The following is a 244039-nucleotide window of genomic DNA, read 5'->3' as shown; positions in this document are numbered from 1 at the left end:
TGTGTACATATGAATTATACTGGGATCCGGCCTTGATGTGGTTACACCAGGATGGGAGGCCTTGTCCGACATTAAAAATACAAATGTCAATCCCGCGCAGAGAGGGTTTGGGTTTGGAGGCGAACCCGAGACCTTTAGTTTTCCATCTATTTTAGGCTATTTTCTTTTTTAGCACAAAACTCAATTAAATGGCGGTCTGGAAGCGGTTAGTGCGCGGGACTTCAAGGAAGTGGCCCATTTAATGTGGTATCTTTCATAAATTCTGGAGACGTTTTCCTTTTTAATAAGTAAAAGGGTTTGTTCTCCTGCTGGGACCCCCAGTGATCGCTTGTGATCTGCGGAGGATCTTGGCCGCAATTGTTTCATTTCCCTGCAGCGCCGCCACAGGGGAACTAAAGCATTACACATGGATTGTATTGTATTGTATTGTCCATGTATTGTAACCAGGTGCTAAACAGATTCTGGCTCTTTTTCAGCTGATTTTCACTCTGTTATCTCTGCTGAATCTGTTTCATTGGAGCAAAACGGACTGGTATCAAATTCTATAGAAGTCTGCTGGAGCTAACAGTAAGTTTTCTATCTCAACTCCGGTGATTTCTTCATATCAGTACAGGTAAGTACTTCTCTATATGATCAGGCTGAAGGTCCAGAGTGATAGAGTTTTGGAGCGGATTCTCCTTTTCTTTCTGTGTGCAGTGTATGAATCTAGGCTACACCTAGAAGCTCAGGGAGAACTGAGAAAGGTGGCAAAGCTCTGCTATATAGGTATGTCACCTTGCCAATCCTAGCAAATGGCATAGCTTTCACAAAAAACATGAGCGCAGGGCAGTAGCGTAACTAGGAATGGCAGGGCCCCGTGGCGAACTTTTGACATGCTGCCCCCCACCCCCGCGCCCCCAGACCGACACTGAAGATCCTGACTGACCCCCCCCCCCCCCCGCATTCCTGCTCTATTATACCCCATAGTAGCCCCTGCACACACTATTACACCCCATAGTGGCCCCTGCACATACTGTTACACCCCATAGTGGCCCCTACACACATTATTATGCCCCATAGTGGCCCCTGCACATACTGTTATACCCCATAGTGGCCCCTGCACTTAATATTATGCCCCATAGTGGCCCCTATACACAGTATTTTGCTCCATTGTGAACAGCCATGAACAATTATTATACTCGGGGGTCTTTTCAGACCCCCGAGTATAATAATCGGAGACCGGAGGGGACCAACATAAAAAACACTGTCACTTACCTATCTCCAGCTCTGCTGCAGTCCTCGGTGATGTCGGCCATCTTCAATGACATCCGGGACGTCACATGACCTGGGACGCAGGTCTTGGTCATGTGACGTCATGGACGTCACACAACTAGGCCCGAAGCCTGCCCGGAGAGGTAAGTAACACTATTTTTTATGTTTCCTTACCTCTCCCGGGCCTCTGATCATTATACTTGGGGGTCTGAAAAGGCCCCCCGAGTATAATAATAGTGTTTGTGGGGCCCGCGGCGTCACTTACCGATTCCGGCCCCTGCTGGATCGGTCAGTAAATACGGCCTGTTACCGGCTGCAGTAACTCCAGCCGGTAATGGCCTATTAAGAAAAATAAGAAACGCACCAGTAGCGGCTGTCGGTGGGCCCCTAATGTCCCGGGCCCTGTGGCAGCCGCTACCCTGGTAGTTATGCCCCTGGCGCAGGGTTCCCACAATAGTACCTATGGCTGAGCCTTGACGTCAGACCACTGCTAATTTACTGGAGGCATCGCGCCATACTTTAATATGGGGCTGAACTGTAACACTGCACATGACCACATGACCTAACGTAAGCCATGTATTCCCAATTCCGGACAACCCCTTTAACTATCAGTCACGGAACGTTTTACAAGAATTTTCCGACTTTGCCTTCCCATAAACGCTTCTAGTCTTGGCATAGAAAGGGTTAGACAGATGCGTCACATGACTCTCGCAGCTTGGGAATTCTGGAGCATAGAGGACGCCCCTGGAACGGCATCATAGGTTTTCAGATTTTTTTCCAAAACAACAATCATGTGTTTCTCATCTGCGCTGTAATGTAGCATGAAGAAGTGGCTTCACATTTTCACTTCCAGATGAGAATGGAGGAGGAAGGAAGAGATTTTCACATTCCCAATCTCCATATTGGCCATAGGCCTAAATCGCTGGGAATCTGAGGCCTCCTGGTGACATCATCAGCGTTCACAGCAATTCAGAGGCCATTACGGCTGAAATTGCTCTCATTTTATCTCCGTCTTTTACAAAAGTTTAGTATTTTTATTGAAAAACGAGCTCGGAAAATGATTTAAACACATCGAACTTGTATGATGACGGCACCTCACCATTTACCGTGACCTATGTGACCGCCACATTAACATGCTTAGAGAACACGTCATCTCTCCTGACATGTCTGTATAGCAAATACTTCTAGTCTTGGTGAAATTCTGCAGCATCTATTTTTTAGAGCCCTGCATTGTGCAATCCCTCTGTTATTCCTCCTGGAAATTTAGGACTCATTTGACGGCTGGGTGTTATCAGTCGGGGTGTGTTCCTACGTACTCTCACACTGTCCAATCAGGGCAGCCAGTGTCAGATTATGTAACACCCAGTTATAAATGTATAAATTTCCAGGAGGAATAACAGAGGAACGGGACAGTCCAGAGTCATAAGATGCTCCAGAATTGTTACTTGATGTAGATTACAACTGACTGACTGGTCCTTCTTTAGGACTGAAGAGGCAAGACCACAGCACGAAGGAACGGGGTAAAGTTATGGGATTAAAGGGACTGGCCAGAAATTTTTGTTTTATGGCTTGATCTTAGGATAGGTCGTAAACATCTGATAGGTTGGGGGGCCCTGCATGGATCAACTATTTGGGGGTACACCTTGACTTCCTACTATACAGTGCACAGAACTGGAAGCAGTTGACTCTGTGTACTGGCCAGGTGCGGGTACTGCAGTGCCCATTGACTTCAAGCTGCAGTACCGGCGTTTGGCCACTTTACAGGTCATGGCGTCAACTGCTGTATAATACATAGACTGGACACACCTCTGAATAGCCGATCCATGCAGGGATTGGCTGTCGGCTACCTCCTTCCTGGACAACTCCTTTAAGACATGCAAGATTAATTGGGAACATCCCACCAATTTTACAGAAAACGGAGTGACTTCCAAGGGCAACGGAGTTTCCGAAGAATTACATAGTCCGGGCCCCCCTGGCCCCCAGCGTGTGGGGCACTTGGCCTACCAGGACTAGGGTTGAGCCGATCTTGAGATTTCAGGATCGATTTTAAAATCTGATTTCTAATCATTTTCCAGCCGATCCCGATCGTGAAATTTGCTCGATGGCCGATCGGGATCCGATCTTTTCCAATCCTGATCGCTCAACCCTAGTCAATGCTTCTCTATGGGAAAAGTCACTTTTAGGGTTGAGCTGATCTTGAGATTTCAAAATCCGATTACCGATCATATTCCAGCCGATCCCGATCGTGAAATTTGCTCGATCGCCGATTGGGATCCGATCTTTTCCAATCCCGATCGCTCATCCCTAACCAGGACCTCTTTTTTGCTTCCACCGCTCTTTATGTAACGATTCCACCTTGGTGCTCGTGCAAAATTTGCACGATTACTCCATTCTATCACTATTGGCCTATGGCAGAGGGGCTTTTGGGTCTCTTTGGGTATTAGGGCCTGGCTGGGTATACAACTTGTGTCTCACCATTTATAGGGTGACCTTAAGTGAACCTAAATATTCAGGTGGACCCTCATAGTGGTGGATATTTTGGCACTTCACCCATTTTTGTTCACTTTTTTCCTTTTTCTTATGATTTTTCTCCTTCTTCTCCCAGGTGACAATCTTCCCGAGTCCGCGTCTGTTACATAAGCATCTGAAAGTCATCACTGATACTCGTATTCATGCAACATGGGGGGAACAAAAGTGCTCGAGGATCAAAAACGAGATTAGTCCACATCTGTTTGGGCTTAGAGGACATTGTCCACATAGTTCAAAGTTGTTTCCCATTTGTTAAAAAAAAAAAAAAATCCAGCTGTTTTTTATCTGAGATTTTCCACCGCCGATGCCGTGTTGTTATTGGCCGGCCGGCATTGTTCTTGCGGAGTGACCTCACTGTAGATAGGGGACCTGTACAAATATTGGCCCTGGGAATGTATTTTATTTGTTAGTTTTTGGAGATAGTGAGCGGGGCAGTCAGGGACCCGGGCGCTGTTCCCTCGAAGACGGACAATACCGACCCAAATCTAATGAATATTAGCGTGATCGTTAACCGTTCAGCTCCTGGATATACAAGGCCACGTCACATCCACGGATATCGTGTTAAACAACATTCAGGGTATGGAAGGTTATTGTCTACATCCCTGGTGGTCTAGGGCAGGGAAGTGTTCATGTCTTATGCCTCAAATTTATAGGCCGTACCCCCTATTTATCAGTACCCCATTTGTAGATCCCAAAAATCTCCCTTTATTGGCCCCTTTTTCCCCCTCTACTGGCTTCCATGCAATATATTATCCCTTTTTGGCCCCTACACAGTATATTATCCAGTTTTATAACACCCCACACCGCAAACAGTGACACAGTACAATGCTACAGGTAGAGGTCATGCTTCTGCCAGGGCTCTCACTGCTTCGGCCTTCAGGGGGTTCTGCATAATATGGTGCAACACTGAAGAATATCAAGATATCATGTCCTGATGTTCTTGAGCCTGCAGATGTTTTTGAAAGGGTTAATGCTCAATACCTGTTCTGTTCCTCACCGTTCCAGACTCAAGCATTGTCCTGATGGTAACAGGAGGCTGAGCAATGATAGCTTAGCTTGTTTCTTTTTCGATGCATTGATCATAGACATAAGTGCAGGACGGTGATAAAGAGAACTATGCAGCTGCAGAGTTCTCTCTATGATTGGACAAAGCGATCCCAATCATTAAAGCGGTTCTCCAGGTTTATTAATCAATGACCAATCATCCATACGGATTGAAGATCAGCAGGGGGCCTGGGTGAAGCGATCACAGTGTTCGGGTCGCTTAACAGAGAATCAAGAACAGCGCTGTGCAGTGTATAGTGGCTGCGCTAGGTATTGCAGCTCAGCCCATTCACTTGAATAGGACTGAGCTGGTCACAGGCCATGTGACCAATGAATTTGACATCATATGGCCTGCGGGGTAAACAAACAAACAATGACATACCTACACAATAAGAGAAGTTATAATAGGTAACCTATGATCTAAGTCTCGTCCTGGGTGATACAACATACACATCCAATATAACAGGCGTCCTCTAAGTCCAGGCCGATGGATTAGAAAGGAAATGGAAATTGTATGAAAAGACAGTAAATCCGCTCAAAATAAAGCGCCGTCAAAGCGGGATGTTAATGCCCTCCATATTGTACCCAATAATGGCCCTTGTAATGGAAACAAGATTAGCGATAATCTGCGGGCGATCAGGACGCACTTACACTCTCCCCGCACTGCGGATATTTCTACGATGCTATCAAAGCCCAGGCTAATATTCCTTTGATGTGATCTTACCGTTGCCGAATGTTTTATGAACTCGCATGAAAGGACTGTTTGGTGGGGACGGCCATGTCAGATACCGTGCCAGGCCGTTCCATGCGCTGATTTACCCATATGGATGAATTTTAGGACTTCAGCCCTGATTTGCATATAATTTGCGATTATAAAGTCAACTATTATGATACCAGATGGTAAGACAATGTGTGCTCCGAGGCCCGGGCCCTCATCTAACCTGTCATGGCTTGCCAAGCTGCATATGGTTATAATCACCAAACATAAAAATGAGTCGGCAATCAAAGTTTATGCTCCGCGCTGCTCATGTCGGCTGTCAGCGCCGCCCGTCACTACTAATGAATGATGGGCAGCGCTTATTAAAGGCACTTATATATAAGGAAAGTATAAGATGGAGAAAATCAAATTCTTAAAGGGCAAGTCCGGACACATACAAAAATAGTCCAGATTGTTTACATAGCAGTATTATAGTAGTTATATACTGTAGACAGGCAGTATTATAGTAGTTATATTCTTGTACATAGGAGTAGTATTATAGTAGTTATATTCTTGTACATAGGAGTAGTATTATAGTAGTTATATTCTTGTACATAGGAGTAGTATTATAGTAGTTATATTCTTGTACATAGGAGTAGTATTATAGTAGTTATATTCTTGTACATAGGAGCAGTATTATAGTAGTTCTATTCTTGTACATAGGAGCAGTATTATAGTAGTTATATTCTTGTACATAGGAGTAGTATTATAGTAGTTATATTCTTGTACATAGGAGTAGTATTATAGTAGTTATATTCTTGTACATAGGAGGTAGTATTATAGTAGTTATATTCTTGTACATAGGAGTAGTATTATAGTAGTTATATTCTTGTACATAGGAGCAGTATTATAGTAGTTATATTCTTGTACATAGGAGCAGTATTATAGTAGTTATATTCTTGTACGTAGGAGTAGTATTATAGTAGTTATATTCTTGTACATAGGAGTAGTATTATAGTAGTTATATTCTTGTACATAGGAGCAGTATTATAGTAGTTATATTCTTGTACATAGGAGCAGTATTATAGTAGTTCTATTCTTGTACATAGGTGCAGTATTATAGTAGTTCTATTCTTGTACATAGGTGCAGTATTATAGTAGTTATATTCTTGTACATAGGAGCAGTATTATAGTAGTTCTATTCTTGTACATAGGAGCAGTATTATAGTAGTTATATTCTTGTACATAGGAGTAGTATTATAGTAGTTCTATTCTTGTACATAGGTGCAGTATTATAGTAGTTCTATTCTTGTACATAGGTGCAGTATTATAGTAGTTATATTCTTGTACATAGGAGCAGTATTATAGTAGTTATATTCTTGTACATAGGAGCAGTATTATAGTAGTTCTATTCTTGTACATAGGTGCAGTATTAAAGTAGTTCTATTCTTGTACATAGGTGCAGTATTATAGTAGTTATATTCTTGTACATAGGAGCAGTATTATAGTAGTTATATTCTTGTACATAGGAGCAGTATTATAGTAGTTATATTCTTGTACATAGGAGGCAGTATTATAGTAGTTATATTCTTGTACATAGGAGTAGTATTATAGTAGTTATATTCTTGTACATAGGAGTAGTATTATAGTAGTTCTATTCTTGTACATAGGAGCAGTATTATAGTAGTTATATTCTTGTACATAGGAGGTAGTATTATAGTAGTTATATTCTTGTACATAGGAGCAGTATTATAGTAGTTATATTCTTGTATATAGGAGCAGTATTATAGTAGTTATATTCTTGTACATAGGAGTAGTATTATAGTAGTTCTATTCTTGTACATAGGAGCAGTATTATAGTAGTTATATTCTTGTACATAGGAGTAGTATTATAGTAGTTCTATTCTTGTACATAGGAGCAGTATTATAGTAGTTATATTCTTGTACATAGGAGTAGTATTATAGTAGTTCTATTCTTGTACATAGGAGCAGTATTATAGTAGTTATATTCTTGTACATAGGGGGTAGTATTATAGTAGTTATATTCTTGTACATAGGAGTAGTATTATAGTAGTTATATTCTTGTACATAGGCGCAGTATTATAGTAGTTATATTCTTGTATATAGGAGCAGTATTATAGTAGTTATATTCTTGTACATAGGAGCAGTATTATAGTAGTTATATTCTTGTACATAGGAGTAGTATTATAGTAGTTATATTCTTGTACATAGAGGGCTGTATTATAGTAGTTATATTCTTGTACATAGGGGGCAGTATTATAGTAGTTATATTCTTGTACATAGAGGGCAGTATTATAGTAGTTATATTCTTGTACATAGGGGGCAGTATTATAGTAGTTATATTCCTGTACATAGGAGTAGTATTATAGTAGTTATATTCTTGTACATAGGGGGCAGTATTATAGTAGCTATATTCTTGTACATAGAAGGCAGTATTATAGTAGTTCTATTCTTGTACATAGGGGGCAGTATTATAGTAGTTATATTCTTGTACATAGGAGTAGTATTATAGTAGTTATATTCTTGTACATAGGGGGCAGTATTATAGTAGCTATATTCTTGTACATAGGAGTAGTATTATAGTAGTTATATTCTTGTACATAGGAGTAGTATTATAGTAGTTATATTCTTGTACATAGGAGGTAGTATTATAGTAGTTATATTCTTGTACATAGGAGTAGTATTATAGTAGTTATATTCTTGTACATAGGAGTAGTATTATAGTAGTTATATTCTTGTACATAGGAGCAGTATTATAGTAGTTATATTCTTGTACATAGGAGCAGTATTATAGTAGCTATATTCTTGTACATAGGGGGCAGTATTATAGTAGTTATATTCTTGTACATAGGAGCAGTATTATAGTAGTTCTATTCTTGTACATAGGAGGTAGTATTATAGTAGTTATATTCTTGTACATAGGGGGTAGTATTATAGTAGTTATATTCTTGTACATAGGAGTAGTATTATAGTAGTTATATTCTTGTACATAGGAGCAGTATTATAGTAGTTATATTCCTGTACATAGGAGGTAGTATTATAGTAGTTATATTCTTGTACATAGGAGCAATATTATAGTAGTTACATGCTTGAATATTGGGGAGTATTCTAGTAATTATACAGATAAGGGACGTGTAATCTCTAGAAAACTGTCTAGCTTTCCTGTAACATGTTATTCGCTACTTGGCCTTGTTCCTTAATCACCTTGAGCAGTAATAATTCATGGGGCAGTTGCCCTGTAATAGAGCTATATCTCAGTGGTTAGAGATCCCTGTAGCGCAGGGTCTGGCCAGGATATCTGCTGCACATATGAAGTTATATTTCTCTTTCATAATGTCCACCCCATGTAACCTCTGTGGTGCTACAGAGAATCTCATTACTCATTAGAAAAAATACGACTAGTTCAGCTAAACAGAACCGCATCGTATAACCCCCCGGCGCACGCGGTCACCTCCTAAACACAGGTTGCAGGAGATGATTTTGGCAGCGATTAAAAGGGGAGGTGGAATCTGTCGTCCAGAGAAGAACAAGGCTGAATTTTGACTCATGTTTTCCATCCAGCTATGAAAACCCATGGTTCTTCTCAAAATGTCCTGGCTCAGAGTGCCCCCTCTCCTGCCCATATTTCACAGCCTGTCTTATACCAGCAAGAACAGTGCAGAGGGAAGAGAGAGAAAAAATCTACACAGACTTAAAGGGGTTTATACAGTGTATAGAGTGAAGTCAATAGTGAGCGCAGCTCTGGAGTATAATACAGGATAAGTAGTGTAATGTATGTACAGAGTGACTGTACCAGCAGAATAGTGAGTGCAGCTCTGGAGTATAATACAGGATAAGCAATGTAATGTATGTACACAGTGACTGCACCAGCAGAATAGTGAGCGCAGCTCTGGAGTATAATACAGGATAAGTAGTGTAATGTATGTACAGAGTGACTGTACCAGCAGAATAGTGAGCGCAGCTCTGGAGTATAATACAGGATAAGTAATGTAATGTATGTACACAGTGACTGTACCAGCAGAATAGTGAGCGCAGCTCTGGAGTATAATACAGGATAAGTAGTGTAATGTATGTACAGAGTGACTGTACCAGCAGAATAGTGAGCGCAGCTCTGGAGTATAATACAGGATAAGCAATGTAATGTATGTACACAGTGACTGCACCAGCAGAATAGTGAGCGCAGCTCTGGAGTATAATACAGGATAAGTAATGTAATGTATGTACACAGTGACTGTACCAGCAGAATAGTGAGCGCAGCTCTGGAGTATAATACAGGATAAGTAGTGTAATGTATGTACAGAGTGACTGTACCAGCAGAATAGTGAGCGCAGCTCTGGAGTATAATACAGGATAAGTAATGTAATGTATGTACACAGTGACTGTACCAGCAGAATAGTGAGCGCAGCTCTGGAGTATAATACAGGATAAGTAATGTAATGTATGTACACAGTGACTGTACAAGCAGAATAGTGAGCGCAGCTCTGGAGTATAATACAGGATAAGTAATGTAATGTATGTACACAGCGACTGTACCAGCAGAATAGTGAGCGCAGCTCTGGAGTATAATACAGGATAAGTAATGTAATGTATGTACACAGTGACTGCACCAGCAGAATAGTGAGCGCAGCTCTGGAGTATAATACAGGATAAGTAATGTAATGTATGTACACAGTGACTGTACAAGCAGAATAGTGAGCGCAGCTCTGGAGTATAATACAGGATAAGTAATGTAATGTATGTACACAGTGACTGCACCAGCAGAATAGTGAGCGCAGCTCTGGAGTATAATACAGGATAAGTAATGTAATGTATGTACACAGTGACTGCACCAGCAGAATAGTGAGCGCAGCTCTGGAGTATAATACAGGATAAGTAATGTAATGTATGTACACAGTGACTGTACAAGCAGAATAGTGAGCGCAGCTCTGGAGTATAATACAGGATAAGTAATGTAATGTATGTACACAGTGACTATACCAGCAGAATAGTGAGCGCAGCTCTGGAGTATAATACAGGATAAGCAATGTAATGTATGTACACGGTGACTGTACCAGCAGAATAGTGAGCGCAGCTCTGGAGTATAATACAGGATAAGTAATGTAATGTATGTACACAGTGACTATACCAGCAGAATAGTGAGCGCAGCTCTGGAGTATAATACAGGATAAGTAATGTAATGTATGTACACAGTGACTGCACCAGCAGAATAGTGAGCGCAGCTCTGGAGTATAATACAGGATAAGCAATGTAATGTATGTACACGGTGACTGTACCAGCAGAATAGTGAGCGCAGCTCTGGAGTATAATACAGGATAAGTAATGTAATGTATGTACACAGTGACTATACCAGCAGAATAGTGAGCGCAGCTCTGGAGTATAATACAGGATAAGTAATGTAATGTATGTACACAGTGACTGCACCAGCAGAATAGTGAGCGCAGCTCTGGAGTATAATACAGGATAAGAAATGTAATGTATGTACACAGTGACTGTACCAGCAGAATAGTGAGCGCAGCTCTGGAGTATAATACAGGATAAGTAATGTAATGTATGTACACAGTGACTATACCAGCAGAATAGTGAGCGCAGCTCTGGAGTATAATACAGGATAAGTAATGTAATGTATGTACACAGTGACTGCACCAGCAGAATAGTGAGTGCAGCTCTGGAGTATAATACAGGATAAGTAATGTAATGTATGTACACAGTGACTGCACCAGCAGAATAGTGAGCGCAGCTCTGGAGTATAATACAGGATGTAAATTGGACTTATTACAAGATTTAATGTACTTACAGCATTCAGAGTATATATTCTTCATACTATAATGTATACTAGCATTGTATATTAGAAATCCCTATAGTATTATAGTACATATATTATTCTAGAATTACATATGGAAAACTCTTCCTAGCAGTTTCCCCATCTTACAAGATCTGGTATTATTTTCCATGTCTTGAGGTGATGTTACATGAGCCTTAAGGTCCCGGTAATGAAGTTGTTAGGCCCTCACTGGCCGTGGTGATTTTCTATGATCCTGAAAACCCTTTTCAATACTGATTATGTAGACTTGTAGTGTGAAGGAAGTAATTTGTCTGGGGTTGTGTCGCCGTGTCATTGCCCCGGCCCCCTGGGATTGGACGGTCCGTCTGACTAATGTTTTGTAACTAGATATTTGGCGCGGCTCAATGTAAAACATGGTGTTTCCTGAAGTAGCAGAATTCACATGAGGTCTCTATGGAGAGGCCCCGGTCAGTGTTCAGGATGCAAGGCATGAATAATATCTTCTGTGTGTATTCTGGACAAATGACATAATATGGGGCTTAGTGTCATGGCGTATCAGAGGCGACATTAGCCGGGGTTGCCTTATACTCTGAACCCTTCATAAGAAGCCATCAAGTTCAAGGGGTTGGCGCACAAAATAATTTTATACTAAAGAACCTCATTCTGATACTGCTGATCACTGCTCCTGGTCATTCCTACTCCTGTGTTTGCCAAGTCTGTCTCTGCTCCTCCTTTGTTTGCATAATCTGTCTCTGCTACTCCTGTGCTTGCAAAGTCTGTCTCTGCTACTCCTGTGCTTGCAAAGTCTGTCTCTGCTACTCCTGTGCTTGCAAAGTCTGTCTCTGCTACTCCTGTGCTTGCAAAGTCTGTCTCTGCTCCTCCTGTGTTTGCCAAGTCTGTCTCTGCTACTCCTGTGCTTGCAAAGTCTGTCTCTTCTCCTCCTGTGTTTGCCAAGTCTGTCTCTGCTACTCCTGTGTTTGCCAAGTCTGTCTCTGCTCCTCCTGTGTTTGCCAAGTCTGTCTCTGCTACTCCTGTGCTTGCAAAGTCTGTCTCTGCTCCTCCTGTGTTTGCCAAGTCTGTCTCTGCTACTCCTATGTTTGCCGTTTCCAGCTGTGCTCAACTCCATGGCCGGCTCTTGCTTCAGTTGCTGACTGAACTCCACTGCTCCAGAGCTATGAACTCAGCTCTGCTTCACCACTTGACAAATATGAACTTAGTTCTGCTGAACCTTCCATTTTTATTTCTGGACTGGCCGGCTACCTTACTGACTGTTTCTATCTACCACGTCCCTGTTTGCTATCACTGCTGTGTATATCTGGGCCAAGTATACAAGTCGGAGCCTTGTATGTTTGCACTGATGAGCAAAAGGGTAACAATGTTCTGATCCTGTGACTTTCAGGTTCCATATCTCACCTTCCGCTACATCATCTTGGCTATCTCATGCATAATTGTTACTTGTGACTATTTAGCATATAAATTCTGCGGATTCTTGCAATGTAACTGCATTGTTACTGTTTTGCTCCTAAAAATTGAAATTTTAATTATTATTTTATAAATCCACCTTTGGCTTTCACTGCCTGGATCCTTCTGGTCATGTTCTCCATCAGATTTAAGCATGTCTCGACTGAATTGCAATACCAGGTCTCTTCTATATGTCTCAATGTTGGTGCGTACTGGGCGACTCACTTGGGTATGGAAACATATTTTTCTTCACTCTACCCACAAGTGTTGGATTGGGTTGAGGTCTGGGGACTGTGGGTGCCAATCCAGCACCTCTACTTCATTGCCAGTGAACCATTTCTTTGCTAATCTCAACATTTACGCCCGGTCGTTGTCCTGCTGGAGCATTATGTCATCCTTCTCATACCCGTAGTGTATAAAGTAACTTGTCTTGTAGGATACTCACATATACTGTAGCTAAGCAGTGAGACCACTGTCAATCCTCATCAAGTATCCAATGTCTTTGGCTGTGAAACAACCCCATATCATCAGGCTTCCTCCACCAAACGTGACAATCCTACAATTTCTGGATCTGTTAGCCCACTTTTCCCTTCTTTCTTGCAGACCCATTTGCACCCATCACAGCGCAGTCTATTGTCTCATCGCTCCAAATCTTCTATTGTCCACTTTTCGTACTTTTTTACATTCTCGAGCCGACACTTCCTTGTCCTTCTTTGGACGACTTTTTGGATACCAGGAAGACCGGATAAGACCTATCACTTTAGACATGCCCCGTCCCAGACATCTAGCCATCAAATTTTGGACCTTGTCAAAGTCGCTCAGATCCTTGTATTTGCCCATATTTCCTGGTTCCGAGTCCTAGAACTGATTTCTCACTTGCTGCTTAGTATATTCCACCCCTGAGAGGCGCCATTGTCACCAGATAATGGGATTCACTTCATCCGTCAGTGGTTTTAATGTTATGGATGTAGCAGAGTTAACGCCACTTTCTGCAGCAAGATTAATGGCTAGAGCAAGATATTTTATTGCAATGAAAAGTCATTTAGAAAGCATTTTCTGTCTTCAATCCTTCTGTCTCTCTCCACAATCTCACCAGTAGCTTTGTATGTTCATTTGGCGAATGAAACGCTCATCTACTTGCACCCTAACACATTCAGCTCTGCTACATCCAGAACAGAATTCATTACTCGAGATGTTTGCAGGTTCCTCTAGCATCCCGGCCTCGCTGCGTCCTGCATTACAAGCTGTGCCCCATCTAATATATGTGGGGTGGTGCTAGTAGCAATGTTATAATGTACACCAGTATGTGCAGGATCTGCTGGGCATGAGCACTGTTATGTGGGCACTGGCACTGGATAGATCCGACCATAGCTTGTGAGAGTCACAGTCACAATCTGAACTTCTGCAATTGGTTAGACTGCTGCGGCGTAATATCTTATCACAGAAGATAACAGAATCCAATAACATTGGTATCATCAGATGAATATGAGATGGATAAACAAATAGATGGATATTATGTCAATATGTGTTATGTTCTCCATAAATGTAGTAGTTACAGTCATGTACCAGTAGGTGGCAGTCTTACACTCACCTTGATAGTTGCAGCATACTTCTTATGAATGGCATCAAGTTTCCTGTGACCCATAGATGAGAATCAGAGAAGTCCAGAACAAGGACAAGAGCATTGAGCAGTGATACACATCATCCTCCATAGTGATACATATAATAGTGATACACATCATCCTCCATAGTGATACATATCATCGTCATACACATCATCCTCCATAGTGATACATATAATAGTGATACACATCATCCTCCATAGTGATACATATAATAGTGATACACATCATCCTCCATAGTGATACATATAATCGTCATACACATCATCCTCCATAGTGATACATATAATCCTGATACACATCATCCTCCATAGTGATACATATCATCGTCATACACATCATCCTCCATAGTGATACATATAATCGTCATACACATCATCCTCCATAGTGATACATATAATCCTGATACACATCATCCTCCATAGTGATACATATCATCGTCATACACATCATCCTCCATAGTGATACATATAATAGTGATACACATCATCCTCCATAGTGATACATATAATAGTGATACACATCATCCTCCATAGTGATACATATCATCGTCATACACATCATCCTCCATAGTGATACATGTAATAGTGATACACATCATCCTCCATAGTGATACATATCATCGTCATACACATCATCCTCCATAGTGATACATATAATCGTCATACACATCATCCTCCATAGTGATACATATAATAGTGATACACATCATCCTCCATAGTGATACATATCATCGTCATACACATCATCCTCCATAGTGATACATATAATAGTGATACACATCATCCTCCATAGTGATACATATAATAGTGATACACATCATCCTCCATAGTGATACATATCATCGTCATACACATCATCCTCCATAGTGATACATGTAATAGTGATACACATCATCCTCCATAGTGATACATATCATCGTCATACACATCATCCTCCATAGTGATACATATAATAGTGATACACATCATCCTCCATAGTGATACATATAATAGTGATACACATCATCCTCCATAGTGATACATATAATAGTGATACACATCATCCTCCATAGTGATACATGTAATAGTGATACACATCATCCTCCATAGTGATACATGTAATAGTGATACACATCATCCTCCATAGTGATACATATAATAGTGATACACATCATCCTCCATAGTGATACATATCATCGTCATACACATCATCCTCCATAGTGATACATGTAATAGTGATACACATCATCCTCCATAGTGATACATATAATAGTGATACACATCATCCTCCATAGTGATACATATAATCGTGATACACATCATCCTCCATAGTGATACATATAATAGTGATACACATCATCCTCCATAGTGATACATATAATAGTGATACACATCATCCTCCATAGTGATACATATAATAGTGATACACATCATCCTCCATAGTGATACATATAATAGTGATACACATCATCCTCCATAGTGATACATATCATCGTCATACACATCATCCTCCATAGTGATACATGTAATAGTGATACACATCATCCTCCATAGTGATACATATAATAGTGATACACATCATCCTCCATAGTGATACATATAATCCTGATACACATCATCCTCCATAGTGATACATATAATAGTGATACACATCATCCTCCATAGTGATACATATCATCGTCATACACATCATCCTCCATAGTGATACATGTAATAGTGATACACATCATCCTCCATAGTGATACATATAATAGTGATACACATCATCCTCCATAGTGATACATATAATCCTGATACACATCATCCTCCATAGTGATACATATAATAGTGATACACATCATCCTCCATAGTGATACATATCATCGTCATACACATCATCCTCCATAGTGATACATGTAATAGTGATACACATCATCCTCCATAGTGATACATATAATAGTGATACACATCATCCTCCATAGTGATACATATAATCCTGATACACATCATCCTCCATAGTGATACATATAATAGTGATACACATCATCCTCCATAGTGATACATATCATCGTCATACACATCATCCTCCATAGTGATACATGTAATAGTGATACACATCATCCTCCATAGTGATACATATAATAGTGATACACATCATCCTCCATAGTGATACATATAATCCTGATACACATCATCCTCCATAGTGATACATATAATAGTGATACACATCATCCTCCATAGTGATACATATAATAGTGATACACATCATCCTCCATAGTGATACATATAATAGTGATACACATCATCCTCCATAGTGATACATATAATAGTGATACACATCATCCTCCATAGTGATACATATAATAGTGATACACATCATCCTCCATAGTGATACATATAATCGTCATACACATCATCCTCCATAGTGATACATATAATCCTGATACACATCATCCTCCATAGTGATACATATCATCGTCATACACATCATTCTCCATAGTGATACATATAATAGTGATACCCATCATCCTCCATAGTGATACATATAATAGTGATACACATCATCCTCCATAGTGATACATATAATCGTGATACACATCATCCTCCATAGTGATACATATAATAGTGATACCCATCATCCTCCATAGTGATACATATAATCCTGATACACATCATCCTCCATAGTGATACATATAATAGTGATACACATCATCCTCCATAGTGATACATATAATAGTGATACACATCATCCTCCATAGTGATACATGTAATTGTGATACACATCATCCTCCATAGTGATACATATATTTGTATTACACATCATCCTCCATAGTGATACATATAATCCTGATACACATCATCCTCCATAGTGATACACACCATTTTCTATAGGGATGAGAATAATCTTCAGACATGATGCCATAACTTGTGGCTGAGGATGCATGTACACAGAAGACATGACTGTACATCTGACTAGTAGCATTAGTATGAGCCTGTGTCCGTTGTCGGCGGTATTAATCACCCTTCTGGGGTCATGGGTTTCATCTGCTATAATCTATACATTCTCAATAGCTTCATGAGAATTGTAAGAGATCATGAGAAATCATGCCCCATATCAAATATAGATGAGACAGATGTCGTTGTACCTTCCCTTTAAGGGCACTATTTGGCATTACTGAGGATTTCCTATTTTTCGGTCAATCTACATTGATAAATGGCTTTGCCCGCATGTGACACGGACAGAGAACATTCCATGTTGGGACATTCCTGAAATCTCGCTGCCCTGTTGCTGAGGACTCCTGTAATTCCTTGGCAGGGTACAGCTGAGGTCATCGCTGCCTATCATATGGCACTCGCTCCGTGAGATATGCCTGTTGTATTTGTAATCTTATCTGAACAGTCAGAGCTCCTCCAATGCCCTGGGAATATGGGAAATAAAGGAGACTTTTTGGTCGGTCACCTTCCCTGTCCTGGAGCAAACACGTAAAATTTGTCTGGAGCCGTATGATGGAGACTGTGACAATTTCTGGTTGTCACTGTGAAAGACGCAGTCACAAGGCAGGGCAGGCTATGGAGGAGCATGTGTCAGGTGGGGGCACCATAAGCCCCTCTGTCTTGGCCAGAGTATTAAGATACAGGGCAGTGAATGGGATCTGTGCACAGGGCTACGGGATGGCTACAAACCTACGGAGTACTGAAAGTGTCAGCACTCCCTCCAGCCCTACATAGATTACATGGGCTGTATAGGAAGGGGTTGGCGCAACATCAAAACTTATCACCTTTCCACTGTGTCTGATTGCTTTGGGTACTACCATTGGGCCCCCCATTGATATTCAGTATGGAGGACAAGTGTCAAATGTTTGAATGGAGAGGCGGTCACCCAGGTAAACAACAACCAATAATCCAACACCGCTCTGATTCTGAGTCTAAAGTCACCCCGAGGAGTTCACCAGCCCCCGCCACAAAGGAGGAAGGACAGATCGAAACCCCAGAACAAAGTGCCAGAAAATAGGTGCAATCGCAGGCTTAGGAGAGAAACAGGACCCTATTGTGGGCAGAGTGGGGATCAAAACCAGGAGAGTACGGGAATTACCATTCATGGTTGAGTCCAGGAGGTCACACATAAGGCCAAATCTGCAAAACAGGGAATAACCAGGAGAGCAGGGAATCAGCAGAAAACAGGGAAAGAGAACACAGAGCCTGGAGACTAAAGTAATCACAGGCAACTGAGCAAGGAAAGTGTCCTGCTAAAATACCCCGCCTCAGCCCTGGGTTGGGTGCTGCACTACAGCTCCATTGGTTCTGCACATCAACCCACTAACTTGGTGAACAGACCCAGCCAAAGTTTGACTGGTAGACATATCAACCTTAAAGCAACAGTCCTGTAGCAAATGTGGATACAGAATCTCTCTCAACAGCCGTGCACAGAAGAGAACGACGACAGCTGACGTCGAGGCACAGATATTTAGATTCCTGAAAAATAGGTTGACATAATAGAATTCTCTCTGCTTGCCATCACCACTAGGGGAAGCTAAAGAGTCATATGGCTCCCATAGATAAATCCGTGTGTGATGAGGTCCCCTTTGTAGTGGCAGGAAGTATCTAGAGGGGGTTCTACAAGTCTTCAAGTACCCCCCTGGGGTACCAAAGGTGACGGCCCCTAATGGCAGCCATTACAGTGCCCATAGCAGTTTTTCTTTTGTTCTTTTATTCATTTTTCTTCTGGAATGTTCATCCAGTTCTATGGTCCTTTATAGACGCCGCCACCTGCAGCCCCCAGCCTCGGAGTCTTAAATCCGGCAGCAGAATGTCAGATGCGGGGACTATACATATAAATGCATATGCTGGGACATTCCTGGCATATAATGTGTTGGGCTTTAATTAAGCATTTATTAAAGCGAGCTGGTAAGAATGGCGACCCTTCACGAGCAGACAATGGCCCTCTGTGTGCAGCCTCCTGGGCAGGTAAAGGGACAGAATTGCGCTCTGCAATATACTTTACAAATCAATGCAGCATCAAAGAGCGAGCGTCAACCTGATCTCCCCCAACCCCTTCATTATGAGGGGGCGGGGGGCTCATATTTACACAACCATCGTAGTTTGGCAGCTTTGCTTTGCTTAATAGGGCCCTTCTAAATATATGGGATCTAAAGATCAGATTGCCCATAGGGGCTCACGTATATTCTAGGTGCCCAACAAATGTATATATTGGGCTATGAGATGGAGGAGGATGTGCAAAGGGCCCGCATATTCCAAACGATAGCTTCTGGGCCCTAATGTAAAATTTAAAATAGCGCCCTAATGTGTTCTTATATGGCACAGGGTCCCAAGAAATGGGAACCCTGCTACCTTTCAACCCTCTATAGTTATGCCCCTAGTTCTATTGTCTTTGTAAGGGGCTTTGGCCCCCTCAGTCACCAGGGCCCACATGCAAATGCAACCTATATACAGTCCTATGAAAAAGTTTGGGCACCCCTATTAATCTTAATCATTTTTAGTTCTAAATATTTTGGTATTTGCAACAGCCATTTCAGTTTGATATATCTAATAACTGATGGACACAGTAATATTTCAGGATTGAAATGAGGTTTATTGTACTAACAGAAAATGTGCAATATGCATTAAGCCAAAATTTGACCGGTGCAAAAGTATGGGCACCTCAACAGAAAAGTGACATTAATATTTAGTAGATCCTCCTTTTGCAAAGATAACAGCCTCTAGTCGCTTCCTGTAGCTTTTAATCAGTTCCTGGATCCTGGATAAAGGTATTTTGGACAAACAATTCAAGTTCAGTTAAGTTTGATGGTTGCCGAGCATGGACAGCCCGCTTCAAATCATCCCACAGATGTTCAATGATATTCAGGTCTGGGGACTGGGATGGCCATTCCAGAACATTGTAATTGTTCCTCTGCATGAATGCCTGAGGATTTGGAGCGGTGTTTTGGATCATTGTCTTGCTGAAATATCCATCCCCGGCGTAACTTCAACTTCGTCACTGATTCTTGAACATTATTCTCAAGAATCAGCTGATACTGAGTGGAATCCATGCGACCCTCAACTTTAACAAGATTCCCGATGCCGGCATTGGCCACACAGCCCCAAAGCATGATGGAACCTCCACCAAATTTTACAGTGGGTAGCATGTGTTTTTCTTGGAATGCTGTTTCTTTTTGGACGCCATGCATAACGCCTTTTTTTTATAACCAAACAACTCAATCTTTGTTTCCAAAATGAAGTTGGCTTCTCCAAATGTGCTTTTTCATACCTCAGGCAACTCTATTTGTGGCGTACGTGCAGAAACGGCTTCTTTCTCATCACTCTCCCATACAGCTTCTCCTTGTGCAAAGTGCGCTGTATAGTTGACCGATGCACAGTGACACCATCTGCAGCAAGATGATGCTGCAGCTCTTTGGAGGTGGTCTGTGGATTGTCCTTGACTCTTCTCACCATTCTTCTTCTCTGCCTTTCTGATATTTTTCTTGGCCTGCCACTTCTGGGCTTAACAAGAACTGTCCCTGTGGTCTTCCATTTCCTTACTATGTTCCTCACAGTGGAAACTGACAGGTTAAATCTCTGAGACAACGTTTTGTATCCTTCCCCTGAACAACTATGTTGAACAATCTTTGTTTTCAGATCATTTGAGAGCGGGCTGTCCATGTTCGGCGACCATCAAACTTAACTGAACTTGAATTGTTTTGTAGAAAGAAATGGTCCAAAATCCCTTCATCCAGGATCCAGGAACTGATTAAAAGCTACAGGAAGCGACTAGAGGCTGTTATTTTTGCAAAAGGAGGATCTACTAAATATTAATGTCACTTTTCTGTTGAGGTGCCCATATTTTTGCACCGGTCAAATTTTGGTTTAATGCATATTGCACATTTTCTGTTAGTACAATAAACCTCATTTCAATCCTGAAATATTACTGTGTCCATCAGTTATTAGATATATCAAACTGAAATGGCTGCTGCAAACACCAAAATATTTAGAACTAAAAATGATTAAGATTAATAGGGGTGCCCAAACTTTTTCATAGGACTGTACACACTAGACAATTCTTCTTGAAAAAATATACTTGCCAATTTTCTGAGGCTGCGTGTGCACAAACTTCTATCATGACAATGCTCCTTTTTTAAAGTCAAGCTCCTTTTAGGCGTGTGACATGCCCCCTTCTGTGACATAGGCATATAAAGTGTTCATGTCACTGCTATCTATCTGCAGGACTGGGGTGATATGCTGGGTCTGGTGACACTAACCTATCTATCTGCAGGGCTGGGGTGATATGCTGGGTCTGGTGACAGTAACCTATCTATCTGCAGGACTGGGGTGATATGCTGGGTCTGGTGACAGTAACCTATCTATCTGCAGGGCTGGGGGTGATATGCTGGTTCTGGTGACAGTAACCTATCTATCTGCAGGGCTGGGGGTGATATGCTGGTTCTGGTAACAGTAACCTATCTATCTGCAGGGCTGGGGTGATATACTGGTTCTGGTGACAGTAACCTATCTATCTGCAGGACTGGGGTGATATGCTGGGTCTGGTGACAGTAACCTATCTATCTGCAGGACTGGGGTGATATACTGGTTCTGGTGACAGTAACCTATCTATCTGCAGGGCTGGGGTGATATGCCTGGCCTGGTGACAGTAACCTATCTATCTGCAGGGCTGGGGGTGATATGCTGGTTCTGGTGACAGTAACCTATCTATCTGCAGGACTGCGGTGATATGCTGGTTCTGGTGACAGTAACCTATCTATCTGCAGGGCTGGGGGTGATATGCTGGTTCTGGTGACAGTAACCTATCTATCTGCAGGGCTGGGGTGATATGCTGGGTCTGGTGACAGTAACCTATCTATCTGCAGGGCTGGGGTGATATGCTGGTTCTGGTGACAGTAACCTATCTATCTGCAGGGCTGGGGGTGATATGCTGGTTCTGGTGACAGTAACCTATCTATCTGCAGGACTGGGGTGATATGCTGGTTCTGGTGACACTAACCTATCTATCTGCAGGGCTGGGGTGATATGCTGGATCTGGTGACACTAACCTATCTATCTGCAGGGCTGGGGTGATATGCTGGTTCTGGTGACACTAACCTATCTATCTGCAGGACTGGGGTGATACGCTGGTTCTGGTGACAGTAACCTATCTATCTGCAGGACTGGGGTGATATGCTGGGGTCTGATGACAGTAACCTATCTATCTGCAGGGCTGGAGTGATATGCTGGGTCTGGTGACACTAACCTATCTGTCTGCAGGGCTGGGGTGATATGCTGGTTCTGGTGACAGTAACCTATCTATCTGCAGGGCTGGGGTGATATGCTGGTTCTGGTGACAGTAACCTATCTATCTGCAGGGCTGGGGTGACCTGCTGGTTCTGGTGACAGTAACCTATCTATCTGCAGGACTGGGGTGATACGCTGGTTCTGGTGACAGTAACCTATCTATCTGCAGGGCTGGGGTGATATGCTGGGGTCTGATGACAGTAACCTATCTATCTGCAGGGCTGGGGTGATATGCTGGGGTCTGGTGACACTAACCTATCTATCTGCGGGGCTGGGGTGATATGCTGGGTCTGATGACAGTAACCTATCTATCTGCAGGACTGGGGTGATATGCTGAGTGGTGACACTAACCTATCTATCTGCAGGGCTGGGGTGATATGCTGGGTCTGGTGACAGTAACCTATCTATCTGCAGGGCTGGGGTGATATGCTGAGTGGTGACACTAACCTATCTATCTGCAGGGCTGGGGTGATATGCTGGGTCTGGTGACAGTAACCTATCTATCTGCAGGGCTGGGGTGATATGCTGAGTGGTGACACTAACCTATCTATCTGCAGGGCTGGGGTGATATGCTGGGTCTGGTGACAGTAACCTATCTATCTGCAGGGCTGGGGTGATATGCTGAGTGGTGACACTAACCTATCTATCTGCAGGGCTGGGGTGATATGCTGGGTCTGGTGACAGTAACCTATCTATCTGCAGGACTGGGGTGATATTCTGTTTCAGTATTGACACACCAAGTCTATTAGGAAGCAGCAGAACTTCTCCTACAGTCCATTATGATATCACAGGCAAGGCCGCAGTAATATGAGATTGTTCCAGTTTTTGCAGATCCCATGTCTGGCAGGCAGCGCTCCTCTTGGCAGCTCTCAGTGGCTGCTGGATGCACAGAACCCGCCCATACTCCTCTCTGAACGAGAGGCAACAAAACTGAGACAATCCGCTTCTCCCGGGTATTAGAATATTGTTTTAACACATCTGTACAGAGGGCAGGAAGCCTCCGCACATCTCCCGGGGTCTCCTGGATCGGGGGCAAAATATTCTATTTCCAAGGAAATAATCCCCAAACACATAAAATATGAACTTCAGGAATTTCGCTGCAGAGTAAAAGAAAACCAGTGATATAATCTCACAATACGGAGTATTCCAGGGGAGGTGAGTAATGGCCCACGGGTGGAAATGGACACCTAGTATGGTCAGGGAGTGTGGAGACCCCATCCAAAATGTATTGCAATACTGTGCCCAAATATTGCCACAATTTGGTGACCAACCACAAGGCCTAAATAACTGTAGAGTGCCCAAATAGATGTGCTCTATACTACGACTAATACTGCCCATGGCCAAACTACAGTGACATGAAGTGCCCAAATAATACCACTATACAGTGCCCAAATAATGCCACTAATGGGTGCCAACCACCGTAGGTAAGTGTAGGTAAGTGCATAGCACTTCGGGGGTCCCCAGACATAAGTTTACTTGGAGGCCCTGAAATGCCAAGTCCGTCTCTGGTCCACGCTACATAATTTTGGAGCAAGCAGGTGATCGCACCAATCGGACATTGTATAGGTAGGCGATAGATTTTTGTGCTGGAATACCCCTTTAAGAAATATGATGCAGCAGTTTTGGATGGCACATGGCATCCTGCGTATACTATTGTCACCCAGTCGCCGCCATGCCTGGGCGTTCTCCTCACGTTTGTCATATTTCATTTCATTCTCTGCCGGGCTCTAATTTTGCAGTAAATAAAGAGGGTGACCAGCTTGTGGCACGCGACACACCGCTTATTATGACAGAGGGGCGCTGCGTTCCCTATAATTTAATGTCAGCGCTTATTGTTCCCCTTGCCAGCCCTGTATAATTACTCTATAATTTAGGGTCAGCCACCATGTCACCAGCCTCCAGCACAATACAACAGCCCAGATTTCCCCTGTGGTTTCTCTAAACCACATTCTAGTATTGACATGGCGGATATAACGCCGGCCATAGCCAGAGAGGTTTTCATAGATTTCAACCGGATAACTGGAGATAAGCAGTGCCGTGGTTTCCAGCAGCCGCTTATCTAACCACAGTATGGCGGAGGTTAGGATCGTGCACATTACATTTTCTTGGCCCCTTAAAATTGCAAGATCATCACCCAGATTTCCAAGAAAATTTTTCAAAATATACAGTGACATAAACTAAGGCACAAACTTCCATGATAGGTTAATCTAGGTATCTCATACTCCTGAATGTTAAAGGGGTTTTACGGCCCCAGATCTGGCCCCCGCACAGATCAGCTGCTGCACCAGCCTCTGGGGGTCAAAAGCTGCTAGAGGTCGGGCGAAACGTGTGACACCCGTGCTCCTATATAAGTAATAGTGGCAGCAGTGAACTGGAACCGCCGCTATACAGTGGACAGGGCTGCAACGCTCCTATTATTATCGTGCCGCCCATCTACTAGCAGATTCCGACACCCAAAGACTGCTAGAACAGGGAATCTGTGCGGGATCCAGGTGTCAGACCTTCACAGGTCACCTACTGATGAGTTATTTGCAGGATAGGTCATCAGTATGAAAACTCAATTTGAGTGCAGAAACCCCTTAAGGCCAGGGGCCCCATGTGGCGTAAACGAAAAAACGAAACGCGGCGTTTTACAGTCACTGTGTATTGGATGGGATTCTAGTGAGAATACGCGCTGCAGACATGATGCGATTTCTGCGGGTGGTCCACATACCTCCCAACTTTTGAAGAACCGAAAGAGGGACAAAATGTGCGGCAAATTTAGCCCCACCCACTTTTGTGTTGACTCCGCCCACTCGTTAATTTTTCATGTGCCCGCACACAGTATAATCCTCCTACAGTCACCCGTAAATTATATGTCCCCCCTCTATCTCTCCCCCAGTTTCATATACACCCTTCCTCTGCCCCCAGATTCATGTCCTCTCCATCTCTGCCCCCAGATTCATGTCCTCTCCATCTCTGCCCCCAGATTCATGTCCTCTCCATCTCTCCCCCCAGATTCATGTCCCCTCCATCTCTGCCCCCAGATTCATGTCCCCTCCATCTCTGCCCCCAGATTCATGTCCCCTCCATCTCTGCCCCCAGATTCATGTCCCCTCCATCTCTGCCCCCAGATTCATGTCCTCTCCATCTCTGCCCCCAGATTCATGTACCCCCATCTATGCCCTCAGATTCATGTCCCCCCATCTCTGCCCCCAGATTCATGTCCCACATCTCTGCCCCCAGATTCCTGTCCCTCCATCTCTGCCCCCAGATTCATGTCCCCCATCTCTGCCCCCAGATTCATGTCCCTCCATCTCTGCCCCCAGATTCATGTCCCCACATCTCTGCCCCCAGATTCATGTCCCACATCTCTGCCCCCAGATTCCTGTCCCTCCATCTCTGCCCCCAGATTCATGTCCCCACATCTCTGCCCCCAGATTCATGTCCCACATCTCTGCCCCCAGATTCCTGTCCCTCCATCTCTGCCCCCAGATTCATGTCCCCACATCTCTGCCCCCAGATTCATGTCCCACATCTCTGCCCCCAGATTCCTGTCCCTCCATCTCTGCCCCCAGATTCATGTCCCCCATCTCTGCCCCCAGATTCATGTCCCTCCATCTCTGCCCCCAGATTCATGTCCCCACATCTCTGCCCCCAGATTCATGTCCCACATCTCTGCCCCCAGATTCCTGTCCCTCCATCTCTGCCCCCAGATTCATGTCCCCACATCTCTGCCCCCAGATTCATGTCCCACATCTCTGCCCCCAGATTCCTGTCCCTCCATCTCTGCCCCCAGATTCATGTCCCCCATCTCTGCCCCCAGATTCATGTCCCTCCATCTCTGCCCCCAAATTCATGTCCTCTCCATCTCTGCCCCCAGATTCATGTCCCCCATCTCTGCCCCCAGATTCATGTCCCCCATCTCTGCCCTCAGATTCACGTCCTCTCCATCTCTGCCCCCAGATTCATGTCCCCCATCTCTGCCCCCAGATTCATGTCCCCCATCTCTGCCCCAATGTCATGCCGTCCTCTCCTTCATCTGCCCCAAGATTCACGTTCCACCTCCACATTAAACTTACCTTCTCCTCCGCTCCCTCGCCGCTCTCTGCCCGCCTCTCTCGCTGACACATGCGGCTGAAGGAAGGAGCTGACACAGGTCAGCTCCTCGCTTCACCGCTGCCCGCCTCTCTCCCTGACACACGCGGCTGAAGCTGCTCGCGTGCTCGCTTCGCCGCTGCGTCTCTCTCTCTCGCTGACACATGCGGCTGAAGCGAGGAGCTGACCTGTGTCAGCTCCTCGCTTCGCTGCTGCCGCCGGCTCCTGGCTTGTACATCGCGTCTACAAGCCAGGAGCCGGCGGCAGCAGCGAAGCGAGGAGCTGACACAGGTCAGCTCCTCGCTTCAGCCGCATGTGTCAGCGAGAGAGAGACGCAGCGGCGAAGCGAGCACGCGAGCAGCTTCAGCCGCGTGTGTCAGGGAGAGAGGCGGGCAGCGGTGAAGCGAGGAGCTGACCTGTGTCAGCTCCTTCCTTCAGCCGCATGTGTGTTCAACTCAGATCTGCGTCCTCTGGACGCAGATCTGAGTTGAAATCGGGACATACCTCCCTCCAACCGGGACCGCGGGACATGTCACCCAAATCGGGACTGTCCCGCGGAAATCGGGACGGTTGGGAGGTATGGGTCCAGCTCGGTTTAGGGGTAGAGGCCGGGGCAGGCCGGGAGTGTTGCTGGAGTGGGCCTTAATATTCATATGCTTGTGTGAGATCTATAATGGCGGCCATCTTGTCAGCTTTCACAGGTATAAATATATGTAAGGCGATATTACGGGACCTGCAAGACAGATTCGCTACCAAATGCAGAGCGATGGCCAATGACGGGCCGCATAGGCCTAAATTATGCCCCGCATGGTTCCACTGAGGTCTTCTTTGCTTCATGGCTATTTTTCCTGTCAGAAATGGAGACTCCAACATCGATGTGATCCGGGCCTAAAAAATATTTAACAGGAACCCCACTGCAATGGAGAAACGTTCTCAGTGAGCAGACTAGTCACCTTGGCACGTATTGTCACGGCGACGCTGACTGCATTGGCAGAGATGAGGACGGCGGCCATTTTAATATTCAGTAATTGAGAACACATGAATGAGGGGGAACAATATGAAATAGCAGAGCGAGATGTTTTGGAAAATAATACGGAGCCAGAAATGTGATTCTGGCAAATATCGCAGTAAACAGCTTACTTCTCCGGGAAGATGAAATGAACCTTACAATAACATTTCTCCTTTTGTTCCTTGTGAAAACATCTTGTAGCTTTCTAAGACGTCTTATCTCGTGAGCTGTCACCATGCCAGTCTCTCTTCTCGCCTGGCACCTTGATTTGATTGACGTGGCAAAAAGACAACAGATGGCGAAATTGTCTCCATACGCCATGAGAGAGATCATCTAGTATATAAACAAGCAAACAATGGCGCAAGGCTTTCGTCTTCTCGCTACTTTGTCTTTATTAGCAAATCTTTCAGAGGTCCAGATCTAAAGAGGTGTCTGCTGGCGTCCAATTCCCTTTAAAGGCTATAGCTACATTCGTTTTATGTATACAGCTCCTATACTTAGAGCACCGGTCACATAACTACAATGGGGCCTCATTCACACTGAGGCTTTAGGGGGATCGCCGGTCCCCGATCTCTTGATCATCGGGGGATCTAGCAGACAAAACATGTTGGTTATTCCATAAGCACAAGAATGATGGAGGTACAAACAGGGGCAAACCTTAAGGGGCTACAGTCATATCCAGGCCAAGGAATCTTAGGGGGCCTATAAGATGTTTCTCCTCAATATGAGGACACCAGTACTATAGGCAGCGCCACACCTCCCATGTGGCGACCTGAAGCGACCGCTTAAGGCGGTGCTATGCCAGGGCCCTGGGGAGGGCGGCATTTTTGCTGACCTAAGCCAGTCCAGGACAAGCTGTCCTGGACTGGCTTAGCGTCACCGTCACTGAGCGGTGGATTGGGGCAGCCCTGTGGATGCAGCGCTGCTCCAGCGGCCGCCCCTCACACTTAGCAGAGAGCAGGTCCTCTCCCTACCTGCTCTCTGCCTGCTAACGCCGCTCGCTCCGCCCCGCCCCCTCCACTCGCCCCCGCCCCCTCCGCTCCGCCCCCTCCTTGGGGGGCTGGGGACGCTTTCTGGACGTCCGCCTCAGGCGGCAGAAACCCTAGGTTCACCCCTGACTATAGGCAATACATTCTAGTTGAGGGATTGGTGGGGGTCCCAGTGATCAGACAGCCCCCAATTACACAGATATCTCCATCCTATGGATAGGGGATAACTTGAAATGACTGCAATACTCTGGAGTCTGGTCTGGGGTCTGATTTATTTTATGGGTCTGGGGTCTGAATCGTTTCAGGGAGTTGGTCTGGGGTCGGAATTAATTTTAGCAAACTGGTCTGGGGTCTGGTTACTTTATGGGCTGCTCTGGGTCTCCTCTAATTTTAGGGGTTTGAATCAGTTTAGGGCTTCGATGTAGGGTCTGAATTTGTTAATCTTGGTCTGGACCCCTTCCCCATATCATATCAAGCCCAAGTCACAATTGCCTACGAAAATACCACCATACGGTGCTCAAATAATACCGCCATATTATGTAACAAGTAACAGCATGCAAAATCTAATAACACTGTTATACAAAGTCTAAATCACATGATCCGGGGTGGTCACAAGCCTCCGGTGCCAGGCCATCTGTGGCGCCCCCTGCAGTTGAGACTGTATACTCTCCATTACGACCAGTGCTGGTAACATGCCCTATGACCATATTGGTTATCACCCAGCAGGGGGGTTGATTCTGCATATTACCGCCAGTTGCACATGCTACTGGGAATGTGTATGAACTGGTTTCTTCATGCTCCCCCCCCCCCCCCCCCAGTGTCTGTGCTGGAATTTGCCATGTAACACAATATTAGGGCACAGTATAACCTCTCCCCACTCGGGGCATGTGACATTTTTTCTTTCCCAATGGCATAATGAAATAGCAGAAATGTCAGGGAATAATTCGATGTCAGGGCGATATTTATCTGATGGATTCAGGACTGTATTTCTTTCTTTCGCATACATGATGGTATGTAAGGTTCAAAGGGACCGGGCCGCCCCAGACCACGACTTTTGTCTTGAGAATGAGGAGTTATGAAATTTGATAGGCGGCCTTTGTCTGCCCGAACAATAAGGCTTTCTTTTTACGGTATTAGTGATTTTGCTGAGTGTGCGCTTTTTACGTTTCGAGAAAAGAAAGTTTTCAACGTTAACTTATAGAAAGATGTAAAAGGGGCAAATACAAAGAAACGAGAAATGGGGGAAGATTGGGAAAAGATTCTTGGTGTAAAAATCCAAATCTTCAATGTCATGGAGTACATGACATTGAGTGCACGTATATTGTGTATATGGAGGGAAGGTATATATTAATATCTAGTATGGTAGTGCATGTATGGAGTGCAGATATAATGTTCTAGTATATTGTCTTATAGATCATGGAATGTATTATGAATGCATGGTGTATATAGTGTATGCGTGGTGTATATAGTGTATGCATGGTGTATATAGTGTATGCGTGGTGTATATAGTGTATGCATGGTGTATATAGTGTATGCATGGTGTATATAGTGTATGCATGGTGTATATAGTGTATGCATGGTGTATGATCGTGTTCTAGTCCTTCGCTGAGTATTTGGAGCGGATGTTTGAGACTTTAGAGCTGAAAGTTTTCTCATTTCCAGCAACGACTGAAGACATAAAACATGGAATTTTGCTTTGCAGTAAAGCAGGTTTATGACACAAGAAGCTGTATACCGTACATATATTTCTTTATAGACATTACATCCCTACATCCAGATCAGATTCCGTATTTTAACAGCATAGCGTCAGGAGATAGATTCCTGCCAGAAGCAGACGGCCTTTTAGGGAAAAACTCGATTTTCGCCATGGAATAATTTTTATATTTATGTGTCCACTGGCCAAAAAGAGCGATTGACTGCTGCCAAAAACATGATCGCTCGGTGTAACCCTCCAGGTGCTGGACAGAAGTGACTGCAATAAGTGGCGTAGCGCTGAAGGCTGAATGAATTTATGGATTAAGGGTTAATTTGGAGGAAACAGGATTGGGGCTCTGGTTTGAGCTCATACAAGCTGGATTCATGCTCAGCTTCATGTCCTAAACTTGTTCTAGTTGTCAGAAATCCTGTTAAGCTTCTTCCTATTTGTATTCATCTTTGCAACTAATATGACTGCCATTACAGCCCCCACAAGGATCGCTACTCAGCTGTCCCAGAATCCTGAATAGCAAATCCTAGTTTTGTCAAGTTATGCATGAGTACGCCTCATAGTCCTATATTACAAGTTCTGTATATTAGTCCTAGATCTGTAATGTCCCAGGGCTATTGAACAATGAGGCAGATGAAGATTGAATGGGGGATGAATTTCTCAATTTTTTGCAGGTTGAATTACGAGGGGGGGGGGTGTACAGTTTTAAGACCCTGTTCTATGTACTACTATGTAGGAAGGACTGTGGGTCGGTGATTTGTGAGTCCCCACAGGTCGCTTCCTCCACTTCATCTACTGTCTCCATGGTAGTTTGTGAAGTATTTGCTCCATTTTTTCAATCTCAATGTATTTTCCATGGACAAATTCCAGCTCTGAACATGTGAAGATAAGATCAGACAGTAGCGGAGACAAAACTAAATCACATTTACAATGATGTCTCTCCTAGATTTGAGGACTCACCTCCTACCTACAGGGACACAGCCCATCTCTCTGCCTTATGTCAGTGTTGCCCATATTCAGTTGACATATTTCATTAGTCTACATAACCTTGAATCATAGGTAAGTGCATTAGACCCGTAACGTATGATATGGCAGATGTCAGCACCCCAACACCTAAACCTTTGCCGACTCCAGACTTCAGAACCCCAAACTCTTTGAACTTCAGGGCTCATGACCCATCAGATCCCAAACCAGCATCTAAGACTCCAATAGAAGTTTCATCAGACCCCTACACCCAAGACTGAGCAGATCCCAGGACTCATCAGACCTCAGACACATCAGTCTCCAGATCTCAGAACATAAGACTTATCAGATCTCAACCTTGACATTCAAGGTTCAGACCCAAAAATCAAGACCCAAGACTACAAGAAACTGCAGAACCCATCAGCCATTGGATCTCAGACTCCAGCACAAAGGACTCCTTATACCAGGACTCAAGATTCTGCAGACTGTAGACCAGCACTCAGCACTCATCAGACCTACGACACATCAGTCTCCAGATGTGAGAACATAAGACTCATCAGATCCTGACCTTGACATCTAAAGTATAGAATTAACCCACAACTATTCAGACTGTAGACTTCAAGACCCAAAAATCAAGACCCAAGACTTCAAGAAACTTCAGAACCCATGAACCATCAGATCCCAGACCTCAGCATGGAAGACTCCTCATGCCCCATCACTCAAGATTCTGTAGACCAACACTCATCACTCAACAGACCTATGACACATCAGGAGGAAGCATGGTGGCTCAGTGGATAGCACTGCTGCCTTGCAGCGCTGGAGTCCTAGGTTCAAATCCTGCCAAGGGCAACATCTGCAAGGAGTTTGTATGTTCTCCCCGTGTCTCCGGGTACTCCGGTTTCCTCCCACACGCCAAAGACATACTGATAGGGAATGTAGTAGAGAAGGAAGTAAAGGAAACCAGCTGCATCCAGGAGGACGGTCAAGTAAACTCTACGGTAATTCAAATTTAACTTTTATTTTCCATACATGAATAAAAAAGTTACATAGTAACTATTGCGGTTAGTCAGTCAAGAAAAGCAATGCGTTTCGGGAACACATGGTCCCTTCCTCTCTCTACAGACTGTAGACCAGCACTCATCAGACCTACCACACATCAGTCTCTAGATCTGAGAACATAAGACTCTTCAGATCCTGACCATGACATCTGAAGTACAGAATTAAGACAAGCACCCCAAGATTTATCAGGGAACTTAAACATTTGCAGTCAGGTTCTACCACAGATCATAAGTGATTGCCGGGGGTCCATAAAGTGGCAACAAATATATAACATACTGCAATAACTATACACGTCCTCCATCACAGCTTCTTGTCATCTTATAAACTTCTTTATATCAATGATCAACTAAAAACATCCCCTGAATTCTGTCCCTATTACATCCGTTGTAGGAGACTGTTTATATGCAGTGCTGGTGTCTGCTGGGCCCAGTATATTTTCATAGGGAGGACATAGCTCCAGGAGCAGTGAGTGGCGGCACAGTATGGAAAATCCTCTATTTATTTGTGTAAATCTATTGCTTACAGGAAAGCAGAAGGAACTGATACATCAATGTAACCGGAGGCCGATTTATATAGAATCATAGAGTTACTCTGTGTATTCCTTCTAATTGTGATAGATAGATAGATAGATAGATAGATAGATAGATAGGAGATAGATAGATAGATAGATAGATAGATAGATAGATAGGAGATAGATAGATAGATAGATAGATAGATAGGAGATAGATAGATAGATAGATAGATAGATAGATAGAGATAAATAGATAGATAGATAGATAACATCAGCTTCCCAATCTGTCGGAGCCCAGAAGTCGGACCACCTCTGATCATACCCTGACGGTTACCGCGTATATTACCCCAGTTGTGTTAGCGGCACAGCGCCCGGCAGACTCTTCGCACATTTTAATGATAACTTTTATGTGAACAGATAACTTGCTGACACCGCCAAGCTCAGGATTTCGGAGTTTTATGATACAAACCACTTAACAAAAATCTGTTTCTCATTCCTCCCCCCTCCCATCATTTCCTCTGACATAATGTATAGGGGGGCAGTAGATGATCGCCTTGTTGTTTATACTGTATAGATTGCATTATAACATGCCAGGGGGTATCCAAATATAACAGCCCCGCTTGTAAAATAGACAGGCGCTGCGTGACGTTAAACTTTCCTTGATGAATGTCCGCCGCCTGTTTTCCATTAAACTCCTTCCCTTCCCAAGCCAAGTAGTTCAGGCTCCGTGTGTCACTGACAGAAGGATCGATTTAGGATTTGACAGTTGCGGCGGTATAATAAGGCGGCCACGGACGGCGTTCTGTCATCCTAAAAAATTCCGATTGTGAGGCAAATGAGTTTAATGTGTGACCCTCACTCGGAAACAGTCAAGGTGAGAACACGGATCGGTAGCAAAGTTTTCGCAAGTCACGTCAAGTTCAGAGAGTCATGTAGGGGAGAGAACAAATATTGGTGACGGAGGAAATGCGAAACATACCGGGCCTAAAGTTATTAAAGGGACCCGAGACCTAGAAGGGAATGAGAAAAACATGGCCGTCTGCAGTGCTAAGATGCTGGGGGCTTAGCTAAAGGTTTAAGGCGAATGCGTCTACACAGGGCCGGCTCCAGGTTTTTATGGGCCCTTGGGCGACAGAGCCTCAGTGGGCCCCCTTGTAAAGGAGGTGGGGGAGTCGAGACACTGCGCGTCGCAGATGAAGCGAGTGATGTCATGCAGGAGTGTGGCGTCACCAACGCCATACCTCCCAATCTTTTAAAGAGTAGAAAGAGGGGCAAAATGTGCAGCGCGCTCTGCCGCTCTGTTGATTCCACCCATTCTCATTCATTATGTGCTCCCACACAGTATGATCCTCCTACAGTCACCTGTAAATTATATGTCCCCCCCTCCATCTCTCCTCCAGTTTCATATACACCCTTCCTCTGCCCCCAGTTTCGTGTCCCCCCTCCATCTCTGTCCCCAGTTTCATCACGTTCTCCCCCTTCATCTGCCCACAGTTTCATGTCCCCCGTCTCTGCCCCAGTGTCATGCCGTTCCCCCCCTCCCCTTCATTTGCCCCTTCAGTTTCATTGGGCCCCCTCCATCTCTGTCCCCAGTTCCATGCCGTTCTCTCCCCACCCCCTCCATCTGCCCCAGTGTCATGCTGTTCTCCCCCCCTCCATCTGCCCCAGTGTCATGCTGTTCCCCCCTCACCTTCATTTGCCCCCCAGTTTCTTTGGGCCCCCTCCATCTCTGTCCCCAGTTTCATGCCGTTCTCTCCCCAACCCCTTCATCTTCTCCAGTGTCATGCCGTTCCCCCCCTCCCCTTCATTTGCCCCCCAGTTTCATGGGCCCCCTTCATTATGTTTCACCTTAATATGTAATACAAAACAAACACTTACACTCACCTTCTATCACTCACCTTCCCTCGTTCCCCCGACGCTCCTCTCTCTCTCCCTCCAATCACATACGCGATGCAGGAGCTGTGAGATCAGCTCCTGCTTAGCTCCAGCCCGGCTTGCGTGTGTAGGCATGACGCAATGACGTCATCGCGCCTACACACGCAAGCCGGGCCGGAGCTTTAAAGCAGGAGCTGATCTCGCAGCTCCTGCATCGCGTATGTATTCCAGCTCATCGGCGGACGGACGCCGATGAGCTGAAATTGTGACAGGCAAGTGCCGGGGGGCCCCCAGAGGCTCTGTGGGCCCCGGCACTTGCCCGACTATGCCGTGCGCTGACACCGGCCCTGCGTCTACAGAAACTTTTTGAAGTTTTTCAAAACATATATTCTGCAATTTTCACCCTTCCACTAAGCCTAATAATAGACTGATACTTACCAATTCTGTTCAGGTTTTCTGTGCAGCAGTCACCTCATTTACATCACAGACATTATTACAATGGAATATAACACCTGTATAGATAACACCACTGAGCCATCTTTACATCGCTACTGACAATAGCTCCCTTGTCCATGTGACTGGGGGGCAAGAACTTATGTAGAACAATGGGATGGAGAATTGACCCAACAATCACTAAAATAACATATAATGACACAACACGAATATCAATCCCCACCATAGAGCCATGTCACTTCTATGTACACCCCTAGCTGTATCCTGCACCTAATGGCTAGCAACGCGAGGAAAGACGTTCAGCCTGTCTGATGCATCCGACCAGATGTGGGAGAAATGCCATTTTGAACTTTTACTGTGAATTTCATCAGTTTTATCATGAGCTGGATAAATATTGAATCCAGATCTAAACTCAGCAAGTGTGAACAAGCCGCAGGAAAGAAACATATTGTAAAATGTAAATATAATCTCATATATAGTGTAAGTATAGCTGGAAGCATCGTCCAATCCTGGAGAGAACCCTGCTCTATAATATAACAGAACATCAACACTTCATTACTATCTGCTGCATCTACAGGAAACACAAAGGATATTACCATATAGAAAGTGCTAGTTGTAATGGGGAACAAAATTATTCATAGTGTGTAGATATGAAGACTAGTTATCTATAATACTTCCCCTATATACAAGAATATAACTGCTATAATACTGCCCCTATATACAAGAATATAACTACTATAATACTACTCCTATGTACAAGAATATAACTACTATAATACTGCTCCTATGTACAAGAATATAACTACTATAATACTGCTCCTATGTACAAGAATATAACTACTATAATACTACTCCTATGTACAAGAATATAACTACTATAATACTACCTCCTATGTACAAGAATATAACTACTATAATACTACTCCTATGTACAAGAATATAGCTACTATAATACTACTCCTATGTACAAGAATATAGCTACTATAATACTACTCCTATATACAAGAATATAACTACTATAATACTACTCCTATGTACAAGAATATAACTACTATAATACTGCTCCTATGTACAAGAATATAACTACTATAATTATACTGCCCCCTATGTACAAGAATATAACTACTATAATACTGCTCCTATGTACAAGAATATAACTGCTATAATACTACTCATATGTACAAGAATATAACTACTATAATACTACCCCTATGTACAAGAATATAACTGCTATAATACTACTCATATGTACAAGAATATAACTACTATAATACTGCTCCTATGTACAAGAATATAACTACTATAATACTACTCCTATGTACAAGAATATAACTACTATAATACTGCTCCTATGTACAAGAATATAACTACTATAATACTACCCCTATGTACAAGAATATAACTGCTATAATACCACTCCTATGTACAAGAATATAACTACTATAATACTACTCCTATGTACAAGAATATAACTACTATAATACAGCTCCTATGTACAAGAATATAACTACTATAATACTACTCCTATGTACAAGAATATAACTACTATAATACTACTCCTATGTACAAGAATATAACTACTATAATACTACCTCCTATGTACAAGAATATAACTACTATAATACTACTCCTATGTACAAGAATATAACTACTATAATACTACCTCCTATGTACAAGAATATAACTACTATAATACTAATCCTATGTACAAGAATATACCTACTATAATACTACTCATATGTACAAGAATATAACTACTATAATACTGCCCTCTATGTACAAGAATATAACTACTATAATACTACTCATATGTACAAGAATATAACTGCTATAATGACATAGTTGTGAGACATGTTGTGCAATCAGATAGTAATAATCCGCACTGACATGCTCACTATGTATTAGATCACTCTGCTGCATTCTCTGAGAATTGTTCCCGTATTCGCAGGTGATAGTGTGTGAGCGCCCCTCTGCCAGTGCTGGTGACATGGCGGTCATATTGTCTCTGTGGACGGGTTTCTTTTGTACGTCTGTGTCACAGCTAATTGAGGATGTTCGGAGCGCTGAATTCATCTATCACTTCAAACAGATTGGGGGGGGGGGGGGGGTTGGCGGATTAGAGTCACATTACCTCTGATCTGTTAATAATTGGTCGTATGATTAACAATTTTCAGTAGCGCAGTCAGTCATTTGCGAGCTCCATAGACTCCTATAGAGATAAAAGTCTCCTAATGAATGAGGCCGATTAACCTTCAAGTTGCTGGAGGGGAAAAAAACATTTAATCTGCCCAATGTTGTAGGGAAGCCCCTCGGGCCGGGACACGATGAGCCTTTCATTCAGCCATAATTTACAACATTTTACGGACAATACAAGTCAGAGAGGAAAATTCTTTATGTGTTGTAATAGAATCCACAGCAAGGAACTCACAGGATGTGTAATTACATAGGGGACGCTGTGTAATCTGACTGGGAAGGCTGCAATACTCCTCATACTGAGCAAACTGGTTTATGAATAGAATGCTAGAGCCGCAGTGAGAACTGACACATGAGAAAAGCAGAAGGAATTAAAGGATAAGTGTCCCTTTAAGTGCCAGTTGGGGATATATGTTATAGTCACTATGCCTGCCAATAGCACAATAGCTGAGGTCTGGGAAGTTGTTTAAAATCATATCAGTCATTTCTTATCTATCTATCTATCTATCTATCTATCTATCTATCTATCTCCTATCTATCTATCTTTCATCTATCTATCTATCTATCTATCTATCTATCTCCTATCTATCTATCTATCTATCTATCTATCTATCTATCTATCTATCTATCTCTCATCTATCTATCTATCTATCTATCTATCTCCTATTTATCTATCTATCTATCTATCTATCTATCTCTTTATCTATCTCTCTATCTATCTCCTATCTATCTATCTATCTATCTCTTATCTATCTATCTATCTATCTATCTATCTATCTCTTTATCTATCTCTCTATCTATCTCCTATCTATCTATCTAGCTTCTATCTATCTATCTATCTATCTATCTCTCATCTATCTATCTATCTATCTATCTATCTATCTATCTATCTCCTATTTATCTATCTATCTATCTATCTATCTATCTCTTTATCTATCTCTCTATCTATCTCCTATCTATCTATCTATCTATCTATCTATCTATCTATCTCTTATCTATCTATCTATCTATCTCTTTATCTATCTCTCTATCTATCTCCTATCTATCTATCTATCTATCTATCTATCTCTCATCTATCTATCTATCTATCTATCTATCTCCTATCTCTCTCTCTCTCTCTCCATCCATCTATTATATAGAAGAAGAACAGAACTTTCTCTAGCTCTCAGCACACTGCCATATAATCTTTCCTTCTGAGAACTTTCCGCAGCCTCGTTCAGCTGCAGACTCCTCTTTCCTACTGCGAGAAATTCAGAAATTCTTGATGAATCAGCTCTCTGGAGTAACAAAGAAAGTGGAAGGATTTGTGCAACAAGCAGGAGGGGGGTAGGAGCTGAGGGGAGGGGGTACATGCAACCCTTGTAAGATTCCTAAAACTTCTAGTATTTGTTATATTAATCTCTCCTAGTACGCGCAATCCCCATAAAACAACATCTCCAGGTCTCTCCCATTCTGCTTTGTGCTGTCCCTCCTTTACTCCTCCTGGCATTTCATGAATATACTGATCCCTCCCCTCCCTGTACCCTGTGACGCTCCCCCATCAGTGCAGACAGAGACCCCTATAATTCTAGTATTGGCCTTGGATTATTATATCACAGTATCGGCCACTCTATTCACAGATTTTCTTACTTTATGGGCTGAGATTCCGCACGGTTGTCAGTCAGCGCGGAGCCGACATTTCCTGCCCAACCCCCGATTCATTAAAAACCTGGGATTAAGTAAGATTACAGTAATGGGTTTTCATTTCCCAAAAAATCAGTGTTCTTGTGCCTGAATAGAAGGAGAGTCCCGGCACACAGAGTAACACACATTGTCACAAGGGGGGCAAAAATAACACAAAATGGAATAGTCTTTATTTAACCTCTGCAGTGCCGAATGTACAAGCGACGAACATTACGCCCATCGGGGTGTCATGAATGTCTCCGAACCCCAAGGGATACAGAAGACATCACAGGGATTACAGAAGTCGGACATGTTGAATTTCCCAGAATTTGACAACGTTCTTTGGACCCCGCACGTCCCCTCATTCCCTCACCAGGGTGTTCTTCAGATACGTCTCAGGCCCGTAGACTTTTTGGCGCAATGTGTCGATGATTTAAAACCTGATATCTCACATTTCCAAGCTTCAAAGATACGAGGACAGGATACGATAATGACTTCCCAGCATGCCCTGCTCCAGGACTGTAAACTGCACCGCGGATTTCCAGGGAACACTGTAGGCATGTAGACCTGTGGGAGGGGGACGGATATGATTAGACATCTTCTAGTCATTACATGAGGCAGATGAAGGGGCCGCGCTCGTCCGCTTCTGTTTTCCAGATCAGACCACAATTTTACGTAAAGCAGGATAAAAGAATGGCGCCGATACTCCGTATATCATGTATATCCCTATGTATGGAGCATTCACATAACTCATATATATGGGACTCATCTGCATAGCTCAGGCACAACAATACTCCCTGTCCATATGGCCTATTAGATCATATAGACGTGATGCCATTAAGGGGGTTTGTCCCTCCTCGGCAGACCTGACCTGTTAATGCGTTACAAGGTGAGGGGTCATTGAATCAAATTTGCATATAATCTTGTTTAAAAATCACCTATCGTTTTGTGTATACATCTCCTATGCAGAGTAATGTGTCTCCACAATGACAGACTACAAGCCAACCCTATAGTCATACGTGCTCCCATGTTTGTCCTACTCACCTAAGAATATTTATGTAGATGGGAGTGTGACTGCAGGATCTGATGGATCTGATTGGTGCAAAAGAAAACATGTGACATATCTTTGTTGTAAGAGCCATATTTATAAACATCTACTCCAAAAAACTGGACAGTAAAGTGCAAGAGTTTTAATCTAAACATTTAGCAACCTTTCTTTTTATTTTCGGAGCCCTGCAGCAGATCAGCTGACACTTCTGATATGTTCGTAACAATGTATCAGTGTATTGAATCTTTCGACAACAATTTCTGCTCCCCGCAGTCATGACCACTGGTCACTCCTATTCTCTGTGATGGTCCCCTGCTTGACCGCTGCTCTGTTCATATGGGGGACAAGAGACCACCCGTCCTTGTGATCGGTTGAGACTTTTGGGTCCCATCAGGCTCTAGGACCTCCACATTGCAGCAACCTCTGCAAAAACTCCCCATCGTTCCGCCTCTGACTGTATCACAAAGCAAGCACAGATGTACATGGTGTAAAGTTAAAGCTTGTCGTGCCTCCTTCATCCTATACTCAGCCCAGAACAATTGCACAATTGCCCCTCTCCATCTACATTGACCCCCGAGTGATAATGAGATACTTTCACTTCTTTAAGAATAGTCAGAACTGGGCTGCGACTCTGCGAGCGCTCGACCTCGGCTCCGACTGTGAGTGCAGGACGAGGAATCTGCGCCAGTTCAGCTCTGCTCTGCCAAGAAATTAATGAAGACAAGATGGTCTCCAGAGATTTCCAGGATGGAAAGAGCTGGATGGATTTCTGTCCTTCCCTCCCTTTCTTTGACAGCGTGGCTGGCGGTGGAGGAAATATTTACTTGGAAAGTGTCTGACAACAATACGCTTACATGAAGCGGTGACACAATCCGGGATCCAGTGTCACGTCTGCTAATGGACAACCTGGGGATTTGTCAGCCGAGGTTTCGAGTTTGGACACAGGATGGTCATGTGATGTCATAGACCCGATGCAAAATCTACAACAGGGCCCCACCTACTATGGGCCATTTATATACTGGTGGCTTATTATGTGACCCCTCAGACACCAGGTGCCGAAATACCCAAATGATTTACAGGCTAGTTCTTTCCAATTCCATCACTAGGGCGTAATGGATCATGGCAGGGTCAGGACACCAAGGGGGCACTAATGTTCATTTATGACGCTTGTCTCCAAACTCAAGGTAAATTTTGAGCAATTTCGACATTCTGGGACAACATTAAGGGATTTCCTATAGCCAGTTCTAGCCATGTTATGTACACATCCATATTCCAGTCCTATTGGTCAGGCGGAGTAACCCTAATATGGCCGGGAGCTATTACAGGATAATTTACGACATGTATTTGTTAGTGTGAATGGGGCCCATTGAAAGTGTTTGAGGCTGCCGTATTTCAGGCGGTGGCACTCAGCTAGTTTCACAAATCTCAGCAGGGCGCCCCTGTAGGCCCATATATCTGCCCAGCACACATGCACATAAACAGCTCTGCGCTAACTAACACTGGTTTAACCTCTGCAGCCCCCAGCAGACCCCCCTCCGGACCCTCTCACCACACCATGTGGCCTGAGATTACAATACAATGTAACCAGCTCTGGTGACCATTTGTTAAGCCCCTCCGCTATCTGGACTTATCTTCTCCCCCTGTTGCTGACATGTCACAGTCCTAAATAGCTAAACTATGACAAATTAGCAGCAATTACAAGTCCCAGGACAAGACCTCAGAGCCCTGATGACTTCCACACTTGGGACATGGCGACCTCTGGGCCGCTACCTAAGAAAACAAATATTCCTGGAATGAGCCAAACCCTTAACCCAGATAAGGGGTTAAGTGAACTTGGGCCAACTAATGCTGACCCAACTACCCAGTGTCCACAGTGACCATAGCCCCTCTGTAATACAAAAGCAGCCATTGTCATCCTTGTATTGGGTCATATCATCCTCCGACTCCTGCTGACAAGTCTTTAAAGGAGTCTATCATGCTTTTTAACTAATGGCACGTCGGAGTCACCTTTAACAAGTCTATTCTACTCGGACCTTCCATTCTTTTCTTCTCGCCTCCATTTCTGATAAAATCCATTTATTCTGTTATGCTAATTATGTTCACGGAGAATCAGGAACGTTCCCCTTGTGCTCCGAGCACCCCCACGTCATAACTTTCTACTCTCCCTTAGCTCATTGTGTTCACTCCTCTCTTCTTCTTCTCCGTATCGTCTGTCTTTCAGGAATTGGATGCAGACACCGGAAGATGGCGGACTGGGTATGCGTAGTCAGCTCTGCCATAACATCACTTGCAGTGTACTGCCTAAAACTTTTAGGTCCTGCACAAAATGCAAGTAATATGTTCGTCTTAAAATGTGTTATATTAACCCATGTTGCAAAGAGTTATAAAAACATGATTGCTGTCTTCCAAAAACAGTGCCACTCCGGTCTACAGGTTGTGTTTGGTATTGCACTTCAATGCAGCTGCAATATATAGACACAACTAATCCACTGGAAGAAACCCTCCATATGTCTAATCCTATAAACACCTTTAAGTGTATCATGGTTGTAGTGATGGGTCAGTGGCCCATGACCTTTAAGACTCGGGATCCCAGGTTTTTCTTACTCCGCTCCTTGATTTATTCCTAGGTCTGCTTAGGCCATTGCAATGTAATGTAAGTGGAGCAATTCCTAACAAATTCGGGAATTATTATTCCATCTACTACCCAATATATCCTACAATGCAGGTCCGTGATGAATTTACATCTTTAAGATTTCCAAAGCTCCTGGAACTCGCTGCATAACTCCCCGATAAGGAAGGAATTCACGGCTTCCCAGACACAACCCGCGTCTTGCACAAATGGAAACCAAAATGATGAAAGCAGCTGTCGATGAGCAGGAATTCTGAAATGCATCTCTGCCATATTACAAGGACTGTGACCAGCGCGGCCGGCGAGCTTACAGGCGTCTTAAAGGGAATGAATCACCCATTTATTTGCTAAGTATAACAGATACTGATACATATTCCATTCGCATGGGGACAGAAATGGGTCGTGATGGCATGCCCCTTTAAATAAATAGATATGAACTCTATTCTTAATGGTATAGTAAATGACTGGAATACCCCTTTAAATGATGCCATCATTTAACATGGCTGCCAATGAGGCAGAGTATTCTAGTCTTTACTATGGTTCATTTAGGCCATAGGAATGGGCTCGGAGTGGGACTTACATACTCGCCAACTCTCCCAGAATGTTAGGGAGGCTCCTGTAAGAACAGGGGACCTCCCAGCATCCCTGAAGAGTGGCACATCTTCTATGTCAACTTTGAGACAGGCCCGTAGATGGTGGTAGAAGGTCGGAGTAGGCCTTGAAGACAGACTGGTTGCTCTGAACAACTTTGAGTCAGGCCTATAGGAGGTGGTAGAAGGTAGGAGTAGGCCTTGAAGACAGACTGGCTACTATGGACACTCTGCCTAACAACCACAGACTTTACTATGATGTCATCAGGAACCAGTCTGTCTCAGATTACTCAGGCCTAACTAGGTACTAAATTTAGGGCAGAGAAGGGGTACGGAAGCCCTCAGTACTCAATTCATGTTGCTTTCTTTATCTTACATCTATATTACATTTTTAGTATAAAAATAATTTTTCATGGAGATTCCCTTTAAGAAGAAAATGATCCTTATTTGTCTATAATTCATTACTCTAAGGACTTTGTAGATCAGGGATGTGTCAGGGAAGGTTTGGCCTTATAGCCTATGGCAAAGTTGCATTTCCGAATTTTCGTGCGACTACGCCTCGAACTGGACCTTTAAGGAGGCCGAGTATATGCTAATTTGATTAGAATATTTAGAATTTCTGAGTATTGTGGAACAGAATATAGGCAGTGGCATAGAAGTGGTGATGAGTAGGCCGCAGCGAGCAGTCACAGCCCAGCTTTTTTCCATCCCTGCATGGGCTACAAGGCCTCTTTTTAGCTCTGGGCAGATGCGACGAGGACGTGCAGGCCTTCTTGTGAATACCTCTTTACACAGTCATTACACTGAAACCCAAATCCAGCAGATCGCTGCACGCAGACCAAACACAACACGCAGACACTTCCTGTGGGTCAGGCCGCTCCAAAAATGCAATTTTTCAGGAGTATCGGAGACAAAGCCTCCATTACTGCGAGGTTAATCTCTGCTCTGCATCTCTGATTCATCTGGCGTGCTGGAGAACTCCGCGGCTCGCCGTCCTCCGGCCATACTCACTTATGTCTCACTCACTTCTATGGTTTAGAGCCTAATAAAGTATTTCTTAAGATTATATAAACTATAGATAAGTGAGGCAGTTAACCTTTTATCCCACTGCAGTCATGAGCCAGGGAGCTGAGATACGGGGTGTTGTTTGATAGATGCAACTTTGGAACGGATGGTCATATTAGTTAATATATTTACTCTCCTTAATGTAATTGATATTTGGTCACGGCCTGGTAATAAAGACATCGCAATGGGTCACAGAGTCGGATTTTCCATGGTATGAGATATTCTCATGATCGTCCTGATGGAAACTGACTGCTGCTCCTCGGGGGCGGGGCTAGTTAATATAATGTAATTTGGGACAGTCGTGCCCATTCGGTTCTATAAAATGTGCAATATTTATGGTAAGTTCCTCTTGCCTCAAACTTGGAGACGGGTTCCCTTCTTTCTATAGGTATGCAGTGGATTTGGAAAAAGAGATGTAACCTTAAGCTTTTGGGTTGCTCTTGAGTCTCCTTCATCTATCAGGTACCATTTAGTTAACTGGTACTGGTATTTTCTTACAGTATGTGGCCCAGGGGTCCTTGGGCCCCATCAGTCACTGGGACGCTATCTCTGCACCCATTATAGCCAAGTTTCTGGCTACCTGGTTCCCAAATGTCACACAGTAGAGGCCACAAATAATGATACAATATTCCCACGGTGACCTCACCCATTGGATCCCTGTGTGAACAGTAACCAGGGATCATCCAGGGATGATAATGTTACAAACGTCATCGATCACCAATGCGGAGGTCATAGCAAATTGATCCTTTAATCCTTCCTAGATTACTCACATGACAGGCGATTTTGGCGTGAACCTTGGTGACACCAGGGGATATAGTATGGCCCCTAGGGGATATATTTCCTTTCTAAATCCACTCACTTCCCAAAGCGAGCACCTGTTCTTGCTGAACATCTCCCAGCGCTGACCTCTGACCCCAATAATGTATGCAATACTTTGAAGAATGGGAGAATTGCATTTGCAGTAAACATTATGCACGGCCTGATCTCCCGGCCCCTGTGATGATGGAGGGGAACAGTACAAAACATAAAACAGACAGTTGGCACCCAGCATACCCTGCACGGCGAGGAGGCATAGACTGCCTTATAAGGAGAGCAGCGCGGGCCTCTAATACTGTTGTATATGAGCTGGTAAACTACCGGCAGGCCTGCTCCATTCTGTACAGGATCCCAAGATACCATATACACACAGCACAATGTCATTGTACAGTCACAGCCTGGTCTCAAATATCAGCAGGCAGTTATAGGGTTAATAAGACTCCTTACAAATTCCTCCGCTAATCCCGGTTGCTCCTGGAGGGTTAGAACTTGGACCAATAGTCATGGATGCAAAAATATTCCCACCATTAGGCCTATAGTCATAGATTTTTATTGCTACAAGTAACGTACATCCTTAAAGGGGCTATCTGACCATTACAAAGAGTGTCTCACTCCTTGGAGGACTCACCATGTCCCTGCATTATATATCAGCTACTTAATATCTGATCTCTGCCTTACTACCATTGTGTCCAAACCCTGCCTTGACCTCTTCTCCGTCCATGAATTCTGCGTGCTACTTGGGTGCTGCACCCTGGAATTACCTGCTCAGCTCTATACGATATCTGGTTCCCAGCAGCGAAGTCCATATATTGCTATAGGGTAAATACAAGGGAATCCCTTAGACAATGATCCTGGGTTTAGCCCTAAACCAAATCTGTAGCAACTCAGTGGATCCCCATCACCCCCAAAAAAGGTGCAGACTCACCTTGGAAGCCGCTGATCCTCTGCGATCCTGATCATGGTGATCCTTTTCAGTATTCAGATTCTTGCAATAAGTCACCCTAGTAAGTACATGTTCTGATATGTGGCAGCCATATTGTCTTAAAGGAATTTTCCCATGAACAGAACCGTATTTACCATTGTAGACAATTTTGCAAATATAAAAATGTAAAATTTTGCACCATTTTAAAGATTTTCTCCGACCACCTTAATGGTGACATCTATAGTCCTGATCAGTTGCCTATGGCTATGACCATGAATGCCGGAATTTTCTACAGTCATATCCGTTGATGACTAATCAAGACAAAAGACGGAGAGATGGTGGGAGAAAATCTTTAAAACGCTGCAAAATTTTCAATTATTTATATTTGCAAAATGTTTCACTTTTAATCATCTACAAAGTTCTCTATATAGTTCAGTTCGTGAGAAAATCCCTTTAAATGACCAAGTCCTTGTATAAGTGACCTTCAAATGGGGTAACACCTTGCTCCTTTAAATTATTGCGAGTTTTCTTAAGTAACTTATTGCTTTATTTGTGATGTTGTGATTCTAAACAGCGACTCTAAGATCAGTTATTAACCGGCTGCGGTCGCTGACAACGGCCGGCTCGGGTTAATGGTTACAGGATAGTGCTAGATGGTATAAGACACGGCATGGAGGCGCATAATCCGGCATCGATACAATGGGACGCGGCTCTGGGAGCAAAATCGTATCATATAAATATATGAGAATATTATGGGACTGCCGGCTAGGTGCATTTCACACACTACATCTCCATGCACTGAGACTGACCATGTATTGTAGCATCAGCACAGAGTATTTAAGCTAAAGCTAATGATCCCCTTTCTCAGTTCCTATCCTCTCAGTCACTCCTACTGGTTAATATTAAAGGCAAAAAGGTCACAACAAATGTCCATCTAATTTGTAACTTACTGGTTGAGATCTCCATTCTTTCTAAGCTTAGGAGTCCAGTGGGCGGTCTCACTTATTAGGACCGCCTACTGGACTCCTAAACATAGAAAGATATATGTTATAGAGCAGGAGGAGCTGGGCAGATGGATATATAGTTTTATTAGAAAAGATTCAGGATAACTTGCAACGTACTGGTTGAAATCTCCGTTCTTTCAATATTTAAGAGTCCAGTGGGCGGTCCTAATCATTAAGTGATTGGGCTAATCTGAAGTCTAGGAAAGCTGGGTGAGTATCCTTTCATAGACATACATACTTCAAGAGACATAATACCGTATAGAGAGAGAATGATTCTCTAAGGCTTCAGCCGGTGTCTGTGTATATAGTATACGGGTAATAGAGATATTGGGCACCGGTGTCCTATTCATCAGCAGCGTCCAAGAAAATCTTCACACAGCCGACACTATAATAGCCGGAGTACGAGACTGACATCAAAGACAAGAGATACTATTTATGCCTTATAAAGTGTAAATGAAGCTGGCAGACGTACTGAGATCACTAATGAAAAGGAATGAATGATCCGCCAGCCAATACACCGCCCTCCAGTGTCCGCCAACAATAGAGAACTGGCAAGCCGCCTGCCCCAAACAAATAGGAACTTAAGGGCAATCTGTCATGAAAGCATCCTGAACAAGGGACACAAACCTCCGAGAAGTATCAGGTTCAAGAGCAAACCAGAGAGAAAAACCTGCTGTATAGAGGCAGTATTATAGTAGTTATATTCTTGTACATAGGAGTAGTATTATAGTAGTTATATTCTTGTACATAGGAGGTAGTATTATAGTAGTTATATTCTTGTACATAGGAGCAGTATTATAGTAGTTATATTCTTGTACATAGGAGCAGTATTATAGTAGTTATATTCTTGTACATAGGAGTAGTATTATAGTAGTTATATTCTTGTACATAGGAGGTAGTATTATAGTAGTTATATTCTTGTACATAGGTGTAGTATTATAGTAGTTATATTCTTGTACATAGGAGGTAGTATTATAGTAGTTATATTCTTGTACATAGGAGTAGTATTATAGTAGTTATATTCTTGTACATAGGAGCAGTATTATAGTAGTTATATTCTTGTACATAGGAGGTAGTATTATAGTAGTTATATTCTTGTACATAGGAGCAGTATTATAGTAGTTATATTCTTGTACATAGGAGTAGTATTATAGTAGTTATATTCTTGTACATAGGAGTAGTATTATAGTAGTTATATTCTTGTACATAGGAGCAGTATTATAGTAGTTATATTCTTGTACATAGGAGCAGTATTATAGTAGTTATATTCTTGTACATAGGAGGTAGTATTATAGTAGTTATATTCTTGTACATAGGAGTAGTATTATAGTAGTTATATTCTTGTACATAGGAGCAGTATTATAGTAGTTATATTCTTGTACATAGGAGGTAGTATTATAGTAGTTATATTCTTGTACATAGGAGTAGTATTATAGTAGTTATATTCTTGTACATAGGAGCAGTATTATAGTAGTTATATTCTTGTACATAGGAGGTAGTATTATAGTAGTTATAGTCTTGTACATAGGAGCAGTATTATAGTAGTTATATTCTTGTACATAGGGGTAGTATTATAGTAGTTATATTCTTGTACATAGGAGTAGTATTATAGTAGTTATATTCTTGTACATAGGAGGCAGTATTATAGTAGTTATATTCTTGTACATAGGAGTAGTATTATAGTAGTTATATTCTTAGATAAGAAAAATAAGCATATAGCTCACCACCTCCAGTTAGCTTGATAAGTCCTTATAATTCCTGGGTGCACGATCCTGGCCTCTGACTAAGGCACTTTGTAGTTGAAGCATATAGAAAAGGATAGTAGGATCCGCTCGACCAGGTAAGTTAAAAAATAACTTTTAATCCGACATGGTTAAAAAACACACAAAAGAAAATAGATGTGAAATGACAAAAAAGAAGAAAAATGGTGATTAAAACCACATTCTGATAGCTCTAGCTGACGCGTTTCAAGACACAAGGTCTCTTACTCATAGCTTTGCTTCTAGATACTGAGGTTGACACTTCCGTTTAAATGCTGAATAACTGGTATACCACACCTATTAACCACATGTTCTTAATTATATCTGTCAACAAAGGGAAAAACAGCACATTTCTATAATATGTAACAATTCACACTCCTATGATTACATTACAATGACGATAACAATCACAAACCCATTAGACTTAGGATACAAAAAGCTATCTTGCTTATAATCAAAAAACAACAAATAGTTGTGACTTTGCATCCCCACAACTGGTCAGTATGGTGTTTATTTAGTCGGCTGAACCAGCCTAATTGCGTCTGTGGGTATTAGCATAACAGTGTATGTCTCAAGGGTTAATGTATTTATGTGTCCTGTAAAGCTATTCATACATACGATCTAGTCTGCAAATACATGATAAAGGGAATTGTATTCACTCCTTTAGAACACACTCGATTTGCCTGCTATTAACCCTAGGTGTCACTTTATGCAAGATAAAACAAAGCACCGCAAACAACCCTCAGGCTCAATTCACAAGGTGGGTGTAACTGAGAACCGGATTAAAAATACCATCTTAATCTTAGGATACTGATGTTGGTTGGTTTGACCTACATAGTATGCAGTTTAATTGTTAAATGTAGGTATGGTCAAATCGCTAATCTGTGTACAAAAAGACATTGTATGTATAGGTTTTACAAATAATAATAATTTTTTTTTTTTTTTTTTTTTTTTTTTTTTTCTCCTATAACTACAAGTTGTCAATAGAAGTTAAATTATGAAAGTTAATGTCAATTCATACAATGTCTATGTAGTATATATAATAGACTTTTTTAATATTGACCATATTAATAAATTAGTGCTAGATCCGACTTTGAGTTGTTTTTTGATTATAAGCAAGATAGCTTTTTGTATCCTAAGTCTAATGGGTTTGTGATTGTTATCGTCATTGTAATGTAATCATAGGAGTGTGAATTGTTACATATTATAGAAATGTGCTGTTTTTCCCTTTGTTGACAGATATAATTAAGAACATGTGGTTAATAGGTGTGGTATACCAGTTATTCAGCATTTAAACGGAAGTGTCAACCTCAGTATCTAGAAGCAAAGCTATGAGTAAGAGACCTTGTGTCTTGAAACGCGTCAGCTAGAGCTATCAGAATGTGGTTTTAATCACCATTTTTCTTCTTTTTTGTCATTTCACATCTATTTTCTTTTGTGTGTTTTTTAACCATGTCGGATTAAAAGTTATTTTTTAACTTACCTGGTCGAGCGGATCCTACTATCCTTTTCTATATAGTTATATTCTTGTACATAGGAGGTAGTATTATAGTAGTTATATTCTTGTACATAGGAGTAGTATTATAGTAGTTATATTCTTGTACATAGGAGGTAGTATTATAGTAGTTATATTCTTGTACATAGGAGCAGTATTATAGTAGTTATATTCTTGTACATAGGAGTAGTATTATAGTAGTTATATTCTTGTACATAGGAGTAGTATTATAGTAGTTATATTCTTGTACATAGGAGCAGTATTATAGTAGTTATATTCTTGTACATAGGAGGTAGTATTATAGTAGTTATATTCTTGTACATAGGAGGTAGTATTATAGTAGTTATATTCTTGTACATAGGAGTAGTATTATAGTAGTTATATTCTTGTACATAGGAGTAGTATTATAGTAGTTATATTCTTGTACATAGGAGTAGTATTATAGTAGTTATATTCTTGTACATAGGAGGTAGTATTATAGTAGTTATATTCTTGTACATAGGAGCAGTATTATAGTAGTTATATTCTTGTACATAGGAGGTAGTATTATAGTAGTTATATTCTTGTACATAGGAGTAGTATTATAGTAGTTATATTCTTGTACATAGGAGGCAGTATTATAGTAGTTATATTCTTGTACATAGGAGTAGTATTATAGCAGTTATATTCTTGTACATAGGAGTAGTATTATAGCAGTTATATTCTTGTACATAGGAGTAGTATTATAGTAGTTATATTCTTGTACATAGGAGGTAGTATTATAGCAGTTATATTCTTGTACATAGGAGTAGTATTATAGTAGTTATATTCTTGTACATAGGAGCAGTATTATAGCAGTTATATTCTTGTACATAGGAGTAGTATTATAGTAGTTATATTCTTGTACATAGGGGTAGTATTATAGTAGTTATATTCTTGTACATAGGAGGCAGTATTATAGTAGTTATATTCTTGTACATAGGAGTAGTATTATAGTAGTTATATTCTTGTACATAGGAGTAGTATTATAGTAGTTATATTCTTGTACATAGGAGTAGTATTATAGTAGTTATATTCTTGTACATAGGAGTAGTATTATAGTAGTTATATTCTTGTACATAGGAGTAGTATTATAGTAGTTATATTCTTGTACATAGGAGCAGTATTATAGCAGTTATATTCTTGTACATAGGAGGCAGTATTATAGTAGTTATATTCTTGTACATAGGAGTAGTATTATAGTAGTTATATTCTTGTACATAGGGGCAGTATTATAGTAGTTATATTCTTGTACATAGGAGCAGTATTATAGTAGTTATATTCTTGTACATAGGGGCAGTATTATAGTAGTTATATTCTTGTACATAGGAGCAGTATTATAGTAGTTATATTCTTGTACATAGGAGCAGTATTATAGTAGTTATATTCTTGTATATAGACAAAGTACGTGTGGTTGTTTGGGTCTTGTTACACATTATGCATGGACTTCCAGGATCTTCTGACTATTCCTTTTACCTAGGCTACCACCACATTATCCTAAAAGACATGGATATGATGGGATACCAAAAAGTGTCAGATCAACTTGATCTTAGATTGAAGGAATGGGCCTGAGCTGCAATACCTCACACAACCTGAAGGGAGAGTGGCGCTGTTCTTGGATAAAAGCAGCCATGTTTTTCTAATCATGTACAGCCCCTTTAAGTAAATTGGTTTCTTAGTATCGGTAATAGTTGCGCAGTAATTATACAGAAGTCTGAGCAAGCGCTGGTGACCTCTGTCAGCAGAGAACAAATTATGCAAACGCGTGGGAACAATTAAGGTCATCACTTTTACTAATTCTTTCCAAAGGCAAATAAAAAACACCCTCCGATGAGGCAGACATATGGGCCGCAGCTTAAGAACCCGGCTTTGTGGTAAAGCCTTCATCCTGTCACGCCCCGACAGTCACTACGCCAAACATGCCATTTACTCGGAAAAGTGCCATTTTATCAAAAATTCTAGGTTATCCTAAAAACCGCTCTCTTGATGATTTTTATTTGATCTTCTGGCAGTAGAACATGGAAGTGACTGTAGTGGTTAGTCGGCGACTATCAGTAATATACCTGAAATACAAGATGACCAATGGTCGCCACATCCGTCCAATATGTTATCTGCCATCTTTAGAGACAATTTATGTCCTATATGGAAAGGATCCTAATATCAGCCACTTGACCCGACAATAGGATAACACTTCCTGTCAATTTCCAGCTTGCGCTGTGAATTATGGTGGATGCAGTCATCTTAATATTATCAGAGGGATGATTTATAATGAAAGGGACTATAAGATCTACTTGGAAGTGGACAGCACAGAAAGACACTACTGATATAATAAGATGTGGGCAGCTCCTTCTCCCTCCTCCCCCTCTCTCTGCAGTGACATTGAGCATGCCCACGACACTTGTATAAGACAATGACCAGGACAGGGTATAATTGTTCGATCGATGGGGGTCCGATCGCCAGGTCCCCCAGTGATCAGGAGGATGGGGATCAAAAGACTCCGTGTGAATGGAGTGCCAGTGTGCTTCGTGACCGGAGCTCCATTCACTTCTATGGCACTCCCTGCACTATAATCTCTAGCAGCGACCACAGCCCTATAGAAGTGAATGGAGCGCTGTCATGAAGCACAATGGTGTCCATAATGGGACAAACCCTTTAAAGGGAATGTATCAGTAGGAGATGATTTATATAATACAATGCTATATCCTGCAATTTGTACTCTGCCCACTAAGCCTAATAATAAATTGACGCTTGCCAATTCTACAGCAGTTTGCTTTGCAGCAGACACCTCATTTACATTACAAACATATTACAGTAGAAGATAACACTTCTATAGATAACACCACTGACCCGTAATTACATCACTACTGAGAATAGAGGATATCAAAGCAATTGTAACAGTAGTTGTGAATTTCAGGACAGGGTAAGGCTCGGTTCACATCTACATTTGTGTTTCTTTTCGGGGGTCCGCTTGTGAACCTCCCGATTGGTAACCTAATCTGTTTAATAAAAAGGTTACCTGCAGAAACCCTCAGACTCCATAATGGGGTCTGTGTAGTTCGAAAAGGGCGAAAAATGTGGAGTGGGGAACAGAATTCCCGAACCTAATAGAAGAACTGGTGTGAACCCAACGTAAGATATTTGGGCTACTGCTGTGTTTAGTTTGGGATCTGTTGACATGGATCTGATCTGTGGTGAAATTTGAGTCACATCTGATGACAGTCTTCACCCCACGCTGTCCACAGTCCTGGACGTCCCTCTCCATGGACCTTATTGCCATCGCAGGACCTGCCCCGGTGTTCAATAAAACATTGGTCCATGCCTGGACCTAAAAGTGACCAAAACAGAACCAGCGTGTCCTAAAAATGGAGGAATTATTAGACTTTGGTTGCATGGGAAGAATATGCAAATCTGTCTTCCATGATGTAATTAGGAAGTCAGGTGCCTCAATGTTGCAAACCAATTGGTTTGCAACATTGAGACACCTGACTTCCTAATTACATCATGGAAGACAGATTTGCATATTCTTCCCATAGTCCCTTGCAAAGTGGAGTGCTAAAGGCTTAATAAGTCTCCACACACCGATATGGTGGTCTCTCCCCAAGGAGTAACAATACCCCCCTTACTTTGGTTGCAATAAGACAGTCTTCCGCGTCCGTCACATGTGACAACTGCCAGGCCATCTCTGATCTCACCATTAATGGCGTTCTATAAGATCTTCGTTTTGTCCTCGGCAGGAGACAACCCCAGAGCTTACCCCTTAGATGAATGAGCAGAGGGGGGCGTCTTCGGCCTCCCTACTGGGCTGCCCAACAATCTGGGAAAAAAGCAAGGTCCAAGTCTGATTGAAAACGCAGATAAGAAGTACAAGCCGTTCTGCTGTAGGCACCAATAGAAGAAACCCTTTATTACCTGACCCGCCATTGTTATCTTCAAGCCAAGCAGATGATAGGCGAGGGATGAAAAGCAAGTGCGGACTAAAGACGGGGCTCATTATATCAGTGCCAAGGGTTCCTTCAGCTGCGGTCACGGCAGGAGGTGAACATTGTACGAATGAGATGATATAACTATATACTAAGAAGATACAACTCACGTATACACCATATATAAGCTAGCAAGCTTAGTGGGACCTCCAGAGATCAACACCAACCTGTGGGCGGATCCTGCAGTAAGTGCCCAGTTTCCCTGCAGCACCTCTGCTGGTGGATGGGAGCATTACACAGTTATAGCAAAAATCACAATATGTACAGCATGTATTGGGTCCTCCAGTAAGACAGACACTCTTGCTAACAAAAATTTTCAGGTTCAGCCAAACCTGAAATTTTGGGGTTCATCAACTAGACATCAATATTATACTCTAGAGTGTCTTCAGACCCCTGAGTAAAATAAGTGGAGGTGCAGACACGTAAGAAACTCTTAAACTCACCTACAAATTGGAATATTCGTACCAAATTTGGTTTGTTATGAACCAGTTCAGTTTCCTCCTGCGGTTCGCCCCTCTCGCCCTTACTTGCTACAGTCCACACTTCCTATGTTATTGGTTTCCTAAACCAGACAACCCCATTGACTTACATATGAAGGTTATCATTTCACTGGGCCCCGGGCAGAATGAACTACTTGGTCAATTGAACAGCTGAGTGTCAAAAATCAGTCAATGGAGTGGAAAGATATTTACCTAAGATAAGTCCATGGAAGGGTCATGGACATGTCCTTGAACTAACAGACCCCATCTCGGATAGAGCTGCAGTTATCCATCTAATAGCCAGAGCTCTGATCTTGACTCACCACTCAGTTAAAGGGCACCTATCATTTTTACAAGCCTTTGACATGTCTTGTCAGATGTCTTGACCAGGACCTGCACCCCTACCACTCACTACAATGAAGGGACAGAAGTTGAAGGCTGCTGTGCGTTGTAACCTCTGCTTATTTAGGTTGGGTGGTCGAGGGGATGGTTATATTAGATGGTCAATTGTTCGGGGTATTTAGGCTGGTAGGTTCTGTACATGTCTGGGTTATTTTGATTGGGTGGTTGGGTTACATACATTGAGTGGTTGGGGGCATGATTGGGGTATTTAGGTTGGGTGGTTGAGTGAATGGTTGGGGTATAAATGTTGGGTGGTTGAGGGAATGGTTGGGTGTTTAAGGTTGGTGGTTGAGGGAATGGTTGGGTTATTATGGTTGGGTGGTTGGCATGATTGGTTTATTGAGGTTGGGTGGTTGAGGGAATGGTTGGGTTATTATGGTTGGGTGGTAAAGGGAATGGTTGGGGTATTAAGGTTGGGTGGTTGGCATAATTGGGTTATTAAAGTTGACTGGTTGAGGGAGTGGTTAGATTATTAAAGTTGGGGGGTTGAGGGAGTAGTTGGGTTTTTAAGGTTAGGTGGTTGGGGGATATGGTTGGGTTATTAAGGTTGGGTGGTTGTCATAATTGAGTTATTTAAGTTGGGGGGTTGAGGGAGTGGTTGGGTTATTAAGGTTGGGTGGTTGGGAGAATGGTTGGGTTATTAAAGTCAGGTGGTTGAGGGAGTTGTTTAGTTATTAAGGTTGGGTGGTTGAGGGAGTAGTTGGGTTTTTAAGGCTGGGTATTTGGGGGAATGGTTGGGTTATTAAGGTTGGGTGGTTTGGGGAATGGTTGGGTTATTAAGGTTGGGTGGTTGGGGGAATGGTTGGGTTATTAAAGTTGGGTGGTTGGGGGAATGGTTGGGTTTTTAAGGTTGGGTGGTTGGGGGAGTGGTTGGGTTTTTAAGGTTGGGTGCTTGGGAGAATGGTTGGGTTGTTAAAGTCAGGTGGTTGAGGGAGTTGTTTAGTTATTAAGGTTGGGTGGTTGAGGGAGTAGTTGGGTTTTTAAGGTTGGGTATTTGGGGGAATGGTTGGGTTATTAAGGTTGGGTGTTTGGGTTACTTAGGTTGAGCTGTTGGATGTTATGTTTGACTAATTTATATTGAATGGTTATGGAGATCAGAATAAGGATAGTCAGGTTATATAGTCAGAGAAGGTTGTGGTTATGGAGAGCTTTGTTGTTTGTTGTCTTGGGAGATAAACTGCCATCTCCATTGACTTTATCAAGTGTACATGTGTTTGGGGGAAATCTTGAGGGGTGTCTAAGCTATTGACCAAACAAGAATTCATCTTGCTATTGAAGGTGTGGGCCCCATAAGACTATATGGCTGGGTAGGAACAGCGAAGCTACGCTAGTTGTACATTGTATACAACATTAGGAACATGCGCCGGGCGTTACCGTACATAGTGATAAAGCGCAGTACAGATAGTGAGAATAACAGGAAATGTCTTTGCTATTAGGTACTTATGGGGTTAATGCTCTCTCTTCCGCGTCTTTCTAATTACTCTAATTAAAGAGGAAAGGAAAAAAAATCAAAGACTATAATGGAAAATTCAGGGCAGACAAAACCGTATTAATGAAATCCGAAGAAACCGCACGCTATTGTCTCCCCAATTGTAATGTCTAATTATTTTTTATGGGTAAAAAATTTATAAGAGGGAAAGTATTTCTAATAAATGGCCATAAATTCTGCAGTTATTACCGGGGTATTTCCACGTCTAGGAAGAAGAAAGGTTGTATTTAGTGCGTCTGTGTCCTTGCGCCTTGTCATTTGTACGGTTAACCCTTTAGTGTTGCGGAGGATCCTCCCTGTCGTGGTTGACTTCCACTTATCCTAAGATTGTTTGGGCCGTTTTGCAAAAACAGCGACCACCATGCAAAATTCGGGTTTAGACTCAATCCTATAGTTGGGTGCGATGCCGGGTCAATATCATGTACAAGCCCAGATTTCGAAGCTGCAATGTTTTGCCTTGAAGCTGCACTCCTTCAGCCATATTGGATGTGACTCCAGGGTTTGTGTTAGTCACTTTGATTTTTAGCTATTACGGATAAGCCACCTGATTTTTCATGTTAAGTCAAACAGAACTGACATTTTATGCCGCGACGACTTTGCGTTTTAAGCCGCCAAGTGTGTAATTATAAGGTTAACCTTTCGTTGACGGCGGGCTGAGCCAGACAAAGACACCTTCATGGCTGCTAGAATAACCGCGGGACACAACCGGGGCCAGGATTTTACTTTTTTAGTGAAAAAACACAATCGAATATTCCGATCAAAATGTCCATAGAGCAATGGTTCCATAGGGAAGTCAAACAAGTCTGTGCAGCATGGAGAGGCAGTATACAGTATAGCAGATAGGGCATTGTGTGACTGCTGCACTACATGTACCAGGATATACATGTCAGGGATCTGTCTGGTGCCATAGACTCTGCCTACCAAGGAGTAATGCTTTAGACTCCCTATAAGCATTAAAGGGGTTTCCTGGCAAAATAATTGATGACCTATCCTATCAATTAATGATCGGCATGGCTCCGACACCTGTGCCCCATCACCACTCAGTGGATTGAAGAGGTTGCAGCATTCAGGTGATCACTGCAACCCCTTCACTTACCAAGCACAGCGCTGTACATTGTATAGTGGCTGTGCTCGGTATAACAGCTCAGTCCCTTCACTTGCATGGGACTGAGCTGCGATCAGGTCATATGATGGATGAGCGTGACATCACATGGCCTACTTCAAAATGCTGATCTGTGAGGGTCGCGGGTGTCATCAATGAAAAAGTCCTGGATAATCCCTTTAAATAATTATTTAAAGGGATTGTCCTACCATTATGTGTCATGTCCTATTCATTGTAGATCATAGAAAGTTAACAATTTATACCACTTATATAAGTCACAGTATGGCGCCATCTGGTGTTCAAAGTAAGTAGCGGTGTATGTCCACCTAATGTGTAGGTCGCACATGCTCAGTCGCTCTCCCCACAGCCAGATCTCGGGATAGTTACCCCCTCCTCACTGCAGGACAGCCAATAGAAATAGCTTGTCAGTAAAGGAGCAAAGACTATAACTAAGAAGACTCCTTCAGCAGGAGAGTAAGTAAAGACTAAATTGTCAGCTGCCAGAGGGGGAAGGAGACTGATTCAGCCCAGAACCCATCCCAGCAGCAGCCATGGGGGCCTACAGAAACAAAAAAAGGTAACTTTTATGATATAAAGACTCTTTAAAGAAGTTAACTGCTATACAAATGATTCATGGTATCACCCCTTTAATACAGAGGGGATTCTGATCTATTAACCAGAGGGCAGAGCAGCTATAAAGAAATCCCCTCATTCTTGAGGGTTACAGATTTTAGTAGGAGCAATGCAATGCTTCATTTCTCCTGCGGGGGTGCTGTAGGCAACATGAACGTTCTGCCAGGCTCTTTGCAGCAGGACACCCTGTGATCACCTTATGCTTGGGAGACACAGTAGTGGAGCGAGTTGTCAGGTGATTATTTTACTAGGTAGTCAGCGGGGCGGACATTGGTCTGATCGTGGCCCATGTCACCTGTAATAATTCACTGGCCTCTAAGTTTCTACATACCGGACGGTTACGGCTCTGAGGCACTCAAGCACAATAATAAACACTGGCGTCGTCCTAAGTGCACTTTGCGCTTCCTTCGAGCGCCGCTCTTCTCCCACCGTGCAGGTTACACTGTTTGCCTCTTGGTTTAATAATAAACTCCTAGGTGCGGGGTGATGGGTTTTCCCTAAGTGTCCTGGGTAAGTGTCTGAGACCTCAGTGAATGCTAGAAGTGAAGACCCAGGACCTCCACTAAAGGCTGCAGCATTCGGGTGAGCACTGTGGCCTCTTCGCTGAAAACAAGGCACAGCGCCGCACATTGTATAGTGGCTGTGCTTGGTATTGCACCCAGACCCATTTATTTGAATGAGACTGAGCTGCTGCTGTACCATGTGATCAATGAACGCGACGTCAGCTTAGTACCAAAGCAGACAATTAACACAAAGGTAATGTCCAATGTAGACATCCCCTTTAAGTCTGTCACCCACCAGTACCCAGGCAGATAGGTTAGGCTCACCAGAATCAGTGTTTTCCTCGGTTTGGCGAAATATTGCATTTTTTTGTCAATATGCAAATGAGCATTTTGGAGCAATAAGGGAGTTGCCGCTTACCTATTTGGAGCAATGGCAGTGTTCTTGGCTCTCCAAGGGGTTCCAGTGACGCTGCCTTTATGGAAATCTGTGACATGTCTCTATAACATAAGAAGATCATATAAGACGGACATGTTACCATCATGGCGTGTTTATGGCAGGCCCAGAATCTCACACCTTCCTGTCCTGATGAAGCAGAACTTTTGCAGATGACGCAGGGATCGCCTAGATACAGTGACCCCTAGAGGCAGAACCTTGCAGTACCGCTAGACCAGGCCATGTCCAGACATTCCTCTTCTATTGTTTACAAGGTATACGCTCATTTATATACTTTGTATTGTTATGGTATGGTATGGCATGATCCTGGGAATGACTGTCTGGCAGCAAAAGGGTTAAGAACTCCACAGCACCCCCTAAGGGCAATGAATCTACTCAGCACCAACTTATCATCATGCATAAATATTTCTACAACTAGGATCAGATACATATAAATCCTCCGATGAAGTCACCCAGTAAGAACAGACTTGTCCTCTGTGGTGGAAGGAGGATACAGAAATGAACAAGATCGCTCAAGAGGTGCTGCAGCAACCAAGCTGAAGTTTGCTGCAGCATGTTGCAGTTTTGTCCCAAGGCTGCAGAACTTTCCTTGACACATGTGCCTCTCTGGTCTCTCCAGCTCCTCCTTCACTTGGAAAATAAATCCCAGCCTCCAGTACATATGGTGGAGGCCCCCGCCCCCCACAGGCTGTGCTGTGAGTTGAGTCAGTACACAGCCTGCAGCCAGCCAGTCTGGGATCTCCCAATGCCCAGCAAGGAGCACCGACTAGGGGCAGCACTATGGGCTTTGAATTAGATCGCTTTATTGGGGAAGTGGACCCAGATTTTAAGTGCAACTTATGCAACCGAGTGCTGGAGGACCCCCTGACCACCCCCTGTGGACATGTGTTCTGCGCAGGCTGCGTCCTGCCATGGGTGGTACAGCAAGGCAGCTGCCCGGTGAAATGCCAACGAATCTCTGCCAAGGAGCTCAACCACGTGCTTCCCCTGAAGAGTCTGATCCTCAAGCTGGATATCAAATGTGACAACCACTCCAGGGGTTGCGACAAGGTGGTCAAGCTCCAAAACCTGGGGGAACACGCAGAGATGTGCGACTATTCGCCAGCCAAGTGCCGGAATAAGGGGTGCAATGAGGTGCTGAACTTAAAGGACATGGATGCCCATATGAGGGAGTGCTGCGAGCACAGGGCGGTGGGCATCTGCCAGAAGGGATGTGGGCTTATGCTGACGTATAGGGAGCAGAAGTCTGGGGATCACTGCTGTCTGAAGGCGGTGAAGGGGCAGAATGGGCTTCTCCAGACTAAGATCGCCGGGCTGGAAACGGAGCTCAAGAAGAGGGCGCTGAGATCCGGCAAGAGGGAAAAGTCTCTGCTGTCCCAGCTGTCTGCCGTGCAAAATGAGCTGCAGATGACAGCGCTTAGGTACCAGAAGAAGTTCACCGAGTACAGTGCCAGGCTGGACTCCCTCACCAAGGCAGTGGCATCTCCTTGCAAGGTAAGACATTGGCTATTCCGCATGCTAGTGGTCTTACCTATGTCCTAAAAACACAACGACAAAAATGAACCAAATAGCACGTATCCCTTTAAGAAGGAGCACCGATCCCTATTATCTATGTAAACATGTCAGACACAGTTGCTACGTGAACATCTCCCATAACAACCATTCCATCCGATAAACTTAAAACTCCAGGATCCCAATGCAAAATCTGTATCTTATGGGGCAGAGAGCCCAGGGGCCACTGCAATGTTTGCACCCCTACGTTCCGTCATGATGATTTTTCTACAAAAACTCTGGCTAAAAAAGTTTCTAATGTAGCAATAAAAATAGGTTTGGAATTTTTTTTTTTTAAATGTTGCAAAGTTTGCAAAAAATGTTTTGGAATTTTTTTTGCAGATGTCATGTTATGGGGGTTGTTTTGCATCTAGGGCCACATCATGATGATAAGTTTGCCTGAACTTGCCCGGTGACCCATTTTGGTGCAGCCTGGGGGTTGAGTGGTTTTGTAATGGGCACTCGGGTCACCCTCTGCCCCCAATTTTCTTGCTGCAAGATACGGGGAAGATACAGTTCACTGGTGGTATATAAATGCAACGTGTGACACTACAAGTCCCAGACGACCCTGATGGCCACGGCTGCAGACCATTGGTATAGATAGGAATCCTGATCTGGCTGATAACAGATACAATAGCTCCAGGTTACATATGGGGCAGGGACTGTTGCAAGTTCAAGGCTCAAGCATGCGCGGCCACCTGACATAGCATGTTGAGGCTTGTAGTCCCTGGTGGAGATCATCATGTTGACTCTGTGATCGAAACCTAAAGGGGGCACATACTTTATTAGAGGATTCCGTTCTCTTTCCTCAAGTCATTAATACTTTAATTTAGCCATTTCTTAGTTAGATTTGTTTCTGGGAAAGTTGGGTTATTGTTTATATGCTTGTTCCTGGGATTGCCACACAGCTTTTCCAGGTTCCTGAATGGCAGGCTCTGACTTGTTACGTAACGTTGCATTCAATTTTTATTCGGAAATGAAATGGTTAAGTCCATAAGAGAAGAGCCGTGGGGCAGATGGGAAGACGAATCATTCACCAAAATTATGGGTTGCACAAAAAAAATCAAATAGTTTCCTAATATCAGGCTCCCGCAGACTATAAAAAGCAATGACTCTACTTTCTCAAGTGTCAGAAGGAAACAGTCAGCAATAACCAATCGCAGGGGTTGTCCAGGGGCAGACTCGGGTGGCATGGTGCTAGGATATGTCACCAGTGTCCGATCAGCAGGGGTCTGACCTCTGTGACCTCCAAAAGGCACAAGCACAAGTGACAGCAATGTGAGGCATGTACTTAGCTGACTTGCCATTCAGGACTCTTGGAAAGCTGGATTACATTGATTATCACTCGCCTTTACCCTGACTTCTCAAATAAATGTACCTGAATACTGAATGTCTTCAGTATATGTGATGGGGAGGTCTAGGCAGGTTTGCCATTCAGGAATCTAGAAAAGCTGTGTGACAACCCTTGTTGGAGTCCTACTAATTGTCTCCCAGCTTTCTCCTGAACTCTGAACAGTTATGCAACTTTTGTAAAGGATATGTATCACTGAATAAATAAATTTGCCATTCAGGAATCAAGGAAAGCTGGGTGACAATTCAAATGGCTTCCATTATATCTCTGTTAAGTGTTGCCACTCAGCTTTTCCAGACACCTGAATAGTAAATCTGACGTGACTAGTATATCTGAGTGAGATAATGCACTCAGATTTGCTTCTCAGGAGCCAGGGAAAGCTGGGTGATAATCAATACAGTTGCCATTATAGCTCTGTCAAGAGTTGTCACCCAGCTTTTCCCGATTTTTGGATATCCAATCTGTCTTGTAAATGAATCAATGATTGACTCTTTCTACCAGGCTGTCACCCAGCTTTCTCAAGCACCGGAACAGTGAATGTCTCCAGTATATGTGAGAGCATGAATAGCAATATCAAAGATTCACCTAGCTTTTCCAAACTCCTGAATGGTAGTTTTGCCTGGTACATGTGAGAGCATAAATTAGTGAATATCTTGGCAGAGTTGCCTTTCAGGAATAAAAGAAAGCTGGGTGACAATCAATATGGCTGCTGCTAGAGCTCTCTAAAGAATTGTCACCCAGCTTTCCTAGGCTCTTGAATGGTAAATCTCTCGAGTATATAAGAGATTAATAATATACTGTCAAATAGCTATCTGAAGGATTTTGATCCAGCTTTCCAAGGCTCCTGAATCTGTCAGGTGTATGTGAGGAGGCTGTACCCAAAAATCTACCTAATACATGTGATGGTGATATATTACTGAACAGCTTTTTAGAATCCATGGAAAGCTGGGTGACAATTGGTATGCTGTCCAGTAGGATTGTCACCCAGCTTTTCCAATCTCCTGAATAGTAAATCTGCTTTAATAGGTGAGATGGCTGTATTATTGGATAGCTATTTTATGACCGTTAACTCTGTAACCCAGCTTTCCCACACTCCTGAATAAGAAATCTACTTATATACCTGTAACAATATTAGACAATATTAGGACTTGTTGTCCAATGAAGTTGACAATGTCAAGTCTGTCTCCCAGCTTTCCCAGGCCACTGAATAGTACACTTGCCTAGTATAGCAGCCCTATCTAGACTAAGGAAAGTTGGGTGCCAACCGTTGGCTCCTGTGACCGCTATATTGATGTTCACTCAGCTTTCCTAGGATCAGAAAGTCCACGTCTGCATTTCTAGCAGTCACGTTAGGCAGACTTGCCCTTAAAGGTTATGTACGCCGGTGTGATCCCGGCTTCTTGTCTGGCCCCATAAATGGGTATTATACAGTATAATGCCTCTTTTTCTTCCTGCCCATAAATTTAGTGAAGGGCTTGGAATTATTTTCCCCCCCATTTTCCCAGTTGCCCTCAGACGTGTCTGTCAGCTGCGGGCTCAGCCCAGCCGTGGGGTCTTGTGTTAGGGACAAATATTTACAACCAGTCCCTTTAGCTGCTGGGTGGAAACAATGTCTGCTTTATAAGTCGTGTCAAAGGGCATCCTTATAATAACAACGCAAAATACGGCAAATATTAACGCCTCTGCTGCCGGAGGACAATGGAAGACATTGCTGAGGAGTGGGTCGCCGCCTCCACGGATATCTGCGTCTTATGGAGAGGTGTAACGTGAAGCTCCTGGGCTACAATGCAAAATCTGTAACAGCGCCCCCAACTATGACTGGACTACTCATGTGGGGCGGGGGAACCTTTAGTCCTTCTTGAGACTAGGGATGACGCTGAATACCGAAGATCTCTGGGGTTCCTTACCCTTATTATCTTTAGTCTCAGCACCAGGAACTGATCAGACAGGCCCACCAGGAGATCCTCCGGGCGGGGGGCCCAGGCTCTACAGTAATGGTCCAAGAGAAGACTCTCAAACTTGAAGGGTACTATTATCTAGGGCAGGGGTCGCTCAGCTGCTGTGAAACTACAACTCCCAACATGCTTCACTCACTTCCATGGGAGTCCCAAGACCAGCAGAACAAGTATGCATGCTGGGAGTTGTAGTTTTACAACACCTGGAGTGCTGAAGGTTGCCTACCCTGGTCTAGGGGTTGTTGGAGCGTGGGCCCCCAGAATCACTGTCAAAAGGGTTTTATCCAAACTCTCTTAAAGGGGTTGTCCCACAGTCTCCATCCTATAGGTGATGTGTCTGGTTCCTGGGGGTCCCACATTTAGGACCCTGATCATCATGAGAATAGGGGTCCCGTGTTCCTTGTTTGAACAGACGCTGCCATTCTATTCAGTGTGTGACTGGTGAAGATGGCAGAAGGCTTCTCCATAGCGATTGACTGGAGTGTAGGGCACTTGTGTCACCCTTGTGCCATTCAAACGGGGCACCCAGGACCACCATTCCCTATTTTAGACCCTTGGGGATCCTTGTGATGAGAACACATCCAGACCTTTATTCCAGGTTACAGTCATTGGCTGGGCTTTGGACATGTCAGGGATGCAGAGCTGACCGTATCGTAACTGCCGACCTTAATCTATCATTACATGTCAGCCATAGACCAAAGTTCAGGTCTACATGATCTTTCCTTCTCCTTGCAGTTCCTAAAGTGGTTGTCATCCAGCTTTCCCAAGCTCCTGAACATCAAAACATACTAATGATATGCCACATGATCACATATACCTCAATAACTAGATGTAGTTACCCTTCAGGGGTCTAGGAAAGCTGAGTGATAACCCCTGTATGAGCCATGATGGCGACTAAAGACCACTCAAGGACATGCTATGAGGCCGACATTCTGCTGCAGTATTTTTTGTTCTCATAACAATTCCCAAATTTTTACTTCTTCTGATTTTTATAGTCTTCACGCTTATGTTTGTAGACTTCCTAATAAGGACGATGCGAAGACGTGCGGTTTCCTTGTGGGATAGGACGTGCCTGGCATGATGTACCAGAATAATGGAGTAATATGAAAGGGAAAGCTGAGTTTTTGTTTTTTTTTGTGGGTTTTATTGCCTGTCAGGCAGAGATTGCTGACGCCTGTAGTGACGCTTTTTGCAGGGGTAAGGAAAACCTCTTTCCAGGCCCTGCTGGTTTTCCTTGTCTTCAGGGGAGGAAAGTGTTAAGCTCCGGGATTCCATTGGTGATACATTGTATAGACCTGAGGCTTGTGATTGTTTATGTAGCGGAATGAAACATTGTATCAGTGATTGTTACATTAATACTACTAATAAATAAACACCTTACACCTCATTGTGCTCTCGCCTTGCCTTGGCACCATGCAAAAAGGACCTGGAACTTCCTAATCTGTTCTATAGATGGGTCCCTACAACATTTTGTATATAATGAGACCAAACATGTCCCTTTTAACCACTGCAGTAGATCATCCATCAAGGACCCTTAGTGTCATAGTATGTCACCCCAAGGGTCAGCATGTCCTTGTTGTAGGATCCCAGCTCAATGCATTGTCATTGTTCTTGATCCCCTAATTGTCAGCCTGCAATTATTGTAAGACCCTCAAAGGATCAACATATGAGGAGTTCAAGGGTCAGGATGGGGTCCTTGTTGTATCAGCATGTTGTTGTCCTTTGATCAGTAGTACTGGTATGCCACTGTTCTAGTCATTGTACTAGTGGCCCGACTATTTGTAGGTCTTTGTTGTACGTCCCCTAAATGTCAGTCTGTAGTTAGGGTCTGCATAAACTGCAATACTCAAGGCTGGGATGGACTCGGAGAACTGAGGGCCCCTATGCAAGAATAGTTTTTATGGCCCCTATCCACTTAAAGAAGCCATTCACATAACAAAAAGTTCAACTATGAGCTCCTTACCTAGGACGGTACAGTGTAATCCTGGTGGTCTAGAGCAGTTATAAGGCACATTAGTTTCTTTAATAAAAATCACTTGTAGGTTCATATTAGTGTGGGACTGAGGTTCGTTGGGACAACCAGCTAAAATGATTCTGGTAACCCGCCCTCCAACAACCCCTTCTTCTGTACCATTACTTTGTCTGGAACCACCAGAGGATCTTCGAGTACTTTGCTGGACCGGTCTGACATTGGTTCATACCATAAGATATCCCCGCTGATCTAGGGTAGAGAAGGGTGAAATGGCAACTGTATCTGTAGTCTGTGGTTTAGGTTAATGTTTACATGGTGCGCGGTGGTAACATCCCTGGTGGTCTAGACAATGTCATGGGTGATAATGGTGCTCCTATAGAATACAGGAATGAACATGGAGGGAAGGAAGGCAAGGGAAATAATGGCATTTGTTGTAAATGTCCTTTGTGCAGAGAGGACCCCTTTACCCTCTGGTCCTCTGTGCAGATGGGCAATATGTCTGCCCCTAGTTCAAGAGTTCTAGATCTTGTTCCAGGATCTCCTGTATCAGTATGTTATTGTTCCTGAGAGACAAGTATTTAATCCTTTAGGATCTAGTATTTATATGGCATTTTTTTTTAGGTCCTACCACTTTCAGTATGACGTTAGACCTCCAATGTAATGTGTGTACAAGACATCATTATTCTAGTATGCTTGGTTCATTGTTCTAGGTTTCCCAATATCCCTCGATTGTTCTAGGATCCTCAATATCACATGTCCTTGTTCTCTGAGTCCTAATGTTAGTTTATCACTGCTCGGGGGTCCCTTCTCTCAATTTAATATTGATCTTGGAACCCTAAGAGTTGACCTACAAAAGATATTCAAGCGTCTGCCTGTCCTTGTTCTAAGATCCCAAATATCAGCTTGTCACTGTTCTAGGTATCCAAGTAAGTTGCTGTTCTAGGACCTAACTGAACCTAAAAGTGAACCTGTGAACGTTTGAAAGCTCCAAGGGTCATCAAATCCATGTTCCTGAAGCCGAAGGGGAAATTTGTGAATGTTCTTTTAGCTCAAAATTTTGTTCATGGTGCCCAGTTGTCAGTTTATCATTGTTCTAGACTTCTAGGGTCAGTCTGTCATTGCTAAGACGACCACGGGGTAGGTGTGCCATTGTTTGGGGTTGGGAGGTTATTGTTCTAGTGCCCCATGCATTGCTGTGTAGTTGCTGTAGACATCCTATGTGTCATCTTGTCAGTGTCCTGGGACCTTATGTATCACTTGGGCGCTTGCTGGACTGAGGTTCTTTGGGTCTATCAAACTAAATGATTCCTGAGACCCCCCCTCTCTCCTAGACAATAGACCAGAGCACCCTACCAATGTGGATGTCTTCTGCTGGACCATTATTTTGTTAGAGCCTTTACCTGCCTGAGGTTCCTCTGCTACTGTTTCTAAGTGTATGTCTACCATCACCTGGGCACTGAAACTTCAATATGCCACAACTCATGCACCCAATGAGATCTATTCTGTCTCCTTGTTGTCACATTGATGAGACCTCAGATACCAGGTCTGCCACCTTTCTAGAAGTAATAGTTCAAAGACTACAAGTATCTTTAGCCATTGTCCCTAAACCCCTAATCCCAATGTTACACTGTTCCTAGTGGAAACCCATCCGTGCCATCGCCATAAAGGTCAGGATTTCATTATTTGGGGCAGACAGTTGTCTACAATGTAATTGTTTATTGACCCCATGTCAATGTGATATCCTTGCCATGCCCCACATGTCCGCGTATCATTGATTTTTGACTTCTTAATAAAAGCAAGCAATTGGAGAGTGTCACTAATGACAATGGATCTAAACGTAGAGATATCAATAGCATGGATTACATTTTTATTAAATGGATAGTTGCATTTCTCATGAGGATATCAATAAATTACTGTGATATTAATAGAAGTTAACCCCGGTGGAGACCTGAGAGCTTGCTCTGATATTGTACTATCCTATAGGGGAGGGAAAGACAGACGGATGGATAGATAGATAGATATAAATTGTACAGCGCTGCGGAATATGTTGGCGCTATATAAATAAAATGTATTTATTATTATTATTATTATTATTATTATTATTATTATTATTATTATTATTATTATTAATAGATAAATAAACAGGAGGTGACTAGGTAGCTAGTGGAAGGACAGATACATGGATAGATAGATAGATAGATAGATAGATAGATAGATAGATAGATAGATAGATAGACGAGAAATTGCTAGACAGATGGTTAATGGATAGATAAATAAACAGGAGGTGAATAGGTAGATGATGGATGGATAGATAGATAGATAGATAGATAGATAGATAGATAGATAGATAGATGGACAGATTGATAGGTAAGAGGACTTAGATAGATATGAGATTTTTATTATTGGGGTTTTCTTGCTCCTGTAGGTCTTTGGATGGTATATTTAGGTGAAAGCCAAATAAAAGTTTAGAACTATTTCCCTATGGAAATAATTTATCAAAGCTTCAGGTAGCAGCCGTGACTTCTGTGGCCGTTTCTATGACTTTCATGTATGTGCTTTTCCTATAAGGGGCGCAGTATATTTTATGTGCACAGGATCATTATTCACTATATACACTGCAGCATTGTTCATTTCATAAGGAAAGGACCGCGATTTCTCAGGGACATGAAATTCATCTTTATTCTCACTGTGTGAGGTTTCTGTGCCAAACCCAACACGTCTTATTTTAGCAGTTATTCTAAGGTGGGCAGCAGCCAGCCATTTCCATCTGACATTGCTTCCAACTGGGACCAGAGGCGTGAAACCCTAACCGTGCCCCTCTCATGTATGCTGTGTATTCAGAGAAAGTGCCCAAAGGTCCGTTGGTATCAGTGGCACAATCGATGTAGTCTACTGTACCTGAACAAGGAGTGAAGCGGGCGCTGGTTCGGAGGGGATATTGTTAAGGAGATGCATTATCAGCGATTTCCTGACCTTATCAGTGTTGAGCGTCTCAGCTGCTTCCTTCCCTGCACCGTGTTGGACTGGCCAACCAGAACACCAGAGGATTCATCGGTGACCCTATAGTCTAACACAATGGCGGTCCAGCAGAAGACACTCCATTTTGATGGTTACTATGGTCTATTTTATAGCGGTTGTTGGACGGCGGGCACCAGAACCATTTTCTCATGCATGCTCTGCCAAACCAACTGTGCTTTGCATGGGGGAGTCGAGAAGAACAGCTGTCACTCTTGACAGAGTGTGGGCACCTTAAGAAGCTGACCTTGCACTTGGACAACCTATTACCAGATCGATTGTTTGACACAGTTGAAGTCTCTAGACACACTGCCCCAGCACCCTGTCTCTGAACATCTAATCACTAGGGGGTCCTGCTGCTGGGACCCCCAATCAATTCCAAGACTACGAGAGTAGGGGTCCAGTGTCCATCCCTAAATGAAATCTATGGCGCATTGGCTTTTCTTTCTCCAAGGATGCACCACATTGCTCAACCTTTTATGCACAAGTGGATGGGAATTCCGCGGCCCAACAAACTGCTGTGCACCTGATTTATTAAGAGGCCGAATCCTTTTAATAATTCATGCACAAAGTTCCAGGTCCATTCGATATAGCACGTGGATGATTGGTGAAGATCCTGAATGCAGATCCCCGATCCCTATCCCGTTTAGGGTATTAGTAGAGGGGTTTTTATAAACCAGACAGTCCCTTTTAATGCCGCTTTCAGCTTGTGAAATTCTAGGCTGAAAATCCAGGCGACCTGCAGCCTGTAATTATATAGAACATTTCTATTTATAAGGCGCAGCCACAGAAGTTGTTTGCGGGATGGACATGCTTCCTCCATGAAATCGACTCCTGCGCTGTGTTTTTCCAGGTACTCGGGCCCACGTACATTAGAATTCCCCCTCTCAGATCTTTTGCTCCAGCAAATCCCCAGCTGTCAGTGAATACCTAATTTGTCACTGTGATTGTTTCTGCAGAATGAAATCGTGCAGGTTCTGCTCACAATCCGAAAAAAGCAGAGAAATAAAAAGCCTCTTTCCATGGGCCGCCGCCATCATACCTCCAGCTTGTACTTCTGGGTTATAAATCTCCTACAGACAGGGGTTGAAAGGCTTGTAGCACCAGGGGTTACCAAAGAAATATAACTTTTCATAGTGTGATACATAGCTGCAAAGAAACCATTCTATACCTGTGCACTTAAATGATTTGATTATCTAAATGAGCAGAGCTGCAGTGTAAAGCAAGGGGGAAAGGAAACTGCAATAGGCGGCTAAACTGGAGCCGCTGATCACAGTTGGTTGAAAGTAATATATTTATTAAAACTTATCTAATCTGTTTTTATTTTCTGATTGCAGATTTTACATTCTATTTTCTGTCCATGATTATAGGGGCGGCCATCTTGTCTGAGCTTCTCTTCTGCTCTTTTAATGGCATTTAGTGATCTGCTTTACAGCACAGTCATGGCCACTGGCAGCAATAGACTGGAGCCGACTCATTGAGGTCTATGGGAGAGTTTTCTAGACATGCTCAGTGCAGGGAGGGGAGGAGATAAGCTGTGACATAATCTATTGTCAGTAGTGGATGCAATTCTGTCAGTGGTGTTAGCTATAGAGGTGTTATCTTCTATTGTGAGCCAGTCTGTGATGTAAATAAGGTGACTGTTGCAAACACTACCTGTACAAAATCGGCAAGTATATGTCTATTCTTAGGCTTAGTGGCTGGATTGGAAATTCCAGAATATAGCACTTTTTCAAAAATGGGGGAAAAAATCCTTAAATACCGGTCTATTTAACATGAAAAACTGGTTTAATTTTTTTTTTTTGTTGTTGACTCAGTACCTTTTATGTAGCTGACCCTGTACACATTGGGGAGAATTAATTAAGTGACTTCAGCCCCTTAATAATTCAGATGCCCCTTCGTGGTCCAGGATTGAAATCTTTGCTAGTCAGAAATTGGCGTGCATTTCTGGTATAAAACTCCATCTATATGAGTTATATTAGATTTGTCGGGCTGAGGAGTCCCTGCCCTGCGCCATTAACTTGCATAAAAAGTGGCGAACAAGGTGCAGAAAGAACAGCATGGGCCAATGCGACACATCTACGCCTTCTAACATGCCCAGGAATGCCCACAAACTTCCTAGAAATGCCCACTCTTGGGTATTTATATAACCTCCATCCTATATGGTGACAGATAAGTCCCATGACAAACGGGTCACTAGGATGGTTTTATGATACCATAAGGCCTATTGCAGCACTTTGTGCAAGGCTTTTACATATATCATAGCATTAGCTTCTTTGCCTTTGTCCCTAAGACAACTCTTCCTGTCCCTATACTCTGTTATCAAAAAAGCCATACTAGGCCTCAAAACAAAAAAGTGAAATCTCCTCTTTTATTGCACAAGGACATGTAAACTGGATTCCCATAGTGGCTAGGAAGACCAAATCCCCCTATAACCATGAACTGCCAATCTATAAGAATAGGTTCCCGCCACATTTTGGGTGGAATAGCGCCGCTCGCTCCATTTCTACAGCCACATCTGTGTGTGCACTGACTATACATGTTGGACGATATCCATGACTGGCATGGACACTGTGCCAACGCCAGCCACATGGATAATTTCTGTGAATCGCATCCACTAAAGGAGATAATTTACTAGAGAGTGTCGTTGATCAGGCGATTACCGCAAAGATACGTGCCAAGTCCTTGTATTATCTGGGCTAAGCGCGGATGCCTCAAAACAGCTGCGAGGTTTCCATAACAAAAAAAAAAAGCGTTGGCTCAGAAAGTGCACAGTCAACAGGCGTCCGGCTCATGTGGGCGGCCATGTTTTTTTTCGTGCCTTAAGTCACGCCATGTTTTATGACAGCTGTATCCTGCGGCTGAAAACTTACAATGATAATATTAGCATACCCTCATATTTTAATTTTTTGCATTCCCATCGAGTGTTGTTCCAAGTGACAAACGTCAAGCTGCTAGTGCGGGACTGTTTGCGAAGACGCCGTATTTAGTCTTGTCTGACTGATAGGTTTTTGGCTGACAGCTGTGAGCGTAGCACATTAGCCTGCTGTGGACACAGACTATGTTTACCCATTCCTTGCTTTTATAGCACATGAGGCGATGGATATTTTTGTACTTAACCCTTGCAACACTTCCAGGGTTTCAAAGAAGATCTGACAGGCGGCAGATGTCATATAGAACCATAAGTGTATTGGATTTTAGTTATTTGGACAAAAAAAAAAAAAGTGTGCACTATATATAATACATATAGGGTCTCTTCTGAATGAGGTCGCCTTGTCTTGGCAGGTACAGGGCTTCTTATTGTTTGATCAAATGTGTACAACAAAGAACCTCTGTGTTATATTAGATGTTTTTAACCATGTTAGTAGCGCCTTTTGGATTTCCATCCGCCCCGATGCTGTGTGCGGAGTGCGGCTGCAGTTTTTTGGAAAACTTTTTGTGAAAAACGCTGCGTTGTAGGGCTGTGGCTCACTACATGGGGCCTTAGCCTAGAGCAGTGATGGACAACCTTTTAGAGGCCGAGTGCCCAAACTGCAACCCAAAACCCACTAATTTATCACAAAGTGCCAATACTGCAATTTAACCTTAATACTGTGTGGATCCACAATTGCACACACTTACAGACATGCAAAATATGGTCATACCAATGGGGCTTTATAGAGCTTTCTGCTTCAATGTGACCCCCACACAGTACAATCTGCTTCGCAGTGACTCCCACACTTTACAATCTGCTCCACAGTGGTCCCCACACAGTATAATCTGCTGCACAGTGACCCCCACACAGTGCAATCTGCTCCACAGTGGGCCCCCAGACACTATATACTGCTCTATAGTCGCCCCCACACAGTATAATCTGTTCCATGGATGGGTCCCCAAAGAGAGGGCTCTGAGTGCCACCTCTGGCACCCATGCCACAGGTTCACCATCACGGGCCTAGAGTATTAAACTGCAGCAAAAATATTCCTGAAACCAATCCGGGAAGGCTGGCGAGCAAAAAGTTTGGGGGCAACCGCACCCCCCCCCCCCATCACCCCTTATTCAGACACTGAGAAATTTTCTATCACATATCTGAAAGCCGTGTTTTAGGAATAGGATAAGTGACCTGTTACTTATGGACATGGATTCCGTGTGGACAAAAAATCCACATTGAATTTTCATTGAATCTCATGTCAGAAATCTCTAGATAAATGATTTATTTTTATTATATTTTTTTAATGCAGATTTTCCCTGAAATTGTTGGATTGTTCAGCCCCAAATGACATAATTTGGACATGGCCCTGGGGTGTCGTCGCACCTTGTGGTTGCCCCAGGGACTACTTGCGGGGGTTTATACTTGTGCACTACATAATCCTTCCTTATTGCACTCAGCAGCCAATCAGATCTCAGCTTTCATTTATTACTTGGCTATGTCAGAATGAAAGCTGCGCTGTGATTGGTTGCAATGGGCAACATGCCCAGGCTTTGCTTGTTTTGAGGCCTATGCTGTTTGAGGCTCAATTTACCCTGGCCTTAGTGTATAAGTATAGCTGTATACATGACATAGGCTTACAGCATATAGCTCTAGGACAGATATTGGGGTCACATCTAAGCCCTGAAACCTGGGAGTCCAAAATGTCATTTTTTTCCCATTCCCCCTTGTTAGTTTGTGATCCTGAATAAAAATTTTGCATTGGTTCCCTGGAGCTTCACGTTAGGCCTCTGTGGACAGAATTTTGACAGGACCATTTAGCCTTTAGCCTGATGTTGTTAAGAAAAATGTCACATACATATCTATATAAATAATATAAATAAAATGTATTATTATAGCGCCAACATATTCCGCAGCACTATACAATTTATAGGGTTCAGATACAGACATACATAACAAAGAATGTCATTTCACACAATGGGGCTGAGGGCCCTGCTCAAAAGAGCTTGCAATCTATGAGGTAGAGGGGGTGACACAAGAGGTAGCAGGGGCGGCATTGCTTATACAGTGTCAGAAATGAAAGAAATGCTACAGGATGGTGGACATGTTCATTGCGCTCTTGCTTGGCCTCTCAGACTCTTTGGATCTTGGTTACTATACACAAGGAACCTTGGCACCATCTGTAGCTATCCTTTAAGGACTGTGTTAGACTCACTAACGGATAATGGATCCGTGCCAAAAACCTTGGGTTTATTGGAAAAGGACGTGGGCGTTTATAGAGGTGTCAAAATTTGCACTGCGTGACTTAGAGAGTCTTTAGGTTGATGGGAAAATTTGCGTAGTATGAACTGGGCAGCGGATCCCATTGGTGGACACCGACTGCTCCATTTTTTTAAAATAATTCTGAAGATATTCCAAGTCGTAAAGATTGCGCCAATCCAAATTCCTTTAGCATTGCCGAATCTAGAGAAAGAGGCTTGTGCTCTGTACGAAAACTCAGTTCGAGTCCTGTACTCTGTATACCATATAATAGTGTCATGTCTCCTGTCCTGTTTAGGGCCCATTCACACGGGCACAGAGGGGGCGGATTATGGCGCATAATCCACGTCATAATCTGCCCTCACAATGGTGGTCTATGGAGACCACCAGGCTACTTTTTTCCGTGAGCGACATGTTGCCGCTCACGGAAAAAAGAAGCGGGCTGCCCTTTCTTCAGGTGGATTCTGCGGCTTGTTGAGCCGTGGCGTCCGCCTGGCAGCAGCAACCTCGAGTCAGCCCATTCATTTGAGCCAACTCCGGAGGGGGAACCACGACCGCGACAGTCGTGTCAGGCGGGTTTTGACTCGAGAGTGACATGGTTCCCTACGTCACTCTCGGTGCCAAAATCTGCCCCCCTTGTGAACTTATTTCCTTCAGCCTAAATTTCCTTCAGTCATATTGTGTTGATGGTCACCCCTATTCTCGCCCAGGTGGGGTTCTTGAGGTCTGTATATAAAATGGCTAGGCTAAATGTTCTCTACCTTTCCTATATACTGGTTGCTTTAATTTTTTTTGTAATATTTTCAAGATCTGTGTTTGCTTCTAGTGAATAGCAAAAAGCCATTTAGGACTTGTGTTTCTCCGACAGTTCTTTGTGAAGGTGTTTTCAAGGCGGTATTCCAAGTTGCCCCCTATTCACAGGATGGGGGTAAGAACAGGAGTTCCTTGTACCCCAAATCAATGTAGCGGCCTCCATTCACTTCTTTGGGACTGCCCAATGTAGTCACATATAGTACTCAGATATCCCTATGCCTGAAGAAGAGGCCTAAGCAGCCTTGGAAGCTTGCAATCTGTCATCATTTTATTAGCCATTAAAAAAAGGTATCAACTAGTGAAGATGCTCAATTTTTTTATTTTTTTTTTATATTTCAGACATCCCTGCCAGTCCCAGAGAAAATAAATGGAGTGGCCATTGGGATGGCATTGCTCAAACTTAACGTGCCGCTCCACTGAGACAGAGGAAATTGGTTGATAGGTGGGGGTCCCAGTGACCGAACAACCCCAATCCGCGTGTTACCCTAATAGTTTCCAAGTCCTTGATATTTCCACGATACAAATGACCGCCTTCTCTGTGAACAGGCCATTGGTTGGTCCAGGATTAGGAATTTAGCTGTGGCCAATAAACTGCACAAGATTCCTTCCCCACGACAAGATTTCAATTCTGCCTTTCAGGAAAATGTCTTGGTTTTATTATTTGCTTTTGGTAAAATTGTATTTACTCAGCGCTTAGCGGGGCCTGAGGGCACACACACTGGCGCTCTGTACCACATGTAGTCACCATGAATTTTCTTACCTGTGCATTGTAGGGAGAAGAGACGACTGCGCTCACTCTCGTTCTCCACCGTGAATCTGGATCCCTGGGATTTAATATTATTGGTGGCCGGTCGTGTGTGGTATGTTAATTGTTAAAATGTGTTTTCCTTTTCCTGTTGAGCATGGGGGTGAATGTCTGAAGCTAAAGGAACACAGGGCACATTGGTCTCTGTGGGAGACTGTCTACTATTCATGCCTCCGGAGGGGACCCGCTGAATACTGGAGGATTTCTATCTCAAAATGTTCAACAGTAAAAGCTTTATTTACCCGGTCACACTCACTAAGGAGTCATTGTCCGCTTACGTAGCGTGACCGTAAAAGACTACTCTATAAACTATCTATCTATCTATCTATCTAGAATCATTCTACCCACATACTGTAAATGTATCAATCTTGTATCAATTTATCACATATCTAGTTTTGTATCTATCTATCTATCTATCTATCTATCTATCTATCTCTGTCCATCTATATGTCCCTTGATCTTAATGCCTATTTACTTCCTGTCCCAATTCAAAACAGACTCAACAATGTAGATTTCAGTTGGGGTCTGATGTTTGGCACCCCTTCAATGAGCATGAGGCCTGAGCAGTGGCGTAACTAGGAATGGCGGGGCCCCGTGGCGAACTTTTGACATGGGGGCCCCCCCCCCCCCAACCGACGCCGAAGACCTCGACCGACCCCCCCCCCCCCCACACTCTATTATGTCGCTTAGTAAGCCCTGCACACACTATTATGTCCATTAGTGGCCCCTGCATACAGTATTATATCCCTTAGTGGCCCTGCACACAGTATTATGTCCAGGATCGGCAAGTAAATAGGGCCCGTAACGGCCATTTTAAAAAAAAAAAAAAAAACGCAGCGTAGCGGCTGTCACCGGGCCCCCTAATGGCCCGGGCCCTGTGGCAGCCGCCTCCGCTGCCTCTATGGTAGTTACGCCCCTGGGCCTGAGTATTATCTGGGTCTGGTATTACATCTCAGTCCTCTTCACTACAATGGGACAAGACTGTAGAGAACTGTAATACCAGGCTTAGTCACCGCTACAAGTATGGCGCTGTGCTACAATAAAATTGGGCACTTTTTAACGTATGCACCCCCTAGCATCAACATTTACCCTGCTCATGTATCTCATGTACTGGAATCTGTGTTGGCACCGCATGGAGAGTATATATAAAGAGTATTTATTTCCTGATGGAGTGGTACTTACTATATGGCAGTATTTAGCATGTCAGGCAGAGAAGTGGCCTATAAAAAGCAGCTCTCATTTGGATAGTGACTGATCACAATCTGTCAATCACATATACAACCTAATGCAGACAGATAAAGGTGTTGTCCATAGCAACCCCGGCCAACACTCTTGTTCCTGTTGCACCACTTTCGCTATGTGCCCCCCTCATGTTGGATGCAGGGCAGGGCCGTGCAGGGCCGAGGGCTCTCACACAGGACTTCTGTTGAGCCGTCTGAATAAAGGTGCTGCTGTGTGGGAGCTTTTTATATTTTGTGTGCCAAAAAATTTCTGTATGAATTTGCTGTTCATAAAACTCCCTCACGGCTGCCAGGTTCTTAGTGGGCACTAGACATAAAAAAAAAAAAGGAAAAACAGGCAAATATTAATCTACAGCCTTTTATAAGGGACGCTCTGATGCCTGCGCTTCTAATCGCTTGTCCTACTGCCAGGTCATTCTGTCTTAAAGAACCCCTACACCCAGCAAAATAAATGCTACTACACCATCTGAGCCGCCCCAAGGAGGAAGAAGGAGTCATAGCTGGCAAAAGCTCCCCATTTCCATCAGGGCGTGACAATTTGCTTGGTTTATGACCCAGGTCCTGCTGTTCTGTGGTTTGGTATCTCAGGCTCTGGTGGGTTTGTATCCAAGTCCCTGGTTGATGTCTCTCTTTGGTGCAGGTCTCAGTATCTAGAATTTAGTTCCCAATCCCTGGTGTCCATTGACTTACTCTATCCTGTATGTTTGGTATTTGGTGCCCTCATGTTCAATGTCTTGTTATCCACTGTCCTGCTGTGTAGTGTTTGGTGACCATTCCTCATATTTAGAGATGTCTGCCTACTGTCCAGAAGTTTCTTGCTCCCTATCCCTGGTGTCCAGGCGGTGCCTAGTTCCTAGTCTCTATCCCCAGTGTTTCAGCATGGGGTGACCAAGTTCTTGGTTACTCAGTACTGTTGGTTTTTTTTTTTTGCTTTAGTTTTTCATATCGATTGGTTTGTTTGCCTGTGTCCCTGGTGTCCAAGTGGTGTCTAGTTCCTAAAATCTGTGCCTGGTGTTTAGCATGTGGTGTCCATTGGTGGGTTTCTATGCTTTAGTCTTTGATATCCATTGGCTTGTTTAGCTCGGTGCTTGGTGTTTTGGTGTGGTGTGTTTCTTGGTACGTGGTGACCTACTTCTTGCTTACTTCTGTGGGTTTGTCTGTCATTGGTGACCATTGGTTTGTTCAACTAAGTCTCTGGTGTCCATTGGATGGTATAGCTATGTCTTTGGTATCCATTGGTTGGTTCAGCTAGGCCTCTGGTGTCCATTGGTTGGTTCTGCTAGGCCTCTGGTGTCCATTGGTTGGTTCAGCTAGGCCTCTGGTGTCCATTGGTTGGTTCTGCTAGGCCTCTGGTATCCTTTGGTTGGTTCATCTAGGCCTCTGGTTTACATTGGTTGGTTTAGCTAGGCCTATGGTGTCCATTGGATGGTTCGGCAGGTCAATGGTTTCCATTGGTTTGTTGTGTTACTCTTTGGTATCTGGCAGCTTGCAACCTGTCCAGTAATTTGTTTGTTCTCCCTGTTCCTGTACCCAGCTCTTCCTACCCTACTTTCAGATGTCTAATGTCTTGCTTCTGGTTTGTGTTGTCCATTCAGTGCTGCAGATGGTCGCCCCCACTCCTACTGACCAGCTCTTTACCATTTCCCTCATAGTAATGTTTAACACTGGAAAGCAGCAGATAGTCACATGTTGTTTGACAGCTTTCATGATGCACATGGCAGGAGGTCAGTGGTCCTCACGAGGTCTCTTGTTCATACAAGGTCCATCATTCATAGATCTTTTGCCGAATAGAAGTTTGCAAGACGAGGTCTCTTAGGAGCCCTTGAGGTTTGGATGCTGTTTGGTATAAGACGTGTCCTCCCAGTTTTCCCCTTTATAATTTTGGTTGACAAGCCAGTTATTGGGTGGTAGATTACTAATAATTGGGATGCGGCGGTGTCAGGGCGGGCGATGCTACAGGACAGTCCTTTCATCTTAAGGAAAACACCCAATCTTGGAAGGCTTCATTATGCCCAGTAAAGCTACGCCTAGCCTTTCTTCTTCCATTGCTCTTCTAAAACACAAAGTCAAGCTATTAAATTTAGTTTGCAAAGAATTTTATAGGAATTTAAAAAAATAAAATAATTCCTACATGAACAAACCAACAGAGTCATAGACATAGAGGGGGCAGAGATAGCAGTTGTACCCAGGCTCTGATGTCTGCAGGGGTGCATAGACCCCTCTGCAACATAAGAGGACTCCTGTCGGGGACCAGAGTCACTTCTACTACATAGGAAGACAACCGTATCATAAATGGCACCTGGGACTGTAGGGGAGGGTCCTTTTACAGGTTACACTGAGGCCCAGGAGCTTCAAATATGCCTCTGACCAGACTGGTATACACTGTAGCAACGACTGCTTCAAGAGTATACTGTTCGTGCAGTAACCCACCATTTGCACTGGGGGCAGGATAGAGCACAGAGGTGATGGGAGCAAGGAAGACATGGCTGATAATAGGGAAGATGGCAAAGATGAAGCCTGCAAGCGGCCAAAGGCTTGGTGGATCTGGGCCACTTATATGACTTCAATTGGTATTTATAGCACTCCTATGATAACATGGTATACACCCTCCCTATATATACATAGTGCTGTCTGAGGTCATCTATTACATCACTGACACACTGACGCTTGGTGATGTCATTATTTGTATTGAGGTTTATGACTCTACCATTAGCTCATTGGTTCTTCTATAAATGTGCACATTCTATGTATAAGATGACGGTGAGACGCGGCATCGATGCGCCAAGTCCTCTGATATCATCTACATCATTCGTCATGTGAATAAATAATTTCACCAGGCCTCGAGCACTGTATTATACAATTGTTCCAATGATACGCACCTTCCATGGAAATATTAGACAACACGCTTATTATCTAATACTGAATGATTTTAGAAGCCCCTACCTGTGCCAGGCAATGGTCACAATGTGACTGGTGACCAAGCCAGAGGCAGAACACGAAGCTCCTGGGCCTCACTGCAAAATCTCTCAAATTATGGATATTATTCATAGCAAGAGTCCTAAAAGAAAATCCTGACACCGAACGTTAGGCCTCATACCCTTGTTTTGTTCTTGCAGGATAACCAAGATGGACCCTCCAGCGAAGGGATTTTTGTTTCCAAAATAGTTGACAGTGGCCCGGCTGCCAAAGAAGGCGGACTACAGATTCATGACAGGATTATCGAGGTATGTCGGAGCTGTCTGGCTATGCTTCTTGTCAAAGCTGATGAGAGGTCTCTGACCTTTTTGCTTAAAGGGAAGTATATCAGAATTTTTTCGTATAGATGTCCTGGAAGTGAAGTCTATCACATGCCCGTGGAATTGGATAACATTTGACCTTCATGTCCTGAAACTTGTCTTCTATCTTTGAGCCCAGGGCGGCTCGCTTGGATTACTATTCTTTTTACTTTTTTGTGTTTTTGTGGCTGCTTGCCTCCTAAGGTGATGTGCGAGAACTAGGAGTAGGTATCATGTATACAAATTGTCCACCTATGACCATCCATGAGATGAGCTGAGGAAGGTCTCCGCACACTATTGGTCTGTAAATTTCGGAGTTGTAGAATATTGGCCCATTGAAGTGGCGTCCTTCTATGTGAATCTGTGACAAACTGTATTATAGTTCTGAGCTATATTCACAATTATTTAAAACAATTATTTAAAGGGAACCTATCATTAAAACTCTTTTTTTTTTCTGCCTGCCACGTCAGAATAGCCTTAAGAAAGGCTATTCTTCTCCTACCTTTAGATGTCTTCTCTGCACCGCTGTTCGGTATATATCCCAGTTTTTATCGGTATGCAAATGAATTCTCTCGCAGCACTGGGGGCGGACCCCAGTGCTCAAACAGCACTGGGGGCGTCCCCAATACTGTGAGAGAACTCTACAGCGCCACCTCCATCATCTTCAGGAACGAACTCTTCACGCTTCTTCTTCCGGCGCTGGCTTCAAACGTCTAGGCCTAGGGCAAAGCTGACTGCGCATGCCCACAGGCCACAAGAAAATGACTGCTTACACAGTATTGCCCGACAATCCCTAGGAAATATTCATTGTGCTAGAACCTGGAGCCACTGGAAGATCCTCCGGTACTCTGGTGGGCCCAGTGGCGTAACAAGTGTCTTGTGGGCCTGGGTGCAAACTTTTAACCAGGCGACATGCCAGGGCCCCTTTTCATTTCCAATATGTATAGTGGTTGGGTAACCAGGCCTTCCCCAAATGATACTGGCACTGGGCCCCGGCCATCTCCGGCTGGCCCTGGGCCCTGTACCTTGTTGCACTCCCTGCGATCACTATTGTTATGGCCCTAGGTGGGTCAGTCTAACTCTGCTCTCGGGATCCTCTGATCTGTGGCTGCACAAATATACCAGTTGCGGTAATTTATGCTGTAACTTGCAGCAAGTTTTTTGGAGGAGAAAGCGATACAAACCTCAACCTTCCCCTACTATTTTAGTTTCGGTACTTACTGGGTCCCAACTGGTCCCATGTCAACACGCAGGGGAATAGGTTGGGTCACCAGAGCAGATTGTCATTGACTGTTTGTCGAGAGGAACCAGAAAGATGAAACCGGCAGAGGACCTTAGTAACCTCACAAGAGCTAATCCTCCGACCTCCTGGAAAACCGCTTTAGGCTAAGGCCCCACATTGTGGAAACTGAGCTTTTTTTTTTGTGGTTTTTTTGAGCCAAAGCCAAGAATGACTACAAAAGGAACAGGAAACCTATAAGAAGCTCTTCTACTTCTCCCTTCTGCTCAATCCACTCCTGGCTTTGGCTCAATACACTGCAACATAAAAAGCTGTGTTTCTGCAATGTGGGGCCTTCGCCTTAAGCCAGGGCCCCACGTTGCGAAAAGTGGATGGGATTCTGGCTAATCCCACACACATTACGGAAAAAAATCTGCAGCGGAAAAGCTGCATTTTAGAGATGAGCGAGTACTATTCGAAACGGCCGTTTCGAATAGCATGCACCCATAGGAATGAATGGAAGTGACCGGCACGCAGACTGTGCCGGCGACTGGCTGCTTAACCCCCTGCGTCCATTCATTCCTATGGGTGCGTGCTATTCGAAAAGGGAGTTTCGAATTGTACTCGCTCATCTCTACTGCAAAAATAGGATAGGGGTAGAAAATCTACAGAGGAAAACTCTGCAGACTTTATGTGAAAAAACGCTGTGTAAAAAAAATAAAAAATAACAACTCCATACGTTTCCTCATTGTTTTTTGGCTGCGGCTCGCTACGTTGGGCCTTAGCCTCAATGCCTATTGTTTGCATAGTGTAATCCACATACCAGGTGCAAGGAGTATATCTGTTGCCAACCTGTTGACGGTTTCCAATATCAACCTGCAGAATTGTGACTGCAGCTCTGGAGCATAGTGCAAGCTGTAGCAGTAATGCAATATTTCTATATATTTAAGCTGTGAATAGCAGTTCAGAGATGATCCTCCCCCTGTAAGCTGGGCCACTACACTTGTGAATGGGACGACTCCGTTTCTTTTGTGTATACCTCTTCAAGGGCTCGTCTGTAACCGCTCTCGAGAAGCCGCTACAGAACAGAAGAATGGACGACTCTAATTATGGCGCTGTTTAAAGTGAAACGGGATTAGAGTGTTTGTTAATGATAGATTCCCTTTAAGCTGTCTAATCTCTCCTAGAGAAGGAGTGCGTTTTTTTTTTTTTTTTTTTTGTTTTTTTGTTTTTTTTTCTGTGAAACCGGCGACAAGCTTTCATAAGACCTGGTGATAGATTGCAATAATTGCCGGAGCGCTTCCTTTCAATGCATCTTAAAATAATGAATGAAATCTGAGATTTAATAAGATCTAATATGCAGTTTTAGAAACGTTCAGCGCCGAGGCTTCCCTGTGATCTTCAAACTGCTCCAGGTATATCAATTTGTTACAGTGCACGTCCCTAATCTTCGCTTGGCTCGCAGCCTCCCTCCAGGCCGGCCTGTGACAGTTTTTAGGTTTGATGAGCCAATTTTCCAAAGATTTTTTTTTTTTTTCCCCCTTAAGATGTTGCATTGAAGGAGCGATGTGCCTGGAGTATTCGAGAATTTTTTTTCTTTTTTTTTTTTTTTTCTTTTTGCCTTAAGCTACGGAGGGGAGGAAAGGGGTGAAGCAAGGATAAAAATATCCTGTTTCGTTAAAGTAGGACATTTCATGAATAATTCTCTGGGTTTTTTTTAGAGTGACTTAAAGGGGTTCTCCTGGATCGTAACATTAATGGGCTCTTCTTAGGGTAACGCGGCGTTGATTCTGACACGTAAACTCTTGTCAGAATCAAGCGCTGCAAAACAGAACCCATTGAGTTCAATGGCTTCCGCCTTGCACACGCTACACATTGAAATCGACGGGAGGCTTTTTAACCCATTGATTTCCATGTGTTACGCGCGTTAAATGCAACCCATTGAAGTAAATGGGATTCTGTTTTGAAGCACTGATTCTGACACGAGTTTACGTGTCAGAATCGACGTCATGTGCACGGGCCCTTAAGGTTGGCAAACAATATTTTATCGGTGGGTGGTCTGACCTCTGGGACCCTTGCCGATCATGCAGTGCAGCACAATAAACACCGTGGAGTAGATTTATTAAAATAGTCTTGACCATGCAGCTATGCCTGGTACACTTGAATGGGACGAGTCTCCTTAAAGGGGAGGTCTACTCGTCAGAAAAAAATTTGTAGGACTACGGCAGCCCACGTCTGAGTCGGTTCTAAATTTTGTGAACGGGACATCGCTGGTCATCTGATGGGTATGATCTGGTGTCGCTGCAACGGAATGACGTTCCATCTGCCTATCACCTCTTGGACCCATGCGGGTACAGGCCTGTGCACCAAAATTTTGAATCCTTTTATTTTGGTAAACAAGCAACTCCTTTAAGCTATGCCTGTGCAAATAATGAAAGGGGTGCAGTGCTTGTATAATAATCACAGACTCTTCACTGTGTTGGTCGGAGTGGACCCCAGAGGTTAATAAGAGGCCCCTGTCAATGAAACCAACCAAGTGTGCAGGCCAAGGCTCTCTTGATTGGGGCATCCAATGCTCTGCTCCGTGTTTTTGGAAAACAGAACAGAACCTCCTATTGAAGTCAATGGAGGATAGAAGGGACTTGGACCCAGGTGCTTGTATGAGACCCATGCCGCCACTTGCTTTTTGGGAGGAGGGAGTTTTTAGAATTGGATCTGCATTGCCGCTCACCTCCATAACTGGTGGGCCAGTCTTGCCAAAATTCGCTGGCTTTGGCCAAACGTCCTCTAATATCTATGGCCAGCCTTGCAGATCTGAGCAGTTTAGGATGCGTAGAGAACAGCCATGCTTCTGTGCTTTGTCCTGCCTTAGGTGAAAACTAAAACTGCTGTAATATTATATTTTCTATTAGTTTAGCCATGCAAGCAATTACTACCAGTAATATTATTCCAGTAAATGTACATTTGTGGCGGTAATAAGATCTCTGCACAGACGCACCATTTTCCATACGGGTTCCTGAACATAAATCCAATAATAAAATGGAAATCTATCCTGGCCTTAAGGTATAGACCTATCCCTTTAAAACCCTACGTTGCCGAGGCATTGTTGGAAATTTGCTGCATTGACCTCGCTCAGTCCTGACCCCTTTGTATGTGATTTCAAGAAATTATGGAACAGCTGTTGAAGATTTCTCTTGCTGGCAGGAGAACAATATGTATCTGCTCATATTATGTTGATAAAATGGCGCTCGGGATTTGGGGAGGTAGGAGTTTCAAGTCCTAGCCGAGGTCCAGCATTTAAGCGAAGCCAAGACTTCATAGTTTTTTCATGATTGCATTGCAATGTAATATTAATATAACACAGATCACTGGGCAAGCCAGACAAGAGCTGGATGAAAATGGATCTGCTGGGGATTAAACCGCCCCATGAATATACAAGTGCCTGTGAGTACGAAGATAATCCAGATTAGCCAAATTTAAAGGGTCACTGTGTTAGGCTGAGGACAAACAGGTTGCTTTTATGGTTTACATCGAGGGATGTCTTGTAAGTCGGCCTTAGGCTGAGGCCCCACGTTGCGGAAAAGCTGCTTTTTTTTTTTTTTGGTGCAGATTTTGGTGTGTTTTTTTTTTTTTTTTCTTTTTTTAGGAATGGTTTGGTTCTATATAAATGAAGTTCTTATATTTCTACCTTCTGTTCGATCCACTCTTGGCTTTGGCTCAAGAAACCGTAGCAAAATCTGCACCAAAAAAAGGAGCTTTTCCACAACGTGGTAGTTTAAAGGGAGTCTCATTGGATAACCTTTTTTCCTGACTAACATGTAGGAATAGCCTTAAGAAAGACTATTCTTCTCCTACCTTTAGATGTCTTCTCCGCGCTGCCGTTCAGTAGAGATCCGGGTTTTCGTCGGTATGCAAATGAGTTTTCTCGCAGCACTGGGGGCGGTGTCCAGCACTCAAACAGCACTGGGGGCGTCCCCAATGCTGTGAGAGAAATCTCCAGCGCCGCCTCCATCTTCTTCTGGAACACCGTCTCCTTGTGTCTTCTTCCATCCTGGGTTTCAATCTACTAGGCCTTGGGCAGAGCCGACTGTGCATGCCTGAGCCACAAGAAAATAGCCGCTTACATCAGCTTACTGTGTAAGCGGCCATGCGCAGTTGGCTCTGCCCGAGGCCTGATGGCAGAGCCGACTGCGCATGCCTAGAAGATAGAAACCCAGGACGGAAGAAGACACAGGGAGAGGGCGTTCCAGAAGAAGATGGAGGCGTCGCTGGAGATTTGGGGACACCCCCAGTGCTACGAGAGAGCTCATTTGCATACAGAAGAAAACCCGGGTTTCTACTGAACGGCAGCGCGGAGAAGACCTCTAAAGGTAGGAGAAGAATAGCCTTTCTTAAGGCTATTCCTACGTTAGTCAGAAAAAAAAGGACTATCCATTGATATGATCCCTTTAAGGCTAAGGCCCCACGTAGAGAACTGGAGGCAAAAAGCACTGCGGGAAAATCTGTGCCGGAAACACATCGCGGTGTTTCCTGCAGCACCTGAAGCAGAAAGTCTGTAGGGGTTTCCTCTGCAAGAAGACCTGTCAGCGCTTCTGTTATGTATTAGTAGATACCAAAATAATGAATGAAATAATAATTCTGGAGCATTTCATAAAATTCAGCATTGTGCCCGGGACTCTGTTATTGCTCCGGGAACTCTATGAAATCGTAGAGAACTGGGAGTTACCAATGGGCTCAACATCATCCATCAGTACTGACTGTATCAGTCTATGCAAGGACACACCCTATTGCCTGGGGTATTGGTTATACCCATTTGACAATTTATTCAGCTCCACTAGGGGGAGCTCAGGAGCTTACTTACTCTCTATACATTGTATTCTATAAGGTCCTAAGATGACATTGGAGGGGACGTTGCGCTGATGATGGGTATCCTGATTCTTGAGTACCAGTTTTTTTGGGATAACAGACTCCCTTCAAGACAAGTAACAATTTGCAGTCTTTCATTAGCTACTGTGGAAACTTGGAATGGCACAATGACAATCATTGCAGTTCCTGAAGACAATTGTTACAAGACGACTTGACTTTGTTGTGGTGAAATTCACATTTTTGCAATCTGGGTTTGATGAGCGGCTCCATGTTTCGCATTGAGGGACCTCTGCTTGTGATTTCAGGCCGGCTGCACAGCGTCACCACTTACCACGTATTTAGCTGTAAATCCGCCATCCTGTCCCATTGTTTGTGTTCTGTTTTGTCTTCTCCATGGAGATCTTCAGTTGACCTAATAGATGGGTCTGTAGTTAATGTACAGTAAGTAGGACGGCGGCAGGACTTCTGTGGTCAGACAACTATACGTCACAATTGTCGTCCTGTCCTTTCCCCTATACATCTGTCTCTTCCTGTATATGGGTTTATGGCCATGTGGTTTGTATGTATGTAATTAATGTGTTTCCTTTTCACTACTTTACCATTGTTGCCATAGGTTTGCATTGTCACAGAGTTGCTTTATCAGGTTGTGTCGCTGCTATGGGATCCATGTTATCATGGCCTGACCCACCAGAGCACCCAAAAATCCTCCAGTGGGCCCCGGCTCTAACACAATAAAAGTCTAGCAGAGGATAGCCAAATTTGAAGGGTCCTATGGTCTATTTTCTATGGGAACTTGGAGGGTGGACCCAAGGTGTCCAACACTACTCCTAACCAACCCTCCTCCGAGCAGACTTTCCTTGATGTCTAATGGTTTCTTTCATTTCTGGGACTCCTTTGGATGGGGAACAATAGGAAGAATCAAAAGTTGGGGTTCCCTTAGAAAGTACACATGCAGATTAGCCCTCTTCCAGAAAAAGAAAGCTGTTTTTCTTCCTCCTTGAAGAAGCCTGATCTGCATATCTTTTCTTCTCAGGAAGCCTGGCCTATAAGACTTGTGTCAGAGGTGGTCAACGGAAAACTGACCCCTTGAGACCAACACCAAGAGTGTATGTACCTGGAGAGATAATAAGAACCTGCATGGATAGATGGTCCCCAAGGACAAAGCAAATCTAATAAAGTCCTAACATACGGAATGAAGGCGTAGAGATCTCCAATCGTGCATAACTAAGGCTGCCGAAAATCAGTTTATATAAATGGCAGAAACCCGGTGGACCCCACTAAAGGGTCCACCGGTAACCGCTGTTTTAGCAGATGGGCCCTCCTTTGTTCAAGATTCGCTGGAGGAGAGCCTGGCGCGAATGTGGACCTAGCCGAAGACTATAATATTGTCAAGCAGCTCCTGAGAGGGTCCATATTTTTATCATTGTTATGAGATCACCCATTCTCTAGGTAGACCACCGCTTCTTTAGTTGTCTCCTTAGAGAAGAAATCATGTTACCCCTTACTTGAACTTCTAATATGGTGCCTGTCACCAATCAAAACTCAGGGACCATCCAATGGTTATTGTTTGTATAGGCAGAAACCACTAGGGGTGCGGATTCAATACTTGGAAGTTTTTAGGGCAAACCAATGTTGGGCCCACCCGATAAAATGATTTTGGGTAACCACCCTCCAACAACCCCTAGGAGATAGACCATAGTACTCTTAAATTTGGGTGTCTTGTACTGGATCATTGTTGTGTTAGAGCCTGGGCCTACTGGAGGATCTTCTGGTACAGTGGTGGGCCAGTCCAACATTGGTGGGAAACCATGGGGTGCACCTATGATTCATGTTTGCTGGATGTTGACTCTGTCATCTTGAATAGAGCTTTGCGGTATAGTCATTTCTCAAGACTGCCATGATCCAAGATAAACCAAAAATTAAAAAAATTCTGTAGAATTAAAGCTACTCTGAATCCAAAATCTGACGTCAGAGCCGGCATATACAGTATACTCCTCCATTCTGCTTCTCTCGTCTATGTATCCACAGATCTTTCTGGTTATATTATACGTTGCGTATCGCAGGGCCCCTTCCTGTGCTTTACGTTCCCTTTTGAAGAGTATTACTGTTTGATTTAACATGGAGCTGTAATAATTGTTTTCATGTCGTTCGCGAACGGTCAGATCTGGGGCTGGATGATTTAGCTCTGTAAGTCTCAAGACAAACATGTGGTATTTGTATGTTCACAGCTTCACAGTAAATGAATTATACTGATGTTTACTTGCAGATGTTCTGGTTATGAACGTTTCGTTCCAGGAGGCACCTTCTCAATGCTGCCTTGTTTCAGGGTCTATGACGGAGTTGGATGTGAATGGTGCTAAGCTTCCTGGGGGATCGTGAAGATAGTTTCATTGAGCTGACTTAATGAAAATCCAAAAATAGGCAAAAACTTCATAACTTGACGCCTATGTGGGAGGTGTTATAAAAGGAACCATATATACTATAGTAGCAGATACTCCACTTTTTACTGGAGCCCTTTTTTGCATCCAAGTGGGCAAAAAGTTAAGTCTGTTTTGACCCAGTCTGACCCTTTTTCAGTAGGCTCCTGAAAAGATGAGGGCTAGAGATGGGTGAACCTTGTTAGATATGTTTTGAGAAAATATACATGAGGTTCAGCCGTAAATTTTGGACCTAATATGTGCTATGACATTGATTTGTGCACCCCAGCTATCATTGGGCCTCAAGAGTTCCCTGGGGCCTATGATGTCCTTCAAGAGGTCCACAGTGGACCTAAGATAGGTGAAGAAAGGGGAGTATCAGTATTTATGTTTCTGGATCTCCCCCGGGTCACTAAAGAGATATGAGGGTGATGAGCCCCCAAAATTTTGGATATGGCCAAAACCCAAATTTTCAAAATCATTCGTAACAAACCTGGACGTTTATGAACCAATTCTGTGATCGCTACTGAAGACCTCTTACTCAAGGGCCCCTCTTAGGGGTTTTTTGGTCTGGATTTGGAGGCCGTATCCACCTCAAAATCCTGACCAAAAAGATGGCTCCCATTAAAATCAATGGCCGGTCAGTTCTGTTTTCCGGGAACAGTTTGTTCCGGCTCCCGGAAAAAAAGAAGCAACATGCTCATTCTTTCAGGCGGATGTCGCGAGGAGCTCCCTCCCGACTAGGCCCATTCATTTGTTCCTAATCCGGAGCAGAGTACGCAACTTGATGCTGGAGCACTGCACTGGCACCCGTATTGTGGCAGCTTCCACCTCAGGTCCAGGACCAAAAACCCCGTGTAAACTTACCCTTAGGATCTAGTGGTAGACCAGTCAAACCTTCACTCCATTATGTGTGTTTGGGTGGAGTACACCAAGCAGCGGGTGTTACTGTATATTGGAGTCCCGATTCCAGATGTCCCTGTTATGATTTCGCCATGGAGTCCAGACATTTGGTGATATACTCTTTTATACTTTTTTTGCACTTTTAAGAAAGCAATTTCTCTTCTCAGACAATGCCTATGTGAGAGTAAAATCTATATAGGAATCGGACAGCTGTTGTAAACATTTCAATCCTACGGAAAGAGTGCAATGCCAAATCGGCCCAGTTGAAAACACATGAGGAATCCGCAGATGTCTCATTTCTTAGGCAGACTGTGCAGTGGAGCGCATCGAGCAGCATACTTGTCAGGCTGGAATACCTATCAGCAATCCCACCGAGGAAGACTTGTTCCAACCTTATGACAACATGCTACTGACCAAGATGTCACCATGTGATTAGCACAAGTTTCTTTACTTAAGGCTTGTAGAGTTTCCACCTCCATAGATGTTTCTGGATGATCAAGGACTTGTCAAAGTTGAGTTGTAGTCATGATTAGTAATGCCCTAAGCAGCTCAGATCCGTCAGGGCGATAACATTGCTTTTTTTTTTTTCCTTAAAAATGTTCCTTGCCCCCATTCTTTTCCGTCAGTCACTTTCAGTTCTGGTAAATACAAAGCAAGATACTTCAAAGTTTGGTAAATTCATTAGCAAGTGACCTTTACTCCAGCGGCCGCAGTTTACAGGAGCATGACAGCAATCACAACTCAAAACTACTGTTTTGTGGACAGTCGTGTGTGATGTTTTTGGAATTGCAAAATTTCCACGATGATGTAGTTGTGATAGAAGTCGTAAGGTGATGTCCAGGCAGGACGTCGTGTCCTCAAGTGTCTCATCTGCACAAAAGTTCAACACAAAAACTTAACTATAAGAAAACTTCCACCATAGGTCACCTCTTTCAGAAGACCATCACCTAGAGCGTAAGGTTTTCTGTTTCATCTTACGTTATATCTACTGGTTAGTGGTTACCTTCTTCAAGAAGACTATTCTTCTAAAAGATCGTGTTTTCAATTCCATTTTGAGTGGTTGTCTCAAAGAGGTTTCACAGGATGGCTCCTGGATCTTGGGTTGCAAATGACGGTCTACGTTGAGTGATACTAAATTGGTTTCCAGTCTGTGAAGAATGTTTTTCCTTGTTTTTGGTCTTCCTCTTTTCTCCAACTCTTTGGGGTTTCTTCTCTGGTGGGTCTTCCCATAAGATGTCCAAAGAAAGATGAAGCCAAGAGGGTTGTATCCTGAAAGGACCTCTCTCCAAGATGTAGAACAGAGACCTATTCAGTAAGGGCTATCATGTAATACTATGTTTACCCAGCGTGGGAAATGTGCAGCCAAACAGAACTTCTGCCAGCAAAATTAGATTTTGCCAGGTTTGCTGGGAGCCTGTTCCATGCGACTGATGGCATTCTGGAAGAACTTGTCTCGGAAAGTGGAAGATCAGGCTCCATGTTTTTAAAGATAAACTTTTTTCCTTTTGCGGTCAATATGGCTTCATGAGACCGATAAGATTACCAGTCATCATCAACTTTATGCTCTGTGGACATCTGCACCAAGGGTTCAACGATGAAACCATGGCACAACGCCATTCCAACCATGACACACCACCATTCCCTTCACACGTTGGACACCGATCGCTTATAATCTGATTCCATCATGGTGTATGTTATTTGGCCAGAAAATTTTTGCTGCCTCCAACACAGACGTGAACACCTCCTTTGGCCAATTTGAGTGGTTCTGTGGTTCGAGACAGGTGGTCAGGTGACCTAAATGGAGTTTGATGTGTATAGATAACAATGACCATCTGTAGGTCTGGAATTTTGGAAGTCCATTGATGTTCTATCCATCGAAAGGGAAAGTCACTGATGCTCAGAATCCAGAAGAGTGGATATTATTGACGAAGAGTCTATGTGGTACCAAGGAATTCTGTTCATAATCTTACACTTTATGGACCTGTAATGGTGATCCAATTGGACATTATTGAACTTTTTATAGGACAATGGTGAAAGGATGGATGAACATTTGATTTTTTTCTTTGGGGGGGAGGAATGTTCTTAAATGTCTTGCTGTTTTTGTATCTATGGCTGATGCCGTAGGTTTCTTCACTCGGCAAGCTCCCATTCTCTATAATGATGTGGTTGACAATGATGTAGACAGAATGGTGTGACAGTGGTGGGTGTGAATGCGGCTCGGTCTGAGGTCCTGCACACACCAGCGGTCTCTTTAAAGCCACTCGCTGAAATGCAATTCATAAACTGTAATCATATTTCATGCCGCATCATTTGGAGATTTCGGCTGCTGGATGTTTGCTCTGTGCCGGCCAGCTGGGGCCTTTGCTTTTTTATATTTTAATAAAACCGCACAGCATGTTGACAGTGTCCGGATGGTGGGAGTCTTGATGAAAGTAAAAACTCAGAGACGACTCTCCCAAACGTCTCGGTAATTGTCTCGATTTTTTTTTCGTTTTTCTGTTATACAAAGTCAGAGATCAATTTGTGATCCGGGACTATATAAGAGACATGTTTTGGCCTTGGGAAAAAAAAAAGAACAAAAAAATGACACATCCGGGCAAAATGACAAGGGTGGAAGTAGCAGGAGGACTGATAGGAGACCGACATGATGAAAAGGCATTTAATCATCTGTGACAACCATTTATTGTAATTATCATAGCGAGGCCATCTCCTTTCACTTTTCTTTCTTATTCAGCGACTCATGAGTAGCTCAGGCTGGGGTCACATCTGCGTCTCAGTCTGGTTGGAGACTCCGCCACAGTGACTGACAAAAATCGACGGATGCAAAAAATGCTGTCATCCCGACTTTTTCGTATGGCAGTTTCAAGACCCAATGGACCCTTTTATAGTGAATGGGGTCCGTTGTTAACTGTCGGTGTCTGCTATTTTAGCAGTCCGTGTGTCAGTTCTGGTCATCCAACGGACCAGAACAACGGACAGATGCAGGTGTGAACATAGTCTTAGATTGTTTCTGCAAGTTATTCTGCATATTATATTACCGTGAGTCTCTTACAGTGATCAAAAGATACATCCTATATTATACTCCAGAGCTGTGCTCACTATTCTGCTGGTACAGTTACTGTGTACACACATTCAGGGCCGGCGTCAGCACACGGCATAGTCGGGCAAGTGCCGGGGCCCACAGAGCCTCTGGGGGCCCCCCGGCACTTGCCCGCCTCAGCACTTGCCTGTCCCGATATCAGCTCATCGGCGTCCGACGGACGCCGATGAGCTGAATTAAATGCATAGGTGATTAAAGCAGGAACTGTGATCTCAGCTCCTGCTTTAAAGCTGCGGCCCGGCTTGCGTGTGTAGGCGCGATGACGTCATCACATCGCGCTTACACACACACGCCGGGCCACACAGCTCCTGCTTTAATCGTGTATGTGAATGGAGTGAGAGAGAGGAGCGTCGGGGGAACGATGGGAGGTGAGTGTAAGTGTTTGTCTTTGTGAAGGGGAGGGGGGGGGGGACGGCATGACACTGGGGAAGATGGGGGGGGGGGGTGGAACAGCATGACTCTGGGGCAGAGACGGGGGACATGAAACTGTGGGCAGAGACGGGGGACATGAAACTGGGCAGATGAAGGGGGAGAACGTGATGAAACTGGGGACAGAGATGGAGAGGGGGACATGAAACTGGGGGCAGAGGAAGGATGTGTATGAAACGGGGGAGAGATGGAGGGGGGCATATAATTTACGGGTGACTGTAGGAGGATCATACTGTGTGGGAGCACACGATAGATTAATGAGAATGGGCGGAGTCAACATAAGTGGGTGGAGCCAAATTTGCCATTTTGCCCCTCTTTCTACTCTTTGAAAATTGGGAGGTATGGCGTTGGTGACGCCACACTCCTGCGTGACGTCACTCGCTTCATCTGCGACACACAGTGTCTCGACTCCCCCGCCTCCTTTACAAGGGGGCCCACTGAGGCTCTGTCGCCCAAGGGCCCATAAAAACCTGGAGCCGGCCCTGCATACATTACCTTACTTATCCTGTATTATACTCCAGAGCTGCGCTCACTATTCTGCTGGTGTAGTCACTGTGTACATACATTACATTACATGACTTATCCTGTATTATACTCCAGAGCTGCGCTCACTATTCTGCTGGTGCAGTCACTGTGTACATACATTACATTACTTATCCTGTATTATACTCCAGAGCTGCACTCACTATTCTGCTGGTGCAGTCACTGTGTACATACATTACATTACTTATCCTGTATTATACTCCAGAGCTGCGCTCACTATTCTGCTGGTACAGTCACTGTGTACATACATTACATTACTTATCCTGTATTATACTCCAGAGCTGCGCTCACTATTCTGCTGGTGCAGTCACTGTGTACATACATTACATTACTTATCCTGTATTATACTCCAGAGCTGCGCTCACTATTCTGCTGGTACAGTAACTGTGTACATACATTACATTACTTATCCTGTATTATACTCCAGAGCTGCGCTCACTATTCTGCTGGTACAGTAACTGTGTACATACATTACATTACTTATCCTGTATTATACTCAAGAGCCACATTCTTAATTCTATAAGCTTCAGAACAGAAATCTTCATGAATTCTAAAATCATCTGAATCAGATGTAGTAAAAATCTACCTGCACTGCACATTCAAGAAGCTCCCCTAAGCTCTTGCAGATGTGCTTGTCAACCTGCTGATCAACTGTTTCCAAGAGCAGAATTGTGATTGCAGCTCTGGATTAGAATACAGGCTGATAAGTATTGCTTTAATTATATTGAGGTTCTTAGTCTTTCATTGGTTTGGGACAACCAAAATATTTTTCTGTAATTGCTAATATTGTTACAGAGAGGCAATTTTTGGCAAGGGAGTTGATTGAGACATGGTGGGAGAGGGCACAAAAGTCACAAGACCTAGAGCGCCCCCTTCATAGATCCACTTTCAGCGATGCACATCAAGCCTAAAAATCCTCTGGTGTATAGAATGCACTTTGTTCTATCAATGGGCCAAATTTTTGTTGTAGATGTAGCAGAAGCGCGCCCCTGCCGGCCCAGGCCCCATCCCTCTTCTGAGTGTTTATCCCATCTACAGAAAATGCTGGATAATTACCAAGCAAATCCAATGTAATCAGTCCTGTGCGGCTGCACGCTCCGCCGGCACATGAATGTTCTGAGCCCGTCCTGCCAGCAGACAAGGCCGAGAAACCACCGTAATGACAATTTCCTCCAAGCCCGCAAAGTTCTGCTTTTCTGTTTTCACAAAATAGTCAGCTTACAGTTTAATATCCGCAGGGCAGGGGCCGATCACTTAATGGACGTTACACTGCACTACTTTCTGGAGAACGCTAATGGAAAAGTTGTCTTAGTTTCATAAAAACAAGAACTTTTTCGTTTTGCCGTCATGGGGCCATTAAACTTGGAGAAACTCGTGAAGCGAGCCAGACTTCTAGTGACCGCAAATACATCTGTAAAAGTTTCCGTAGACTCGAGGAGGCTTCAGAAATTACAAGATGTTTGGGAGATAAGTGTAAGTTTTTGGATTACAAAGAGAACGAGGGCCAAGAGTCTTAGCTAGAGGCGAATGTCTATTCTAGCCAATACCCCGTTTGAGTTATAGGGGTGTCTTATTGCCCCATCCTTACAACTGGACAACTTTTTGCAAAATTTTGTAAATGTGACAACCAGACGTGCTTGCGTATCCGTCGTCGCATTTGGATTAGCATCTTAGCAGTTACTTTGCTATTGATAGATTCTGATTTTGTCAGCAGGTTCTGTTTTTGGGAAACTAATCTAGAGGTGGGAATCGGTTTCTTGTCCTGTAGTCACTCTCAAAAATTTCTTTAAAGGGATTCTACCATTAAAACATTTTTTTTTTTTTTGTGGATAAGATGTCGGAATAGCCTTTAGAAAGGCTATTCGTCTCTTACCTGTAGACGTGGTCTGTGCCACGCCATTCCTTAGAAATACCAGTTTTTACCAGGATGCAAATGAGTTCTCCCGCAGCAATGGGGGCGGGCCCCAGAGCTCAAACAGCGATGAGGGCGTCCCCACCGCTGCCAGAGAAGTGTCTCCATGCACCGCCTCCTTCTTCGTCCGCCGAGTCATCTTCAATGTCTTCCGGCGCAGGCTCGTAACTTCTAGCAGAGTGGACTGCGCAGGCGCACAGGTCATGGGAAAATGGCCACTTGCACAGTATTGTTAGCAGCCATTTTCCCGTGGCCTGTGCGCCTGCGCAGTCTGCTCTGCTCTGCTAGGTTACGAGCCTGCAGCGGAAGAAGCCATTGAACATGACGCGGCAGACGAAGGAGGCGGCACTTGGAGACACTTCTCTGGCAGCGGTGGGGACGCCCTCATCGCTGTTTGAGCGCTGGGGCCCACCCCCATCGCTGCGAGAGAACTCCTTTGCATACCGGTAAAAACCAGTATTTCTGAGAACGGCGCAGCGGAGACCACTTAGTCACTAATACATAGTGACTAAGCCTGATGAATTCATAATTCTGTGGGAGGATCGATGGTTAATATCAGGGCCTGGTTTTAACCTTGACTCACGGGCCCACAATCCCATATTAGACCCTATTGAACGACCTGAACTCATTTAGTGACAAATTTTGCATACTGGAACATTGACAACTGTCATTGAATCCCACTCCGCCTACTTCTATTATCCTATAGATCATTCCAAAAACAAAATCGAAATGTTTTTTTCTTTTTCTTTTTGAATCTTCACCCACAAAAGGGTTAAGCACTAAGCCCACTCTCTCCAGGGCTAAATTGTACCTTGGGACACATAAGAGCACTTTCTGCCCCATTAAATAAGGAAGAGGTAAAATTTCTGGTCATGCCTTAAAGAGTTTTCAGATCACTTTCCGTTTCATTACACCCATGTAATTAATCACGTCGAGCAGATCTGTCTTATTATTAAGACGCATTTCTCTGATGCTTCAGATAATCTGCACTTTAAGACACACAGAACATTAAGAACGCCAAAACCGTTTAGCGAAGATCGACACTCCGTAGGATGATTTTTGCTTTGTTATTGCACATAAAGTTGACACGTGAACTTTTGAAGCTTTTTTTTTTTTTTATTATAACTTTTTTTTAGTCTTCTGTCATCTATTAGAAGGAAGAGTCCTAGTAACTCTAAATGTCCCCACCACCAGTTGGTCATTTTTGATGACCAGTCGGCTATAGAGTCACCATCTCCAGAAGTATATCACGCCGCAACTTGACGTTCATGACTTCACTTACATGAATATCAGTCTCCAAAATATTAAACTGTCAAAAACTTTGGTTTGTTGTCTGTGGCCCTGTGATGTCACAGTACAGGGATAATACACACAGTGATGTCACAGTACAGGGATAATACGCACAGTGATGTCACAGTACAGGATAATACACACAGTGATGTCACAGTACAGGGATAATACACACAGTGATGTCACAGTACAGGGATAATACGCACAGTGATGTCACAGTACAGAGATAATACACACAGTGATGTCACAGTACAGAGATAATACACACAGTGATGTCACAGTACAGGGATAATACACACAGTGATGTCACAGTACAGGGATAATACACACAGTGATGTCACAGTACAGGGATAATACACACAGTGATGTCACAGTACAGAGATAATACACACAGTGATGTCACAGTACAGAGATAATACACACAGTGATGTCACAGTACAGGGATAATACACACAGTGATGTCACAGTACAGGGATAATACACACAGTGATGTCACAGTACAGGGATAATACACACAGTGATGTCACAGTACAGGATAATACACACAGTGATGTCACAGTACAGGATAATACACACAGTGATGTCACAGTACAGAGATAATACACACAGTGATGTCACAGTACAGAGATAATACACACAGTGATGTCACAGTACAGGGATAATACACACAGTGATGTCACAGTACAGAGATAATACACACAGTGATGTCACAGTACAGAGATAATACACACAGTGATGTCACAGTACAGAGATAATACACACAGTGATGTCACAGTACAGAGATAATACACACAGTGATGTCACAGTACAGGATAATACACACAGTGATGTCACAGTACAGGATAATACACACAGTGATGTCACAGTACAGAGATAATACACACAGTGATGTCACAGTACAGGGATAATACACACAGTGATGTCACAGTACAGGATAATACACACAGTGATGTCACAGTACAGGGATAATACACTCAGTGATGTCACAGTACAGAGATAATACACACAGTGATGTCACAGTACAGGATAATACACACAGTGATGTCACAGTACAGGGATAATACACTCAGTGATGTCACAGTACAGAGATAATACACACAGTGATGTCACAGTACAGAGATAATACACACAGTGATGTCACAGTACAGAGATAATACACACAGTGATGTCACAGTACAGGGATAATACACACAGTGATGTCACAGTACAGGGATAATACACACAGTGATGTCACAGTACAGAGATAATACACACAGTGATGTCACAGTACAGGATAATACACACAGTGATGTCACAGTACAGAGATAATACACACAGTGATGTCACAGTACAGGATAATACACACAGTGATGTCACAGTACAGATCTTTTAGGTTTTTTGTCTTTATCCGAGAAGGGTTTCCATATGGCGGCACAGACGGCCTACTGGTCCATAATACAGACATCTAGGGCCTGTGTATACGGTGTGCAGGCCCGCAGGCGCTCTATAACTTATTGCTTCTTGTATTGTGAGTTGTAGATGTCGTTCTTCGCTCTCTAAGCTGCGGCTAATTCTCGTGTCTTGTACATACTAATCTTGAAAGGAACAACAGTCTTTTTTTCTTTTTCTTTTTTACTTTTTAAATAAATATTTTTTCCCATAAGCGGCTGACTGAATGCACTAATCTGAAGCAGATGTCAGATGTATCACACCATAAATCTTTAAGAAGAGATTACGGCAGGCAGTCACATACATATACCCACACACACACACTTTTTCAATAACATTCAGATCTCTCGGTCATGACTTTGGTATGTTTTTGTGTATGAGGCGGTGGGTTAACCCCTTATAGTGCACGTCCCCTGGCTCCTATTAAATACTATGACCGCAGCTGGGGATTCAGGTAAATGTCGAACAACCAACAACATTGTTCATTCCTGAGCAATGCCCAAGATGGCCACATCTATCAGAATCAGGGAGCCGCGTCCGGCCTTGACCATCACTTTTTTTTTATTTTTTTTTATTTATCTCTGGGCGATTAATTTCCTAATCTATCCTTATAGCTGTCAAGGTTTAGACTTTCCAATACAGAGCTTCATATTCTCTGTACAGTGGTAAATGAAAAAAATCTCACTACCAGCAGCCACCACTAGAGGGAGCTGAGGAGCTTACTGCGTACTGTCTGTACACTGCACTCACCAAAATGACAGTATACAGTAAGCTCTTCAGCTCCCCCTAGTGGTGCCTGCTGGCAGACAGAATTTTATCATTTTCTTCTACAGCTGTGCAGGAATTATAGAACTCTGTATTAGTACTCTAGCCACAATGAAGAGATATTAAAGGGATTCTACCATTAAAATCAAATTTTTTTTGTCGATAACACGTAGGAATAGCCTTAAGAAAGGCTATTTATTCTCCTACCTTTAGATGTATTCTCCGGGCCGCCATTCGCTAGAAATCCAGGTTTTCATCGATATGCAAATTAATTCTTTCGCAGCACTGGGGGCGGGCACCTGTGCTCAAACAGCATTGGGAGTGTCCCCAATGCTGTGAGAGAAATCTCCACCTCCATCTTCTTCAGGAACGGCCTCTCCACGCGTCTTCTTCCGACGCTGGGTTTAAACTTCTAGGCCTCGGGCAGAGCCGACTGCGCATGCCCACCGGCCACAAGAAAAATGGCCGCTTACACAGTAAGTAAGTGGCCATTTTCTTGTGGCCTGCGGGCATGCGCAGTCGTCTCTGCCCAAGGCCCGAGGCCTAGAAGTTTGAACCCAGCTCCGGAAGAAGACGCGTGAAGAGACCGTTCCTGAAGAAGATGGAGGCAGTGCTGGAGATTTCCCTTGCAGCATTGGAGACGCCCCCAGTGCTGTTTGAGTGCTGAGGACCGCCCCCAGTGCTGTTTGAGTGCTGAGGACGGCCCCCAGTGCTGCAAAAGAACTCATTTGAATACAGACAAAAAACGAGATTTCTACCAAACGGCGGCGGGGAGAAGACATCTAAAGGTAGGAGAAGAATAGCCTTTCTTAAGACTATTCCTACATATGATCGACAAAAAAATTTTTAATGGTAGAATCCCTTCAAACAAATTAAAGGTCTATTTCCATTGCGTTTCTCCTGCAGGTTTAACATGTACGCTACGCACACCTACAGAAGGAAATATGCAGGGTAAACACAATGTGAATTAAGCCTAAAAAAGTGCCGAAGGTTGGACTTCATGTCAAAAGTTGGACACCCAACAAGAAGTCCTTGGTAATATCTATTCTTGTAAATCTAGGTGACCATTCGGATGTACACCACTTCAGTGGCCACATTGGTTGTCACTCACGATTCTTTGTCACCATGGCAGGTTGAAGTTTCATGAATTTAAAAGATCTTGGTGGGAGCTGTAATGGTGGCCAAATTAGTTGTCACCCAAATTTCTTCCAGTATGGTTGTCTCACCGTATATATCGGGGCAAAAGGAAATTTCATGAGCCTAGAAGAGCTAAGTGACAACCTTGTTGGACTATAATGGTGACCATAGTGGTTGTCAGTAAGTGACGTATAAGCTAGGAAATGACTATAAAACAGAACGACTCGAAAATTTAGGGAAAAAAATAACTTTAATGTAGCATGTAACTGTACGCACCATGTGCAATTCCTTTAAGGCTTATGGACTATTCCTCGAAGTGCTGTTACACGTAAACTAAAAATAGTTTCCCAAAAACAATGCAAAAACACAACCAGATGACTACGAAACAAATACAGAGATGGAGTCCAGGTTCAGAGGGTCTGCGAGCCAATTTACTCAGTACTGAGTGGATGACAATTACCGCTTAACAAGGCACAGATGCCCTCATTAAACTTTTGGAATTGGATGACATCATCAAAAGGGCAACCAATCAGAAAGGATAGACTCTCTAGATTCTCAAAATGCCTTGACGTGACCCAGAGGTTAAACTATTCCTTACGTCTGTCTTGGCGTTTTTTTGACATTTGGATGTATAGATCCATTTGAACTACAAAAGCCAAGCTAAGTGGGTGAGATTTCAGGAAGCGAAACGCGCTAGGGCTTCATTGTAGGAAGTTCTGAGATGTAGAGATGTAGGCCATGTAGGGGGCATAGAGGGACAGAGGGGGGGGGGCATAGCAGAGAAGATAATGAAGCCCCCTAAAATAGGAGGACTTGATGCTTCTTTGGCCCTCATCCAAGACCCTCAGGTCCAGTTCCCACATCTTTTTTTTGTAACCTGGTAGGACATGTTCTCACGACCCATTAATGTAAGGAATGAGGCCTACTTGGGTATGGCCATTGCTCTCTAGGAGCCCCCTAAACCCCGCCCCTCCAAAAAACCCCCCAAAAAAACCACATGGTCTGCCATTATGGTACTCATGCCTCTGCCTAAAAACTAGGTGAGCTATATAGACCTATTGTGGATTCAACTCAATATTCACCTAGTAAGTAACAGGCTGCGGGCCCTGAGAAATCAACTGTTGACTGAGGGTCAAGGTCAGATTCCAAAATTAGGTTTGGCGTTGACCTCCGTTCTTTCTTTCATGCCATATATGGGGCTTGTGGGGTGGGTTACTGAACCAACCCACTCACTTTAAAGGGTGCTTGTCCCCTGGTCTGACATTCCTAATCTAATCAGCGCTGTCACCCTGAGCACTTTGGTGTTTTGCTTATCTGTATCTGTTCAGCTATTCAAAAGATATAAGCCCTGTTAATGTTAAGGCAATTACTGGTATACTAACCAAGTGGGTGGTAACGCTGCATGAAATGCAACATAAAGACCCCGCCCCTAGAGAAACCAGAGTCCTCACCCATGTGGTTAGTAGACCCTTACCTGTATCAACACGAAAAAGACTAATATCTTTGGAATAGCTGAACATATTTGGGTAAGCAAAGCACATAAATGCTCAGTGACACCGCCGATTAGATGAGTGAAGTCATTGTGCTTTTCGAACAGGTGACAGCTCTTCTATAAAGGAGTTGAACAGGAATGAATGAAATTTTCACAAACAGTGCCACAACTGTCCACAGGTTGTGTGTGGTATTGCACCTCGACTCCACTAAAGTAATTGGGACTGAGCGGCAATATTACACATAACCTGCCATGTTTTCTAATATTAGAGAGTCCCTTTAAGGACTACTAAGAAAGTAATGGTGTGAATAGATAGAACTAACGCCTACCTGATGGTGCGAGGCCTAGAACACCTCACCGATAAGACCGGCTCCAAAAGCTTTTCACTCACACAGGTCATAATAGAATTGAAAGGAATTAGACGTCTTGGGAAATTACATTTTTTAACAAAGAAAATTTTGGAGATTGAGACGGCACATAAGAGAGGGGGGGAGAAGATGGAAGTGCAGGGCCGAGATTATGCAAGATTTGCTATTTCATTGAGTCCAGATGTGATCCTCTGGCTGTTTTAGCAGCTTAATTTTGGACTATGCTGCAGATTTATAAAAGCAGAAGACCCCGGGGAACAGTAGAATGTAAAAATGTCTAAAACTAGGTACAGTCCTGAAAATACAGGGGGCTTCATGGGTCAGTAAGAGGAGCTTGGCTTGGCATAGACACTCGGAGGAGGGACTTCAGAGAAAAAGTGTAAAAAAAAAATCAATGAAACAAAAAAGTCATTTTAATATATTACATTTAATGGGAGTTTGTCACCAGACCCTGCAGCTAGATAGGTTACTGTCACCAGAACCAGCATATCACCCCAGTCCTGCAGATAGATAGGTTACTGTCACCAGACCCAGCATATCACCCCAGCCCTGCAGATAGATAGGTTACTGTCACCAGACCCAGCATATCACCCCAGCCCTGCAGATAGATAGGTTAGTGTCACCAGAACCAGCATATCACCCCAGCCCTGCAGATAGATAGGTTACAGTCACCAGAACCAGCATATCACCCCAGCCCTGCAGATAGATAGGTTACTGTCACCAGAACCAGCATATCACCCCAGCCCTGCAGATAGATAGGTTACTGTCACCAGAACCAGCATATCACCCCAGCCCTGCAGATAGATAGGTTACTGTCACCAGGACCAGCATATCACCCCAGCCCTGCATATAGATAGGTTACTGTCACCAGAACCAGCATATCACCCCAGTCCTGCAGATAGATAGGTTACTGTCACCAGAACCAGCATATCACCCCAGTCCTGCAGATAGATAGGTTACTGTCACCAGAACCAGCATATCACCCCAGCCCTGCAGATAGATAGGTTACTGTCACCAGAACCAGCATATCACCCCAGTCCTGCAGATAGATAGGTTACTGTCACCAGAACCAGCATATCACCCCAGTCCTGCAGATAGATAGGTTACTGTCACCAGAACCAGCATATCACTCCAGCCCTGCAGATAGATAGGTTACTGTCACCAGAACCAGCATATCACCCCAGTCCTGCAGATAGATAGGTTACTGTCACCAGAACCAGCATATCACCCCAGCCCTGCAGATAGATAGGTTACTGTCACCAGAACCAGCATATCACCCCAGCCCTGCAGATAGATAGGTTACTGTCACCAGAACCAGCATATCACTCCAGCCCTGCAGATAGATAGGTTACAGTCACCAGAACCAGCATATCACCCCAGTGTTTTCCCTTTGTGAATCATGCTTCTGTTAACAAGATAGCGCTGTTTTTGTTAATATGCAAATGAGCTCTTTGGCGCAATGGCCGCATACTGCCTCTACACAGTGGACGGTCCTTTTGTTTCCAGCTCTGTGCACTGTATTTTCTCAGCTCTTTGATAGGGCTCTGCCCATTTAGGCCCTGCACTCAGCATAACCCAATATATCCCCTTATAAGAACTATAAACTTTATTTGACATCTCATAAAGCGCTGCTGAGGCCTCCGAGCGCTGCGTGTATTGTGTCTGTCCCTCCCATGTGATGTCGGTCTTGTCACCAGTCCAAACTGTTTCTATGATCCTTACAAACAGATGGACGGTCCTGTCATATATTAGGAAATTGAGATCTCTGCTGTATCCGCAGCACTGAGGGCTTTGTCTTCCTCTGTGCAAGCCCTGCCAAATTCCTGATACAATGCTGTGTCATAATAGAACATTGCATTGTTCTTCCCAAATGTGACACAGAGGCGGAATAGTAACCGGGTCATCCACTTTATGGCAATACAAATTAATATATAGTGAAAACTTCTAGTATCTTCTAAGACTTCCTTTCATACTAGTGTTTGCTTCACATCACATAAGTGAAGAATCTTTAAGTTATTGGATGCCCACAGAACCCAAAAGATCACGTCGTCTAAAATGGGGTCCATTGGGTAGCCCTTCTGGCCACCATTATTTTGTTGGACGAAAAAGTGCTGAAGGCAGAACTTTTTCGTCTTCAATTTTTAATGGATGCTGCTATGGATGTTTCTAATAGTTTAGGGTTAGGAATTAGGATAGTGTTTAGGGTTAGGGTAAGGTTTAGATTTAGTATTAGGTTTCAGAGTAGAGTTATACTTAGGAGTACTGTAGAGCTTTAGGATTTGGGTTAGGGTAAGGTTTAGGATTAGTATTAATTTTAGATTTAGTATCAGTTTCAGAATTAGGGTTATATTTAGGTTTAAAATTAGGGTAGGGTTTAGGATCAAGGTTAGGGTAGGGTTTAGGATTAGTATTCGGTTTAGAACTAGGGTTATATTTAGGTTTATGATTAAGGGTAGGGTTTAGGATTAAGGTAAATGCAGATTTTAGGATTAAAGTTAGGGTAGGGTTTAGGATTAAGGTAAATGCAGATTTTAGGATTAAGGTTAGGGTAGGGTTTAGGATTAAGGTAGATGCAGATTTTAGGATTAAGGTTAGGGTTTAGGATTACAATTCAGTTTAGAGCTAGGGTTATATTTAGGTTTATGATTAAGGATAGGGTTTAGGATTAGGTTTATATTCAGTTTAGGATTAGAGTATGGTTTGGGATTCGGGTTGTGAATTCGGGTTCACTTGATATTATTATTATTATTGAAAACAAAACAATCCATGCCATTTTATTTTTGCGTTTCTATAATGTAGCTGACATCCTGTTTGCAGAAGTCATGTCATATTAGGATGAAGCCTTGAACGAGATACAATCTAGAGATTCTCAAGGTTGGCAGGGTATTTATTTTGGCTGACATTTCCAAGCACAGACAAAGTATCTTGTGTTTGCACTAATCGGGAACGGAGCAGCGTTGAAGTGAAAGACCCTGTACTATAGCTGCAGGCTTGGGGGGGGGGGTACATAACTGGTCACTACTGAAGGTGGCGCCACTAGTCCTGTTTGCTTGGCCAACCAGAGCTTGCACCCTGAACCTAAGGAAATGTAGCTGAAGAGGATGTTACTGACGACAATACTTGCATAGTCGATTCCGTTCCCTTCCACTTCACCCCTCTACTACAGATATGGGTGAAAATAACACTTGACGGCAGGATCAGACTACACATGGTGATGGTTTGTAGTCTGTTGCAATGGAGACACATAGGTTCTCAATTCCTAGGAGCTGGAGGATATTACTTAGAACGATGATTCACTTTCTAGATTTTAGATGCCTCTGTTGGGGCACCGACTGACCCATTGACAGACTATCCGACAGCCCCGCAGTGACGTTCCGTTTCCGCTCTTACATCCGCCGCCGTCCTTCACTCCCCGGACTGTCTGGTTCATTAGACTTTGGTACATGTAATTGCCTTGAGCTTGTGCCTGTTATTTCTGGCGTATGAAGGATACAGTATCTGTGTTTGTGTAGAAAGTCAAATCTCAAAGAATGAATCTGAATTTACCATAGTTGGAATCTGGCAGCGTCGGGTTTTTTTTTTTTTTTTTCTGCGTGTTCTGCCAAATTTTTTTTTCTTTGCAAAAGGTAACCAAAGCAAGACCTCATCTCTAACATCTGTGCCGAGTGTCGGATATCTGACGGCCGACGCGAAAAATGACAACTGTTCTGTGTCCGCGGATCTCTCTATCATTTTTATGTCTGTCCCTCAGGAATCCGCCAAGAAAATATATTAACAAATGCAAAACGAAAGAATCTTCTCGCAGATGAATTGTCAGATGTCGCCTCGACTCCAGAAATTGCAATATAACAAAAGAGTCCCCGAGGGTAACACGGAAAAGGGACACTTTAATGTAATATCGAGAAGGGACGAAGATAATATGCCACAGTATTGAGTGACTACAAAGAGCTTCTCAGTCCCTGGAGGACCCAGCATGTCTATGTATTACACAATGACCCCATGTAATACCTTCTTCTGCCTGTGGGGACACTGCAGGGATATTAAACACATACGGTACCACTCTAGATACAAACTGTATATTAAGATGCCTAATATAACAGCGTAAAACCATGGAATTGGCTTAACAAAGAGCGATTTACCAAAATGGGCCACCCTATACCACCCAACGTCCTAGCTATCCTATTCTAAACACATATCTGTTTGGTTCAGCCAAGCATGCATGTGTTCCCAATATGAAGACTGGTATAAGTGACTTGATCCTTCTCTCCCCGATATCTGCTGTCCGGAAAGAGTTGGGCGGTATCATAGCTGGCCAGCCAGTCCTGCTAAAATTGGCAAGGTTGGGCAATATTAATCTAACGTGTATGGCCAATTTTAGTCTGATGCATGAGGTTCCTTCCCCTTATAGTAATATTAACTCTGCCATGACTGACCCTTATTTAAAGGGGTTTCCCAGTCAAACTTGAACACCAAGAGAGGGCTTGGGAACCATAAAATTGGACACTCCCCTACCCCCTGTCCCCTGTTGCAGCGTTGGGCCACATGTTTCATTGCATGCCTGCCCTGGTCAGGCCAGAAGTGAAGGGTCACTCAGGTGCGGTGACGTTACTGAGGCCAGTGATTGGACTCAGCGGTCACCTGATCCTCTTCACTTTTGACCTAACCTGTGCAGGCACTAGGACCAGGGGTAGATGACTCTCCATTTTGTTTTTTTTATTTTACCCCACCCTTGACTGGAAACCCCCCTTTAACTTTACATTTGCAGTAATAAAATCTGTCTGTCACAGGCATTCCTTACCAGCATTCTCGAGACATTAGGAGTGGCTTATCCCATACTTTGCTTAGGGAGTGACGGAAACTCCCCCCAACCCCGTTCCTTCTAGAACAAGGCCATTGGTAACCTTATACCTCGTCTCTTCCAGTACAAGAAAGCCCTGACAGCATAATCCCAGGTTATAATGTGATGATCACAAGGACACCTATGAGATAAAGCGCTGTATACCACCAGCTAATGCTCTACAAGCAGTAAAAGCCTCCATCACCTACGGCAAGGTTTTCCCACCGATAGATCTCGAGGGATGTTTGACGACTGATGGCTTTTTCTCACTGTACTATTAGGATATTTAGTGGGATTGGATTTCTTAAAATGCCTCCTCCGGGCCATTGTGGTAAATCAGTCCTTTGTAGTAATATACAGTATTTCGTCTCCATCACCACCGTGAAGAGATCTGCAGAGACATGACATTGACCATCGAAGATTGAGTTCTTTGTCTTTGTGAAGATGTCAAGTTTGGATTTGTCTCTTGAGATCAACACCGAGATGTTCTTCATATTTCATTGATATCAGGGATCTGAGCCGTGTAGATATTTAGGATGGGCTTATGTTATGTTAATGTAATACTTAAAGGGATGAGCTTGGCTCATCTCCGGAGTAGTCGAGCTGAGCGCACGGCCAGCATTGCTACATCTCGGCTTAGGAATGCTGGTCAATGCATTCCTATGCCGAGATTTAGCAGTGTTGGCCGTGAGCTCAGCTCGACTACTCCGGAGATACAGCCAAGCTGAGCGCACGGCCAGCACTGCTACACCGGAGAACCGCTCCTACACCAGAGAACCGCTGAACCCTGCTGCAGACTCAGCTCTGCTGCATCAGAGATTCGCTGAACCCTGCTGCACACTCAGCTCTGCTGCATCAGCGATTCGTTGAACCCTGTTGCACACTCAGCTCTGCTGCATCTCAGCAGAGCTGAGTGTGCAGCAGGGTTCAGCGGTTCTCCGGTGTAGCAGTGGTTTTCCAGTGTAGCAGTGCTGGCTGTGCGCTCAGCACGACTCATCTCCAGAGCAGTCGAGCTGAGCGCACGGCCAGCACTGCTACATCTTGGCTTAGGAATGCATTGACCAGCATTGATTGACCACTCGAATCAAACTTCGAACATTTCACTCTTCGCTCATCTCTAGTCCTCTAGGGTGAGAGATGATCAGGAGATTATCTGGACAGGATTTTTACTCATTCGCTTTTTCCTCCAGTCCATGGAGCGGGTATCTGATATTATTGTCACGGGGCCAGATGACTGCGGTGAAGACTCAGGTTAGCCCCACAGCCTGTCCTATAGTCTGCGGCTTCATGTTTGGAGATGACACCTGTTTGGTGACTGGCATGTTTGTGCGGTCGATATAAATAGCAGGACCCCGGGTTTGATAGAAGCTTTTCTCAGTCTTCTTCTGACACTCGCAGCAGCTGCTCCCTATCGTCGAATGGGGGATTTCTTAGATCCTATGTAAAAAAAAAAAAAAAAAAGTGATGTTATTATATGGCATCTAATTATAAGAAATGATATGTTCTTGTTGCGGCCTGTAGAAGGTCTATCTTTACATTGTGTACTGTCATGGACTTAAAATAGACGTGCAGAATGTCACCAGACACAATCCAAGTCTCTAGGGTTCGGTTTCTGCAGCAATTTGCTAAGACAGTCAAGCCGCCCGCTTAGCGCCATCCCCTTAGTATTACATCATACCTATTTGTATATGGACCTCTGTAGTGGGCTATAATATCGCCACCATTGGTGCCAGCGCTGGCTGTAATTTGTCACCCTGTACAGCAATATTTGTTGTGATCTTTGCCCTTTGCCTTCCATCAGTTCTTCTCGGTACTTGCAGACGGTTTTTGGCTGGACTCTGAAGTTGTTCCCACCATCTTGGAGAACTAAGCACAGATCTTCGGTGGATGTTGCTTGCTCCAATCCGTCTGTCTCAGACAGACTGGATGACGGTGAGATTAGGGCTATATCTGTGGGGCCACATCATCACTTCCAGGACTCCTCCAAAGGGCAAAGGTCACACCAAATATTGATAGGATTTAGTTGGCTGGACTGCCAATCTCGATGGGACCAGCCAACCTTCTAATGTGTACAGGGATGACCCAACTCTCCCCTGAAAGCATATACTGAGGGAGATAAAAGGATCAAGTAGTTGAAATTCCAAGTTCTTGAACCTTCTAGTCAGGTAGACAAGCCTCTGCCATTGGGTGTTTATATTTGGGGTTGTCGGAGGAAATAGCTGGGAGCCAATCAAAATGGTGATTCTTTAAATGGATTGTCTGGTGTAGGGTAAGTTCACACGGGGTTTTTTTTTTTATCGGAACCTGAGGTGCAAACTGCCTCAGGTTCCGATCCAAAAGCCGGGTCGCCACGACTGAAAGCCGGTGCACTGTACCAGCATCCAGCCGTGCGCTCCACTCCGGATTCGGCACAATTGAATGGGCCTAGTCCGGAGGGTGGAGTTTCTTCAGGCCGAATCGCGAGGCGACTTGGCCTGAAGAATGAACACCTCACTTCTGGAAGAAACGGCTCCCAGAAAAAGCTCCTGAGCAGCTCCCTTTGATTTCAATGGGAGCTGTCTTTTTGGTCAGGATTTTGAGGTGATTACGGCCTCAAAACCCTGACCAAAAAACCCCGTGTGAACTTACCCTACAAACTATTATGCTAAAAAAATTCAGCATCCCAACTCTTGGCCAAAAATTTGGAGAACTTGTAACTCTTGCACCTTACATAGACGGTTCATAAAATAGGAACATTGTAATTCTACATTTCACCTGGGGTGGCACTGCAGGGGAATTAAACACTTGCATCCAGTTGACCATCGGCGATCCTCACAAGGAATCCTGTGACCAGCTTACCTTTGGAGGACCCTTCAAATAAAAGGAATAGTCCATAGCAAAGAACCCATATAACCATGACTAGATGTGTCTTCATTAAAGGGGTTCTCTAGGTTAAACACATTGATGACCTATCCTAAGGAGTGGGGTCTGATATCTGCTGCACCAACTGATCGGCTATTCTCAACACAGAGAATAAAGTAGGAAGCAGACAGCGCCATTCTCTGTGTAGTGGTGGAACGGGGTCACTGCAGTTTAGCTCCCTTTCAGGTGAATGGGTACTGATCTGAAATACCGGGTCTGGCCACTACACAGAGAACGGAGCTGTCTACTTCCTGCTCCATGTAATGTCACTGAGAACAGCTGATCTGTTCGGGTCCCAGATCCACATCATCCATCTGATCTTTCAATATTTTTGCTCTGAAAACCCATTTAAACTATTGTCACCCCAAAAAACGACATAGTCAGAGCCCTCTTATTCTGTCGTGTTACAAACTCTCCTCCATTTAACCATTATTTACCTTTGTCTATGGAAAAGCTGGGTACCTGACTCGCCACCTAAACTCAATGCACAGTATCCCTGATGAAAGGGAATCCATAATCCCGCCCTGTAATGTTCGCCATCTAAGTAGGATCTCGCAAACATGAATTAGTAGGATTTAGCTTTATTTTCCAAGGAAAACCTTTGTTCCAATTATTGTATATTTCCCCTGTATAAAAAGCCTCATTGTATAAAATACACAGATTAGCAGAACACATTAAACCCCCTTTGATCGTGGCCGCCAATAATCCCGGAGCTGTGTGTAGGAATTTAAATCCGGAATATGAATTAGAACTTCCTGCTTGTATTCGGGGCTGTGAGGTTTGGTGTAAGGTGCGGCAGGCCGTGCGGTCCGCCCTATAACGTCCTCAGCGTTGCGCGTTCCTTGGCTACTGTACAGCCGGGGCCGACACATCAATCCCAGCCGCTCTGATGAGATGATTGGGGATTATTGACCGGTCAATGTCAAACTTCTATACATGACAAGTGGAGGATTACATATAATACCAGTCACTTATAGGGCTGACCCGGGCATGTGCACAGCCCTCGGGGGAAGAATGTAGCCTGTCTTATTATGGAGGTGACTTGTTTACAAAAATACGCCGCCTAATCCCCTACAGTTACACGGGTTTGTGCTGGATTTAGCTTGTTTTGCAGAGATTATTATTTTTTTTTATACCTATTACAGTTGTCCTATGTATTACACGTCTGTAGAAATCCTGCAGTTCTCTCATATACGTTACGTTTCTATTTCTAACCATTGTTGGTATACAAGGCCTACACAGGCCTAATGCGTATGACAGCTGAGAATGTCTTACTATTGTATCCAGTCTAGACAATCTTCTTTGCGCTAAACATCCTTCACCCCAAATGCATACTGTTAGGCTACGTTCACATCTGAGTCCACCGCAGAATTCGCCAAAATTCAGCCGAATGGAAAGTCCTGCACAGATGAAATATAATGGGTCTGGCCGTGTCTATGTTTAAAGGGACTCTATTGTTAAAATCACTTTTTTTTCTCAGTCACATGTAGGAATAGCTTTAAGAAAGACTATTCTTCTCCTACCTTTAGATGTCTTCTCCGCGCCGCCATTCGGTAGAAATGCCGGTTTTCGTCTGTATGCAAATGAGTTCTCTCGCAGCACTGGGGGTGTCCCCAATGCTGCGAGAAAGCTCTCCAGCGCCACCTCCATCTTCAGGAACGGCCTCTCTGTCTTCTTCTTCCGGCACTGGCTTCAAACTTCTAGGTCTCGGGCAGCCGAGTGGCCACTTACAATACTGTGTAAGCGGCCATTGTCCTGTGGCCGGCAGGCATGCGCAATTGCCTTTGCCCGAGGCCTAGAAGTTTGAAGCCAACACTGGAAGAAGAAGCGCAGAGAGGCCGTTCCTGAAGAAGACGGAGGTGGCGCTGGAGAGTTCTCTCGCAGCATTGGGGTCGTCCCTAACTCATTTGCATACCGATTAAAAAAAACTGGGATTTCTACCGAACAGCGGCGTGGAGAAGACCTCTAAAGGTAGGAGAAGAATAGTCTTTAATGGTTGCAACTGTGGGAACAAGTACCCTAAACAAAGCTAAGGTGGCCAACGCTATTTTGGCTAACAGCCATCTCTACCAACTCTTCATGCGCACTCTGTGTTACCAATAATGGGAGCGGAATAAGCCACTGCCAGACACATGGCGATGGCTCCAGGGAACTTCAGCGGCGCGACTCCTATATATCCTGTGTGCAGGCCATCAGTTTGGGGCTTGAAAACCCCTTTAACCATTGGGTTTCCCTCCAGCCCATAGGTCCCTGTCCTCTAGGACAAGGTTAGAGAAGTCTCAATTAGCCAAATATAAAATTGCTGAGAAGGCAACCCACAGACTGTACACACGCGACGTGTCTCGGGCTCCCTGCTGTCACCGTCTAACAAACTTTCCTTTTTTACCAAACCCACCCAAAATTTACTTGTGCAATCCAGTAAAAATGTGTTTATAGTTAGGCTTATGTGAAGACAGATGGCGGCCAGGCCTAGCATTACCCTGCCTTTCCTCAACATATGCATGCTTTACATAATGGGAAATCTGGATTTGGCCGCGTACGTACAGGAATTCCATAGCAAAACACATGTGTCAGGATGGGGAGCGGGATCTTTTTTTCAATTTTAATTTTGAGCGACCTTGACGAAAACACAGTCCGGCCTACAATAACCAGCGCATCTGCATCTACGGTATAGGGATCGCTGCCAATGAGAGCCATGATAACGTAGACTCTAGTTTACTCATCCATTACAGAAACAGGGTAAAAACCATATAGAAAAGAGAGATTAAAGGGTTAAATGTACAAGAAAGGAAGAATGGTGATGTACAGGTCTTCCAAAGCTTCAAGATTCCTGCATATTATAGATATCTTAAAGGGACTGTCCAGCCAGAAGCTGAAATAGAAGTCAATCCATTAAGAGCATGATTCTTTTCCGTAGGTTGCTCCTTGGCTGCTGTGAGCTCTGATCTGTGACTACTGTTTAGCTACAGTGACTACGGTGAATATCAAGTAGTCTAAGACACGCCCCTGCAAACTGCCTGATGCCCTTCATAGGGAAGCCATTAGCCACCACTAGGGGGAGCTCACCGTATACATCCTCCATTGAGCATATAACCTTTATTGCATACAATTCTCTGCCCAGGGGTCTTGTATTTGTCACATTTTATATAATGGGGATTGATAATTCCAAGATGTAAACCGCTCACCTTTACCCTGCTTTGGATAAATCATCCGGATGTGTTTCCTTTGATTATTTACTAGCTGGTGAGCGCGACGTTAACTGTGTCCAGAGTCTTATTAATGCAGGTATGTCTACCAATACAGAACAGATGTTTACAGGTAGTCCCTGCGCCAACTGTGTAACCTTCTGCTGATTAACATCGGATTGTTCCATATCATCTGCCCCCCATTTTGCAGCTGATTGCCCCTCATGCTTACGTAATGACATGCTTAATATCACCTGTTAGTAATTATGGCTGGACCTGGATTCCAGTCTTCCAAAATGGAGCTTGAGTGGGTGCCAAGGAATTCCAAGCCTACACCACATGCTGGCAGATCAAGTGATGCTCTGTGAATACTTCATTTCCTAGGGCATGTCGGAAAATACAGTGTGTTGTATAGGTCCGGGCTCTAGCCCCGGCTTCTGAAAGATCAGCAGCTCACGAGCAGTGCATTGTGGGAGGTGGAAAAAATAACTGTAACTCCTTACTAATCAGTCTTCCCCTCACTAAACTCTCCCCTCTACAATCTATTCTGAATGCAGTGGCCAGGCTCATCTATCAGGCTAGACACTACAGCGATGCCTCGGGTCTGTGCCAGTCGCTACATTGGCTGCCTATTCATTGTAGAATAAAATATAAAGTTATCACTCTCATCCACAAGGCTCTCCATAATGCCGCACCTCCATACATTGCCTCCCTCATCTCTGTCTACCGCCCAACCCATGTTCTCCGCTCACTCAATGACCTAACACTTACATCCTCTATTATCAGAACCTCCCACGCTCGTATACAAGACTTCTCCCGAGCTGCACCACTTCTCTGGAATGCTCTACCCCGGACAATCAGATTAACTCCCAATTTCGACAGTTTCAAACGCAAAGTAAAGACTCATCTTATCAGACAGGCCGATCACAATGTCTAACGTAAACCCTTAACCCTCCTCTGTCCCCGCTCCCACATTTCCCCACGTGATTTGATGTCATCTCATGCTAACTTCATAGGTCCAAGCTCCATCCACATGTTACAGGACAAAACTAGTGACGGCTCATAAAGTCTTATGTTTATGTAATGACAGTCACCTCTATTACAAAAGTGTCTGACCCCTGTATAAGCAATGCCGCCCCTGCTACCTCTTGTGTCACCCCCTCTACCTCATAGATTGTAAGCTCTTGCGAGCAGGGCCCATTGTGTGAAATGATTTTCTTTGTAATGTATCTTTCTGTCTGTAATTGAACCCTACAAATTGTACATTTTTTATTATTATAACTTATTTACTACAGCCCTTTGGTTTCAATGTGAATTATAGAATTGTTTCCTTTGCAGTGACAATACAGGGGAAATGGACACCTGCTACTGGGGTGCCTCTGAAGGTTGCAAAAATTCCTAAATTATGCAACCACATAGTGCTCAAATGATACTGCCATGCAGTGTTGAAATAATGCAACCATACAGTGCTCAAATAATGGCTTAAATAATACTACCATACACTGTTCAAATAACTATACCGCTATACAGTGCTGAAATAGTAGTACTATACATTGCTGAAATAATACAACCAAACAGTACTCAAATAATACCATTATACAGTGCTGAAATAATACAGCCTCACAATACCCTAATAACACATTATATGGGCACTATACAGTTGTTATTTGGGGGGTGTTAGGTTGTATTTCAGCACTGTGTGGGAGTATTATTTAAGCAGAGTTTGGTTGTATTATTTGAAGAATGGTTATAATTTTTGAGCACTGTATACTGGTATTAATTGGGCACAGTAATCTGCTATACTGTATGGTGGGATTATCTGAGGACTGTATGGTGTTATTAATTAGACACTGTTCAATTAACCATACAATGCACAAATAATACCACCATACAATACTCAGACACCACCATACTGTGCCCAAATAATACTACCATACAATTCTCTAATAATACCACCATATTGTGCGCAAATAATTCTACCAAACAATGCTCAAATAATACTACCATACAATTCTCAAATAATACCACCATATTGTGCCCAAATATTACCACCATACAATTCTCAGATAATACCACCATACTGTGCCCAAATAATACTACCATACAATTGTCAAATAATACCACTATACAGTGCCCAAGTAATACTACCATACAATTCTCAAATAATACCACCATACTGTGCCCAAATATTACCACCATACAATTCTCAAATAATACCGCTATACAATGCTCAGTGCTATCCAATCATTTTTCATAGACCAAACCATTGTGTTTAGTCCAAATCTCCTCCAGTGTGTAATAACTGTTTGTATAGTTGAGGTCTCCCCCCCCCCCCCCTCCCCCAGCAGACTATATACAGCTGCTGCACAAATCTTGTTAATCCATCAAGCGCTGGCAAGTCCTATAGAAGAACAAAGACGTAACACAAGACAATAGCATGTCTAATGTCCTGAAATCATATACTTGTGACACATTGACGTATTACCGCGGCCCTGACCGCTTACTTGTGGCCTGTAACATTTGTCAGTAATTGGATAAAAGTGATGTCGCCATGAAAGATATCGTCGGCGGAGATGTGAAACCTTATCTACAGGGACAATCAGATCTTCCCAGGCTCGGGATGATACAATCTGTCACTTCAGACAAATGACTGCCTATTACATAAGGAAAACCCACTAAAACCTGCACCTCCAAACTAAAATTTGGGTCAGATTCTAGGCCCACTGGAGGATCCCAAAGTTTATCAAAGACACCCCTATTGGGCATTGATTTGGGATATGAGAAAAAGAATTGTATGAATTACAGTAGATTGATTTCAATTAGAACAGTGTAATTCTTTGTTTCCCCTGCGGGGGCAGTGCAGGAAAATCAAACACATGCTGCCGAGCCGATCCAGAGATTACAGCTGGAAACTCCTTCAAGTTCATCCCAATTGGTGGACCTCAGCTTTTTGTATGTCCTATTAGGACCGATAAGCTGGGCTATGGGGATGGACCCTTTAAAAATAAGCCTCCCTCCCCCATAATAGCCATTGTATGATTTTTTTTATATATTTTATATATTTTATTTTTTCATTTAATAGCCTGATTTTTTTTTTTTTCTTTTTTTTAATTAAAATCCATATATATCATTTATTATTTTTTCATTGACCGGTGCAATTAAACTAATAAGCCGTCCCTTATAATATCCTTTGGCGTGGAAAAGGCAAAAATCTTGAATCCTCCTGAAACCCGAGTAGGTTTTTTACAGCCTGTGTTTTTCAAGTCGCAGATCAAAGCCAGGACTTAACTTTATAGTCGAAAAAAATGTATCTTTTATTTCAGCCTCGACATCAAAAGGTAAAAGTTTTATTATATTGATGGCGTTTAAAGCGACTTTGAATTACGGAACTTTTGATAGTTGAAGGTTTTTACATCTGAAGATCAGATTTTTTTTTTTTCTCCTTTGCTTTTTTTGTAAAACGTCTTGTAAAATCTGATTTTGATATTGAGCAGCTCTGACCCCTATGCAGCACAATTACGAGCACCATCGGCACATCGGGTGGAACATTTGGACCATCTCGGAGGGCTAATTTGCCCCAAATCTGTCCCTTGTCCTGAAATTTTTACTTTTGCCGAGTTCTTAAAGGGGTATACACGCGCTGTTGTAATGTTTGAATGATTACAATCACATTATATACATACATCGCATGACTGCACTGACTTATAGGAGCGCTGAGCTGCATGCGCAATTCTGGAAACAGTCAGCAAGTTTGTCGTCGGTCACAGATTTGATGACCGGAGCTACTATAGGATTGCTGCACAGTCTCTGAAAAGTGGAGAAATTGAAAAAATTGCTTGAAGCTAGTAGGTATGATTTCAGCTCTGAAGTCTGCAGAATTATGAATGCAGCTCTGAAGTATGATACACACTGTAATGATAATTAAAGGGGTAGTTCCAGGTTCACACCAGCATTGGCTTTCTGTATGGGGGTTGCGTTCCTTTCTCTAAATGAAAAATGCGGAGAGAAAAGCTCTGGAAACCACATGGACCCTATTATAGTCTATGGGGTCCATGGATTAGGTTTCCGTTCAGTGGGTCCCCAAGCGTACCCCCAGAAAGGAAACCCGAACACAGATGTGAACCTAGCCTCATTCCTATATGTCTGATTGCTGGGAGCCCCATCGCAAGGACAGGGGTCCTCCTGTGTCACCCAATTGAACCAAGCGGCAGTCGCGCATGCGCACCATTCAAAGTCTATTGGACTGACAAAGCTAGCTGACTGCTATACTCCATAAATTAAGCTCATGTGTGATCACTGGGGTCCCCACACATTATGGCACTGTGTAATACTTTCCTGCTCCTGTGGAGGCGCTGCAGGGAAATTGATAATGGACTATATTATACAGTCATCACAAAGGCTCCACTGTATTCCCCGAGAAAGGACCCCATGGGCATCTCAACCTTTAAAACACTGATAGCGCTGGATGGATTCTGTCCGTAGATGCGACTTCTGCCAATTCCGACAAGCGCTTGCCAACATTCTGTTGTGGAAAAATAAACAAGACATGGATATTGCTTAGGCCTCGATGCAAGGATGAAATGAACACTTGTATAAATAATCAGGGACACTGAGCGGAGAGGAGGGATGTGGACTGATGGCCAGAGATAACACCGCCCTGCACATCCACTGCAAAGAGCCGGCACCACCTACTCTGGAGATCAGAGGCGCTACCTCTCCGGACATGGATGGGCCCCAAAACGCTATACAGTAATGATATCCTATAGACAGAGGACAGAGGGGGGGTATAGATCACTACACAAGGGGGCAGATGAGCCCGTCAGACCTCAGGGGAGGCTAATTGTTTACGGGACGTCATATATTTCGAGGGTCTCATGACCCTGTTCTGGGGTCTGTATTTGTTGTTAGGGATTAGGCTCGAGTTGTGTATTTGTAAGGAGTATGGTGTAAGGTCTCTGTTTTTAGGGGGCACGTTCTAGGTTTGTGTTTGTATAGAGATTCTGGTCTGGGGTCTGTATTTATTTGGCAAGTCTGGTTTGTGCTGTATTTGTTTAGGCATCTGATCTGGGATCTATATTTATGGGGTCTGGGGTCTTTGTATAGGGATCCTTGTACTGTATATTTTCAGGTATCTGATCTGGGATCTATATTTATTTATGGTGTCTGGTGTGGGGTCTCTATATAGGGTGTCTTGTACTGTATATGTTTAGGTATTTGATCTGAAATCTATATTTATAGGGTCTGGGGTCTTTGTATAGGGATCCTGGCACTGTATAGGTTTACATATCTGATCTGGGATCTACATTTATTTACGGGGTCATGTCTAGGGTTTTTGTATAGGGCGTCTTGTACTGTATATTTTCAGGTATCCGATCTGGGATCTATATTTATGGGGTCTGGGATATTTGTATAGGGTTCCTCGTACTGTATACTTTCAGGTATCTCATCTGGGATCTATATTCATTTACGGGGTCTGGTCTGGGGTCTTTGTATAGGGATCCTTGTACTGTATACGTTTTAGATATCTGATCTGGGATCTATATTTATGGGGTCTGGGATATTTTGTATAGGGTTCCTCGTACTGTATATTTTCAGGTATCTGATCTGGGATCTATATTTATGGGGTCTGGTCTGGGGTCTTTGTATAGGGACCCTTGTACTGTATAGGTTTACATATCTGATGTGGGATCTACATGTATTTATGGGGTCAGGTCTGGGGTCTTTGCATAGGGATCCTTGTACTGTATATTTTCAGGTATCTGATCTGGGATGTATATTTATGGGGTCTGGGGTCTTTGTATAGGGATCCTCGTACTGTATATGTTTAGATATCCGATCTTGGATCTATATTTATGGGTTCATGTCTAGGGTCTTTGTATCGGGCGTCTTGTACTGTATATTTTCAGGTATCTGATCTGGGATCTCCATTTATTTACGGGGTCCCATCCAGGGTCTTTATTTCGGAGCCTGCGTCTGTTTCGGGGTCTCTTTCCATTCTCTTCTTGACGTTGCTTGTGAAATGTGGCCGGTATTCTAGAATTCTGATAATATCACACGAAAGGATAGAACGGGTACAAGTGTAATTGTCCGTATCGTAGCCCTCAGATGCCGCCCCGTGACGCTTGAGGTAATATATACTTTAATGGAGCACTTTAAGCCTCTGAAATCCGCCCTGCTTGGTTTACCGGCGCTCCGTTCACTCAGATCGCCGCAGACAAGCGGTTTATTGTGTGACTCTCGGCAGTAAGTGGATAGGTCAGAAGCCATCGAATGTATATATGTAAAGTAGAGTCTAGTGATGTTGTAGAAGATGTGCCGCCATATAGCCGGGATCACATGACACGCTATGCCCAGTACTATAGGCTGCGGCTATCAGGTCGGGCGCATTGGCCATATTTTGGAGTCCGAGCCCCTTTTCCCTGCAGCAGAACAGTAGTGGGTAAATAAACTCCATTGTCCGAGTATTTGGATAAGAGAAGTGGCGTCCGGGGAAGCGTGCGGCTGTGTTTGTTCAGTGGAAATTGAGAAATGAATGTACAAATGGATCTCATTGATAACTTGTTATTCCTAAGCCCAGGAGAGGATGAGTAATGGAGTCTGTTAGATGAATTAGAAAATGGCTGCGACAGACAACAACATCGGCCTTTTAGTCCAGAGACTTCATGAACACATTTATTGCCCAGGGGAGATGTAGCAGAGCTGAATTTGTCATTTCGCTCTATATCATTTGTGGTTTATGAGCTCTCTGCAGTAGTTTGACCTGCAGTCCTATGTAAAGACACCGATAACACATCCCTATAGGATTAAATCCATGGAAATGACAAATCCAGCTCTGCTACATTTGGATAAAAAGTTCTGGATTTATGTACTTGACACAAGATATATTTCTGTAGACGGTAGGACGTTCCCACACCAGGTAGATCATATGTTTAGTGCATAGAGGGTTGCAATCAATTATAGTATGCAGGTAACCCGAAGGTTCTGTATAAGACAGTGCAAGTCACTGAGGCCTCCATTAGTGTAGCCACTTAAAGGGAATGTGTCCCCATACCCCAGCATATCAATCCAGCTCCGCAGATAGATAGGTTAGGGTCACCTGAATCGAACGGTGTTGAATCGAAGCCTCCATTGCCAAGATTTTGCAATTTTTGTTAGGACAAAGACGTCGCCATTACTAGCTAGAGGTAAGCGGCCATGTTCGTCTACTCCAAATAGCTCATTTGCACATTAGCAAAAACAGAGGGATCTCCGCAACGGAGGGAGCGATTCACAAGGGGGAAACGCTGTATGATTCAGGTGACAGTAACCTATCTATCTGCAGGGCTGGAGTGATATGCTGGGTCTGGTGACAGTAACCTATCTATCTGCGGGGCTGGGGTGATATGCTGGGTCTGGTGACAGTAACCTATCTATCTGCGGGGCTGGGGTGATATGCTGGGTCTGGTGACAGTAACCTATCTATCTGCAAGGCTGGGGTGATATGCTGGGTCTGGTGACAGTAACCTATCTATCTGCAGGGCTGGGGTGATATGATGGGGTCTGGTGACAGTAACCTATCTATCTGCGGGGCTGGGGTGATATGCTGGGTCTGGTGACAGTAACCTATCTATCTGCAGGGCTGGAGTGATATGATGGGGTCTGGTGACAGTAACCTATCTATCTGCGGGGCTGGGGTGATATGCTGGGTCTGGTGACAGTAACCTATCTATCTGCGGGGCTTGGGTGATATGCTGGTTCTGGTGACAATAACCTATCTATCTGCGGGGCTGGGGTGATATGCTGGGTCTGGTGACAGTAACCTATCTGCAGGGCTGGGGTGATATGCTGGTTCTGGTGACAGTAACCTATCTATCTGCAGGGCTGGGGTGATATGCTGGTTCTGGTGACAGTAACCTATCTATCTGCAGGGCTGGGGTGATATGCTGGTTCTGGTGACAGTAACCTATCTATCTGCAGGGCTGGGGTGATATGCTGGTTCTGGTGACAGTAACCTATCTATCTGCAGGACTGGGGTGATATGCTGGGTCTGGTGACAGTAACCTATCTATCTGCAGGGCTGGGGTGATATGCTGGTTCTGGTGACAGTAACCTATCTATCTGCAGGACTGGGGTGATATGCTGGGTCTGGTGACAGTAACCTATCTATCTGTGGGGCTGGGGTGATATGATGGGGTCTGGTGACAGTAACCTATCTATCTGCAGGGCTGGGGTGATATGCTGGGTCTGGTGACAGTAACCTATCTATCTGCGGGGCTGGGGTGATATGCTGGTTCTGGTGACAGTAACCTATCTATCTGCAGGGCTGGGGTGATATGCTGGTTCTGGTGACAGTAACCTATCTATCTGCGGGGCTGGGGTGATATGATGGGGTCTGGGGACACACTCCCTTTAAGTGCCCAACAGCGAGCGCAGTCTTAATAGCAAGGCCTGGGTTATTGAAAGCTACAAAAGCATCAGAACACTATGAGGAGGTCAGGGAGAAGGCAACGGATACCCAATGGACCCCATTAAAGCCATTTGGCTCTCAGGATCCGTTAATGTCCTTCATCTGATGGATCCATCTTTACCTTTGGTCCGTCTAAGAATCAAACAGTGTGAATACACCCCAACAGAAACGAATATGTGACAACTAATGTTCACTCCTATAAATTGACTCGTTCCCCATTTCCAGTATCGGTTTTCCACAGTTCGCCGTTGTTAACGCCCCGTCCCATTAACCGTTGCAGTAATACCATAAAGCAAACAGTTGACCTCATCCATTACCAGCCCGGCGTGGCAACTCCGAGGTGACTTTGGAGAAACAGGATATTTAAGTTCCCGTGAGTTTCCATTAAGACCAAGGTGGTGAGAAAGGCTCGCTGACCCTGATTTACAGTGTTTGGGGGGTTCTGCTATTGTACAACCCCCCACTAATGAGACCTACTCCGCTCTCATGAAAAGAGACATTGTCAGGCGGGGGGCTGCGGCGGGGACATCCAGCATTACACCAGAATAAACATGTAAGAGATATTTCTTGGCCAGTGATGGATGACGTAACTCTCCGAGTGTCACATTCACGGCAATTACAGATCTCCTGGGCTGCTGCAAATTCCCGCGTGGCCCCTTTAATACTGAAGAACTGTCAGGTCTTACTTTAAGTTTCCAGACTACACGTACTTACACGATCGCCAACCCGCCCCCCGTTACAAGGAACTCTCCTCGTTACTACTCATTATTACCTCTCATGTTTGATTAATCTCTGCGAAATTTCAGCACCTTGTTTAGAGAGGAAGTACCCCTCCTTTAGAGGGAACTTGGCACCAGAAAATGACCTAGTTTTTGTGTTGGACATATTTTAAGAATTTTTTAAAATATTTTCCATGCCGCAATATATATACTTTCTTCCATAAACAGCGCCACACTTGTCTGCAGGTTCTGTATGGTATTGCAACTCAACACCATGAAAATACATGGAGCCGAATGGTAACCTTGGACTGGTTTGGTGCTAAGGGAATGTCTACTGAATTTCAGTTGTCACCTAAGTTAATAGTACAGGAGATTATCCTAATATCACATTCTATGTGTCTCTGCGGATCCCGTTCTGTTGGCCGTTACTTCGATCTTCACTGAAGGATTGTTCTGCTTCTTGGAATCGGTTCATCTCCTATCATCTTAGCACATGGCCTGGAGGGTAAGAAGGATCTGGAGAACACCTGACAATAACCACATCAGTGCTTCGCTGGCCAGAAACCGTCATCTGCCTTCATAGGGTTTTCCACACGGTTGTGCCCCAAGGCAGATACCCATATAATAAATAACCGGAGGCGGCCACTATACGTAATAGAAACGGATGTGTAACCGGATATTCTAATCGTTCTCTGTTTATCCTTCTCGTCCTCATTAACATCCTCTAGTTACATATAAATGGATGAAATGGTTAAAGCTGACATAGAAGTAATACTAACAGGGACATGCATAGGATCAGGGGACCTTTAAAGGGGACCTTTCACCACCTCCACCTCTTTGCATCTTTCAATAGGCTCCTCTCTACTGATTCTGGAAAAGTTGGAATTTTTTCTTTAGCCTCCACCATTCGCGAGCAATCAATTCTCCAAACAATTAGGATCTCGTCTACAAGTGGGCGGTCCCAGCCTGGAGTGGACAATTTGGCACCGCCCACCTCATTGTAGAAAGCCTGTTTAGCATATTGGCTGATGAAACTAACAGTACTGATTGCTCTGGAACAGTAGGGGCTAGAGAAAAAATTCCAACTGCGCTGGAATCAGTGGAGCAGCGGCTATTGAATCATGTTGAGTTGGTGGAAGTGGTGAAAGGGATTCTTTAGAGGGTTTTCCAGGGTTATGATATTCAGCTTCACTTCTTCTTATCAGCCGGTGACATCATGGACATTGGTCACGTGACCATGCTTCAGCTCCGTCCCTTTCAAATGAATAGGGATGACTTGCAATACCAAGTAATGTAGAGAAAGTCCTAGAAACCTCTTTAATACTCAATGTTTTAGTGAGTCTTTTTCCTATTCCTCTGCTGCTTTTGCTGAATGGGACACTTCCTGGCTGTTGAAACTCTAAGCCAATCAGATGTCTAGTTCAGCTCCCTCTCCTCTCTCACAGCATGCAGTCTCAGATAGAGAGAGAGAAAAACTGCAGCTTCATATCCCTCCTATCCCCTCCATTTTCTGTAGTATTCTAGATGAAAATTCTTGGGATTGAAGAGGTTTATGACAAGTTACAGGGAGCTTGCGGGCAGGGAATGGGGAATTACAGACTGATGAAAGGTTTGGAAGAAAGCAGAATTCTGATACATATGATACTGGTATAATACAAATAAAACCGAGATGGTGAATAAAGATTTGGGAATGAGTTTACATATAAATGCAAGTTATTTTTTGATGTCATGGGAACAGCAAAAATAAGACTGTTGGTTCAGGTTGGGAGAGCAGCGTTGAATTTTTCAGCTGTAAATACAGTGTGTCAGCGTGTAAATGAATATGTTCAGGGCAGAGTGTCACGGAAATTTATAGCGTGTGGCAATTTACAGACAATATTAAGAATGAGATTACAGAGTGACTCTGATCATTTTATTGCTGCGAGTGAAGCCCTTTGACACTAGACATAGAAGCGGAACATTATTTTTCAATCAGACCTCACAAGAGAAAGTTTGGAATGTAAACCCTCCTCGGCGTATACTGCCGAATTCCCAGGCTGTGTCATATCACATTTAAAGGAACAGGCCGTGTCGGACTGGCCCTCCAGAGCACCAGGGCATCCTCCAGTGGGCCCAAGATCTAATACAGTAAGGGAACTCTAGTCTATTTCCTGAAGGATTGTTGGAGGGTGGACCCGCAGAATCACTTTATCTGGTGAGCCCAAGGAACCTCAGGCCAAGATTGGGCACAACTACACACACCCCAGACTTCACATCTGCAGACGAGAAGAGGAAACTCTACATACTATTGGGAGAAGAGGAGTCCACTGTGGAGATCGCTGCCCAATATGTGTCCAGCTGCCACCAAACAAGAGGAAGATGAGACCCCCAAAGACTATTAAACCCCCCCCCCACAGACCTTTAAACACCACCACCCACACGTCCCAAACAAGAACGACGAGACCCCAAGGACACACGTACCCCCCCAAACCGCACACCCCACGCCCACTCCCATCCCCAACCATTCTTTGCTTTGGCAATACCAAATGTTTTTTCTTCGGTTATGCTAATAAAGACCCTTTGTATCTTGTATCTAACTACAATGCCCATTATGCCCTTATAGCCCCAGGCCTTTGAAATACCCTAATGCATTGGTTTGTCACCTATGACTCTCCCCATGTTGAGTGTTGTAGTTGGGAAACAGCTGGAAAGCTATAGATTGGAGACCCCTTCTTTAGGGTATTCTAAAGACCAGACAGCACAGTGGCTTTACAACCCAAGAAGTGCAAGTCAAGGTGGTAAACCATATGACGTCCTCCATTGAGGCCTCCTATAGAAGAGACTTGCCACACTTCCTTAACTGAGTCATGGGCAAATCACAATTTTTTTGGTCCCCAACTGGCACTTTGGTGGACTATTTTGCTTATTGTAATGGAGTCTTACTTTTCCTTTGAAGGCACTTTAGGGCAACATTAGGAACGAGCATCTGGTCACCTGAGGTTGCACAACTACAATCTCCAATATCGAACGAAGGCCAAGGATCTCGTATGCAGACCAATGAACAAACCACCAAATAACTGCAGCTTGGCCAAGCTTTATACATCCAGATTTGTATCCATTCCTCCTGCTTGGCTTCCACCCCTAATGTGCTTGTGTGTACACGCGCGGAGCCTAGAATACATATTTTATATCACATTATTAATACAGTAAGTGCTGAAATAACCTTTGCTTCAGTTGGCCCTCCAGTAGACTCTCAGACCCGGCCAACTTTTTCCCCTTCTCTCGAAAGGATTCCAGTTTTCACTTTTTGAACATAAGCACGGAGTGTTTTTTGTTATTTGTGTCTTCCCGGTTGTTAAGCACTTAAGACAATATTGTACTTCTATTTCCCGAGTCTCCAGCAGTGAACTTGTGGAGCCGACGTTCCGTGCGATGGGTCTCTATGGTCGTCTGTTCCATTTCTTCTTACTTCAGTGCCTTCTACTGTGGCTTGGTGAGGATGTTGTTATTGGCGTCTTTTGGCGTGGAGTCTTAAGAGCACCATCGTACGGTTGACCGTGACTAGCTCAAGTGCCGTGTTTTAATCTTTAATGGACCTTGAAGACGTGTTAAAGGCGGCTCAGGAATATGCAGTTGGGAGCCATTACTCATTTTTAAGTAATTATTTGGATTATGGCGTCTGCATATTCCATTTTCTTATGATATATTTGTAAGACGTAGGCAGGAGGTAGAGTCTTAGCAGTCAACTGCTTTTTTTGATCATCGGGATTTTCAGCTTGGATAGATTTACCAAAATATAACCTGTACGTTATTGTCAAAATGGACCAAAAATGTCAAATTTTCAGGCGTATTTATTAGGGAATTTTATATAGGCCCCTTAGTCTCCACACCAAGCCATACCCTATGAAGGTAGAGCGCCACTTTATCAGTCTTATAATAGTTGACGATCCCGGAGCTATTTAGTGCTATAAAATCCTGATAATCTGGGAGCCAAAGCCTTACTGGATTATATAATTTACTGGTCTATTGGATATCTTTATAGACTAGATAGATCGCTATGCTTGGTTAGGCAAAGGAGATGAGAAGACGCTTCTCCTCTGATAGAGAGGAGAAGAATTGTTCCTTGTAGAACATGGTAGGTTTCATGTTCAACTCTTCTTTCTCCCAACATCTGCCGTCGGGGCCACCATACTTGTTCGATGGTCTAATTGTTGGGTTGGGCTGACCGTAGTCTATTGTGCATGGCCACCTAGTCTATTGTGCATGGCCGCCTAGTCTATTGTGTATGACCCTTTGACAATATCTCAGATATTTCCTGGTGCTAACCTTTTTCTGAACCTACAAATTATTCAACACTATGCCTAAACCAGTCCCCAGTTGGATTACAAGGAATTCCAGTCTACATGATGTCGTATTAAAGGCGTTGTACTATGCAGATATCTAGGTGTGATACAAATGAATTTCCCTCTTGATGTCGGGCTGCTTAGCAACCTTCCATATGTGTGTAAATTGTATTTAATCCGGGATCGTGGATCCGTCAATGGTAAATTGTCAGCAGATGTTGTATCTTCTATATATATCAAGAATGAAAGTGGGAAAGGCTCTGCAGAATACTTCACGTATCCACCCATAGAGCCATAATCCAGATCAACTTTCGAAAACAGATAATGCAAATGTGAGAAAACGAAAAACATCTGCTAACGTTCATGAGGCCGAACCGGGTTTCCAAAGATTCAGCAGATTTTTTGCCTTAAGAAACCTAAAAAATCTGAATATCAAAGAGTAAAACTCATCTCAATAGTTTGGAATGACCATGTAGGTCTACAGAATACTTCCTGTAGGCGACCTATGGACTTGGTAGGAAACAAACTTATGTTGAGCTGAAGAACTTTGTGTTGGAATGTCATCATTTCCAGTAGAACTAAAGAATGTTGAGAGTTCCCACCATCAAGACATGGATTCCATGATAGATTGCAGAGCTTTGGTGTCTTCTGTGCTTTGATTTCTTCTTTTGGACCTCCAGTACTTTGGGCAGCGTCACACCAGTTGAATATCAATCAGGCATTAGGTAATTTAAGACGAAAATATTCGGTCCAGCCATGGTGGAGGTTCTGCAAAGTTCAGTCAAGTTGATTCGAAGGACTTTCTGTGTGCGATGGTCATGCTTTTTAGTAGAACCTTGAAAGACTATTAGGACATGGCTTCTATGGTAGAGGAAATAGGATTGGTATCTTTGGTGCCATTGCTTCTACATTTGGTCCTTCTTAGAGATCAATATTATTTGGACCTTATTTGCATCAGATGTATTTCACACAAACTCCAGGAAGTATAAGAGGTCTCCTCTCGAACCATAACCTTCTTAGCCAACTGTTAATGTGATCTATGGAGAACTTGGTCTAAGTAGTTGGTGGTCAAAATGAAGATTCAACCACCAATTCTAAAAGTACCTGGCCCTTTCCTTTTAGCAACCTACGTACATTGCTTTTGAAAACCCCTTTCCCAACACCCTGACTGTATACAAACCCCATGGAAGGTGGATTCAAACAAACAGCTCTTTCTATGGTGGGTCCATCCTGTCCATGCCTTACGTGGAGTGGTCAGCACGTAATACAACATTTCCCCAGTTGTGGTCGCTGCCAGAAAAATGTGAACCCATCTGGTTCATGCCCTGACAAATACAGCTGTTCACCAGACGTTTCACATGGATCCATTTCAGTCAACTAACATGACGGTCAGCCAAACCGTTGACAACTCCTTAAAACATACGTCTGGTTTTCCCTTTAAATTAATTTTCTCTTGCATTCTTACAGACATATTTATTTAGCCAATTTTGGGAGTATTTCCCAAAAAGAATTGCTTTATCAGGAGACCAGCATTCCAAAATGATAATTCATTGGGGGGGAAAGCCGGAAGGCCATGCAAGAAAAACACACACTACACAAAAATAGTGATCTCCAGCTTCTAATGGACAGTCAGTATGATTTATACACCCGCTCCCGAGCCACCCCCATATCCTATAAAATACTGCGCACATAAAACACCAGAATTTATTTTTAATGTTTTGGAAAGTTGACAAAGAGAAGATGAATAGACAATTCTCACCAGCTCAGCAGAAAATGAGAACTCCATCATTCTCCGGGGTGAGGACTCGCCGCCCATTTCCTTGGCTCGCTAGGAATATAGATTGTGTATAAATTATACTGTTATATGCATTAAAGGCACTTCAGCTTTATATCTTACTTTTATAGAATAATAATTCTAATAGAAACATCATGATTTTCCCGAAAGACAATTTTTGAACAGGAGGATGGATGGAAAAATAACCTAGTCCCATATTGTTCCCAATAAAAGTTGCTGGAGAGGAGCTACTATTTGTGGATTTTTCTATACATGGAACAGAAGTTCGGAACATTGTAAATTAGGTTTGAAGGAGTCCCAAGAATAGAGGAGTCCCATGTGACAATTAATAGGATCCCGCTCGACCTTTGACCTTTATCTTGGTGGGTGTTCTATCATCTACCATCTCAAACATCTTACTATTCTATAATAGGCGCCCCTTCTGATTTTGGCACAGGTGGAATTTTTTTCCTCCAGGCCCCACCCTACAGCAGTTGGCACTGTTGGTTACTGAACCTAATATGCTAATTATACTCTGTACTGTCAGGTGGGTGGAACAGACAATCCGGCCCCTCCCACCTTAGTAGCATAGTGGGCGCTGAAACTAACAGAATGATTTCTCGGGATCCATCAGGGCTAGAGGAAAAACTCCCAACTGTGCCAGAATCAGAGAAGGGGCGCCATTATAGAAAAGAAAGAGTTGGAGGAGTTTGAGATGGTGAAAGATTCTCTTTCTAGAACACCCACCAAGATAAAGGTCCAGCGGGATCCTATTGTCACATGGGACTCCTCTATGCTTGGGACTTCTTCAGCCTGTTGAAGGTTACAGAGAGGTGGAGGTGGTGAAAGGTCTTCTTTAAAGGGTTTGGCCAGAAAGTGCTAATTTATGGTCTAGGGATCATTGATGATGGACCTGGGGATTTCGATGACATTACAACCTCCGGAACACATGGGTCCCCTCCTACTCTGATCTCACAGGTGGCCGATTATCTGTGCTATGGACTACCTGTGAGATCGGGGAAAGGAGAATGGAGGCAAAACAATGCTATAGAGTATATGGCCCAGGGGTTGTGACGTTGCCAGAACCCCCGGGTCCATCATCCGTGATCCCTGGGACCAAGTAAGTAAATTAGATCTACCTGGACAATCCCTTTTAAGGTCCTCGTATACCTTCATTGTATAGATACATCTGTTGAACAAGCTTTGGGCCAACAGCTGCTTCTCTTGACTCCTCCATACACATTGGCCAAGTATGCGTGTGTTCTGAGTGAAGAGGAGAGTACTTGCTCTTACACTTCTTTGGCAGAGGTTTATTTCACCTTAGAACAAAAGAATAGAGTATTGAAATTTCACATTTGTAAGATCAGGGGGTTCGGATAAGTTTTATCTTAAGTTCACGGACACTTGTAGTGTTGCTATGCCAAGGCGAGAAGACGACATATCTTGGTCAAACACTCTGTAACATTGGGATCTTTTGGAATTTTGTTTCTCAAAAATCATTCATGTAAAAATAATTTTTCTCCGTGTGGTTGTAAAAAGTTTAGAATAATATCGCAATAAATATGAACTTCCTAGAAAGGAACGAGTTGCCAAAAGCAAGACGTCCCACCATCTGGTTGTTCCATGACCTATCTTGGCGAAGTATTTGTTTCCCCCCGACGTGTGGACCTCTTTGGCCGGTGGAGATGCCTTCGCTTTCAGCCATACTTCACTTCCTAAAACCTGTGGTGTTTTTTTTCCCCTCTTTTTCCGTCCAGTTCTGTTCTCTGTCCCACTGAGCAGACCGTCCTGACTCTTGTAATAAGATCTACCCGCTGTTCTGAACCCTTGTTTGTCTTGGCAAGTCTCCTTCGCAGTTACTTTAAACAGAGACTCAGAAAGGTCTTCTCAGCCTTGTCTTGCGAATGTTTTATCACTTTGTCTCCTCTCAAGCCAACCCTACAATAGTCTCTGGTCCTCCCGACTTCTCCCTTTCGAATGTAACCTTGAAAATTGTAATTTAAAAAATTAACAAAATTTAATTGGTTACATTATACGGTAGATGTCATGTAAGTAATACCGGTCGTGGTGAAGGGGAGGTGGTCGGTGCTCTTAAATTTTTTTTCATCTACAGAAGCAGTTCTTGGGAGTTAAAGGGATTCTACCATTAAAAATTTTTTAATTTCTCCTTAAGACGTCGGAATAGCCTTTAGAAAGGCTATTCGTCTCTTACCTTTAGATGTCTTCTCCGTGCCACCGTTCGGTAGAAATACCGTTTTTTACCGATATGCAAATGAGTTCTCTCGCAGCACTGGGGGCGTCCCCAATGCTGCCAGAGAACTCTCTCTAGCGACGGCTCCATCTTCAACAGCAACCGCCTCTTCTGTCCTCTTCCGGCTGGGTTCACACTCCGACGCCTGCGCAGTCGGCTCTGCCATCGAGACGCAAGCAGAGCCGAGTGCGCATGCTGGCCGTATGCGCGCAAGAGCAGTGTGTGACCCCAGCTGGAAGAAGACAACAGAAGAGGCGGTTGCTGTTGAAGATGGAGGCGTCGCTGGAGAGAGTTCTCTGGCAGCATTGGGGACGCCCCCAGTGCTGTTTGAGTGCTGGGGCCCGCCCCCAGTGCTCCGAGAGAACTCTTGCATACCGGTACTTCTACCGAATGGTGGCGCGGAGAAGACATCTACAGGTAAGAGACAAATAGCCTTTCTAAAGGCTATTCCGACGTCTTAAGGAGAAAAAAAAAAGATTTTTAATGGTAGAATCCCTTTAATAATCTAATGACACGTGAATTTCTCCAGATGGCTTTTTTGCTTCGTACCATTATTGGAAGTCAATGATTAAAGGAATATTTTTCTTATGACTCGTCAAAGTGCGAAGTGTTGATATCTTTCTTGACTCCCCGCGTGGAAAGTTTTTTGAATTTTTTTTTTTTTAGATTTGTTTTAAAGTGACAGTTATTTATAGCAGCGATACATTTCCACTGTTTATATCCAATGCTGAAGAGAGGAGCTGTCACAACAGATTAGACCTATCGCTTCGCTTACACAATCTGTTTTCATTGCAGACATAAAAGAAACACGTTGAAACATCGCCCGTCTTTCTCTCCCTCTGTCCCCCTCTCGCTCTGTGGCCGGCTAATGGTATTTTTAGAAGCTGTTATTAATGAACGTGGCATTCCGCTAGTTTCACATATGTTTTCCTTCTCTGTCCTTGTACTCATCGGAGACTTTCCTCGGGAGGTCTTTCGAGCCGATAACAGGCTAGAACCATTGTGCAAACGCGACGGATGGAGATCATTTTGCTGAAATGTCGGATATTGAACGCAGACTGCTGGAAAACTCATTGAAAGTCGTGGACCCATCACCATTGAGATCATTAGTTTTGTATAATACATATATCATTTTAGGGGAAATGTTCCTTCTCCCCCAAGGGAGGCCGAGGAATGCAATCTATGTATCTGAAGATACTTGAGAAGGCCTTTTAGAGGAACACTCTTGGAAAAACGGATACTAAAGATGAGCGAACTGGGTTTAGAATGAACCGGATTCAACGCAAATTTTCCAAAAGTTTGTGAAATGACTATACTCTGGGGTCTCTTCAGTAATAGGTGGAGGCCAAGGGGAGGTATGGAGACTTAATAAGAAGTTATACTCCCCTTCCTTCAGCTCTCCTGGGCATCCTTGTATCCAGCGCTCCTTTGAAGCGGTCCTCTTCTGGCCTCCTGGGTAATGTCAAGTACCTTAAGATCACAACTGAGGTCCAATAACATTGTATTAAAGCGTCATGACATCAGCGCGGGCCTCATGTGGCTCTTACAGGCCTTGAGGTACTTGACCTCATCCAGAAGGACAGTAGAGACCCACAAGAAAGTGCCCAACGATGTCAGGATGCCCTAAGAGGTGAGGAAACGGGAGTATACCTGTAGGAGTTGGAATAATATCAAAACATGAACTTCTAAGGTAGGAATGAGTTGTCAAAAACACGGCCTACCACCTCTATTAGAAATGTTTTTGTTTTTCCTGTATGTGGACCTCTTTGGCTGCTTGAGATGCCTTGACTTTGAGGCATACCTCTCCTCCTAAAACCCAGCTCATGTTGGACCTCAGAATCGCCTCCGCTGGTGGGACCAAAGAGTCTCAGTCCAAAACAAAGTGGCCCCTTGGTCTGTAAAAGGATTGATGACCTGTATCCTAGATGCATGATGTCACTGCAGCAGCGCCCCCTTCATTTAGAGAGAGGATTATCTAGAATTTCTCCCTTGAACAAGACTTTCCTTTCCTCTGACTTTAGAAGGTCTGTGGCTGGGCTCAGAGCTGAGCAAACACGTTCAAGATATCACCGCTCGGTAAGAGTAACCCACTACCATGTCTGATTGCCAACCTGTCCCGAAGAGATTGCATGGCCAGCTCATGCCGTCCTTCCTACGAGCATGCAATTTGTTCCCTAATTTAGAGAAGTTTTCTTCCTCCTGTCGTCTTGTGTGACACTTGGAAATGTCGCCAGAGTTTTTCAGAGTGAAGTAGATGAGGGATTGGGTATCAGAAACATCCTGTTACCCTTTGCACTAGCACTGAAAGGTTCATGCAAGTCATACCTCCAGCGTCACCTCCATGGAAGTTGTTTTCTTCTTTCTATACGGCTACTCGATGATAGGAGATAGAAAATTTTCCACCCTCAGACGACTTTAGCTTATTTGTTGTCCTGCAATTTTGACCAAATATTTTGTTACTTTTTATTTTTAGATTCCATGTGTGTTTTTGCTCAGCGTCACGCCACCGTGTTCCTTTCTTAATATACTCGTCAAATCCAATGTAGAACACACTGTAGATCTGACTTGTATCCAAGGGCATGTATAGCATGAAGGCGGCCCCCGAGCCTGTTGGAGATTGTAGCCTAAAGGTATATATGGTATTCGAGTGTTTTTAATATAGATTATTTTTTCATGGATCAGTAAGGATAAAGCGGCTTGAAGTGTGAAGTGCGATACAACCGACCGTCTCTGTTTCTGATTTACACCCAATTAAAAGCCGCCTGTGCTATGGAACAGCTGTGGGCGCTACAAATAGTTTCGGCTGTAGAATTCGATAACCAAAAAAAGTTATTGTGAGTGTCAGGGCGATGGGGCGGCGATCTAATGCAGTGTCAACGGTTTGTAAAAAATAACATGCTGCTCAGATTAGATTAGTCGTCTCTTTAGATGTTGCCAAACTACTACTCCCAGCATGCTCTGCTCGAAGGCTGTCAAGGTATGGCGGGTGTTGTACGTCGTAACAGCTGGAGAGTCACAGGTTACCACTGTAACAGGTTGAGGTCCAAGGGGCTTGTCTAGATATGTTATCAGTATCCCACCCCCACCCCTCCTGACCAGGTTTTATATTACTCCATTACTCAACAGGGGGCGACGATGAGCATGGGAGCGCTCTCCTTCCAGGTTATAAAGAATATCCGATACCGTGATATTCTTAATTATATACGCTTTTAATAGATATACTTTTTAATTTCTGGAAATCTGCCATCAGCGGGAAGTTGGGGCAATCCCATATACGTTAGAGCAGGGGTAGGGAACGTACGGCTCTCCAGCTGTTGCAAAACTACAACTCCCAGCATGCATACTTGCTCTGCTGTTCTTGGAACTCCCATGGAAGTGAATGGAGCATGCTGGGAGTTGTAGTTTCACAGCAGCTGGAGAGCCGAAGGTTCCCTACCCCTGCGTTAGAGGGTCGACTGGTCACACCAAAATCAATGAGCTCAGCAACCTTTATTTATCGTGTATGATGGTCAACTTACCAAATATTACCATCTAACCTCACAAGATGGGGACTGTGCTTAGGACAAGGGGTTGTGACTTGATAGAAAATGAGATTGTGTCAAATTTTTGTAAAAAAAAAAATAAAACAATTGGTCTCAATTACCGAACGAGGACCAAAAAGGATCAAATGCTGCCCCACAACGTCCCCTAAGTGCTCCAACATGGGCACTTTGATACTTTGCTTCCACTGCTTACATTTTTTATAAACCCTGCTCACTATTCAATCACCCAACGTCAAAGGTGCAAAGACAGGACCTCATTGACTCTCGCCGTGCACCTGAACTGTTCGTCACAGTGTAAATGAAGCGAGTAAGACCTGTCCCCCCCCCCCCTTCATTGTTATGTGATTACAAAGAAGGCAAACAGTTTTTCCTTTTGCAAATTAAAAAAAAACCTAAACAAACTAAAACCGTGTCACCCGCACAAAGTGTTCAGCTGCAGGTATACCACATCACTGAGTCGCCACGCACAACTGGCCCTGAGTGGCAACATCTGGGTGAAGAAGAACGTTCTCCCCTTCACCTCTCCCAGATGCCGCTAGAATGCTGGTATTATCATGTGCACCGCTCGGTGGGTGGTTTGTGCTGGTGTTTGTTGTCACATCTTTCTACAAGCGATATTGTTAGAAAGAATAGGGATTATCCATCCCTATAGAGAGCGCATTATAGGATACCTGTGTATTCATGTACATTTATATTCAGACAGCTTATCTGAGCCCATGTAACAGGGAATTGGCTCCTGGATACAAACTACCGTATTTTGCGGACTATAAGGCGCACCGGACTATAAGGCGCATTACCCATGAGCGCCTTATAGTCCTGCCTAGGTCCATATATAAGGCGCACCGGACTACAAGGCGCAGCGCTGTCCGGTGCGCCTTATATGATTGAAAGCGGCGGCCGGCAAACTTTGCCGGCGGCCGCTTAACCCCCCGCGTGCCAGCCGCTTCTATTCATTTCAATGGTACGCTTCCATTGAAATGAATGGAAGCGCTCGGCACACGAGGAGTTAAAGAACTTCCTTCTTGATCACGTCGGAATAATCTCCTTACCTTTTTACCATAGCCAGCGCCGCCTTCTTCCGCAGCTCCGTCTCTGTCTTCTTTGGGCCTCATGGATGACGCATGCGCAGTCGGCTCTAACAGGCTCTCGCAGCCAGAGCCGACTGCGCATGCGTCATCCATGAGGCCCAAAGAAGACGACACGGAAGGCGCGAACACAGCTCAGGGAGAAGGCGGCGCTGGCTATGGGAAAGGTAAGAGACGAATAGTCTTTTAAGGCTATTCCGACGTGGTTAGGGGGAAGAGGTTCTTTTAATGGTAGAATCTAGAGTTGAGCGAGTACTGTTCGGATCGGCTGATCCGAACAGTACTCGCTCATCTCTAGTAGAATCTCTCTAAGCAGCGGCCGCCGGCAAAGTCTGCATGCCGCTTCCATACATTACAATGAGAGCGCGCTATTCAAATAGTTAGAGATGAACGAATACTATTTGAATAGCGCGCTCCCATTGCAATGTATGGAAGCGGCATGCAGACTTTGCCGGCGGCCGCCGCTTGACTCCTCGCGTGCCGCCGCTTAACTCCTCGCGTGCCGCCGCTTCAAGCCTTATATAAGGCGCACCGGACTATAAGGCGCACTTTCGATTTCTGAGGAAATCAAAGTATTTTATGTGCGCCTTATAGTCCGGAAAATACGGTAAACGTTGCAATATAAGATAGGATATAAAACATTCCCTATCATCCAAAAATCCACAGTGTCAGCCCATTTAAATCTCACTTCTATCATCCTGATATGTAAGCAGTTAGTTTATTCCAGGACAGATGAAAAGGGAAGATCCAGTAATAGTGGTAATGAATAACAATAGCTCGTGGCTGGGTGCCATAAGCAGGATATATGTTTGCTATGGAGTATACCCTGTTCACATATCAATATAGAATTTCTATAGAAAGTGTTGAATTGTTAAAACCATTCATTATTATACACATATTAACGTTTATTTTGGATTTCAATGCAAATAGCCCATGGTGGGGTTAGATCGGACCCCATTGCAGTTCCACTTTTTTGTATGGACAGCGTGTCTTGTATGGAAGCGCCTTTTCCTCAATATAATATTCCATATATGGGAACTGTAGATCTAATAACTAATGCTGAAATCATACCAATAATGCCTGCCATAAGTGTTATATCTGAAACAACCTAGCCATAAAGAAAGTTTGTTGTTCATGTATTCTTAATGTATAGTTTCCATCAAAAAATGAATTGTTAAAAGACTTAATTTATAATATATATACAAATTTAGATTCATTCAATTCTTAAAGCACTCTGTGTATGGCGGTGAGGGTTAGGTTATACCCCATTGCGGTACCTATTTTTATATGAATATTTTTTCTTGTATAAAACTCTCTTTTTTTCAATAGAATTTCCATATCTGTTATCTTGGACACAGCCCCTTTACAAGTTAACCATTTATAAAACATAGGCCATATGTAGTATTAAAATGTAACAAAGCTCCTGGGCCCCAATGCAAAATATGAACTGTAGCCTGCACTTACCATGTGCTTTCTGTATTATTGGTGTCCTCTTGTTTTGTAGAGAACCCTCCAGGACCTAGTAACAATGGCAACATGTAGATCTATACATCTAGACCTCCTCTAGCTATATCCCAAATCACCAAGACTGCGGTGACACTATGGCATGGACAGCTATTCCTCCCTACCTTTCATACACATACATGTTCGGTTGAGTCAAACATGTATGTGATTTCAGTACGTAAAGGGGAGTAAGCCAATGTGATAAACCTGCCTGATCCTTCTTTTCATCTCTGTCTGGGCAGAGTTGGGAGACCCTTACGTATGGTTCCACCAAAAATGGCAGCTGACTTTTCTGTAATGCTATAGGGGATATTGCAGAACCCTAACAGGACATGTAGACGAGACAACCTCTAGATTGATACGTTTGAGAATTCTCCGTCCCGCACCTGATACATTGTATAGATTTCTCCCGGTCATGGTTGCAGAGGCTCACGAGGGCAATGCTGAGGGCGTTTTACAAGCTGTCAGTATTAATACACACGTCACACCATAATAACCTAATTAAACCTATTAAGAGTCCCATTTTTCTCCCTGAAAGGCTCCGACTTCACTAGTCGGTGACCACGACTGCCAGGAACACTTAGTGAGGAGAAAAACTTGATTGAGACAGAAAGTCTACTGTGGTCGCCGCTCCGCCATGTATTAATCCGACATTGTTGCTTCATTTCACTCGGCCAATCCATCGCCTTCTCTTTGATGTTTGACTAATAGGATTAAAATGAAGTTGCTAAAAAACTGAAATCTGAGGTCAAGGGGAAACCTGTTAACTCTTTGTGTGCATTCACACTATGGTTTGTGAGGTTTTATGTATAGGCTGTATTTCTTGATCCTGAATGTCTAATCTGTTTTTATTTTCTGATTGTAGATTTTTTTATATTCTGATTCCGGGGGTGGCCATCTTGCCTGAGCTTCTCTGCTCTCAACGTTTAGTGATCTGCTTTACAGCAAACTCATGGCCATAGGTAGCAATAGACTAGAGTGATGACTTCGGTGGTGTTATCTATAGAGGTGTTCTCTTCTATTGTAATGCTGTCTATTGTAAATGAGGTGACTGCTGTAAATTTAGGCTTAGTGGCCAGAGTGAAAATTGCAGGATATAGCACAGTGAAGTGTAAAATCTAAAGGAAAAAAACTGGTATTAAAAGTAGCTAATTTATTTGGTGAACCATTATAGGCAAGGGAGCCGACTATTGCTAATTCTCACGGTTCACCATTACTGGGAGTTTCCAATCCAACAAAGGTCTTGTCATATCCATGAGGAAGGTTCTCTGGCGGTCACTTACTCCCCTCCTACCACTGCAAATACATGCATGCTTGGCTCAATGTGTATGATGGAGCAGGAACAATAGCAAAACTGACTCCTATGACCTTAGGTGACCTTCACCCATGACACTATATACCTAGCATACATCTATCTATATACCTGAAGCACGACACCATAAGATTTCCCAGCGCCTTGACACAGTTCGTTCTTCTCCTTGCAGGGCTAAGAAGGGTTAAACATGCTATTAAACATCAAAAGGAATTACTTGTAAATTTAATCTCCACAGTTTTAGTACACAGCAAAAAAAACAGTGGCTCCTGCACTGCGGGGATTATGTGGGGGCAGCTCACGTGCGCCTCGCCCCTAACCTCTGCTCCAGTCATGCATTCGCGTCTCAAAGTAGCCATAATGGCCACGAGAACAAGGTACTGGCTACAACTGGTCTACAAAGTCGCCATCTCATAGGAATGCAGTAGTATTATAAACTGCTGGAGATCAAGTCGTGATCTAGTGGATCCTCCATCATTTCATTTTAGATCACTAGTCCTATAGCATTTCCACAGCCTGAAATGGTTGAAGTCCGTTGCGTTGATCTGGAATTAAAGGGGTTGTACCAAGTTATGAATTTATACAATATTGATTGATTGGTGGGGGGTCTCATTAGTCGGATCCTCACCAATCCCTAGAATGGGGCACCAGTTCTGTTGTCCCAATGGAGTGGCAGACCGAGCATGCACCTTGTTCTTCATTCATTCTCTATGTGAGTGCTATCTCCAGGGCACAAGCTAGATGGGAGAATCGGAGCCCCATTCTCAGGTACGTTGGGGTCCCAGTGGTCTGATCTCCACTATCCATTGTTATCTCCTATCCTATCAATAGAGGATTATCTCTTAACTTGGTACAAGCCCTTTAAGTGCGTATCTACTTTAAAAGCTTCTTGGCCAAACCTGACTATTCCACACAGACCAATTCTTAAATGCATGGGGTATCCCAACTATCCCCATAGCAGTTGTTGGGGGGGGAGCATTAGGCATGTTGGATTCATACATGTCTGATCCTTTTATTCATAAGGGAGGCAAGCTGCCCCTCAAGACAAGTCTGTCAGGTCCTTGTCTTCCTCTCCCTATTAGGAGCACATGTTCACTCCCAATAGGACAACCCTTGTTAATATGACCTATAAATGTCATAAAGATAGTTTCCCTTCACTAGCCCCAAGATCTGGAGGACCCCACATTATGTATTACATGGTTACCAATTAATCTGAATGATTCCATGTAATACCTTGTTTTTCCTGTAGTGGCCACTGTAGGAGAAATATTCAGCTGGCCCACCTTACCTGATTGCCAGGGATCTCAGCTCACAGACTTAGAAAAACCAGCAGAAGTCCAGTGGGTCTTTTTTTAGCATAAAGGGTTAACCCCAAGGGGTGAATGGGGGCTACGGAAAGAACATAGCACAGTTGAGCTATATGGCTTCCATTTTTGTCAATATGAGCTGTTTGAAGCAACTATTGCAACTTAACTTTGGCGCAATGGCCTCATTGTTCCACAGAATACATTTTCATATTGTCAAAAACAGTAATATCTTGGTAACGGAGGCTGCAATTCACAGCCAGAAAACATATGATTCAGGTTCAGGTGACAGTAACCTATCTATCTGCAGGGCTGGGGTGATATGCTGGTTCTGGTGACATTAACCTATCTATCTGCAGGGCTGGGGTGATATGCTGGTTCTGGTGATACTAACCTATCTATCTGCGGGGCTGGGGAGATATGCTGGGTCTGGTGACACTAACCTATCTATCTGCAGGGCTGGGGTGATAGGTTATTGTCATCAGAACCAGCATATCACCCCAGCCAGCAGATAGGTTAGTGTCACCAGAACCAGTATATCACCCCAGCCCTGCAGATAGATAGGTTACTGTCACCAGACCCAGCATATCACCCCAGCCCTGCAGATAGATATGCTGGGTCTGGTGACAGTAACCTATCTATCTGCAGGACTGGGGTGATATGCTGGTTCTGGTGACAGTAACCTATCTATCTGTAGGGCTGGGGTGATATGCTGGTTCTGGTGACACTAACCTATCTATCTGCAGGGCTGGGGTCATATGCTGGTTCTGGTGACAGTAACCTATCTATCTGCAGGGCTGGGGTGATATGCTGGTTCTGGTGACACTAACCTATCTATCTGCAGGGCTGGGGGGATATGCTGGTTCTGGTGACACTAACCTATCTATCTGCAGGGCTGGGGGGATATGCTGGTTCTGGTGACACTAAGCTATCTATCTGCAGGGCTGGGGGGATATGCTGGTTCTGGTGACACTAACCTATCTATCTGCAGGGCTGGGGGGATATGCTGGTTCTGGTGACACTAACCTATCTATCTGCAGGGCTGGGGTGATATGCTGGTTCTGGTGACACTAACCTATCTATCTGCAGGGCTGGGGGGATATGCTGGTTCTGGTGACACTAACCTATCTATCTGCAGGGCTGGGGGGATATGCTGGTTCTGGTGACACTAACCTATCTATCTGCAGGGCTGGGGGGATATGCTGGTTCTGGTGACACTAACCTATCTATCTGCAGGGCTGGGGTGATATGCTGGTTCTGGTGACACTAACCTATCTATCTGCAGGACTGGGGTGATATGCTGGGTCTGGTGACAGTAACCTATCTATCTGCAGGGCTGGGGTGATATGCTGGTTCTGGTGACAGTAACCTATCTATCTGCAGGGCTGGGGTGATATGCTGGCTCTGGTGACAGTAACCTATCTATCTGCAGGGCAATACTTTGAACATTTTGGATCAGTGTTGTATATACTGTAGGCATCGTATCCGCTAAACCCCATTCGGCACGATCTTTGTATGATCATTTACACAAGACAAACTTGACTTGTAAGTTCTTTACCGGTGAAGAGGACTTGAAGCCATAAGAGGTCCTCAAGGCAAACATCATTACCAGTCAATGGGTTCTCTCCGGAACACGACTCTGCCATAAGCTCCTACAGATTTCATTATACACTTGAAAAGTTTTAGACTGAGGCCTGGAAACGTGTGGGGAGCAGAGGAGCGCTATTATTACAGCTGTTCTGGAAACCCTTTGTAGCTCGACAAAAACTCCAGTCTATTCTCCCAGAGGTCTCCTTACCCAGAGTCTCTGCATCTGCTGTATTCCATTAGGTTCAGCGTACGGCTTTCTCATGACGGCTGCGGCGTCTGTTGTGCAGCAAACAATCCCCATGTATCCATCGGGACACCTGCCCGTGTCTGGCAGCAGAATAACAAAGGCCTATTTGACTGTTTTTGGATTATATAATGTATCTACAGAAAATAATATAGGCCCTGTAATGAGGCGAAAGGTCTCTGGTGCTCCAGGCCGGAGTGCACAACTCACTGTAATGGGTCATGGACACTAGTATGCAAAAAATATAGGTATGGGAGAATGCAAACGGTAAGAAGTGGAAGGGTTAATAGATTATCTTTGGAAGAATATGCAAATCTGTCTTCCATGATGTAAATAGGAAGACAGTGCCTCAGTCATTCAGCCCACTAGGGGGCGCTCCCTTTAACATCATGCCCGACCTTCCCAGAGGCCTGTGCTGCAATGATGTGGGATGACGTGGGATTTTACCTACATGGTGGTCTCTCCCTAAGGAGTGACAATATCCCCTTAACCCTGTCTAGAAGCCTTTCACCTCTGCCAAGTCATTCTTCTCTGCACCGGGCTGAAGAGATCCAAATAGATCGAAACAGCTGTCCTCGGCTGAGAGACTGCACTTGGTAGAATCCCACATCATTGTAGCAAACGGGCATGCAATGATGGGAGGTCGGGCATGGTGTTAAAGGGAGCGCCCCCTAGTGGGCTGCATGACTGAGGCACTGTCTTCCTATTTACATCATGGAAGACAGATTTGCATATTCTTCCCATGATCCCTCACAGTGGAGTGCCTATGGCTTAATAAGTCTCCACACACCTACATGGTGGTCTCTCCCTAAGGAACGACGATATCCCCTTAACCCTTAGATTATCTTTGTCAATGAAAAAATATGTGAATGATAATAAGAGAAATGTAAATCCCATCAATATTTGGTGTGACCTTTGCCCTTTGCCCTCCATCAGTTCTTCTCGGTACTTGCAGACCGTTTTGGCAGAACTAGGCAGGGAGGTTGTTCCCGCCACCATCTTGGAGAACTAAGCACAGATCTTCTGTGGATGTAGGCTTGGTCCAATCCGTCCATCTCTTCATGTCATCCCAGACAGACTGGACAATTAAATGTGAACGTCCCCTAAAACTTTTGCATAGTGCTGTATTCTGTATTTGTGATATGACAAGTAGCTTGCCCTAAATAGACGCTCAGACCTGCAGAAGTCGGTGTCTGATATTTCCACCGCCACCGCTGTCTTGGTCTCCGTTTACTTAAAGTTTGTATTTTTGACAGCCACAAGCAAATATGGACATTCAGTCTAATTTTGGTCAAAACTGTTAACACCAAGGAAGCAAAATGGAACATATTCCTATTCTGAGGTCCGTGATATGTTAGTGCTGGTGCAGTGCCCAGCCAAAATACACATTTCTCCTATAGCCCTCTTTGTAGATCATACAAACTTTATTACCCAGTGGGGGCAACAGTGAGCAGAGGTAGGAAACTCCACCCATAATCGTTATTGTTATTTTCTGATAAAGTTTTGTTTGCTTTGTATAGACTTGCAGAGATATAATTTGACCTCCCAACACCCAAAAGGAAAATTTGTAACAGGCCTGTTCACCTAAACTTTTAGAATTCTGCACACTTCCCTACACTTGTATGGCTAAATTCTGGACATTTAAGCCCCGCCCATGAGGAGCATCCAGTGAACTTTCTAACTTTTAGGTGAGGTTTTCACAGTCCTCTCTCCCTTTTACAGGTTTCTGCCTTAGAAAATTGGTAACACATGGGATGTATGATACTGGGGTCGTCTCATGTGGCAGAGCGACCTTTGGGCCCCGTCAGACACCAGAGTTTCGGTATGACAGCTACTTCTGCACCCCCTATAGTCACTAATCATCATGTTACTGGTGTATTGATCTGTCACACCATGACCTCCTAGACAGGAAGTTGTGTGCGCATCCCCCATAAAGTGTCCCCTAACCTTGAAGGACAATTTATCACCGTTCATGTAAGGTCCTTTAATCTTTACGAACAACATACAGGCCAGAGAACAAAAAAAAAAAAGAAAAACCATAAAAATCGCCATGTGACCATCAGAAATTCTTTCTTTTTTACGACAGGAAAAATGAGAATGTAAAATAAGGTCACGAGGCGGAAAGAAGTAAGTGGAGACAGTAAGGCCGAAGAGGAGATAAAATGTGAGATAGCGAGAAACATGAAAAGAGCAGAGGAGAAAAATCCAGCAGTGGAGACCAGAGAGAGGAATAGCGGGATGTCAGCCGAGAAATAAAGCAGGCGGCATCGGCTCCGAGTGTGAGGGATGAGCTCCACATGAAAGGAGAAGCGCTAACACCGCTCTCCACAGCTCCAGGATGTCACTTACCACACTATAATTACATTCAGACATGGTTTATTATGGTCAGGGGTCACTTTCTAATGTCCTCTTAACCTTCTACCTCCACATTCTCTTTTTCACCTAAAAGGGAAACAATCATCTTATAAGAAAATTGTTGCCTTCTATAATATTATATAGAACTATGATGAGATCATTAATAAATTGCCCATTTCTGGAAAGCAGGAGGGGCATTTCCCCTTCCAAAATGATTAGAATTGCCCCTTGCAATACCTTTTTTGACCATTTCCTGTAGCCATTGACACCAATGCAACAGCGCCCCCATCCCTACTAGCACTGAGATTCAATGTAGTCAAAACATAACCTGAAATGTCTGAAATTTTTGGATATATTGTTGATAAATTCTTCCAAGAGTCTGACTTCTAATTTTAGATGTTCCAGACGTGAGTTTTCTGAATTTAGATACTTTTATTTCTGCGGCTGATTTATTGTCGCCCCTTCTATCGAGGATTCGCGGGGGGATGACATTTTCACGAGTTATCGCTGTTTTTGGGCTTTTTTCCTAAGATAAAGATCTAAGAATTTTCCTAGGCATAGACTGCAAGAAGATATAAGAAGATTGTAAAACCGAGTTTACATGAGCAGATCTCTCTCCAGTACCTATATACTTGGAGAAAACAAAATCTTTCTTCTTGGCTCCCACAGTATACAGCACAGTATAATATAATATGTTTAGGATCTATATCTGCGCTTTCTGTTGCATGAATGGAATTCCAGAATTGCAGTTAAGACTGACACATACACAGATCAGTAGAAAAACTTCATTATCTTTTGATTAATTTGTATTCTCTAAGGGCAAGTTCATGCAGGGCTGTCACATTTTGTCATATTGTCCCTTTTTTTTTGCAGCAAAACCATAGCGTTCCTCCAAATTCCAAGGCCCCATTTGGACATTTTAACCCCCAAGCCCCCTCCTCTCTTCTCTCGCTCGCGAATAACCTCCCCACACATCAAAGGGTTCGGCATAAACCCCTAGAGCCTTTTCTTCCTTATATAAAGAGGTGCTGTGACCTGCGGGGGCACACCTGACAGTGTTTTGCATCTGAAGTAACTGCCCTGAAATTAGTGCTCTGTGTCGGCCTAATCCCCCCCCTGCAAGGGTCACCGCTTCCCCCGACCATTACTTGATCTCTATAGATCCCGCTAATTTGTTAATCAGACCGAGGATTATTGCCCCCGTCCTAGGACAGATTTCCTGACTTTGGAAACTGTTGTAATACTTTGCCTTTAAGTCATCGCCGTGCCCGGAGCGACGTAATTCGTAATCCCAGAGAAATCTGACATGGCCGAGAAGTATCACAGACACATTGTAAAGACATTTAGGTAATGCCGCCTTCATCCCCGGCTGTATACCCGATACCAGGAGATGCATTCACCATAGACTTAGGTTAAACGTTTCGCTTCTCCCCCCCTCCCCACCCATGGATATACCGCACATTCTAAGTCTGGTTTGAGATAGATCTGGAGTTAGGAGAGCTGGGTGCCTGGATATCACTCAGTTTCCCTATAATCAGAAATATACATTGAACCCCAGACAGTAAGTGTCACAGGGACGATGAGGACCCCGAAGTTTGGAGGCCTAACCCTCCTCTGGAGCATCTAAACCCCCTTACCCACTCACACGGCGCCCTCTTACCCGCTCACACGGCGCCCTCTTACCCACTCACACGGCGCCCTCTTACCCGCTCACACGGCGCCCTCTTACCCGCTCACACGGCGCCCTCTTACCCACTCACACGGCGCCCCCTTACCCGCTCACACGGCGCCGCCCTCTTACCCGCTCACACGGCACCCTCTTACCTGCTCACACAGCACCCCCTTACCCACTCACACGGCACCCCCTTACCCCCTCACAGGGTACCCTCTTAACCGCTCACACGGCGCCCCCTTACCCGCTCACAGGGTACCCTCTTACCCGCTCACACGGCGCCCCCTTACCCGTTCACACGGCGCCCCCTTACCCGCTCACAGGGTACCCTATTCCCCGCTCACACGGCGCCCTCTTCCCTGCAGTGCTCACCCTCATTACAATATTAAGCGGTCACTTGGTCGGAGCGTTCATTGCTGGCAGGAAACAACAATGTTCTATCCATCTGCATATATATTATCGCGCGGCTCTTTCAAGTCGTCACGGGTGATTTCCTCCTTTGCCCACGACAAATAAAACCAGTGATGACATTTTATTAATTGCAGCCGGGGGGCACATACTTATTGTAAGGAAAGGCCTAGTTCAAAGTCTCAGCCATGTGGGTCGTGAGAAAGATGTACGAGAAATCATCTTGGTACATAGAAAACTTTCCAAGGGACATGACGCCATTTTTACCCCATGAAGTAAACCGGAGTGTACAAGTCTTCTAGGCTGATGGGGAAGAAAGCAATATTCCCTCTAAGCCGGTATACAGGATATTGGCCTTAAAATCCATTTTCTGAATTTCTGAAATCTATATACGGAACTTCATATGAAACTTTTAATGTTGACAATTATTTAGACTATTCTGCTCTGCTTTGTACAGCGCTGCTGTATATGTTACCACTATATCACACGGCAGGTAGCGCTCCACTAATACTATTGGGCCCAGTAACCTCTGCAAAACAGACAGCGCCACCTAGTGGAAAGACGTGTTACAGCCCTGATGGATGTTTGCAGTGATTTCTCGCCCAAGGACTGCGCCATAACCTAATGAAGATCTCCAGTCCCAAAGCCACATCTGTCAATCCCATTGCCCAGACGACAGTCCCGACCCCTGTGAGCTGATCAGCACTGCAAAAACGGGGCAACAGAGCCAGGACCGGCACGGAATATCATAAGCCACTGTTTTGACTCCCAGACAACTCCTTAAAGATCTCCTTGCTATTATTCTCAAAAACGTCTTGAACAAAACCTTTCTGACTTCCCGGGGCCCCTCGTAAATGAGAAATCCCTGTTACATATTAACCTGCCCCATAAACAGACATAGCGGAGAATATTCAGGTCGGGTTTATCATTACCTTTAACTGCGGCCCTTTATGGCAGAGGACGAGCCTGGCTCAGGAGATCTCACAATGGTCATGGTGACAGCGCTACCTTAACACAACAGTGGGGAGGAGGCCGGTGTGTGCACAAGAGCGCCATATGGAGGCGGCCGATAAGGATGAGTCTGCAGAACACACTCCTTAAGATTGTGATCACATCTGCCGCCTCCTCTAAGGAAAATCGGGCACCTGAGTGGAAAAATGTTGACCTAGCGGCTTTATATTCTGCAAACAAGGCTGATCTAGTGATAGCCGGGCACCGCGTGATTGACGGCTGTGCCCGCGGCCTCCAGCAGGGACCCATATGTGGACCTTAGGACTATGTTCACCTGTAAATGTTACAGTTTTATCTAAATATATGTAAAAAGTGTATCTTTAAAGCAATCAGAGGCTCATAATTCTGATACAAAGCTCCAAACCTCCTGCACTGACATAGAATTAAATGATGAACTTGTGGTCACCACTAGATGGAGCTCCAGAATGACTGCAAACTGTTATACAGTTCAGTGTATAAAAAGTATGCATTAAGCTCCTGAGCTCCCCCTGGTGGTGCCTGCAGGCAGAGAGAAGGTTATCATTTAATTCTAGGTCCATGCAGAATATTTGGGACTTTGTACAGAGGGGAATTCTTCAGTTGCATCCTCCATAAATTTACCTGGGTGAGCAAGAAGCTGCAAGGAGCCTCCATACTTTATGCAGACAGTAGGTAATGCTTCCTTTCCCCAGAGATGGCGCTGCAGGAGAAATGAACACTTGCTACCTAGATAGGACAGACATCTTCTCTGTATGAGCGGCTCCCGTTTTGGCGGGCATAAGCCATCCTTGTATTACAAGGGCAGTCTCTCATCTGAATGACCGCCATGTAATACAACATTTCACCTGCAGTGGCCGCCGTGTATTGCCTGGGCTATGTGATGTCACATTCATTACTCAAGGGAATGGGGCTGATCTGCAATACCAAGCACCGCCACTTCACCATGTAAAGCGCTGTACTTGCTCAGTAGTGACGAGGTCTCAGAACTCACCTGAACCCTAAATAACGGGGTCCCTTGTCTCAGACCTAAGGAGAGGTCACCAATTATTAAGCCTGGACAATCCCTTAAATAGCTTGACAGATGGAGATGACTCAATGATTTCCATTGTGTAAATGCCCTTTAAATCCCGCCCACAGTGACAGGACAGGATACAATGTTTCTTGCACACACTAGATACATTGTAGACTTTCCTAGATACATTGTATATGTGCACAGGGGAATATTCGGATACATATCTTGGATCTGTATTGTACCGGACCAGTCCCTGCTGCCTCTGCTCCTCCAGGGTTTCTTCACTGTGTCTTGGAGAAGGCGTCTCTTTCATGAGTGAAGTCTTTTACTATTCTCAGTACATTTTTCCTAGTAGACGCTCCAGGTGTTTCCTGCCTGTAGAGGAGGATTCGCCAGGACGTTCTGCTGCGAATTCTGAAGAGGCCTCTATAAGCGTCCGCGCTCCCCCAATACCCTGCACGTAGACCGGGCCTTTCAATTGCTGAAATCTCTGCTTGCTGTCCGTGAATGGAAGCCATAGAGATGTAATAGTTGTCACAGCTGAGGTTCTGTTCCAGTATCTAGTCTCTTACCTACCTCTGCTTACCTTGGTGCGGTCACTCCGCTGTGCTCTCATGGGTGTTGCCATATTATCTGTGCTGTGATTTTTGGCGCAGGGGCTGGAGGGCTTTATTCACATATGGCGGACGCTCAGGTCACCTAATCCCTGCACTGGGTTTTGTTGGAGGATATGAAAACCGAATTAACGTTATTGTTGGTGGTTAAATATTATTAGGTCGCCATCTGGTGGGCGGATGTGGAAATGCTGACAACTTTTTTTTTTATTTCTCTATTATGGATTCACAAGCACTCTGTGTACATGGATGGATAGATAGATAGATAGATAGATAGATAGATAGATAGATAGATAGATAGATAGATAGATAGATAGATAGATAGATAGATAGATAGATAGATAGATCTATCTCTCTCTCCAGGCTTGATAGATAGATCTATCTATCTATCTATCTATCTATCTATCTATCTATCTATCTATCTATCTATCTATCTATCTATCTATCTATCTCTCTGTTCACGTTACAAACCTATCCTGCAGTGTTGCCATTGTTCTATACACATTAGTCTATTCTTTTCTATGCAGTGACACCATAAAATCACTGATACTGTGATTATTTTGTATTCGGTTCATTGTCCCTGGCCATTGTGTATCACTGCCTATACAATGGGATACAGCGGAAGCTTCCACCCGCCATATACATCAGGGATTACACCTAGTTCCATAGAAGCAATAAGATGGCTGTGACCAGAGCCTTGTTCACACCGGAGAGGTGACACCTCCATCTTATTACTGCTAATATCTCGGATTTCCTGACACTATTTTTTTCGGTGTCCTCCAGACTTTCTGTTGCCTGCCTGGTAATCCAGGGGTTAAGCCGCTGCTGTCTTCCTGGCTCCAGCACATAGCAGGTAATAATAAAGCAATACCGGTTGATCACACGGGGCGGTGAAGATTTATCCGCGGTCTGCGGTGCTCGCTGTATACTGAGGCTTGTTATAGTTTTACCATCTGTTGTCTAATTATTACAGAGTGTCGGGGAAGGCGGAGGGAATTACAAGTGGCAGGAGCTTCCTCTGCTGGGCCAGTAGATGGCAGCCATGTCCCTCTATAGAACAGATGAGACGTCTTGGTCGCTGACAGTCTTTGTTCCAAGATCATTTCCTTCTGTACAAATTCCATTGGAAGACACTTAAGGTGTTTATATATTGTTACCACCATCCTCTCGTGAATACAGAATTATCCCCAATACATGTTTTTCTTCTTTTTTTCCATTGAAATTGCAATTGTGGCGCCTTAGTCCACAGGAAGAGAATAAGTGTCTGATCGCTGGGGGTCCAACCACTGGGACCCCAAGGTTTTCATGTGAATGAAGTGTTTAGTGTTCATGTGAGAGAGCACCACTCCATTCACTTCTAAGGGGCTGATGGACATCACCAAGTACAGTATCAATCCCATAGACGTGAATGTAGTAGTGGTCACACATACACTACCGCACCAGTCACATGAAAAATCAGACTGGTATCTCTTATCCTTAGGATAGGGGAAAACTCCTGTAACTCCAAAAAGAGGGAAAAAATCAGTGACGTGGTGAATTTAGGCCTTTAATATAACCCGTACTGTATAATGCCCCCCTTAATAGGACCCCCACTGTATAATGTCCCCTTAATATGGCCCCCACTGTATAATGTCCCCTTAATATGGCCCCCACTGTATAATGTCCCCTAAATATGGCCCCCACTGTATAATGTCCCCTTAATGTGGCCCCCACTGTATAATGTCCCCTTATTGTGGCCCCCACTGTATAATGTCCCCGTTAATGTGGCCCATATTGTATAATGCCCCCTTAATATGGCCCCCACTGTATAATGTCCCCTTAATATGGCCCCCCCACTGTATAATGCCCCCATTAATATGGCCCCCACTGTATAATGTCCCCTTAATATGGCCCCCCACTGTATAATGCCCCCCTTAATATGGCCCCCACTGTATAATGCCCCCCTTAACTTGGCCCACACTGTATAATGTCCCCCTTAATGTGGCCCATATTGTATAATGCCCCCCTTAACATTGCCCCCCACTGTATAATATCCCCCAATATGACCCCCACTGTATAATGTCCCCTAATATGACCCCCACTATACAATGCCCCCTTTAATAAGACCCCCTACTATGTAATGTCCCTCTTAATGAGGCCCCCACTGTATAATTTCCTCCTTAATATGGCCCCCACTGTATAATGTCCCCCTTAATGTGGCCCCCACTGTATAATGTCCCCCTTAATATGGCCCCTACTGTATAATGCCCCCTTAATGTTTCCCCCACAATACAATGCCCCTTTAATATGACCCCCACTATATAATGCCCCCCCTTAATGACCCCCACTGTATAATGCCCCCATTAATGTGGCCCCACTGTATAATATCCCCCTTAGTATGATCCCAACATTAATATTTTCTCCTCAGTGTCAACACCCCCCATCCACAATATATCGTCCCCTTCTGGTGCCACCACCACAAAAGAGAGGACATTCGGGACTGTCCCGCTGAATCTGGCATGGGTGGGAGGGAATCCTTTACAAAGATTAGTAAACTTCATGCTCTTGTTCTGATTGTTTGCTACAATGTATCATCACAGAGTCTTATGTAGACTGGTTGCAATTGTAGAAAACCTTCACTTGTAAAATGTATCACGAACAAGAACGTCTCAAGACACTGACAAGACCCTGAAAAGACTGAAGAATAAAGTATATGGGAAAGTTTCAGATCTCTCCATTATATAATGAGTGGGCTTTGTCTGTACAGAGCAGATGACACTATAGCACTGCCAGCAGGGGGCAGGGTGGAGCTCACTTTTTATTTAATAAATCCAGGATATTAAAATACAAATTAGCATCTTATCAACGTGACCCTCCGCTCAGCATTTATCTAATACCCCGGGGCAACAACTAAGAACATGAAATTACTTGATAGTATCACCATGATTGGTTATTACGGAGGGCGGCGTGCGCGGAATGCGGCGTGATACGTGCTGCATAATGTGGCCCGCATCGTGTTGTGTCTGTCGGCCACGGCCTGATAATCTCATTAGTCTATGGACTTGGAACACAGGTAGCAATTTACCTGGTGCGGCGAACTCATTAGACATGAAATGTGCGCCTGACGGGAAGGAATAATCCGATTCTTCACCCTCCGCCGAACGTCTTTACACAATAATTTGATTCATCTCATTAGAGGAGTTTTTGTGGATTTCCTTTTTAGCAGAAGAAACTTTTTTTTTTTTTTTTTTCTTTTCTAGATTCTCGCTGCTGTTCATTGAATGAGGAACGTCTTACAAGAAAGTCTCTGCAACATTTAAAGGGATCCTATCATTAGAATCCCTTTTTTTTTCTAACTAACACGTAGGAATAGTCTTCTCTTACCTTTAGATGTCTTCTCCACGCCGCCGTTCAGTAGATATTCCGTTTTCCATCTTTATGCAAATGAGTTCTCTAGCGCCGTCTCCATCTTCTTCCGGAACCGGCCTCTACGCGTCATCTTCCGGCCTGGCTTTTAATCTTCTACGCATGCGCTATTGGCTCTGACTGCGGGCAGAGTCGACTGCACTTGTGTGCGGCCATTTTTTTTGTGGCCGCTTACGCAAGCTTTTGTAGTAAGCGGCCAGAAAAAAATGGCTGCGCGCAGGTACAGTTGGCTCTGCCCGAGGTCTGCGCATGCGTAGTGATTGAAAGCCAGGCCGGAAGACGACGCATAGAGGCCAGTTCCTGAAGAAGATGGAGGCGGCGCTAGAGAGTTCTCTCGCAGCATCGGGGACACCCCCAGTGCTGCGAGAGAACTCATTTGCATAAAGACAGAAAACTGAATAATTTAACAAAAAAAATGACCTGAAAATAAACCTTGAAAAGGTCTTCTACCCCCTCCATTCCATCTCACGCAAGCATTGGCATTAGTGGTCACCGATACCCAACATGACACCTCTGAGGTCAGTGCCTAAATGGTACTAAATTGGGGATGCAATGCCAATAACAGAGAACTGGACGCCCACTCTGTTTATAAAGGTGCACAGCTTTGTTTCTCTATGCAATAAAACTTGGACTACATGGAGTCACCACTAGGGGGAGCTCACTGTAGACAGCTACTACTTAATGCTATTGGGAATCCTTTCAGTGCCAGGCCCCATAGCAATCACATAGTATTAGGACTTTGCTTGCTATGTCTGGATACTGATGACCTCATCAGATTACTGGGGTGACTTCCTAAGCCCTAATATTTTGGGGATCGCTGTGTCTATCACCTGTATGTTGTGGGGCTCAGTCTCTGTGGTTATGTACTTGCAATGCAAAATGTGCTCTATAAAACAGTTTTTTTTTTATTTATCGGCCTCGGGAAAATGTCAGAACATTTAATTCTGCCGATAACTTTTAATACATTTGCTGGTGATAAAACCGACTCATAAAACTTTATTTTTGTTCTAGTATAATGGCGCAGCGCGTCTAAACCTTTCCCTTAATATATACGCCATGTATGATGCTTTTATAGCCGCTTTCCATCATGGCTAAATGAGTTGTCAGGAGTCAAAGGTAAATTATATGGCGGCTGTGACTACGGGGCGGAGGTGGCCGGGCCTGAGAGGAGGCAGAACCCGGCCCTACGAGGGGTCTCTTATGTGCGTTGTCTAATAAGTCTCCTCTGGTTGTTTGTGTAGTCAGAAATATGGGATTGTTATGGCATATAGAGCACTCTAATAACCTACAGAGGAATCAGAGAGCGCTCTAATAACCTACAGAGGAATCAGAGAGCGCTCTAATAACCTACAGAGAAATCGGAGAGCGCTCTAATGACCTACAGAGAAATCACAGGGCGCTCTAATAACCTACAGAGAAATCGGAGAGCGCTCTACTAACCTACAGAGGAAACAGCGCTCTAATAACCTACAGAGAAATCTGGGAGCGCTCTAATAACCTACAGAGAAAAGAGAGCGCTCTACTAACCTACAGAGGAAACAGCGCTCTAATAACCTACAGAGAAATCTGGGAGCGCTCTAATAACCTACAGATAAATCTGAGAGCGCTCTAATAACCTACAGATAAATCTGAGCGCGCTCTAATAACCTATAGAGTAATCAGAGAGCACTCTAATAACCTACAGAGAAATCAGAGAGTGTTTGAATAACCTACAGATGAAACTGAGAGCGCCCTAGTAACCTAAAGAAACAAAAGAGAATTCTCTAATAACCTTCAGAGAAAAGAGTGCCCTAATACTCTACAGAGAAATCAGAGAGAACTCTAATAACCTACAGAGAAAAGAGAGCACTCTAATAACTTAGAGGAAACAGAGAGTGCTCTAGTAACCTACAGACATGGGAAGCATTTCAGTAACCTATAGACAAAACAGAGAACACTCTAAACTATCAATGAAATAGAGAGTGCTGTAATAACCTACAGATAAAAGAGCGCCCTAATACTCTACATAGAAATAAGAGAGCACGCTTATAACCTACAGAGGAAACGGAGCGCGCTCTAATAACCTACATACATAGGGAGCACTCTAGTAACCTATAGACAGAAAAGAAAGCCCTCTAACAACCTCTTCAAAGTGAAGGGCACTCTAGTAACCAGAATAGAGCGCATCCTAGTAAGTGACTTTTTGCGGGGCCCTCTCTTTAACATCCCATTGACCGCTCAGGACATATACATCGTAGCCATTAAAGTGTCTATAGAAGGCGACATGTCAATGTGTCGTGAGTGCGCTATTGATTTTGCGGTACGGCTGAGCAATGCCTGAAGTGTTATTATGAAGGACTTAGCAGGCGGGTGATATACGGAGATGTATCCAAGCTGGCGACACGCACTCCGCTAACTCAATTTTATTTTTATTGCTTGTTTTGGATCAATGTCTTCTCGAGGTCCGGCTCTATTTATGTGGCAGATCTGTGGACTTATCTGAGCAAGAAGTACAAAATGATACCCTATTCCCCTAGCATTGTGTTCATGAATCAGGAGGATTAGGATGAACAGTAGAGCAGTATGGGATGAATGGATAGATGGATAGATAGATAGATAGACAGATAGATAGGAGATAGATAGATAGATAGATAGATAGATAGATACGAGATAGATAGATAGATAGATAGATAGATAGATAGATAGATAGATAGATGTAATTTCTACTTCATCTAATGCAATGTTCTGCAGATCTTCCCATGCTGGGCCCACAGGCAGGTGCCCACGTTGCCCTGGGCTGCAGAGTGTGCTCTCCATCCACCCAACACCAGAGACCGCCTCTTGCCAGCTAATGGCACCATTACCATATGACATAAAGAAGATTTAGTAGTGTCCACCTCAAGGCTGACAGGCCCTATTAAAAGCAGACGTGATAAAACCGCTTGTGTAGAAAATGTTGGTGTTCTTGACGCTGCAATGCTCAGTGGGGCTGTAATGTAGCAAAAAAAAAAGCTGCCTTCAAGACATGCACGGCCATATTAATACAGACAAGTCATTTTGGGAGTAGGGGGCAGATGGGCTTATAAAAGTTAGTGCAATTTTCCGCTTTGCACCAATATCATTAAGAGACAAAGAGGACAATTTGTCAATGTCTCAGCTGCAGGAGAGAAGTAAAAACATTCCCATCCATATAATCCCCTCTCAGCCCCTGTCTGTGCTCTCATATTGTGTAAAGGGGGGGGGGGGGGGGGGCACTGATTTTTTTCCCGCAGATGCTGCTGATCGTTCCCTATATTGGCCTCTTAATACCTGATTTATTTTTAATTATAAAAGCATTTGGATTTAATTATGTCAGATCTAATAATCTCCATTCTACAGGTTCAGAACCTTTCATTTCCATCGACATCCTTGATCTGCGATTTTTAGGTTGAAATTTACATTTCTAGCTTCCATTACAATTAACCGTGTGTCTGCTGTAAAGAGCGTCCTGAAACCACTTATTGAATGGCAAAATTAGAATAGGACCTACCTGTGATCCCAAAAGAAATGCATCTGTACCTGTATAGAGAAGTAGGGAAATCATTAACCCCGCCCCTGCTGTAGTCAAGCCCACCCCTGAGGTGCCTCATTTAGGAAAATGTTCAAAATCTTAACTAATTCATTGTGAATATATAAAATAATGAGACCACTGGCAGGTATAGTATGTAGTTAGTGCTGCTATAACAGGCTCCAGTCACATGACACATTAAGCTAAGACCTCAAAAGTGATCATCTTAATTTTTTACCTGGCTGACACAATATAGAATAAGCTGGGGATTCCTCTCATACAGATGTAACCTTACAGTATTACAGAAGTAGGAATGTTTTAAGCCACACCCCTGCTTTATTCAGCCCCACCCCAGAGGAGCCTGTTTTATGCAAATTAACAGAACTGTCCGTCATTTTGCACTTTGGATTGCAGAACTACAACAGTGTTGCATACTGGGTGCATGCAAACTGCACGGTAAATGCTATGGGAGGCCTAACAACCAGATAGGAGAGAGAACTAATATATTAAAGCCATAGCTTAAGTCACAAATTTGCGTAGTGTGATGACATGACTGCTCTGATGCTTCTGATTGGCTTAGACATTACGGTACATTTGCATATCAACTTCAGTAAGTGTTCCAATCCCCATCAATGCACCTTCCAAGTTCTTTTCTCCGGTCATGTGTCCCGATGACTGACGTCTTCATATATCACAATAGGTAACATCTGTTCCTGTATCAGCAGATCTTTCACGTTGGCTACGGGGAAATCCTCAGCACGACTTTGCTATTTACATTTGGATTTCGTATCTATTTATGCCAATAAAACAGCTGCTGAAGAACATCTTGAAATCTGGAAGCCATGACCCCCTGCCCTGGGCTCCCCCAGAAGTCTGTGCAGCAGATGGCGCTTCTTCAGTTCCACAAGCTGTCCTGACTATTTGATCTTGCCTGCCTTGTGCCCGTATATACGTGGTGACAGCTTGCCCGGATATCTGAGCCTTTACGTTATTCACTTTGATATCCATTAACGCTCTTATGAAGTTTCCCGCTCTCTTACTTTCTACATTGGTTGTTGCGTCTACATTTCAATAAGAACATGACCTTAACCTAAAGCGGTTTACCTTAGCGATCAGGTACCAGGTTTTCTTCCTCCTTAGCAGCCAACAGTCTCTTAAAGTAAATGTCCACTTTTTAACACCATATTATTTTTTAGATACACCATTCTGTGTAGATAAAGTATATAGTATATCTTCATAGTGTCCAGGGCTCAGTTTTTCTGATACGGGGCTCCAAATCTACTAAAAATCAATAACATTTTAGATACCAAAAGCCACCACTAGAGGGTGTTTATGAGATTACACAAAACTGCGTAATAGTAAGCTTACAGGCTCCCCCTAGTGGTGACTGCAGGTAGGCAGAATGTTATCATTTCATTGTACCTGATGGCTATGCAAGGGATTTGGAGTACTGTCTGAAATAAATGGACGTTTCCCTTAAAGGGATCCTATCATTGGATACCTTTTTTTTTCTGATTAACACGTAGGAATAGCCTTAAGAAAGGCTATTCTTCTTCTACCTTTAGAGGTCTTCTCCGCGCTGCCGTTAGGTAGAAATCCGTGTTTTGTTCTCCCGCAGCACTGGGGCCTGGGCATGCGCAGTCGGCTCTGCCCGAGGCCTAGTAGATTGAATCCCAGGACAGAAGAAGACACAGGGAGAAGGCGTTCCAGGAGAAGATAGAGGTGTCGCTGGAGAGTTCTCTCGCAGCATTGGGGATGCCCCAATTCCGACGTGTTAGTCAGAAAAAAAGGGTATCCAATGATCGGATCCCTTAAAGGTTACAGATACATAAGTATAGATCCATCAACAGCAGCTTACTTTGAATATGGGTCCCAGATGAGATTTTGGTTTGGGGAGGAGCTTTGACCTTTTTGTACTCCAGTAACTGGATATCCAGGATGTAGTTGATTATACAACAGAATTTTAGAAGCTTTGAAGCTAACAATAGTCAAAAGGTGACTCCGGCTTCATAAAAATACGTAGATCCTTTCTGACCCTTTTTCCTTAAAGGGAGTGTGTCGCGAAGACCGTCCCTGTTAGATTCTAAGCACAGTTAGATAGTCATGACTCACGTGAATAAAGAGCTTTTTTCTGCTTCCTGATTGGAGCCTCCATTGCGGAGATATTTGCATTTTTCTGATATGCTAATGAGCTCTTTGCTGTGATGAGAGAAATGGCGGCGTCTTTGTTACACTAAACAGCTCATTAGCATATCAGGAAAAAGCTAATATCTCCGCAATGGAGGCAACGAATGGGAAGCAGAAAGAAGCGTCTTACTTATGTGATCCCCTTCTACCTGACTGTACTTAAAGTTCAGTAGGGATTATTTCGGTGACACACTCCCTTTAAGATCTGATATACACATCTCCCACATGCAATGAAGAGGTTAAACGACAACGTCTTGTTATGGCAGATCTGCACAATGTTCTGCTGCCGTACATTGTGCTGAGGCAGGATCTTCAATAACAGGACGCGACTCTTACGACCTCCCGCTACACAAGGCTTGTTTAATGGCCTCCTGGATGGCGGAGCATGACAATAATAAGCATTTGATCAATGCACTTATCATAAATGAAGTTTAGATTTGCCGGAAATTACAGGCCGATACGGCGTAAGTGCAGACGCTACCGTCCTTCCCAACAATTCGCCAACATGGCAATCCTCATTATCCGCACGAAAATGTTCTGTATTGTGTGTGCGCTGTGGCTTAGGAAGAAAAAAAAAGATGTTTGATGAATAGAATTCCAGATACTACATGTAATGACACAGGATAATTACACGGATACGTGGGGGGTGTCATTGTGATTTTGTATTGAGCTATTTTCGGCAGTTGAGCAGTTTTTGGCGCAGTGTGGCGGCTACATAAATGAATTTATCAATAGTATTGACGGAGGGCGGAATCCATGTTTATATCGGGTCATGCTGGGCCATAGTAAATTTAGATTCCAGGTTCTGTAAAATATAACCTGAAGCAATTGTGTGTTGTAACACCGATGACCGGGCATTAGTGATCCGCGGTGACAACGCTACAGGGCACGGAATAATTGGCGCTGTGTGCCCCAACTGTATGAAATACAGAGGCGAGTGTATAAAGGAAGGCGGCGATCCCTCCATTGACCAGACTGTAATAATGAGATGAGCGGCGCTACAGAGGCGCCGCCTCTCTCTGTCCATAATAGAGGACGGTCATAGGTTGATTTTACAAATTTATTCTCCCTCGTCAGCTACTGACTGATGTGTTGTCTCTTCCAGAAGAGGTTCTTCAGCAGCTGCAGTGTGTTATATAGTTTTGCCTAAAGCCAAAATACACACAAGTTTCTGCAGAACATATTTGGGACACCAAACCCCCCATCTTTAAGGAGCTGTGTGTGTGGGGGGGGGGGGTTCAGTGTCCCAAACCTACCTGACAGGTTCCCTTTAAGCTGTTGCCTGGACAATTGTATTAGTTTAATCAAATGGACCTTATATTGCATTTCCCTGAAAATGGCGCCACCCTGGTCCACTGGCTGTGTTTGGTATTGTAGCCCACTGTAAGTACAATATGGATCCCTATTGTTTTCCATTGATCACATAGGTAACGCCTCCATATCCGCTATCAGGTCATGGTTTGAGGAGGAGTCTCCCTGTAGTGCTGGTCACCCAGCTTTCCCAGGAACAGATCTCCCTACACACCTCATTCTACGCAATGCACTTGTCTTGAATAGCGGCGGAGAATCCAGTGACCTCACATATAAGTTACATAGTGATTCCAGGGCCCGAAAATAACTGGTGACGCTTCTGACCCTTAAAGCAATCGCTAAACCCCTGTAATGAAGATGGAAGGTTTAATAATGACAAGTGTTACAAATGTGGATTTAATCATTGGTAAATCGATTAGCCGCTCTCACCCACGCGTCTGACCCGTAGACAGTCCAGCGTCCGGCGAGCGCAGATTGATAGATGTAACTGCAGTACAGTAGCAATTGAGTTATTGGATTTGCCAAGCGCCCAAATGAGATTTGTATTGTCTTGGCCATATGTGTTTAGGGCGAGGAGAAGGTCATTAGTGGGCAACTATCGGACAGGAGATGGCTCCAAGTGATTTCCTACAAGCAGCATTGTGGATAGTCCATTAAAACGAATGGCCGGGGCTAATGTTAGGCCGAATGCTCCATGGTCAGGGGCACAATCCCTAAGGCCTATTTAAAATAGACTGTAAGTCGACCGCAAGTCAATGTCTGCTCTCCGCCCGTGGCTCTTTGGCCTGTGACAAATGGCTTTTGTGAGCGGAGGCTGGAGCAGGGCTTATAAAAACCCTACACGCGTGGGCCGAGCGGCCGCAGACCACAATGGCTTCGATTTCCCAGCGCCGTGCGATGCGGGCCTGTAATATATGCACTCATGTCCTCCATTGCAAGCTTTTATCTTGTTTAATGCATGTAAAATAGGATCTGAAGTGGTTTTGATTAAGAATCTCCTATGCCGTTTTGTGTACGCAGCGCCTATGTGGACTTCTGTGTTTCCATGGTTACAGTTTGCCCTGACCTTCTTGGTGCATGAATAGAATTCCAGAACAGCAGTGAAGACTGACATTTTTTAAAGTAGAGCATTGAAAGACTGCACGGTCTATGTTGCAGATTTACATGGTGTACATGAACTTTTCTCACCCACCTAAAATTCGATCAAGTTACAAAGGGGTTAAGGTTGAATGACGACTGATGCCGAGTGCTTGGATTTTGGATGTTGACCAGATAGACAGGTCATTGGGGTCGGTATGAAGAAGGCCGTCTCTCATAATGCCGCATAACAGGCTTATTATTCGTGTCGCCATTTCTATATTGTGTATATATAATGTATTTAGTGGCAGCTGCTGAATTCCCTCTTATATTATGCGCAGTGTGTACAGAGCCGCTCTTGTTCGGCGCAGTTAATGGAAACGTAACAGGATTTAATAGGACAGGGCTTTTATTCAGGATATAAAGCCATAGATGTGACCTCTTCCCTGCAAGTGTAAACAAAATGGCATTATTGATGATGTCATTGGCTTGGCTGACTTAGCTCCTCCCAGTCTGAGTTTTTTTTTTCATGAATAGAATGCAAGACCTGCAGTGAATACTGACACATTCCCTTTAAGCCTCTGTCTAGGGAGGGGCAGTCATCCTTGTTGTAGACATAGTCTTATATAACATGATTTTTGTTGTTTCATGTAGTATTTATATCCTTAACACAAGACTCCTGACCTAAGACACTTGTGAATATAAAAACCCCATATTAACGGAGTGCGGTGACAACTGACGTCGCTGCGGGATTTTTTTTTTTTTCATTTGATTTCTCTATTCCCGATCGAATTTAAAGGTAATATGTTCCCGTTCTGCCCAACCCTTGGCTTAAATCAATGTTCATTTGATGAATACATAGCCCAAGGATAGCGCTGCTTGATAAATGGTAATTGTCAGACGACATGGCAGATCTTGTCACGAGGCCTATGCTCTTATTCCTGTAAGTGATCGGCGTTAGTCAGCGACCATACAACTTAATTGTAATTGCCTACTACCTATTGAACCTGAAAAGATTATCCTGTGGGCAAGAAGAAATGATTTTGCTTTATCAGTCCATCTGTCATGTGGAGGCGGTTATACGTTTTCCCTCTCAGACACCAACACTTGGGCCTTAAAGAGGAGGCATATAAATATGTGCAGGATTTATCTACAGGAAGTGGATATTTTATGGGCGGGACCAAAGAAAAGACAAAAGTAGTGGCTTCTGTACAAGAATATACCTACTATAATACTACCCCTATGTACAATAATATAACTACTATAATACTGCCCCCTATGTACAAGAATATAATTACAATAATACTGCTCCTATGTACTAGAATATAACTACTATAATACTGCTCCTATGTACAAGAATATAACTACTATAATACTGCCCCTATGTACAAGAATATAACTACTATAATACTACTCCTATGTACAAGAATATAACTACTATAATACTGCCCCCTATGTACAAGAATATAACTACTATAATACTGCTCCTATGTACAAGAATATAACTACTATAATACTACCTCCTATGTACAAGAATATAACTACTATAATACTACTCCTATGTACTAGAATATAACTACTATAATACTACTCCTATGTAAAAGAATATAACTACTATAATACTGCTCCTATGTACAAGAATATAACTACTATAATACTGCTCCTATGTACTAGAATATAACTACTATAATACTACTCCTATGTAAAAGAATATAACTACTATAATACTGCTCCTATGTACAAGAATATAACTACTATAATACTGCTCCTATGTACTAGAATATAACTACTATAATACTGCTCCTATGTACTAGAATATAACTACTATAATACTACTCCTATGTAAAAGAATATAACTACTATAATACTGCTCCTATATACAAGAATATAACTACTATAATACTGCCCCTATGTACAATAATATAACTACTATAATACTACCTCCTATGTACAAGAATATAACTACTATAATACTACTTCTATGTACAAGAATATAACTACTATAATACTGCTCCTATGTACTAGAATATAACTACTATAATACTACTCCTATGTACAAGAATATAACTACTATAATACTACTCCTATGTAAAAGAATATAACTACTATAATACTACTTTATGTACAAGAATATAACTACTATAATACTACTATGTACAAGAATATAACTACTATAATACTGCTCCTATGTACAAGAATATAACTACTATAATACTACTCCTATGTACAAGAATATAACTACTATAATACTACCTCCTATGTACAAGAATATAACTACTATAATACTACCTCCTACGTACAAGAATATAACTACTATAATACTACTCCTACGTACAAGAATATAACTACTATAATACTACTCCTATGTACTAGAATATAACTACTATAATACTGCTCCTATGTACTAGAATATAACTACTATAATACTACTCCTATGTAAAAGAATATAACTACTATAATACTACTCCTATGTACAAGAATATAACTACTATAATACTACCTCCTATGTACAAGAATATAACTACTATAATACTACCTCCTACGTACAAGAATATAACTACTATAATACTACTCCTACGTACAAGAATATAACTACTATAATACTACTCCTATGTACTAGAATATAACTACTATAATACTGCTCCTATGTACTAGAATATAACTACTATAATACTACTCCTATGTAAAAGAATATAACTACTATAATACTACTCCTATGTACAAGAATATAACTACTATAATACTGCTCCTATGTACAAGAATATAACTACTATAATACTACTCCTATGTACTAGAATATAACTACTATAATACTGCTCCTATGTACTAGAATATAACTACTATAATACTACTCCTATGTACAAGAATATAACTACTATAATACTACCTCCTATGTGCAAGAATATAGCTTCTATAATACTGCCCCCTATGTACAAGAATATAACTACTATAATACTACTCCTATGTACAAGAATATAACTACTATAATACTACCTCCTATGTGCAAGAATATAGCTTCTATAATACTGCCCCCTATGTACAAGAATATAAGTACTATAATACTACTCCTATGTACAAGAATATAACTACTATAATACTACTCCTATGTACAAGAATATAACTACTATAATACTGCTCCTATGTACAAGAATATAACTACTATAATACTGCTCCTATGTACAAGAATATAACTACTATAATACTACTCCTATGTACAAGAATATAACTACTATAATACTACCTCCTATGTACAAGAATATAACTACTATAATACTACCTCCTATGTACAAGAATATAACTACTATAATACTACTTCTATGTACAAGAATATAACTACTATAATACTGCGCCTATGTACAAGAATATAACTACTATAATACTGCTCCTATGTACAAGAATATAACTACTATAATACTACCTCCTATGTACAAGAATATAACTACTATAATACTACTCCTACGTACAAGAATATAACTACTATAATACTGCTCCTATGTACAAGAATATAACTACTATAATACTGCCTCCTATGTACAAGAATATAACTACTATAATACTGCTCCTATGTACAAGAATATAACTACTATAATACTGCTCCTATGTACAAGAATATAACTACTATAATACTACCTCCTATGTACAAGAATATAACTACTATAATACTGCTCCTATGTACAAGAATTCTTCTTCCTCTTCTTCTTAGTACAGATGTTTGGATAGCGGATACCACAGAGGAATCTTCTCGCTACTCCCCTGTATTTATGTAGCGTCATGTGGGGGATATCCACGGAGAAGACGTAATTCGCAATTACGCTGCAGGTTCCGTGAGGGACACAGATACGGTGTGATAAACACTCTCATCAATTACACTTATAGACACGTCTGATATATTCCCCGGTGCGGGCGGCTTTTACTGTAAGATGTTAATAAGCCGCCGTTTTATTGCCGCTTATTTATATCCTGGAGCATACTCAGATAAAATATTTATCGCGCTTCTCCCCAGAGACAAGATTACAACTTAATGAGATGAGCAGAAATTAAAAAAAATGCATATGGAAGACGGGAGGGGGCACAAATTATACCGCCAAACCTGACATATAGTAAAAGGCGCTTTATACTGGTGCAAGAATATTTACCGTATACCAAAGTTTTCTTACAAATCACTCGGGGACCGGGCCGCAGGTGAAGACATTTCTGCTCTTGGTTGGATTCGAACCCAGGACCCCAGCGCTGCAGTCCTAACCACTGAGTGCCACCTGATTCAGTATTACAGCTCTGCGTTGGTCATACCCCAGGCAATGTAGGGGTTAACCTGGGTCCTAGAGAGATAATGTAACCCCAGGATTATTAAGCCGCAGACTTCTCCCCCCCTCGGTGTATTTATCAGCCCATTATGGGCGCTGGCGGTAATGCCGCCCGGTAATTGTACATTTCTGTGCAGCACGATGTTCGGTGATTGCTTGTTTTATGGCGGTATTTATCTGGGCTGAGGCTCTACATGGTAAAAAGCAGTTTTCAATTGACATGTAAAAAAATAAATAAATCAATAACGGGCTGAGCTGATAAAAAAGTTTTGATGAGATTTGTTTCAGTTGCGCTCCGCCTGACCCTAAACGCCCCGAACTCCAGTCTACTTGGAGCTAACACAACTAAAAATGAACCGTTCCGAGATAAAACTCCTTTGTTTTTGGGTCTTTGCCCTGATTTTGAGTTCCATACACTTCTTCTCCATGCACATCCAAAGCTGCATTCAAAATGTTATATTGTACTGCACCCTATTAGAGGGTGAGCTATTAGAGGCCTGTATCGCCCCCTCCCCCCCTGATGTGACTACACGTAAACACTAACCTACATAGGTAATACTAACCTACACCCCAACACAAAACAAACCCACCTTCCAGAGTCTTATAAATGAGAAAAGTATTTGGAAACAACATATTATATTGGCACTATATGTGGGCTATATATGACAGTGGCGGTATTATATGGGCTATATATAGCTGTGTTATTCTGGCACTATGTGTATTTGAGTGTTTTATATGATGGTATTGTGTGCACTGTATATTGCATTATTTTATTGACACATGTGGCGGTATTATGTGTGCTTTATATAGCAGTGTTATTTTAGCACAGTATGGTGATTTTTTTTTAAATTATATATATATATATATATATATATATATATATATATATATATATATAATAGTCCTTTAGCACTATGGTAGTATTATACGGGCACTGTATGGGATCTTACTTTGTCACTGTATGGCAGTATATTGGTATAAATAATACTGCAAAGTACTTTTATAGTATTGATATGGTTTTATAGTAAATGTCTTGTCTTGTCTTGTAATGACTTGTCATGTCTTCTGTCCTGGACTTGTGCTCTTCTGTGTACGTCCTGGCCGGTATATAGCGATATATATTATATACACACACATACAGTTACAGCACTGATGCGGTACTAATATTACATAGGACTGCCAGGCCAGAAATCCTCGTTTTCCTCTCGCATATGTTATTATAATGGAATTCCACCGACAGTATCCTATAGAAGGGGAATTTCCGTGAAATAGAAATAATGGCGCCAGGTTACGGCCATACAAATTTCCTGTTACTTATAAGTCAGATCGGAGACGGATCTCGGGGGAGCGAGGAGTTTTACAAGGATCATTAAAAATAGCTTGTTACTAGTAAAATTGTGTTTAGACAGGGAAATGGCTCGTATAGGGCGACGTGGCGTATACAGCCCTATAAACAATGGGATTACATTCAGCAGAGCTAATGGCGCTATACTGCGGCACGGGAACAGTCCATGAAGATGGTTTGGTTGGTCAGTAAACGGTTAACCCAATGTGGAAGAGAGTACGGTATATGTTAACCCTTTAAGAAGTGGATGATTTAAGGTGTCAACAAGAAAGGAGAGCGGCTGCAAAGAGCCAGCGTGTCTGACACATTGTTACGGGAGTTTATATGACTGATACACCATTATGGCGGCATGTTTGTCTGGCACTTATGGCTTACACATATAGGGAACCCAAAAAATAGCAGATTAAGATATTTCGATGCCGTGTCCCCTTTGTAAATGCCCCTTTATGCCAGTCTTCCCCTTGGCACCCCCTGATGTATGGCGGTATTTCCCTCTGTAGCTCCGCCAGGCGGTTACACAATGTCTTCTTATTAGGACGCGGTCTCATCCCTTTTGGCCGCTGATCAGACAGACTCTGTAAATGACATTTTCATCTCTCGGCCTGTGATAATTTACAGAACAGATCATTGTGCGCCCCTGTCATGTGCTGCGCGCTTCACTCCATAAACGTTATCTACATATCTGCGCGCTCCGCCATATGTCAGCTCTAGGCCAACACGCCTGTCATCTCATCAGGGGGTACTGAGGAGAACAGCGCGCTTCTAGCAAGGTCTGTACTGTACCCAAAGATGATTGCTGCCCCTGGGGTACCAGTCACCACCACAACCAGTGACGTCGGTGGGAACGTAAAAGAGAAAAACATTCATTCAGAGTTTTTAAAAAGTTGTTGCTTTTCCAGAAACGGCGCCACCCTTGCCCATAGGCTGTGTCTGGTATTGCACGTAACTCCTTTAAAGACCAGCTCTTGTAGACCAGATTGTTTCCTATGTGCTTTTTATTACTGCTGAATATGGGGTCACCTACCCCCCTCCTAAATGCCCCCCTACTACCCAAAGTAGGTCATCCATGAGAGCACCATGAAAAAAACCTAATATGTACCCTCAATGACGGGACACGTATACACATTGGTCAGGTTATGGATGGTATTAACATGTATCACACTCATTCAAGCAGACCCAATGTCTAATAAAACCAGTCAGGGGTTATACTTGATATAGACTCTTAAAGGAATTGCCTACATTGGACAGTTTTATTTTGTTATAAGTTTCCCTTGACAATATTTAGATCACAAGATGTTCTACTATTGAGACTTCCAATGATCGGCTGTAACATTTGGAGATAGCAGTGGAAAGTGGATAATTTCCCTACAGCACCCCCACAGGGGAAATGAGGTATTACACCATCCCCATTGAAATCAATGAAAAAGTCTGTGACCGCCGCTGCCTCTTCCACCTCCACCTACAAAGGGTTAAATCCGGCATGTCATAACTTTGGGCACTTTCTTTAGACGTGCCAATTTTTTTCCAGTTCTTCTCTAAAGAAGCAAGACAAGAATTCACTCATCAACTTCTCAAGACTAAGCAGCTGCTAAGAGTTGAGTGAAGGAAACCCAGGAGCAAGTGTGACCCGGCAACCTATGGCTCCTGGATGAGCGTGTCGTGTGGGCTTTACAGCCCCTGCCTGACATGAATCCTGGCACTGCGTGTCATCTCCTCTGCCTGTCACAGGCAGCGCTCAGTGCCAGCTCTTTCAGATGGCGGTATTCATATTTAATGACATAAATAGCCCCACTCCTGGGTAATTATCCGCCATCCTCTTCAGAACACAATATTTACTTCTAAGGAGGGGAGGGGGAGGTAAGGAGAATCCCACCACAGCAAAGATATGGCTGCAAGCTCCTGAGCCTGGGACAAAAGCTACACCAGCTCTCCATCCCCCACAGACAGGGCGCCTTTCGTATGACCGTCCAATAATAAGAGTATCTGATGGTATATGACAGTATATTACATAGCATATGGCGGTATTTTATAAATGACAGTATATTAGACAGTATAGGTCGGTATGTTCTAGTATATGAAGTTATATTATATAATGGTTTATTAAATAGTACAGTATATGACAGTATATTATATAGTATAACGGTATATTAGATCTAGTATATTACAGTATTTTATGATATAGTATATGACAGTATATTATAAAATATGACATTTATGTATGACAGTATTATATAGTAAATGACGGTATACAGTATATGACAGTATATTAGATTGTATGTTACGGTATATTATGTAGTATGACAGTATATTAGATTGTCTATGATGGTATATAGTGTATGACAATATTAGATTGTATATGACAGTATATAAGAGTGTATGTTACGGTATATAGTGTGACAGTATATTAGGTTATATATGACAGCATAATATTATATAGTATATGACAGTATATTATATTGTATATGACAGTATATTATAAGGTATATGATGGTATATTAGATTGTATATGACAGTTTGTAGTATATGACAGTATATTAGATTGTATATGACAGTATATTATATAGTATATGACGGTATATTAGATTATATATGACGGTATATTATATAGTATATGACGGTATATTAGATGATATATGACGGTATATTATATAGTATATGGCAGCATATTATATGGTATATTTTTTTCTAATTTTACTGATTTGGCCCATAATTTCCTTTTGGCCCCAGGATCTGAGTGCCATTGGCAGGGGGTGGAGGTTCAGGGGGTGAAACATTGACATTTTTGCTTTGTAAGAGGCCTTGGCTCCATGGCTAATGTGATGCATGTAATCTCCCACTTGCCAGCATTTGGCTGCTTCTGACCTGGAGAACTGAGCGGGTCTCACCAGATGAAACCTTGTCCCTTTTGGCGTGGCCATGTCCCCTTTCTTGTGACGTGGGCACTCCATGTTCTGGCCTTGCAACCTTTTTGGATGTGACCGCACATACAGTGCCCAAGTCATGTACAAAGTGACTACTTTCCTGGAAGTTAGGGCGATCTGACGGCTCTTATAAGGGGGCAACCTTTTATTTGGGAGCCTCTCTGGGTTTCTGGGCTTGTATAAGGTCTAAGACCCCCATGCAACAGACAGGAATAGGACTTGCTCCATATTTTGCAGCTTGGTGCTAGGAACCCGCACAGATCTGTAAAGAATATGGCTGTGCGCCTGGGGCTATAGAAATGTACGGGTCCGTGATAACCGCACGCGGATCAAGAATACGCTCATGTACATGGGGCCTTAGGGTATAGTCCTACAAGACTGTGGTGGTAAATACAAGCCCCCGCACCTGCTGTAGCCCGAATCGCCGCCATTCGTAAAGCAAAATTGCCTCCATACTTTTATGGGTTAAACAATATATAAACAAAGCGTTTCACCTGGTCCGACACCATACGTCTGGGGTGACGGCTCCCAGAGGTGGAAACTTTATTACCCCATGTGTGATCTTAAACAGCCCAGTGTTTACAGCAGAAAACGCGTCGGGCTTTATAACACTGAAGCCGTTCATTTCGCCAATAGAGCGCGAGGAGCGAGGCCGGGCGAGCAGGAAATGAGGGATGGAAGCGCAAATTAAGTGTAATTAAGAATCATTCCGCTGGTGAAAACAAAACAGTCTGCGTGTAGCAGGTGGGGGGACTCCGCACTTAACTACACGCCATAAAGCTGTTCACAAGCAGGTCTGCGCGCCTTCATTACAGCAGGCAGTAACCCATTCACTGGCCATCAGGGGCGGCTTTTAGGAGAGGAACACTCATTAAAATCCACTCCGGCTCGAAATGACTTGTCACCAGTGTGAGCGTCTTATTCTGCTCCTTACTAGCGCCGACCCCTCGTGTGCGCAGGATTTGTAATGGGGGTCCCACTTATCTGCCATTTATAATATGGGGGTCTCAGCCGCGTTGCAAATTCCCATTGTTAGATCTAATCTTAATTTTTTGACGGGTTTTGGGAATACGATAGAAATGTAGAACCAAAACAAGTCAAATTTGGAAAGTTTGGGAACCTCTGGTCTACACTTTGGGTCCCTTCCAGCCTCTTGAATGACATCGGTGCAGCAACGTCGTGAATCTTAGACACAGCTGTCATGACCTTGTGAGTGGCAAATCCCAAAAATTTGGGGTTTGGCTAAACCAAAATTTCTGGAAAATTGGTAATGAACCAACTGGGTCACTCATCCTTATATCCTGTCTATATTTAACAAAAAGTACTGTATCCTGCAATGTTTACTCTGGCCACTAAACCTAATAGTAGACTGATATACCAATTCTGTAGTTTTCTTTGCAACAGTTGCCTAATTTACGTCACATAACACCTCTATAGATAACACCACCGAGCCATCATGACATCATTACCGATAACAGATGATGTCACATCTTCCTAGAAATCTCTCCCATAGACCTCAATGAGTCCGGTCCAGTCTATCACTCAGTGCTGTAAAGCAGATCACCAAGTGCTGTTAATGGAGTGGAGGAGACACTCAGGTAAGATGGCCGCCCCCCTAACCATGCACAGTGAATAGAATCAAATATCTACAATCTGCAAATAAAAACGGATAAATAAATACAAAAATTTGCGACCCCTTCCCGTTAAACTAGCCTTTAGAAAGGGTTAATAAATGGTGAAATTGAGGGTGTCAGGTGCGAGCTGGGTATTGTCAGCTCCCCGCCGCGCCTCTGCTTTCATTGGCGGTGAATTGTTTTAGGGCTGAAGTGTTAATGTTGGTGTTGGACGGCGATAACAAGCAATAAAGCTACGGAGCAAAAGGAAGAGATTAAAGGGAATGAAGGCGTCAGTGGATGATAAGCGGCGGCCTCGGCAGCTAGGCCCCTGGTCGCGTGCGCTAATAACACAATTTATTTTTATTTGACACAGTAATAAGTGTCCTCTTATTGTTCTACTGTAAATCTTAGACGGGCATGCTGGGCGCAGGAGTAACGCGGAGGAGGGGGAGGGGGCTCATCCCGAAAGTGAGCGTATTTCATCGATAATTAGATCTACATATCTGCAATGTTGTTAATTATCGCCGACGGCTCGCCGGAAAGTTGTGCAAGTCAATGTTTTTGAAAAGTTTTTCCTAGTTGCCATATTATACCCCAAACCACCCACCCCCATATAGCGGTCACCAACTAAGAGGAAGATGAGACTCCACGGACTGTAATACCCCAAATCAACCACCCCAACCCCCCATACCCATCACCCATCCCCCCCGACTCCAACTCCCCCCCCCCCCACTTTACTAGCTTTGGCAATGCCAAATATCTATTTGGACGTGCCAATAAAGCTTGTTTGATTTGATTTGATTATTGGATGGGTCACAAAATGGTGCAGATAGGAGGGACTTAATCAAACCGGTCAGTTTTCGGGCGTCAATAGGCTGCTTGTCAAAGATGTGCCAAAGATGTTCCACATCCGCTATTCTTCGCCTCGCTCTACATTTATAGGCCGGGGTGAGGGCGCCTTGGCCCAATATGTTATAAATTGGGCCAAAAAAAACCCAGCGAGAGACGCCAGTGTGGAATTAGGATTCGTGAGCGACAAACCTCAAAAATTTCAGATCCCGACGCTCCTGAAATTTTGGTAAAATTTGTACAGTCCTCTCTAGTTCTGGATTTGTTTCACAAATATTAGCGGGATTCCACCTCAAGTTCCCCAACCAGAAATGTTACATTCCAAGACTCAGGGGTCCCAGAAAGTAAAAAAAACACCCCCAAATACAATAATGACTCGACAAAATCTTGGGACCTGAAATTTTTGGAAAATTCCTGACGAACCCATCTCATTACATTGTAGCTGCACTTGATAGGAGGTTTGCGTTGTCAGGAATGAGATGGATAACACTCTGCTTGTGGTCAGGGCATGCTGGGAGTTGTTGTGGATTGCCTCTATAGGTATATAGTCAGGGGCCTAGTTAGGGACGGTCCAGAAGTAGTCATTGCTACCGGGCCCTAAAGCCTGAGTGGGCCCAAAGGCCTCTCTAGAAATAAGAAGACGCCACTTTTCTAGTGGGGGCCCCGTTACAGATCTTGGAGCCCGGAAGCTTCTGTAAGACTCGGCGCCGAGCAGGAAGTAGTACTGTGCGCTACATCATTAGGAGTGATACTGTGCACGGATGTTACATTAACCCTTCCCCGTTCCGACTCGCACATTCTTATTCATGATCCGCAGTTAATCATATTGACTTTTTTGACATCCTTCCATGTGGGACTTGGCAGGAATCCTCCCCCTTTAAGATCACAGTCTTGCAGAAATAATTTGGCAGCATTGGGAAGTTCGGCAATGATTTAATGACCCCGGGGAGTTGGATAATTTGATGTGGCTCTCCCCCCAATCCCCCCACATGTTTTATGTCGGCTTTTTTTAAAAAAATTTTTGGAAATGTCAGCGTGTTGATGTGTACGGTCCCTGTGCTGTTAGTTACAATAGGACTGTCAGCGCTGAGATCATGGCGGCCGTATGACAGGTGTCTGATGAATTACACAGGGGTAGTCAAGGGTGAAGTTGATGCCGTCTTGGTAGTATCACGTGGTGCCATTGTTGTAATGGTTGGCAACTGGCGGCCCAAATACTGTATGTGGTTTCTCTACTTGTGGCCACTAGGAGGCCCTGTGGAAAGGATCAAACTCTACCATCCTTGATGTGGCTGGGTCTTACCAATGTAAGCAAAAAGATCTCCCCCCCCCTTCTCTGACCCTTGTCCACCCCATTATTTGTAAGCAATTTAGTTCACCACCATGGACCCCAATGCAAAATCTGTAATGGGGCCCCACCTACCAGGTACTACTTTCTGTGGCAGATTGCTCTTTGGGGCCCCATCAGACCTCAGGGCCCAGTAGTGATTGCCCCTTCTGCACCAGCTATAGCTATACCCCGCATGCCACAAGAGGATAAGACTAACCAGGGCTGAACTCCATAGTAATGTGCGGCCCTTGAATAGATTGACGGGCCACATCTGATGCCCCCAAAACATAGTAGGTTGACCACCACTTTCCTAGAGCGCGAAGTGTCAGCTTGGCACCCCTAAATGCAGAGGTGTAACTCAAAGCTCCCGGAGCCCAATGTAGACTAAGTAATGGGGACCCCACTTATGAGTTATCTGTAACACTGGAGTTTTGTTATGTTGTACAGAGACATAAGGGCCCCCTGGCACTCCGGGGCCCGGTAGCAATTGCGATCTCTGCACACCCTATACATATGCCCCTGCCTGGGCGCACTATTATACTAGGATCCTAAGCGTCATGGTTGCCAACAGATCCAAATTTGCAGCGATTGTCCCAAATTTGGCCGTGGTGGACGCAGTGTGTGTGTGTGTGTGTGTGTGTGTGTGTGTGTGTGTGTGTGTGTGTCCCTGCTCCATTATTTTCAATGGGAGCGACAGAAATAGCCAAAATACAACATTTCAAATGCTACATTCTGAATGGTAGGAGAAGACTCCTCCTCTCCAGACCAGTGGGATCCTTCCCATCAGTATTTTACCCCCATCTCCTGGATAAGGGATACATCAATTTGTGACATAAGACCTTTACATTTTAAGTTCTGTCTACCAACAACCACCACTAGAGGGGGCTGAAGAGTTTACTGCATACTGTTGATACATCAAACTCTATGATGACTCAGTATACAGTAATCTCCGGAGCTCCTCCTAGTGGTGACTCCAGACAGACAAAATTGCATCATTTAACTCTACATCTGTGCAGAGGATTTGGAGCTTTGTATAAGAAAACTCAGCTGTAGTTTTACCAGTGATCTGATTTTTACTAACTCTAACCATATGTCAGTAGTGTTAGTAACCGATGTCTGCTGCCGGGACTTAACCACCAAGTGTGAACAGACCCTGTCAGCAAATTACATGGTGCATGGGAAACGGCCGTTGATTGGGGTGATGGGGGGCGCTGCCATCCTTCAGTCTGTCTGTACGGTAATTGTGGATGGTGTAGTGTGGCATGACCGATGTGACAGACGCCTCTCTGTTGGATTAATCAGCGAGTTCTTTGATCCGTAACATTCGCTCCCCGTAGACGTCTCCAGTCAACACATTCAGCGCTCGTGTAGGAAGGTCTCGTGGCGGAGAAATTTCCATCCAACAGGAAGGTTCTTGTGGTGATGGGCGTGGGAGTGACATCTAGACATGTATATATATTATATCACACGGAATATCTGACCTCTGCTCTGGGGACAAAGATGGCAAAAGTCAGAAGGAAAAAAAAACGTAAATAGACAGATCTGACATTCAGGCCTTTGGGAAAGCTAGGTGAAACCTCTGTAATTGTTGATATCCAGATCTCCCTCTTTATAGAACAGGATATTCAATGGCTTCTATGTAATTTTAATTTGGAGAAATTCCCTAAAAATATCCCAAAATATCTTCACTCTCATTGTCCACCAAGCCCCCTCCCCAGCTATGTTCCTTCATTGCTTGCATTGATACATTGTAACAAAACCTCAGCATCCTACTATTAGAAATGGAAAGTTTGGATGTTTGGTCCTCAATCACACAAAAACAGCTTAATGGATTTGGATGAAATTTGGCACATAGATAGTTTGTAACCTCGATTAACACATAGGATAAATAACATGGATTCATGACTAATATGAATTTATGTTCACATACTATATTACATTGCTTTTGCTGGCAGGACAATCTCAACTAATTGCAATTTGCTGATAAAGTTTGGTCTGTTCTCTCTCTACCTAAGCACACAGATAACATTGAGTCCATTCTGTACAAGAATCTGCATATTATCTGATCTGTATAAGTGTTCTGTGTCCCGTTCAGCCAGAGGGAGGAGGGGGGAAGACAAATTCAGGAACTGAGATGCAGACACTGCAGGCAGCGTGCCGAGACACTGAGATGGGAAAACCCCTTTAACCTAAATTACCAGTTTCCCAATTTCAAACATGAAACATCTAATTTGTCACAAAATTCTCAAAAAAGAGAGCTATGATTATAGCCAGAAGTCAACAGACTTTTACTCAAGCGGAGCTGAGGAGCCTTGAGAAAGCTAGGCATCAAGCGGCTCTCTCGTAGAGCCGCCGAAACACCGGAGCAGGCGGATCATCGATGCCAACAACACACTCATTATATAGCGTCCCAGCGAGCTGCTGAGATGCCGGAACAATCACAGGCACGACACAAGGAACAAGTTCAGCGGCAGGACTGCTTGAGAGCTGCTGAAACGCCGGAGCAGGCGGATCATCGACAGGTTTGAAGTCCTCAAAGCAAGAGTATATGGAGTATATATCTTTTGGCATCAATGTACGGTGACCTCCTTTAACTTTTGGCTCGCAGGTACATGGGTCACTTTGCAAAACAATCTCTGGAAGGAAAATTACTTTTTTCCAGGAGTCACCTGTGATGGACGTGAAGCAGATTTGCCTCTGCTCGCAGCAGAGATGTCATTTTTCTTTCAATAGGAACTGTTTCTAATAATTTGGAAATCAATGCGCCCCCCGCCCAGGAGGATTAACACTGGTTTATACACAATTTAAGCCTTTGCCTCTGCCCCGGTGACTGTGAATACTATGAAGAGCGATGGTCAGAGACTCATGTTCCACCGCGGCCTCTGGGATCGGAGTCGGGAGTCGCTGCGGCAGCCGCGTATGAATATTTATGGGCGGTGGGGCAGGGGCAATGGCTGACTTTGACAGTTTAAAGGAACACTTAGTTAATTAGAGGATGCCATGTCACCCGGGGTCCCCTGACACTGCCCTGCCTTCTGTCTCCGCGTCCTCTCCCTGTATTTTTGACAAGCTAGATTACATCATTACATCGGGTTTTACTCGTTAGTTGCCCCCCTAACGAAAAAGGTGCATATATTAAGAGTTAATTAGATGTTATCGCCGGCATGCTGCGAATTCAAGCAGGAAGAAAAAAAAAAAATTACATTTCAAAGGCCGTGTGATCGGGATTTCAGCAGCCCATTAAAAGCTTCTCCTTGTTATTGACGGGCCCGCGCTGCCGAGCGGGTGGCATCGCGGCTCCTTAAATGAGTTGTAAAACACAGATATGTCTAATAGTCAGACGTGACGTGACCAGAAGCCAGAAATAATGGGGGATCACTTTAAAGAGGAGATCGGAGACGCGGTGACTGGAGGGCCGCATTTTTTATGGGGTACTCCAGCTTTGGCATTCCCTTTTTTTTTTTGCTAGCAGGATATCTAAAAATAATTTGGTCAAAGGGATTCCCTGTAATCTGTATAGGAACCTGGCAAGAAGTAAATTTTCCTGCACTGCCTCCGCAGGTGAAATAAGGCATTACATTCTTCCCATTATAATCAATGGGCCATCGGTGTAATGCTGGGTCCTCCAGAGCAAGAGATGAACTTTAGTCGTGTTCTCCATTTCACACAACCACCCCCATCCCTCCATTACTGTAGGCCAGCCAGGGGTCCCACATTTTTAAAGAGCTTGTCTCACTGTGGAAAAGCTGGGTGAAACTGAAAACCATTGTGACTGCTATGTTTGTTATGGTCAAAACAGGGCACGCCAGAGATATTCCAGTAATGGAGCCGGCAATTTATAAGGGGATTCAGATGACCCTAACCTGGGGTTGGAACGATATGCTGGTTCTGGTAACACACTCCCTTTAAGAAAAGCAGGTCTAGCAGTTTTTAGGTGCAACCCCTATGAAAATGTCGAACTCTACTAAATGATTTGTAAAATTCATTTCTCAATCCATAGTTTGAAATCTGCAATTTTTTGGTTGACCCTCGGTGCACCCCCCTCCATGGCCGCAGAGTGCAGCTTGCTAATGGCGTTGACTCTTGATCTTACAGTATGTATGGCCTGAGGCCTTGTGAGCGCATAGCAAGCCTTTGTCTGCCCGTTCTGCTCCTATTACATGCGCAGTCAATGATTTACTTATGTCAGACACTGAAATCTATTCTTAGGTATGTTACATAGAAGTGAGGGGGTCTTATATATGTTTAACCCATTCCCCACTGATCGCCTTCTCAGAGCTCCATCGCTGCTGTACCACAATTGACCACCAGATGGTGCTGTAAGCCATTTGCAATGAATCCATAAGCAGGTAGGTTATCCCTGGACATGAGTGATGGTGATCCATGGCGCCCAGTGATGGAACGTTGGATAATTCATGGAAGGTCATTTAGGACCTGCAGAAAAGCTCATTCCCGCTGCACATTTCATTTCATTTCTCTGCACTTACGTATCTGCTTCATACATTAGTAATAATCATCTGCCCTTATTGTGATGGAACTGCCCCTGAAAAATCACCCCGTGCCGAGGCCGCTGTGTAGGGTCTGCCTGGTAATATGGTGCAGGCTGTAACAATGGCATCACTTCATTGGCTCCTTATGCCAGTTGTGGACTGGAGGGCATTGACCATATATATACTGATATTTCTGATCAGGGTTGGCATATAGCAAGGACAAAAGGGGTGATCCATCAAAATAAGTCCCCGTAGACACCCATGTTGCCCCCTTTTCATCTCCCATAAATCAGAGTAATCTCTGGCTGGGAGGGAGGTTACAGCAGCAGAAACCACCCTCACCGCTCTGATCTGAGGAAGGGACACGCCCCTTTAACTAAGACCCTCCTCTGAAGAGCTTGCAGAAAATCCATCCTGCTTACCAGTACTATCCAATGTCTTGCAAGGCTATCCAGAACGTCCCTCTTTTTTTTTTTTTTTCTAAATGTATTAACTCTTTAATAGCCTTCTAGCTGGGGTACTTAATATATACAGATTTTGGGGCTGAGTAGCTGAAGGGACCCCATCTCTATTGTTAAAGAAGTCTCAAAGAGGAGCCCAAGAAAGAGTAGAGAGGAATGGTCACTGCAGAGGGAAACCCCGCTATATGTTCTGTATAGGGCCCCATGACTACAGGTCACACTCCAACATACAAACATTAAAATCTAGGCCCTCAAAAGGACCATTATCATGCCTTGGACACCATTTTTCTTGGATTCAAGGCATGAAGAGTTGCCATTTTTGACACACTCCTCATCACTTTCTTGAAAGGGGGCGTGGGAGGTTTAAGCATGGGCGGGGCCACGTGATCCATCAGATTTATTATCATTTACATCAGCATTCTGGTATAAATGATGCCTGACTTCTATGACAGCCATGGGCTCGGATCACTATCAGTGCAGGTGAAGGGGTGGAGCATGTAGAGCTTTCTAGAGAAAACTCAAGCCCCGCCCCTGAGGTCCTGGACTATGTATTACATGAATTATCCGTTTTGTCTGGGTTGTCCTATTAAAGGTTTTTTTTTTTTTCACAAAAGAAAGTAGACCCCACCGATCAGGAGAACGAGGGACTGTTCTGTATGAAGCAGTGGTCATGGAAAACCCCCTTTAAGGAACCCTATTCTCCTATACCAAGACACTGAGTCTACATCTATACAGAATAGGTCCCCCTTTAAGGATCTCCTCTCCCTCATCATTTCTTTTCACTTGATGTTTTCCATATCTTTCAGTCCCTCTTGTTTTTACATTGTCTTTTGTTCTAAGCTCTCCCCCATCGCTGTCTCCCTTGCACGGTTTCTCGCCGCCCCCCACCATTAATATGACAGCCGTACACTATGTTGCGGTCTTATCTGCTCACTTCGGTAATTTCGTTAGGGTTACATTAGTCCTGGACAATGGCTGGGGGTCTTAACTGTCCAACAAACATCCATTTCTGCTGGTAAATGACTCATTTAACACCGTATAGTGGTTGCTAGTAAAGGATTAGGAAGATTAAGAGCGTAGGAAGGGGTCGGGGGATACAATGAAATTAGGATGGACTTGGGATTCCTGACCCGCATGTATTTTTCCCTGAAAGGCAGGTTAAAAGTTCACTCCGACACAACGGAGACCCCTCTCACATTGACCATTGTCCTGTGGGTGGGTCCGATCTGACATCGGAAGACATTACTAGTAAATGGACATCTCTATTAACCTTTGCTGCCTTGGGTGGTCACCTATGGAGGAATCATATACCTACTGTAAGACGGCGGTAACGTGACCCCTGCCTTATTTACTGCCATCTAGTCTGTATGGATTCTCTTCCACTACTTGTATATCCTGAAGAAAACCAGAGGAAACTCAGGAGACCTTAAAGGGGTTGTCCAGGGTAAATATATTAGGCCAGGGAAGGGGACAAAAACTCCTAAAAACCCTACTCTAGGTGTCTCCCAGCGCGATCCGGTCCTGCTGCTTTTCTTCTGGTGTAACTCCCGGATTGATGCCTATATGATAACACCTGGTTAAGCTGTGAGACCCAATGCCGGGTTTTTCCATATTTGACACCAGCGGGACTGGACGGACGACATTCCCTTATAATGGGTCTGTTGGTGTCTTTTGTTTGGACAAGAAAAGTGGCCTCTGACGCAAATGTGAACATAGCCTGAGGATTGCTTTTTGAATCCGACCATCATCTGTTTTTGTTCTTCATGGTCAGAGGCAAATTGACCGTATACTTGAGATGAATACATGAATTTGAAACCCTAGACTCATAGGAGCAGATCTTGAACCGGTCACTCCGATTTTGCAGCATGTTATAGAGCAGGAGGAGCTGAGCGGATTAATATATAGATTTCTAGGGAAAATATTCTGTATAACATATTTAAGTGATTAAAATCTCTGCTCATTCTGGGCTTAGGCACCTAGTGGGCGGTCTTAATCACTGACAGTTAATAGTAGGACCGCCCACGAGGAATCTCAGGATCAGCAGAGACTTAGGTCAATAAATGGCAGGTTATACAGAATCTTATCCCATAAAACTATATATCAATCTGCTCAGCTCCTCCTGCTCTATAACATGCTGCCTGCATTCTACATTTGACAAGTTCCCTTTAAACCTAATCATGTCCCAGCCCATTAAATATACGTACTGTATAGTAGGCCCATATTGCCCCTGTACTTTCAAACTTCTCTGCTTAGAGAAATAAAAAGGTAAGAGACTCCCATATATACGGGACACATTCCCAGACCCCGCTCCTCGCTGCTGACCTCTCCACGGCCTGGATGATTACTCCGGTCCCACAACTATAAGTGCACCAATATCAAGTGCTTGGGATTAAGCTACTGAACCACAACCGCTCACTTACTTCTGTATTTCATTTGTGAGATGGAATAAGAAAATGAATCACCCCGAACATGACAAGGACTACGCACATGTCCGACGTGACCTCACGTATAATGGATCCAGATGGCACAAGTTATACGGTAATGGGTGTTTTTTGGATGTCCAAAGTGAGAGGCGGGTCCTACAGGCCTAAACTAAAAAATAGAGGAACATGGCTGTGCTAAGTGGAAGTTGTGTCTGGTATTGCAGCACAGCTCCACTGAATGAGGCTGAACTGCAATACTACACACATCCTGTGGGCAGATGTGGCGCTGTTTTTAAAAGAAAGCCGATTTTTTCTTTTTTTTCTTTTTTTTTTTTGCAATCCAAAGCTGGACATAGACATGATAAAGGACAGTCATCTAGCTACGAACTAGACCCTCAATGACATGCATGTTCAGATTGGTCACATAGGCACATCATGTTATTTCAGTGAAGGCCAAACATATATGGTGCCGCTTATCTTCACATAATCTACTTTTTTATTGTTATTGAACAATTCAAATCACTTTGGAACTCTATTATGTATTGATCTCTAATCTTAAGTTAAAATTTAACATTTTTTTCTACTCCATTCACATCCAAAGCTGCATTTAAAATTCTGCTGGTCACCTCTTTGCCGCCATCACCTTTCTCGGTGTTCTGTCCTGCTTTAGTACCAATCTCCTATACACACTGTTGTCAGGGATGTCGATCTATTTTAGGGACACGGCCTGTCAAATGTGCAGCTTTGGCAGTGACCGGAGGAGAATTATCTTTGGGATATGTAAACTTTTCACAGTTTTAATGTGAAGTGGGACAAGTGAGCGAGCAGTAATTTTTCTTTTCCGCCACTGCCAGTCTGTCTCTGGCATATATTTCAGCTCGCTGGCAGAGTCGGTGACAAATGACAACATGTCACTTTCCTACCCGTGGCATCTTGTCAGGTTGTGGTATAACCCCGAGTCTAAGATAGACGATTAGTGAGGAAAAAACTCAGACATCCCTGGGTGTTAGCCACCGGTCTGAGCTCGGGAGGGATCTCGGGAGGGATTTAATATACAATATTTAATTCATGAATTCTCCGAGAAGTTTGTGGCCTCAGAGGAGCAGAAACTTTATACCGCCAGACAGCTAGTATATAGCAAGTGGATATAGGTTATCCGTGTCCTGTACTGTGTGGTCGCTGAGATAACCCTGACCGCGGGCTAGGACTAGAGAGGTCAACAAATGGTCTCTGGACAGCGAAAAAACAAATACAGTGTGAATCCGTCCGAATATTCTATAATGTAACCTAAAACGACATCAGATCTTCCCACAATGGTCTTGAATTTCCTCCACTTGTACACAATGGGGGATCTATATGGAGACTGGCGTAAGAGGCGGCTCCCCCGCCAGGCCCTGCGACGGATCTAGAATCTGCATCAGCCGTCACAGATTTCAGGGATCTTTTGCATCAGTAAAAGGATCATCAACAACTCTTCTTCTGAGGTCCTCGGAAATCTCCTTTGTGTTCACCATGATACATCTACAAATGTGTGTTGTGAAGATCAGACTGTGCTACATCCCTGTCCACCCCATTGACTGAGAACACTGGGCTCTAAATTCACATTGTGTGCTAATCCTAAGGGTTCACATACTTTTTCTGGTCTTTCGGTCCTATGGGGAACAGGGCCCTAGGCAATTCCAGAGAGCAGCTTGATATGTACAGGTTGAGACCCAGATCTTGTCCACCATTGAATGCCTTCTTCCACATGGGGGTGACCATGACCCGTACTAATAATGGAGAGCCCCGCAAAGAGTAATACAATCAGGGCACCAAGTCATGTAATACCACTTTTACCCTGCAGAGGTCACTGCAAGAAAAATGTAAGGTCTGCTGATCACTTTTTGCACAATCAGGTGATCACAAGAGGGTCCTCGGCTATATAAGAGGGTGGTACAGCGTGCTTGGTTATCTATATCGGTCCCATAGAGATTGAAAAGGTCCAAAGGGCATGAATGTCGCTCAATACGGGGACACAGGACCCCCATTTGTGATCAGTGGAGGTCCAAGATAAGAGAATTAGCACCTATCCTGTGGTGGTTGCCTTTGGACAATCCTAAAAAAAAACCATTAAATTCCACCCGTCACATTATGCAAGCGTCTATCCAGTTACATCTGTACCCGGAAAAGCTGGATTATACTAAATATGGCCGCCACTATAGTTCCAATAGGGGGGTAATTTCCCATCTATACCAGTCTGTCCAGTGACAAATGCGCCGTCTTAAGTTTGAGTTCACGTGGTCGCCATTTTGGCTGTCATCAGAGGTGCAAGTTGAAACTTATTGGCCCCTATGTGGGTTCTGTAATGGGGCCCCTACATACCTTGTGGTACTTTTTATGTAGCAGAAGGACTTTTGGGGACCCCTCATTCTCCAGGGTCCATTACTGACTGCTACCTCTGCACTCCTATAACCACTCCCCTGACTGTCACCCAGCTTTCTCAGGATCAGATATACCCCTACTTGCCAAGCATGCTGCAAATTTCTTTGACCAAAGCCATGTCCCCCATAGATATACTCGCACCCCTTATCGACATTGCCCCCTTTTTTGGGCGAGACCAGCACTTAGAGTGCCAAAGTCCCATATAAAGAGGTTCCCCGCATCCGCCAGGTCTGGGAGATTTGCCAGCCCCCCCTTCCCCCATCCTTTCTTTCGGGGGACCCCTGGAGTTTCTGGGATAGTTGGCGAGTATGGATATAACCTTGGTCTGGCGGAATAAAATTTAACAAATATTTTTTTTTTTTTAAATTTGGTTAAAAACTTAGAATTTTTTTTTAAAATATGAGGCTTCTGAATCATCATGGCGGCAGCACTGACCGCGACCTTCTCTGATACGGCCTCTGCACGACGGAGGGCGACCATGACTAAAAAAAAATTCTGATGTAAATCCATCTCCGCTCCCGCTGCTCCATCTTCTGCGCCTACGAGACTGCAAAAAAACTAAAAATAAAAAAAATGTCTATTTTGACAGCAGCGTGGAGGATTTAGTCTTTTTCCCGTCTCGCTCTGAAGTCGCTGTCACCGTTCCCAGTTCTGGTCTCCGTATCGGTGTCTCAATCTGAATAGTCAATGAGAGGCGATTAATATGCATGAGGAGCGGTATTTAGTGTGTGCACTGGACCACTGCACAGCCAGCCCGGCACTAGAGGGAGGGCTGTGTAGTGTGAGACGGCACAGCAGAGCGCAGACACGCACACAAACACTCTGCCGCCTGTCACCAAGTGTGCAGCATCAATGTGACTGCTTCCCCAGGACCCCCCACTCAACTACACGGGATATGTGTCACATCCTATAACCATGGGATGTAGCCTGTGCAGCCTCAGGAGAGCAGAGGAGGAATACCGACTACTCTATGAAGTTTGCCAGGTAACCCTTATTTTGGTGTTATTTTACGCATGCCGGCTACTACAGGGTTAATATTTCCGCACGTGCCTGAGCATAGACTTGTACAGATGTAGCAGTGCTGAATTCGATCACTGAGCATAGGCTAGGATCCAGTTGCACGGCAGGTGTACTTGTACCGTAATACGACTCAGCTCTGCTACATCTGAACATCGCAACATATGTCTTATCAGACTACGGGAAGTATTTGTTTGCAGCCTGGCAGTACTAGCGTGCCTTCTCCTGCATGCCAACACATACCCCCCACCCCAGATGCCTCGGGGGCCCCCCTTCCCCGGCTTCTGTTTGGGCGCAATCACCAAGGTTGTTTTGGAAGACGAAACGTGTTTAATGCCTCGGAGGCGGCGGGGGGATCGGAGGTAGCCGCGCTCCATAATAGACCCTTTTAGTATTTCATCTCTAATGAAAGGATCGCGCCGCTTTGTGAGGTTTTTTTTTTGTATTTTTGCGAGGCTGGAAAAGAGGGTTGGCAAGAAGAAGGTTGTGAGAGCGCAGAGCGTGAGCGAGCCGGCCCGCCGCCTTGTTATCTGACAGTGGGGAATCTGTGTCCTTTAATGTACAAAGCGATGGCTGTCCTGGGTGTGATGGACAGGGATAATGATGTGGAAACGCCGTCGGATGTGGTGGGGTCTGCTGTGTCAGATGTAGCAGAGCTGAGTTAGCTAGGTTATGTGTTATTGGCACTTTATAGCAACTTAATACACTATCACAGCAAGTGCTAACTGAGTAACACACTCGGCTCTGCTACATCTGCACATGCCATACAGTGTCATTCAATATAAGGAGTGATTATTAAGCTGGTATCATTGTTCAGGACCCTACAGAAGCCCGAGGTGATTGGAATCTTGGAAGTGGGATGTATCACTGAGGCTCAGGGGGCCCCCTCCTCATATAGCGGGATACCCCTATAACATTTCGCCTCCGCCGGAGTTAGCGTGCCTCTCCGTCACGCACATTTCTCCCAAGGCTGAATGATCTGGAAGTTATGGCATAAATTATGTAACTCGCTCTAAATCCATATCGGATGGACCGTTTAACCCTTTCCCTTCTGGACTGATATTAAAGGGAAACCCTGTCTACGTCATGAAGGGCCGGCCACTGATGGGAGATCATTTTGGGACTTATAACCCCCATTTTCCTCAGTTTTCAGGATAGTGCAGCTCAATCCCATTCACTTCAGTGTTGCAATGCCACACACCGCCTGTGGACAAAGTGGCGCTGTTTCTGCAAAAATTTTAAAAAAATTTCTGAATAGGGGCAGAGGGGTCAGTATATAATCTGTAACACTCCATCTTCCTAAATTTTTAGTATGATCATCATCCTAGTAGCCTACTAACAGATTCCTGTCCGTTGCCACCCCATTCACTCCAGTACTGCAATACCAGGCACTGCCTGAGGACAACAGTGGCGCTGTTTCTGAGAAAATTTAAAGTAGATCATTTTTTTTGAATTTTTGACACTTCCTTCAATAGAAACAATGGGGTTGGCATAAGATCTTGCCCCAAGAGGTGATCTTAAGTCAATTTGCCTTGTCTCCTTGAGCAATTTTGACACTACGAGAAGCTTGGTTTGCTCCTGACATCAGTTCTTTGCCGATTCTAATTGGTTGCAACCAGACTATCCTACACCAAAACTGTCCCCACCACATCCCCATTGGGAAGAAAATATTATAAAAGGAGTTTGACCCCCCAATAAGTTCAGTACCCCTTTGCTTATTATATCAGGTTATAGGTGTAGTTTCTGCTTTGACCACTAGAGGGTGATGTATCCCAGGGAAGTTTTGCATTACTGTCATTTAGCTGCTGGAATATTGGAAAGTTTACCACTGGCGGGGGTATTACCGGCCCCTAAGACGTGGGAATTACCATATCTAATTGTGATAAATCTTGGTATTCGCTATCCCCCTGCAATACTTGTAGCGAGGAGCCCAGATTGTGTCTCCTGCCTGGAACAGCTGTGCATGCTACATTACCCAAAGGGCAGCACATCCAAATCCATTATCAATCCTGCCAGGATACGGCTGAGCGTAATGTGTAAAAACCTCCGACGACTCTGTATTGATGGGCCGGGGGTATATAGCAATGTATAGCCCATAAGAAGTAGGTCAGATGGGCTATGTGAACAAATAGTATGCCAAGAACCTCACGTGTCTATACACAGTAACTGTAGCAGTTTAACCTCATATTTGCATATGTCTTAGCGCCCCCATTGCTTGTATAGCAGCCTGTATACGGTTATATTACTCCGGCCTATTGTCTTCTGTAATGTATGGCTTATTATAGGCGGCGGTTAACACCTTCCTGCCTGGAGGGCTTCCGACTTGCTCAAGGCCAGCGCCAATAGAGTTAATGCTGCTCTGCCATAAAGCGCGGGGTCCTCGGCAGGTACGGGGATGTCTGCGAGCGCTTATCTCTGTCTCTTACACTTCCCTTTGGTTAACTAATAGCACACACTATTGATTGTGTTCCCTGAGGCGGCAGCAGATGTGGCGGCTGAAGAATAGGACGCGGTTTGTTCATTGCCGATCAGTCAGGTGATGAGATTTATGTGGCTGCGGTTTGTCAGGGACGGTGGGGGGCGATAAGGGCGTCTTTTGGTTATTCAGATTTTTTTTGGCTTTGTATGTATCATATTCCTACCTGGTAATGGTATCCTATTTGGGCTACGTTCACATTCACGCCAGGTGTCCGTCAGAAAAGCTGGATGAAAGAGTCCTGCGTCCGAAAACATCCGGGTTAAAAATAATGGGCACGTGACAGACCCCATTATAATCTCTGGATTGTTGTTGTAGCAACTCAAATATGAACGCACCCTTATATGGAGGGAGCCATGAAAAAGTGGACATGCCCTTTAAGGTTATTGTAAAAAAAAAAAGGGTTCTTCATTGCCCCTTCCATGTAAGAGGGAGGGGCCTAACTAAAGGGGTGGGACTGTAAACTGAACATTGGGGATCCTGCTCCTGCAGAAAGCTACCTCCCCGCCAGGAGCAAAGCAGCCTCTGATCTTAACAGAAGAGGAGAATAACATGGTCACTGTTGTCAGTGTTTTGTTTTTTTAAGCTTAAAGGGGTTCTCTGTGTTGGACAACCCCTGGTTATCCCTATACAAGCTGATCACAAAGTGTCCACATCCTGGGATCAGCAGCGATCGGTTGTAATCTGTGGTAGTAAGTGTTCAGTTTCGCTGCAGCGCCACCACAGGGGAATGGAAGTATTGCACACTATCCATTTATATCAATGGGACACCTATATAATGCTGGACAGGGCTGGTCCTCCAGAGTCAGAGACACTCTTTATAAGAACTCTCCACCCTGAGACAAGGACCCTAAACAGAAAAGTGTATAAAATGGGTCTTATAAAACCCCTTTAACCCTACAATGATGATATCTAATATAATCTGCAGGGTGCGACTCCCACCTGTGGCTCTGAAGCCGTGGACTATCAGGGCATGCTGGGAGTTGTAGTTGGCCACAGGTTGGAGAACAGTCTAATATAGTGGGTTACAGTCTAATATGGCGGGATCACCAGAGGGATGATAGAAGATCTACAGAGGCTTCAGTAATAAATGACACGAGCCGTCCCAGCGCATCTGTTTGCCTGAATCCCGGCATCAGCGAGACAAAGCGGATGAGATCTAGCCGGGCCCATGCTCGAGCCTCCTCTTCATCCACTAATAACTCAAAGAGCCGCTCTTCATTAAGGGATTTGGCGCTGCGCCAACGTCTCCTAATGCCGAGCACTAACCCCCCCCACCCCCATACGCCGTCTTGTTGTACCTGTAATTACATAATGAAATGTCTATGTAGACACCTAGTGGTTGTTGGTTACGGGTCACATCATACAAATTGATCCGTCATTAAAAATGTGCAGCCCCTATGGGTACGAAGAGCTGGAGCCCGAGAGGATTTCTCATATCTACCTAAAGAGGAACTTCCATATTTCCATCTATATCTAAATACGTCTGACTTTCTGAGGATTCCCTTATGTCTCTAGCGTTGAGCATAGATCATTTTTCTGGTACACAGCTCCAAATCCCCTGCATTGACATCCAGTAGTTATAGGATAAGATTCTAACTGCCTGCAGCCACCACTAGGGGGAGCTTATTGAATTCCATGTACACTCACCGGCCACTTTATTAGGTACACCTGTCCAACTGCTCGTTAACACTTAATTTCTAATCAGCCAATCACATGGCGGCAACTCAGTGCATTTAGGCATGTAGACATGGTCAAGACAATCTCCTGCAGTTCAAACCGAGCATCAGTATGGGGAAGAAAGGTGATTTGAGTGCCTTTGAACGTGGCATAGTTGTTGGTGCCAGAAGGGCTGGTCTGAGTATTTCGGAAACTGCTGATCTACTGGGATTTTCACGCACAACCATCTCTAGGGTTTACAGAGAATGGTCCGAAAAAGAAAAAACATCCAGTGAGCGGCAGTTCTGTGGGCGGAAATGCGTTGTTGATGCCAGAGGTCAGAGGAGAATGGCCAGACTGGTTCGAGCTGATAGAAAGGCAACAGTGACTCAAATAGCCACCCGTTACAACCAAGGTAGCCAGAAGAGCATCTCTGAACGCCGCACAGTACGTCCAACTTTGAGGCTACAGATGGGCTACAGCAGCAGAAGACCACACCGGGTGCCACTCCTTTCAGCTAAGAACAGGAAACTGAGGCTACAATTTGCACAAGCTCATCGAAATTGGACAATTGAAGATTGGAAAAACGTTGCCTGGTCTGATGAGTCTCGATTTCTGCTGCGACATTCGGATGGTAGGGTCAGAATTTGGCGTCAACAACATGAAAGCATGGATCCATCCTGCCTTGTATCGGTAACGGTTCAGGCTGGTGGTGGTGGTGTCATGGTGTGGGGAATATTTTCTTGGCACTCTTTGGGCCCCTTGGTACCAATTGAGCATCGTTGCAACACCAAAGCCTACCTGAGTATTGTTGCTGACCATGTCCATCCCTTTATGACCACAATGTACCCAACATCTGATGGCTACTTTCAGCAGGATAATGCAATGCCATGTCATAAAGCTGGAATCATCTCAGACTGGTTTCTTGAACATGACAATGAGTTCACTGTACTCCAATGGCCTCCACAGTCACCAGATCTCAATCCAATAGAGGAGCATCTTTGGGATGTGGTGGAACGGGAGATTCGCATCATGGATGTGCAGCCGACAAATCTGCGGCAACTGTGTGATGCCATCATGTCAATATGGACCAAAATCTCTGAGGAATGCTTCCAGCACCTTGTTGTATCTATGCCACGAAGAATTGAGGCAGTTCTGAAGGCAAAAGGGGGTCCAACCCGTTACTAGCATGGTGTACCTAATAAAGTGGCCGGTGAGTGTATATACTGTATGCAAGAAGCCCCTGAGCTCCCCCTAGTGGTGACTGCAGGCAGAATTTTATTTTTTACAGGAGATATCCAGTTTCTGCTATTAAACAGGCCATCGATATTAGATCTGCAGCGGTCCAACACCCAGAGCTGTTTAGGAAAGACATGCAAAGATAGATTAAGAAATTAAATGACTTTTCTGGGGGATAAAAATGCTTAAAAATGGGTCACAGTGGGTTAAAAAAAAGTAAATGACAGGCTGTTAAATGATGAAAGTGTTGACATAAAGGGATTGTCCGGGACTATGATATTGATTGTTGCATCCATCTCGCTCCCTCCAAACGCAGCGCCAATAAGTGTATAGTGGCACTGCGAGATATTGCAGCTCAGTCCCATTTGAATAGGACTGAGTTTTCACATGACCATGTCACTGCCTGAAGAGAGGAAATGACGCTCCAATGTAGTCCTGGACAAGTCCTTTAAAAATGGATTACAGGAGTTTTTCCAGCTTTTCTACATGTTCCCAGTTATCTACAGATGAGACTGTATCTACAGTATTACGACCACCAAATAGACTGCCACCTAGTGGTCACAAATGTGGGAATAATGGCATTCTAGACAATTTCATGGCTACAGATAACTGAGCGAATCTTCAGGTTATTGAGTATCTGCCATAGTCCTTTCTCCGATGTGATTGATGCCATATGACAGAGGATTAGTGACACCCACATACACAGGTGTCTTGTCCTACGCAGCTACCTTAGGATTCAGGTTACATGACGCCGCCATATCAGTTTACTGTAAAGTAATAGCCCCCATATTGTGAGAATTTCAGGAACAAGTTCATCAGCGTCTGATGTATTTCCTAAAGCCAAATACCAGAGAGTCAAAGGCAAATGTTTTTTTTTGGATATGTTGAAAAGTTTCTTAGAGACTATGGCACCTCCGTGGGCCCCAGACGGACAGCGCCCTGCGTGATAACCCCATTTTTGCTCATTCACGGATCTGGAGTTATGGGCTTTAATGGGGGGAGATTAGGTGTGAATTTTGGGGATCAGGGATATGTCCTTGGCCAACCAAGTCAACTCCGAGACCTCACCACGATCAGCTGATCTGCCTTCCTCCAGGCACCGAAAGCTATGGACTGAGATGATAGCCTCTCTGATCCCATTGAACTAATACCAGAGTTGTAGTACCCTGGAGCCACCACTAGTGGACTGATAACAGGGAGGCTTTGAAAACCCCTTTAAAGAGGAGCTTTCATGTCCTCCTGTACATGTGGCTTTATATACCCCTATGTACCCCGGGGCAGGAGATATCAGTGCTGTTAGTTTCGGCACCGATCTCTGCCCACTGTCAGAAGGGTTTTCAATGAAATGGAAAGACGGCGCTCTCAGGTCACAACAGGATTTTATTCAAAAAGACAATGATGCACAACGCTAAAAAATCGCCGCGTTTCGGGCACACCTGCCCTTTCTCAAGTGCGTAACTAATTAGAAAATAGATAAAACAAGTATTCACTTCAACGTTTTTTTGGCCAGAGAAGCACTTAGGCCTAAGTTAAAATATACAATGAATTCAAAAAATAATAATACATGATTTATAAAACAATAGTAAAACAAATCTCATATACCAACCTTATCATAGATTTGTTTTACTATTGTTTTATAAATCATGTATTATTATTTTTTGAATTCATTGTATATTTTAACTTAGGCCTAAGTGCTTCTCTGGCCAAAAAAACGTTGAAGTGAATACTTGTTTTATCTATTTTCTAATTAGTTACGCACTTGAGAAAGGGCAGGTGTGCCCGAAACGCGGCGATTTTTTAGCGTTGTGCATCATTGTCTTTTTGAATAAAATCCTGTTGTGACCTGAGAGCGCCGTCTTTCCATTTCATTGAAAACTCTATCTTCCCTGGCCTTGGCCGGTGTCCATCAGACGTGCTGCCTCCTCCACCTGACGGTAAACCCCAAACGTAGTTGTGAGCGATTGTCACAACCTCATCAGGTGAGAGGCCATTTGGTCCTTTTAAATCTTCTGGTTATTTCCACCAAAATTTATCAGACATTCTACACTATATAGTGTGCTCGGTGTCTCTTTTGTTTTTTATTCACTGTCAGAAGGGGGCGTTCCTGACAGTGTAGCCGGGCAGTGAGTAACGCCCCCGCTTACAGTACAGATGTACAGACAGTACTTTCAGGGGGGATGTGAGATCCTCACAACCCAGTTAGACTGTCGACAGCTAGATAATTGTGCTAGAGTAACTTTTCTTAGAGATCGGCATTGTGCTGTCCCTCGCTTATTCCTCCTGCAAAGGTAAAAAGTGACAAGTGGGTGTGGCCATTCACCTTGCCAATAGGGTGTGTCTTAATGCAGTGCAATACTATTAGTACTAACTGGGCAATGTCAATGTGAGCAGGTACAAACCCCGTAAACAAAAGGATGGGTAATAGCCAGTTTTTAGTATATTCGTTCCCTTCCAGGAGAAAAACAGAGGGACAGCACAATTGGGAGCGCCGACAAAGGATTTGTTATTTCATGGGGAATGCAAGTACTTACTGAGAGACATGTTGGGAGAGGTGACAGCTCACATTCCCCCAAACTTGAACTCATCCCGGATGGCGGCCTTCACAACGCGCCCGCTTGTTAACACGCCGACATCAAAGTATTCGCATGTTATTCTCAGCTCTTAATTCCACATTCTGCATCCAAGGCCGGAGCTTCTACCACAAATGAGTTCAGTATGAAGAGGGGGAGACGGGGAAAAAAAAAAGCGCATCGACAAATCCCCGGCTTGACAGCTTGGAAGAGCCGTGATCTCCAGAAAAACTGTCCTCTAATGATGGTGGCGCCTTGTGCGCGGCTCGCAACGTCCCTCCGCTTAATTAGACATACATCAGCGCTTGGCAATTGAAATGTTCCTCTTGACTTGCGTATGAATAATGCAGCTCCGTGGTGTGAATCCTCTCTCGGAAGATCCTTTTATTACACATAAATCCGTATGAATAGAGGAATATTCACTTACGAGCAGCGAACAATCACACAGTCAGCTTGAGACAAAACGGCGGAGGCTCCGGAGAGGAATATTACAGGGCGAATGTGCGGCGGACGCCTCATATGCAAAATAAATTGTGTGCACGGTCTGCAAACCCACAGGTTTTGTGGAGGAATGGGCCCACGTGTATGAAAATGCCTTTCAGGCCTGTGTGTGTTATGGAGTGACCGGCCCGAGGGACATACAGTAGTCACATATACTGGGCCTGTCTGATGGACTGACCAGACCGAGGGACGTACAGTAGTCACATATATTAGTCTGGCCTGTGTTACCAGGTCAAGGGATGTACAGTAGTCACATATACTGGGCCTGTCCATGCGATGGAGTGACCAGGCCGAGGAACATACAGTAGTCACATATACTGGGCCTGTCTGATGGACTGACCAGACCGAGGGACGTACAGTAGTCACATATATTAGTCTGGCCTGTGTTACCAGGTCAAGGGATGTACAGTAGTCACATATACTGGGCCTGTCCATGCGATGGAGTGACCAGGCCGAGGAACATACAGTAGTCACATATACTGGGCCTGTCCATGCGATGGAGTGACCAGGCCGAGGAACATACAGTAGTCACATATACTGGGCCTGTCCATGCGATGGAGTGATCAGGCCGAGGGATATACAGTGGTCACATAAATTAGGCCGACCTGTGTGATCAAGTCAGGGGACATAGAATAGTCACATATACTGGGGCTGTCTGTGTGATGGAGTAACCAGGCCAGGGGACATACAGTAGCACCATATACTGTAATATAGTAATCGTGCCTCATAATAACAGCTAAAGTATCTCCATAGTGACGTAAGACAGTCATAATGTCATTCTAATGCTAACCACAATGCTCACCTTATAGCAGACACTATGGCCACAGACAGTACCCCTACCATAGTCACAGTGCCATAATAACGGCCAGTCTTCTCCTCAATGACTGCCCCATAATACCAGCTGCAGACCCCACATAATTATAGCCATTGTGCCCCTTTATACCCACAATAAGACCATAATGATAAGCATCCCAAAGTCACCAACAACTTCCTATTTCCAACAATACAAACATTTTATACATCGAAATTCATTCCCTTACACACCAGAAACTCAATAATAAAAACCTTTGAAAATCTTCCCGGCCGTCCATCATCTACAGTGTCTGTTCTTGTCTACACTATAGACTATACGCTAGGATTATTGTATGGCTAGTTAGAGTAGAGGTTATCTCCCTCCTACCTGGCATCCTCTATCCTCCGAATGATGTCATGCCAACCCCTTCCCCATTCATCTCCTCTCCATCCATACATCTGCTTGCGCCTGTGAAGCAGGTGGTGGGGAGGGCCGTATCTCAGCCCATGTCACATAAAGCAGCCAGGGTGCAGCATATGGATGGATAAAATGTGCAGAACACATAAAAGTCTTCCCTGCCCAAATTAATCATGAGGAGACGTCCAGCATCGCCTTCCTTACCACCATTTAGGAATTACATGAGGGTAACCGCCCCACCACGTCCAAGGCCCATCATTAGGAACCTACATTCATTCTGGTTTCAGAGGTCAGATTCCTGTCCATGGCGTGAGACCTGAGGAGACTCTTCATGAAGAGCCGAACTGAGGCACCGGCAAAATGAAGTCCTGGTAAAATGGTCAGAAAAACAACGACGGACGGTGGAAGAGAACTGGTAGTGTGAATCGATCCGAATAAGGCTTCTGTCTAGTTACGATGAAGAACAACCAATGCCAGATGGATACAGTAAAGGTCCCCGCACACATTCCCTATGATGCAACATGTCCTGTAGTGTGGTTGCTCCATCAATGTGTTCATTCTCCATTGGAGAAGTCACCTGGCACCGTCCCAACCACAAACTGGTGTAGCTTTCTTCATGTACAAACAGACCAAGGTGTTACTTGTAGGAATGAGTGCTCAACCTTAAAAATGAAGAAGAAAAGGGATGAAAGTTTATCTTTAGTCCTACATCAACATGTCCACCCCAAAGGAGTCCTGACCCATTTTTAGAGAGAAAGTAAGAAGAAGAAAAAGGTAGAAACTCAATCTAAAAAGTGGTTTCATCTCCTTCTACCTCTAACTTTGACACTTTGGTATACCATCCAAAAAATTCCAGTCCCCACGAACCATCCAGGGCTCCCTCTAAGGGCCTGTAGCAGCTGTATGGCTTCTCTATGGGTACGTACGCCTCCGGCAAAAACGTGACCTGTTGGGGTGACTTGAGAGCTTTCTAAATGTAAATTCGGAAATCTAAAGCCACGTCTAAACTTGCCTATTAAAGCCGCAGAGTAGGTCATTTGACATTGTCAAACATTGAAAGCTACACAAACATTGGACTGACAACATCGGCCCCTGGCTTCTCAGATCGGGACAAGAGAGCCTCATTCTCTCAGTCCTTCCAAAGCCGATTTTTCATTTCCTTTGAAAAGAGCGAATCGGGGGAGCCGAGCGCACCCATGTAATTTGTCTTCTGGAGCTCTCCTATGTAATAGGTCTCCTTGAAAGGAGCCTACCAAGGAAGGAGTCTATTATAACACAATATGGCTGAACGTCTTCTTAAAAGAAAGATTGGAGAAAGAAAGGAAGGATTAACCGGGGATACCAAGTAGAATTAATTGGTATCCTCAAGCGTTCTGCTGAAATTCACAAGAAAAATGGAAACATTTCTGGCGATCCACAGATTCTTTATGGTTCGGTTCCTTTTCTTAAATTGAAGTCTTCTTAGAATTTTAATAAAGATGTTTGTTAGACCAGAAAGAGAGGTTTGGATGGAAGACAAGGGTCCATACTGGAGAGTGAATAGACCTTCAATGTATCACCGGATTTGCTGTGGTTACAGAAGACTGAAGAAAAGCTTTCCCTCCCTGACATGGTGAGATAAAGATCGCCCAACAAGTGCTTAATGCATACAAATGTTTACCATCCAATGCCGCCAAATAACCGGGTCAGACAGCTGGAGCGCAAGGAACGTCTCCGCTTCCAAAACCTTATGTCATCTCTTTATGGAGGACAACACAAAGACGCCTTACATCCCAAGCCTCGTACAGTAGACTGTATAGACTATTATTCTAAAGAGGTAATGCATCATATATGGATAGCAAGCTGCTGAAGAACCAAGATGGCGGAGGGGTAGGGCTATCACTGGTCTCATAGATAATGACAATTCTAGAATTCGACATCTAACAATCAGAGATAAAAAATCTTGGTGCTAATTTTTTTCTCAATCAGAACCTTGAGTATTTTTGGTCAGAATTTTTGTGGTTACAATCTGATACGTTTTTGGCGACCACTAATGTCCTGAGTCTGATATTCCTTGCTTTTCATAATCACCTGAATAGGGCCAAGTGAATACAGAAAGCGAGCACCAGAATTTTGAGAATTTGACTATAGCGATGACCAGGCTATAGAGTACAAAGGGTTAAGGAAGAGTAAAACAAATCTGCTGGGTACTAAGTACGCGTAGTAAAGTGAGAGAACTTTTCAGCAGCAGGCACTCGTAGCATCTGGTTTGGTAAAGGCATCCTATAAGTCTTTTGATTAGCTGATGGCGCTGGACGACATCCTTGAGACCTCGCATCTTCTTCACTTTTACTGCTGTTTGAAGCACATGAATGGTTCCGGGACTACCAGCCATCCATCGCCGCTCAATGCCACATATCAGCTCCCTTTGTTGCGGCTGCTGATTCATATACATTAGTCTTTACAATGGCTCGGGTTAGAGAGTCATTTGTCGTCCGATGAATCTCACTTATGAAGCAGCTGGACATTGTCCCAGATGAGGCCTCTTTAATATGGTGGGTGCAGGACTTTGTTATATTAACCCTGCTGTGTATTGTATACAAGAGCAGATGAGGCCACCTTGTAGATCTATATGTATAGGGTTATCCGGTCAGATTAATAGAAAAGGATTCTGGGTAGAAATAGACTTTGGAGGATTGTCTTGTCCTGCATTATACAGATTTGAATCAGTACCATGTAATGTTTACCATCCCCTGCGGAGGCGCTGCAGGGAAATCTAAACACTTAAAGACAGATGGGCACCTCCTTAGGCACGTCCTATGCAAACTTATAACCTCTTCTCTGCCGGGGCCATAGGAACGGATGGGGAGTGATTTGGTTGTAGTGTGACCATGCTATGTCGCTTAGGGCTTAATGTTGGGTCGCTCTTCCGTATCGCTACTCAGCGGTGCGTCGTTGCCACCAGGAGCAGCGAGCAGAGCATGTTATCCGTCCCTTATTACTCTCTGCTGGGATGTCTTCTGTCACATCAGGAGCTTTTGGACATTCAGATTCCAACATGGCGTTGACTCGCTACAAGCTACCAAACATTTACGCTGCGGGGGAAAGCCGATCTCCCCAGAGAAGCGATTTGAAGGTTATAGTTTCCGAGCTGTGAGACTTCCAGATCATTGAGAAAGTTATTAAAATCCGCAAGAATAAAGTAACTCATTACACAGAAACAGCGAGAGCAGAGGTCATGCTCTGAAAACCGGAGACAGCGGCGGCGGCAGAGAAAGGACTCGGGAAAACGGCTGAAGACTTTTAATATAGTTAATTTAATTTCTCCTTCTCTCCAGTAACAATCCTGATGGTCTATGGAAGATTAAAGAAATGAGGAGAATGGCAGAATAAATCTAATCCGCCACCTTGGGCAACAGGGGGCGCCCTCTATTATAGGGCCTCATAGTGCTCGGGCGCACATTAGCAGCTCTATTATGTAAATGATTGTCATGTGACAGCGAAAGGGTGCGCGGGAAATGTTATATTAGGAAATTATCATAAAAGTCTCTTCAGCCATTTCTTAGTTCTATCTGTTTCTGGGAAAGCTGGGTAACGATGAATGTGGCTGCCGTTATGCGCGTCATGAGCTTTCCTTCTCTAGTGGCCTCTCTTGGTATTGCAGCTCAAGTGAATAAGCTGCAATACCAGACACAACCCATAGACAAAAGTGGCGCCGTTTCAGATTATCAGACCATTTTCCTTATCTAATGTCCTTGAAGGTGTCTTGTGTATCACTATCTCCAGTTCTGGTTTTTCGGGAGGAAGGGGGGTGGAGGTAGCATGACAAGCAGCTGGACCAGCTCCGGGGTGTATAGAACAACAAGTGTCTGAGAATATTGATGGGCGCCATGTCTATGATAAGACTGTTTATTACCTGTAGCCGCAGGCGATCAATGTGTTTTGCTGCTATGAACACTGCTAGAGCGGAGATAACACAGACACAAAGCTTCATTTAATTCACAAGATGAACATACATGGGGGGGGGGTTTAAAAAAAAAAGTGCGTCGGGGAGTCTTCCATGTGTGAAATATAATGAGTCCATTAGACAGTCTCCTCAGAGTCGTCGCAAGTAAATACGCGACTCCCCTCCCCCATCTAACAACATTGTGTAACAGACTCCATCTGACAATCGGGATGTTTCTGCCACCCACATTATCCACTTAAAGGGCAATTCCAGACGCTGATGATATTAACCTCAATTGTACAGTGAATATTCAGGAGTAAAATGGTGAAGAAAGTTTTTAGAAATGTTTTGTTAAGCGCTTGTTATTATAGGCTGAATATTACTGGATTTTAAATTAACTGTGGGAGGAGCTTTCTCCTGTGCTCATGGTCTCCCCCTGCTGGAAGTGGAGGCTAAGCACACTCTGTCTTCTCATCCTGGACAACCCCTTTAAATACTGTTCGTAAGATGGGAAGTGAAGAGAGGAAAGTCAATGTAATATTCTTTTCTGTTCTCTGCAGGTAAATGGAAAGGATTTGTCCAGAGCCACACATGACCAAGCGGTGGAAGCCTTTAAGACAGCCAAAGAACCCATCGTGGTGCAAGTTTTACGGAGGACGCCTCGCACAAAGATGTACAGCCCCCCCTCCGATGTACAGATGATGGACACGGGGACACAGACGGACATCACGTTCGAGCACATTATGGCTCTGACCAAAATGAACTCTCCATCTCCATCAGTGTCTGCCCTGAATCCGTATCTCCTCAATGAAGAGTAAGTGTCAGATACAGAGAATATCCAAACTTGTGTAAGATTCCTACAAAGAGCGTCTCCCACTCTGGAGGACCCAGCACGTCCTCCATTACAAGGACAGGCTATTCATCTCAATGAGAACGGTGTAATGCTTCAGTTCTCCTGTGGTGGTGCTGTTTGCTACAAGTTTCCTGAGTGTCTGTAGACCCCCAACATGAGCTGTGGGGTCCATATAACTGACCTAATAGTCAGTGTTTGAGCTCCTGTACCCTCCTGACAGGCGCAGATATCGGTCTCACAGATTGCAGCTCTCTCCATGCAAATTCACATGAAAATTAGAAATTCAGACACAAAGCTGATAAATGCCAGCGAGGGGTGTCAGGAGAGAGCGATGGGCCCAGCTGAGAAGCCGAATTCCAGCACAGTGAGCCGAAGACAAGCTGAGGCCTCACAATCCTGCCAGGTCACCGCCACCAAGAGACAGACATTATTCAGGGCTTAGAAAGATATGGTTGGTAGATAGATAGACAGAGAGATAGATAGATAGATAGATAGATAGATAGATAGATAGATAGATAGATAGATAGATAGATAGATAGATAGGAGATATGAGATATAGATAGATAGGAGATATGAGATATAGATAGGAGATAGATAGATAGATAGGAGATAGATAGATAGATAGATAGATAGATAGGAGAGATAGGAGAGATAGATAGATAGATAGATAGATAGATAGATAGATAGATATTTGATAGACAGATATGAGATAATATTATCTGTTACTTTGTAACAATCCAATTAATATATTTTCTGTTCCATTACAATTCCCTTCTGTTTCGTCTCCTCTGCGGCAGACATGTTCCTCGTACTCGTCGCTCTTCTTCGCACCTTCCTGTTATATTGATGAAATATTTGCATTTCAAAACCATCTGACCCCCATTTCTGTCCCGAACACAAAACGTTCCGGATAATCGTCCTTGTTATCATTTTATCTCGCCATTTAGCAAGTTTTAATTATGCATAATACGGGCCAGAGGTTTTGCACTTTTGACAAATTTACTTTATGCAAATGAGATTTCCAGAATAATTGGTCATTAGTCAGAGAAGTGGGCGTGTTCTTAAATCTTTGTTTTTTTTCTCTCTCCAGGCACTCGTCACCTCATGAATATTTTGACCCCAATGACTTCATGGGAGGTTTGCCTCAAGATATTGACAGAGATGAGTTAGAATTGGAGGTAGGTCTCTTTCATGTCTGAGATAATTACATACACAAGTCAACATGATCCCGTATTCCTGGAGGCCGCGATAATCATGAAACAGTCAGCAAGTTCACTACTTCATGAGTATCAGCGACCAAATTATCTCAAAGTTTAGAAAAGTCACTTTTTACTATGTTGCTCTATTGACAAGATGATTGAGAATCATATACATTAGACAATTACCGATGCTAGGTTCCGCAGGGGCGGAGCTTTGCTCACTTCCCTCCCCTGCTTACCACTAAAAGTAACATATTGCAACTTTGTTGCTGGACAGTCTGTTCTATGACAATACAAGTTTCCTATCAGTTTTCCTGCTGCTATTAATCACATTATGGCTGCAGCACATTTTCCATTGGTCTCTGAGGCAGGGGGTGTGTACAATATGGAGCAGTCTGCCCCTTCCCTATTCATTACTGCTACTACTGGTTTCTTTATGTGAAATTCTGCCAGGAGTAACTGTACAATAGCAATCAAATAGCTTATAAAAGCCAAAGTGCATAGAAGACTTTTCTTACATTGTAAACTGTGAGATTTGCAGAATCTTCAGTCCTTTGCACTGAGCAATTTGTTAGACATGATGTGAGGAGAATCAGCCTCTCCCATCTGCAATGATTATTGATGTTGGGTCTCTCAGCCTTCAACATATGTATGGCCAGTTTAAGGAAGCTGAGATATGGAGTGTTGCATGTTGAAGTATATTAGACAGTTGCAGAACTTTTCATGAATTTGTTTGGAATCCTGAAATCTCTGAGTGACAGCGACAATGTCATTGGTGTCTACAAGTTTTTCACCCTGTCCCGGGTGAGAGACGCTGCCAGATAAAGCAGCTGTCTGACCACATCTCCCATCAGTTATTCACAGGAGCCTGTTGTACTCCTGCCGGCGGCTAATCGCTGCCCCCTACTGAATGACATCTTGGAATACATAGTCCGTATTTAACATGGCGCTAATTTATATTGATTTGTAATAAGAGACGGCTGCAGAAATGTTAGAGGGAGGGGAAACTAATAGAGGACCATTTACATCCTAAGCGTAGCACTCTCCCAAAGTGACAGGGGGGCCGCTTCTGTGACCGCTAGCAAAGATGTCACATTTAAATATTTCTCCCATTAAGGAGTCAAAATCGCCCTCCTGCCTTATGGCCAAGGGTTGGGGGGAAGGGCTGACATCTGGCCCAGCGAAAGGATCCTGTCAATGCCAATTCCTTAATTGGCTGAGAGAGACTCCTTAATACATGGCCTACTTATCCCGGGCGGACGGGGGACCGAGGACACAACCTGGGCTTAATCCAGTCACTGACCAACACACAGGAGCCTCGCTTTACTGCACGCTGCATATATTAGCCAGGGTCAAGCGGTGGGCTAGTCTCACAATCTCATCATGTGGCAAAGGGCTGAGGGATATATTATATAAAGGGTCACCTAAGTATGTGAACCCCCGCAGAAGGTCACTATCTACAGCAATACGACATCTATCTATCTATCTATCTATCTATCTATCTATCTATCTATCTATCTATCCCACTCCCAAATCCATCTTATTAACCCTCCCCCTCCCAATTACATTTCGTGTTCCTCTTGTCAGACGCAGAGAATAAATGATATTCCGCTGTCTTTGGCACTTTGGTGCTTTCACAGTCCGCATCTTGTAGGAAACGTTCCCTTCGCTAGAAATCAATACCGCGTCTTTCTTTTCCTACATTTTTGTGGAATGGCTGAGTATTGACAAACAGAGGCGACGGCGGGTTATTGATCCGTGTGATGTAAAATCACTGGTCAGTTAGCGGCCTTCTTCCAGGGAAATGAAAAGTGATCTGGGATATCCGTGTCCACAACGAAATGTCTCCCAGGGAACGGAGCACTGATGTAGCAGAGCCGAATATGTTATATAGTAATCCAAGCTGTACTTGTGGCAGAGAGATGTGATGGGTTGTGGCAAGTGACAGACTCCGCTCTGCTACATCTGACGGACTCGGCTCCATAATGTCTGAGAAAGTTCAGCTCTGCCACATATGGCTACTCATTTCTGTACTGGCTAGCAAACTCATCTCTACATTGTCTTAAAAGCCTAGCTCATCTACATCTAAAAAAGCAAGAACAGTTTTGCATTGTCTAAGACTAAATTCCTCCACTATCTAACAAACTCAACTCTTCTACATTGCAAAAAACACAACTTTGCCCTGTATGAGACTTATCTCTCAGGCCTCTGACAAACTCAGCTCTGCTACATATAAGACGTACCTGATCTGACATACACAATACTGCCACATCAGGCCAACTCTGTGTACTGCAGCTGCTCCAAACAATTCAGTTCTGCTACATCTGTCAAACTCCGATTTGCATTGCATTGTCAGCTCTCTGACAAACTCGTCTCTGCTACGTCTGCCTGTGCTAACGGCGGCCATCTTGTCTCTCCATTAGGAAATAGACCTGTACAGACTGAACAGCCAAGACAAGCTGGGCCTGACTGTATGCTACCGGACGGATGATGAGGACGACATGGGGATTTATGTCAGTGAGGTAAGACCCGGGGGGATTAGTGTAAGGAGCAGTATCGGGTGACGTGGATCGTCATCGCCGCCCGGAGCGATGACAACATGTACATCCCCAATTATGTGATAATTCTGGAGACCCGTCCCCTCCCCGATCACATTCATATATGGAAGTCTGCTGCCTCCATGTGTAATGGGGGATTAGAGAACCACCTCAGCCCCGAGATCAAAGACCACAGTCCTTGTGTGGGCGACTAAAGCATTGACGCTGTGCGTATTCCTTACAGATTGACCCCAATAGCATCGCCGCTAAAGATGGCCGAATCCGAGAAGGAGACCGGATAATCCAGGTGAGGCCGCAGATCACATGACAAGGGGTCGCTTAGCAGGTCGGGGTTGTAGGAATCCCAGTATTTGCCTATTAGCCTATCAGTAAGCGGGGGAGTTGGGTGAAGAGTTGCCCAAATGTTGTGGGATCAGTCCTGTCACCTATTTTGACCTTTTCTCCCAATTTTCGGCAGTGACCGACGGACTTTCTTCTAAGTTTCCGTCTCTTGCTTTGTAGATAAACGGCATCGACGTTCACAACCACGAAGAAGCCGTGGCCCTCCTCACCAGTGAAGACACGAACGTTTTCTTATTAGTGGCCAGGCCAGAGCTGCAGGTAGGTGGTCCTAGGCCCAAACAGCTTAAAGGGGTCTTACAAGGGGGGCCACACTCAGACCTCCCCTATCTCCGTTCATCCATCCCCCCCTCTCTATTGGTTCAAACATGGCGTGTACTAACCTAGAAGATGAAGAAATCGGAGTAACACAGGCCGGCAGGATCAGACTACACAGGGTTTGTTTTTAGTCTGTAACCATGCAGACACATAGGGCCGCTGTATACACAAGTGAAGATCATTAGCAATGTTGTTTCCTTTTTTGGTTCCATCCACGGGGGTAATAAAAGTCTACACCCCCTCTACGAGACGCTAAGACACAGTGCAGATTGGTACTGTACGAGGCCGGAGCTGATGTTTTGTTCCCTCGCCGACATTATTTCACGTCGCTGCTTCTTTTCCTTCGCAGCTGGATGAAGGATGGATGGACGATGACAGAAATGATTTCCTGGATGATTTACACATGGACATGCTGGAGGAACAACACCACCAAGCAATGCAATTTACAGCCAGCATGCTCCAGCAGGTACTCTGTCAACATCTCCTGTCCGATCTGATATTCCCACTCCCGGCTTCCATTAAATGGATTAAACTAAGCAGCCGCTATAATGAATAGATGAGGTTATGAGCAGCGGGGGAGGGGAGGGCGGCGGGGATTGTCAGACTTTTTACATTAAAGGCCCACAGGGGAGACGATGATAAATTTTGCGGCGAAAACATTCCATTATTTTAGCTGGATGCGCTTAAGATAACCGGACTGACAGCTCGGAAAGATCCGGATGCCGGAGAGACTTGTCATATTCATTTGTTTGGGAAACTATTATATAGAATTTTTTTTTCGAATTCTGAAAGGTTCTGGTTAGTAAATAATGCGAAGTGGGAATATTGTTTTTTTTTTATGGGGCTTGGAGGCAGAACGGTTCTGTACTTGTTAGGACTCATCAGCACGGGGCAAGAAACTTCTATGGAAGATATACAGATTGTTGCTGATGAATAGAACAATATGAGAGGTGGGTCGGAGCGTAGACTATAGGTTATGACGGACGCCATGTCACACAGCTGAACCCCCCCTGGAGACCATTATTATTAGGGTTGAGCTGATCTTGACTTTTCAGGATCGATTTTAAAATCCGATTTCCGATCATTTTTCATTCGAACCCGATCTCGATCCCAATTCCGATCCCAATGCAAGTCAATGGGATTTTTTTTTATTAATCAGAGATCGGATTTTAAAACCAATCCTATTCACTATACAGCATGGAATCTAACAATTGTTAGAATCCATGCTGTGTAGTGAATCACTAAGTAGCCAGAGGATTTTTTTAAAATCCTCTGGCTACTTAGTCCCCTCTGGTGTCCACTTACCTGCAGAGATGGCTGGTCCACTGCTCTGCTGCCGCTCCAGCTGCAGTCTTCTTCTCCCTTCGCTGCCCCCTCCCTGCCAGGTTAGGAGAGTGTGGGCGGGTACTGGGAGGGGAGACGTCACGTCTCCCCGCCCTGTACCCGCTCACACTCTCCTAACCCGCCCACACTCTCCTAACCTGGCAGGGAGGGGGCAGCGAGGCGAAGAATACTGCAGCTGGAGCAGCAGCGAGGCGAACAGCAGCGGAGCAGCCATCTCTGCAGGTAAGTAGCTACTAGAGATGCTACTTTAGTCTCCCATTAGAATGAATGGAGGCAGCCGGCGCGCAGGGGGTTAAGGCTGTGTGCCGGCTGCTTCCATTCATTCCTATGGAACCGCAGCGGAGCCTTCACACTGAATATATGCTATATACTCAGTGTGAAGGCATTGTGGGAAATACTACCGATCTCGATCCCACCTAAAAAGATCGTGTTTGGAATTCCGATCGCGATCGTGAAATTTTCTCAATCGCCGATTGGAATCCGATTTGTTCCAAACACGATCGCTCAACCCTAATTATTATTCAATTGGGTCCATCATGTGACCCATCCAGCACTGGATAACAGTTGGGACATTACATTAGAATTTAGTACTAGTGTGGATTTTTAAAATTTTTATAAAAATAATCACAATTTTCTTTGCCTTTTTTAGAAAAAACTTGAAGAAGATGGTGGAACCACAGACACGGCAACCATTTTATCCAACCAGATTGAGAAAGACAGCGGCGTGGGGCGCACGGACGAAAGCACGCGCAACGACGAGAGTTCAGAGCAGGATGACCACACTACGTCATCGAATACTCTCGGCAGTCAGAAAAAACTCATGTACAGTCAGGACACTTTGGGTAGCGGGGACATGCAATTCAGCAACGAATCCTTCATATCGGCAGACTGCACAGATGCCGACTTTTTGGGCATCCCCATGGACGAGTGCGAGAGATTCCGAGAACTGCTCGAACTCAAGTGCCAGGTGCAAAGTTCTAACCAACGCAGTAGATATTACCAAACCAGCACGATGGAGACCAACCGGAGCGACCAGGAAAGCGTAGACCGGGAACTGGAGATGTTGAACGAAGAGTTACACAGCATCGAGCTTGAGTGTTTGAACATTGTACGGGCGCACAAGATGCAACAGCTAAAAGAGCAATACCGAGAGTCCTGGATGTTACATAATAGCGGCTTCCGAAATTACAACACTAGTATTGACGTCCGCCGCCATGAACTTTCTGATATCACCGAACTGCCAGAAAAGTCAGACAAGGATAGCTCAAGTGCCTACAACACCGGGGAAAGCTGTCGTAGCACCCCACTGACTTTAGAAATTTCCCCCGATAACTCATTACGTAGGACAGCCGATGCTGCCAACTGCCCGAGTGTCGAGGGGGCAGCAGGTAGCGCCGTTTACAACGCAACCCCGAAGAGTATAAGATCAAGCGGAGAGAGTCGAGAGTCTAGCCCGGCCAGACACATCCAACCGGCCAAGGACTCTGACCCAAGCAAACCTACGGAAGTCAAAGACAAAAAAGTCAACGAGGGTGGCAAAAGCCTCTCCGAAAAGCAATCCAACCAATTTACACCCCAGTATCGGCACTCGCCTTATAAACACGCCCACATCCCCGCCCACGCTCAGCACTACCAGAGCTACATGCAGCTCATCCAACAAAAATCGGCAGTAGAGTACGCCCAGAGCCAGATGAGTCTGGTCAGTATGTGTAAAGATCTTCAGAACCCCGGAGAACCAAGGATGGAATGGAAAGTGAAGGTACGGAGCGATGGGACCCGGTACATCACGAAACGACCGGTCCGAGACAAGTTATTAAGAGAACGTGCTATTAAGATCAAGGAAGAGAGGAGCGGCATGACCACGGACGACGACGCCGTCAGCGAGATGAAAATGGGACGTTATTGGAGCAAAGAAGAACGGAAACAGCATCTGCGCAAGGCCTCGGAGCAGAGGAAGAGGAGAGAGTTCATGATGCAGAGCCGGCTGGAGTGTCTCAAGGAGAAACAGACGACCGAAGACAACAAGGAGGTCAGCATCATCGACCTCAGCCACAAAAAGATGATGAAGAAACGCAACAAGAAGATTTTTGACAACTGGATGACGATACAAGAACTGTTAACGCACGGGGCGAGGTCTCCGGATGGTACGAGGGTCTACAACTCCCTGCTCTCGGTCACAACTGTATAAATTGTCCAGACAAATGTTTTTGTGATTTTTTTTTTTTTTTTTTTTTTTTTTGTACATAAACTACCCCTGCGGTAGAATTCCCCGCCTCGTTCAATGTGGCAGATATGTTTTTTGTTGTGTAAATAGAAGAGAATTACAGTCACTGTTAATAGTTTTTCTTCTTTTTTTATATATATAAAAAAAATTTACATCTTACAATGACTTCTGTATATAACCAATACTCCGCTTCTTCCTTAAAGCGAAGCTCCGCCTCCGATATACAAGATCAAACCGGACAACGTCATCATAGATTTATAGCTTTTTGCTATTTTGTCTTTTTTGGTTCATTTCTTTACTCTAGTTACATTTACGTGATGGTGCTACATGGAAACCACCAACAAGTAGGTTAGAGTAGGTGTCTCGACTTAGTACTATGAGCACTTTGAAAGACTCTTTCACTCCTCCATTATTTGGGATCCCCAAAACCGGAACCCCTTTAAGGTGTTAGAGGAGGAGGCCACACATGTTAGTGGTTGTCTTCCTCGTAGTTCATGGGAGTTGTGGAAACAGTCAAGCTTTTTGCAACCTCTCTACACTATAGTGCTTGGCCACCATCAGTATTCCAGCTACACAGTGTCCCACCATATCTAGTCTACTGACACATTGTGCCACCATAACTGCGCCAACCACACAATACCCCACTGTAATTGTTCTGGTGACAGTACCCCAGATAACTATGCTGGTGAAACAAGGGCCCAACATAATTCTGTTACCCACAAAGTCCCCACCACATCGTGTCCTAAAATGCCTGTGACATAGTGCCCCACTGTCAGTCGCACAGTGCCCCACCATATCTACTCTGACATAATGCCACACCATAATAGTGCCACCAATACAGTGCCCCACCATAATAGTGCCACCAATACAGTGCCCCACCATATCTACTCTGACATAATGCCACACCATAATAGTGCCACCAATACAGTGCCCCACCATAAGTGCCACCAATACAGTGCCCCACCATATCAACTCTGATGACATAATGCCCGATCATAATAGTGCCACCAACAGAGTACCCCACCATAATAGAGCCACCAATACAGTGCCCCACCATAATAGTGCCACTACAGTGCCCCACCATAATAGTGTCACCAACACAGTGCCCCACCATATTAACTCTGATGACATAATGCCCGATCATAATAGTGCCACCAACACAGTGCCCCACCACAAAAGTTCCACCAACACAGTGCCCCACCATAGTAGTTCCACCAACACAGTGCCCCACCATAGTAGTTCCACCAACACAGTGCCCCACTATAGTAGTGCCACCAACACAGTGTCCCACTATGGTAGTGCCACCAACACAGTGCCCCACCATAACTGTGCCATGCAGGTAACACCCCATCATATTTGTGTGGTGACACCTTGCCCTACTATAACTGCACCAATCACAAAGTGCCCTTGAATCAATGCTTACTAGCCCCTGTTCCAAATATTCTTCCCCACTCCGCCTCTCTTTGACATGAAGAACACACGTGAGCACCCACGAGAGGGGCAACCTAAAATGGCATGGTGAGCTGCAAATTCTGCACCCCCTGTCTTAGAGGGTATTAAGATGTAAAAGCGCTACATGTAATTCACAACCCTTCACCCTGGTGTACTAAAGGTATTAAAACATAATAGGAACATCTGCCACGTCTAGCCTGCTTGATGATGGTTTCCAGGCAGATCCACGGGTCAGAGTATAGACAAAATTTTTTTTAAAAATCAATGTTAATTAAAGGCGGTGTTTCCCTTTAACGATAACCAATAGATTGTCGGTGCCCGGTCCGGCTCTGCAGTATTTCTTTATATATCAAGTGCATTTTTTTCATGACGTTATTAAACCCGCGATTGCCAAATAACCTTTTATGACCTTCTATGTAATACATTAACCCTTTATGCCTAATACACACACGCTTAATTCAGACGCGACTGCCGATTATACAATCTGATATTTTATAGAACTGTATTTTGTGATATTACTTTGCTGTTGTGTTTTTATATAACCAACTTTATTTATCCATATGTCCAATGACAGGATCTCTCCCGTGTACGCCAGCAGTCCTCCGCAGACCACACCGATCTCTCCATTCTTATCAAGGAGATTTTATAAGGAATGTTTTTGTTATTTTGCCCCATTCCTGACCATTGACGGTTCGCATCGTGACATTTTTATTTTCAGGACTCGTTTGTACTGAAATTTAAAAGAAAAAAAAATTGAAAAAAATAAATAAATTTCATAAAATCGCTAATGGTTGCAAACATGGCAAAGTAAGGAAATAAATTATTGTTTTGTATCCACCAAGGTCTGAAATTGTTGATTTTTCTTGGGTTTTCTTTGGGTTACACGGTGACAACAGCAGAGCTCTGTTATTCTGTGTGATCTGAAGTTGTCACTGTGGGACATTTATTGTACCCCCTTATGATGGCCCTATGGCAGTGATGGCGAGCCTTTTAGAGACCGAGTGCCCAAACTGAAACTCAAAGCCCACTAATTTATCACAAAGTGCCAACACGGCAATTTAACCTTAATAATGTGCGGGTGCACAATTACAGGCCTGCAAAATATGGTCATGTGAATGGGGCTTTATAGAGCTTTCTGCTCCACTGTGACCTCCACACAGTACAATCTGCTACAGTGACCACCACACAGTACAATCTGCTGCACAGTGGCCCCCACACAGTATAATCTGCTGCACAGTGACCCCCACACAGTACAATCTGCTCCACTCTGGGCCCCACACAGTACAATCTGCTGCACAGTGACCACCACACAGTATAATCTGCTCCACAGTGACCACCACACAGTATAATCTGCTGCACAGTGACCACCACACAGTATAATCTGCTCCACAGTGGCCACCACACAGTATAATCTGCACAGTGGCCCCCACACAGTATAATCTGCTTCACAGTGACCACCACACAGTATAATCTGCTGCACAGTGGCCCCCACACAGTATAATCTGCACAGTGGCCCCCACACAGTATAATCTGCTGCACAGTGGCCCCCACACAGTACAATCTGCTCCACAGTGACCCCCACACAGTAGAATCTGCTCCATGGTGGTCCCCATACAGTATAATTTTTTCCACAGATGGGTGCCCACAGAGAGAACTCTGATTGCCATAGGTCCTATGGCATATTGGCCTACTACGGTATCATAAGGGGCGGTAATCTATTGGTGAGATGGGGTCTGTAATATAATGGCAGCTAGCGTAGGTGTCTTGTGTTGACTAAAACTTAACTTTGACAATGAGGCACATAGGGGCCCCCAAAAAATACACCATTGAGTGAACATAGACCCAAGGTTCCTATTATGGCCATCCCCAGATCAGGGCGCTCATCTCTGTCATGTTGGCCACCTTTTGGAGATTTAAAGAGAATCCGTCAGGAATGATTTGGGAGACTACACCACCCACAAGTCCTTACGGACCAAGGGATTAGTGTCCCATATAGCCATCTGTGCCCGCGATTACATGGTGTACTCTGTGTCGGCGTGGTTCTTCATGTACATGTTGACTTCAGTGCGCATGCGCCGAACCTCTGTGCATATGCAGTAAAGCTAAAGTATAAGCTCCCAGCTTCAATGAAGAACTGCCCAGGTCACGGAAGTGCTAGAGATTAGTCTGATGGCTTCAGGTCTACATGGCACACTAATGCCCCAGTCCATAAGGGCCTGTGGATGGTTTGGTGCCTCATATTGGCATGACAGGTTCCCTTTAAAGTAAGGGTACTGCAGTGGACTCCTTGTAACCAGCATTATGGACTGGGGCTGCTTCTTTGTAATACAGCCTTAGTTCGGTACCCTGTTGTGTCATGTGATCTACCGCCTCCGCTTTGCACAACATAGGCAAGGTGTGGCACAAAATTCTGCACAGCTCCTATTCCCGTCCCTTGATACGGCCGTGCTTGCTGGCCCCAATGAATGGGGTCACAAAAGAATTGCCGGTGCATGAGCGCCCCTCGTATCACATCAGGTTCACTCACAGCCAGCGGCTCGGACATGGTCTTGTGCTCGCCAACCCTGCTGGCTGCTTACCCCTGTATTAAAGGGATTATCTAGGATCAAAAAATATGGCTGCTTTCTCCATTATAGGAAGTGACATCACATCCGTTGGCAATGCAATGTTCTCGGCCTATTCAAATGAAGGGGACTGAGCTGCAGCCTGTCCATGTGACCCATGGAGATGATGTCACTTCCTGTAAAGAAAGCAGCCATGTTTTCTGATCTTAGATAACCCCTATAACAATTGGCTATCATGCCGAGCAGAATTTGCCTAAATTGGGAAACTATTTCAAGACTTCACAAAGCTTTGTGTCCGAGAGGAGAGACCCCGAGAGAAGGAATCTGTCAACCGAACATGAGCAACCCCGGCCTTTGCACCATCTTCCCCCGAGTTACGCTTCAGCGCCGCAATCCGCTCACACCTCTCCGATAACGCATTTCATAAATCCTCTGTTATTGTCAGAAGTTTTCCCTCGTCGTAACGAGCGCCGAGGAGAATAAACTCATTTTACACTTAATTTCCTTCCCGCAGAAGTCATCTTGCATGGTGCGTGGTGCCCACGAAAAAGCACAAAAGAATTAATTTCTAGCGTAATGATTTTACTGGAGGCGGATCCTATAAGAAAGCCAACGGAAAATCAATTTACACTACAGATTCATTAGACAATTACCCGCTCGCTCCTCTAATGTACAGTCATGGTAATGGCTCCATTAGTATGCATTGTAGCATTGGGTGTTTCTGAGAATCCTGCGATATACAATCCTTCCACCCACACCACTTGAAGTTCCACGTTACACGACATTGCGTGTTATTATAGGCATCGTTTTAGCATCTATGATGATCTTAAAGGGATTTTTCATTTTTGACAACCCCATTTTGTTAGGTCACATGGAGCCCTACAGTCATATACTGTAAGGAAGCCTGGCATCAAGTGTTCAGTTTCCCTACAGCACCCCCACAGGTGAAGTGAAGCATTACAAGGTGATTATTGAAATGAGTCCAGTGTCTTGGTGGCATAGAGATGTAATGGGTCAACTAGGTTATAATGATTGGATAGATAGATATGGGATAGATAGATAGATAGATAGATAGATAGATAGATAAAGTCACTTAAACATTCCCATGTAGCACGAGCTGCCGATCTCTCCATATACATCTATTACCAGTAATATTCCTCCTGTAATATATATTATTTCTAGATAATTAAAGACATATTACTGACTAATCGTCCATTACAAATTATATTTTGCCGTTCATTTCGCACAGCATGGCGCTGCTTGGCGGATTCTTACTGTTATGTTGTGTACTGTCTCTTTAAATCCGATCCCTGGCTCATCTCTCAGACATGCGGCAGTAGCGGGCCCGGGGGCCAAAGCTTATAGTAACTAAATCTGAGTTTAGTAAATTAAAACAAAGATTGGTGCAGGTTACAGATCCTGAGTAAGATGAGGCAGAGCCGCCGATCCCCCGGGATGTGTAGAGGAAGGAATAATTATACCGAAATAGTGCAAGAATGTAAATTAGCCAAATATCATTATTGTCTCGTGGCCTCTGCAAACAAGGAGCGGATACTTGTTACTGGATTAACTGAATCCCAACTGTGTTATAGAATCTGTAAAAGCAGACCACATCATGCTATAGGGCTGCGGTGGAGAGGCGGCAATGAACTCCTGAAAAATTTATTTAACTGCTGCAGCCACTAGGGGGAGCTCACTGCATACAGACATATACAGCTACCATATTGTATCCTCTGTATCTCTGTCCCATTCAAATTCATAATTGCTAATATTTGAATTGCAAAAATTTGGAAATTTAAGACCTTCCCATGGGAGCAACCCAAACTCTGGTAATGCCCACTTTGGCCACAGCCCTTTGCTGACCAGGGTTTGTGCGAAATCAGGAATATTGGTATTTATGCATGTTAATGGGACAAAGTATTATGCACCTGAATGGGACAGAGCTGCAGTACCAGAGAAGGCCACTATAAGTGGGGGTGCTGTGCCTGGTAATGAATAAAGGGGATGCGGTGCTTGCTTGGGTGTCATGGTCAACAGGATCAACTGAAAGGTGGTAGTGAAGAGAGTTAAGATCCCCTCATTCTGATACATATGACACAAATTCCCTTTAAGAAGGACCTTTCACCACCTCCACCAATTACATCTCTTTTGCATCCTACAATAGATAATGCTCCATGGGTTCCGATACAATTGGAATTTTTTCTCTAGTCCACACCGTTCCTGAGCAATCCTTTCTATTAGTTTCAGGACTCTTGTCAGGTGGGCTGTTCCTAGACTACCAGGTACAGCCTAGGACCGCCCACCTGATAGTAGAGTGCTTTAATAGCATCGTGAGTGCTAAAACTAAGAGAACTGATTGCTCAGGAACGGTGGGGGCTAGAGGAAAAATTCCAACTGCGTCAGAATCAGTAGAGCGGCTTCTCTTGAAGAGTGAAAAGAGTTGGTGTTGGAGGAGGTTGTAAAAAGTCCTCTATAAATACTATCAATCTTGTGCCAACTCTACCCCCATCTCTATGGTGAATTGATCTGGCAATCCTGCGGGGCCTCACTTGCCCTGTGACCCGCACGCCGGTCCGCAGAGACCCTCACATCCAGGTTTCATGAAGGCACAGGATACAGTATACACTCCTCTGCAGTCCCGGATGAGCCCTAGAGTATAATGTGCACAGGCAATCTCAGTAATATGATCACAAATGCTATATTAATAGCCCTAAGTGACCATGGAAATGAGAATCATCCTCCAATTTTCCCGCCATGTAAATTCCCTCTAGTACAAAGCGCAATAACGCGGGACTAAACAGCAGACAGTCTGCTGATGGAGAGATATCAGATACCAAATGTATGCAAAAATATGCCGTCTAAACACAAAGCGGTGGCCAAACCCCTCCGGTGCGTCGGCTACATGATAATGTCCTGGTATGGAATAATTGCAATGAGGCTATCAATATAGCGAATTACACGGGCCGTAGCCTGCAGGAGGATACACGCATGTTCTCTGCCCATTTTAGCTTGTTAATCCTCGAGTGTTGTGGATAAAATAACCAGATTAGAGGTTCACTAATCTCCCCCAAATACCCAGGAGAGCCTCTAATAGCACAAACAGGATTATTTCTTGTGCCGGTTGCCGACTCCAGCCAAGCACTTACAAAGCAAACAGATGCGCAGTGTGATTAGTGGCTTGTCCCCCGTGCGCTCCGTACACGCAGCCTTACAGGGAATGGCCGCGCTATATTACGCCGACACTTTATTAAGATGTCCTCGCCCGCGCAGAATCTGGGCTATTGTACAAACAGCTGCCAAAATATGGAAATTCCTCTATGTACTCATTGCTGTATGGACTATAACGTATGGTCAGCATCAGGAGGGCGCCAACAAGCCGTGACGCAGGTAACAACGAAAAGCCCAGATACCTGCAGTAATGTATACCCCACCCGAATGACCCCAGTCATAACTAGAGACGGGCAAAACAATAGTCAGAGGTTCGTCCACCTGGTTCGGTTCAGGCTGAACTTGTTCATCACAAACTAGGCCTTTACAAGGGTCAGCGCCCCCCATGGGACTGCTGGGGCTCAATCACCGACCTCGGCCATTCCCATTGTATATGATAGGAGGCCAAGGGAGCGTAGAAGTGGGAGAAGGTTAATCCCAGAGGTAGGGGTGAACCTAGCTTTTTTGCCGCCTGAGGCGGACGACAGAAAGCGGACGGGGCGGCGTTAGCAGGCAGGGAGAGGACCTGCTCTCTGCTAAGCATGACGGGAGGCCGCTGGAGCAGCGCTGCGTCCACAGGGCCTCCCCAATCCACCACTCGCTTCCCGTGTCCGGCTGCCGAGACGGTGACGCTAAGCCAGTCCAGGACAGCTTGTCCTGGACTGGCTTAGGTCAGCAAAAATGCCGCCCTTCCCCGGGGCCCTGGCATAGCGCCGCCTGAAGCGGCTCATGAGAGGTGCGGCGCTGCCCCTAGGATATAATAGTGGTCCATGGGTGATGAAACCTAAAAGGTTTGGGTCCGGGTCAAGCCAGAAAGTTCAATCTTAAACAGTGCACAGTCTTGAGGCCATTTTGTGTTCCCATCACCAAGTACCCAAACCTTGCACCCCATAGTAGTGTTCACAGTCAGGGACGTAACTAAAATCCTCTGGCAGCAACCAAGACTGGAACATCTACACGTTAAACAGTCTTCCTTGCACTATTATCCTGTGGCTCATTTTGGAACTACCCATAATATACAATGAGCTCTCTAACATGGAGTTCTCTCCCTAGTACCACCTATTGGAGGTAGCTCACTTTATGTCAATGATTTACTCTTTAAAGAGCATCTTTCGCTACCTCCACCAACTACACTTCTTGGCGCCCTTCAGTAGACACTGCTTCGCTGATTCTGCCACATTTGACATTTTTTCTCTAGCCCTCACCGTTCCTGAGTAATCATTTCTGTTACGTTTAGCACAATCATGCTGTCTGATGTCATGTGGGCGGTCCCTGACTACCTGTTGCAGTAAACAATAGATAGAGTAGGATTAGCATACTAGGGGGGGTGAAACTTCCAGCAGGGATTGCTCGAGAATGGTGGGGGCTAGAGAAAAAATTCCAACTGTTTTGGAATCTGTGGAGCGGCGCCTATCATATGATGCCAAGAGGTGGAGCTGGCAAAAGCTCCCATTTAACAAGAAACATGACTAGTTATAGTAGCCAAATGATACATTTAGCTGATTTGGGGTGTTCGCCCCTCATCACTACAGAGAAGGATTTTGTCCAACTGAATGAAACGCCCAAATCCTATTCTGAATAGATAAGGGGCAAACAACCTTAGACAGTTGTATAATTGGACACACGCATTCCCTAGTCAGGGTCCTGTTAAACTTTTACTGTGACCTAAAGGGGGCTGCCGTCAACATGTGGCACTAGAAACATAGTAGTCTTTCCCTGTGACAGCTATTTGCATATTTATTTCCCATGACGCACTGCCAGCAGATTTCAACCTGAAGGATCTCCTTAAGGGATCTCCTTAAGGAGTGCCAGCAACTACCCAGGAAGTTGTCCAGGATCCAAAAACTGACTTATTTTTTCCATAAATGGTGCCACCCTTGACCGCAGGTTATTTGTGGTATTGCAGCTTAGCCCCATTCACTTCACTGAAGCGAAGCTGCAATCCCAAACATAACACATGGACAGGGTGGCGCTGTTTCTGGGATAAAGCAGATATATTTGCAAACTTTAACACTTTAAGGTAATTTACAAAAATTGGAGACGGGAAAAAGTTTCCTATGATTAAAGAAATGACTGGGAATTTTTTTTTTTTTTTTTGCAAAATAAGGGAAATGATGTCTCCTCGCTAAGAGCAAGCGCGCCACAGGAAGAATGTATTTTCTTTAGTAACCTTTAATGCAGCTGAGAAAATGTTGAACTTGAGAAGATCCCGGTCTTGGCAGGCGGCGGTGACCTTCATTCCTTCCAGTGCCCGGGATGGCGCTGACTGCAGGTTTGTAGTCATTTTTGTGCATGGTAAACAGAAATCCCTGCCTGTCTGATAGTCTGTCCCCCGCCGAGACCTGCTGAGTGTGAAAGAGAAGCAGGTGGCGCGCCTGCTGCTTCCCAGCATGCACTGGGATGAGTCTGGAGGACGCGTTTTGTTTTAGTGGAAATGGTTTTTCATCTTTCGCTGTTTGGGAAAGGAATTTCCCTCACGTGTGACTGACCTCAAAGCGTGTGTTTATGTAGCAGCTCATTGATCCTTGTTGTCACATCCACACCCCTTCTCCAAACTACAAGCGCCTTTTATGAAACACAATCCCTCCCTATTGCCCATTCATAATATTTTTGCATCGCAATGGGGGGCAGAGAAGGGTGACCTTACTATATATATAACATTGCCATTCCTACGACACCACCTTGGCTGCAAACACTTGGAAACGATGTCCAAGGCAGGGGCAGACACAGACCCCATGAAGGAACAGTATAGGAGACCCTTGTTCTCAAATATTTTAGCATAAAGCACCCCTATTCAAGTGCTATCTCTCAAGAAGAACCCCGTGTGTCCTATTAGGCCCTGGTCAAGACTTTCCGTGGTAAAATCAGCCAATAGTCAGACCAGGGGCAAAAAAAAATCAGCTGGTTCCTTGGGGGTGGGGTTATCTCTTTAACAATCCACCAATGAAATACATTAGCTCAGTCTGTTACATGCAACCAAATAGACAGTAGGATAGTGTTTTCCGTCAGGAGATCCGGTCCGCTAAAACAGGTACTGACTGGTGTAGATTTCCATTTTGGAGCACGGGTGTGAGTCGGATTTATTAAGAGGCCGGAGCCCCAGTCTTAATAAATTCCCCCATAGTGTCTGAGACTAAACAGTGAGTAACCTGCACTATATGTTACACAGGGCTGGAATTTGGAGAGGAATCAGAGATGGAAGACCAACCCTGAACCATCCCTGAATAGACAATGAGCTCCCAACCTAGGGCACATGATGTGTCTGTTCCGAGTCCAATGCAAATGACTACTTTGAGAACTACATAAGATGTAGGTCACACTTGGTCGTAGGAGGATGACAAGTCCTTCAAAAAAAATATTGAAACACAAGATCAGACCCCTAAAAAAAATTCAGGCCAGATCAAATGACTAATGAATGGAGTAAGGAGTGGACCAAACCAGGAGATGAAACCTGGAACACGGCTCACTTTAGTCTACAGGTCCCAACAAGACCAATGTATCTGCTTTGCTGGTTGTTATACTCCTGATAGGAGGACCATGTCATGGACACTTATTGGTCACACTCCAGTACCACCTGGGATCTTGCGATCCACTATCCATGATGACCTTCTCAAAACATAAAAATGTCTGTTCTTGGCCTCGGTGTTTATTTTCTTCTCTTACTGAACTGCAGAAACAGGTCCAGCACTGTGCACACTAAAACGCATCCTTATTAGAGATTGACTTGTTATGACCCTCAAAAACAAGAACCTCCACTGGTAACCTAGAGACACCTCAAGGACCATGGAAAGGAGACTTATGATAAGAATCCCAACCTCCTATCTCTCCGGCCATTAGCTCTGTCCAGGAGCAAAGTCAGATAAGCAGAAAGCAGGAGCCACACTGTGATAGATTCTTATTTCAGATAAGGCAGCTGAGAGTCTACGGTAGAGTCTACGGAACAGATGTTGTGGACTCTCTGGAGGAGATGTAACGCTGACAATGTTCTTCTATCCTCACCTTCATGTATCTTCAGATTTATGCACAGTTTACAAATGATTGGATTCTTTGGAATACAAGCTGTTATCTTTGGTGACAATACAATAAAAACTTCTTTCAGAAGACCAACTAAAATTAGAATGAAACCTCGTCTAAAAGGGTGGTCTTCTAGAAGAGTGGACCTCTTAAAGAAGTAGACCAAGATACATAGAATCTAAAGATAACCAGCCTGCTGGGTCCAGTGCCACAGAAGAGCTACAGGACCACACGTTGCTGTATGGTGGTGTCTCTACATTTATGGTGGTGTATCCTACATGTAGGGTAGGGTCTCTATATGTATGGTGGGGTCTCTACATGTATGGTGGTGTCTCTACATTTATGGTGGTGTTTCCTACATGTAGGGTAGGGTCTCTATATGTATGGTGGGATCTCTACATGTATGGTGGGGACTCTACATGTATGGTGGTGTCTCTACATGTATGGTGGGGTCTCTACATGTATGGTGGTGTCTCTATATTTATGGTGGTGTTTCCTACATGTATGGTGGAGTCTCTTCATGTATGGTGGGGTCTCTACATGTATGGTGGGGTCTCTACATGTATGGTGGGGTCTCTACATGCATGGTGGGGTCTCTATATGTATGGTGGGGTCTCTACATGTATGGTGGGGTCTCTACGTGTATGGTGAGGTCTCCTACAACTGCAGATGCCAATGGAAGGAAGGATTGGGAAATGTTGGAATGTTGGATTTCATCATTCTCAATGTACAAGACACAGGAGAAAGCTTCCTGTCAATGGATGGGATATATAGGCAACAAGTGACCAGTCAGTTCTTGAAGTTCATATATTGGAAGCATGAAACATGGGCAAGCATTAAGATCTGGGCAACTTTTACAATGGTCAAATTACTGGATCAGAACAACTCCAATATGGCGGCTGTTGTACGTATTTGTAGTGCGTAGTGGCGAGTGTCTACAAAAAGTAGTCCAAGGAAGAACTATCTGTGAACAAGCAACAGGGTCATGAATTCCAAAACTTTATCAATATCCCTGGGGAGTGAAGTCCAGGCTGCTGGGTCCAGTCCCACAGAAGAGCTACAGGGCCACATGTTGAAGTAAAAGCTCCTGTTGGCTATGACAGAAAGTTGTCAGTACATGCAGGGCAGTATAGCTTGTTGCATATGGAGCTGCAAAGACTGGTCCCAAGCTCCACTACCAAAACCTCTACAATGGGCACATAAACATCAGAACTGGACCATGGAGCAATGGAAGAAGGTGGCCTGGTGTGACGAATCCCATTTTCTTCTACATCATTTGGATGTCCATGTCACTTTCCTGTGGAAGAGATGCTATTACGGGAAGAAACAAGATGGTGGAAGTAAGATATTGTGGACAATGTTCTTGTGGGAACCTTGTTATTGAAGATGTTATTGTGACACGTACCAGTGGCCGAAACATTGTACAGACCCCTTTCAAAGCAATGGTGTCGCCAAAGGTCAGTGTCTTTCAGTAGGAACATGACAAAAAGATCAACTCGGTCTCCAAATGCCAAATCCTAGTCCACACAAGCATCTTTGGGATATGATGGAGAAAAAGTCTGGTCCATGGAGATCACACATCAAAATGTACAGGGATAGGACCAGAAACAAGGTGCACAAGCACTCATTTTGGCAGTGGCAACCTGGGGGCTTGGGGGCATCCAAAACATGGATGAAAACACGCATGCTAAAGTGACCAAAAAAATTTGAAAATGAAAATAATTTTGTGTTGAGAAAACCGAAGATCTTCACATCTGTGGTCTTGTAACCTGCCCGCTATCATCGGGAGATAGATAAAAGGCAGCAGGACACAGAATGGCGGCGAGTCCCACAGGAAATAATGGCATCACTAAGAGGCCGTGTATCATTGTGGGCCTTTGTTTGCCGCTCGGATGTCTGTCCAAGCCGATGATTTTAAAGACACATTTACAGTCTGTAGATTACAAGGGACAATGTTCACAAAGCCTCCTATAAAACCCAAGTAGATGTTATCGGTACACGTTGTCTTATCAATGCCGCCAAATGACCGCTTGTAAGACGCTGTAATCACCGTACATTGATTGTCGTCAATCCATTTGTGTGGACACATGCTGGTTATTAGAAACGCTATCTGACAATTCCAGCAGGCCGGACCCTCTCCCTTTAATTGCCACCTTGGCGTCTTAGCTTGTTAAAGTGACAGGTCTATAATTTTTACGGCTGACATGTGCCTGTTTCCATGTCCGCCATTGTCGATTCAGACGGGTCTTAAATATTTATCATCTGATGGTGCGGCTGTTCCAGGCGCCGTAATGTGATCGCTTCATCTCAGATCTGCCATGTTTGGTCTCTTAGATTATTAACTCCATGAGACCCCTCACCATAAACCTGAACGGTGTTCAGAGCTCCTCAATCTGGAGTTTACGACCATGAATGGGCTCAGATAATGGATGACAACAAAAATGAGAGAGGCCTAAACTAGACTGACGAGGCCTAGATTTATTAAGGTGTACCTCCAATGTCGCTGGTCCTCTTGTCCTTCCACTAGATGATTAAATTGTACAATGGCCGAAGCCCTACCTGGTGACTATACCTCCAAATCTACCAAGGACATATTAAAGAGGTTGTCCATGAGTTACAGAAACCTCAGGGGTGGCTGGTTGGGTAAACCAAAAAAGGAGGCTTAGTCACCTATTCCTGGTGCCCATCCCTGTCCCCTTTCCTCACACCCTGGGGTTCAATGCCTTGGAAATGTGGAGGCTCACATGACCTCTAGGACCAGGGGCCTCGGAAAGCATTGTAGAGGGCCCGGTGATGTCACATACGTCATTGGCTCCTTACCATAGACCCCCAAGGCAAAGGTCTGGGGAACAGTCTATGAAGTAGATGGTGAAAGTTGCAACTGGGCCCCAGTTTGTATCAGGGCCCCATATACCCTGCACTATGTATAGGTATAGGAGCCCTCACTTCATCCGGGCCTGGGTATGACTGTCCCCATCGCACCCCCTATGGTTAAGCCACTGTGTTCCCATAATTAAAGGCTGTAGCTTTCCGCTCGTTGCCGCCAGTATAAATGAGTTTTGGTTGGGGCTGCACATGGCCTGGTGGGTTGCTATTAATAAAGATGCAGCTGCGTACACAGGACTGATAAGTGCGGGTTTATTTAATACGTCTTTGTTCACCTGGAATATGTAATATGTGAGGGATTTGCTTGATGCATTCCCGGAGTCTTTAATTAAATGTTTTCCCAGGGGTCTCTCCTGCCGCCTCCAACAATATTTGGCCGCTGCCTGCTTTTACCATTCCGCAAACATGTTGGACTTATTGGATGGCGAATCCTCAGGGAGTAATTCAAGCCGAGAAGCAGGATACCATGCTGCCTCCGTGTGCGAAAACATTTCAGTCATGTAGACTCAATGATTACGGCACAGGTGTGCCCGGGGGGCTGGTGCAACACTTGGCGGGCCGGGGGCGGATCGGGAAACTGTCATATAATAGACAGGGAGAAATATGTAATGCATAAGACGTAAGGTGACACCACCGCCTGGAACAAAGACCCTGTTGATGTTATCATTAGGAATCTTGGCGGGATTTATGTCTATGGAGTAACGTCAGTATACGACTACTCAACCAAAACAGGTTATATAGCCCAACCTGAGCAGGGACAATAAAATATCAGGTGTTTGGTGGGTTCATCTCACATCATGGTTGGAAGACCACTGGACAATTTTTGCACCAAGGCCTGATCAGTCCACTTAGGTTGTATCGCATTGGGCTAAGGTCTGGGAAGTTGAGATATCAGGTGCTGTTTGGTGGGTTCATCTCACATCATGGTTTGAAAGCCCCAGCACAATTTTTGCATCAAGTCCTTGTCCATTTTTAAGATCTCTGACCAATTCCTTATGAACCATCTTTTCTTGTTCTGCTATAGAACGCAACACTTTTACACTCTGATGTCTTGGCGGACCCATGGAAAAATTATCCATCTGTCTATATGAAGACGTCTGTCTTTCGTGTCCCTTCACTTGCCTTGTCTCAAGATAATTACGGTACTCCCAAATTCTTGTAGAAAACTTTTGTCATCTCTCAATCGATGGACGTCAATATCCACATTATCTTGCGGCGCAGAACATCCTCCAGACTCGGCGCGTCTGACACATGACATTGATCCAGTTACTGCAGTCTTAATCCTAATTATTTCACTGAATGGATTAGTTGATGTTTAGCGGATGTCTCATTGACAACTCAAGACAGAAAATCATCTTCTGAAGAAATTCTAAAAAACATTACAGAATATTTCATAGTGTAATCTGGGTCACCTACGCGCCCCATACAGGGCTTTTTCTGCGGGTAAGGAGACATTAGTATGTGCTGGTAATAATAGACCCTTCATTCGGTGCCCAGGACAAGATGGCAGAGTGTTCCCCTTGTGTGAAAATTTAATTTGTTCATTCGATGGTTTTGAACTCCATTCTCCGATGTACAGTGATCTGTATGTGACCAGTGGAGGGGGACCAGTCCCAGTTGACACTACATTGATGGCAGGTTCCTGGTGACAAGTAGTTTGGTGTCCTGTTTGATGCCCACTTACTGGTGGTTACTGATTTGGTAACAAGTGGTTTCATGGCCATTGGTTTTGTACCCAGTGCTAGTGACTTGGTGACAATAACTTGGTGCCCAGTTACTGGTGGTTAGTGATGTGATGACCACTGGTTTGGTATCCAGCGCCTTGTCTCAGTAATTTGATGCCTAATTACTGGTGACTAGTTCTTCGGTGCCTGGTTTCACTCACAGTAAATTCATTGCCAATTCCTGGTGATTAGTGGTTTGGTGTTCAGTTCTTGATGACAATAATTTGTGACCCAATTAATGGTGACCATTAATAACAAGTTCCCAGTAAATTGAGGCCCAGTTACTTGTGACCAGTGGTTTGGAGCGCAACTCTTGGTGACGGTAATTTGATGCCCAGTTATTGGTGACTAGCGGTTTAATGCTCAGTTTCGTGGACAGTAATTTTGTGGACAGGTCTTGGTGATTAGTGGTCTAGTGCCAGAAATTTGGTGCCCAGTTACTGGTGACCAGTGATTTAATAATCAGTTCCTGTTGACAGTAATTTGATGCCTAGTTACTGGTGACTATTGGTTCGGTGCCCGGTTTTGTTGACAGTAATTCATGGCCAATTTCTGGTGATTAGTGGGTTGGTGTCCAGTTCCTGGTCACAATAACTTGATTCTTAGTTACTGATGGCTAGTGGTCCGGTATCCAGTTCCTGGTGACCCATTGTTTGGTACCCATTTCATACCTAGTTACTGGTGACTAGTGATTCAGTGTCCCATTCCTAGTGATGGACATGCCATGTCTAGTTACTGGTGTCCAGTAGTTTGGTGTATAGTTATTGGTGACAGTAATTTGATTCCTAGTTACCCTTGACCAGTGGTTTGGTGACCAATGGTTTGGTACCCATTTCATACCTAGTTCTTGGTGACCAGTAGTTTGGTGCCCATTTCCCAGGTACTGGTGACCAGTGGTTTGGTGCCCATTTCCCAGGTACTGGTGACCAGTGGTTTGGTGCCCATTTCCCAGGTACTGGTGACCAGTGGTTTGGTGCCCATTTCCCAGGTACTGGTGACCAGTGGTTTGGTGACAAATACTTTGATGCCCATTTCCTGAGGGCAGCGATTTGATGCCTAACTCCTGGTGACTAGTGGGTTGGTTCCCAGTTTCTCGCTCTTCTTTACAAAATTCAGACGGGGCAGAAACTTACCATATAACTGAAAACTATAAGAACTTGATACACAAAATACACTATAAATACACAAAACCAGAACCTACCCTTTAAATTTAAAGGGCCGGTCACACTTTTTTTTTTTTTTTTAAATGACTGACACGAGTGTTAAATACACTGCAGTAATAACTCAGTACTCGGGTTAAAAGGTTTATTTTATCCAACATTTGTCCTATCAAAGGGGGCAAATACTTTTCCAAGGTTCAAGTATACAATCTCCTTGAAGGGTAAACATCTCCGCTCTTTTCTGAACGGCTCCGGCTTAATCCATGCGAGCCTATTAGACATCTGGAAAGCCAAGACAGGCATTGCATTTCTCCTTCCCTTGAGTTAAGAAGGACCCTTTACAGAACGGACCCCGGCGGCTTCCTGCATATTTTAGCTATAATTTTCTGAACTAATGGCACTTACTCAGTGTCTTCTGCACCAGAGAAAAGAAATCCCACCAGCTAAGAAGAAAATGAGGGTCTGCGCCGTGGCCCCTCCCGTCTGAAGCTTCACGCGGCCCCCACTGCTTTGTGGCTGTAATTATACCCTTATCCGCGCACTTGTCCTTTCAACGGCGGTCCGACTGCGCTCACGTAGCCGCCGAGGCTTTCATATTCTCACCAGACACACGACATGTATTGCAAATTTCAAGCCGGCGAGTCAAAGACAAAATTATTTGATATATTTTTATGATTTTTGTTTTTAATACAACCAGGACTGGAAAATAATAGGCTTGTTATTTGTAGTGATGATATGGAACATCTTAAGGAGAAGGAACGTGCAAGAATTATCCGCCAAAATATTTGCGTCTTACTATTTATGACGCGCCTACCGCTTTAACTATTAAAGGGATACTGACGTACAGGTTTCTAATAGTGGCAGGATGGAGGAGTTGCAGGACGTGCGCCTGACCGAAATTATATTGGGGCTTTTACTGGTATAGCTAACATAAAAATTTTCTTTAACGTCCAACAAACTAGTGGCTTAACACTTAGTGGTTTCCCTGTTGGTCAGGGGTATACTGCCCCTTTAACCAGTGTTATATAATTTGGTGGACTTGTTTTGGGTTTTGGTTTACAGCCCTGTACCCGGCATTTTATGGTTTAGTGCCTCACAATGCCAATGTAACAGGGCCCCGATCTAACCCCCACTACTTATGTCCTCTTATGTAACAGAGGGACGTTTGGGGTCCCCTTTAGACATCCCCTGTAGCTACTGCCCAGTGATTTAGGGCCAATGAAATATAAAGTCAGGTGCTAAGATTATTATAGATGGGATGCAAGGGACACGTACCAGAGACCTTCACCACCTGGAGGCCTAAGGGAGCTCCACCATGTCAACACCTCCTTAGACTGGTCTTATCTATCCATCCATCTTAGATTTATCCATCTTGGATACATCTAGTTATCTCTTCTGAAGTCTAATAGTCACTCATCCAACTCCATAGTTCTCATAGACTTCAGGTGTCACCTCACCTATAGGTTGCTCCTTAGGAGAGGTGGTCACGTGAGGTCTAGAGCTGGCCCACAACATTGGACTCCACTAACCTTAAAGGGGTTTTCCAGGTTCAACATATTCATGCTTTATTGTCCAAATGGGCCTTTCATTTCAGATCAGTGGTGATCACCATATAGAGTGGTACAACGCTGCACCCCCAAGGTGGATGGAACAGAGAGGGGTGCGGAGCGCTGGACCCCAGTGATCTGATATTGATGGCCTTAACTAGGGTTGAGCCAATCTTGAGATTTCAGGATTCATTTTAAAATATGATTTCCGATTATTTTCCAGCCGATCCCGATCGGGAAATTTGCTCGATCGCCAATCGGGATCCGATCTTTCCCAATCGCTCAACCCTAATTATATGTTATATATACAGTAGGGTTGAGCCAATCTTGAGATTTCAAAATCCGATTTCCGATCATTCTCCAGCCGATCGCGATCGTGAAATTTGCTTGATGGCCGATTGTGATCCGATCTTTCCCCATCCCGATCGCTCAACCCTAGCCTTAACCCTTCTTCTCCTTGCTGGAGGCTTATGAACCTAAAAACGTTCGGTGTGGGTCGACCCTCTAATAAAACAATTGAAATATTAAAATGTGATGATCTAAAAAATTTTATTAAAGAACGATAATACGTTTGGTTGGAGAATATTAGATTATAGAGATAGATCTGTAAGGATAAGGTAGATGGTCTTCGCGCACAAATAGGAGTCCTGTGACAAGCCCAAGGCTAAGACATAAAATACGGGCCAAGAAACACATTAACCAACAAAAATGCTGGTATTTGCCATAATTGTCAATGGAGGGTGCGGGAGGGCTGATCTTCGGGATTTGCTGTGTCAGTGACTCCAGTGTCTTGCGCCTTCTGAGAGGTACAATCTGTCATGGAGGCCATTAAACACCATATCAATTGCTGGAGTTACACAAAAGCTGCCTCCGTCCTCTCCTCTCTGTAGAACACGACTGAAAAGGCAAAGTGCACAGACAGGGCACGCTGTATAACCCGGGCCAAGGAACTGACAGGTGGAGATATTTCACCATTCGGGCCACCAATGAGTAGAGAGAGGACGGCCAACACCAAATGAAGACACCAAATTCCTCCGAAGACGAGGAATGTGATTCAATGGTTCCCACATAGATAAAATGCCAAGTAATTTGTGAATTCTGATTCGGTCTGGTACACGTAAAGGTGTCACCATGGCAGAGACCGTGATATGTCAAGCATCTTAATGGCCGTTGGCTTTATTGATGCCGTCCAATTCATTTCCTCTTATTTCTATTCCTTTTCTTATCGGCTTTTATTCCATAAGCCTAATAAAGTGTGAGGAGCGGAGGTGACCGAAGAGGATGGTGGAGAAGTCAAACTCTGATGGAATACTCACTTAGTACGACCATCTTTTTGGGGGACTCTTATGGAGTAGATGGCTCAACCTAGCAAAATCATGATCAGCATTGGATAACCATCTTCTATAGCTTCATCTATGGAGCCCAAATAGCCCTCATATCTGACAATAACCCTCTTAGAATTCAGATAGACTTTCTCAGTTATGGTATGGAGGCAACATGTTCAATGAGGATGTGCATATGGTATTGGAGGCCTTAGTGGGGGTTGGACATGGGCCAAAGCTAGCTGATTTGGTCCTACAAGAACTTAATCGGAAGCAAACACTTGAGGTTCTCATTGGCTGTGGCTCTTTAATATCAGTAACTTGGTTTGACCCTAAGCTAAATTTTGAGGTATCTTCATTGCACCATTGTCCCAGGTCCTAGAATCTGCTGGTAATTTCAGAAACTTCAGACAATCCCCTTTTGATCCCCAATAATGAGGCGATCATAGGGTGCCAAACTGCTGGGACCTTGTTGATCAACTGTGATCTGTAGAGGAACCTGGCATCACGTGTGCCATTCCACTGCAGCTCCACCACTGGTGAAGTGAAGTATTACATGATTCTCATTGAATTTAGTGTGTAATGTATGGACATGCTGAGTCCTCCAGAGTGAGACAGTCTTTGCACTGGGTAATAAATTGGGTTGTAAACATGGAGCTCATGGAATTCCCTTATTTTGAAAGTGGGTTTTGTAAACCAGACATCCCCTTTAAGTAGATAAACCCATTGACGATGTCTAACAAAACACCAACATCATAGTGACTAGCCATACTGGGGCTATCCTGGACGATGGCGCAACCTTACTTTATATCGAGGCATCTGTAGGGATTCTGGAAAGGACTACATGGTACCATCTGTCACCGCCCCTGCCCCAGCATAGACACCGTGTCATTCTACCAAAATAAGACAGTCTCCTTGTATGGTATATTGATGTGAGACTACATTGTCACATTACATCGTAGCCACATTTCACCTATTAGTGGCTAGAGGCTATTCCATAAGGGCAGCCCCTTTAAGAAGTACAATCTGACAATACGGCTTTTGGACCAAAAAAACTTTGTGCACCCCTAGCTAGACAAATGTAAAGCCAATATGCCGCCCGCTGACTCCATCAGAAGACCAGAACCATCACTAATGAAGAGTGAAGATATTCTAGATGACAAATGACAGACATTTGCCCGCTCACAGTCGGCTGCTTATCCCGCAGGTGTTCCTGCACGGCAGGGGATAAGATCGCTCATAATAGGACATGACAACCCCAAACCTGGCATGTTTGTATAGTCAAAGGCAATGAGGCCCTGTCAATGGGGAGTGGGATATTATTTAATAGGAGGAAACAAATGTGGCCTGTAGATATCATATTATGGAAATTCTAGGAGTGCCCCTTTAATTGTCAGAACAATTACTATATAATGTGCAGGCTCCCTGCGAAGCAGGTCTATTACATTCTTCAATCTGCAATGGTGAGGGGGCAATACTTAATAACTGGCAAACTCTCCGGGGAATACTCCAACTCCCACTGCTTTATAAGCATACTCTCAGGTTGCATTCTGTTATAGGGATCCTCCCTGGTTGCATTCTTTAAAGGGGCATTCTGATGTTGCATTCTTTTATGGGGGTCCTCTCAGGTTGCATTATTTAAAGGGGCATTCTGATGTTGCATTCTTTTATCGGAGTACTCTCAGGCTGCATTCTTTAAAGGGGCATTCTCAGTCTGCACCCCTTCATGGTAGCACTTTGGCATTTTTCATACTGGTGACCTATACATATGATAGGTCATTAATATCCAATTGGTGGGGTCCAATACCTGGCGCCAAGACTACTGGGCTGGGCGCTGCTCTGCTCCTATTCAAGCTTCAGCCCCATCCACTTTATAGCGGTCACCCCGGGGTACTTTGCCTATTACTTGAGTGCACCAAGCCCAGATGCAGCCAGGACAGGTGACCGGTGCGGGGTTTGGGTGTCCGACCCCCACCGATCCCTTTTAATGTTATGGTTACTGGATAGACAAGTGTCCATATTCTTCTATGTTAATAGCGTCCCCATCTTTGCAGGTTTTCTCCCAATCCCTCACAATTAGCCGTCTATATATTATTCATTCTCTCTCCGTATACAGCAGCTGTGGCGCCTGCTGAGTGGCAGAGACAACTTCCAGTCTGTTGGGTATAGTATTAGATTGTCCGTTGTCTGGAAAAATCGCTAGAGACGTTTGTAATTGATAACTTTGGAAATATAAAGACTTTGGCACGCGGAGCTGAGCGGAAACAAGCCATCAATATAGGTTAATGTCTCACACAGCAGATTGTGTTACTTACGGTAATCGGCGTACATATGTGCCGTCTATCCACATCGTGACTGTCAAGAAACATTCTTAGCCATAAATTATCCGCAGTTCTTCTCCCATCATGCTTTTGGGATCGCGCACAGATTCGCTGCTCTCATGGGATCGTCCTCCGCTTCTCACTGACGCCCCCTGGTGGGAAATAAATATTGTATAATTAGATGCGACAACTGTACTGAGCACATTTCTAGATCAGTGACGTGGTTGTCGCAGTCTAGGCCCTATCAGCTCTTGCCCAGACCTACGACACATAAGTTTACTACAGAAATACTGCCCCCTAGAAACAAGAACTTACATTGGCCTATAAGGTGTATTCAATATAAAAGGATTACAGTACGGGACTTATTCTAGAAACAGCGCCATGCCTTCTATGGGTTGTGTTTGGTATTGCAGCTCAGCTTCTTTGAGCTGCAATTCTACTTCCAGCCTTTGGACAGGTGTGGCGCTGTTTCTCATGTCGTTCTTGCATGTTAAAGCATACTTTACAACTTTTTGCGGATGCTATCCACCAGCCACAGCATGCTGAGCACATTACTGAAACATTTTTCATGGTCTTCTTTTTGTAAGACCAAACTTTTTGGGGTATGATGCGCCCCTTTTTGTTGCATCTCGGACTCCCCCTTGTGGCATGGAGATGAAATGTGCAGGTCACAGTATAATTGAGAGAATATGTGCAGCTATTTTCCCTCCAGATTGCCGCAGGACAATGGTTGGGAATCACTGGGTTAAAACCACGTCTAAAATGCAAATGAATGGCTGACCATAGAATACATGGAGAGCGTGAGTGACTCTCTGCTCTGACTACTGGGGGTCTGGATGGGTGGATTTTCTCTATGATGTCAATATGACTTGATATAGACAGGGGTTGTCTTGCCAATCCAACAATTATACATCCAATGCAATCCAATCCAACAATTATACATCCAATGCAATCCAATCCAACAATTATACATCCAATGCAATCCAATCCAACAATTATACATCCAATGCAATCCAATTCAACCATTATACATCCCATGCAATCCAATCCAACAATTATACATCCAATGCAATCCAATCCAATGCAACAATTATACATCCAATGCAATCCAATGCAACAATTATACATCCAATGCAATCCAATCCAACAATTATACATCCAATGCAATCCAATCCAACAATTGTACATCCAATGCAATCCAATCCAACAATTATACATCCAATGCAATCCAATTCAACCATTATACATCCCATGCAATCCAATCCAACAATTATACATCCAATGCAATCCAATCCAATGCAACAATTATACATCCAATGCAATCCAATGCAACAATTATACATCCAATGCAATCCAATCCAACAATTATACATCCAATGCAATCCAATCCAACAATTGTACATCCAATGCAATCCAATCCAACAATTGTACATCCAATGCAATCCAATCCAACAATTATACATCCAATGCAATCCAATCCAATAATTATACATCCAATCCAACAATTATAAATCCAATGCAATCCAATCCAATGCAATAATTATACATGGTAGAACGCCACCAGATTAACAGAGAACCTTCCAATAGACTCAGGCTACGACACAATAATGGGCCCCTCGTAAAAGACTCCAAAGATTCATCAAAAGCCAATTCCATTTGAAACTGGAGTTCGAAGCCGATCCCTTTCCAAAATGGCCCATTTCATATGGGTTGATCAAACCTCATTTGAGACCTGTGGGCCTTAGAATGATCTTCTCTGGTTGGCTTGAGGAACTCGATTTTCTACACTGGCAACTCATTTGATAACGGTGAGCTGAAATTAATTCTTATTTCACCAGCAGATATCACTTCCGCCATAGCCATGTACATAAATGCTCGGCCAAGACTTCATGCATTGTCTAACATGCCCAATCCTTTCCTCCCCTGTCAGTGGAGAGCACCATAAACTTTAGATAGTTGTTGATGGACATATGTTGAATGGGGGCAGCTTATATCCCCAAAAACATAAGGATCTGGCCTGTTGAAGTTCAACGCGGCCATTCCTTTTCTCTGCCAACATGTGCCATATGGGAAGAGCCAAGTGGGCCCTCACACATTACATGGCTGGCTGGTTACCCCAAAGTCGGTGAGTTTGGGTAATATACATCCAAGGGTGTGTTTGAAATAATCCAACAGGTCGGGGCAAACACAATAATTTCCTTGACTTGAGAATCAACCAGAATTTCCCCGCTACAATCTCCATTCCTGAGCATGGAGGCTACAGAAGACATCCCATGACGTCTGTAATGAGTTGCGGCACGTCGATTCATTTGCGTGGTACAAAACAACATCCCATTAAGCCTCGTACCCGTTTACCAGTCCCCGAAGACTCACACAGAGACGGATAGGACGTACGCTCTATTTATTCTCCTCTAGAAAACGCGGCACTTCATTTTGGTGATGTCGGGCACGTCCTGAAATCCCTTCCCTGAATCACAAGCCGCTTTGCTGGCTGCTTTATATCCTACAGCTACTAATTTGAAGACGGCGCAGATGTAGCTTAGTAAATAATGACAACATTATCTCTCATCAGACACCTGTCCGTCTCGCGGTCTCTGGCAGCGCTCGCCCGTCTTCTTCCTTATATGGAAACACTTGGCAGAGAGCGGGGTAAAGATGAGAAATCTCCCTGATTAACCCTTCTGGAAGGGAATCAGAACATGAGGTTTCATCATACACTGTAGACGGGGCCTGTAGTGGCAATGTAACCAAAAATATCTGCAAGACAGTTTATCCTCAATTTGCAGATCCAAAAGTGCCAGGGGCGGAAGAGACCTCAAGTAAGTTTGGAAAGGATTGTAACACCCCAAGAAGGTTGGACTGGCAAATTGTCTTCCTTGTAAAAAAAACATAGCACAAGTGTTTCGGGGATCCCTGGATTTCTTTGGGACCTCTATACGAGGAGCACGACTTCTCAGTAGGTTAGGTGGTCAAGGAGGAGAGGACACATCTGGCCAGAACTTTGGTGCGTATGTAGCCATTGGTGCACAAGACGGTCCTGAATTAAGACGTGGCCTGGAGACTGAGTGCCCTAGAAGAGGAGAGTACATCAGCAGCTCGATATCGGACAGGCAAACAGCAGAGGCCATGAAGAAGAGACGGGCAACAAGCCATGTGGGAGGGAGAAGGAGGCTCCCCTTGTACAGGTCTGACAACAGATTACTTCCTTCTACCATTTTTGGTGGCTGGACATCCCCTTTAAGATTGTCAGTTGATATTTTTATTCTCCCAAAAAAAGTCAAAATTGGGCAAACTATTATGGTAGCAGCCACCTGGATGATCCATGGGGAAGGCGGAGATAAGCGGCCGTCACCTCTCCCTGCTCCATAACTGATTGATTCTTGGCAGGTTCCTTCAAAATTTGCACCGACTACCTATTTTTTTTCCCTGCAGATGTCTGTATAATCCCTCCATCTAATACAAGCAGAAGCGTTTGCTAAGAAGGATTCACAAGTATGGAATATAAAAGCGGCCTGACCCTGTGAGTCGTATACAAAAGTTATTGCTCTCTAAGGGTTAATACCCAAACACCACCGGCTTTAATGGCGCCATTTAATGCTCGCTGTCCTGATGGAATGGAAATACTCGGCCTCTCGTATTATGTGTCCTCACTCTAATATCAGGAACTCAGAAGAGGAGAAGATAAATCCACCGGACAAGGGCCATAAAATCTACATCTAATCTGACATCTTCCTGTATCGGACATATAAAAAGTGGCCGCCGCAGGCTATAAATTAAGACACGGACAAAAAAAAAAAAAAAAAAAGAGGCCGCGTGATCAAGTAGGAAACTGGCTGTAGATGTGAAGACTCCTTCCCCCCCAATGCAACAAGCCTTCCGATGATCACGGGAACCCCGTTCAAGCTGCACCAATGGGAATCCGCAAAGTCATAATTATAACGATTAATCGTATTTCTGCAACGACATCCAATTCTTTTAGTAATTCGGGGAATAGTTGGATTGCTAATTACTCCAATTTTTGCCTAGGTCATAGTTATAGAAGACCCGGCCATTCTCCTGACTTGTCTGCCTTAAGGAACACTCCATAAAATAACTATTTTGGATCAAGGGTAGGTTCACACAGAGATTTTTGGTCAGGATTTTGAGACCATATTCACCAAAAAGATGGCTCCCATTGAAATTAATGGGAGCCGGTCAGGTGTTTTTTTTTCGGTAGCCGGAAAAAGAAGCGAGGTGCTCATTCTTCAGGCCATTTCGCCTCGCGATTGGGCCTGGAGAGACTCCCTCCTCAGGACTAGGCCCATTCTTTGGGCCTAATCTGGAGCAGAGTGCGCCGCTGGATGTCGGTGCAGTGCACCAGCATTTAGTCGCGGCTTCCCGTTTTTTGGACAGCAACCTGAGGTGGCCTCTGCCTCAGGTTCCGGTCCAAAAAACCCCATCTGAAGAATGAGCACCTCGCTTCTTTTTCTGGGCGCTGGAACAAGCTGGCTAAGCGACTCCCATTGATTTCAATTGGAACCATCTTTTTGGTCAGGATTGTGAGGTGAATAAGGTCTCAACATCCTGACCAAAAAAACAGGTGTGAACTCAGCCTAAGGGTAAGTTCAGATGGAGTTTTTTGGACCGGAACCTGAAGCAGAGGCCGCCTCAGGTTCCGGTCCAAAAGACAGGTCGCCATGACTGAAAGCCGGTGTACTGCACTGATACCCAGCCGCGCACTCCGCTCTGGATTAGGCCTAGTCGGGAGGAGGGAGTGTCTTCAGGCCGAATTGCGAGGCAAAACCACCTGAAAGAATGAGCACGTCGCTTCTTTTTTTAGGAGCCTCTTTTTTTAGGAGCCGGAACCAACGGCTCCCATTGATTTCAATGGAAGCCATCTTTTTGGTCAGGGTTTTGAACTTACCCTTAGAAAGAACAGACGTGGCCCAGCTGGCTGGCTAGCTATTTGTGTGAGCGCCATGTAGTACTACAATCCCCCTGTAGTGGCCGCTGTACAGAATTACCGCAGTCCACAAGTCCAAATACAGGACCCCCCCCCCATAAGGATGTAAAGAAAATCTCTTTGCTGTCATTCCTCTCATTTTCTCTGTTTTTCTATTCACGTATTTTTTATTTATTAACCAGACTGTCGAGTTACGGCGACTTTTGTTTTTGTCAATTTTTAGGTAAAAGCTCCTCATTTATAATTTCAAGGCTGAATTTTAAAGAACGGAGCAATTTCACGTGAATAGAGAAGATTATCTTACATGAAGAACAGGCAGAACAAAGACTAAAAGCTCCGGCAAATTAGTGGCGATGAAGAAGCTCTTCCATCTTATTTTATTAAGTGACTTTCCTGGAAGGCCATTGTGGAGGAAGATTGATGTATAAAGCCAGAACGGCACAAACAGACGAAGCCGGTCATTATACCCGGCCTGTAATACCGTATTATTATGGTCGCAATATCCAGTCTTTAAACCAGACTAAGGCTACATTCACACGACGCCACTTAGTCTGTTGTTCTGATCCGTCATCATAACATCAGGAGAACAGACTAAAAAAGTAATAGGATGACGGATGCAAATGGAGCACTCATCATTTACACCGCCACCATGGGTGGAATCAGGACATTGGACTAGTGTGAGCCTAGCCTTACGGTATGTTCACATAGGAGGATTTGGGGGCGAATCTGTGTCCCATTGTTTTCAATGAGAGATAGAGATCGCAGCAGGAAAAAGAGGCGTCCACATTGGTCCTGCCATGGATTCTGTAGCTGATTCAGACACAGAGTCCGCGACTCGAGACTCCTCCTTATCAGCAGCGGAAACCGCAGACGAAAATACTGGTGGTGGAAAATGAAGAGGAATTCCTCTTCATTTTCCGCTGTGTGAACATACCCTTAGATTGCCATAGGATCCTATAAACACCTATTCGCCCCTATAAACCTATTCCCCCTGGGATATTCAGACCCCCAATATGCACACTTTAAATATCCCAAAAGACCACCCTAGGACATGTTCTGAGTACTCAAACAGACCACCAGAGGACATGCTCCGTGTACCCAAACAGACCACCAGAGGACATGCTCCGTGTACCCAAACAGACCACCAGAGGACATGCTCCGTGTACCCAAACAGACCACCAGAGGACATGCTCCGTGTACCCAAACAGACCACCAGAGGACATGCTCCGTGTACCCAAACAGACCACCAGAGGACATGCTCCGTGTACCCAAACAGACCACCAGAGGACATGCTCCGAGTACCCAAACAGACCACCAGAGGACATGCTCCGAGTACCCAAACAGACCACCAGAGGACATGCTCCGAGTACCCAAACAGACCACCAGAGGACATGCTCCGAGTACCCAAACAGACCACCAGAGGACATGCTCCGTGTACCCAAACAGACCACCAGAGGACATGCTCCATGTAACCAAACAGACCACCAGAGGACATGCTCCGAGTACCAAAACAGACCACCAGAGGACATGCTCCGAGTACCCAAACAGACCACCAGAGGACATGCTCCATGTAACCAAACAGACCACCAGAGGACATGCTCTGAGTACCCAAACAGACCACCAGAGGACATGCTCCGTGTACCCAAACAGACCACCAGAGGACATGCTCCATGTAACCAAACAGACCACCAGAGGACATGCTCCGAGTACCAAAACAGACCACCAGAGGACATGCTCCGAGTACCCAAACAGACCACCAGAGGACATGCTCCATGTAACCAAACAGACCACCAGAGGACATGCTCCGAGTACCCAAACAGACCACCAGAGGACATGCTCCGAGTAGCCACACAGACCACCAAAGGATATGCTCTGTGTACCCAAACAGACCACCGGAGGACATGCTCCGAGTACCCAAACAGACCACCGGAGAACATGCTCCGTGTACCCAAACAGACCACCAGAGGACATGCTCCGAGTACCCAAACAGACCACCAGAGGACATGCCCCGAGTACCCAAACAGACCACCAGAGGAAATGCTCCGTGTAACCAAACAGACCACCAGAGGAAATGCTCCAGGTAGCCAAACAGACCACCAGAGGACATGCTCCGAGTAGCCACACAGACCACCAGAGGACATGCTCCGAGTAGCCACACAGACTACCAGAGGATATGCTCCGAGTAGCCACACAGACTACCAGAGGATATGCTCCGAGTAGCCAAACAGACCACCAGAGGATATGCTCCGAGTAGCCAAACAGACCACCAGAGGACATGCTCAGAGTACCCAAACAGACCACCAGAGGACATGCTCAGAGTACCCAAACAGACCACCAGAGGACATGCTCCGAGTAGCCACACAGACCAACAGGGGACATGCTCCGTGTACCCAAACAGACCACCAGAGGACATGCTCCGAGTACCCAAACCGACCACCAGAGGACATGCTCCGAGTACCCAAACAGACCACCAGAGGACATGCTCCGAGTACCCAAACAGACCACCAGAGGACATGCTCCGAGTAGCCACACAGACCACCAAAGGATATGCTCTGTGTACCCAAACAGACCACCGGAGGACATGCTCCGAGTACCCAAACAGACCACCGGAGAACATGCTCCGTGTACCCAAACAGACCACCAGAGGAAATGCTCCGTGTAACCAAACAGACCACCAGAGGAAATGCTCCAGGTAGCCAAACAGACCACCAGAGGACATGCTCCGAGTAGCCACACAGACCACCAGAGGACATGCTCCGAGTAGCCACACAGACTACCAGAGGATATGCTCCGAGTAGCCAAACAGACCACCAGAGGACATGCTCCGAGTACCCAAACAGACCACCAGAGGACATGCTCCGAGTAGCCACACAGACCAACAGGGGACATGCTCGAGTACCCAAACAGACCACCGGAGAACATGCTCCGTGTACCCAAACAGACCACCAGAGGACATGCTCCGTGTACCCAAACAGACCACCAGAGGACATGCTCCGTGTACCCAAACAGACCACCAGAGGACATGCTCCGTGTACCCAAACAGACCACCAGAGGACATGCTCCGAGTAGCCACACAGACCACCAGAGGACATGCTCCGAGTACCCAAACAGACCACCAGAGGACATGCTCCGAGTAGCCACACAGACCACCAGAGGACATGCTCCGAGTAGCCACACAGACTACCACAGGATATGCTCCGAGTAGCCACACAGACTACCAGAGGATATGCTCCGAGTAGCCAAACAGACCACCAGAGGACATGCTCCGAGTAGCCACACAGACTACCAGAGGACATGCCCCGAGTACCCAAACAGACCACCAGTCTGATAACAAAAATAAACATGAGTACACCCATAGACTTTCATGTTTTTTAAAGTGTCAGTGTGATGGCTGTTCAATAACTATTGTGTGAATAAGGCCTTACAGACCATCAGAGGACACTACACGGAGGTTTGCACACTATACATGCTAATAAGAAACCTACCTGGGCTCAACACCAGACTGGGACAAGGCATGAAACGACCATCTAACCACCACCATATGTGTCTAACGACAGGTGCAAGATCAGGAACAGCGCCTCTACTGGCCACATTCTTAATCTGTAGATTAGAAAGTCCATGCATTTCTGTGCACAGAGAATTGGGCAAAAGTAACAATTTCCTTTTTTGTCTCCTGAAAAAGGTTTTTTTTTGTTCCAAACACAAGTCTTGCTTTCCAATGCATAATGCATGACATATTGATTCAATTTCCATGTTATATGGTGTGTAATATACACGTAACAATAAAGCACAGTTATTAGGCTGTCTTCACGCCTCACACAAACCATAAATCCTAATTTTGCTAAAAAACAGACAAGTCCTACAACGGCTTCACAGCAGGTGTCGGCTTTGTAAGATTTTTAGATCCTTGTCAGAGACTTGCAAGTCGGAGCGCCCACTGTGTCACCACCTCAAGCATCAATCCCTTCCCAAGAAGCAGATGCCAAATGTAAGATATTACCTTCTGAGCAGAGAGGAGGATGAAGAGGGAAGATGGCAGATCCTGTATTCATATATTCAGCAGGTAGAGAAGTTATTCACAAAAATAAGAACCCTGAATGTCAAATCCTTCCATTGCTACCCTCACGTCTGGACTTTTTCCTCGTTCACTTCTTATTTTATCATCAGATCCTTCTACTTTCTGTATTATTTTCTTATTCTCTTTCCCTTCATTTTTGTTTCTTCTTAGTTACTCTTATGTTGTCTTTTGCAACTCCTATTTTTTTCCCTTGTCTTCATATTTTTCCTTCCTCATTTCGTTTCCTTCTATATTTATTATTGATCCTCATTTCTTTCCCTTTATTTCTCCTTCCTTCTTCCCACTCTCATTTTCTTTTTCCTTTCTTTCTATAATGCCTCCTTTGTCACTCCTTCCTTCCTTCCCTCCCTCCCTTCCTTCCCTTGATTCCTCCCTCCCTTCCTCCCTCCCTTCCTTCCCTCCCTTCCTTCCTTCCTTCCCTCCCTCCCTTCCTTCCTTCCCTCCCTCCCTTCCTTCCCTCCCTTCCTCCCTTCCTTCCCTCCCTCCCTTCCTCCCTTCCTTCCCTCCCTTCCTTCCCTTGATTCCTCCCTCCATCCCTCCCTTCCTTCCCTCCCTCCCTTCCTTCCCTCCCTTCCTTCCTTCCTTCCCTCCCTTCCTTCCCTCCTTCCTTCCCTCCTTCCTTCCCTTCCTTCCCTCCCTTCCTTCCTGTTTCCTTCCCTCCCTTCTTCCTTCCCGCTTTTCCTTCCTTCTTCCTTTCCTCACAGCATTCCCATTATTTCTTTCTCCTTTATTATTTCCCCTATTTTATGCTCCTCTTTTATCTTTTTCTTCCTCCATTTTCCTCCTTGCTTCTTCCCATCCATCATTCTTGTATTTCTGATTCCTTCCCCTTTTCCTCCTTCCATCATTCCTCCAATTTTCTGATCATCTCTTTTCCATTTCTTCCTCTTTTTCTTCTTCCTTACCTTATTTTTCATGAATCCCTTCCTATCACCCTTTCTTCCTTTTCTCCTTCCTCCCTTTCTTTCCTTTCGTTCCCCCTGATCCTCTCTTCTCCTTGTCTTCCCTTCTTACTCCTTGCTTACACTTTTTTGCATTCTTTCCTCCATTCCATCCTTGCTCTCATCCTTCCTTCACCTGAATGCTACTCTATTCTCTTTCTTCCCATTTTCCTACTTCCTTCCATTCATCTTTTCTGATTCTCTCTTCTACTTTCTTTTCTCTTCCTTTTTCTAGTTTCCTTCTTTTCTTCCTTCCTGTCCCTATCTTCCTTCCGTTTCCGTCTCATGTCTTGCCTCCTTCCCCTCTTCTCTGCTCTTCTCTCTATCCTTCCATTTTTCTTCTCCGTTCCTTTCTCTTTCCTTCCCCTTTCTTCCATGGACACATCTGTCATATAACTTACAATACTCTTCTCCTCATATAGCGCGATGGTCTGTGATGGCTTTTGGTCCCTCTTAGACCCCACTAATAGTTATTCCTCTCTCTCATCCCCCATTTCATTCCTCCTTTTTCCTTCATATCTTCCATGTTTCCTTGGCTTATCTCCTGGCTTTTCATCTATTGCGCACATTTCCCTTGCAGCCCATTACATATTAATGAGTGTCGTGGTCGCTCTCTTATCAGTGGGTTTGGACGCCGTCCTATTCCGCTTACTCTTTTCGTTATTTACACGATCACTGGATTGAGCTGAGCAGAGTAATTCTCATTTATACACAACACAAAAGAGAGAACCTGATCAATTATTTAATCCCATCCTTGTTCATTCTTATGGGAAATTAGTGGGAATGGCGTTACGGCACAACAGGTCCCCGAGGATCCGGCTGGAATCTACGTTTAGTTAACATAGTGCTGTAGTCGGTCCGTGGAATAATTGCACCTTTGTGATGGGAATTTAATTATATTGTTTGTAGATGGTCACACGGAGCGTTGGCATTTTACGAAAGGGGCGGTGAAACTTAATAACTAAGTACGAAGTGACCCACTATTTATTACTCTGTACGTGGGGTCCTTATTTATAGAAAACATGGTGGCGAGGAATAGGTAAGCCCAGTGCCAATGTGGGGGATGTAAGGATGTGCATTAAACCTGGCTAGTAAAGTATTAATATAATCATCATCTTTATGTGCTAGACATAGATGACTTTACTAGCCAAAGGGCTAGAAGGATACGGCTAGTATCGTACATTAAGGAGGATGTATAGTAATATCGAAAAGGAAAGCCCTCTTTGGTATGGCCATACTTTTGGCTGCCAGGGTCTTCACTCCTTCATGTATCTTTGGGATACTGAATCTGGCATTGCACCTGCTATTGGGCCCTTGAAGCTCAAGGGGGCCCAATTCAATTTCTTTATGAAGAAATGGCCTTGGGACCAAAGCCTTCACGTGAGGGTCAAAACGGAGGGACTATTGCCTATGTGACGGTGCCCCCTCGTGCCTATAGGCGGGCACAAGAGGGCACTATTATATTGAGGGGTCACAAGTAGGGTCCCAAGGATAAGGATTCTGTTCCTAGAGCTGCAGCGCCATACACCTCATTGTGGTGACATCAGGGTACTGCAGCCTTTAAAAGGTCTGTCCTGGATTTTTGGATAATCCCACGAGCAGGAAAGACCCTGAGCCCCAACGTGCGCCCTTCAGTTGTCTCTTCAGAGCAGATTACACATAATACTGGATATGTCACCTATTACAGATGGGCATGATCTGCAGGGACGTAATGACCGCCATCTATGGTATAATACGTCCACACAAGACAAGCATCTAATGTACCCCGGAGATGGGCTTAAGGCACAGGTCATTACTTGCTGGCACGCCGACATTTTCTATGAATATTATATTTTGCATAAGACATTAGGAGACAGCAGAATTATACTGAGATTGCTTCTTTCTTCATCTGAATCCAATCTGAGAATATAAGTACGGAGAGCGAATCATTACATTCTGCAGACTGATGTGTTGGGGAATGCCCGATATATTAGGACATTGCCCACATCACAGCGAGAAAGCAGAAAGGAAGGAAATCTACACCGTGTACTATACTCCATTCACATCAAGAGCTGCACTCAAAGCTAGGCTAGCCAACAGAATTATGATTGCAGCTCTGGATGTAACTACAGAAGAAACCAAACCAGATTCAGATCCCTAAATAAATAAGACCCACGACTAGACCATCAAAATAAACTGAGACCCCCAAACCACAAAACAAACTAAATAAATTCATCAGATCCCTGAACAGACCCCAAATATCTTCAAACAACCAAATCCTTCCAGGCTCCTGGGCATGGTCACAGCTGCCACCCCTATAGTTTATTTATCTGGGGCCGCTTTAACCATAGAGCCATCGGTGCACTTGCTTTCCTACATTTGCTGTCCCGCTGCCCAGGGTAATGGGTCCGAGTTACCCCAACTCATTGTGGCGTCCAGAGTTGAAGTCAGTGGTGAAGCCGTCAGCTCCCTGCACCACCACCCGGCCGCTGTCTTTGCTTCTGGGGTCCTGGGTGCAGGAATGTAGTGACGTCACTTACATCGCACCTCTTACTCCTTAAAGACTCCAGGGCCAGAGACAGGAGTGAACGGGGGAAATGGGGAAAGGTGAATAATAAGGTTTTGGTTTTTTAACTATATAATGAGGACATGAAACTGTGGAAGCAACCTGGGGAGAGGGGGAGCATGAAAATGTGGGGGCAACTGGGGCAGGGGATATAACACTACGGGGGGCAACTGTGGAGGCAACCTGGGGTGGACATGATATTGTGGGGGCAACTTTAGGGGGCATGTCAGTGTGGGGGACATGATACTGTGGGGGCAACCTGGAGTGAGGACTTGATACCAGGGTGGGGGCCATCAACCTGGGGGGTGGGAGGACTTGATACTGTGGGACGTCAGTGGGACATGTCATGACATGTGAGGGAACATGATACTGTGGGGGCAACCGGAGGGGAAGCATGACACAGTTGGAACAACTTAGGGGAGGTGACACGGTGGGGGCAACCATGGAACCATGGGAGTGGGATGACATGAATTTGTGTGGGCAACCTAGAAGGGGAAATATTGTATGGGGCCATTATACTGTGAGAGCCACTAAGGGGCGTTATACTATTTGGAGGCCACTGAGGGAGCATTATAATTCAGGTGTTTCTGTGGTGGTGGTGGTGGTGGGGGGCCACTAATGAAATCTTTGCACAGGGCCCACCAATGTCTTGTGACGGCCCTGACACTTTCCACCTGCACAGTGTTCATTTTAATCTGGCTGATATGTGCCCTTAGTTGGGGCATCGGGCCTGTATTTTACCACTGCTGGCCACTACTTACCATAGAGGGGTTATTTATTGTCCTAGCTGCCCCCTCCCCACTGACCAAGCCCTGACCGTGAGGCTGTAGTTGTACAACGCAGGTTCACCTTACACCTCTATGTGTGAGATAAAACTACTCACGGACGCTGCATCAGCCACAAATCTGATTTCCTAGAAGAACAGCGGATGAAACGTGTAATAATCCTCTTTCTAATAATCCATTTTATTACCTGCGTCCTAATACAGAATCCGCAGACAAGATACGGACACTCGGCCTCCCGGCGTCATCCTTTAAAAAGTGACATTTATACATTTATTACCAATATCGAGGATGAAATGCAATAACGTGCAGTAACTGCGCCGGCCGATAATTCTATTCAAAAAGTCAGATATTCTGATGTCATAAAATCTATGAAAATGGATCGTGCTGGGGACGTCGCTAGCGCTGCGAGTCTGGAACGCAAGGCACAAGATGCCCGAGCGCTCGGCAATAACATGAGATTTATATCTTAACTAGCTGTACCCGCGACTTCGTCCGCAACCCCCCTGACCCTGGCGTGAACCACCTGCAGCGTGGGTCGTGACCCCCACGGCCGCCACGGGCCCCTCCTACAGGATGGTGGGTCGGGAGGCCACGGCCTCGCTGCTGCTCGGCCCCCCCCCCCCCTTTCCCGTTACCCGCACCCCTGGCCCTGCCTTTACCCACCACCCGCTCCCTCGGCCCCCTGCCCCCATTTAGAGATTACAGTGACCTCCTACATCTCCCCCTTCCCCCCAGCACCAGCCACCCGTGACCCTGATGACCCTAACCCCCCTCCCTTCCACATGTCCAATCCGGGCCCCCCCTATACTCACCTTCGGCCCTGTGGTCCCATTTCCCCCCCACCAGGCCCCCTCCATAACCTAACCCCTAGATCTGTGGGGGCTGAACTAACGTAGATCACCAGTACCAAGGCCGTGCAGGAGCCCCCATTAAAAAATAAGCAGGACGTGTGAATGAGGCCTTAGTTGTGTGACCACCTTCTGGATGTGTCTGTCAGTATCAATTCCGAATACAGCTCTGGATGTGACTGGAGTATACTTGTACTATGATACTCGAAGCCTTTAACGACTGTCGTGAACCGGACCGCAATACCCAATGCAACCAATAGGGAGGCGCTATTAAAATAAATCCCCTTTATACAACTTTTAAGGGAAAAAAAATAATTTTTCTCTAGAATATTCTACTGTATATAAATGGACATAAATATCTGCCCCCATGTCGTGTTGTATAGATGACAGCGCTATACACATTGACTGGTATTAACGGATTATCCATTGTCTTATTAGGCTAATGAATGGGGGGAATAATTCGGGGAATGTGAGCGGGGGTCTTCCCCCCTGAATGGCTGACGTGTCTGAGGAGATTCTCTCTGGTTGTGGGGATACCATCGCAGCTCGAAGCCCCTATGAAAGGCTATGGCGAATTCACACATAAAAAGCGCGGACTGGTATGAGAATGGATCCATGGACGCGACGTCTTCCATTCGGGGGAGATAAAAAAAAAAATCATAATAAAATCTGTGAAATGAGACAAAGAAAAGTCTGTGTCTGTATGTTCCTGAGAGGACGCGGCGTAAATCACCATTACGGCCTCTATAATCTCTGACCTTCACACAGGCTCCAGGGTTCAGAGGTGACGCCGCTTTGTGTATTTATTGCTTGGGCCCGGTATTCATCATTTTGGCTTCCATTTAACCCTTTGTTCACTACAGACGCCGTAGTTATACAGTGCCGACCTGGGTCGGACTGGGCTACCTTGAGTCCACCAGAGGAGATGAGGCTGAGGCCTACGGAACAGGAGCGCGGCCCCTTTAATTGCTATGGCTGAGGCCTATTATCTTGTCAGGAAATTCCTGGGCCCCAATGCAAGCGATAGATTGGGCCTACCCTTTGCCAGTTAGAATGGACGTATATTTAAGTGACCATTGGGGCCCCGTCAGGGTCCAGGGCCCAGGAGTGACTGGCTGTGGCCATTGATATATGGACAATATCCTCCATACGCTCTTGACTAGAATAGAAAAACATGGCTGCTTCTCCCTAAAACAGCGCCATACCTCCCGTCAGCTCTATTCCCCTAAATTGAGCTGTAGTACCAGACACATCCATGGATAGGGGTGGCGCCAACCATCCTTAAAAATCCCGTCCAGATTCTCCGGTGTCATACAAGGGGGTATAGTTGGCATCACAAAACATGACTGTGGCTTTGTCACGGGGGTTCTGGCCTCCCCCTGAAAATTTTCACAGCTCACTCATTGTTCTCCTACATATCTAGGGCCAAATATTGGCAAGTTTAAGTTTTACAAGAAGATGGCTGCTTTCCTCCAGAACAGTGCCATGTCTCTACACAGGTTGTGCCTGGTATTGCAGTTCAGGCCATTTATTTCAATGCTGCAATACCAGACACTACCAGAGGTGGTGCTCTATAGGGAAACCAGCAATGTTTTTCTAATTTAAAGGAATTGTTCCAAGTGTTAAACATTGATGGCCTATCCTTAGGACATAGGTCATCCATATGTGATCAGTGCGGGACCTATAAAATTGCACAGGGGGTGCAGCCCCTGGATTTTATTACAATATTGAGGACACTTTTTACCTTTTCCGTCCGATTTTCTCTCTTTTTCTCTCTTTTTTTATAAAAAGAAAGAAATTTTTTTTAAAAATAAAAATCTTCATATGCAAAACTCCCCTTGCCGGAGCCTGGTGTAGCGGGATGATTACTAGACGCTGCTGCGAGTTGCCGGCTCTGTCTTTCATTCTCGCAGTTTTCTCCTCCCTTCAGGGGGTGATTTTCAGTATTTACATTTTTTTCGGTAAATTATCAAGTGGAAATCCAATTGTGCCT

The 244039-nt window shown here is 44.2% G+C and overlaps 1 protein-coding gene across 4 annotated transcripts; it reads left to right on the top strand.

The window, feature by feature from the left end:
- The first annotated feature begins 60263 nt into the window (after positions 1 to 60263).
- PDZRN3 (PDZ domain containing ring finger 3) lies at positions 60264 to 208003 on the top strand. 4 transcript variants are annotated; one of them, XM_075287487.1, is made up of 10 exons: positions 60264 to 61026; positions 76130 to 76216; positions 80519 to 80626; positions 197436 to 197689; positions 198819 to 198906; positions 201351 to 201449; positions 201709 to 201771; positions 201987 to 202085; positions 202492 to 202608; positions 204136 to 208003. In XM_075287487.1, exons 1-10 carry the CDS (start codon positions 60313 to 60315, stop codon positions 205672 to 205674), a joined length of 3168 nt encoding a protein of 1055 aa, XP_075143588.1. In that variant the 5' UTR covers positions 60264 to 60312; the 3' UTR covers positions 205675 to 208003. The 4 variants fall into 4 exon arrangements, with proteins under 4 accessions (XP_075143588.1, XP_075143589.1, XP_075143591.1 ...); XM_075287488.1 differs by lacking the exon at positions 76130 to 76216; XM_075287490.1 differs by lacking the exons at positions 60264 to 61026; positions 76130 to 76216; positions 80519 to 80626 and adding an exon at positions 118149 to 118218.
- The last annotated feature ends 36036 nt before the right edge of the window (positions 208004 to 244039 follow it).

The sequence above is a fragment of the Leptodactylus fuscus genome, chromosome 9 (assembly GCF_031893055.1).
Source record: "Leptodactylus fuscus isolate aLepFus1 chromosome 9, aLepFus1.hap2, whole genome shotgun sequence".
Lineage (NCBI taxonomy): Eukaryota > Metazoa > Chordata > Amphibia > Anura > Leptodactylidae > Leptodactylus > Leptodactylus fuscus.
The sequence above is the reverse complement of the archived record's forward strand: the minus strand, read 5'-3'. Positions and strand labels throughout refer to the sequence as shown.

Bases quoted from the DNA above. Each gene is read 5' to 3' on its own strand.
- PDZRN3 (XM_075287487.1), top strand. From the start codon at position 60,313: ATGGGCTTTGAATTAGATCGCTTTATTGGGGAAGTGGACCCAGATTTT. The intron at 61,027-76,129 runs GTAAGACATTGG...TGTGCATTGTAG, and splicing joins CAGTGGCATCTCCTTGCAAG to GGAGAAGAGACGACTGCGCT. The intron at 197,690-198,818 runs GTAAGTGTCAGA...TTCTCTCTCCAG, and splicing joins CCGTATCTCCTCAATGAAGA to GCACTCGTCACCTCATGAAT.